Source organism: Oreochromis aureus, linkage group 9 (assembly GCF_013358895.1).
Source record: "Oreochromis aureus strain Israel breed Guangdong linkage group 9, ZZ_aureus, whole genome shotgun sequence".
NCBI classification, from domain to species: domain Eukaryota; kingdom Metazoa; phylum Chordata; class Actinopteri; order Cichliformes; family Cichlidae; genus Oreochromis; species Oreochromis aureus.
In genome coordinates, this window is record NC_052950.1 from 10,268,314 (window position 1) to 10,556,671 (window position 288,358).

Here is a 288,358-nt window from a genome sequence, read left to right on the forward strand (position 1 = left end):
GGTTTCATCTGCATGTTTCCCTCTCACCAGATAACCAAACCGATATCATGACCAGCAGCTTTACAGCTGTGGCTCCAGCAAACATCAGCTGATACTAGCAATTAATATTAAATAAATTCTAACAACAGCTGATCAAGCTTAAACGTGCTGCTGTTGTTTAACGCGACATCCGCTGGTTTCCTCTTTCTGGCGCAAAGTGGGCGATAAACAAGAGAGAAAAGTCGATCAGCTGATCATTGATCAGTTTCGTGATTGAAGTAGAAACAGGAGAGGAGAGAATGAGAGAAGAAGAGGCAGCTGTGCAGCTTCAGCTTTGTGTCTTTTTCATTGTAGCTGAAGTCCGGGACAAACTGTGTTCCTTTTCACCTCAGTACGAAACGCGTAATATTTTCTCTGAATACCAGACGATTCTGTTTTTTACGGGACGGTTGGCAACTCTAATAATTAACCGTATGAACAAAATAAAGTTCAACATCAGTAACATAGCACCCACCCAGCTGTATAGAAACTCCGTCATGCAAGCTAGCACGCAGTACGAAAAAGTCATCATACCGAAAATAAACTCCACCTAAACTTGGTTTATATCTGACTCCGATAGACTGCAGGTCATAACTTCTTACCTGAAGTTCAGTTCACCTGACACGCGGACCGGCGGCCGCTTCGGGTCTCTCCTCTTGCCTCCCTTTTCCTTCATCCACCTGCTGGCTTCCACCACTTGCTAATGTTATTGAATCTGTGGAAGCTCTGCGATATCCACCACACGAAGTAACGAGTAACGAGCCTATCTAAATCCCAGTAACGAGTAACGCGTTCCTGGTTTTGGCATAATAACTCGTTACCGTGCTCGTTACCACAATAATAACGTAGTTACTGTAACGCGTTACTTAATAACGCGTTAGTCCCAACACTGCTGACAACGTACCATTACAATATATGGGACATACTACATGTGCAGACTCATGATGCAATGCAACGCATACCAAAGGACTAAGAGGGAAAATATAAAACTGAAGCAATTTGGCACCAATGAGATAGTAACATCTGTTGTGGATTCAGATCAGTAAAAAAGGCAGGTTAAAGTACATATGGATATAGTTTAGAGTTTTATATGAAGGCTGTCAGACATTAAAATCCCAATCCTTTCCGAATGCAAAAAAAAAAGAAGCTTGCTTGCCATGCAGACCATTGTCACAAACAGACCTTTTGTTAAAGACCCCCTTCTCTTGGGTAGTACACTTAAATAAGGCCCAAAGGAATCTTACTGAATGCAAAGGAAAGTGCAACAAAGAACTGTAAGCTGCCATTTTTCTTTGTTAATAAGCCTCTTTTGCATTCGCAAGATTCCTGTGGAAAATAAATAACAGCTTTCAGGAATTTAATATTGCCTTTGTGAGTGACTGCTCACTTACTCCAGTACCAAGTTACAGAAGTATCATCGTATGCTTTATATAATTATGAGGTTACACAAAATGGGAACAAAGGGTTTGAAATGGCCTAGTACTTAGTGAGATCACATAACCCCTGGTTGATTCAATAGCCAACTGATTAGGGAGCATACCATGAGGGTATGTATCAAATAAAGGCTCAAAATACCAAAAAAGCTGATCTTCAAATAGCAACTGTGGAATGGCTGCAATGTAATCCCACAAGGAAATTATCTTCATAAAAGTGCTTGTTTTTGCCTCTCGTGGGCTCAGATTATTATAAGTGTCTGATAGCTTCATGAAAAGGATCCCTGCAGAGATAGATTTGTCTAACATGTAACAGAAGTCTCCCTCAAAGAGAGGTTTGGCTCTGAAATCATGCTGGGAGTGAGTTTACTGCAGGAAAACATCGGTGTAAACATGAATGAAAAGTTGAATAAAGCTGTCTGGGGAGGAGTGGAGTCGATGGAGTACGGGAAGTTTACCTGAAAGATCAAAAAACCAGCAGTTTGTTGTCATGCATTTCTGAATTGTGGCAACACAATGGCAAATGGCACGCTTCACTTCACAAAGTGAAGGAGCAGGGACACAATAAAGTCGTGGCTAGTTGTGCTCTGAATGGATGGAAGCACTCCTGTTCATGTGCAGTGCCCAGTAGCCCATTGTGTTTGCAATGACCATGCTGACTGCATGCCATAGCAGCTATTTATTGTTGTCAAAAGTGAGAAGAAATCTGATAGCACAGAGCTTTTTTTCTAGAAAATGGGGGGAAAAAGTACTTCAAATGTGGCTGCAGACAGAGTGGAGTTCCTCTTTGGCTAACATTATTTGTCGACCTTATGTCAGTGAACCCACAAGCTGAGTATGATAACATTAAATAAAGGTCCCAAGAATTCATCAAAAGAAAAATTGTTTTAGCTTGTCTGTGGCAAAAACTTTGACCCCAACATTTGCCCCATGGGACTACTTTGCAGCCATTTCCTGGCTGCTGGTTATAGCTTTCTGACTCCTTAACTCCTTTTCATTAACAACCTATGACATGTAAGGGTGGTGCTGGTTATCTGTATACTGCTTACATTCAACAATACTGAGAGACTGTATAGGTAAGATGAGGTTAGATGAAGTGTACAATGCATGCAGGACAACGGCCTAATTTTTATTTCAGTGTGTAATTGCTTGACTTCTCATTTTGTAGCCACACACTGAAGAATTCAGATATCCATAATTCTTAAATATACTTAGTTGTGACTGAGGCTGGTTTATAACTTTTTCAGTCACACTTTTTTCAAACAAAATCAAGAATTACCCTTTTAATACATCTGTTAAAGTTTTTATTATCTCCGTAAAATTCCACACAATTACCAAACCTATTGACACAAGCAATTTGCGGCAGTTTAATGTATTGTCTCAAAAGCTATTTAGCTTCACTTTTTCTGCATATTGACCCTCAGTCCCACACAAGGATCTCTTTACAGCTCACTTCACATTTAATCCGAGAGCCAGGAACATAAACCAGACTGTTACACTTGCTCTGTTTGCTGCAGCAACCGAAGCAAAGGGACAGGAAATCATTGCCATCAAAACAACTCTGGCAAAGGTCAGTCAAATCAGGGAAATTAAATTAGTCACCTTGAAGAAAAGCAGAGACCCTTGAACAGATGCGTTGTGTAGTACAGGAGGAGGAGACACTTAATTGCTCATTAAGAAGTGTAATTAGGCCATGACAATAAAAGGGATTAAAATGATTAATACAGGCTTTGGTTTACATTTGGAAATAGACAACAAAACAGCAGGGAACTTAAAAAAAATGTAACTACTCTTTTGTTCTATTTCACACATCGCTGTCAAGCGCTGCAGGAAATTCTGCAGAGCCTGTGATCTTGCCTTTCCAGGCAAAGCTTCATACTTTCTACACAGAGAAGAGAATGCAGAGTATGAGTCTGACACTTTTTGAGATTGAATCATTTTGAACATCTTTTAATAGCGATAGCATTTAATTTGCAGACAACCCTGTGCAATCTCATCTTACAGAAAGGTCTTATCTATGGCATTGTAGAAAAAATATATGGAGGGAAATATATATGTGAAGGGTTGAAAAGGTCACGTCTGGTATATTTGTTCCTATTGTAGGAGACGCAGAGGTGCCGCTGGGTCTTTTCAGTTAGGAGATTCAATAGATGAGCACTTCATTCGGTTTTTAGTGAGGTTTCATTATGTCAGGTAACAAGGGACGCTTTACTGATGAAGTCGCCCAGCGTGTTTGCACTTGTCACACACTGCAGGGGGGTTGAAATAGCACATAACAAATAAAGCACTGATCTAACATCTGCAAAAAATCTTTATCTGCAACTTGTGGAAGCAGAGCGTCATTTTATGAATAGAAAAATTATAATTTGAAGTAAAATTTATTAACAATATTAAATTCCTCAAAATTGTACATTGATTTTCTTTGAAAATGTAAAGTTTTTACAATAATGCAACTTACTAATGTTGTGATATAAAGTATTTGTTGAGGTTTGGAAGTAACATTGTTTGTATTTTCTGGTGTATTTGAGGTGAAAATTTGAGCTTTTCTCATTAAAAACTGAGACGATTCCATCACAAAAATCTAAAGAAATTATTATCATGAAATTCGCAGTTGATGACTTATATTATAAATATAATTTTTGTGCTACAAGTTTTAAATATGGAAATGAGTCATTATCTGTAATTTGAATTCAGCTCTGAATATTGGATGACAACAGATTTAAAATTCTCATTTCATTTAGTTGATTTATTGGAGTGAAAGTTTTTGGCTGGTTTGGATGAATCAGGCTTTGAGTGATATAAAAACCTCTTTGTAAAATCTCAGAAAACAGACAAATAAAGGTTTTAACAAATAAATACAACCATGAAATGGCGCATTTTTGTTATTAACATTAACATCATTATTTTTTGTTGTAGGTTTTTTAAATGTGTAAATGTTCAAATGATGTGACATCTCATTAAATGCCATAATAAATGTTATTTAATAAAATAAATAACACTTGAATGTGTACTGACATGACATTTTCTTTCCACTAGTCTGAAAAAGATGTGTTGTGGAAGTAAAGCAGCCCCAAACCTTGAAAACATTTTTCCCAAAAAGAATTCAAATGAAAACTTCCACTTGCTATTCCCTCCAGGATCATGACGAGCCACTAAGCATACCCTCCTAGTTTTTTGTTTTTTCTAATGCACTGTTTATGATCTGAGCTCCATAGTCTTTAGCTTTAGGCCCTCTCTCCTCACTAATGCAGGCGATCACCCTCTAGCTTGGGATTTCTAAGGTCCCCGTTTCCACCCTGAGTACTGTTTTGTGAGCTAATTAGCTGGGACCCATTATTCACTGGTGCTGCCTTCCCTTTTCCTGTTTTCCCTATATTATAATTGTATCTCTTGAACTCTTACCTCCTTCATATTTTTGTTTTTAGCCTTTACCATTTGTAGAGGGAAATGTCAAAATATATGATCATTGCTAAATGCCTTCTGCATTTATCAGCTAATTGCTTTAAAAAAAAAATAGAATTCATACTGAAGTCATCCTGCTCAGTGTGCGCAAATCAAACCGTCACATTGGTGACCGTAAAGTTAACCCTGTGCTAAAGGAAGCCAAAAATGCTCTATATAGTGAAAGAAAGCTGCAATTTTGGGGGAACTATTTTCTTCTAATTTGCCATAATAAGCGGCTGCTGTAATAATATTATCAAATAATTTTGCATCTTTAAATGCCACAAACTCAAATATCAGAGGAGATATTCTAAAGATAAAAAAAATAAAAAAATTTAAAAATAAAGCTACTCTAAGGTGGAGAGCACAAAACAAAATAGCATCTCTCGTTTTACTTGTGACCACATAATCTTAGCTTCCACCCCAAGAATTCTAGATGCTGGTGCAGAGATTTGTCCACTTCTTGTTGCACACATAAACCACAGAGCATGGAGTCTAAGTCCCTACTGGACACTGTTTCCCTTAATGGTCTAGCAGCATTTATCTGACCAGCTTAAATGGTTAGACATATTGACACATCATGTTCTCCTATGAAAACCATAGTTGGGTTTTTGGCTTCATTACAGTATTAGGCTACTTTAATGTTATACAATCAGTCAAACACAACCAGTGGTTCCAGTGTCAAGCAGAGCAAAGATAACAGGAAAATCAGGAGTCACATACCTATGTCAGTTGTAAACTTTGATGAAATCTGTTATGGTAAAGAAGAAAAAAGTATAATAAACAATAAAAAACTGTTTTATTTTCTGTTTTGCTAGATCTCTGTCTTTCTTTCAACTTGTGCATGCCCAAAAAATCGCCCAGTGACAGTATGCAAACTTGAAAACAAAAGACAAATGAGACTGAAATCAAATAAGTGTTTATGAGAAATATTACCTTTTGCTTTCCTTTTCACCTGCAAAGAGAGTAACAGAAGAATTAATAGCACCAAGGTTACAATGGTACACTAGGGTAAGGCATTTTATGGTAAATATTCAAAGGAGAAGCCCAAAAAAGAATCAACTTCTCAACTAAAGGAAAATAAATGTCCCATTTTTGACAGGGATAAAAGTCTTTCCTTTTCCGGAGCCACTGTGTGATGTCTGTATGTGACATTTCATTCCCAGAATAACTCCCATAAGATAAATGCAGCTACACCTTATGTAACTTACACAATCCCGTCTAGCGTGATCATGATGCAGCCTGTTTGTCCAGATCCATAACTGCTGAATATGAATATTAAAACTAGAAAGGTTTTGAGTCATGAGTCCCGAAAAGTTAGGGTTAAGTTACCAGCTACTAAACTGCTTTTAATGACCCAGGCTGGTATATGTTTGCATATGGTGTGATTTTAAATCATTTTAAATCAAACACCATTGATTCCTGTCCCCATGCTACAGTGCACAATAATTATCTTAAAAACATAGTGAAGACAACAAAAGCTTTAGCCTGTGGTGTTTAATTTAGGAAATCCTTAACATTTCTGTTTTCAAGAAACACTTTGCACTTATAACAGACTACAGTCCCTCTACCATACTAGTGAGACTGACAAAGAAGGCCATTATCACTGATTAACACTTTTTTTTCCTTTTAATTCTTAATATTTTTTGGTTTGGGTTTCCTTCCTAATTAGTGTACCCATATCAGGACAATAACATTGAAAACACAATGTGTTTCCTTTTATTAAAGCCTCTTTTTTTTCCCCCACATATTGAATGAAATAATTGAATGAAAATATTCTATATGGACTCGCATCACAGGCGAGGCAGAAAGAGAAAAAAAAAATCCAATTACAATGTTTTTGAAAAGAAAATGCCAGCATGAGTTCACATTGATATCTTGCATAAAACAAAGGTTCACAGGGAGTGTGTTCGAGTCCTGTCTGTAAATTGCATCCATGTTATGCCAAGGTAATGCTGGAAAACAAGGGATACTCCAGAGGGAACCGTTTCCCAGTGCCTTTAAAAAAAAAAAGCTTGATCCAACTGAATGTGTTCTTGTTATATTAGAAAGAATACAGATAAAAAAAGAGCAGAGTGAGACTCAGATGGTTATTTACAGCTTATTAGCCAGATACAGTGGGGCATTACTTAGTTCCATGCTGTGTGGCCTGCCAACTTGACTCCTATCTGGGGATCCCACAGCAGAAACCTGTCATCTACAGCACATTGTATGTCTTTGCACTTTTCTTCCAGGCAATGTGGCAAACTCTTTACTGGCTCTCGAGGGATGGAGAATGACCAACTTTAACTAAATGTCCTGTTCAGTGGCCCAGTGTAGCCATTTAGGAATGCAGTGGAACGCTCCCTCTGGCACATACTACCTCCCCAATTAGAGGTCAGAATAGAGAATAGAGGTACAGAGCATTGCTTTAGATAGATGATGTCATTGTTTGGGGAGACAGACCACAATGACGAGGCATGGCTCAGTGGAAGTGGAAGGTAAAAACAAATGCCTATATATATATATATATATGTATATATATGCGCTGTTGTAGGGATGTTTGCTCAGCTTAAGGACACTGGTTATTGTTTCCCTTGGGGCCTACACATTTGCCATGATTAGCTTAAAAAGGACATCTACAGCACCTAAGGCAAGACTGTACATTTTACTGTGGGTCATCTTTGTCTAACAATAAAGCTTATGAGCGCCGATATGAAGCAATGCAGCAAAGCTGCTGGTTTAACTTCCAAAATTATTTGACTCTCATTTGATAATACTGTTTGATTCAGCAGAGTGATGCTGTGGTGGTTCTGAATTTCAGTCATAAATTATATTTCTTGTGTATTGTTCATTTTTGTTAAGTTTTTATTCCTTTAAAGGGTTTTGTTTTTTAAATTTATGCTTTTACTCTTTATTTCAGCTTCATGCTTGAAGTTGAAAAATGCGTCCTGTAGTCAAACTATCTGCTAAAATCAAATATGATGACTGACTTCTCACATGCTGACTAAATTTGCAGTTTTGGGAAACAGCAAGCAACTCAACTTTCATCAGTAAATAGCATCGTGTCACTGGACACACTCACTGACGGCACATTCACCGAGGTGACTGGAGTTGTTTAGGCAGTGTGGTGATATAGCAACATTTACCATACATTTCCAAACAGTTTGTGCTGAATTTGAAAAGCAAATGAAAAATGAGATCAGTCATGCTGAATTAACTGATTTGTTCCAGGTTATTTTGGGCTTGTGGACGGTGGCTTCTACTACATTTCAGCAAGGTTACAGAACAGGATGTTCAAAATACCACTTGCATATTGCATTACTTAATATGTTTGCTGTACCGTGTTTTGTGCGGGCATAATAAAGTCTTAGACGTGTCATTCTCAGCTAAAGAAGCCTGAAGGCAGCTGCTCAGATCCACCACTGTACATGCACGAAACATACCCATAACAAACACTTTTATCCAAAATATCTGAATCATATGTCTGAATGTGGCGCACGGTGCTTTCTGTCCACTTAAGGTCTTTAATTTCACAATTCCATTTCAACTGAGGGAGGTTGCGAACAGATCAATGTGTGCAATTAGACACACACAGCCCAGCAATTAGCAGTAGTGCTAATGTGCTTGAATGGATTTTCCGATTTGGTTGGAGGAAAGCAATACGGTACAGCTAAATCTTTGGCTATCTGTCCCCAGTCAGTATGCCCCTGACAGTATACAGTCAGAGAAGAGTGAAGCACCTCCACCTCATACCTCTCCAGAAATGATTGTATCTCCAAAGGCAAAGGTGGATTTTACATTTTTCACAGCATTTTAATGGAAAAACAATTTTTGCAGTGAAGGCTGAATTCCTCAAATAGTGTTCCCGAGTCTCTTTTGTATCGTTCATGCGTCAGTCATCAAGCTGCATATAGCACACTTGTGTCCACTAACAGTGCCACTTTGTGATTACCGCACAATACAAAAGGCACAATAGAGACAAATACACTGCTGGGCTGGGATGGGAGTATAGTTTAACGCTTTGCTTCCTGAAGGCATACAGATGGTCAACAGAATTATATTTGAGGTACCAGAGTCATTTAGGGTGAGCGCACAGACAGTGTGTCACTTCCTGATTTAGGACGGCTATAGTAGGTCAAGTGATGCATTTTTCTAGAACTTTTGAGAGGATCATGACAAACACAGAACATTCAGCATTTATCAATTACTGTATTATTTATCACAACAACAATAATAACACAACAAAAGTTTCCATTTAGAAGTATCTGTTTAGCTCTCCAGTGCGGTTGTTACAGCTCCTTCTGTTATGATACTGCATAAAAGAGAAAGATGAAAGCACATTTTTTTACTTCTGCTTGCAGAAAAATGTTTATCATTTAATCAAAATCAGCAGACAATTTAATATCTTGCATATTTGATCATATGATCATTAGTATTATAAGAATATCAATTTTAGCAGCTTTAAAAGTGTGCTATAAAAGGAATTTCATATGTGCGAGTGGCTTCTAGAGGCTGATTTGATATAATGTAAACCTAATACGCCGCTATTGGTGACTTATAGTCTGACCCTATCGCTTAATACCTATACCACTGTATGTGCATGGTTGTGTGTGTGCATATGTCTGTTTAAATAAACACTCCACACTCTCACACTGACTAACAGGTTCTCTCGTCCTCTGTTTGGTCTTGCATGGAAGATGCACAGTACCTTACCAGAAAGTGAATACTGCCTTCTGTCCTTCTGAAAAAAAAGCATTGATTTTTACTTTGCGGCACCCAAGGTCAGCGTGAAGAACAAGCTGGGAGGATCTTATCACCTTAGAAGTACAGGCCTTCCTCTCGGTCTATTTATTGAAGGGAAAATGCACACAAATGAAGTTGAGAACACAGCTGTCTGACTTACTCTGACCTTGCATGTACAAATACAGCAATGTTTCAACTTTAAGGTGTTTAAAGTTAGAAGTGTTGGGACGTTACAGATCTTTCTGTTTTATAATTTCCCCTTGCTCTGTATCTGTAGCATTTGCTTGGCCGTTTGGGATATCATACTTTGACTGCAAAAGACAAGACACGCGTACCCTCGGAGGCAGAAAACAAGTAATGGGTCTAATCATGGCAGGTGACGGCGCTTTCAAATTAATTCTTTCCCAGTGAATGACTTAAACCTGGCTCAAAATGCATGAGAAGAACTAGACCTGACAGCACAACACAGCAGGTATGGCTCCATCAAAGACAAAATGAAGAAGGCACATTTTCCAAACACAAACACTCTCATTACAGGGCTGGGTTGTTTTTTTTGTTTTTTTTTGGTGGAAATCCCCCATGACACATCCAAATGCCTCTTTATTACTATCAATCAGCTTTATTCTTTCATTTCAGTAAGTCAAATTATTAATGTGCTTGTGGCGCGTGAGGAGAATCCCCACAATCCATGTTAGGTTTTTTCCCACACATAATGTAAACGATGGAGAAATTAAATAAATCTAAACTGGAGAAACACTCTACAGTACTTTGTTGCAAAGTACATCTAGAATAGGCCATAAAAGTAATAGTGGGTGTTTTGTGAAATATGCCTAGTTGCTTTTTTGCAGATGCGTGTTACCAGTGTGGTGTGTGTACTGCAGGCAGCAGCCAGCTTAGTTTAGCATATAAACATAATCAAGGGGGAAAAGCTGGTCTGGATCTATTTAAAAGTAATGTAATGTTCTTTTATCACTGCAACGGCAATCCAAGATGTCACTGTACAGAGCTCGGCTTTGCTGATATACCTCACCCTTTCAAATTGTTAACCGAGGCTTTGTGTTTACTGTACTCACATTGTCTCATCAAAATCAGTGAGGCAGCTAAAAGAAGGTGTTCATAATTTGTCAAACTATTTCTCTAATGGGGTTACTGATAAAAATCTCTTAATAACCATAACTGTTAATCCCCCTGGGAGTTTGACACTATTGGGTGTTTTCGTCTGCTCTCACCACAGTTACAACAAAGGGCCTTTACAAGTTGAAATTTTTCATATCATGTGTAATCATGTGAAAGCAGCTAGCATTATGCAGTATGTCATCCGCTTTTCCCAAGTGGGTTGATCCTATCATGGCAAACGCAGCATGCATTTGCATGTAGTTAACAGTATTCTCAACTCTTCCTCTACCCTTTGCCTCGCGCGCTTGTTTTGCATCACAAGTGAATTATAGGCTTCTTGGCAAAGGAGTGAAGGCTGAATTGATTTTTCGTGGTTTGTATATGGTTTGGGATCAGTGGTGATTTATAGTGCTGGTCCTGATGTTACTGTGGCAGTAACATCAAACTCCAAGTCTCATGTGTAAGGCAAGATTATCGGGTAACCCTGCTGTTCACAGAACACTAGTTGCAGTTTGGCAATGGCCCCACGTTTAACCACAAACCTATGCGAATGGATTAGTCCCACCAGTCTCATTTGTCTATTTTTGGCATTATACAGTAGAAAACTGGCTCTCATATTGGATTATAATTCACTTAAAATGAACAAGTTGTAAAAGTGATGTCTCAGGAGATTTGTATGAGCAGAGATTCTTGTCGTTACTACTGAATTTATACTTCAGTTGATTATTGTCCTTAAAGGAGGCTTGGGCTTTTGGCCATTCTAACACTGTAGCTTTAGGGGCGTTAGCATCGCTTAGCCACATATTCAGCGGCTTTGGTGCACAGTAAAACATAATTGCCATGACAGGCTTTCATGACTAAACCATACAGATTTTCCCTGATAATTCTCGTGTCACCATCAGGTCAAAATTTCTGTTTGTACTTTGTTTAAATGCATGAGTTATCGAGAGTCTTTACAATTACAAAGAGTGACTGCAGCATTACGGTAGTTGCTGTAGTTGTCTTAAAACCTGGAAAAAGCAAATAAATCATGAAAAATTCCACAATTGCGTTCTAAGATATTGCTTTTCAAGCACTATTTACAGTACTAGACTATAAAACTATAGATTACCTCCCAATCTACTCACAGATTGGGAAGTAATACTGTTACCATACCGTACCAGCTTAATGTGTAAAACACTTTAAAAACAACCACAATGGACCAAAGAGCTGAACAGAAGAATAAATATGCAAAAACAAATATAAATGAAAAAATACATAAAATAAAATAAAAAATAGAAAAAGACACGATTAGAAATCTGAAAAGAAAAAGTGAAGCTGGTTATCAAATCATAGATTATTATGAAGACTGGAAGCAGGTGATATATCTAACTTGTCTGTTTCCATTGTTTTTACATTATTATCAGCCACCTACATAACTCTGTGTATCCATGTAAGGAAATTAGGACTTTTAACTCTCTTGCTGTAATTTTTCCATAAAAGCAGTCATTTTCTTGATTTATTGTCAAACATAACATTTAATTAGTTGATGTTTAGTTCTTTCTGTTATCTTGCCTGACATTGATATGTCAGTAAGTCTTATTGGTATATCAAAATGTAACATTTAGTCTAAGTTTTGTCTTTTTCCCCCCATGTGGGTAGATTCAACACACATACATGTGTTATATTTCATATATTAATAGTAATAATACATCTAATACTTGGCTAGAAAGCGTTTCAGTGCTTAAATGTCAAACTCTTGAACTAATGGCTATCAGCACAATTTTTTTTAATGTAGACTATTGAAAAAAAATCATATTTTTAAGTGGTATAATCTCTGAATGTTTTGAAGAGTGCTAAAAGGACTAATGCAGTGCTTCCTCATTTACTTATCAAATAACCCCCATTAACAAATAGACAATATTTCCATTTTCCAAATTGCACAGAGGGTTTGTCATGGAGTCAGCATAATTTAGCCTTACCACCACCATAACGGCTGTCGCATGCAGATTGTGCTTAGTAATTCAATATAATTGCAGTGTAATGTAACTGATACCAGTGTGGCACAAAGGAAGTGAGTCTCCAGAAAAAACAGGCGTAATTAATGAGTTGATTACCGGTGTTCTGCAATGACGGGCCGAGGTCCTGCGAAGTGATTGGTTGGAGCTATAGAAAGGAGGCAAGCTGGGGAATCGTGTGTGTACGTGTGATGATTTGTGGACTGTACAAACACGAGGAATGAAAATGCCTGGGGGTGGAAATTTTGCTCTAGCCACTGTTATAACTTTTCCACTGATAAGTACTGGCACACTGTGTCCGTATAGGGAGATGTCAAAGCATGAAACTAGATAACACACACTTGGAAAAGGCATCCAAAAGGATTCATGCGTGAAACAGTCTTTTGGGTGAGATGAATTATGTTTGCTGTAAGAAACGGGTGAATAAAGAGTTGAATAAGAGATGGAAAGTGTGTTATGACACACCAGCATTTACAGATGGTGGGGCTCTTTCTCTAAGAGTGAGATATCAAAGTAGCTTGGTATTGATTCCTGGGAACAATCAATATGAAGCCATTGCACCTTAGTATTTGTTGCTCAGCAGTCTGCCTTCCTCTAAAATCTGTGATCATGACACCACAACTGATGGCTGTGTGTGGATGCTTGTATATATTCAGTGTTCATGTGTACAAGTCTACTGTGGGATGGATAGTTTTAAAGCAGCTTTGGTGTGCTTTCTGTGTTTGAGCGTGTACATAGCTGGATATAGCATGTTGTTTCATTGCATGTGTGTGTTTACTGCAGAAGCTGACAGGTCCTGTAATAGTGACAGGATGCAGGCAACTCCCACGAGGCCGTGCATGCTGACAGCAGCTGGTCGAGAAAAAGAACAGCTGCTGATGAGCTTCCAGTACAAAGAGCCCACACTGAGCCTCGCCTTTTATCTCTCCATCCTTCTTTATTTATATGTTCACTTACTGCTTTTACTAATTGTTTATTTGAATTTCATTAAAAAGCAAAATGGCAGTTTGCTTTTTCTTGATATAAAAACATTCTGTCTTTAAACTGAAGCTACACTCACTTATACACATGCAATGAATTCTGTGATTCTCCACACACAACAACACACAACTGAAGTCTGAGGGAGGAGAAGAACAGGGGAGACAGAAAGCCAGTTATTGATTTTTCCACGACACCCCTCATTGTCCAAAGTGATCTGCCATTGGCACCACCATGCTTGACCAACTCGGTCTTTCCCAGCATCTCCTCCCTGGATTCTCTGAAAATGTTTAAGTCACAAAGAGTGCACACAATAAAAATGCTCAGCCTTTTCTTACACCTGATACTCAGTCAGTTGTATGTGGGACTAGGTGTGCAAACAGGACTTGGCCAAGTTCAATTAAAGAGGATAATGTTGCATCTCTCTGCAAATATGTGTGTTTTTAGGATCCTGCACTCATTTGAGAAAAGAAGTGAATGCTAGACAGAATGGTTTTATAGTTAGAGTTTAAAACTGATCAGTAGTATAAGTTTTATATGCATCTGTGAAAGTGTGCGTCCATATTTGGGTTGTTTTTCAAGTGTATAACTCATAAATGGTCAAATGCAAATGGACAGTATATTGCAGCCAAAGAAGCAATACAACATTGGTGAGGTTTTGTTTTGAAGCATCAGCATTAGCATTTCGACTACCATCAGGTTTTTGGAGCCAGACATTAAGATTTTTGCATGAAAAGCTAAATTGCTAATTCATCACTTAATGCTAGCAAGCGTTGTTATCAAGCTGCATTCATGGACTGTTTGCCTGTATTGCACAGAGTGACTGACATCTTGACTGACTGTCAGTGTTAGACACAAATAGCCTTGGACTAAGATTTGATTTAGAAGATTTGACTGGGTTTGAATTAAGGTAAGAGTTGGAATACAGTGATCCCGCTTGCTAGCTAACATATGAATAGTAAAATGCACAGACTTTCTGAACAGTCTGCTGTTGTAATTATTTATCAACCCAGACTGTTGCAGCTTGGCTATTTAATTTGTAATTGTTTTATTGGGAAGCAATATTTTTTTTAAAGTGTCTACAGTGGACATAATCCAAGGTTTGTAAAATCATGATTTTCATTCTACTGTCAAAATGTAAATCAGTGACATTACAAAGGATTTATTTTGCTGTTCACCTCGTAGTTCTCATGTAATAATGCATCTTGCTGGGCTTTTTTATGTATAATATGAAAAAAAGAAAAATACTACATAAACGGAATCTTATATAGCGCATCTATTCTACTTGACCATTTAAAGCACTTTATACAAATGTCTCATTCACCCACGGATTTGCCCACGGATACTTCGTGATGCAGACTGGACTGCAGACTGCAGACACCAACCTTCCAATTAACAGATTACCTGTTTTACTTACCTGAGCTGCTACCCCAGATATTTTAGCCTTTGAAAAATTCAAATTTTGAAAACTTCTGAAATAAAGATCTACTGAAAATGATTAACTCAGCATACCTTAATTGTGCTTCATAACTGTATCAGAAATTGTATCAGATCAAACATTACTCAGAAACAGTCAGTTTCATCTTTATACACTATGTTGCCACAAGTATTTGCTCGTCTGCCTTCACACACATATGAACTTGAGTGACATCCTATACTTAATCCACTCGGTTCAATATGATGTCGGCCCAGCCTTTGCAGCTTTAACAGCTTCAGCTAGAGTACTCTAAACCACTGCCTCTGATGCTTTGCATTGTGCTTGGTGATGTAAGGCTCAGATGCAGCCGCTTGCCCGTGGAAATCCATTCCATGAAGCTCTCGACACACTGTTCTTGGGCTAATCTCTAATATCTTTATCCTTCAAGAGAGGCCTGGGAGGGTCCTGCACAATATCTTTGCTGTTCCTAGGACTGCGCTCTTCTGGACAGAGATCTTGGATGATGTTCCTAGGCTGCAGCCACTCCCCCAGTGTGGGGGTCACTGCCTCCAGTGCTCCGATTAGCACTGGGACCACTGTTGCCTTCACCCTCCACTCCAGCTTTGTCCAGCCACTGGTAGGACTGGCCTGTGTATGTGTATGTGTTTGCAAATTATTATTTCTTAATATAGCCTATACATTGTCTGAATTCTTCATTCCTGTCAGTTCAGCATGAAAGTCATAGGTCATTGAATATTGATGTTTTTTACAGTAATACTAGTTTCTCTCCTCTCAGTCTTAGAGGATCTCCTTTTATTGCTCCCCATACACAGTTGTATGTGGAGGTGAAGGAAACAGATGACATGAAATCTCACTATAATGATTGTAGTGTAAGTATGTGTATATTTCTGTATGTTGCCTATATGATTATTAACATTTATCTGTTTTTAAAGAAGATTTATTATAAATCTGAATTCTTCTGATTTTCGTTTTTTGTCATCCTCCTGTAAATGCGATGTTACATTTTCCATTAATATTTATTTCACTTGTCATGCTCATCCTACATTGTCCGTACATAACTTCACAGTCACCAAAATTTGTATCAATGATGGAATTTTTATCATATCACCACTAAATACAGGATAAAGAAGCTGAAAAGGTGCCACAGTCCTGGTATTTGGTAGTATTAATAATAATGGAGGTGGCATTATATTACACATTGTCACCAAGCAACCAGGAGCATGCTGGTCATTTCTTTGTACATTCACAAGGTCTGTGCACTGGTAATTTAAAGATCAGAGTGTCAGTTTTACAGTGTAATCCTCTGTGGCATCTGAGGGAGAACATTCAACAGAAATAGCCAAACTGCAGTTCATGCCAGTGTGCAAATGCATGCCTGCACACAGCACATTCAAAAGGCAGCAGGCATACCAACATAACTGTCGCTCACCACCCACCCTACTTCCCAGATTTGTCTTTTCCAACTTGGTCTGCTTCCCCAACATTCACGTTCACTTTTCCCTGTTTTGACGCAATGGAGGTGATCTAGCATGCATCAAGAAGGCACCAATGCAAGGGGATGGAGTGGGACCTGCATGGAGGAATCTAAAAATCACCTCAGTGGAGAAGTCCAGAGATAACTCTAAAGGGTGAGGAAGAAGTTAAATCAGTTTTTGATTTTTCATCCGTGGATTCCCAAAGTTTTATGATCAAACCATAGATGAAAGACATAACAAGCCTGCTTGTAATTAAAACAGTTTGTTGGCCGATACAAATGACTCCTAACCAGATTTATCTTTACTTAATATGGTGTCATTTGGTTGTTTAAAAAGTGTAAATCAAAATTTGATTTTTTTTTACTCACATTAAAATTAAATGCTTTTGCAGGCACAAATACAGAAATACTAGTAAGCAGAGTGATAGAAATGGAAGAGGCATATATATTCTTAATACAGAAACTGGGTGTGTGCTTAGGGACTGCTGGTCTAAACCATGTTTTTTATTAAGGATGGAAAAAAAACACAATAAATTTATTTTTAATGACTAAATCATCCACTATGCGAAAAAGACATATTAATGTGGTTTGTATGATCTTACAAGGTGGTTCTAACACAGTCACAGTACGACCTTACCATTTATGACCCAAATACTGACACGGCAACAAACTTCTCTGGGCCTGAATACATCCTGCACAATATAGACGCTTACTTTAAGGATAAAGGTAAACCACGGTAGCCATTTCCCTGGGAGCGAGGTGTTGGCTGTGTCTGGACCTGGCAGTGCTTCTACCTAAAGCTTGAGAGCAGAACACATCCAACAGCTGCTTGTCTGTCTGTTCTGTCTACCGGCGACAACGCATGCAAACCTGCCTGCCAAGTATGTAGAATCACAGTCTGAATGCTTCAGTCTGTATTTCACAGTCCAGTAATCTATCCTATTGTTTACTGCCATTCCTCCTTTGCGCCTCGTCCAACTTTGAATGTTTGAATCTGACCAGTCAGATGTGGGAGGCCAGCCTCTATAGTTGGATTAGTTAAAGCTTACACTACAAGTAAATATTTAGTGTTAATTTTGTTTGTGATTTATCATAAAGGCACCCACGAAGAAAAACTGCAGCTTTGAATATAAAATCAGTGTTTACTCCAAAGATGTGTCTTACTTCCCCTTGATATTAGCTGTAAACATATAATTTAATGTAGAATCATTTCCTTGATTTATTCTTCATATACTTTTGAAAAGATTGAATAATTAAATGTGCACATTTCCCCATGAGGATCTGTGCTTTAAAAGCAGCACTGGATATAAATTTAGAAGAAGCTTTTAAATGTGCCTGCACGCACAAACACCCACCGATCTACCCACATGCATGCACACACAAATTCCCATATAATGTATTTTTTTCTTATGTTGCGATGCTATTATTTCCCTATTCCTGCATTACAATGTGCTGTCTTGAAAACAACAAACTACCCGACATCTTGCTGTGCACAAACCACAGCTTCCTTCTCTTGCTTTTCATCTTTGTGAAATGGGATACAGCTCCTGCTCATTTGTCCAGCATCTTTTGCCAAAGATCTCTGAAACAGAGTGGAGAGGGTCCCACAGGACTGTCTAGAAGAGAGAAGAGCTCAGCCAAAAGCAGGTATACTCTGCCTCCCATAACTTTGGGGAAAGCTCTGAAGTGGTAATGGCCATGCTGTATTCTGCAGACACTGTAGATGTGCTATAGAAGATTATGCTCTGTACTAATTATAAACAGTGAAATGCTGCCGGCAATTTATTGCTTTGATTGTAAAACCCTGCAAAGGCAATATGACGAGAAGATGCCACATAAAGAATGTTATCATGCTTCTTAGGCGTCTTGCGGCATACTGTGTTTATATGGTCTCTCTAACCTTAAAGCTACACAGCCTGATACACATAAAAATAATCTGTGTATTGGTAAGCCCAAATTATTAGGTTATTGCTATGTCTTTGTTTAAGGATGTGATTTGTGAGGTGAAGGGGCTTCACATGACTTCAGCTTCCTGAACAGAAATGCTTGTAATTAATAATTACAAACAACCATCTATGTTATGATATGACTGAAAAACTATGGTGGCTTATACTAACTGAACCCACTGTATCTTAAGGGGGCTTGCCATCAAGCAAACCCGTTTGTAGGATTTCTGAACAGACTAAGGAAGACTTATCTGCTGTAATCATGACAGTGGACAGAGGACAGAGGCATCATGATGATGATGGTACCAAAATAAAGCTACCCTTAATTTGACAAAGTGTAAAATAAATTATAAGAATTTTACACTTTTGTTTCAGGAACATGAGAGTCCAGATTGATACAGCACAGCCAGATGAGGTGTTGAATAAAACTGCTAGTCATTTGTCACATGATTTATGTGATGATGATGGTGATGAGATGATAAATACTTTATCATCCCATATTTAGGAGGCTCTTTTGTTACAGCTGTTGAAATGATGATGAAATAATAATAATATGTGGCAGAGGCCTCTCTACCAGATACATAATAGTTTAGCAATCGATAGCATTTGGTATGAAAGATTTCCTCTTTCTGTCCTTGTACAGCTGAGCTGAATCACTCTTTTGGAGAAGGTGCTCCACTATCTGTTCGGTAAGTGGTATAGAGGGTGGTCAGGATTATTCATGATGCATAACAGTTTGTTCAGTGACTTTGTCTTCACCAAAACTTCACATGTGTCCCGTCTGCAGCCAATCACAGAGCCAGCCCTCATTTTATTCAGCCTGTTGGTGTCACAACACACTGCTGCTCCCCCAGCAGACCCAGCAAAGCACACTGCACTCAAAAATGACCACTAGAAGATGTTCAATATTTAACTACAAACACACTGAAGTATTTCATCTTCCTTAGTAAAAAAGAGCCTGCCCATCCTCTTCTTGTATGTTGATCTCCCAGTTCAGCCTGCTGTGCAGACAACCAGGTATTTGTACTCCACCACCACATCAACATCCTAGCTCAGCATGTAGCCGTCCTCTCCCTTCTCAACTCGATCAACATCTCTCTGGTTTTAAGAAGCAGAGTTCTTCCAGACCGCTCTACAAAATCATCCACTAGTGCTCTGTCCTCCTCCTGCAAATACATCTAACTAAACTATTAGTTGTACTGAAATCAGCAGCATTTTTTTTTCATTTGAAATGTAGTATTACAGTCACACTACTGTCACTTTTACTGTATTGAAGCATTTTCATAATCCAAACAGTAACGTTTTAACTGACACAGAAAATACTTTAATCAAAAAACTGTAACATCTATATAAGTATCCACTGTCAGGTGAGTATCACCTGGACTGGAGTTATTCCTTATGTCTTTATCTTGTCCTTTATAAGAAAGGAAAAACAAACCTAACATTTTCTCCAGAAATAATCATAAAGTCAAAATGAAGCAGTTAATTGTATGTTGCAATTAATTGTATGTTGGGTAAAATGTTGATAACCCTCATAATTATTATACAAGTCAGTGGCATGGAAATATCACTAACGCGTGCAGATATGACAGTGCAGAAGGCGCTGTTTCTCTCTCCGACGCTTTAGTTTTAGAAGCTCACGTGTACCACCTTTCACCTGACAGCGAAGGCAACACAGCATGGCCGAGGTTTGCTTGTGGGAATTGTAGTCTGATTTGCTTGAGCCCTTCGTTGTGACGTGCCAGGCGAAACTACAAGTCCCAGATTGTTTAAGGCGGAAGTAGCGAGACAAAACACGGCTAGGCTACAGCACAACACGGCAGAGAAGATGACGCGTGTTGTTAAAAAGAGAAAACTGGACGAAATCCGACAGGATAGGCTTTATTTTGACAGCTATTCCGATGTGACTATCCACGAGGAAATGATAGCGGACCACGTCCGAACCAACACGTACCGGACGGCGATACTGAAGAACAGTGAGTCAATTCGGGGGAAAGTTGTTCTGGACGTCGGGGCAGGAACCGGCGTTTTGAGCATCTTCTGTGCTCAGGCTGGAGCTAAAAAGGTGTACGCCGTGGAGGCCTGCTCAATAGCGGAGCAAGCCCAGATAACAGTCAAACACAACAACATGGAGGACAGAATTGAAGTCATTCGAGGAACAGTGGAGACAGTGGACCTGCCGGAGACCGTGGACGTGATAGTGAGCGAGTGGATGGGTTATGCCCTCCTGCACGAGTCCATGCTCAACTCGGTCCTCTATGCACGCGACAAGTGGCTGAAGCCGGGCGGCATCATTCTGCCGAGCAAAGCCGAACTCTACATCACACCTGTTATTGACCCGGTAGTGGAGGACCGCCTGCACTTCTGGTACACAGTCAAGGACCAGTACGGAGTGGACATGTCCTGCATGTCCGGCTTCGCCCGGAAATGTATCATGAACTCAGACATCACTGTTAGCTCTGTGACCTGCGAGGATGTTCTCTCCCACCCGGCCCGCTTCGCCGAGCTTGACCTGCACTCGGTCACCCCGGAGGAGCTGCGGTCCGTGAAGGGCCAGTTCAGGTGCGAGTCGTTCGGCTCGTCGGCAGTGAACGCATTCTGCGTTTACTTCACGGTGACTTTCCCTTGCCCGGATAGCACGGCTCCCCTCGTTCTCTCCACGTCTCCGTGCAAACCAGAGACACACTGGAAGCAAGCGGTGCTGTACCTGGACGCTCCGGTGGAAGTGGTGCAGGACACACCGATTACTGGAGAAGTCAGGATGTACCCCTCAGAGGAAAACGCCAGGCATATATGTATCCACGTGGACTACTCTATAGGAGAGCAGAAACGACACTCCAAGACTTTTTCCATCCCTGATTGGAGCTCTGAGGCTCAGCCATAGCGTGCCATCAACACCAAAATGCACTTCATTCATCATGTGTCACACCCGAATGCCCGAGTCCTCTTATTATGTCATGGTTATCCATGGATCTTAAAATTCCTGTGAAAATGAGACAGTGGTTTCACTTTATAATATATTGGGAAAAATATAAGATCACAGTAGGCTTCCCCAGCAAATGAATGGACAGCTGCAGATTAAGACACAGAATAAAGATTGGCCAAAGAATTGAACCTTTTTGTGCATGCGCATGTCTAAAAAGTAAAAACACATTTTCTTTATTTAGTGTTTGGTTTTAATTTTGTGTGTGTGTTTAGTTCTTTTACAATTAATTAATTGATTGAATCATCCATTAAATAGCCCCTGAACTACAAAAGGAAAACAGCCTGTTTATGCCCACATCTTCAGATGTCTTGTTTTTCTTGTCTTAGTAGAAAACACCTTCAAAAATTAGTTGTTTATCAATATATTTAAGTTGATTTAAAAGTTTTGATACTATCAGTGTGTAATAGGAAGAAATCTTCAGAAAGTCTGGCTAAAAGAAGAGTTTGAGGTGGGTTTGTAGCTGCTTGTAATCAGTGAGGCAGGTTTATAAAATGTTAAATAAATTCAACACCATGCTGCAGGCATCTGATATTCTGATAAACTCGGCCATTTATATTGTGTGGAATCTCATCAAAATTCTGCATTCAAATGAGCATCAGACCAATATATTGACTTGGACTAGCTGCAGTCAGGCAGGAGGCTGCATCCTACATGACTTTGGCTGCTGTTCAGTTACTTTTTAATGAAGTACCAAATTGGCTCATTATTTTGGTTAGGCTGCACTGTCATCTGTTGATGAAAACACCAGCCTAATAAAAACTTATAATTCTCCTTCAGCATTCTACATAAAAAAAAGCATAAGATATCTTGTTGGTATACCTGTTTTTGAACAGTTTGAAATGATAGTTTTATAAGCTTTACCAGGCAGGAGTTTCAAAAAGTAACTCATCATTTATTGACTGAAGGAAAAAAAAGTCATCTGTTTATGTCAGAGTTTGCAGTGCTTGTTTTCAGGTATAATGCAGAAACTTTGATTAGTCGGCCAGAATCGAATTCAGAGAAAAGATTCATGTGTTCTTAATTTGTGGGTCTCAGTCCTTTTTCAAGAACTTTATTGCATTCAGTCACGACACATACCACTCACCTTAACACTGCTGAGCAACGGCAGTTCTTAGCAACGACACTCCAAAACGGGGTAGCTCCCTTCAGCAGAACAAAGTGTCCCGCCGCTCTGCTAAAGAGAAAAAAAACCTGCTCAGAAGCAGCTCGAGAGACACGACAAAGACCTCAAAGCATCGGCTTGACTTTTAAACCTCCCGTATCCCCATCCGATCAGAACTCTACAGGAGATGCTGGGACATGTTGCATCCATATCCCAAAGTTCCCAAATGAATGCAGACTGCTCCATGCCAGACACCAGTGGGCACAGCCAGAGGTTCTGTGCCCGAGGAGCAGGAATGACACATACTCGTTATTAGAAAGACGAGCTGCTGTTTCTGTAGTTGCTTTGAATCCGAGACAATGTGTTGATTAAACCTTTTGTAAAGACTTTAAGCCACAGCTTGTGGAGTAAGTCTTAGAGCATGCAGCCTCTCTGATGCAAGAGTTAAATACAGATTCCTGACCGTGTTAACTGATGATTGTTCTTTCAGGCCCCATTATCACCTGAAATATGGCGTTCATGTGTTTCTGCGTCATCAGTACAAATATTACCCACTGTCTAATGAGCGTATGTAAAATTAATCACGAGCTGTAGTGTCTGCAAATCAAGCCCATTATATATCAATTCAAAAAGAAGTGAAAAGGCCGAATCACTGTAGCTAAATACCTGCTGTCCTTTTATATTTATATTTTAATATCTTGTATATATTGTTGTATGCAGTATATTTTATTTGCAACCCATTTTTGGGCCAAACTTATATATGCAGTTTTATTACAACGAAAAATATCAGTCTACTGGCTGACAACTTACTGACATTCAATCATTTCTCCAATCGACTGCTTAGTCTGTATTACAAAAGGAGAAGCAGATGCAGAAACATCATTTTAAATATTCCAGTTACAGATATGAGCAGCTTGAAATGTAACTAAGGTAACATACTGAGCTTATGATCAGTTAGATGTATGAACTTTATAAAAACAAGCCGTGTCAGTTAAAGTCTAAAGATGAAGCGTACAATGGCACTTTAATAAACAGATATCCAGAATTAGAATTAATATTTGTATTTACTGACAAATTTACTTTACAAGCAGAACCAGGCAAAGAAATAGTTTTTATACTGTAGTTGTAAATACTTCCAGATGACTGTGGATAGGAGCAGGGCCAAATCTGGTTACTGCTATAAAAGGGTGACAAAAGGGTTGATTGGTATCAGAAACCAAACACGGTGAAATGCGATGGGCAGTGGTGCAAATTTTAAAGAACTGTTCAAGAAGATGGATGGATGGATGGATACTATCTCAAGTTTGTACACTTTGTTGTCTTGTATGGTCTCTTTAAATCAAAATTCAGCCTAATCTGATCCTATTAATTTTATACTTAAATTGGTTTCAGAAAATGCGGGCTTGGTTATGACCACATCAGGTCATTGTAGTCAAATGTCAGACGGGGTTTCCACTGTGACGGGCTCTGTTCTACCACAGGTAGCGAGCTGGGTGGGTCTTTGTGAGTCATTTTGCGGCATAAAAACTACATTTGTGTCCATACACTTTCCACACAAATTAAATTCTTCTTTTGCAGCTGTCCTAATGCACACCCACAGAGGCTCAATCTCTTCTTGACTTCCACAGGTGGCTGAAAAAAGAGCCCTGAGGCAGAACAAAGGAGAGTGTCCAGAGAATAGAAATGTCAAATGCAGCGCAGGCAGCCGCCGTTAAGCCCAGAATCGCACTCTTGCATGCACGGCCACTCTCGGCTGCTAAATGCTAAACTAATTGTGATCCATTCCTGCCTGAAATGATTTGGAAACCATTAGAAACAAGTGTTGAAACTCGAAATGGGATTATTTGGGTTGCATCGCACAGCAATTTAGGAGCCAATCAATAGACAATGTGCTTAATCTAACTGATTTCAAGACTCATTGTTCAATGTAGGTCTGGCGAGTGAGACAGAGAGACAGGACAGAGTAGGACCTGCTGAACTGGAATCACAAATGAAGCCATCTTTAGATTTATTCATTTTTTTCTAACTATAAATGTGATGTTATTAGCGTATAGCATTATATTACTGTGTATTAAAAATTATTTGTGTTAAAATTCAGGATACATACAGTAAATATAGTTATTCACTGTAAAGATTAGCAAATGAAAATGCAGTAATCTAGTGCAGATTTATTTCTTGTAATAATAAAATTTCACAGTATAAAAATTCTGTCTTTCTTTTAATCTAAAAGACTTAAACCATGTTGAATCACTGTGCAGAATTCAAATAGTGAGGTGATAATATTAAAATGTACTGCTTTAAACAAAATGTCCCAATACAAAATTGTAAGAACGCCCACAACCTTTTACATATGGATTCAAAAAAGACCAGAAATATATTTTATTAACTCCACTGGCTATATTAGAAGCCAAATTTAATAGTTTGGCACACAGATTAGAAATTTTGGGATTTTCTCCCAACCCTCCGATTGGATTGGCTCGAGCCTCTTTAAGTTGGACCGAAAACATCTGTGATGAACTACAATTTATCACGGCTAATCTTTCTTTATGATTCAAGCAAGATATCCTCATTCTTGTTTTGTAGCTTTTCCAAAGCTGATTTGGCCGGCCTCTATGCCCTGGGTCGTGTTCTAACACCCAGTCTGAGCTTTTTGGCATTCTCCAGCAGCTTCAGCTCCTTCTTTCCTCTGTTGCCAAAACTCTCCCAGTTCATGCCAAAGAGCTGTCCTATGTCGTGGTATGATGCCACCGACACTGAAACTTGCAAGTCTATTTTTGATTTCATCTCTCCATAAAATTAGATGAAAATTGTGTTTCCTCTATCTGCCTTTTAACAAACTCTGACTGTTGTCAGCAAATGGTCCTTTATTGAATCTTTCCTGACTGTGTCTACAGTTTGCAGAGAAACCCTCAGTGTATTCATTTCAAAGCCAACTGTGTTCCTACAGACAATGAATATACAGTTTTCAAATGCCTCTCTAGTTTGAGAAGGGACGTACAATTAGACTTATACTCTGTAATTAGTGCAACAAATGTATGATATTAGTTAAAAAAATATATAGTACATCATCAAAAAGGGAATTCTTGAAATATTTGATGATTTAAACAACTTCAAACTAGTAATACTTTTTTAATAGACTCCAGTAGCCACTACCGTTGAGGACATTGGAGTCATGTCATGAATTAATTCATGATGCAGAGCACTCATCCAGTATATCATCTTGTATAAGTGGAACTATTATGCCTTTCTACTGTCTAACAGTGCCAAAATCTCAGGCTTCAGACTGCTTTAAAAATTCAAGTTCTAAAGTTATTGTTTTTTTCTATCTTTGCCTCTTTCTGATGTCATACAGAGAGGATATCTTTTACGATGGTCCTTAGGTACAGAGTTGTGGTTGTGAGCTCAGCAGGCCCTCGGACCAGCTGTTTGCGAGGGGAAGCCAATCGCACAAAAATGGACCTATTTGGAGCTGTAACCTTAAAGGGAGAGGCAATAAACTGAGGTTTCACTAAGGTCCAATACATGATGCATTATTATATTTTTGAACTGTGAATCATGCAAAACTACTCTGCTAGATTGTAAGTTTAAAATATATGGAGGTAGAAGTGAGCATAATAGGCTCTATTCAAACAAATTAGTTATTAACAATGTCAATGTAAACAATTTGCCAAACCAAAAAGGAAAAAAGGAAGAAGAAAAAAAGTCTCTTTCTCTCTCTGTATATATATATATATATATATATATATATATCGATAGATAGATAGATAGATAGTTAGATAGATAGATAGATAGATAGATAGATAGATAGATAGATAGATAGATAGATAGATAGATAGATAGATAGATAGATAGATAGATAGATAGATAGATAGATAGATAGATAGATAGATAGATAGATAGATAGATAGATAGATAGATAGATAGATATCTCTATATATGAACCCATTATATATAAGGGGTTTTCATGTTACATGTTATTATGGTGATATGGCTTTGTCCTTGAGTTGTCAGCCTCTAGAAAGAACACAGTGTACAGCTCCTCACATCTGAGCCACTCAGCTCAGTTTACAATGCTCTCGTTACCCTGAAAATTAATATATTTTGTTTGACATCTGTATTAACAGCAATCCAGCTGAAGAAAGAAACCTAACCTAACCGTACAGAATAACTTTGATGAAAAAGGCTTTTCACCAGAACCCAAAATGGAAATCTGTAAAACCAGTTCACACTTTGTAAAATGTAAAATACTATTTGAAATGTGATGGATCTTAAGCTAGGCAATGGCTCACCTCCATATTCAACATTTCACTGCGACTCTGAGAGATCAACAAGTATGAATTATGCATTTTGAAACTTAAATAGAAAAATGTAAATCTGCGTAAAGTAATCTGGTTTGATTCGAGATAATTGTCAGTGTTGGAAGAAAGTAATTTTTTCCCTGTTGATGTTTTTAATGATCAGATTAACATGCATATCAAAACACTCTGTATAGTTTAGCGTGGATCCTACATTTAATCCTATAAAAAGTGGAAAATCACTGACTGTGTATTTCAGAGCTGGATTCTGGTGGCACACGGTATCTTATTGTAGCTGCTCATTCATCCTGATATGCTAATGACACCGTGAATAAGCCAATAGGATTCAATTCCCACAGTCGGTTACTGTAACCAATATTTCTGTCAGCATATCCTGTGAGGACAAATTGGGAGCATGGTATTGACAAAAGCTAATTTGGTGCAAGAGCCCTCAGAGTGGTGGACTTCATTTCTCTGGGGCCCAGCAGGCCAGACCATTTGTCATCATTATCATTAGCAACAGGAAGTGACCCATGTGCCTACTGCTAAACCCCAAAATAACTGTGCTGTTCCACGTCCACATATTTTTTCCTCAACAGTAATAAAACCGTACACTTATTTAAATGAGAAACAGTATTTATTCTGCCCCTGAGCTGCAAATCTCAGCAGAGAAAGCAACTGCCTATCAGAAAAGCATCCAGCTGTAGGCACTGAGGCATGACTTCATGGACGGACACACACCGCACAACAAGGACAGATCTGGATGGCGCCTGTTAAGAAAGTAAATCCCAAATCACTCGCAGGGGCACGTAAATCTGAACGGGATGGCCCTGATTCACAATCAGCCCGAGGCAGGCGGCTCTTTGCCTGTGAGCAAAGTACAAATCCACCAAACTGTGTGGCCACATCCTCCTCCCCCTCTTGTTCCCCACTAATCCGTTTTCAATCATGCACTTTTTGGATTATGCTTTTCTGTAATTCTTCTCAGGTATTGTTTTATAACTTAATATGATATTTCAATTTGGGTGAGTTGGGTTATGGGTTTAGGACACCATGCAGGATTGGATAAGCAGCAGAGGTCTGCAGGCAGCAGATTGGAGCGGAGGGTTAGTGCCCGACTGAAAGGAGCACGATAAACGTTTGACACAAAGTCCAAATGGAGCAGATGCATAATAGTGGTGAGGCTGACCTGATTCAGTCTTTTCCAAACGCATCCCACCCGGTGACGCGAGCCCTGTGTTGGTCCCGACACTCACTCACTGTCTCACCTCCAAAGAGACGTATGGATGCTTTACATAGCAAGCTATGACTCCCTGTCATACCAAAAGGTGATTAAAACTTGAATAATAGTGATTAAAATGAGATTCCCTAAATTTCCTTCCTCAACTTTTTGACTGTTTTATAACCAAATAATATGAACTCACCCAGTCTGCACACAACTCTGAAGGAATATGGAGACTTGTGATATTTAAAGCAATGCAACAGTATTGTTTTGAGTTAAACATTGATCAGCTTTGGTGCTTTACCCACTGCCATTATCGCATTTAAAAACATTGTAGCGCCTCATGTATTTGTCAATGGCACAATCTACGACAGTGCTTTCAGTGTCCGTAAATATGAATTGCAGAGAAGTGTGTAAGATGTTTTCATTCCTGTTCATGAAAGTGCCAATCAAAGAGCAGCAATTTGAATTATCACAGTGACCACCCACACATGGAGTCATACGTAGTGGCAGAATGCCTCAGAATACTTCTGCCACTACTGAGTTCATATCTTTCTGCCACAGTCTGACTGTTTTGTGTCATTTTGAGGATTTTGTATTCTTAGTTATATTTTAGTTTTGTTTTTATTGTTGCAGTTTTATGTGTCTGTTGTCTCGTCTGTTAGAGTTGTTCCACTGTCTGTCATATGTAGCGCACGTCTTTTTGCTTCTGTGTTAACCATTTGCATTTGGTTTGTTTCCTGTTTTACTTTGAAGGTATGATTTCTTTCACATCTTGTGTTAGTTTTACTTGCTGCTGTGTGATTATCCTGATTGTTTTCACCTGTGTGTAATTTCATTGCACCTGTGTCTCATTGCCCCCTCTTGTGCTCCCAGCCTGCCCAGTGTGTTTAAATAGTCCCGTCTTCCTCTTTGTCCTTGTCAGACTGTTTGTCAGCTGCGTTGTTATGTTTCTGTTTGGCCTCCCTGTGTATACCCTCTGTGATCTCCTACTGATTATTTAACACTTTGGTTTAGTTATTTTGGACTGCTGCTCACACCCAATATTAAGGGCTTGCTTCTTGTTAAGTCATTATGTCTCTGCTTCCTAAATTTGGGCTTGCACTCCACATATGCTCACACTTTCTGTCCTAGCATGCCCTCTCTATAACTTTTACTTATACTTGCACTATTCCTGTATTAATAACCTGCCTTCCTCTCCTCCTTCCACCCCGTTGACTAACAGACAGACTCCTCTGGATACAGGCAACATTACCGTCCATTCAACAGGTGCAAAAAATTCAATACATCCGTCCCTGGCGTCCGCCAGACAGGGATGTGCAAAAACAGCGTTACTCATCAATTTACTAATAACCACCATGATGAAGAAGAAGAGGAAAAGGAAAACAAAACTTAACAGCACATAAAAGTGAAGTGGTGAGATACTGGAAGAGTGGGCCTCATGATTATTGGTCTCTTAAGTAAAGAGCCATCTATTGAACCCACTGATGGATTTGAGGGCACATGGTCATTTTGTCCTTGAATAATAATACTCCTCCACATTCAAACACATCCTCCTTTCATTTCCCTTGCTGACCTTTAGTGCGTCTTGTTCGGCACAGCCTTACCTTAACATGTTAACCTACACGGGGTTATCTCTTAGTATTCAGGTACTTTAGCCTTTTATTGGCAAATGGCTTCATTTACAGAATCCCTGTTCAAACCCAGTCTGCATGAGCTTAGTGTTTTTAGGCCTTGAATAAAAGACAGAATAGGGCTTAACAGTCTGTAGATGAGCTTCAGAAATGTATTGTGAGTCCACATTTTATATGGTGTCTTTGTATTGAGTCAATAAGTGGGAATTAAATGTGCTCTTTGGTAGCTTTCCTCTGCGCTCTCCTCTTTCTTGTCGCTGAGTGAATTAGAAAAAGAGGTTCATGTCAGGCAAGTTGCCCTTGGGCTCACAGAAGAGAGGGAAAAAGAGAGAGGCAGCTGCATGAAGAGCTGTCTTCTCAGCTCAGATGGTCAACGCTGTATCCTTAACCTTTCCACAGTGACATGAGTAAAGCGAGAGATGAATTAATTGACACTGGAACGGTCCCATGAAACAAAATGTTTCATGGGCCATGTTAGAGTACTTTGGGCATACTGGATTTGATAGGGTTTATTGATTAGTGACTCAACTGGCTTATTTCTAGCCTTGAAAACTCTGTTTCTGACTCATATGCTGCCTTGGAAGCCCACTCCCTCAGCTGTAACTGCTAAAGATGCAAGACAAGTGAGCAAATAATGCGATATTCTCCAATTTAGAAAGAAAAAAAGAAAAAAACAGGCAAGAGTTGCTTCACAGCAAGCTTCTGTTTGATTTATCAGTTGATTGACTTGCTTAAACCCTCTAGTGTTGCAATATGTTGCCATTCACAGCTTATATAATCCATTGTTCCAGCTCCTTGCTTAGCAGTATAAGTTTTACATGTTTGTCTACTCAGACGGTACACCTTTGACTTTTAACAACGTGACTTTCAGCAAACAAAACACCTCTCTGGAAGCAGATGCTCGAAATGTAGACTAACAGAATTACTGCCAGCCGTTTTTCCTTAGAGCCTTTTTCTTTCTGCCACAAACAGTAGAGGAGGCTTCCTATTCAGTAGCGATGCTGCCGCTCCTGTTTCCAAAGTTTTAATGCTGTCACATATTTAGTCAGTGCATTTCCTACTTAAAGCCATATAATTGTAAAAATAAATAAATAAATAATAATAATTAAAAATTAAAGAGTATGTATATTTCTGTTCATGGTTGCCCTCAGCTATTGTTCGCCACTTCGTAGAATTAAACTTCAGGTGAAAGCCAGTTGTCAAGCCTCACCACCTCATTGTGTCTGAGAGCAGTGGGTCTGGCCACTCTGCCGTCTCCGAGGATCTTCTGTTTTTTTCTTTCTTTTTTTTAAGGGGCCACTCGAAGTGTCTCTGTGTCTCTCCTTTTTTTTTATCTTTCTTTCTTTCTTTTTCTTTTTTTTAATAACCAGGCGCTTAAAAGATACAATTACATTCGACTTTGTGGGATTTTCTCCTGGAAAAATCTCCACCTGTGTGTCCAGGTCTAAGTGACGTTGCGTCGGTGCAGGGAGCTCCTCTCCATTCCCCGGGAGCGGCAGAGACAAGCGGGTCGCGGAGTGTGCCGTTCTTGCGCCGTGCTAAGATGTCCCGTTTTAAAGCGGATTTATTTGTCTGCAACAGGCTACATTACCGGCTGTTACCGACGGAATGAACCACTGAAGCCCAAGGTGAGAGGCTCAGGCAGCCGATTTCTTTCTCTAATTGATGTCCAGCTGGATGGAGGGGCGCATAAACTTTTAAAGCTTCGCTACGACGCGCGCCAAGTGGGCGACCAAAAGGTGCGTCGTGATAAGAGAAAGTAAGGCGACTATTTTGAGATCACATGCTATTTTTTTTTCCTTTCAGGTTCTCTTTGCTGTGCTTTCAGGCACCACACTCTCCCGTGCGGAGAGATGCACTAATAAAAAGCGGTACATTTTCTGTGGTACATCCAATATGAGATCAGGTGTAGCCTGAATGCCGCTGTCCTACTAAGAAAGTGCTGTTTCACACTTTCTTCGAACAGAAAGATTTATCTTAAAATCTCGCTCCAAATCACTTGTATACGTTGTTTAAAGGACACGTGGATGCGCTGTAGGCGCACAGAACCAAAGCAGGAAGCATTTCCACGTCTAACTCGAAACGAATCAGTACTGCTCCGTGCCGATATTCCCACTTTAAAGTCAAACTAAAAATTACAATAAGGCTCTCCACTTGTCATCGAATAGATTTTTTTTCTCTCAGGCTCGTTGATCGGTATTTAAAAAAAAAAAAAAAAAAAAAGCCTAACGAACGTTTTCTATGAAGTCTGTGTGTGTATTCTTTCCTTTTAACCACATACTTGAACATTATCAGCCTTAACACAGGTTGGTTTCGGGTAGGGGGTGACTGGGGGCCTGTCTTGGCCTTTAGAGACTAGATAGACTGTAGACACTCGTTCAACTGTAAGGCTGTCAAGCTACTGTTGAGGTTAACCTGTGCGCCAAGTGTCATGACCCGACTCCTTAACATCCCGTCTTCTCTTGCTCCTTGTGTTAATACAGAACACACTGGGCGCTAGCTAAATAATAATAATAATTTTTTTTTTTTTAAAGTAGGTTATGACAGTCTTAAATTAATGTAAACAACGTCGCTTCTTCACCCACAGATGTTAAACTTCGAATGTTAAACTCTGATAAACAGATTTTTATATTATTTATATCTAAGTAATCCCACGGACTTATTCACCCACAGTAACTGAGTTTTTAAATTTTAAAATAGACACTTTCAGTGGAGCCTTCGCCCTTATTTTTTTATTTCCATTTTTTTTTTTTTCAGTCTTGGTTATATTATGCTAATCTGTCCCAATTTACACGTATTTGGAATTAAAACAGCCCATTTAACGAGGCGGGAACAGTGGACGTAGGGTACCACTGTTTTTATTTGCATCAGAGGGATTTTGGAGCAGTTACGCACCATTTTGAACAGTTACAACAAATATTAAATTCGCTTTACTAGAACTATAGCTAATAAATCTAATTATAAATAAGATCCTGGCATTTCAACACGTTTACCGTTCACAATGGCTTTGCATGTGAAATCAAAAACACAAATATGGGCTTTTTCTTCTATTTTTTCCTCTCACATGCTCGGATGGCTGTTAAGTAGTAATCACCAAGAGTAGGATCCCCCCCTCTATTTTGCCCGGATGCAATCATTCCTTTGAGACTATATTCACGCCCACATTTGTTGGATAATTTAACTCGATCAGGCGACTCGTGTGAACTCAACCAAACGAGGTTCAACTACAGGCAATCCCCCTCCCTTCTGAGTTTCTAACGGGTCCCGAAAGAGGATTGTGCGTGTTGATGTCTGTGAAGAAGGGGTGTGGGTGGGGGGTGGAGGGGTAAGTCGAAGTGGAGAAGGGCTGGAGGGGTGTGGAGAAAAACCATAGGTATGCGTGTGTGTGGGGGGGAAACACGCTGAGTGTGCGTCTCATCTAATAGAGCCTCGGAGCGCATTATCTTCCCCGTCATCTCCGTCTGTGCGGTTGGTGCTGCGCCTTGCTGGGGAAACGGCCAGGAGAAGATGCGTTGATGCGAGCGGATATTCTCAGCAGCCGAGACTAATTGTCTGTGATTCATGTCCCTGTTGAGTGGCTGAAACCTATTCATAGCCAGGGAGAAGGAGAGAAAGGGGAGAGTGGAGACGGGATCCGCGCAGAGATCCGCTCTCAGCAGTCTTTGGAAATATAGAAAGCAGATCGCAGAGAGGAGGAAAGCGCGCCAGCAGGTCAAAGTTTCTTTCGCGGTACTGTGTGTGTGTGTGCCTCTGTGTGTGTGTGTGTGTGTGTGTGTGTGTGTATGGGATGGGGTGGGGGGTTCCCTTTTCCGTGGACATCATCGTGCTTCAGGTTTGACGCCGTGATGGAATGACACCAGAAAAGAGGATGATGGACACTTTGGCACCGGAGTCTTGCTCAGAGATCCCCCGCGTTTCCAGCAGGCGCGGTGCTGACCGAACCCTCAGGACGGTGATCAGTCATTTGTTTTGAAGTGGCAGGAAAATCCTCCTCTTGATTGAAACAAGAGCGAGAGATGGTGCGCACAGCGATTCCTCGGAGACTGACGTGCGTACTCATCACGTTCCCGTTAAGGAGCGCGTCTTAAAGAGCTTCATTCTTCGTTCATGTTCATTCTGCTGCTCTGAACTTGTTGAGCGGCGTTAAAGAGCAGCGGGACTCCCAGAGAGGCACTCAAAGAAATGTGAGTTTTCCATTTGCTTGTGAAGTTTACTTTTTCTTTTGTGCGTTGAGTAATAATTTTTACACTCCGCTTAATAAATTCTAACATTGCTGGAAGTTGGTGAGTCTGGCATATATGCATTTATCTCCAGCAATAAACAGCTAAGGATGGGGCGGGCAGCTGTTGGGATTTGGTTTCTGGACAGCTTGACAAAGTTTAAAGCAAAGAAGACTTGTTAACATGTAGAAATAAGGTGCCCTTGAATTCATTCAAAAACATGACACAATTTTCTCAGGTCATTTTTTAGAGGCGCCCCCTTGTGGAACTTATTACAACGTCCTTGCTTCACTGCCATGTATAATTATATTAGTGTCACGCTGCAAGCAGTTACTCCACCTTTAATGCATCCTTGTGTTGTCTCTTGCATTTAGAAGCCTTTTTGGTATATTTGGTTTAAGTGTTGGTCACTTTTGCACATTTGGTAGCTCCTGATATGATTTAAAGATGTTTCCTAGCCCAATGAGTGACACCAGGTCTGTCACACAGCAGTATGTGGCAGTGCAGTTATGCTATTTTTTTTAAATAATAGTTATAATCTTCAAGACTAGAATGGCTTCACCTTGAATTAGTCTAAAAAAAACTGCTGTTTTAAGCAGATGCCTTTAACCATTATCATTAAACATGAGCGCTCTTTGGTTCAGGCTCCATCCAAATTCTGACTAGAGGATCACAGTGTGCATTAGAGGGTTTCTGGATTTAGTTTACACTTCATACACAGCATCAGCTACACTTCCTTTTGGCATAAATGAGTGACTGATATCAGATTTGAAGTCACTTTGTGCTTTATGTACTTTGTCATTTTTTATCTAATGCTATCAACAACTCGTAGGTAACACAGAGCCATCATTTGTGTGGTCCAAGCGTCTGTTGCTTTAAACTGTGTGACTATTCCAACCTTTTCACAATACTGTCAGCTTAAGAGAGCTACCTGGGTGAGCACATTCTTCAGAGCTAAAGTGGACATTTTGAGCATCCAGACATGTCACTGTGGTTGCAGAATAATGTGCTAGCAGCCTTTTTAGGAAAAGTGTCTTTAATAATGCATAAGGTGTTCCTGTGTCGCAAAGAGAAGCATGCTCGGTGGCGAGGAGAAGCAGAGAGAAGGAGGAGGGAGGGAGGGAGGGAGGGAGGGAGGGAGTAGGAGTGATCTTGTCTCACTGTCTCATCAGTTGCCCCACGCGCTGCTGTATATGTGCAGCTGGAGTAACTGACGCCCGAGGGCGTTCAGCTCGACTTGGGTCAGCATCGCCACAGTCACCCTGTCAAAAGTGCTGCTCCCGCACACACAGAGCACACAAGGCAGCTTGAACAGCTCAGAGGAAGGGGGTGGGGGTGGATGGAAAGAGGGAGTGATGGAGGACGGTGGTGGATACAGCTGGTGGAGGCAAGTGAAGCACGTCTTCTTTGGCCATCAGGGACTTGTGCGCCTTCAGAGGCCTGACCTGTCTGGCTCCAGTAGATGCTTGATTCAAAGACAGACTGCAGCCACATCCTGTTTAAGGAACGATTACCTTAGAGTTCCAGCATGGCTTTTTGATAGCCAGCACTATCCAGTTTTCACTGCCTATTATCTTGTCCATTTTTCACCTTTTTTTTCCTGAGGGTGGGAAAGCTTCTCAGAGAAGAGCAACTGAAATTCTTAACGAATGAACATCAGGTTGACAGAACTGGCTCTGTTCTTTATTGCATCTGGTTCAGTCAGACATTCATCATGCCAGGAGAGGAAAACAAGGGCCAGTGCAAGCCCAGTTAACAAAAACAGGCAAATTATTTGTCTAACCCCGCAGCGGAGCTTTAACTCTGAGCTCTTGTGAGTCAGCCCACTCATCTCCACCACACAGCCTCTTCATAGCTTTCAGCACTCCACCCATTTGCTACCTGTCATCATTATTAAAAGATCATAAGCCTGCCAATTGAAGGCGGCGACATTTTCAGAAGTGGAAAAAAAGTGCTAAGTGATGGACTGAGTCGGAGGCAAGCTCCGGGAATGCATTATAGGCGTGCTCACATGAACGCTGGTTGTCATGTTTTCAGGGCCATGCTCCACTCTCCGTATGTTTATTCATGAGGACAGCGGCCCTATTGGCAGGTTGTTAACAGGCAAGATTAGGGATTCTGAAAAAAAGCAGGCAGAGAAATCTGGTGAGCGGCGCGCAGAGAGCAGGCAGGAGGTTTTTTTTTTCCTGAAGCCTAGCCAGCTTCTATCTTTATCTATCTTTCATCTGTTTCCGACTGTCTGCCATCCTGTCTTTCTCCCCTTCTCACTCCTGCGTTCTTGTTTCTCTTATAGTAAGGCACTGGTAGGGAATATGAAACAGGTGGAGTCAGAAAAGATGAAAGCAGGTAGCGACAGGACAGAAGCAGGGTCAGAAATTGCCCTTGAAAGTGCATAAAATGTGTGAAATTAAAAATGAAAGGCAGGAAAATAGCTCAAATATCAGCTGTAAGCTCGTAATTTTTCCACCGCACCCTGTCCTGAGTGCACCCTTTAGAGCTAAAGTGGACACTTTTTACATTTTGGGACATTATTACTCATCAAATTGCTTTATAATGTGGCAGGTGTGTAAGTACTGCCCCCTGTGGGCCACTGTAGATGGTTTGGAAGCGATTATGACCTGATAGTTCTTTTTGGTTAGGCCTGGGTGACAAAATGGCCTCTTTTGTTCACAGACGGACTAAAAAAAATAAAAGAAATGCTGCCCGAAGCAATGGAGAATGTTGGCAGTCAATCGCAGGAGAAAATGCTGAACCCACACAAACCACTGGTCAACAGAAATGAATTTTCAATATAAACAGAAATTAGAAAGCGGAAGAATGGGGAATTAAAGTGGGACAAAAGCACTGGATTTAGATTTAGACGTACACATTTAGGGCTAGAGTGAGAAAGAAAGAAGAACTACAAACTGATAAAGAGTCGTCCTTTCATTAGTTTATTTGACGATGTGCATGGTTTACGAGTGACTCCCACTAGTAGTAAAGTGCAGCTCTGGGGACATGCACATAACTTTTTCCTTGTGATGAGGATAAACAGTCAGTGCTCGTGTGCTCCTCAGGGATGAAATGGAAGAGGACGCCGAGGGCTGTTTCTCAGCCCCAGAGAGAGGCGTTCAGTTGGGTGAAAAGGCTGCTTTTGATGGGTGGTGACCTCACCAACCGAACAACCCCATCCCAGTTCTACAGGGCCTTGTGAAAGATTCATGTGTTTAAATATAAAAGCTTGCAGGTTGCAGCACTGGCGGGTTGATGTCTACAGTCCCCTGATGTTTCAGACAGGCTGTGAGGAACTGCTCTACTGTATGTGGTTTATGACACTGCCTGAACAAGGCTCTTGAACACGTTGATATTTTTCCCGGAGTGACTAACACTTTTTGTTTCTAAGATTTTTTTTAATCACACTCACACTTCTGTAAAGACCTTTAATAGAAGTTAGAGCTGCTTTTTATTTCCGACGCCCCTCCTTAAAATCACTTTAACGTCTTGAAGTAATTTTTCTTTACAATCCAGTAGTAAGCATCTGTTGTTCTCCAGGCTCTGTGTTCAGCCCATTCAGGTTGACATATAGTAACTGTCTGTGCATTAAAGCACCAACACCTTAAATATGTTTAATTTCACCAGGTTTGTGTCATTATGGAAACAGCTGAGTGGAGACAGCACAGGGATTCATTTGGACAAAGCAAATCCTCACATATAATATTTTGGTGAAAACTTTTGCAGTAAATGACGGCCTGAAGTCTTTGTCTCGCAGATATCAGCAGATGCTTGATGCTCCCTCCGTGCTTCACTGTAATGTCCTTGAGCTCGTGGGTTCTGCGGGGTGTCTGCTCTCAGTCAGTGGAGGAAATACCTCGTCTTTACCCTAAAATGTTCTTTGGTTGTTTAGGAAAACAGTCTTGCTGGATGATGACAAATTTTCCAGTTAGGTTTAACCCATCAGTTGAATTTGTGCACCTCTGCATTGTGTCATGCATGAAACAATCAGTTCCACCGGAAGCAGTTCAAGACAAAATAGCTGCAACTTCCATGTTTGATGCTCTGGGTGGAGCTGCTTATTTTTTAGTTTTCCTCTCTTTCTTCTTTCTACGTTTAGACAAAACTTGCTCCCTCATTTCATACGCTTGTGCTCCAAAACTTTCTTTTTGGATGTTTATGTGAGCTGCAGGTGGCCTTTCTGTTTTTGAGGCTTACCGGGGTTTTGCATCTTGCAGCAGATCCTCTGAGCATCTGCAAGAAGTCTTCTCTTGATTGTTGACACTGAAACCTGTGCACACACATCCTGGAGTACCTTCTTCACTAGCTGCGCAGTCATAAAGGGTTTTTCTTCAGCATGCAAATTAAGATCTGTTCAGCTCCCAGACTTGTGCTCTCCAGTCTACTGGGGTTTTTGCGTCATTCTCCCGTACAAATCTACTTTTCAGAAAATGCACCGACTGTTGACAAACTTCTTTGAATCCTTATGTAAGATTTTTGAGACTTATTATTTTGCAAGGTCATCCCTAAACCCCCCATGTTCACTAAAAAGTCTAAATGGCAACTCCACTCCGAGCCACACAGTAGGTCTTTTGCACATACGGTGAAGAAACAAAGAAACAGTTATTTTAACTTAACAAAACAGAGCAGAAGCAAAATAATGTATGGCTGTATGCGTAAAAATCTCGATAATTCCATTTCTCAATGTAACTGGTTCATGTTTTTAAGCTCACTTCTATTCAAAATGTGCTCCATTTGTCGCTGCTTTACTAGGATGTTTGGCCTTCAGTATGTTTCACAGTGGGTGTGTGTGTGTGCGTGTGTGTGTGTGTGTCTGTTTAACCCATTAATGTTGATGCTGGAATTTGATCAATTCTTTCACACTGCTGAAAAGTGCGAGGCTACAGTGGCTTCTTAACTTTAAAAAAACAAAAGCACTGGTGGAAATATGGTTTCCTATGATTAAAGTTTTAAAAATGTATGCTCTTAATGACCAGAACGATGAAAGGAACAATAAATTCTAAAAAAAAAAAAAAGAAGGTTTTCCAGAGCAGAAAGAAATAATGAGAGATGTAGATGGGGTTTGGGTTTGCGTAGAATTGTATTCTGATCAGCTAATAATGTGTTTAAAATGATAATGTGACACAAATATAGACGAAAAAAAGAAATGTGCGAAGTACGTGCAACTAAGTAACTGTTCGAGTTGTCAACCCAAATCTGTTTCTCGCCATATCGAGATTTTATTTTATTTGGATTGATTTTAGGAATTGTGGAAAAAAAGAAAAAAAAACTATGAGAAATGTAAGTTTGAGTGTAATTCATGCTGCTACTTGCAGAGCGCTATAGAGAGCAACATGGAGAATAACAGATGCCAAAGCAAATTATATGCTGCTACTTTGTTAGGGAAGGCTTCTTAGAAAGCTGCGTCACAAGTGCAGCAATGCAGTTAGTGACACTTGTGTTGTTACCACAGCAACTCATGCAGATTGGTTCTGGTACTGTCTGGATACGCAAATCTGATCTGATCACTGGCAAATACGAAAGTCAGCAGTCTGCCCTCAAGATCTGATCTGAGAAACAAATCCGATTTGCCTCCAGTCAGAACAATGCCAAAGTCAACCTAGTAAGGATCTGGAGGTAAAGCTAATTAGTGCGATTGTTTAAATGTTTAAAACTCCCAAACCAGTTCACTTTGTGAATTCAGCATTGCCTCTCAAGCCTAGAAAAGAACATGATGCACATATTTGGTGTCGCACATCGATAGTGTGTGAAGATGCTCTGTTGGTAGCTTTGTATCCCTACAGCCAGTGTGCACTGGTTTATTTTCAGTACTTTTCCAAACTTACCTGAAGTGCCTGTGCCTGGATGTGTTATTCCATTTTCTTTGGTCGTAATTTTTCCCTTTTTATCTTTTCAGTTTATTTTTTGTTTGTACGCTCCCATCGCAGACTGTGGAGATTTTTTTATTTTATTTTGGTAAACATCAGCATCCCCTTGACATTTTTGAATATAAAATATGATATTTGTTTTTATGACACAGAATAGACACAACATAGAAGTCAAAGATAATAATATAAAAATAGGCATACCCATAAATACCATAGCAACCTGAGGGGCACCCACTGACATGGAGCTATAGTTCTTACCATTTCTCCATGAAGCTGCGTTTAAAAGTTTTGTAATACTCTAATAATTAGAAATATCATAATTAAATCAATCTTCTCAATATGTGATCATAGGAATTTATATTTCCATGACTGTATTTTTTGTGACTAAAAATAAAAAGTGGATAAATGGGATAACATTAATGACTGAAACCCTTAAAAATGATCATTGTTTCAGACATTTTTTAACAGGATAAGGATGTGAGATCCAAACTGTTATTAGGTATAGCCTTATTTATAACATATCTGTTTGTGTTTCCACCTCTAACAGAAGACATGCTGTGGGGGTTTTCTTTATCATACTGAATATATTTTTTCATCAACCTGGACAGGTCTTGTGACGTATTTAAACTTTTGCTAATGACTTGATTGTTTTCTAAACATATATTACAACTTAATACATCAGTGTAATAACACTGTTAAAAAGTAGTTAAATCCCATATTTCTGAATGACTAGGCGATTGAGCGATATGCAGTTCTGTTGAAAGAGAAAAGCCATTTTTTAAAGAGTTTTAAAATTATACTTTTTTTTCTACATCCGTTCCTCTCTCATACTCAGCGACCTCCCGCTGTTACTTGCCGTGTGCATACGATGCAGTATATATTCCTATACGTGGAAGAATTTTCAGGCTTCCTCCGAGCGCGCCTCCTCTGATGTCCTTAGACCTTGATCGATGGTTGGAGGAAGCAGCCTGCCCTAAAATAAACCCTTTTCTCACTTAAGATGCACATCCACACTTCTTCCATCTGCTCTCCTTTTCTCTCTCTCACCTCGTCTGCTTGGGGCGACAGAGGGTTATAAGCAGGGAGTAATGAGAGGAAGGGGCTGCTGTGTCCAGGCTAGTGGAGTAATAATGACCCAGCTTTTGTGATCTCTATTGCTTGTTATCGAAGCCCTCGCCCGTGCTTGTTGTCTCATTACCCATGACTCGAACCACTTTTAATCCAGAGGTTGCGCGTGAGGCATGCGCACACGCTGTTACACACACGGACACTTTCCAGCCATCTCTTTAGTCTCCTTCTTAACACGGTAATATTATGTCTCTTAATGGGAACAGGGAGCTCTGTGCCAAGAGTTCGTCTGGATAATTGGCTGCTTCCTCACCTGCTGACATCTCCCCCATTGACATTCTTACATTTTACATTTAAGGTGCTTCAGCTTTGCCCCCCCAACCTCTTCCTCCCTCCTATGTCCACTGACCTGCAATACCTGCTCATGTATATATATATATATATGTATATATATATATATATATATATATATATATATATATATATATATATGTATATATATATATATATATATATGTATATATTTTACATTGTATTTCTCGCTTATTTTACCTGCAAAATTTAATTCATTCCACAAATCCTTGTAATGTTTTTTTTTTTTTTAGAATGAATGCTAAAACTTGGTATATGTGCTTTAGTGATCAATTGGAGATACGTTTTTCATCTTATCTTGCCCTGTTTTTAGGTACCTTGCATATGCTAGATTTTTCTGCTTATATCATCTGGTTTCCAGCATTATTAATGGATGTTTTCCCACTTTGTGCCTCTGCTGCTTTGCACAGTGTATTTGTATGCTACTGAGTCTTTGCCCCTGACCTTGACTGTTTCTAAAAATTATGATTTACATTCAGTCGGATTGAAATGACTCCAAATGCCACAGTGTGAAACACAGAAGCATCGCATATCTACCGTACTTTGGTACAACGCGTCCAATTTACATATTAAGAGACAAATAAAAATAGCGTTATTGCCACATTTGCATGTGAAATAGAACTAAATATGTCTTTACATTGTCCTTAGTGGACTCCCTTCATCTGCGCATTCATCACCGTCTCTATTATGCTTATACTCATCTACTCATTTGAACACATCTTTAGGCTTCAGGTAGACCATTAAATGTGAATTCAGCTTCTATAGAAGTGTATTATTTTTTTCCACATACTGACTTTCTCACACTCTCACACTACACTTCCTTTTATAATCCTGTCACAGCTTGTGCTCAGCTGCTTCTTAGCACATTTTGATAATTCCGAGCTTTAGTTTTTATTCAACTTCTCCCTAAATAAATAAATATATATATATGTGTATCTATATATGTGTGTGTGTCTGTAGCATGATAACAAGATCCAATTTTACCCATAGTATTGCCCTTAGGGTTTATTAAACATGGCTGTGTTAATCTAATCTAATCTAATCTAATCTAATCTAATCTAATCATTAATTGCAATTAACATTAATTTGAAAAGTGCGTTAGCAATTAAAACGATACTACGCCATCAGTGAACATCAGAGATCGCTTAGACCTAATTTAGTGTTTGTTATGTGAAAGTGATCAGGCATGACTACAAACTGTGTTTTGTCGCTGCACACATACTCTGAAAAAGCAGCAGAGGAGGAGCCTTCAGTCTCCAAGTCTTCTCTCCATCAATCACTCTCAGTTGGGCTGCTGTTTGAAGGCAGGAAGCAGGAAATGTTCACATAACCTACGACCTTGGTCATCTGGCTTACTGCTGCTCCTTTTTGAAATATAAAGATAAATGTGGGTCGGAGACAACTTTACTTCAAAGATGTTTTAAATAAGTGAAAAAGAAACCTAAATTCACAAAAAGGGGAATAAAAAGTGTATGTGGAAAAAATAAATAAAAGAAGGCTGAAGACAGAAGGAAAAACGAGGCCATAGCCCACAATGGTTGGCAGTTATAAATGGATGCTATAGACGCCATAAAGTAAATCACTGTATGTGATATAGGACTGTGGCTCCTGCAATGGACAATCCACCATCTGTGAGACTCCTTTAAAACTTGTGAACAGTCATGAAGTAGTAGTGCTGAAATGTGGGACAATATCAAAAGTGGCCACTTCATTTTTGTGGAGTGCGGTTCACTCTGTCCTTCATTTAAGGCAGCTGTAATCAGTTGGTTTATATCAGTATGGATCAGATAACTGTTACATTTATTTGTAATATTCCGGTTGCATAGACAAACCCATTTGCAGTATTCATTTTACTGTCTTTACGCTCATTGTCTTGATTTCACTGCTTTGATTCATTCTCACAAATCTCATGAGTATCTCTTCATCTCATCTTTTCAACTATGCACTTGTTACATGAAGATTTAGCAACCCTGTTTCTGGGTCAAAGCCTCTACTACCTGGCTGAGGATATTGTCTTGATTAAGTGTGATATGTCATGAATACAGTATTTTGGAGCTCCATGACTCATTATCCAGTCATCATTAATTACTAACCTGTAATGTTGTGGTCTGGTAGTCTCAGACACTCTTGAAAACAGTTTGGTCTCTTTCTTCTTGCCATAGGACGTTTGGTATTATTGGAAGACACTGAAGGTCTTTGCTGATCACACACACAGGCGCTGTATCTTTATTGAGAACATTTTAACTTCCTATAGTGTTTTTGTATTGTGGTGGCTTCTAATGATCGGTCACAAGTTGGTATAATATCAGCTAACAAACTTCCTTAAACAAAAAGTGCAATGTTCTGCGTACAAATTACCCAGAATTCTTACATATACAGTAGTATACTTAGACATAGCACTAGCTAGCAAGCTTATCGTTTTACCTGTAACTCAGCTCCATCAGTCAGATGAGCTTACAGGGTGGTGAGATGTCTGTCGTCTGCCCATCTCTCCATAATTTGAAAGAATTGCTGCTCCAATCAGAATTGAATCAAAGTTACACACAATAGGTCTTCATCCAAATTGTGCTCAAGGTCAAGGTCACATTTACCTTTTTCAGTGGATTTTTAATTCTCATTCGTTTGTGCAGTACAGCCAGCTATTGTCAAGAAAACGTTCTCACTTTCTTTGTGTATTTCACACATTACAATAACCTTCGAATAGTGATGGATCGTGGGCCGGACGAGCTAGCTTTTTATGGACCCCCGGATGCTATGCTCGATTGTAACAACTAGGAGAGCTCTCCCAGGTGAAGATAGTGGAGCGTTTAATGGAGCATTTGATGGGGCTTTTTGTTTTTTCTTTAATGGATTTTCATTAATCAGGTAGATACTAAATAATATTACCTCTTTATTCTCTGTGTCCTTCACACCCGTCATCGTTTCTACAAATGTTACATCAGCTTTATCAGGGAGTCGAAATGTGTCTTACTATTGCTTCCAAGTGAAAAAAAAAATCAATCAATCTCTGTTTGAGTACATTTAATCAAGAACTTAAACCCTTGAACTGGAAAAAAACAATATTTATATATTATTAATGACAACACGGACATAAAAGCCTCCCATGACTCCCTGTTGGATCATCGACTCCAGTGCTCATGATAGCTGTTAAAGTATCATAATACTCCTGATGTTGCCAACTTTTATTTTTGAACTACTTCAGGGTTTTTCACTACACAATTGATTTCAACTGTACAATATCACTTTTTCCATTCCCCTGTGCAGCTGACACAGTACAGGTCCTTGCTACCTTGGACATAATGTTTTATCTGTAAGATCAAATTTAGCATCAGTGCACTGAAGCGATTGGTACTTATTGGTATTTTTGTTTTCATATGAACATTGGTGTGTTTGCACATGTATATGCACCGATACAAAAGTGCACAAGCCTGTCTGTGTTTTATAGCTGAGGTTTTTGCACTTTTTCCCTGCTGTAACTTGATTTTTTGCTGTATTATGCCATAAAGCACCTATATAAAGTGGCGCTAACCAAAAAGAGAAACTGAAATTTGCATTTAGCTTAAACCATTAAGCAGCCATTTAGAGTACTGTCCAGTATTTCTGATGAAAGCAGCACTGAGACGAATGGTTTCCATGAATGAACAACACATGAAATTTCTTTATGTTCTTCATGGTATTTGTCCTTTTTTCCCATGCATTGTAGGGTGTTCGAGTTGACTGAGGTGTAAGGAGAGTGTAATGGTTGTGGGAAAGCTGTAACACTGTAGGCTTAATACCGCTGAGTGTGATGAGGGTTTGGCGTGAAAGCAGCAGGATCCAGTTTACCCCGATGGCCTCGCTTACTGATTTTCTGTGTTTTGATCGACAACCAACACCAGCACGGCACCCTTTTCTCGCACCCATCCAACTTTCTTTTCACACGTACACCTTTTGCTCATGACGTGGCCCCAGCTAATGTTCTCTCACTGTCAAATTCTATTCCCATAAGTGAGGTATATTCACCCCGCCTCTTCTTCTCCTTCTCCTGTTTCTCTGCAGTGCCAGATCGTCACGCAGGACGAGGACCATGATTGACAGCCAGGCAAGCTGAGGAGACCCGTCACTCATCTTCCTATCAGCGTGTCAGAGGGCTATCTCCGTCTTGCCTCCCCCCTCTTCCTCTTCCTTCTCTCCTCCACCATCCTCCTCCCTCCCTCGGTCCTGTCTTATCTTCTCAATGGGCTGGTAGCCTCACCATCCCTCAAATCATCCACCGCCCCTCGAAAACCTGAAAGAGACAGATATTGTACTGAAAAACACTTGTAAAGCAACCCTTGCTCCACCTAAAGGGAGTTTGGCATGCCTCCTCACTCTTCTTGAGTGAAGTGTAGTAAGTGGAAGTCGAAGAGCGATCCCTTGTTTGTACACCCTTCAGAAGGAGATACGGCTCCTTAACAAGGAGCTGAGAAAGGGCCAGTCATGCGTTTCCACTTTGCGCTGACGCTGCAGGCACTGTGGACTGGTGTTTGCCAGGCAGCCATGCAGCACTACCCTGCTGCAGCATGGGGACATTACGATGTGTGCAAGTCCCAGGTTTATTCAGATGAAGGCTTATCCTGGGACTACATGGCCTGCCAACCCGAGGCAGCAGATATGACCCAGTACCTAAAGGTGACTCTAGATCCCCCCAACATCACTTGTGGAGACCCTCCAGAGACGTACTGTGCCCTGGTAAGTACGCTGAAAAGTGAAACTTTTTTTTTTAAGTTGTACACCTAGTAGGGGGAAAAAAGACAACCTAAGGCGTCTTTCTTATCTGTTCCTGTGTATCAAGTTGCTTCTCGGCTTGTTCAACCCCACAGCCATGACAGACACTTTCAAAAGCCTGTGTGACTCAGATACCTTACTGTGGCTGAAGAAATAGAGGCTTGTGCCCATTGACGTCATGTTCTGCTGTTTAGAGAGCTGCTTCTTGGTGTGCACTGCAAACACTGTCTGATGTGCTGTTGACACGGCAGAAAACACAGTATAATGTGACTTTTCAATGAAAACACAAGCGTTCACCTCTTTCTCTGCACACACAAAAGCCTCATATAGAAATACAGCTTCCTCAGTCGTTCTGCTTTCAAAGTAAGGAGACGTCCCAGCACAGCTTTGCTGCTGCACCCATGTTTGTGGATGAGTGAGTGGCTTAAAAATTCAAACAGTTTCTGGGTGGGTGAAATAGTGCACAGGTGGACTAAAAATATAAGAGTGTGGTGCATTATTGTATATGCACAGTGTTTTTACCCATGCATTAAGTGTTCGGACATATTAATCAGTCACACAGCATTCATCATTATTATTTTGTTATTTTTTGGGGAAGCTTTTGAGGCTTCTCTGAAAAAAGATGTTAAATGTTCTTCTGTGAGGAAAATGTTTTCTCATATATAAACATTTTAATGCTGTGACCTGCGGGGCAAAACTGTACGCATCAGCAGGATTTCTTACTGTATTTATTTTCTGTTTTATGATCGAAAAACACTTTAAAGTGGAGTCGGAATAATTAAAATAATTAAACACATTTTAGAAAATCATCCAACGAGCATTTAATATCACAACAAATTCAATGAGGAACTGCCCAGCAAATGATGGGGATGTTTTGCGGGATCAGACTGATTTTTCGATTTAAAAAAGCAAAATTCAAAGCAGCGACTGGTTGATTGGTTTACCCTTTCAAGTGTCAGCGATGGTGTTGATTCTGCAAATTATATCGCAATCATGAAAATTACAAATTCCTGATGGAGCTGAAAGTGAAATGAGCAAAAGATGCATATTAGGTCAAGTATTTAATTAGCAAAACACCCTCCTCCTTATTTCAGGTCCTTTTAGCTCTGAAGCTCACAGCTGGTCGCCTCAGATTAGCGCTGAATGATGAATCCATTTTGGGCCACCGTGTGTTACCAAATCATCAAAGATTCTCTCAGAACAAATGTACTCCTCAACGGCTTCAAGAGCTCTTTAGATAAATAGTGAGATGTTCCAGGAAAAGTAGTAACTTGAGGAGTATAAATAGACACTCGCCATCAGCAGAAAGTCAGCTGAGGGGAGAGACAGAGAAACAGAGAGGGATTAACAAAACACAGATGACAAAGGCAGTGAGAATGATCAACGGAGAAGTGAGAAGGAGTGAACGTGAGGGAGACAGAGACTCTGAGGACCGTGTGCGAAGCATATGATGACTGAAGAACTAATATCTCGAGTGTAGGGAGGCAAGGAGGCTCTGAAATGTGAATAATTCAGCATGTTTTGTAGCTAATGTGTTTTATTCATAGGACACATTATTCAGCCCGACATCTCTGAGGCACTTTTGAAAAATGCTGAGTCCTGTGATTGGCTGACTCCAAGGTTGGTTGAAGGCAAAGTGAGTTAGAGGGCATGGGATTCCAGATCTGCGAGGTCAATGTCAAAATGCAGCCACCCTCTGCTTTTCTTTCCTCCTGACTCCCTGACCTCCGAGCGATCTGAGTCTGAAGCGTGTCGTAGTATCTGTGCGGCCGCCGCGGCTACGTTGTGGATAAACTGGCTGAATCCTGGACGAGCAGCAGCAGCCATCCGTTTTTGATCTATGTTCTATTTCTAGACTCACTGAGAGGGAGTTTGTGATTATTAATGCCAGCCTCTTAACAACAGTCTGATTATCGCTTATTGAATTAGCGCGAGTTTGTGCCGCGCTGTCGCCCTCGTGTCTCCGGCAGTCGATGTGATAGGAGTGCTTCAATTAAACAGGCAGCGGTTAGCTCCCACATAACCATTTCCTCTCTCTTGCTGCACTGTGCTGATCGCAAATCACACAAACATCAATGAAATATGACCCCTGCTGCTTACCATGGAGTCCAATTCTCTGCAATTGGTTTATGTTTACCCCAGGCAGTAACGTGGCTCCGAATCAACATTGGAACAATTATCATTGATATTTCAGCTACTCTGGCTGCCAATACGCTGCTACAATGCCAATAGTGGTTTGTATCATAAGTCAAATCACGGCAGATCCGGGGCAATTATCATTATGCTGCATTATCGGAGAATTCCATCTCTCTGGTAATTGATTTTGCGCTCGTAGAGGCGGGTGTATTTTAAAGCGTTGTGTCTGCTTCCTGGAGTGCTGAAGGTAACAGACACCGAAGCCTGACGAGAGGAGACCGAGACGGAAAGAGATGCAGTAGCTCGAGGGCGTGCTGCTTATATGAGCGTGGTTATCTCGGGTTGCGGCCTTCATCCCAGGGTCACAGATAAGGGAAGACAACATCACACACACCACCCTCCCCAGTAAAGACTTTTTAATTCTCCTTCTAGCCCAGTGACCTTTTCCTTAGCAATAAGCTGGCATTCACTGAACTCCGGCACATGAATCTGCCATCATATGAGTTTTCACGGTCCCCTCCAGTTAGACTCAGACTGGCCTTTAAAAGCCTGGACGGCTCTCACTGCCTCAGCCTGATGGTCGGGTTTGTGCAGCGTTCACGAGGGCATCTTTGAGCTCATACAAAATTAATGTGCAATCGCCAAAAAAGCCAGTTCTTGTGCAAAACAATTAACTTTGATGATTGTGTATTTGAAAAACTTACAAACATAAAAAAGCTGCATATTTATAAAACCAATGGAAGTAATTATGTTGCATTTAGACACGTCTTTGTTTCCCAGTACAGGTTTATTAAACCGAGAAGTAGCTGCGTTTCCTCTATGTCTAGCCGCCGCATCACAGTCAAGAGCACTCAAGGGAATTATCAGCGTTTCATTTACCTCGCCGCAGAGCTTTTGAGCTATAAAATGATCGTTCAGCGTAACGCACAGTTTGGTTCTTCTTTGATGCACGTGGCATTAAACATAAATGAGTCTACTCAGTAGGTGTGGATATATAATTTAAACTGTGTTTGGAAACCATGCTCGTGCGTGCATTGATGTCCTTCTGCATTCCCATGCAAGTACTGGATGCTTCTCTCGGTGCCATCAATTTACAACCAGGAAGTGCTGATGAATGCTGAAACCTGAGTCCTGCAGGCCAGTACATTTCATAGCCAATCACATCTAAATGAGGAAGCTATGGGGATTGTTAAGAGGTGGTGCAGTGTATGCCTTTTTACCCCATTTCAGCCTCAGTCAGAGGACTGTAATGCTGTGTCAGAGGACAGTATACCACACATGGCGTTGTAATTTGGATAATTCATTAGAAACTGATTTAGGCTTTAAAATGTGAACTTTTTTAACCATTGCCATTTCTAAGCCTGCAAACATACCCATATCAAGCATTTTATAGCATGTCATATTTTATATTTTCCCCCTTAAGCTGCAAATATGCAAGATATATATATATATATATATTTTTTTTTTTATCAAAGTTAGATTATGACTTATTGTGTACATGTTTAAATCCCAGTAAAAAAAGAGCATATATAAACACATAATTCAACCCAGTTAGTAGGCTTACTCGCAAGGACATAAAATACAAGACATTAGTACTTTAATCAGTCTCTGTTGTAGGATTATATTGCTATACAAAGGCCTACAGAACAATGAAAAGGCAATTCCCTCCACTGAGAATCTATAGCTCTCTTATTGATGCTCATCAGGGAAAGCCAAAGGGTTTAGACCTTCTCTGAACACTCTTGCCCTCCTAAGAGACCCTCATGATCCGAACACCGAGCGCTGCAAGATCTTCTACAAATGGCGCTGCCAATTTCCAAGAGAATTGATTGGTCAGTAGTCGGTGCTTTTATACTTATTGATTTGTTATCTTGAACACAACCTGCTTAGGAGTATTTGTTTGTGCTTATGGCCAGTACTGGGAAGACTTTGAAATGCACAAGTAGAGAAGGAAGCAACAACATGAGAAATATAATAGGAGTTATATACTACATAACGTCTTTATACAGAAAATAATATCCAGATGTAGCCTCGTTTGTAATCAAGTCAACATTTACATTTGTAACTTTAATTTACTAATGTGTTTTTTCACTGGTAATAATTACATTATTTGGTAATTAAGGTATGTTACTCCCTAACACAGACATATTGTACCTTTTTATTTTTCAATGTGCAGAGTGTGAGCACCTGTACCCCTGTGCTTACCAGACAAGATGGTACATTCCAGTTAACCTCTGGCTGAGATGAACCATGCTTGTTTTGCTTGATTTTACCACAGATTTAATATGTTTTTCTTGAACCTTGCCAGGATTAATGTTTTTTAATCTATTTTTATTTTTCTGTAACAACGACTCTTTTTTTCCCATTATAACCTGCTATTCGATGTTGCATCTTGGTCATCCTTTCGGATGAGCTTTTCTAGATGTGTTAACCAGTGAATGGGAGGCAAGGTTGTTGTGTGCCCCATAGATTTACTCAGAGGTATACAAATCTCACCTCTTCCTAAGCTGATCCCGATTAAAGGTTTGAGACAGCCAAAGCATTTTAACTCTCCCATGCCTCAACCATCCCACTCCGCCAACGGGCTCCACGTTGACATTTCCTTGAGAAAACGAGTGCGCTGTCAGCAGCAATATGTCTCATTTCATACTGAAACGCTCAATGCAAGGGTTAGAGGAGGATGATATCGAGAGAAAAGAGACAGCTGCTTTTTCACAGGGCTACAGTGTTGTCTGTGGCAGACTGTCTCATAAACAGTTTATATTGGATTTTTTTGTGAGGTGAGATTGCAAAAACAAGCACGAAGATGGAATTTCAGATGTGCTGATTGGTATAAAAAAGGTCAGATATCAGGAACATTGTAACAATTAAACACCAATAAATAAAACATTTTCCATTCAGTAGAACTGTTTAACATTGGAGGACTAAATCAGCGTGATCCACTTTATGTATTGTCTTTCATCTTTGCCAAACAAGGGCAAACATTTATTGCAATTTTTGAGAAAAAGCACAAGACATGGGCCAAAACAAGCTAAAAGGAGGGAAAAAATGTGGATAATCCACAGATTCTTTCAGCATAGCTTATTGTTTCATTGTTTGATTACTGATAGCTATCTGGAGTGGCAAACAAAGCCTGAGTTATTATTTTTGTATAATTACCCAGCAGGCGATGTTTAAGCAGAATTTTTCACAGATGATTTTAATCTGCGCTCAAGGGAATTCTGTCTCTTTTCTGTGATTTAATTAGCCTAATCAACCCTCAGCAAACAAGTTGAGGCGAAGGTTGTACTCAGTATAGTGCGTATCCATTTTTGTACTTAACTCGACACACTTCAAACACTCTCCTTTATGGGCAGAGCGGTTTTCATCACATAAGAGCCATAAAATTCACTTTATTGTTTCAACAAGCTACAAGCTGAAGCCACATTCCCACAGACATGCCTGCTAAATACACTGTGCTGTAATGAGTCAATTTGCATCAATTGTGATGCTTGGATTTATTGCTTTAATGAAATAAGATGAACTGATGCATCGTAAACTGAAAATCAGCAGTTTCCATATTTTTTTCTATTTAGTTTTTTGTTTTATCTGCAACTAAAAAAATAGATGAAATTCTCTATATAATCAATAGGTAAAGTAATAAGTATGTATGTCGTATGTACTCGATATATCCTCTATAACAAGTGGGCCAGGCTGATTAAAGGTTTGTACCAACATTATCACACGCACAGTGATTATTAGCATCTGTTTAATTTAAAAAAATTATTGTTTTTTTAATATTCATATTTATCATCTCCCTGTGAATGCGATTTTACGTTCTCCCTTTGCTTTGTTTCACATGTCACGTTCAATGTATGTCACTTGTTCGTAACAGTCACCAAAATTCTTGTGGACGTTTGTTCGAGTCACTGCAAAATACAGAACTGTTGTTAGATTAGGAGTTGTGGGATCTGCAATTCCAAAAGTTACTATAAAAATAAATGACACTCATAACATGAGGTCATTCGTTATTGAAAAAAAATTAATTATTCTATCAGCAAAATAATGCATGCACATCTGATTTTAACAACACCAGGCTACTGTTTAACACTGTAACTTTAATGACACAGCTCGACTTCTCTTTGGCATACATGTTTTTAACAAAACACATCTTTATTTAAGTATATAATTTCATAAATTTTATACTGAGACTGTCTAACCCAGAATAACTCAAACAAACCAACAAGTAACTACTGTGTTAAATACATTTATTTGTTTAGTTCCCTACTTTTTGTTCCCTTCTCAAGGCTTTTGTCAGCATCTCTGCTTTGTGTGATTTCACATCGTCTGAGCATAGAAAAAGACAAAATTGCTAATTTCTCCATAATCAGGACTTTTTAAATTTTATTTTATTTTTGTGAGAAAATTTTAGTTTTCCTTCTTTAAGGATTTGAGCCGCCACTGTGACCAGAGTGCAAAATTGCTGCATGGTCTAGACTTTCTGGCAACCATAATTTAAAAATAAATAAATAAATAATGAAAAATACAAATTGGACATACTAATGAAGAAGCTACTTTTGGCTGCTTCCTTATTTCCAAAGGCTGATATTAAATAAACATAACTGTTTAGTTATTATACAGACTAACAGATGGGCTTCTATAATGTCAGTCATGTAGTTTTAACGTTCATATTTAATGAGTTGAAACCTACAGCCTGCACACTTTTACCCCGTGTTCTCCAAATATGAACCTTTCAATCTTTAATTTTGTAGCTTCATGAATTCAACTGCCGGCACGGTGAGAATAGATCTAATATTGTCTAAGACAGCAGATAACTGTTAGACACCCACACTGTAGCTGACCAGTGTGAAGGTTACAGATACCGCAGTGAGGGGAGGATCTCATCATATTCTCTCCGACACATCCTGTGCTATAAACTTTGCATGAGCGTCGGGCACCGGCTGAATTTTTATCATTTTCTTATTTCCAAGCGCTCCTTCTCCCGAGCCTTCGAGCACCAATACGAACGCGGGCTTGTCAGCCAGCCCAGACCAGGCTCAAGAGAAGTCCATTAAACAGGTGTTGGCAGAAAATCCCACTTCCTGTTATGGGCATGTTGTGGCTCAGCCTTGTATAGCAGTGCTTTTGTTTTAAATTTCAGTTTCTGATGTGAATTTGTGGAGTTTTGAGTGTATGGGTGCCACATCAGCTTTGTGGTATGATCAAGGATCCAGACACAAAGACACAACAGCAAAGTGTGTTTGCTCTAATGTAAGTAGCAATTACTAGAGAGTCAGGAAACAGCATGCTACCAAAAGAATAAGAACAGCTAATTTTCTGATGTAACCAGTTAACCACAGTGTGAACCTTGTATTCACACTGGATACAGAGCCTAAATTCACTTACTTTGTTGTGCTATGCATTTGTTTGAGTTTGTTGCCAAGTGAAACCACACATACAACACAAACAGTACCTTCTGTAATATTTCCAAATCAATTGGATTAGTGCTGATTTTATTATGCTGTAATTCCCTGAAGAGGTGCATTTCCAGCCGTTCTGCAAACTGAGTTGACATGTTTGAAATGGGAGATACTGTTGATAGCAGAAATTCAGAGTTGCTATGGAAAAACATCTTCGGAGTTGCAGTCGCAGTTGTAAAGTCACAAAACTGCAGTTTTTCTGTGCGGAGGATTAAGTTGGAGGATCGGTAGCAGCCATAACACTAACATCATTTTATTCTTTCATTGTCAATATTTTCATGTACTTTCTAGCAGACACTAAAATACAATGGAAGCGAGTGCACCAGGTTTGATTATGGACACTGTCTTTGATCAGACTCTCAGATTGTTTCACAGTGGAAATATTAAATGGGACCTATTATCCGCATTTCTACTAACATATTTTTGATCTTGAGCTCTGCTAGAGGAGCTTTGCATGATTCACACTTGAAAATAATCCTGGCCCTCAGTGCAGCTGCTCAGTTCATCCTCCATCTAAAATAAGCTTCTTCCTCCTCCCTCTAAGCCCACATTTTTCTGATTGGCTGCCTCTAACGAACAGAAGGTGGGAACAGCAGGTGGGCAAGGCTCCTGAGCTCACAGCCAGAGCTGTGAGCATGACATGACCATAATAGGGAGATCTGCTCTTGTTGACATCATCAAAGCCAAGAGTATAAAAAAAAAGCTATCTGAAACTGAGTGTTTAGAGCAAACAGAAGCCCGAGCGTTTGGATTGCACGTACACACACTCATTACTCAAAAACTTTGGCGATGTTTACTATGAGCGTCTACTACTGCAGAATAATTCATGTGACAGAAAATAATGAATTTTTTTCCTTTTAATGAGTCTGCTGGATACTGCGTTGTAAACCACCTCATGGTATGCGAAAAATATTTTTACTTTCAGCAGGCATAACAACGGCCACCCGCAATAAATGAAAGACTTTGTTTTGTTTACCAAGAATTTTAAGTAGCAGAGCTGCAAATGTTATTACAAACTGAGCATGTGTCATGGGAAAATGGAAAACTTTGCAGATGTAGCAACACTTGAGGGGGTGTGGTTTAGTGAACAGTCAGTCTCATTTTGTGTGCTGTGCTTTTGTGGCTGATTACTGCTTTCTACCTTCCTACCTTTCCAGTATCATCACCTCACCACACTATTACCACCTCCTATCACTATAATGTGTGATTGCTCTTTTGTTTTTGTTTCTTTTGGTTGTATATGAATGAAATGAGAGGACCTTTTGAAAGTGTGAAGAGGAGGAAATGTTTACTCCCAGAGAGGGGGAAAAAAAAGTTTGACAAAGTGAAGTTAGCGAAAAGTTGGTATGCAGAAAACATCAGGTGTTGCTCTGTGATGTTGTGCTGTGTGAGTGTATGACTTGTATATCTGGGCTCCATCAAGGCGTTCGGTGTTGCTTCACCATTTACAATGCCATCACAGGATGACAGGGGGGCCCCCCTCGACTCCAGCCTCCCACCATGTTTTCTGTAGATTTTTTTATTTTAAATTTGAAGCAGAACATTTCCTCCTTCACCATAAACTATGGCGAGGAACCTCGGAGAAGCTGAAGGATCGTTATAGTGTTTAAATGTGAACTCACATGTTGGACTGTGAAAGAGCAAATCAGAACATATTCTCTTACATGTATAAAACAAAGTCAATAGGAAAAGGGCTAACGTTTCATCCCGGGAAGCAAAAACATTATATTTCCCTCTCGTTCAGCTTTGGTTTCCAGATACTGAAATGATATATTCCGAGAAAATTGCTATTGAATATAAGTCAAGGAAGGGATGATCTCTCATAGCTCAGATTTAGCCTCTGAATATCTGTAAAAGTTCTTGCTATTGACTACAAGTCACCCAGAAATATCACGTTATCTCACTGTTAAGTGGTCACCATACTCTAGGGACCTGAGACCTCACAAATAATATATACCAACCATGTTGGCCCTCACAGTCTGATTTCTGCGACACGGGAACGTTTTTCTTTCTTTCTCCGTGTATTTTATTTAACAAAGGCATGTTTTTAACCCTCTTTTCTCTCCTATAGCTCCATGGACTCAAAATCCCTCTTGTGGTAATGGGGGCTTTTGTTGCGTTTCACAGTTCATCAGTTGAGGAAAATTATGGTCTGGAACACCCACCCACCCCACACCCCCCCTCCTGTCCTATAGCCGTCCCTGTTCTTCCTCCTCCTTTGTGCACGAGGGGTTGGAGAATATATAGAGAGATACAGTGGTTGGCTTCTGCAGAGATCCGTTGACTTTTAATGACTCTTTGACCCTCTGGTGTGGCTTTCCCCTCGGAGCTCACTTGGTTGAACACTGATTTTCTAAATATCCCCCTTCCCTCTTTGGGAACTGAATAACAAATGGCATTCACGAGCACGGGCCGATAGAGAGAAGTTTACAGAGCCCCGAGCATGGCATATGGTAGCATTCATATTTTGAGGCACTCATGTTTTCATTTATCTGTGTTCGGGGGGGTTTTAATGTTAATTGCAGCAGATAAGGGGGTGTGTTCTGAATAGAGCAGTCCCAGTGATCCCATCCCTCATTTTTATCCATCGTGGGGGGTCAGATGTTCCTACAGTTGTGGCAGACGCTCTCTCTCCTCTACTCAGCATTTCAAAGCAGCAGGGCCTCCCATCCCTTATCAGCACAATGAATACCTTGTGTTGTGTGACTAGTGTATGTGTGTGTGCCACTTTGCTTCTATTTGTGTCTGTACGTACAGACACACTTTGCTAAATTTTGAACTGCAGTTCACATCGTACTATTTCAGAAGGCTTTTCTATCTATTTTGGGATGTACGCTGCTGTATACTATACTAATGCAAAGTGATATGTGTTTAAAAAAAGCAGCACAACATGTCTGCAACATGTCAGAAATGATTTATTTCCAACTATATGCAACATAATTGGATCCTTCAGCCAAATTCCAACGCTACCACTGCACTAACACCGTGGCAGTAGTTTCAAATTAGTATATGTTCCAAATTAGCATCGTCATAGCAACACTGGTTGTAGTTTAGTTGCACAATCTAAAAGTTATATCCTCAGTTATGTAAGTTTAACGTTTTCTCGCTGTGTTAACACAAAAATGAAATTGAGGTGCAATGTCCTCTATTTGGTGTCAGGGTTTATTTTAATGGAAATGTAATATAAGAGATGCATATCTGAAATAATACAGGTCACTCATTCATTCTGAAAACTTCACTCTCAATAATTTCTTTATGATACAAGAAGGAAATGGATGGATGGATGGATGGATGGATGGATGGATGGATGGATAGTATGAACATATGCAATAAGGAGTTTTAAAGCATATTGAAGCCGAGTCATCTGCTAACACAAGGGGCTGATATAATATCATCTAGTCAAAATGCATTAAAGGGAATTCATTATTGTTTAACTCAGAAAAAAGAAGGGGGATATATTTTATGCACTTTCAAAGTTCTACTTGCTTGTTTAGACTCGCCCTATGAAACATTTCTGTCTTCTCAGACAGCTTTTAGGCCAACAGTGTCGTTCTCCTTGTTCGAGGGAAATGTGAGTCAGTGCACTTCACCCTGGACAGGCTTTGAAAAAGACCCCTGGATTACATTGAGTGACAGATCCCAAACCATAAAATCTGTTATGTCTGGCCTGCACTGAGCACAGGGCAAACTCTAGATCAATAGCAACACTATCAGTGATGGAAATTGAATGCGGAATCTGAACGATGAGTACCCCCTCATGAACTGCATAAGAGCATTTTTCCAGTGCTCGTCTCAGTTATATTTCTCCCTGGCAGATGTGAGTACAGTCGCAGCTAAGAGAAAGTGTAAAGGTTGTTGGAACATATATTAAGAGTGGAGCATAAAGATAGAACTCAGAGAGATGAGCGGCAATGGATGGAATTGTTTTCAAAGTACAGAGTCGGCAGTCTTTTAAAGTGTTATTCCACTCACTTTATTTTCTTGTGCACTCAGCTTGATCTGACTCCGAAAAGTAATTTGACAGTTACCGCCATGTATCATTTTGGATAACTACCCGTTGGTAGTTTCAATCAGGCTGGAGTACTAGTTTGAAACCACGACAGAGAACAAAGTAAGAAAAATGAAGTGACGACTGGGCTATGAACTCTCTTATCAGACCCATAAAAGCACATATATAAGAATGACAAAAAGTACCAAAAAAGAAACTATAAGAGCTGTCATGGAGTTTTTAGCCATTTGAACTTTTGGGAGCACATTATAATGGCTTGTCTGTGCACTCTCCTACACATGACCGAGTTGCTTTGTAAGCTACCATCTGCCCCGCAGAGGGAACTGGAGTGGTCAGCGCACAAGACAAAGACCTGGAAAATGTGCTTGCTTAATTAAAGAAGGGGAATAACCAGTGCAGCTATTTACACCTAATTCTGACATAAATCTGCAGTTATCGCACTGGCGAGACTGTTCTCTCCCCAATTTAGGAAGTACCCGAGAGCTTTTCCTTAATAAGCAATCCTCCTGATTAAGCCCAGGCAGGAGTATATTTCTGTGGGAGAGAAAAGGACAAGAGAGGCTGAATTTAACTAGAGGGGACGTAGTTAGCAAAATGTCGTCACGGATATTGAGATGGTTAGCATTTTATTAACCCGAGTCAGGACAGAGAGAGCAAGTGCTAAATTGGGTGTAGACTTGCAGTGTCTGTAGGACTTTGGCCTAAGGGTGCTGGGATATAGACACTTGGTATTTCACCCTATCCATCTCCCAAGCCATCTCAAACTCAGGCAATACCGTCTGCCTCAGTCCATTGCTCCTCTAATTAGCAAGTTGTTTTATTTCCTGTGGCTACCAAACTAGTTTCTTGACTTTTTTTTTCAGGCCTTGCTGTCTGCATTGCGAGGACATGCATTCAAAGCATCTCCCTCAAGGTGTCAGACACTTGTCACAGAGGCATGATGTGACAAAGGTGCAAACGGTAATCTGTTCATTATGTTCACAAGGATAGTGAGCGATCGAGTGGCTTGGCATGGAAATGCATTTTACATCCCCTCTGTCTGCACATCAGAGGCTCTAAATGAAATGATTCAGTTAGAGGTGCCAGCCATTAACTGTTACTCTGGGACACACATTGTTGTCACATTGAAGGCTCTCTTTCAACGACAGTCAGCGCCGCTTCAGATTATTCCCCCACCGTAAACACGAGGGCGATACGCCAAGCTGCAAACACAGTGGCGGGGGGCATTGGTGTTTGATATGAGTGCGGTACCCCTCCTTGCCTGAATTCCCTTGGATTTCATCAAGGGTTTTCTTCTACCTGTATTATTAGCTGGCTTTCTGGCTTGCCATCACCATTTTCACTTTAGAGAGTATAAAAATACTGAGAAGTAGACAATTACAAATTAGTTTGCAGTACATTAATATTGTTTTTATGTAGTTACAAGATGTGTTTTTCCTTCTCATGTTACTGAAAGCATGCATTGCTGATTATATGTATGCTAACTCTAGCGTCACAGAGTTAGCATACATGCATATGTGTCTTTTCTGATGCTACAGAAATTTAATTGCACAATGTCTTCATAAACTGTTTGAGCCAAATGACAACTTTGATTAAAGTCTACATTTCATGATAAATAAGAATGAAACCTCCCATATCTGTGTGCTTAACGCCCACGGCTCTCCACAGGTTAGCTTAGCTTAGCTTAAAAACTGGAAACCAGTGAGTAGAAACTGGACTTGGAGAGGTGGCCCTCGTGAAAGGAGTTACAACAGCTCATTTCAGACAGTGGATGACTTGTGAGGTCGGTTTAAGTTAAATAAGGGCGACACTAGTGGAGTCCCACAAAATGTTTTATTCATTGGAAGATCATTGTGTTTCATGTTAGAGCTGCTGACTAGACTTCATAACAGTCACTTTGACTAACACATGGCATCACTAGTGTCACTGATTCCCACCATGTCAGGCGTGTAGCAACATTGTGTCTCACACTGTGGCTTTTTCCCCCTGTTTTTCTAAAAATTGAGTGTGCACTTTGGTTGTCAGTAATTCTGAAGTCATTTTCAATTTTGCTCTGCAACGACTGAGCAATTTGTTTTAGTCCCAGCTGAATAAAATACGTCCGTGCTAATAATCCTAATTAGCTCCCCTAATGTACCCCCGCCCGCCCCCCACACTCCTCTAAATACTCCCTCTGGTGTGCAGTTGAGGTTGGAACCTATTCAGCCACTACCTCTAATCTGTCTGCCTGATGAAGAGTTTTAGCCACTACAAGAGGTAAAAGGTGCTGTTGAAACTCGTATTTAGCACAGTAAGAACTTTATAACCTTATTTTACCTCACAAAATGAGATATACTTTTACCATTTATTATTATATTATGTTTGTGCCTTGAGTTAGAGGTGCACCACAATAGTTTACAGCAGATGAAAGTGATATTGGTGAACCTTTGACTTCTTGTGTTGTGCAGAGTTGTGAAACTCATAGCTCATGGGAGATGTACAGCTCAAATTGATCTCAGTAAATGTATGGTGTAAAAAACTGTGTGAAAAGTAGCATTTAATTTAACCTGTTTACAAACCAGATGATGAACAACATGAGATATCTTGCAATTTTGACAAACAGCAAATGTAACATTTTTATAAGTAAACAACTTACATTTTATGATTATAAAAATGTATCCAGATATTTTATATTTAGTAATAATAATTACTTTTTCACATTTTGCACTGCCAGACGGTGGGCAGCCTAACTCGCCCCTCTGGCAGGCATGTTCTGCAGGCCGTACCTGTGATCTGGTGCCACCAGGCAATTTGGAGCTTTGTGGTTTTGACTTAATTCTCTTAACAACTACTATATTAATTTGTGGATAATGTGGTGCGTCTATTCAGGTCCATAATGAAAAACTGAATGACTGTATTGATCTTTTAGTTTTACAAAAACATTATCAGGTTAACACATGAGTTGGCCGAGTATTTTTGGTTTCTGGAAAAATACATGCAAATACATGTAATTCCACCAGACCCAGCTGTACTTAGCAATAGCTAGCAAATATTACATGATAAACATACAGAATTTTACATTCTGTTGTTGGTAATTTATCATCCTTAAGTAGTCTAACCCAACTCAGTTTAAGACCAAGCAGTTTTTGCTTGATTATTGGGGACAAGGTATCAATAGCCGTTAACCCTTAGGAGAATATTCCTTACATTTTAGATATCAGATGCCAAACTTCCTAAACAGCAAACATTTTTTATAATCAGGACTGGTATCAGGCAGTGTATGGAAGACTGGCTGTGAGTATGGGTTCCTGTGTAATGAGCTTTGCCCAAGAATTCTTCTGCAACATTATTGTTGCCAAATTTTAGCAGCTGTCGTGAGAAATTAAATCCATCATAGTACTTCATTGTCTTAAGTCTGAGCTAGAAATAAAATAATGATTAAGTTCCAGAATAATCATTGTGTACTAAAATGATCCTGACAAAGAAGAAGCACAACTGATGGTGAAACAAAAAGCCAAGACATCCATATTTACAGCTTTTCTCCTCATGTTAATGATATAACTAAGCACAACCTGGCTCAAGCTCCTGATTTATTGCTAGCGATGCTTTTGAACCTGCGGAAGTGCTTTGGGGGAATAGATCATAAAAGCCAACGTGTGTTTGTGTGTTTGTTGCTGTGTGTGGCTGCGTCTCACTGTGTATCCGGGTGCCATGTGGCACTGAGCGACTCGGCTTTGCTCTGCCAAGAGATAAGAACACAGGGTAAGCCGCTCGCTGCGCCAGCCTACTGGATTTCACCTCTGAATCTTCTTTGTTGGAAGTTGTAGGGCTGCTCTATTTCTAATGTGACAGTTCTTGCAGACTGCCATATTGACTTTATGTACTGTATATGTTCAGTGCGAGAAGCTATTTGAAATACATTATCAATGACAAAGCACTTGAGAGCAGTTAAAAAAGCAGTTAAATCCTGCAAGGGCAAGAAATGGTAGGGTTGTTAAATCATTGTGCATCGAGGACAGTTTCACGTGGCGGTTAGGGATATTAGCGTGTAATAGGTAGGTCTAATTGTTTTAATTATGAAAGTACTTTAAACCTAAGCACTATATTTCATTCCAGCTCGGCCGTGTGATAGATACTGTTTAATCTGTTATTTTAGATCAGTGCAGAGAGGGAAAAAAAGGGGGAGACTGGCTCCTGAAGTAAAGGTGTTAGACTGTTGTGCTGACTGGATGCATGCCTTGCAGAAGATTTCTGCCAGTGAAATGTTGGCAGCAGTCAGCAAACGGGTCGGCAACAAGAGGGGAGTGCCTGCTGGGAAGTGGAGGTGGAAGCTGGCATATGGTTGATGGTGCTCACCAGTGCTTACCCTTGTTAGGCCGCCTTTTTAGCTTGTTTCGTGTGTGCAGAACTGAGATAATTTAATCCCATAGTGATATTTCAGGTTCTTATATTGTTAGGCAGCAGGGTCAGTGAACACGCAGTGTCATGCCAGTCATTTACCAAATTATCCAGCAATTAATTCCAATATTTTTAGACTAATCTTTCATTTGCTAAATATAGACTACTTCTATATTAAGGGTTACCAGCTGGATTAATGGGTGTATCTGGATATAGCTGGAGAAAAGGAGGAGCTGTCTAATTGAAGAAAGAGGGTGATTGGTTAACAGGAAATGTTGCCTTTATGTGATTTAGTGCCGCCTTGTCTGAGTTTTGGTGTCTTGGCCTTTGCACTGCTACAAGATCAGACTGTTAATAAAGGCTAAATCTTGACCTTTTTGTGGACCTTATTTACTCTTCATTTGTGCATTCAAAGGTGTAAATTTCACTGGGAATGGAGAGGGAAGTTGTGTCTGCCTTGGCTTTCAAAATCATTATTTTGTTGTCTTCACTTTTATAGAAGAAGGGGACCTGAGCTGTGACCACCCACAATCAGCTGCTATCTTCATTTTGACATGCTTTGAAGTGTGTTGCTACAGGACGGCGATTGAAGTGCAAAATGACCTTGCCTTTATGTGGGAATATAGGAAGGATATAATCAATTGAAAACCATTTGAGTCAAGTCTCCTGTTACAAAGAAGCGTATCGTAAATGAATTTCGCTCTTCTGCACAGACCAACTCCATCTGACTCCATCAATATGTTGGCAGTCTGTCTGCATTTATAAATTAGACAGGAGTTATTTACAAACTTCACCCATCTGTTTGAGAGTGATTGCAGTCACTCTGAGTCCAGCTGCAATTGTTTGCAGACAGGTTGCCTGCCACCAGGTGAACTGTGCAATCACCTTGCAGTCAAAGTGGTCACTGCAACACTGCGATCCTTTCCTAAATGCAAAAAAAAAAAAATCCCTGCAATCACCAGGCAACCCAGGCACATTCAGGATGCTCTTGTTTTCTTACTGTAGTGTGAATGAGCAATAATTTGCTGATAAGACCTGCAGACACTACTCAGGGTGAAAGAGGGTAAAGAGAAAACATTAAAAACACATTTAAACACAGAGTGCTTTGTTGTAAAGATGATATGAAAGATTCCAGAAAAAATTGTTTTGTTCCATACTTGCATCCGAGTTGCTAACTTTTAAGGAAATGTTTTTCTCAGAAACGTTGTCTGTCCTCTGTGGGCCAGCATGTGCGGATGAAGAAGTACATTATGGCTCAGCACATACGCTGCTACAGTTTCACTTTGAAACATATGTGTCGTTTATATTTGGGAAGCTTATGCAGCAGCCAATGATTGAGAGTGTACTACTGCAACTTTGTGAAGAAAGCCAACACAGAAAATGCTGGTTAAAAATGGAACAGTGACAAAGTAAAGGACAAAATTAATAAATGTTTTTATTTTTTTCTATTAAAGGAAAAATCTGAGCCCTTGACCCCTACAATGGGACTGTCTTATGTTGTATATTTAAGACTTGAGGAGTCACTGAATTATGAAGTGTGAAAATGATGTAACCGATATGCTGGGGTTTCCAGAGCTCTTCACAGCCATCATCAAAACACCAAATAAGGGAATGTTGTTTTGGCGCCATGATGTCTCAACCAGGAGAGCCTTAGACTCACTGCCAGCACACTGAAGCTACTCCGGCAGTGTGCAGCAGCCCCACAGCTACTCAGATACTCCTTAGTGGTTTTTATTTTTCATCATTTTGTCCAAACGTTGCCACAGCACACCTTTCTAACTGCTAGTTCCACTTAAAAACAAATTTTGGTGCTACAGGTAGAGGATCCCAGTTGTCGCCTTTATACTTTAACATGTTAAACTAACATAACAAATCCAGTTATCCCTCTGTGACCACCATAAATGCTCCCTGAAAGAATTACAGTACACATGAAAACTAAACTTTATTCTATTTTTGGCTAGTTTTCACCAATTCAGTGTTGACTTTGTTGTAGCACGGTTTTTGTGTTTTCTTTTGTAGTTTTGATGGATGATAAAAAATTTTTTATGAATATTCAAAAGAGAAACTTTTACTTGAAGGGCTAGTAGAAGTATGATATAGGTTTGAGTGACAGCCACTAAACACCCCAAACAAATCCCTTCTGGACACCGCCTGGCTGCCTCCAGCATAACAATTTAAATCCCACCTGATAATACCTCTTGTCATCCTGACAGCTGTCATCAAGTCAGCCATGTTCACTGTTTAGTTCGCTTTTTAAATTAGCGAGTGGATATTCTCACAATGGTCTTTGTTTTTCCTCTGCTGAAAAAGAAAAAAAGTACACCCTGAGGGAATGCAGCCAGGCATGGCGCGAGTTGTGTTCGCGTTGCTGAAAATTGACAGGCAGTTTGATTTGACATTTGCAGCAGTTTACTGCCACCATTAACAAAGTTCTGAGTGTTTCGGTTTGGATTTGGTGCATATGAACAGTGCTTAATCTCTTTCTTTTGTACTGGTGCAAACTGTCTTCTACCATATGTGCTTTAATCATCTTCATTATAGAGATGATGAAGCCTTGATCTCCCTCAGAAGCACTGCCCACTTAGTAGTCAGGACAAGCTAGATGAGTACAGGGGACAAAAACTTTTAAAAAACACTCCAGATAAAGTTATATTTTTGAACTGCTTGACAGCTCAGTGAAATATCTAACAAAGGAAAGTTTCATTTGTAGCTTTGCAGTCATTTAAATGACTAACAGGTGTGGTTTTGCATTCAGAGTTTAAAAAGAGGCAAAGACAACTATGCAGTAATTTGGACTTAGTTGAGCTGTCAGCATAGCTGCTGAGTGTCATATCAATTTCTGTTAAGCATCAAAACGCTTGTAGACCTTAGCTGCATGCGAAATAGCAAAAGAATCATTATGTTAAATCACACCAGCATTACGGCAGTGATTTAGGCTCATTGTTGGCCATAAAACGCAGCGTAAGTGGAGCCTATGGAGTAATCAGCTAATGTTCTGAAACAGGCAAACAGTAATATTTTAATCTGCTGACAGACGTGGAGGGCTGAGGCAGACCAACCTGTAAACACTGGACTCTCCCATTAGCCATAGACCATACCTGCAGGAGATGAAGCAGTGTTCGTGACCTGTGCCTTGTGTTTTGGACGTGTGCAGAGGTCCTGTACTGGAGGCTAAATAGATGCACTCAATTTCACAGAGTCTCTTGAAGGTAGAGATCTAAAGCTGAGATTTGGATGTGAGTTGGCTCATGTGAAGCACGCTGAGGTGAGGAGCAGACTACCCTGAATTATTGACAGCCAGCCTGGCTGCTGATCACACCCTTCCTACTCCCCTGGTAGAGAGATCCTGCTGTGAGGAGCTACAGGTTTGGGTAAAAACACCAGGATTTCTCTGTAGCGCTCCTCTTCATCGCTCTCTTTCACTGTGTCGTTTTTGTTCTCTGGTTCGTCTTTCCTTAATAAAGCTGTTAGACTCTTTTGATTTTATATATAATTTTAATCTTTTTTTTTTTTTTTTGCAAACATCTGCTTTATAAAACATTTTTTTCTCTTTCTTACCTGATTGGAGACAGTGGAGTCTGTGCTTCCAGCTCATTTAATGCAGCCTTGCATGTGTCTGAATCAAGGCTGTGATGTACACACCGTGACAAACTGCAAACCTTTAGTAACAGAATTCACAAAATAAAGCACAGAAGTCTTTCTTTTTTACTCCACATCTGAATATCTGGATGAATAACCCAGCAGGAGAGCGAGGGTTAAGAATCAGGTCATCTATCTGGTCTCTCCAGCCTGTTTCAGCATCACAAACCAAACTGAGGAAAACAAAACAAAAGAACAAAATTATCAACATTTCGTATTGTCATATGCATTGTCTGCATTGCTATGTGAACTGTATGTCTTTAAACATCATTAAGCTGATCATATTTTAGGATTAGATTTTAGATTTATTTTTGTGGCAATAAATGTCTATTACATGTCCTGCAAATGAAAAATGTGTGTCTCCCATTGTCTTTGATTTTGTTTAATTAAAAAAGCATGTTTCTAATCTGAAAATATAAAAATCCACCCAAAAAGTCAGCACTTAGCATACATATAGATCTGTGTGGAGTTGAGACTGCACATTAAGCTTTTTGTAAATGGCACTGACTGTGCATTATATATGGACTGCACACCACTTCTACAGAGCAGCCTTTGCATGACTGCTTTCTATGCTTTTGCACAGCTCAGCATAGAGTTTTCCATCCTCTAGTCTGTTAAGCATCAGAATAAACTCTTACACTTAAAACATCCAATTCGTAAACCTGTAAAGTGTAAAAGCGTCACCAACTGTTTGAGTTTTTGAAAGTTTACAATCTAAAAATGTCAGGCTTGGCATCTGTATGTTTTTATTTGATAATTCTTTGTTCATTGCGTGTAAATAAAGGGTTTCATTGTTGGGAGAAAGTTGGATCTATGGAAAACTGTGTTGCCCACTTGGAGATCCTACAGTATGTGTTGAACTCTCCTGCCAGAACATGAACAGTTCAGTTTACAGATATGTTCATTTCTTTACACGTGCCACGGCTAATTTTTGAGACTTTCTTGATATTTGGGAGATTTATTAATTCACATAGATTGGCTGCCACGTTCCTATTAAGAAGTTAAATTTGGGAGGAGGTTTGGCTTGGCCGTTCATTCTGGCTGCCAACAGACTCTCTCCAAGGGTTTCAGTCTGGAACTGCAGGCAGACACACACACTGAAACACAGTGCAGAGCCAGTGAAACGAAACAGCTTTCAGTGTGCGTGTCAGTGCAAGTAGCCTCGTGTGCTGTGGCTTCTTTTTGTGGATTAAGTAATATATGAAAACACCAAGATTTCTGCTAGCTGTCAGTGATTTGTTTTTAGTTATTTTGTATCTTCATCTAAACGCTACAAGACAGATTTGATTTTGTGCTGCACAGTCACTGAGTTTACATAATACTGAAAACCTGTTGGCAATGATGCCTAAAATGAGAAGGTCTGGGTGTTGTCTTTGGAAGCTTCTATGTAAATGTCAATCTACACCAAATGCTTAAAGTATTTTGATGTGTGTGAACTTCCCTAAGAAAATTGAAATGAAACATTTTTTATTTTTATTACTATTATTATTATTTCACTGAGTGTTCAGTTGGTCCCTGTAGGTTTGAAGGCCACAGGTTGCCTTTGTTCAAGTTTGACTGAAGAGATTTTATTAGTGTGCCTGTAGGAACACTGAAACACACTGTTCAAGAATATGTCACATTATCCTACTGCAAAGCTGCAACCTGTCAGCTTGCATGCAGGGTTGTGCGGATCAGAACAGAGCATCACATGTGATAGGCCTAAAGGTCTGATATGTGATCAGACCTTCAGGCCTAACTCTGCCAGATGATTCTACACTGGAGAGAAATGCCGTTGTGGCCCTTACTTTGAGCAGAGTGTCACTGTCTGGTTGAAAGAAGAAAAAAAGTCTTTCTTAGAGTTGAGTGCACATTTTTCCTTCATAACCTTTTATTACACTCATATTAACTGTGAAATATTGAACTAATTAGACTGTTATAGTTTCAGGACCATGGACAGAGCATGTGGGTTTCATTGTGATGCCATGAGTTGTGCTGTAGCACATAACAGGTTTCTACTGGTGGACCTACACATATTCAGCTGCATGCAGTATGTTAGATCACACACACACACAGACACACACACACACACACACACACACACTGTTAACACCACCAGTCGCAGAGTGTAGAAATAAACTTTTGTCAATCAGGCATGTACATTTTGTTTCTGTTTTTTCCCCTTAAAGGGATTTTAGTTGTCTTAATACAAGACTGCCACAGACTGTACATGGTTTACAGTGAGACGTAGATCGGAGGCTGTTAATTACTGAAGCCTGTTTTCATTATAAGTACTCTGCCTGTCTGTCGCCACCACAGGAAATAAAATAATTAACCTAAATATTTAACGTATACATCTATGGCCTACATTTTTATGCTTTTCTAATTATAATTCACAAACTGCGCCTATCCTGTTAGTGCATCAAAAAAACAGCTGAATATCATCTCTTAGTCTCAGGGGTGCCACCAAGAGGGCCAGAGGGGGCACTGGCCAACCCCCCAGTGCCTCCCCACCGACAAGACTGTCCTATGTTGGAAATAATTCAAATAAATGTGAGCACAAGAGTGTGGAAGGCACCGAGTTCGAACTTGATATTTATTCCTGCTTAAAACAGATTATTATGGATTTCAAATTTTATTTGGTTCTCATATCTACCTATTTTCAGTGATATCAACTAGCAGGGAATTATTTAGACATAATTCTTTTCTCTCTTTCTCTTATGACAACAGCATAATAAAACAAGAAATTCTGTTTTGGTCCTGTTGCTGTGCCACTCCAATATTTTTAGTAGTCCCCATATGGCCACCCATATGAAAAAATTCTGGAGGCGCCACTGTTTACTCTGTGACCTTGCGCAAAATTGCATAGCTGTTGGCAGGTTGGACATGTCATATTGAAATGAACTGACTGCACCTGTGTTTAAAAAACAGCACAACATTTGTAAATCACCTGTAAAACTAACCACACCCATCCATCAGCATGATTGTACCCACATGCTAATTTGCCCTGTTTAGTAAATCCAGCCAAAAGATTTCTCCATATATATATGACCATATGGACATTAGCATCGTGTATGACGTCTATACAAATGTGTGTAAAAGTTTTACACCGGCCCCAGTGCATGATAATGTGATATAATAGGAGCTTACATATCATCATCAGCATCACCAAATCTGACTCATTATTGATGTGAGTACACACAGTACACCAAATCTACAAACCCACACATCCAGGCAGTGGGATGACAGTGCCCGAGAGATTAAATCCATAGGGAAGGCTGAATTACAGCCAGCGCTCATTCCCATCAATACTGTTGAGTCAGAGGAAAGCTTGAAGTTTGATCTTCCTTCGTGATATACATTATCTTCTGTTTTGTTAGCACTGCTCCACTGACACCTTGTTTATGTTGAAAGAAATGCCAGGTTGAGTGGTGTTGACATTGTCAATCCCCGCTCTCTCATAAAAAATCTGCTGTTATTTGCTTTGCTCTGCACACTGCGTCTGATAATGTGTCTTATTTGTCGATGGTGTTTTAGTACAAACATTGTTTCAAACATGCAAATAGTCTGTTCAGCCTAATAGTAAACTATGTTTACTTCTTGTATGCATCATTTGAACTAGGAATTTTTCCCTTCGGCATCCATTGCCTTTTTCATTGCCACCTCTTCCCTGCCAGCATGTTCTCCCTCGCCAGTAACAAAACTAGGCCAGCCGAAGAGAGTAGGCACAGAGCAGTTTGCCGGTGTAGTTGAAATGAGAGATAAAGGCTGAAGTCAAACAGGCGGTGGCAAGGCAGAGCATCGTCGCTTGTTTCCCAAGTTGCATCCGAAAGCTGTCGAGGCGTTCGCTTCCTGCCATGTTTAGCGTTGTGACAGAGCATTTGTAACACCTCCGCCCATGGCTTCCACAACTCTGTCACGTCAGATGAAATCAACTTTCAGAGAGGAGAGAGGTAAAAGAAGAGGTGGTGGAGGAGGGAAAGGGAGGAGGCACATAGAGGAGCTGGAGCAAGATATTTTTCTGCTTAGCGAGGAGATGCTGGCGATGAAAACACTGCACCCCAGTTTCACTATGTATTATTATTGTTGTCAGTCACAAGCAACAAAAATAAATAAAAAAATCTTACTTGTGCCCTGTGTGTGTGTGGACGTGGAGGGAAGTGCAGAATACCTGAACAGGAATCCAAGGGTGAGAATAAACAGGAAAAGCACACTGCCAAGTGAAACAGTGGTTGTGCGTTAAGTGCCTGGGAATTAAACAACCACGGTGTTTATAGATACTGTCCTGAATGAAAATAGCAGACCGCTGAGGTGTGTTACAAAAGTTTGCTGTCTGTGTGCTGGAAATGCACAGTTATTTTTGAAACAGGTAACCAGCGAAAACAGAGGGAAAGGACTTTGTTAGCCCATATTGCTCAAAAGGAGAAAAAGCCCCCAACTAGAATGCCATGCAGTCTGTTCCCACAAAGACCACAGAAATTTGTCTTCATCCTGGCTTCTTTGGAGACTGGCCAAAGAAAAATAAGGAAGTATAGAGTCTGTGGTCTGAAGTAGAACATTGATTCTGTAAATCTACGTGTCCCCATGATGAGCAAGAGGATTTCAGCATTGAAGCATGCCTATATTTAATAATTTTGTAGTATTTATCAAAATAAATCTCACCTGTTCATCTCACCATCCGTCTTATTCTACACAGACAGCCTCATTTACACATAGAACACCACAGATGGTAATATATGGTCAGTAGCTGAGACCTTAAGATCACCACTGTATTGGGATTTCATTCTAGTGACAGTCAAGTCATAGACCCCGGGCACACGATCTCTCAAGTGTAGTCCATAAAATACAAATGAGTTTTTTAATTGCCGCAAATAAGCATAGCAAAATATTCATGTGTGACTTAACTCAATAGAACAATACAATGAACCTTTATTAGAATGTGAAAGTCATTTAAAGATCCTCTTGATCTTTTACTTGTAGCTACAGGTGTTCAGTTATGCAGTTAATCGAGGGCTTATTTTGTTTGGAGGGAAAGGATTTGGGGCATTCTGTGCTACCTGTGATTACACCTGTGCACCACCAGGGTTTGTTGGTGTACACACACTGTGACGCACAGGAGAAATGTATAAATCAAAGCCCATGCTAGAAGTAATTGCGCACATGAATTATATGTGAGGTTCGAGGCTGTCATTCAAATACGCTTGATTTCATTCATTAATGACCCTCTCTGTGGCTGTACCTGGTAATTTATGAGTCACTTCCAAATGCACACGTGTGGTGCTTTGGGTAAAATGCCATATTGTGCATGTAGGAATCCAACTTCTTAAGATCAGCATATGTGTTTCTAACCCAAGTAAAGAAATATTCCTCTGGCACAAATATTTCCTCAGCATCTTCTTTAATGGGCATCCTCAGAATTTAAAAATATACGTTGAAATCTGTCTGTGGTTGCACAAATGCAGTTTTGATTGCATACATCACTGTAGAATTTCATAAATAGTCAAGCACCAAAATAGGGCATGGGAGCCTGCAGTCAGCACTGTTCTTTCATATTACAACCCCAGTCTACAAAAACCTGCTTCTAACACCTTTACAAACAAGGAACGGTAGAGCTAGGGGAGATTACTTTATTCTATGTCCCAGATCAGATTGTACACTGTAAGAATTTAGCAGTTATTGTATTTATTAAGAGCTAAAGGAACGGACTAAAAGCTGATGGTGACAGATTCCCAGGACAGTTAGTGAAAATCTGAATGGTGTTTGTTACACAATTCCCCCAGAGTTAGGGATTATATTAAAACACATGCACACAGACACACACACGTACTAAATAAATACACATACTTTGACTTTGTTCTAGCATCTGTCAGACAGTAGACTTGTCTGAAGTCTACCAATCAGCTCTAACTTAGTGTGACTCTTCCCCTGTAGGGCTGCCAATCAGAGAAGCAGCTCATTAGCGGAGAAGCTGCTTATACTCCACTTGTGCTAAGTTTAAAAAAGCACCTCAGAAGAAGCAGAAGCAAAACGCCCGTCAATGTTCAGTTTTAACTTTTTGATATTTAAATGAATACGAATATGTTATTTGGACATCAACACCTACAGATGGTAAAGTTTTTTTCAGATTTTTACATTTTTTTAGGCGAGAGATTAGAAAAAAAAACCCATTAAATTTAACACTCAGACTTTTATGGAGGTCATTCTGGATCATTGATTTGATGGGCAGCGGGGGTTTAAGCCTGAGCTGTTTTGCAAAGGTGTTTTTTTTCTTTTACTTATCCTCCCTTAATCTAGGACTTGACAGCAAATGAGAAACTAATGAGCTGAAGTTAGAAACTGTCGCATAAGTTTATGCATAATTGCTAAATTTATTTAACCACTAGAAACATTGCGTTACACCCCAGATGTGTGTTTATGTATTTAACATTTTTAGAATGAAATGCAGGAAATGCCCCTTCTGCTAACCACATGACTTACTCTTCAATCGAATCTACTTCCTTTTTTAGGGACAACATGAACAGTAAATATGTGCGTTTATGAGGAATCTTTTGTTAAAATACAGCAGATTTACATTTTAATGTCCTCTGAGTGTAAACAAAGAGTTTCTCCTCCCTGAAGCCCAAACACTACTTGCAGATATCCCTTTCTCTCAAATATTTCTAAGCCTGTTTTTTGGCTACTTAATGAGCACACCCTGTGTGCAGCGATCACAAGATCAGCCACTGCAGCTAATCCCTCTTCAAAGTGGGTTGCAGCCTGAAACCTGTGTGCTTCTGCAGTGTTTGGTACCAGAAATGTACACAAAAAAATTTAACAGGCCACCCCCCCACCCACCCACCCAGCCATACCACCAGTTACAGACACACAAGCACGCATGCAGCGCACCCATATCTCTGTATGGTCTCATTAGTTTGAATCTCTTGGTTTAATTAATCACTAGTAGAGAGCTTAATTCATCTATAATTTCAGCAGAGTGGAGTTGATTAGTGTAGTATTTCCCTCTGGCCCTGTTAAGTTTTTGATTTCCTTTTCTGATTTTTTTTTTTCTTACCCTGCTACCCTCCACCCACTGCAGCGTCTCTCTCATCTTTTATAATGGCAGCTCATCAGGAGCTCAGAGACAATCAGCTGGCAGAGCACCCTTGACTCCTTTTTGATAGTTGTGATTACAATGGCGGTGGGTGCTTGAAGTTTAGGTCGTGGAATTAAGTGGATACACTCGTGTTTCATTGTTGCTGGCTGCGCGCCGTCACATTTCTCCTTCATTTTTTTATATTTATTTATTTTATGGACTGCTGCCTTTTATCAGCATGACAGGTGATGAGGGAGAAAAGTATGGCAAGTTTTTTAGAGACTTGCTCCTTTTGCATGGGTGCATCGCTGCTTGTAGTACTGACGAGTTCTTTTAATTTTGTTTTAATGATGTACGATGATGGACAACTACATGTTTTAGTGTTTGATTTGTTATTTATGGGATTTCTGATGGCTGCCTTTTTTATTGTTGACAGTTCACAGCTGTTTTCTATAGCGCTGAAAGAGGAATTTGTCATGATAGGATACTACTGAGACCACATCTACAAAAACAGCCCCATGGCAAAAGTTGAAAGTGCTGACTACAAAGGGGCACGGACATTTTCAGTGGTTACAACTGCTCACACTAATTCGTGATTAAGGATGAAAATGATTTGTCCAGAAATATTAATTCTTAGTCAAGTGTAAGACTTTCTTTCATTTCTGTAAATATCCTAAGCTGTCAAAGATCATAGGAATAGTGCCAAGTCAATTCCACTGTGTGCTTATGTGTGTCACTACTTTTTTCTGCAATGTTCTCTGTGACTTGCCTTCAAAAAGAGCGCGTGTGTGTGTGTGTGCGTGTGTGTGTGTACGCACTTTGCCTGTCAGTGCGTTTGAGTGTCGTGATCCTGTGAGCCGTGAGAGAGGAAAAGGCCCAAGTTCTTTTTCCCAAGAGTCATCTGCCAATCATTTTCTGAGATTCTGCGGTAAGAAAAAAATGGCGGGAAGGGTAAGAGACTGAGAAAGGAGAATAAAGGGGAAAAAGGAAAAGAAGAAAGTATCCCCGTAGAATGACTAAATAGACCTTCAGTGATCTGACACACAGGCCTGGAGCTGCATCCCAACTACGCTCTGCTCTGCACAGTTAAATATCCGCGCTGGGAATGCTGAGCTTTACCACGCTATTGATTTTAATCATCCTTTTAAAAGCTCAGACTTTTAAGAAATAAATAAAATAGGAGACCCTAAAGGCCTGAGCAAAAAAAGAAAGAAATGAAAAAGAGATCTTGTGAATCCGTAAGATGATGACTGATTGAAATATTTTTGACATCTCGAACATTCTCAGACCACTTTTGAGATAATTATAAGGATCTAAATTTACCTCCTGCTCTGGCCGCTGCTGACCGAGTCACAGAAGTGCTCATTAACGGGAATAGATTCTTGACGTTCTCGTGGCAGTCTGTAGAGCCACTAATGAGGGGTGAAGCTTGATTGAAAAGCCTCCACTAGAAGTGAAATGTGATGGCACTTATAAGACTGTAAGAGCTTTCAGAGCAAAAATCATGTGACGGACAATACGCCGCTCTGCTTATTCTTCAATGGCAGCAAGCCAGACGCAAAGCTATTTCTCCTGACAGCTTTTGTTTTCATCACTGCTCGTGTTTTTGAGCTTTATAGGGAGAAAATCTTTTTTTTTTTCAACACTTCCAAAACAGAACCGGGGGGAAAAAACTCTGGCATGTATCCAAAAGCCAATATTTCGTTTTTGGTCTGAGGGTCAGAGCAGCCATTTTCAGGGGAATCAAATATCAATTAAATGAAAACACTCCAAACCCTGATTTTCTTACAGTCTCTTAACCCAACTTCACGAGGTGTGTCAGTGCAAAACCTCTGTATGCCACTTAATACTCCAAACCTCTTAATAGACTAAAAATAATGCTAACATGTTAATAACTCATATCTATTACATTCTCATAACTTATTTCTATCCATAACCAGCTTGACTTTACAATACCTTACAATTAGAGACACAGGGACTTGCTTAGTCCTTAATGTAAAATAAATCAGAAGCAGCCGAACAGTTAATGAGCCATTTATCAGAAACTAATAATTACTCATCCAGGACATTATTAACAGTAGGCAACAGCAAAGTGTCAATTAAGGTAAAAGGAGCTACTGAGCAAATACCAATTTTGATGGTTTACTTTACTTGATTGGACATAGAAGCAGTAGCTAATGATGATGTAATCCTAAAGTTAAAAGGAAAGCAACTACAGGGTAAGTAATCAGTAATTGATTAGTAGTTATTGATTTCTGTCACTCAGTGTTTGGATCAGAGTTAATCAGCACCCATTAAATTCATGAAACAGTGTTCTACTAATTCCATTAGAGATTATTATGAACTGCCCAGTGATTTACTAAAATATGTTGGTAGCTTTTGTGTAAACAATCATGATCTGTCAGCCATGAATCAAGAGTTGTGTTAGAAATACTGACAAAAACCTTGTTAAAGCCTCATAAATTAGTAGGTACAGGCAAGGAGCAGCTCGTTACAACAATCAGAATCAGAATACTTTATTGATCTCTATAGGGGAAATTATTTTGGTTACAGTGCTCCAGTATAAATATTAACAAAGACAGACAATACACTAAGTAAGAAATAGACACAATATATACAATATATACATGGCTTATATACATATAAGTCACTTATTGATAAATAGGTGAATAAGAAGAAGAGCATGTGCAAAAAGGGTGTAGCTATTGCAGTATACAGTGTGTTAAGTGGATGAGTTGTATAGGGAGATGGCCACAGGCAGGAATGACTTCCTGTGTCGTTCAGTGGTGCTTTTGGTAATCTCAGTCTCTCACTGAACGTGCTCCTGTGACTGACCAGCATGTCATGGAGTGGGTGGGAGGTATTATTCAACATTGTCTTCAAGTCAACTGACTTATTCTCAGTAACTCTTTAATAAATTAGTATATAAATATATACCACTATGTTATGATATGTATATGTTATGCTTAAATATTTCCTTGCACAAATACGGCGAAACGGTAAACACACATTTTCAAAACAGAGATCAAAAAGGTTATCCTAACATACACATCTGTGTCTGTACAAAATTTTCCAAAGGTCATTGACTCAAATGTCACCAGAGGAAAACATGGGCTGCTCCAAATTCATAATCTAGTAACCATAAATGTATGTTTGTAGTGGTCTGTCGATGTGGACATATTTTTACTGGATAAGTGAAAGAAAATAAATAGTGATGCTGGATGCAAAAGTCAGAGATCGGCCTATAGCCATTAGGCATCCATCATCATATGAAGGTCACAACTGTCTACAGTGTCGTGGCCTTTCATTTAGGAGTTGTGGAAATATTTTATGCTGGACTAAAGTGGTGGAAATCAGCGATAGCATGAATGAACTATAAAGGGAAAATAAATATAGCGATGTAAACACAATAGCCTGGGCATTTTTAATCACATGATAAAACAGTAAACATTTGTTCTACAACATTTATACTCAATGGGAGAAAAAAAGCACACACACATGTTGTGGTCAGAAGTTTTCATACCTTGTTATCAGCGTGATTTTGGGCTTTTAATCATTTCTTTGAATTTACGTCAAAGAATGATTGTACAGCAAACATCTTTAATGGCTTTAAAAACAGGAATTAGGTGCACAAGTCTGAATTTATTTTTAATTTTCTCTAATGGCTCGAATATGTATATATAAACCCCACTAATGTTTTCTTAAATGTCTTTTAGCAGATTGCACCTCGACCACACATTTTCATAGCCATCAATATGCTTCTAGTATAATTCTGGGTGGCCACTTTTTATTTAAATTCCTTGGTATCTTATCACAATCCGGCCTTTTAAACATAGTCCCCAAGTTCTCAACAGGGTTGAGGTCAGGAAGGTCATTCCAGAAGCAATCTTACACTTTTCCATTTTTTTAAGTATTGATCAATCCAATGAGTCCTATCAAACAAATCCTATATGTGCCAGCAAAGAGAAACGACCAGTTGTAGTTGATCATGATCATGACTGAGAAGTTCATAAGTTGAATCTTATCACTTTAAAACACATTATAGAACCTTCAGCTCTACTTATGAAAAGATTAACTTGTGAAGTAGCTGTTAAAGATGTATCCTGTGCAATCATCCCACCTTACAAAAGAAAAAAGAATTAATTAAAAGCCCAAAATTACGGTGACATTCATCTCCATGATGAGTGTATGGAAACTTCTGACCACAACTGTGATCGTATCGCTCTGGTAACCTTTTTTCTGCTCCACTTTATTGCTAATAATTGTGCAACCTTGCTGGAAAAAGGGCTTGACCAGGTCATTTTGCGGGTCATACAATCAACCAAGCAACCACACAAAAACACACTTGTCAGATGCAGCCACCAAACAGGAGCGTTCCCCCAACACAGGCAAGAGAAGCCAAACAAGCGTAACGCTTCACTTAATTTGATGTTAAAAAAGGGAAATGAAACCATAAATTATCTACATGAAAAAAACTTAAAGGACAGAAGTAAAATATATGAATGAAAGGCATAGAGAATTGTACTGAAAGTGAACAGAAAACAAGAACTACAAGAATTACAATGATATTGTGCAAATAGCACCTCCAGGTTAGTAATTACGCAGTAATTAAGAATTACAGAAGCAATTTAGTGTCAAAGAGTAAAGTGGGAGTAGCGACAAAAACAGTATGCAGCACAGTAAAACTGAGAGAAAAGCAGCAATAACTGAATGACAGGCTAACAAAGCAGCAAAGGAAATCTCTTCCATAAAAGGACCGGCTACGGTTGTCACATTTTTTTCTAAAAATATTAAGTCAACTCTCGTAAAGAGGGTACCTTGAGAGCCCGAAACACTCACACAATCAGTGGCTTGGCAGAGACTGTTCCGAAATTACACAGTGATTATCTCCAGCGGGAAACTTGCTTCAAACAGCAATGTCACCCACCAGCTTCTGTACCTTTAAGCTTCCTCTGAGGGCATATTAACAGAGCAGCAGGGGAGCAGGCGGAAAGCATTGGTCTGAAATGTATTTAAAAGTCTGCAATCTGGATGAGCAAACAAAGCAACAGCATTAAGCTGCAACCCACGCAACACACCTCGACCGGGGACTGAGCAGGAACGCCACAGCAGCAGTGGTGGAGGAAGATCAGAGCTTGCGTGAGGTTTTTATTTCCTGTCGCGGCGCGTCAGTTAATTGAATTGGCCGCACTGTGCACACGAGGCCCTAATGTGAGGATCTACGTCTCTTTAACCTCCTGGTTCTGAGTGGATTTTACCTAAATGTGGTCTGTTTGTTGTCTAAATTCTGCTACAATTTATCGTTAAGATGAAAGAATTACTTCATCTTATCACGTCGTAACACATCCTACTAAACTTTCTCCATGGCTGTAAAAGCACTGTGTACTTTAAAATAATGCACTTAAAGCATACAGTGCAGCGGTGTGTAATCAGTGACTGCTCTTGCCACACAGTGTGATACAATTCGCTGATACAAAAACTAGATTCCCATGCTTTCCTTTGCCATACCAACAGTAACTGACGTCAGTGCCCTTCTATATAGCTCAAATATTCCTTTGTGTTTTCCACTCATTCGCCTTTGGCAAATTATCTGGAATTAATTTGTAAGGTAGGCTTATTGTTGCAGCCAAGCAGGGTTCGTGTCCACGGGGAGGAAGCCGGGGCAGCTCCCTGTGCTGGGCTTTAGACTCTTAGCTTGGTCAAGGTGACAGTGATCTATGTCTCTCTGGAGGGCCTCTATGTAGGATATGTAGCACTATTATAACACTAAAAATACCAGTAGATTGAGAGATGGCAAGAGAGAAAGAATGGCGACAGGCGATGGAGTGGGGTAGACAGCTTTTGATGTAGCCTCAGCTTCGTGTTGTCAACCCGTGAGGGATTTCACGGCTAGAAGATAAGGGGTGATCATGTCTACAGGTTTCTGGTCCTAATGTGTCGTGAAAAATTCCAAAGTCTTCGTTTTATCTGACAAGACAGTTTGATTGAGAGATGTAGCACTGCAGCAGCCAGCGGATCGATTATACCCTCGTGTATTAGTTCACTGCAGAAATGTCATCTTAATGAAAGAAGAGACGAGAATGACAGTGAAAAATAACCTTCCTCCATTTGCGATTTGGTGCAGGCAGCAATGCAGTCATCCAAAACATTTTTTAGTAGTTTTTTACTACAAAAGAACCAAATCTACAGCACTATATAGAGTTTTCCCTCCATGAGCCACAGTTTGATATGCCAGGAATAATATATAATCTATAAAATCTAACCAGCTCCAGACAGAAGTTAAACAGAAAAAGTTTGAAACTTGTTTTTGGTTAAGTTACTTGTGCATTATTAATGCTCCATTACACTTTTATAGACTTGGGAAAAAAGGCTTAGGCTTTGAAATGATGCATACTTTTTTTCTTTTTACATTTCAGCACACAGCCGTTACCACTGGGTCCTCTTTGAAAAGACCTCACAGATATGTAATGATATGTCTTCTACATATGTGGTTTCCTGCTGGAACAACTGTTGGCTACTCCTGGGGTAACCTCATGTGCACTGGAGACAAACTGTTTTTGCATCATGCAAACTGGCCTTTGCATGTTGCACAACTCCTTAATTTCCTCAAATGCATATTCACTGTACAGGAAGGAAGTAGTGAACTATACATTCCTGTGCTGCATGAATAAATTTTCTTAATTTGGTGTTAAATGTGCCAGAATACAATGCCAATATACTGTAGCGGGCCATTAACCTGTCTCTGTTAAAGGTACACCTACAGCCATCAAACACCCCTTGGCTCTTGCTCTCAATGGGTGTACTTACCTCGCTCTCACAAATATAACATCTTTTAAGCAGGAGGTGTTGTCCTGTCCTCCAAACCATATCGCAGTGGCACCCTGTAGGGCCCGCATTGCCATATAAAAGATAATGGAATATAAAATTGTTTTTATATCCTCTGAATGTGCAGAGGCCGCATGCTGAAGGCTTTCCCCGCTATTGTTTTAAGGCTCATGAATCTTCTAAATCGCTGCCAGTGATCACGATGAATGAAACAGGAGAACATTTACACATCGTCTCACCTCATAACCCCTCCACAGTCGACTGGACGGCCCATGCTGTGGTGCTTAAGGTGGCTGAATGGTGCAGCTCACTGCCTTTTGGATCACTATTGGATTTCCCCCAGTGGTGCTACAAAACAGCACATTTCATCTATCGGACCCTTTGAGCTGGTGGTCTTCAGTCAGTGCCTGTGTAGGGTTTCAGCACATTTCATGCTGAGTCTAAGCTCAGTATGCTGGTATATGATGGTTGTATATGATAGTCACATACAGGTTAGAGGTTCATATAGACACATTTTGACACTCTTACTTAGCTAACCGGCGGCTAGCTCCAACTCCAAAAAGTGTCTCAGCAAAAAGAGCAAATAAGCAAGAAGTGTATTGACTATTATTGCTTTGATATATTATTCTAAAACTTGATGATGTATTATTATATTTTCCTTAATTGTTCCAGAGTTTAAGGCCTGCATCTTCCTTGTTTTGCATGATTAATGACCAGTAGCTGCACTGGTTTTGTAAAAGTGTTTATATTAAAATCAGAGCTAACATTATATGCAAAACCGTGCTTTACACACACAATTGGCAGAGGAACCTGTCTCAGCATGTGTAAATGTGGGATTTTAGGGCTCCCTCTGGGTTGTTGACCACAGTCCAGGCTGGACGACCTCCGGCCGACCCTGAGCCATTTGAAAATATGATTGTAATCCTTGTGAGGATTTGACCAGGGTGTCTATTACCACTGTAATCTGTCACACTGGCATCCAATATTCATTCCACGTCCAGGTTAAGCTCCTCTTTCTGTCTGCACCACCCATCACCATGGGAGACAGGGAGAGGGAGAGGAGGGATCCACTGAAGGTGTTGGCATGACTAGAGAGAGCGAGGGAGAGAGAGAGAGCGAGAGAGACTGAAATTGAGAGAGCAATGCTTCAATCAAGCCACTGGGTTGGGGTGAAGAAATCTATTGTGGAACACAAGGTCTCATTAATGCAGCAGGGATAGCTTTAACCCCCAACCCCCACATCCTACACACATGCACGTACACACTTATACACACACCTGGCTGAGGAGAGAGAGGTACAAACATGGAAGAGAAATAGATTTATATATATATATATATATATATATATATATATATAAAAGAAGGGATTATGGATTTCTGCAGCGAAGGTGGGAGGAATTCTACACTGTAGGCAAAAAAAAAAAGATTTCCACAAACGGTACAAAGTTATTACAGACATTTAACACAGAAATCACAGGAGCTTCTTGATTTATGCAAAACTGATGCCCCACTCTACTTGTTTTATTGTAGATTTATTGCCACATACAGAATGATGGTGCATCTTGTCCATTTCCACATGATCTTTTGCAGAATATGCAGTAGAACAATGTTTAGATTCCTTGAAAAATGGCAGTATAAGCAAACCAGTACTGTTTTTGACTATCCCATTGCTATATAATATCCTGTTTTTTAATACAAACCACGGATGGATGGTGAATGTCCAGAAATGTTTTTAATCATTTTTGGTTTCTTTGATCAAATCCGCAGAGGCTGGAGGGCAGGTCAGTGAAATAAACAGGCGTTCTGGAGATGTGGTATTGATGTGTGCTTAGTGATAAACTGCAGCCACTCATCATCTGTCTTTGTCTCTCCTGTTTGTTACAAGAACCCACAAGGAAGGATTGCTCGTGTGTGTTTTGGTTAGATAGATGTCTGCCATATCTGCCACCATCTATAACATTAAATTACACATGGACATTACCCTGATATGATGCGTGAAGTCTGTGACACAGTATCCACACCAGAGCATGGTTTCAGAGTGGAGTGATTTCATCAGCAAGGTCACTGGAGGTGTACTGCCTAAACTGTAAGATATTCACTGATTAATAACACTGATATGCAGTGATCACCTGATGAAAAGTCCCACCATCGATTTAACATGCTTTATTTTTTTGTACTACTTCTTATGAAGTAGTACAGGTCCTGCTCTGGTAAGTTCCTCTTAAAAGAGTAAGAAAAAAAAGATCAGACCACATATTAAAATTGATTTATTTCTCTTATATTTAAACACTGATCTCGCTCTGAAATGAAATTTCTTCGAACATGAAACAAAGAACAGGAAGCAAAAGAAAAAGGGGGCGAGTTAGAAAGACGAATCGATGGAGTGTGAATTCAATTTGCTATCTGGGTTCCACGTCCAAGACATCTGTCACACAAGCGGATTGGTTTGATTGGTGTGAGCCCATCTATCAAGATGGCTTGTCTGCAGTTAGTAAATTTATATTCCCTCAAGTCCCATCCTCCATCAGTGGTTGCTGTGTGGCCAGGCCAAGGCTGTCAGCCAGCATGGTCATATCTTATTTTAAACCTCAGTAACTTATCTGCTCTTCTCTTCTTTTGTGTATGAATTCGCCCATCTGCTCATCATGCATCCACGCAGAAGCCTCTGTATCCAACTGTTTGGGTCAAAGATCCCTTTTAAATAAAGGTTAATGCGACCCTTTGTTGTACAGGTGATGAGAAAATGCTAACAGGAGATCATAACAGCATGCTATTTTTTCCACTATAGTACAGCATAGATACACGTGGAGAATTTGCATAAAAGTAAGAATATATTTATTTTTTCTAGGATAATTGGTTTTGTTAAGTTTAATAGGACGTTTTAACTGCAGCTGCTTTAATTCCTGATGATTGTTCACTAAATCGTAGCAGTTACAGAGTCACAATAAAAGATCCAGGATCCGTAATTTGAAGCCAAAATGGTGTCTTGTGTTACTTGTGTGAGTACAACAGGCAAATTGCTTAAACATATCTAAAAGCTTTTGTAAACAAATAGGCAAACGCTTCCCTGTGACCTAAACACTACAAATAACGCTGGTCTGTTGAGTGCAGCTGAATGAGATGAGTCTAATTCATTACCCACTGTGTTGCAGCACTGCTGATTTTTATTCCTCTAGCCGGTTGGTTAAATTAGCCTGAACAGTTTGACTATAATGGGGACAACACCAAAGGAATTTAGAGCAGCTTCCTGATATTATCCACCCACAACCACATACTTGCTGGTATATGAACGCCCACCTGCAAACACAAACACACACACACATGCACACAACTGCTCTCTCACACTATATCACTGCATCACAGTGCTAATAATCCAGTGTGTTTTGGGTGGGTTGACTGCATCTCTATTAGTGCCAATTTGGCATGACCTTTCCGCTCTCGCTATCTCAGCGCTGGCTTTGTAATCTGCGCTGGCTGCCCCCCATCTTGGCCACTTATCATCACACTGGGATTAATAGAAACATCTTTTGTAATTACAAAAATGCTGCTGTTGTCGTGCCGGGTCCTGTCAGATGGTTAAACGTGTGCCAAACCATTAATTCACTAGTACAGGCCTTAGCACTACCCCACAGTAAAACACAGAAATCTAGTATTGATCTTCATAAAGGCGTATACTCAGCATTTTATCTCCTTGCTCTTCTCCGGCAGACCAGTGCGGTTATTGATCTTCATAAAGGCAGTATTTTGTCGTTAGGCGAGAAGCGGAGGAGACAGTAATGAAAGGTTTTTAACCTGCGTGTTCAGGGGATCGCAGGACCACTGGTCAGGGCTGCAAGGTGCTACATGCAGCAGATTTTCAGCTGCACGGCCACAGGGATCGATAGGGATACATCTTTGTCTGATTACTGAGATGTACCAGCACTTTGTGTGAGTAGCCTGTGTGTGTGTGTGTGTGTGTGTGTGTGTGTGTGTGTGTGTGTGTGTGTGTCTTTGGGTGTTACAGTAATAGCTGATCATTGGATCAGCATTATTTAGACTTAAAGGAATAAATAGGTTGACCTCAGAGATGATACAGTTGCTCCCACAGAGACATCCTAAGACTATTTACTTCAGCCACTGGCCTAAGCAAGTAGGTCACAGATGTGACCCCAAAACAACTGCATTTCAACTTTGTACAGCATGGCATACAGGGAGTGCAGAATTATTAGGCAAGTTGTATTTTTGAGGAATAATTTTATTATTGAACAACAACCATGTTCTCAATGAACCCAAAAACTCATTAATATCAAAGCTGAATGTTTTTGGAAGTAGTTTTTAGTTTGTTTTAGTTTTAGCTATTTTAGGGGATATCTGTGTGTGCAGGTGACTATTACTGTGCATAATTATTAGGCAACTTAACAAAAACAAATATATACCCATTTCAATTATTTATTTTACCAGTGAAACCAATATAACATCTCCACAGTCACAAATATACATTTCTGACATTCAAAACAAAACAAAAGCAAATCAGCGACCAATATAGCCACCTTTCTTTGCAAGGACACTCAAAAGCCTGCCATCCATGGATTCTGTCAGTGTTTTGATCTGTTCACCATCAACATTGCGTGCAGCAGCAACCACAGCCTCCCAGACACTGTTCAGAGAGGTGTACCGTTTTCCTCCTTGTAAATCTCACATTTGATGATGGACCACAGGTTCTCAATGGGGTTCAGATCAGGTGAACAAGGAGGCCATGTCATTAGTTTTTCTTCTTTATACCCTTTCTCGCCAGCCACGCTGTGGAGTACTTGGACGCGTGTGATGGAGCATTGTCCTGCATGAAAATCATGTTTTTCTTGAAGGATGCAGACTTCTTCCTGTACCACTGCTTGAAGAAGGTGTCTTCCAGAAACTGGCAGTAGGACTGGGAGTTGAGCTTGACTCCATCCTCAACCCGAAAAGGCCCCACAAGCTCATCTTTGATGATACCAGCCCAAACCAGTACTCCACCTCCACCTTGCTGGCGTCTGAGTCGGACTGGAGCTCTCTGCCCTTTACCAAAATCCAGCCACGGGCCCATCCATCTGGCCCATCAAGACTCACTCTCATTTCATCAGTCCATAAAACCTTAGAAAAATCAGTCTTGAGATATTTCTTGGCCCAGTCTTGACGTTTCAGCTTGTGTGTCTTGTTCAGTGGTGGTCGTCTTTCAGCCTTTCTTACCTTGGCCATGTCTCTGAGTATTGCACACCTTGTGCTTTTGGGCACTCCAGTGATGTTGCAGCTCTGAAATATGGCCAAACTGGTGGCAAGTGGCATCTTGGCAGCTGCACGCTTGACTTTTCTCAGTTCATGGGCAGTTATTTTGCGCCTTGGTTTTTCCACACGCTTCTTGCGACCCTGTTGACTATTTTGAATGAAACGCTTGATTGTTCGATGATCACGCTTCAGAAGCTTTGCAATTTTAAGACTGCTGCATCCCTCTGCAAGATATCTCACTATTTTTTGACTTTTCTGAGCCTGTCAAGTCCTTCTTTTGACCCATTTTGCCAAAGGAAAGGAAGTTGCCTAATAATTATGCACACCTGATATAGGGTGTTGATGTCATTAGACCACACCCCTTCTCATTACAGAGATGCACATCACCTAATATGCTTAATTGGTAGTAGGCTTTCGAGCCTATACAGCTTGGAGTAAGACAACATGCATGAAGAGGATGATGTGGACAAAATACTCATTTGCCTAATAATTCTGCACTCCCTGTACTAAGCTGATGGGCATTCATGTGAAATTTGCTTCTTCAGATGTATTAAAGCCAAATCCTGCTCTAGCCATTTTGGTACACTAGGGAAGATCAACTGGCAGCTTTGGGGCTGAAAAAACACCCCAAAAAACCTCAAACTCCAATGAAAAAATGCCAAAGCTAGAGTTCATTTCTGAGCTGATTCCAGAAATGAACAAATTCACAGCCAACCAGCATTTTTGGTCTCTATAGCTGTTTGATCTCCACTAAAGCTCAGAGTTAACCATCGTTACTGGGTGGTCGCTTTGATCCACACGATTCATCTAAGCTGACTTGAGTCGCTGATTAGTCATGATGGCTTGCTTCATAGTTAATTTTGCTAACAGACCATCCAAGAAGTCTATGCTCAGGTTTCTTCTAGTGTCCAGACCCCCATAGTGTCTGGAGATCCTCCGTGCTCAACACTTCACCTTCATATCTACATAGATTCAATTCAAATCAATTCATTATTATTTATATGAGCATTTAGAAAAAAGGAGAAAGGATTGGCTATAAGTTAATGTTAATGTGAAAGGTTTAAAAGGTGAGGTAGCGTGGATGAGATTAGGAATCAGTACAAAATTCTGCTGATAATATGTCTTTACTTGAGTAATGTGTTGAATTCGGTTCAGAATGACATTCACGTCTGATGGAGTCTATTTACTACAATGAGCTAATTACAAAACTAAATTCTGCAGGAAGGCAAGTAGATAATGACAGTGTAAGAATACATAGTATGATGTCAACAGCAGCATTCATTATAACTAAAAACATAATTTAATAGGAAGTAACATAAATAGTTTAGTTGCTATGTTAGAAAAAAATTGAAAAATCTACAACAATAAATCCAAATTTTCTTCTCTTCCTTCTTGAATCTTATATGAGCTCAGTTTCAGGTCTCTCTCAATGAATACACATTCCCAACAAGCCATAAAAACACAACTATTCTGCATGCCAAGTATGTTTTTAGAGACTTCCCTCACCCCCTAATCATGCATAACTGTCACATGTGACTTATTACACATCTGTCTGTGGCTGCACGGTGCACCAGATGCTGCAGTTAATGCCACACCTAACCTTCCACCATAAGACGGTATACTAAAACCCAAGTGGAATTTTCCACTGCCAGCCTGCCTTCCTCCGTCACTGTCTCCTCCTAGCCACCGCTGTCCAGTACTGGGAGAAGCCTGTAGGGGATAGCCCAGACAGGATATTAATGGGTCCCTCCAAAAGTCAGAAGGCCTGACAGAGCCCTGTTTCATTGTCACCTTGCCTTGGAGGACGAGGAAAAACTTGCAAAGCTTATTAGGTGAATAGAGCTGTTTCTCACTCTAACTTACTCGATCTCTGCCTCGCCGCTTCATTAGACTGTCTTACATCAGAGACCCGCTCCTGTCCCTGTTTCCTCACCACATCGCCACACTCACTTCCACACGCACTCACACACACAGGGTGACATCTCCCACCTAATCAAGTAGTGGATTATCTTGTCCTGATAAATTGGAGCTTGTAGCACTTGAAAGGTCCTCTTGGAAGAGTGCCTCCTCCCCCTGACAGCTAGATCGAGCCCCTAGGGAGCAAGGAGAGAGAACATTGCCTGGTAATGATTTGTGGTAAATCGGACAAATGTTTTTGGAGAGACCTCTTTCAAGCAAGGAGCTTGATGAATTTAAAGCATGTGAAGAAACTCTGGAAACCTCAAGAGAAATTTCTGATGTGAAAATTATACGTTATGTGTGGATATTTTTTTTTGAATGAAGTTGATAAAAGTGATTCAACTGCCCACAAGATTTTGATGAATCTTTTAAAGAAAATGAAGAATAAAGTCAGACAAATATGAAGGCCAAAAGAAACTGAAAATAAAGTCACTTTTTTAGGAGATATTTCTTTTGTCATTTAACTTTCTTATCTTTACATAAACTCTTATATGTTAAAAACAGAAAAAGATCATTTTCCCCCATATCACTACAAACTGAAGAATCATTTTTCATGACCCAGCTTATCATTAGCTTATCCAGGCATGGCTGTCATATATAAGCAGGGGTTAAAGTGGGATTTAGCAAGGAGAATCCTAAGATCTGCTATAGCCATGTAGTGGTGCAGCACAGGGAAAAGAATCACATAGAAAATAAAAAATCCAAATTTGCATAGTGAACTCCAAGTAGATTTGTTTTCTTTGCATACAGGATGTGATCAGCTGACCTTGGATGCTGCTGCTCTAAAGTCTCCTGCTTCTTGTAGATTTAATTGAATTAACTGACATATATAAGCAGCCAAATCAGATTAAGCTTAAATGTCTGCTGCTTTCAATATAACCTAACATTGACCATGAACACCACAGCCTGCTCTGCACCAGTCCAACCCAGCATTGCAAACCTTACACAATACTGCAAACTAATTAATTTAGCCTCCATCAAGGAGTACTAAAGGACCCTGTATTTTGATGCAGTCTTTGAGTAATACAAAATTATTGTTCTTCAATTTATGTTTTAAGTTGATGTTTAAGTTGTCAGAATGTGAAAAAATATAACTTCTGCAAAACATCATAGATGCTGTCTGACTTAAAATGTCACTGTGCTGTTTTTATCTTTGAAAATAATCTCTTCTTCCTCTCCTGTCCTCTCTTACTGACGTCTTTCTCCATCTCTTAGACTAAACTGATCACACATTATTGTTTTGTTTTCTCCCTGGGAAATACAGTGTTTGCAGACACACTGTGGTCCAGACTGCACAGAAACATTTTGTGTTTAGAAGTATTTGTTGAGTTGTTTGAAAAATTTATAGTTACCTGCCAATATAAATGTTTCTCAGATATACTTGCTGATCTAGTGTTAGCCAAAGCCCTCAGCTAAATGACAAAGTTCCACAAGTACAACTTTATTGACATGAAACTATGAAATCATGAAATCACAGTGACAAAAAAAAAACAAAAAAAAACATGGGATGTCATACTTGGTACTATGCAAGTATCTCCATGACACCAACTGGAAACAATGCCAGACAACTGCACCCAAAAAATGAACTCTCTTTACAGTATTATGTATTAAGCTAAGTTAGCTAGCTTAATGAAATTTTGTTACCAATTAATCAAAGGTGCTGTTCTGGATAATTCTGGTCCACATTAACCAACCCAGTATCACAACATACTGTGTACAGATGTGTATAGACACGCCAGTCCACCGTGTTCATTTCACTTGTCCATTTGCCTGTCCAAAATTTGAAATGTACACCCATGTAGAAGTTGCATTACCGGCAGAAGGAGATAATATATTTAAAGCCAAGAAGTTGAAGAGCAGAAAATGTATGAAGTACATTGCAGGGTCCTTAATTGCTGGAAACTATTAAGCTAGGCAGGCTAGGCATATGTATATATATGTAATGTCTGTTTAAATGCTTTCCTGTGATTATTTTCATGTGTGCTTGAAATAAAATATTTCCCTCTGCTGTTACTGCACCTCACTGCAACTTCTGCAAGCGGGACATTTCACGTTTTGTAGAGGCAAAGCGTGATGGACACAGTGGACCAGCGCGCCTATTATACACTTTGCATGATATTGGGTTGCTTTAACCCCTGATAAGCATGCTTCAGGGACTTAAATCCTTATTTGAGGAAAATAGTCTAGAATCCTTGCTATAGTTTTTGGGATGTGTTTTCTTAATGTTTAAATATTTGCGTGGGAACAATGGCCATAGTAAGTGTTCAGTGAGAAAAATAGTAGTTACTTGATGCACCTAATTATTTACACAAGCTTCACAATTTGGTTTTTCCAAGTGATCAAATTTTAGTGGCCACCTCTTTGCTGCACCTGGCAATAGGTTGTTGGCAGATTCTTAAATGATAAATGTGCAACACAAATCAATGTGTCTTTGACTACTTCTAATTGTATGCCCACTACTGAGACAACCTCACTCTTTTCCTGCTTGCCTTTCATGCATAGCTCATGTCTTCAAAAATCGCCAAATATCATGGTGTTGCATGACATTTACAATTCGACTATTATATAAAGTTTTCTGAATAATCAACTCTGACAATGGCCTGATTTGTTCTTGTGAGCACCATTTTTATTGCTTTCTCTTCTGCTCTTTGTTTCCTCTGTTCCCTCTATGTAGGAAAACCCTTACATGTGTAACAATGAATGTGACGCCACCACTGAGGAGCTCGCCCACCCCCCAGGGCTGATGTTCGACACTGAGGGCCGCAACCCCACAACCTTCTGGCAGTCCACCTCCTGGAAGAAGTACCCAAAACCCCTACTGGTCAACATCACTCTATCTTGGAACAAAACCATTGAGCTGACTGAAGACATTGTCCTCACCTTTGAGTCAGGCCGACCCGAACAGATGGTCCTAGAAAAATCACTAGATTATGGACGAACCTGGCAGCCCTACCAGTTCTACGCCACTGACTGCTTGGACGCCTTCACCATGGAGCCCAAGACGGTGCAAGACCTAACTCAGCATACCCTGCTGGACATTATCTGCACCGAGGACTACTCACGAGGGTACGTGTGGAAGAACGACAAAACTGTACGCTTTGAGATCAAGGACCGATTTGCACTGTTTGCTGGACCCCAGCTCCACAACATGGCCTCACTTTACGGCCAGCTAGACACAACCAAGAAGCTGAGGGACTTCTTTACCATTACTGATCTGAGAATCCGCCTGCTCCGGCCTGCCACAGGAGCGACGATGGTGGATGAGAACAACTTGTCCAGATACTTCTATGCCATTTCTGACATCAAAGTTCAGGGCAGGTAAGACATAAATTAATCTGTACAAATACTGTTTGATGGACTCAGGGCTGGATTACCACAAAGGAAAAGAGGGTTACAACCCATGAGCCCCAGACTGCAAGGGACTTTAAAAAAGCTAGGTCCAGTGTTTGTCTTAACTTTCATAAGTGAGTCAGTTCAAATTTCCATATAGATTGGCAGTGAATCAGTTATCGGCCAGCAGGGGTGTAACAAAAAAGCTGCCCATATAGGTTAATCTAACAATGAGTTGACTCATTCTTTGTAAGGATCCTTTTAGAATTGACAGTTTCATTTTTTTCTATATTTTCTATATTCATTATTACAACTACAGTGCAGCTGCCAAGAAGTGAAGGAAATGTGTTGACTGTTGTCCATTCTTTCCAATTAGGCTGTGGATCTATAATGTTGTGCAGAGTTCACCAGTTGTCAGCATGTCTTAATTAACCAAGCAGCTTACAGTTTGCTGAAGCACTCTACTTTAGACAAGAATTCACTCAGCTGTCTTTTAGCCCACGGAGCACATCAGATGTAGCATTTCAGCCATCAGGTCACTGTACACTGTAATTAGTGTTTGATTTACAAAGTCTCTGGAGGGTCATATAACATCAAAACAAGACTCCGCTGTAGTGTTAGCGCAAAGGTTAACGAAAGCTTCCCCCACTTCGTGACGCTATACTACAAGAGTCAGTGAGGCGTCGACTTAAGTGGATCTGTTTTACACCGTGTAGTTTTTCAATTTAACAGACGTGAATGTGGTCGTGTGGGTGGAGGAATGAAGATTTAATTACTCATGTTTTGCTCTTCACATGTGAGAGACTCAGCTGTACAGAAGCACAGTGTGCAGAACGTCACAACAATTCGAGGAAATATGTGGAAGTGTTGAAGTCGGGCTGGCAGACGGTGGCACACAGCAGTGCGTGTGTTGCAGCTTTTCTCAGCCTCAAGACAGACTTGGAAAGAAGACTAGAAATATAAACATCAGCAGCGTCCTGTTCAGTCTCATCAAATAATTGTTTGAGCCAGTGTAGTTGTTGGGGAAAAGTTTTGAATATGAGCATTAACACTGGATAGGAATTTACAGATGACCTCATTCTCATACTCATGGCAATGCATGTTTGTGTGGCTCTCATAGTATTCACGTTAATATTGTCAAATCCCGTATGATTCTCTAATTTGTTGATTTGCTTAATATGCTATTGAAATTGCCTACAAATATACTACGGATCGCTCTAATGCACAGTAAACGGGCAGGTACCCTTCAGCACAAAGGCTATGATAATGAATGCTTTTCTCAGAAATTGAATTTTTGACTTTTCTCGTGATTGAGAAGGTCATTCAGCAAAAATAACTGGAGGGAATTTACTAACACAAAAGAGTTGGACGTGGCATCCATTTAACACACGGTGAAATGAAGAGGGCTGTCATAAGAGCAGATTATTTATTCTATCTGACTAATCATGACCCAACTCTTACATCCCTGTGGGGCTGTATATTTGAGCAATGGCATTGCGGCACAGTCGGGCCGTGGTCGTTTACCAGCCTGCTGCTTTTAGAGTGACGCTCGCCTGAGAAATATTCCCCACTGTTTACCAAAGGTAACACACAGTTCAGCCATAATGAGATACACTCTACACAGAGAGGCTTCACTCTGCTTCCCCCCCCCCATGGCGAATCACTGCTCAGCTCCTTTCTCCATGCGTCGTATACTAGACATAAGCTCCTTAACCCCCAGAATACAGTTCTGTGAGACGCGCCAGGAAAGTTTTCGCTGGGGCAGTGAGGTTGAATCTGGCATATTTTACTGTGCTGGACTGAGCTACCATCTGCCTGGATCAGAAGCAGGAGTGGGTGTGGAGGAAAATACAGTAGGAGAGTTTGCAGATTTTCTGCCCTTGCCACAACAGTGCGAGAAACAAAGAAAGGAACCTAAGCTCTTTGCCAAAGTAGGTCAACCTAAAAATGAGAGAAGAAGCGCAGTTTTGCAGAAGTAGTCCTCTTTGCATCTTTAACATATAGCTAAAGTTGGTACAGGGAAGCCAGGAGTGTCATGCATGACCATTCTATTATAGCTGATTACAGGAAAGAAGCAGACCAAAGGCACAAGGGACAGAAAAATCAATGCTGAGAATTTCAAATCAAACCAAGCATGAAGCTGTGAGATGGATGTGAACAATGCATTTTGGCTGGTGACTTAAATGAATTTGACACCCTCACTGTTTCATTGTATCAGCTAAGCTAAATGGATGTATGCAGAGAGACACTGTGGTGGGTTGGGGGGGATTTTCTAATTATCTACTGTATGACTTTGGAGTAATTGCTCAAACACCCTGCCCCCCTCCTTTTTTTTTTTACATGCTTTACAGTAACTACAGCCGTAGCCAGAGAGACAGTTTCACCAACTGTCTCCCTCTCTTCATTTGATCCCCCCTCATTTTCCTTCCACCTGCTTCTGATCAATATAGTGTAATTAAAGCTGGAGAAGATTCAAGCTACTAAAAGATCTCTTTCTGGCTATCGGTTTCTCTGTTTCAGGCCTGTATACATCAAACAGTTTTATATATATTTGTGTGTGTTTGTGTGTGTGTGCCAATCACATACCCACAAAACCGCTTCCCACTATCAAACCAAGAAAAATACAGCTAATAGGAAGAACTGTAGGTGGGATTTCTGGCACTTCTCTTTTTAATCACCGTCACGGTTTTTAATTGCCAAAATCTACCAGGACAATCCTTGTAGGCCAGAGATTTAAATAACCTCCCAATCTGGCAACAGATTGTTACAAACCTTTTTCCCACTGTCAGTGCATAAAATATAATTTAAAAACCATCATGAACTACATTCCAACCTGTTTCCACCCTGCTCGTGTTAAGCAAATGATCTGATAAGTGAAGAGAAAGTTTGTTTTAACAATTTAACCCTCTGCCTGGAAGTTGTGATTCAATTTCCAGAGCATATATGTGCAGAGCTGTATTATCGTGGATGGTCAGAAACAGCTTCACAGTTAAGGTGACTGCAGGGTAGACAGGAAATTTACTTCAAGAGGCGAATCGGTTATTAGATGCAACAACCTGTTTTTTGGTCTAGTTTTCCGTCATAGTTATGGAAAGAAAGACCTGTTCAGTGACTGTGAATCCCCATGCTGATGATAAAACAACATCTCAGGATATTGCCTCGGATGACTCCCTGGATCTGTAATGCTCGAACTACAGTAAAATGTCACTATTTCAAAACCTTGGAAATATCATGGATTATTGGATTTTTTACATTTTTTATATATTTGTTTTTACTTTTTAAACCATTTCAAATATGACCCTAAACTATGAATTCCCTAACAATCATTTGCACTCTACAGTTATTGATGAATATGTGCAGTTATACAGATAAGGACGAAAGGATTTTGACTAAGTGCTTTTTTTCTAACAGTGGAACCTTGAATTTCTAAACATATTGCTTTAGTTTTCTTTAAAAATCATTAATTATTTTCATTTTTACACAATAACAGAATTGATTAAGAAAAAACAAAAAAGCAGGGTCAATATTTGTAGCTTACTGAAAAACTGACGATTTTCATCGACCGCAGAAACCACTCCTGCGAAATGATCTGCTTTAACCTGCTCATAGCATGTAAAATCACACTAAAAGTGAGGTTTATCTTCTAATTTACACACTGTATAAAAAATTCGGTAAGAGTTTGAGTTGTCACTTAAGAAAGGATCAAGCCAAAAACTAAAGAAATCAGTTTAGACTTGTTGATGCTCACAAAGCAGGACATGGATATACAAATTTATTACAGCTTTTCAAGTGTCACCAATGGGACTGAAGTATTATCAAGAATTTTAAAGAGAGTGCCACCTTCGAGATGTGTCTAAAGACCACAGAACAACAAATGAATGGCTTATCCTAGTCTGGAATGGTAGTCTCAAAGATGACAGTCCTAGAAGTCTGCACAGGAATGGACTGCCGGGCTGCAGAGCAAGAAAAACTCCACTTCTGCAGAAGACGTGACTTCAGGCCACAGTGAGGTATGCTGAGGGAAGTGCATCCTTTGAACAGATGAGACAAAACTAAAACTCTTTAGCCACAGAGATGCTGTTTGGAGAAACAAGGGAGAGGCATACAACCCGAAGAACACCGTCCCGACAGTAAAATACGGTGGTGGGAGTATTATGCTTCAGTGCGTCTGGAACTGGGAATCTCGTCAAGATGGAAGGAATCACCAAAGGAAGAAGGATATGGGAAGATTTTAAAAGTAAACCTCAAGCATTCAGCAACAAAACTGGATCGAGGTCATCCTTAGTCTCCCAACACTACAGCAAACCAAAACACATGTCATTCCTGGTGAAGAACTACCTCCAGAAGACCAGAGCCCTCACTTGAATCACAATAAAATTCTGTGAAGTGAACTGAGGACCATTTCACGCCTGAAGATCATCAAATCTGAAAGACCTTGAGAGAGTCACCTGGGAAGAATTGGGTGGGATTGTTCAGGCGATGGACCAATAATTTTGACAACCAACATTTGGTTTCGGTGTCCAAAATTAAACATTCATCCATCCATCCATTCTTTCGCTTATCCTTATCCTTATCCCAGCTGTCTTAGGGCGAGAGGCAGGGTACACCCTGGACAGGTCGCCAGTCTGCCGCAGGGCTAATACATTGAGACAGACAACCATTCACACTCACATTCACACCTATGAGCAATTTAGAGTAACCAATTACCCTATCCCCACTAACTGCATGTCTTTGGACTGTGGGAGGAAGTCGGAGTAGACCCTTCTCTCTCTTCTCTCTCCAAAATTAAACAGCATTTGGGAAATAGTTAGATTTTACTGCAGTGAGTCATTCAATTTGAATAAATCACTACAACGAGGCAACTGATAATCGTACGGTACTGTTGATGAACAAACCACGTGACCACATCAAATACAGGCTGCAGTTTGAAATTCACCTGCTGTCTTACACTGTCACCATGTAATAAAGGTAACAAATAAACAAATAAACAATCAGTGAATAAGTAAATGAAGTGAGTATGCTAATTTACATAGTGCTATTCAAAACAAATACTGCATAAACGAAGTCTACTGAAGATATTTTTGATAAAAATTATTTCTTGTGATGCAATGATCCAACTTTTACCTTCAACACAATATTGATATTATTGTTTCGGGTATCTGCCGACATTAATTACAGATCCAAACTTTGTAAAATAACAGCACATTCTCATTTCAGCTCTGTGTACGAGTCATTAGGCTAATGTTCACTGTGTCCTTTACACTTGTGCTATTTTCTCATTTCATTTACCTGGGTTAAAAAAATAGGTTGTTCATTCTTAAGTTTACATTAATAAGCAAAAAAATACACTCCACTCTAAATAAAGAACATTTGGATTATAATCATTTCTAATCTTATATTAAATCATATCTGAAAATTGATTTTTTTTAACAAAACTGGCATGAAATTGATCTGTAGCAATCGTATTACTGTGCCCATTCTCACTGCCCACAGAATATAATCACGTCATCATGCCTTCACAATTTAGTCTTCATTCCCACCCACCCAAAGGAATATGTGCGTTTTTTTGGCATTGTTTGTGTTTGATGAATTGCTTTGAAACCACTGTAAATCTGCATTTCTGCATGTTTTGCAATAATTGTACATCACTTACAGTGAATTGTCACCGCTATAGCAGTGTCATTACTGTATTATCTTTTTGGCTCAAATCCACAATACTACAAAAAAATGGCAATGAAAGAAAAGCTTTTCATCTGAGGCATGCAGAAACATAGCATCTGTAAGGGATTAAACACTTCATCTCTCCTACAGACCATAGGTCGCACTATTGCTGCATTATAATTGCAGTATAGTTCAGTCCGTGTGTGCTATGGATACAGCTGTTCCAACTACAGATCAGCAATTTGGTGAGTGATGGCTCCATCGAAACTCCCCCGAGGCAGGAATAAACAAGAAGTCGATCTGCTTTTTTTTCGCTCTCTCTCTCGCTCCTTCTCCCTCTACAGTGCTTGGCTTGCTCTTAGGCCTGCCTGTAGTCGACAGATAATCTATTTGTGCTAATTTCATGTTTCTTACTGCCCACTTCCCCCTTGAATAAGTCATTTCACTTGTCTACCCTCTTTAGTCTCTCTCTGTATCTTTTCCTCACTCTCTGCAGCCATGAGCATCTATTTACATCTAGCTGTGCTCTGCATTTCATCCATGGTTTTTTTTTTACCAGCATTCTACATTAGTCACTGTGTGGGAGAATGCCATGTTTGTAGGACAGGCCAAGAGACTGGACCAGATAACTTTGCACCATCTGTTAAAAACCACACCACATGTTAGTTTGATGGCTGCAATCAAATGACCCAACGGCCTTTTGTTGATCGAGAACGATGAGTTAAGTGAGGCATTTCAAGAGGTAATGAGGCTGTAAGACAAAAAATCTAGTGCACGAGTGTGTCTCTGTCCATGACGGTGGAGGGAGACTCATCAAAGAGAGACAAAGGAAGTATGATGTGGCTGTCACTCAAAGGCCAGAGCTGAGAAAACAGTGTAATCATAGACCCAATTCAGTTACATTTACGAATACTGTGCTGTCTAAATTTAAATTATTTCCACATATAGACCCATCTCATTCATTCCAAGCTGATGATTATTTTTATTTTCTACTAATCTGCAGCATATTAATGCAGCATTTGACTCTTGCAACAGCTTGGGATGCGGCTCAGTTTAACTGTTTCATATACAGTGTTGTACTCACAAGACACATTTGAGGTGTTTCGATTTAATTTGAAAAAAAAAAGAAGCAGAATAAAGCAAACAAAGAAGAAGAGTTTTTGGAAGAATTCTCATTTTGATTGTTAAATACACAAAAGTAAATAAGTAGCACACAAAAAACGCATTCAGAAAAACAAAATTGACACATCTCAGGTTCATCAATTTATTGCAACCATGTTAACAACAAACATGTCCTATTGACCTTCATCAAGGCATGAGAGAAAAAAAAATTATCAGAAAAAAAATCTTAGTAAAACTGTTGGAGTGGGGGGCATTTTGAAAGAAAGATTTAACAAAGTAAGCATTAAAGATGAGGCATTAGTGGTTTTATTAGTCTTACAAATAACTTATAATAACTTAAAATAATTTCATTGTCCATTGTAAGGGTAAAATATATTCTAAAATAGACTAAAAAAAAATGGGTAGAACGATACAACAGAGCACAACACACCGTAATAATTTAATTATTGTAGAAGACCTGCAGTCTCTCTCATCCACCGTCCACACTGCCTCAGTCCCCAGTCCTTCACCTCCTCTGCTCCTCAGGCCTGAAATACTGTCAAATTTGGCTACTCTGCTCCAGATTTCACTCTTTATTTGTTCATATTAGAAATCCACCACACTCTGCACTCTGTGTTCAGTTCAGCTACACTTCCTGTGCCAACAACACAGCCAGCAACCCGTCGGTTCTCCACACCTTCCATCACACACTGACCCACCCTGACCCACAACATCCCATCCATGACCCACTCAGCCCTGCAGTAATTATTCATTTTTTATCTAACTGCAGTCTCCTATATATTCATCCACCAGTCGCATCTCCCTAGCTGTGGCACACTACATAATACAAATGTGTATAACAGATACATGTTGCTAGGAAACCAAGCATGCCACAAATTTTTTTTATCCCACACACTCGAGAATTCCTTATATGATGAATAAACACATTATAGGAAAAGTTCAATAGAATTCAGTTAAATTAGGTTTGATTTATCGAGCAACATATCACAACAACAGTCACCTCAAGGTGCTTAATATGTAAGATAGAGACCGTACAATAGTATGGAGGAAACCCTGACAATCAAATGACCTTTGAGCAAGCACTTGATGTCAGTGGGAAGGAAGAAAACTCCCTTTTACCAGGAAGAAACGCCTGGCAAAACTAGATGCAACTGGCTGGGGGTGAAGGGAGGAGACGGCACAAAAAAGTAATGACTTTCATAAGTCATTACTTTTTTGTGCTGTCTTCTAAGTAATTACTTATGAGATGGTTTATTTTAACAGAGTTAAGGGGTCAAAATGATCTGAAAAGTAACTAGTAAAACATTGACCTACTGACCCCAAGTTTTCAGATGAACTCATACCTCTTCTTGATAGTTCATAGGCTACATTCACACTGCAGGTCTTAATGCTCAATTCCGATTTTTTGATCAAATCCGATTTTTTTGTCTGCTTGTTCACACTACAAATGAAATGCGACAGCAAACGCGCTCTAGTGTGAACGCTCTAAGCGGTCCGCATGCGCAAAAGAAGATGTCACACACAACGCGCTCTGTTTAGACCCAGAGCAAACAATATTGTTTGACTGATGGCCTTTAATATAAAGACTTCGGACTTTACGTTTCCCAGTTTTTGCTTTAAATTATTCTGTTATTTACATAATAATGTAGATGACCTAATAATGATCCTTATTGCAGTTTTAGAGGAGCGGTGCTTCAAAGGATAGTTGCAGATTTCTGTCAGAATCTGCAGATTATACAGTACAAATAAAATGTTCACGTTGTCTTCCCAACAGTTTCACTGACATCTACACTGGATGGCCAGGAAGCGTTCGCGATGTCTTCTCCGGTGCTTCTCCGGCGCTGATAATTGGCGTCTGTCTTGTGTCAGTGACGTAAAAGACGGATTTAATGCGACATGACCGTTCAAACAGCAGTCGCTTTCTAAAACATCGGATATGTATTGGATTCAGTACCACATACGAAAGTGACCCAGATCGGATTTGAAAATATCGGATTTGTACCGTTCACACTGTCATACCATGATCGGATATGGGTCGCATAGGGTCAAAAAAATCGGATTTGATGCGCTTTCGCCTGCAGTGTGAACGTAGCCATAGTCACCACTCTGGAGACGTTTTTGTTTGTTTGTTATTTGGCCCAGCTTTACCCTGCTTTAAATGGCTCTACTGTACAATGAGTTTACTTCTGGTGTGAGGACTGAGATCCACATCATAGCTTAAAGGAAAATAGATATTGACATCTTGGTTGACAGCCGTGAGGAACTGCTATGCTTTTGATGGGCCTTCATTTATCTCAGAAAGCCTCTTTCCCTCACATTATTATCTAGCATCTGTGTTCCCTCAGCTAGCTACCATACAGCCTCCGTTGCCTCTTTATGTCTCTCAGTTCCTCCGTCCATCAACACCAAATCACCTGTTGCTCCAGACTTCATGTCCTAGCCATTTCTTTACCTCCGTGTCTTTGATCCTCCTCCTTTAGTTCATCTCTAGCTGACACCCTCCCAGCTTGAGATTACCAGGTTGAGGAGCTCAAAAGAAATTTTTATCAGTTGGAGCAGAAACTTTACTGTGCTGGAAGAATCTGCTTCAGAAGGCTGTAAGAGCTTTGAAAATTGTGCATACTCAATGTAAGGTTGTTTGGACAAGAGCATCTGAGTCTTTGGTACCAACCTGCAGCTGCAGAGAGGTGGAGGCAAACACTGACATATGCCTGCACAAACTAAATCCTGGTATGATTTATTAGCGCCACTTGTCCCTGTAAAGTATTTAAAAACTCAACAGAGTCTTCGTCTTATTCTCTCGCACCTCCTGCTGTGACATCTCCATTTTTAAACCTCTTGTTAACGTCAGTAATGAAAGCAATACTACTTGAGTGGAGCATTTAGTATTGACAGTCCAGTACCCAACATGTACCAATCTGAAGCCAGCTGTCGTGGGTGTGTTCCCCTGTGAGCACTATTAATATAGAAAGTTACCTCCCATCCAATTAATCTGATATTCCCAAATGCAAAAACTTGCCCAAGCACCACACATGTGAACCGTGAAGGTAAAAAAGAGAAAAGAAAGAGCAAGTTTGAAGGATTCGGCAATGCACAGACCACAGGCAGAAAACATATCGCGGTGGCAACAGCAGAGCATAGTCCATCGTATTTAGAGGCCACAGCTGTGTGAAGTCATCTGTATACAGCTACTGGCAAAGTGTCGCCACGTCTGTGTTCTCTGTGACAGTGGACAAAAATGGAGATTATTCTTGGATGGTGAGACCAAAGTGTTGTGAGCAGTAATGTACCCCGTCAATCAAGGCTGCCTTAATTAACTGCTATAAAAGACACTTGGTACATTTTTATTTTTTATTCTTTTTTTTTTTAAGGAATTCATTCCTGGCTGATTTGTTGACACCTGTAGTTACTGTTATTGAGAGCAAGGATGGATGATTACTGCAAGTCACAGAACTCTGGAGGCGACAAAGGAAGCTGCTGCCTTTATAATAAAGACGTCAGTTACAATGTAACAAGTGTAACAATGTAACAGTTACAAGGTAACTGTAATTATTAAAAAATACATTTTTCAAATGAGAGTAATGTCACGTTATCTGAACTATAGTGCAGCGTTTAATGAAACACCTTGTCTCTACCAAAGCAGTCATTTTTCCCATGAATAAAACATTTAGCATTACATGCCCATTCCATTCATATTCACCTATTTAAGACGTTTAGGATGTAACCTAAAACCACCTAAACCCCCAATTCTGAGATAACAGGTATAAAAACAGTGGATATTAACTTCCTGTGAACCCGGGCTTTCTGCTGCAGGATCACTGCACACTTACACAAAAGGGGGAATTTGACATCATTTGACTCTTTTCTTCCCACACAAAATGATTCAACTGACCACCGAATCTTGAGAGTCTGTCTTCAAAAGGAGAAAAATAAATACCCTAACTCATATTCACAGATTTATTTCAGTGCATTTCTAACATGACAGGTGCACACAGCCCTGTATCCTTGTCCTGATACATTAAAGGTTAGACACAATCTTCAGCTCTGACACTGTCCCACAGACTAATGAAGGAGGCGTGGGAATCGCTTTGGGTTGTCACCAGATCAAAGTGGAATTAATTTTATTGATTGACGAGGTATTCTCAGTGATAAATAGCAGAGAAATGTAGCTGATCAATTTTCTAATCTGTGTCCCAGTAGCTGCAATACCAGCAATGTGAAAAAAAGGACTTTAAAGCAGATTAGAAATAAGCAAGATGACGTTTTTACATTTCTTACACAATCAGCTGAATGCAAATTCCAGTGACAATGCACTACATGCATTTTATGCTGTTGTAATTTTAGAGCTGAGGTACAGCTTAATACGTTACCTATAAAAAACATAAACAACATGAACAGTTCATACAGATTTCCTAAATGGTGAACTTGAAGCGGACCATAAATAAAGATGACAGCGAAGTGATTAGTGAAAACATCTTCCATCCAACTTAAAAATTAAAAATAAGAGGGCACCTTTATGACACTGTATACTCTTAGACTCAGTATATCTCACTAAAGCTCATACAACACCCCTCAGGAGAGGACAGACTGAGGGTTAGACAGCAGACCAATGTCAAAGCACACAGGGAGGAAAAACTCAACAACAACACAGATCACCAGATTTACTATTAGAGTAATAAAGAGATCAAATCATGAATACAGTCCTACAATGAAACACTAGATTTAAAAAAGGATCAACACTGGCACAGGCTCCACACACTCTGATAAACACACTGGTTACCTGAGCAGTAAGGTTTTACATTATGCAGCCACCAACTGTTTAAGCTGTCCACCCAGGGCCATATCCATATAATTTTCATACTCATCAAACCATTCAGTGCCCTGAGGACAGGGGCTTTGTCGTCCTCCAAAAAGGTGATCTTTCTAATGATTTACAGCTGTCATTCCTTTAAATCATGCTAGTAAAATGCCCCACCCTGAATGCCACCATATCACCTTACTGAAGCGGTTACTGGTTTTCTTTATAGTTTTTTGCTGGATCCCTTAGTCAAGAAATATCACATCAGTTACAAAGACCTCAAAAAGTGAAAAAAGGAAAAACTATGTATATGTAAACTTTGGGGGTTAAAAGCAGCATTCGGGCTAAATTTGAAAACACTTTAATACAGTTTTGTTTGTGAATGAAAGGAGGGTGGTATGGGGTAGCCCAGAGCTCACGGGACACGGGAACACCGGGAGACTGGGAATACAGCACAGGTAAGCACAGCATAGCTTAAACAATCTGAGGAGAGACTGAACAAAAGTCGCAGTTTGGCCATTAGGAACACGTGGGCGATTGAACAATGGGGCGGAAAATAGAGTGTAGAGTTGTGATATATGTACTGCAGGAGCCTGACTGCTAGATGAGTCACAGGTGTGCTGGTGAGTCAGGAGCAGGAGAGAAATGGGGAGCCGTGAGAGAGCGAACAAACGGGCGACCGAGAAGAAACACAGTGAAAGGTAAGACCGCAGAAACACTGGGACATCAGGAGCACAGGTGGGACAAGGACATTTCCACGTGTAAAGTGTCTTTTACCAAGTACAGCTTCTTTTCACTCCCTTTCAAACCTCCTCTGTCTTCTCCCTTCAGTGCCTACCACTTGCACATACAAATAACTGGATGAAAGAAGGATGGATTTTGACTGCTTAGTCTCTGTTTGCTGAATAGCCCCTTTCCAAAGACAATCCAGCTTAAACCTATTGTACTGGACTTTCATAAGACCCCTTTTTTATTCTATTTTTTTTAATAACACAAACAGCAAAGTGTTTGCCTTCTGTTGTTCCCCATCTGAAGTTGTTGCAGCTTAAGCAGAATTTAAAAAGAGGGCAGCCTATAGAAATCTCTGTAGGCGTAGTTTGTGTGAGGAGAGTCAGCCAGGTGAAAGTACAATCTTTGCTTTTGAGATAGTGCTTTCAAATTATTGCTGATGTTTGAAGCGGATTGCTATAATGAAAAAATCTTTCCCGGGTCAGCTGGTAGTGACATACATAAAATACACAAGCATAAAATGTAATTTAGGTTTTAAACAAACTACAAAGGGCATCATTCAAACCTCTGCACAATCATGGGGAATGCATTACTTTTGCAAAACAGTTTCTTATGATAATCATATTTAATTTTAAGTCAGTTTTTTAGCTTATTTAACTCCACAGTGGTCAGAATTAGAACATATGCACAATGACCACTTCATTAGGTACACGTGTCCAACCACTGATTAATACGAATTTCTTATCAGCCAATCACATGGCAGCAAGTCAGTGCATTTAGTCATGTAGACATTTTCAGTGCGACCTGTGTGCTCATTTCAGTCAGTGTGGACCAAAATCTCTCATTGTTTCCAGGACCTTGTTCAGTCTGCTGCATGCCATGAAGCAAAAGGGGGTCCAACCCCTTTTAGAATGGTGTACCTAATGAAGTGTCCTGTGAGTGTATATCAACATATTCTCTGTCTTACTAAAAACAGCTGATGCTGGTATTTACTATATGCATACCAAACCAAATTGTAGAAACAACGGATTTAATAGCAGAGCATAGTTCTGTCCAACTACAGGATGAAGTACACTCAAAGCTTCTTGCACAAAAAAATCAAGAGCTAAGCCACCGTTTCACTGACACTGAACCCACAGAAGGTGCACGAGCCAATCCCTTCTTTTTATCACAGGCCAGAGGAATCAACCGAGTCCACAGATATGAGGAGCAAAGCGACAAGTGACATGAAAGATTTTATCAGCAGAACAGAGGACAGGAGGCGCCTCGCCTCAACAAATCCTTTTCTCGTTCTTAGGGATGAAGCAACATTCATTTTTCACTTTGAAAGATGACATTAACACGTCATACAAAATGGATCGTGTGTTAATTTCTGTGCGTATATATAAAACTGATTTTTTTGGTCTTTTACTTGGACTGAAAAATGTATGTGTTTACAAATAGTGTACTCTTTATATTGCAGCACTAGCAGGATTTCCACTATTAAGACCAGGTGTGTCTTTCATATATATGTGTGTGCATTTCTGAGAACAAATGTGCCAGGCAATAGCTCTCCATTATTATTCTGCGTAAATCCAAATCTAGTTCAAGGGAATTTTACCTAATTCACACACATACACACACACACACACACACACACATCAAGAGAGATAATGCAGTCATTTTTGATTCCCAGCCTGATGAATAAATATAAATACTCCCGATGATAAACACGAAGGGTTTACGGGCGTTACATTAAAATCTCGACACTGTCATTGAGTGTGCAGTCAGACATTTTTCAATCTGATTTCTCATAAAACCATCTTATCCTCAAGCTAGAGTAGCCAGTTTTTTTTCCTAGAAAAGGGATCTTAGTGCAGAAACCAGGCATATCAGAGACGTTTTTCTCTTCCTCACCGTCCGCCGAGCGCATTCAACATTCATGCGGTGACCCATTTCATTAATGGAGAGGGCCTTTTTCACCGTGTCTCCTCCCCTTCTTCTTCGGCTGCAGTCGTCCTCATAATCGGCCCTCCTGTCAGGGTTTCATGACTAATCTGCTCATTGACCTCTCCTTCACTCGCAGCCACCTCCACCACACTGATGATTCAGTAACCGGTTTGAAGCTAGGGCAGTTATTGACACTTTCATCATGAAAAACATTCAGAAAAAAATAAAGGGCAAGTTTAAATACACTTCTGTCTTTAACTGTAAATCATCATACAGGCATCTGCAGAAAATGTAGTTGTGTTAGATGGGTTAAAAATGTAATTTAGATTTAATTGTGACAAGATTTTATGTGTTATAAAGGCCTGTGCTGGGCCATCATTCCTAAAACTTAAAACCACAGCCCTTGACCGTCTGTGCTTCGTAACACTCACTATGTTGCTTTAACATGAATGTGTTAGAGGTTATTTTTTATGCCACCCCTCCCACCATCTGCAAGCGACTCTGCAAAAATTAATTTTATTGGCAGTGAATTAAATTCACCCTCTTTCCATTTATCTCCATCCCCTTTTCTGTTTATCCCCATATCTCTAGGAAATACATTCATATCGACTCTGTGCGTTACCTGAGTTGCTGCTCAACAGTAATGTTTAGTGCATGATTGGCCAAGCAGCAGGGAGGCCGTATGCATGCAGTGGCAGCATGTATTGAATTTTAAAATCCTTCCAGAAGACATAAAAAATAGAAAGAAAACATTTTTTTCAGGGTCTGAGTGGATGGACTAAGATACTGTTTTGTCTGGTAGGGTTGGCTCACAAAGCAACACTTTTGAACAGTATGCACACATCATTGTAAGACAGCGCCTACTTACAGCTACATGACAGTCCCGAATAGTCTCTCAGAGTTATTGTTATAATGACTTTCTGACTTGAAAATAGCAAATGTGCGACTTTGCAACAAACATGCTAATAAACTAAGAACTTAAAGGCGACTGAGACGCTCATTATGACCTCATTGAAAGAATGTGATGATTAGTTCTACAGTGGTACATAATCTGAAATAGCAAAAAGAGTTTTGCTTCATTTTATCAGTCAGACCTCCCACCGAGCTAGCCATATCGGCATAGGCGACATGAGAAGAGAGCCTCGTCAGTGAAGAAAACACCATATGGCTGTATTTCCCCCTCACAAGCTGGAGCAGATACAGCATTTCTAACAGAGGGAGAACTGTTGACAGCGTCGTCATACTGTTTCTGTTTGTCAAAATCACCTCGATCGCAAATAAATACACACACAGCAACAGCGGCATGTGTATTTCTGTGGTAAGATCCGAAACCTCCCCGAGCAAGATATTTGATTCTGATCTGAAGACGACAGGGAGTGATGAATAAAAACTGCCTGATAATGGGATCATTGAGACATGAAAAGCCATTCTGAGTGAGTTATCTTTTGCGGAGGCCAGTGAATGTAGGTGCTCATTATGTATCGCCATCTGATGGTGCTTTGGCCTTCAAGCAGAATGGGAATGCACAATAGAGCTGCAACTAACAAAAGAGGAGGAGAATGCATTCAAACAAAGAAAAAGTGCCATATGGAAGGTTCCAGATTTCAGTTCCTTTAGGAAGGTACTGTAACTTTTTGCAAGGTAATGACTGAGTGATGCTTTGGGCTGACAGCTGTGATTGAAGGTGACTGTGATGTTAGGTGATGGGGGTTAGAGACAAAGCATAATATATATTTTATTTCTCAGCTGATTACCACCGTGGGAGCATAAATATTCTTTTATCTCTGGCAAATGATTTCACTTTTAGAGCAGTTGAGATAATTTGGAAATGATAATAATTAACACTTTGCAATTGGTTGTTTAAAGGTATAAACATATACTGTATGTATTGTGTATGTTTAACAACTGGTTGATTGGATATCTGAATGTGAAAACCATTTATAGCTTTCAAATATAACAGAATTAAAGAAAACCAAGATTGCTACTGTAGTTAATAGATAGCTCAGGTAGTCCATAAAGTCAAGTTCACCCACAGTCCCAGCAGGTCTCTTATATCAGTGCCAGCCCACACCAGCAAGTACACCAGTCTTTAGCTGTTTAAGCTACATTAGACTGCCCACAGTGTCAGCACATCTACAAGCCACTTTGCAACCCACCTCCATTCTAGCTTTTCCAATCATGTCTGACTTAATAGATGCCCTATCCATTGTCACTGGTGCCAAATCTGTTCCATGCTGGGGTTTTGCGGCTGCTTTTCCCACTTCCAACTCTGCATGCACACGCATGAAAGTGTGGATAGCACACAGTGGGAAGGTGTACTATCCACACCATGCCTTCCAAATAAAAAGGAAGGTTAGACCATACCACACATCAATCCCCCTCAGGAGGTAGGTGTATCATTATCAACCGATTTCTTCATGAATGTAAATACTGTACAGATGGTTTACAAGATGGAAACCACTGGTTACACTCAAGAACGGGAATCCCAGGTTAGAGGCCTAAAAGAGCGTCCACAGCTCTGAGAAAGACTCTTTGGGCAGATGAAACCTAGATGAACCTGGTTGATGGGAATGATGCAAAGAAAAAAACAATGGCGAAGGAGAGAAACAGCTCACGATTCCAAGTGTAATGAGAATATGGTGGAGGGTTCACTTCAGTCACATCTTGGCTATTTGATTTAAAATCTACTGTGGCAGTGCACAGAGGCAAAATTACAAAAAAGTGTTGTTGTTTTTTATTAAATTTTTGGATCTAATCTTATAAATTCCATTTTTCTTCCATGTAAATTAATTATTGTCAGAAACAAATGTCCTAAATAAATACATAAATACTAATAGTGTGCAATATTTTTGTGAATATTGTGAGTATTTTTGAGTATTTTTTAAATCACGGTCAGACTTTGGCAGGATTTCCACTGACCAAAGAGAGATTACATATTTCAGCTCGTGTTCTCGTTGGTTGTGAGTCTGTGGTGCTGAACGGACAGCTCCCATAAAGTGCTCCTATTAGCACTTTGTTGCTGAATCGTTTGTCTCTATAACTCGTGTTGTTCAGCTAGTGTTTGTAAAATTGTTCTTTTTTACTTTCATTTCTTTTTTAGTTTAGTAGAAATAATTTCTAATACAGTATCCTGGTTTGAAAGATTTGCACTCACAAAACAGAGTCAGTTAGATATATTTTGATGTAAGGCTCAAATTATCTACTCCTCACACCCACTTTGTTCTTTTACTTCTGGCTCATTCGGGAAGCCGTGCAATCCCTCATTTCACTCACTGCAGATGATTGCGCTACAGGTCTTTCAGGGGATTTTCTTTTTTAAGAAGTGAACATAGTAACCACCTGAGCTACTAATGACCCTCACCCTGGATAAGGAGCAAAGTGTACTAAGACTTAACCCCTCTGGAAAACTGTCAACATTTTCTGTAATTACACCTGCTCTCTGGGTCTTACCCTGGTTTCAGATTATGGCCCTTGGCGGGTGTAGCCGTGCGAAGTGTCTTCTCCAGACGCTGGGATTAAATAACAAGGAAGAGTGTTGCCAAAGTTTAATGGGTAGTGATGTTAGTAGGAAGCAGTGAGATAAGACTAAACAAGGAAAAGTGGGGTGTTTTATTATTTTTTGATGCTTTTCTGTTTGTTGTATGGTTGCAGATTGACACTATATCACTACAAATCATCATTACAAACGCTTGCTTCTTCTCTGTCTCTCTCTTTCTCACACACACACACACAAAAACATGATCAAAAGCAGTCTAACCCCTCGCAGTCTGCGGACCCAAACTGATCAATGCTGCAGCGTCTTTAGGGAGTGACTTCTTTCCAGGGCTCCAAGCGCTAATGTCTCCTATGAAATGATAGGATCAGCTAATGTCGCTTCGCCACCTGGCCTCACCTCAAACTGCGTGTCTTCCCTATGATGGAGCTCTCTCGTGCCTCTGCGGTGCATTTGCTGTCGCTGGGTCCACAGCCAGTAGTCTTTAGCTGAGCGCAGTATCACTGAGGCCCAGCATGTCGATTCTATTGAACTGGCCTGGCGTGTCACAGCCAGTAAAGACCTCTTGATTGACTCCTGCTTGGATAGCATGTCCAACCCCATACATTAGTAATGCTGAGGATTCGATAGATGGATGACTCGGGCTGATTGATGCAGGCAGGCTCCGCATTTACACTTTTCTGCATTTTCAGTGGATGGGACAAAAGGAGAACCACGCTTGCACAGCAATTGTAAAATATACTGTAAAGTTTTCTAGGCATCATATGGATTATAATAGAGTGAGTGGTTGAAATAAGTATTTATTGTCAAGGTTATGTTAGTCTGGCAAGATCTTATTGTTTTTTCATATTTAGAGTGAATTATGTTGAGAGTATTACGCAACAGAAAGCAAGAGTTGCTCATCCACTCACCAAAACAACCACTGAAATAATTAAAAGTCCTGCAAGTTTTAAGTTCACAGGCTCCCTACTGTGTGTGCCACTTCAAGGCTTAATTGCCTCCTTAAGCGTATCACTTTTCCAGTATTTATTATCGTAAGGCGCGCAGCCAGCCAGAGCAACTCACTGTTATGACTGTAGCTTGCACTGCCCGTTCTGGCCTCACATCATTTTCTGAAACATACTTTGTCTCCTGCTCTCTCCTGTTGCCAACTGTGCGAATAAATTAAAAGCAGACTAGAAGGTAACAGAAATAAATGTTTAATATGTTAGAAAATAAGAATAAAAAGATTTCCACCAAACCGAAAGGTGGAGGTCACAAGCACTGGGGTTGTTTAAAGCTGGGTATTGTGTTGAGGAATTCAAATCGACGTGTGAAGGCATTTCATGTTCAGCATCGCTCCTGTAAGGTTAAACTGCGAACGTATTCACTTAGCAGATCTGTAAGGTCTGCTCGTTCATCGGCTGTGTAAATGTATTCTCTCGTGCAAGTTAAACCCGAAAGAGGCGAGGAGTTCGGCAAATCTGCCGTGATTTTTCCCACAGCCTGCACTTTTCTCTAACCGTCTGCTTTCTAGTGAGAAGAGAGGGAGTGATGGGGAAGGCGGACATAATTAGGGGGGAGGTTGGGGGCTGAGGTCCATCCCAGGAGAGCTGTTGCTGAAATCTCACTTCTTCCACTTCCCACAATGCACCGCAGGCCGGGAGCAGGGGGGCAAGAGGTGGAAGAGGCAATTAGCAGGTAACACGTTACCAGGCAGGCTGATCCATTTTAACCTACTACAGACGGCAGCTGCAAGCTTACATGTCAAAGCAGGATATTACCATAGATGCACATGTGTGTGTGTGTGTTTGAGATGAGATCAGGCGCGACAAATATATTGTACAATTTACCAATCACACACCTCAAGACCTTTTCTCCCAGCCACTCCTGTTTTTCAATTTCATTCTGATCACACATCATTAAGCTGTACTGTCCTCTGATCCAGCTGCCCCTCACCCTATCGCCTGCCCCCTTCTGACCTCCAGTGTGTTGTCGCTCATGTACAGCAGACACTGAATGCAGACGCGCTAAAAGAAGCATTTATTAACCGAGCATTTGACCCAGTTGGCTTGAGTATGAAAACACCTGGCCGTTTGATTGAAATTTAATTGCTTCACTTAGTTAACCCACTTAAGGACCGTGTTGAGTTTAGTCTGCTCAATTTGTTGGGATCAGCAGCTTTGTGCATCGGGGATGTTGTTGCTTGGATTGTGGATAATTACTATTAATTAGTGGCTGATACTTTTGGCTTTGATGCCGCAACGAGCAAAATGGAGCGATGGCTGGGAATGAACTCGGCTGAAAGGAATTACGCGGATAGTGGCTAAACCAATGGAAGGGATAAGGGCATTTTTCCTGAAAACAACGGCTTTGCGTTGCCTTGTTTATGTTTGTTGTTGCTGCCGTCATCAATGGAAAGGCTCCAATATGTCGTCGGCACCCCCAGTGTCAATCAGAATCCCATTACTGCAGAGGTCATGGACAAGCTGCTGCAGGTAAGTTAAGTCTCAGCGGGCTGCTCTGCTGCACCGGAATAAAGGGGGAAAAAATACATTTGTGTCCAACAGTATCTTCTATTTCCAACATTTCAAGGAAAACTTTAAACCCTGCTCAGATAGAAGAATATGCTCGCTCCTTTCTCTTGGACAAAATGGAATCAAAACTTCAAAGTTTTTTTCCATCCTGTTTTTTTTTCCCCTTCTTTTTTGCCAGTCTAGCAATTTGAGCTCACAGCCTCATGGGTTATTTCGTGAATACATATCAGGACCTTTAGCTCACAGGTGGCTGGCACTCTCAATAATGCCTTGAGCAATATCACTTTGAGAGCACCACACAAAAGCAAAGATGCCTTAGGTCCATGAATATTTATTAATGGGGAAGACTGGAGCTAAGTAAAAAAAAAAATGACAGACTAATAGGTGGAGGGAGGAGAGAGAAATGAGGAGAATGATAAGGTAGGAGAAAACACGCCACAGAGCTTTCAAAGTAAAGCGGGGCCAACAGGAAATGAAGACACAACATTGTACTCGTGGGAAACCCTGGAGGAGATTTGCTATTAAATTGCTGTTAAATACAATTTTACTTGGCTCTTTCTCTGAAGATGATGTTGCTGGTGCAGCAGTGAGGGAGAGTCCCCTGGTGTTCGCATTCAGGAGCCGATGTTGATTGGAAGCACAACAGCACTGGCGGGTATGAGGCCCTGCGGGCCTCACTGGCGGCCTCCATCATTATGCCGACGGCACTATCACTTCTGGACGCTGATTAAAATGTTGCAGATGTTAAAAGCAGCTGAAGGTTAAACCGCAAAGGGCTCCGTGTGAAGTCATTTCACACCGCATTGCCTATCCGCTCCACATACACGCACAGTAAAAATCAGATTTTTATAACAGAGTGGGGAGCGGCCGTGCTGAGCGGCACTCTGTGGGACCCGATTCTGATCTTGTCTTGATTTTTAGCTGCGCGTGCACGTCAGCTCAACTCGAGGCACTTTTTCTCAATCAATTTTGCTACGTTTCAGTGTCGACTGGGTAATGCTGTGATACGTTTAAGCCAGTGTAACGAAAGAATTTCCCAGTCAAGCTCAAAGCTCAAAGTGGACTCTTAGACGGGCCTCACATGGGTGACTGTGAAATGACAGAGTTTCTGCTCTTATTTCTTTCATAACACTTTTTTAATCTGTAACGCAGAACCGAGACAAGAGAAAGCTGTCTGACAGATGCCATTACATGAGTAAAAATATCACAAAAACTAAGAAAAGCATGCCAACACCCAGGCCATTGTTTTCAATTGTTTCCCAGTCCACAAAGCAATAGACCCCCACAGCTCCTCATGCAGCTTGTGCCCCACCCTCTAAGTGCATTGTTTGGTATCACTGCTCGACCATAGTATGGTGGTGATTTTGGAGAAATGACGAGGAGCTTAGCTTTTCCATAAAAAGGTCAGAGTGAAGCCACCACTCAGAAGGTTTACAGTAGGCACCTCAGTAGGGGTGACTCCTGGGTTAATAGCATTAATAGTATTGTGCACCTATTTATCATCCAGAAAACAAATAGACTTGTTTCACGTGGTTGCAATGCATGTCAAATCTGAATGTTTCCAGTGAACCATATCCATTTTGGATGAGCTTTCACATTTGTAGTTTAAAAAAAGTATATGGAGATCCATGAAATTAGCTTTTGTTGTCTTAGAAACACTACAGTTGTGGGTGTCAGCCTAATTATTATGCAGGTACAGTGTAACCTGAAAATGAGACAACCAGCATAAGGTAGCAGCGGCTTATTAAAAATATACCTGACATCACGAGAAATAAAAGCTGTAGCATTACTTACCCAGAAAGCTTTTTCACACCTTTCAGTTTCTGTGCCAACAACAGATGTCCCACATCAGAACTTTTGTGTGATTTTAAAATGATACGATATGCATGGAATATTTGAAATGAATGTGACTGTGGTAGTGTTGCTATATTACAAAAGCACACAGTGTGCTCCTTGTGTTCTTGGAATGGTGTTAAAAAGTGAAGCGAGCTAGCTAAAAAAAAAAAAAAACAGCCGAATAACAATGCTGGCTTATTATTTACTGACTTCATGGTAATTAGCTGTAAATGATATAATTTGCAGCTGGTGACATTTATAAGTGAAACGCGGGGTTCTTGACAGTTTGTCTTAAATACCTTCATTAGCTCTGCAGCATTTCATTTTGGGCTGCAAACAAAAGGTTGGTGTATTTCCAGGGTCAGAGACCCTGTGTGATTTAAAACTGCACCCTTTTAGGAGTTATTGTGTTTATTTATGAGTCAAGATGTGGCAAAGCAGGATGGGCAGGGTGAGAGAGGCCAGCTGGTACTGAAGTTTCTCACTAACAGATAGAAGGCCAGTTTTTTTTTCCCCTTAAATTTTGCCACATTTGTAAGGAAAATGTTTTAGTAGGTTGAGCAGCAGAGTTGAGTCGATGAGTGGTACCCATGAAAAAACTTGCTAGATCTTCTCTGCCAATGCCAAACAGCTTATTCTGTGACCAACACAACCACATCACTTGCAACAAATGCTGGTTGAAGAATGTAATGCCACCCCACAGCAATGTGTGACCAAGCTTGTGACCAGCAAGTGGAGGAGGCGCCAGGCTGTTGTGGGCATTGTGGGCATGCTGCTGAGGCCCCTCTTTAATAAATGAGTAAACTGTTAAACTGCCACTCTGTTTCATCAGCCTTCAAACATCCAGTAAATGACACCAAACAAGCATCTACAGCAGAAGAAGTTGTTTGGCATCGACAGAGAAGATTTAGCAAGTTTTTCATGGGTACAACTCATCGACTCAACTCTGCTGCTCAACCCACAAATGCATTTTCCCTACAAATGTGGCAACATTTAAAGGGCAATAAATAGGCTTTCCAGTGGTAAAAGATCGATTACTAAGAAGTGTTCTTACAACAAAGCAATAATGGACCAAACACAAATTTTCTTTCTTTTTGTGTACATTTCCTTTGATTTGAGAAGAAAGAAAAGACGTTTTGTACCTGACTCCCAGTATGCTGAATGAAACTGCACTTTAAAATGATTGAGACAGGCTTGAACAGTGGCATTTTACCTGACTCTCAGCATTTTTCCTCCTCCCTCAAACTAAACAAATACAGCACCATTAATCTATGGTGAGTCATGCCTGTTACAGCCAGTGCAGGCAGTGGCTCGGGATCATGGCAGGTACTCTTTTAAAAACAACACGGTTATGCTTGACGGTGATGATTTTGGGGAGTGTGTCGTGCTACCTTTTTCAACATTAGCTGTCAAAATAAAAGTAGTGATTCTATAAAGAAAATGGACAAAGTAACAAAACCATCGACGTAACACTGGCTGAACCTGAAAGTAGAAATGTAGACAGCCATCGAGTATAAAAGATTTTTTTAAATCCTTTAATCCACTTGTGGGCAGGGAATATTCTCCTACTCCCACTTCACATTTAAATTGGACTATGTTAGAATGCATTTGTCACCAAATTTTCACAGCTCATCTCTGGGAAATGTGGAAACATTCAGTCATGTTGTTGTCTGCAGCATAGGTCTAAAAATTCAAAGCGCTTGACTGAGGCTCATAAATTAAATTAACAGATAGACACCCCACCCCCACCCCCACCCCACCCCCCCAATACTCATCTAGCCACAGCAGAAAATGAATCTGCTGAGTTTATTGTTAAATGGATGTTCTAGTGAGCAGGATGTGAGTGAGGATTTAGTGCACCTTGAGGGAGTCCCTCTTTCCAAACTGAAAATGTGCTTCTGAGATCTCATCTCATATTAATTTGTCATGGAGAAGGTAGTCATGCTGTTGCTCCACGCCGCCCTCTGGCTAACTCCGAGGTATTCGTCATCTTTCGGAGCTGCAAGCCTTTCGACGTCTTCAATCTCCAAGTGCTTGTTTCGCAATTTAACTTAGCTTGTTTTCCTCGGCCCTCCCCGCACCTCTTTGTCCCCCTCTCCCTCCCGATCTTCTCGTGTCCATCAGCTGTGACCTTACAACAATTACGCATCCTCCAGTGGGACAATTAAAACCGAGCTACCTTCCCGAGTGGAGAGGGGGAGAAAAAAAGAGGAGGAAATAATGATGCCGGATTCATTCGTGCAGTCGCCTGCCTTCTTTGAACTAGCAGTTCTTGAAGTTGAGAAGGCGAAGTTTAGCAGCTCTGTGTTCCAGTGCCACTGCTATTCAAGGACACGCTGCCCTTCAGCAGCATTGTCCAACAAAATAAAAGCCGTCTGTTCTCTATTCAGCACCGGAAAATTCACTCATGTTGACGTGCCTGTCCTCTCTCAACCCTGCCCCTCCTCTGCTTTGACAGGTGCAAGTGCAATCTTCACGCCAACAGCTGCGTGTATGACAAAGAGAAGTTGAGCTGTGAGTGTGAACACAACACCACTGGGCCCGACTGCGGCCGCTGTAAGAGGAACTTCCAGGGGCGAGCGTGGAGTGCTGGCTCATACCTGCCCATACCCAAGGGCACCGCAAATGTCTGTGAGTATACACACACTCCAACACAAGCACACCTCTGACATGTTGGCTAATTAAAAAGATGGATGACATGGCAGTGTAGGACTTTCAGGAGGTCTTATAGATCTCAACAAAATAATGGAAAATTTGTTGAATTTGTTTAAAAAAAAAAAAACGCATCTACAGAGACAAGTGATAAAAGTCCAGTCCTAATTATCAGTATCCTGTGTGTCCTTTTAGAGAGTTCAGACGGTCGTTACATTCAGAGTGAGATGCTGAGCTGTGGCGTTTCAAAGCAAAGTGAAGCAATTAACAGCATAAAAGAAAGATGTGTGTATGATTAGTGATGTTATGTTGAAGCAAATGTTTCCAGACCAGAGTGCAGTCTAGTTAAAAGACCACAGTGTAAATAGGATGTTGTTCTCTCTTCTACAGCTCTGTATTCTAGAAAATGTCCTTTTCTTGACCGCTCTAATTAGAGTGAAGTGAAAGAACCTGCACTACCTCCTCTGGAAGCCCATTATATGCTGATGCAGCCTGTGCAAAAAAAGAATCATTTTTCTCCCTTTTTTAGAGAAAAGTGGGTAGCACTTTATAATACGAGCGTAAGTGCCCTGTAATTAAATGGAATGTCATTCAACACTTGAAATTACAGTGTAATTTTAGTTACCTACAGATATGTAAAGCTAGGTACATTAGAACAAGGGAATAATAAGTCAGGTTTTTACAGGAAGCAAAGAAATAATTATACTGTAGGTAAATATAAGTAGTGTGTAACTTTAGGTATTTTGCAGGAAAGGAGACACAAATAATACTTTTTAACTACTGCTTAAGTAAATTGAAGTACTGTGTAATTTCTTGGTAATTTTGCAGAAAAACAAACAGTATTTCTCCAGCTTATATTGTACGCACACTCAACACACTTAACAAGTACAGTTTTTGGATATGTATACATCTTTATATAATGTATATATCTTTGTATAATTAAAAGAAAATATATATATATATATATCTCACATCTTTATATAGTATTCATTATGCATAATGATGCTCTATTATTTAACTTTTATTAAATAAAAAACTGGAAAGTACTGGAACTTCAAAAAACTTGAAGTTCCAGTACTTCCATTAATTACTAATAAAATATTAACAGTGCAATTATTTCTTATTATCTCCTTATTCTAGTGTTCCTACCTTTAACTATTCATGCGTAAATTAATTACAATGTAATTTCCAATAAAATACATTGAAATTTTATGTAATTACAGCACTCTTAGTCTTGGGCCATATTATAAAGTACTACTGGACAATGTTAGTGGAATTTATTTAAAGGAGTTTGCTGTTAAATCTTCTATGTTGTTCCAAAAGAGCATGACAGGTGTAACTGTGGTATCATCTGGTATCTGTGAACCTTTCTTAACCTGTCCACAGGTGACAGCCCTTTGAGACTTGGATTAGTTTAGTAGCTCTTGTGTAAACTCGTTTTCTATCACTTTTTTGCTTTAATTTAAGAACCAAACTAAACTAGCAACCAGCCCAGGGCGGTAAGTAACAAACCTGCCACTTTCAGAGACACTTAAATCACCTTTCTTCCCTATTCCCAACGCTCAGTTTGATATTTGACCATGTCTGCTTGCACTCAATCGCTACCATGTGATTGGCTAATTAGAGATTTACTGTCAGGTAAACAGGTGTACCTAAGAAACTAAATGCACATGCTCACTGATGAAATTCTACGTGGCACATCATCAACAATAAAGGTACTGATGAGGTTTTCCATCGCTGTAGATGTCAGACTTACTGGCCTGTAGTTTCCCGTTAACGATGTGTGCCCTTTTTCATACTTCTTTCCATCCTTCAGGCAAAATTGATTTTTCTTTATTATATAAATCTGTGGGAGGTTCAGCAACCACATTATTATTTTGCTTAAAATTCTAAACTGTATTACAACTTTATTAGTTCTAGACTTTTATTTCTATTAAAACAGGAATTTTGAGAAGTTGCAATAGAACAGGCTGCTTACAAAGTTATGTCACATTAGGCTAAATACAAACCAACACACACACACGAGCACAGCAGAGTAGGTGATTATACTGCTAAAGCATCCTGAGAAGTCGCATGTCCCTGCTTAATATCTGCAACTTCATATACATAAAACATTTGACATTTTTAGCAGTCACTCTTTGTGATGGAGTAAATCACTGGATCGGGCAGCTCTCCTCCCAGCCTATCCTAGCTGTCATGTCATTAAGGATTGTGGTCAGGGAAACAATACTGAATATTTACATTACTAACCAGCTAACATCCCTGAAGGAACTCTGCTCTGAGTAGATTCCATCTTGTTTTCTAAAATAAATACTGGTGATTTTACTCTGCTCGGTTAATCGTGTGCTCCTTTACTTTTTCATGTTTTTGAAAAATTACATCTTGGCTGCATCGTGTTGTTCGGTCCTGCTCAAAAGATGCAAGGAGTTCATAGTGGTCAGTAGAACTGCATTAGTCTGGCCCTTTAACCAGGGCCAAGTTGGACCTGACAGCACAGCTCCTGGGATCACTCAGCCATACAGACCTCTTCACCATTGTAAGGTAGGAATTTTTGGAGATTGGATGAGGAGCTTAGTCATTCATGAGGGGCTCAGAGTAAAACCGCTGCTGCTCTGCATTAAAAGTAGCCAATGGGGTAGCCACTGGCTACTGTTAATGTGTCTCGCTAGGGATGCCTCCTGGGCGTCTCAAAGGTGAGATGTTTTGAGCAGACTGAGGATACGCTGGAGAGACTGTGACTCTCGAATGGGTTGGGAAAACCTTGCTATCCACCAGAAGCGCTGGAGGCGTTGGTCAGGAGGACGAAGGTTGGGGCGGCTCTCTGCGATTTTGAAATGCGCATTTAGCAGAAGGCTTCTCTACTTTTGATCCCGAGGTGTTTTCAGGAACACAAAGGAATGTCACAATTAAAAAGTAGAATGCTAACAAATGTCGCCAATGGGGAAATTGTGCATCCAGACTGCATAATCTCACATTGTTATATTTTGAAGTGGGCTCGAGCTTTCCACTAATAAACAACACGAATTACAGTTAATAAATAATGTTGTTAAGCTGCAGCTGCGATGCTAATGTACAACGGAGGCAATTACTCCTCCTCGAGCTGAAGTAAGTGGGCCAACCTCCTTTTGTCTAATGCGTTGCCATGACGTCAGATCACATCTTCTCACAGAGCTTGAAGAACGTTTGCTGGTGTGGACCCATGTTTTATATCTGACTTAATGCAAGGACAACAAGGATTTCTTTGTTTTACACTTTTTAATACTTTTTGTTTTGCTTTTCAAATGCAGTTTTGTGGATGAACCAAGCAGCGAGAGTCCAACTAATGAACTGACATCAAACCTCAGCAGTTGGTAACAAACCACAGTGCAGACAAGGAAACAAAATAACTATGAGGAGTGAAAATTAGTCCTGGGTTCACCAGGTGGTCAGAGTCATGACTTCATTTGGAAGCTCTCCTTGCTGTGTAAGGTGATGAAATGAGAATGCTTTGTTCTCAGCTTGCTCCCACTGCCCCCCAGCAGCCAAATAATCATCATCACCTTCATCATATTAATCATAATTAATTGATTTAAAAAATGTGAGCTTAAGAAAGTTTGTTGAATCTCTCTTGCAGCCCTGAGCAAACCTCAGGGAAAGAAGTATAAACTGCATGAAGGCAACTGTTTGTAATATTGGAATTTAGAGTAAAACTTCCCTTGCCAAGAAGGAGAAATACACCGGTCTATGAGCTTGAGAAATATGGAATATATTATAATTTTCATGGCCTCTTTCCCCCCAGACTTTTACTGCTTGCTGTTTATTTTGTTCCTGAACTGAAAGGCAGGAATGTGTGTACTTCCTGGTGTACACACACAATACGGGAAGTACTCTGTTCATACAGCAGTTTAGTGTCATTGAAATGAGGAGCTGGGAGATGATCCAGGTCCTGCGTCTCACCTTTAGACTTTCTGCTGTTAACAGACTTCAGTGAGTAAATAGGCGATGGATCTGTGAGTGTATTTAACATAACAATTAGCACAAAAACAGTGAGTATCAACTGCCCCTTACAGAATGACATGAACACGGGCTCCAGAGCAGCCACTACTCCTCCCTTACATCATTTCCAGAAAGAGTGATGAGCAGCAGGGCTATAACTTTGAGTGCCGTGGCATTAATATGAAAGCCCAACTTTTATTCCACCCTGTCTCCTTATTGCATCCGCTGTGATTTCTGCCTTTCTCTGTGGCGCTCGAGGGCTCCCGGCCGCCGGCCACTGATGACTTATTCTACCTCCCAGAGGATCCACGTTATGAGACTTAGGGAGGGTTAGTGAAATGCCCATTCCCAGAGCCCAGATTGACAGCACATTATTAAAAAAGGTGACACACACACACACACACACAGGTGATCATCCAGACCTGCATGCACACAAACATACACACATTCATAACTACACAAGGACACACTCATGCACACATGCTCCCTTTGCCCTGCAAGTGATGAAAAACAGTCCGAGTATAAAGTGCGTTATTATACTTTGTCTTGGAGGAAGAAAAATCCATAATGTAATAACGCTGTGAAAAATCTATAGGAATGCAAGGTTATCCCTCCTGAATAGAAAAGAAAATGCTCAAGGCTGACAGAAAAATGCACCTTGTGCTGTTTTGTAATTTTCAAGCCCATTCAACACCAATTCCAAAAGTCTCCTTCCCTCTCAATGTTTTCCCCCAAACCCAGTGAGCATATGGCAGCTCTGCAGAGACAAATTTGTCAAAGATGAAAATTTAATTAAGATTTAATTTCTTTTTACTATGCCCATCAAGTAGTCTGATGCGATAAGGAGGTCGATGAATCATCATTCAGAGAGGGTGTGGAGTCTGGGTGTGGGGAGGGGTGCAGTGTGTGTGCGTGTGTGGGTGGGTGGGTAGTGGGGTTGGGGGGTCGTTGATATGTCGTCTTACAATGGCTCTGTGTTGAGAGCGCAGAAGAAGAGCGGGATTTAGAAAGTGATGAAAAAAGGAATGGCAAGGATAGAAGGAGGGGAAGTGGGCATCACTCTCTGTCACAGCTAACTCAGCCTTCTGGGGTGGCTCTGTCTTTCTCGCTCTTTTCATCTGCGTCTCTCACCCCCTCAGCCCCTCACACACACCCACCCACCCAGCCACCCCACCCATGCTTCTCTCATCCTCACTCATTCTTGCTTCCTTCCTCTGTGGAGACAGAAGGAGAGAGATCAGTTGGAGAATTAACCATGGCAGTTCATTTCACTGTAGGGCTGAGGACACTGAGGGAAATAGAAGCTGGCGGTGGAGGGGGCAGAAAACTGGTGGCCTCTGAAAAGTTGAATTCAGATTGTAAAAACATATCCTCTGTGTTATATTAAACCCAGAATCCGTGTATGCACTTCAAATAGATGACTTGATTTAGAGAACCTGTGTTTCTCTGTGCAGTTTGTGTGCTAAAGAAATCATTTTAGTTAGTTCAAATACTGCATGTGTATGATGTCAGTATGCAAAGGTCCATTAGTTCAATTTCAACTTAGTTCAATTCAATTTTATTTATACAACGCGAAATCACAACAACAGTTGCCTCAAGGTGCTTTATATACATACAGAGAAAAACCCAACAATCATATGACCCCCTATGAGCAAGCACTTTGGCGACAGTGGGAAGGAAAAACTCCCTTTAAACAGGAAGAAACCTCCGGCAGAACCAGGCTCAGGGAGGGGCGTCGATCTGCTGCGACCAGTTGGGGTTTGAGAAGGAAGACAGGATAAAAGACATGACGTGGAAGAGAGACAGAGATTAATAACAAGTATGAGAGTGCAGAGAGGTCTATTAACACATAGTGAGTGAGAAAGGTGACTGGAAGGGAAAAACTCAGTGCATCATGGGAATCCCCGGCAGCCTATGTCTATTGCAGCATAACTAAGGGAGGATTCAGGGTCACCTGGTCCAGCCCTAACTATATGCTTTAGCAAAAAGGAAAGTTTTAAGCCTAATCTTGAAAGTAGAGATAGTGTCTGTCTCCCAAATCCAAACTGGAAGCTGGTTCCACAGAAGAGGGGCCTGAAAACTGAAGGCTCTGCCTCCCATTCTACTTTTAAATACTCTAGGAACAACAAGTAGGCCTGCAGAGCGAGAGCGAAGTGCTCTAATAGGGTGATATGGTTCTATGCTCATGAAGCATCATCTTCTTCAAAACACTTCACATTCTGTTGTCACTTTACAGACTGGATCTCTTGATTCAGAGAACGTATGATACAGAGTACGTACAATATTGGGAAACAGTGAGAAAGTACATGCATCTAAGATAAACTTGAGAAGTCAAAAATACAAGTTTTTAGAATTTTTTTTAGAAAGAAACGCATAAACCTGATAACTTCTTTTCACACATGAAATGCAGATGGGCAGAATTATTAGCCTCCCTGATGTTAATAGTAAACTGTGTATGCTGTTTGCTGGATAACAGCCTGCAGTCATTGTTGTAGACTTCGGTAAGTCTCACACACGTCTCCTGAGCAACCTCAGCCCTTTCTTCTCTGGCAAATCTCTTAATCTCCCTCAGATTTGATGGTCTTCTGGCTTGGATCTTGGCCTACAGTTCACCCCAAAGATTTTCATTGTGATTCAAGTCAGGGTTTTGGGAGGCTAGTCAATAATGTTTTCTTTGGTCTTCTGAAGGTAGTACTTTGCCAGGACCAATCTATGTTTTGGGTCTCTGTCGTATTGGAAGCCGAAGTGATGAGACAGACCCATTTTGCTGTTGAGTGCTTGAGGTTTCATTTCAAAATCTTCACATATTCTTCTTTGTAATTCGTTCGGCCTTGATGATTCCCAGTTCCAGACATACTGAAGCATCCCCACAGCATAATAGTCCCACCACCATGCTTCACTGTGGGTATGTTGTTCTTTGGGTTGTATGCCTCTCCCTTCTTTCTCCAAACACAAGCAACGTCTCTGTGGCCAAAGAGCTCACAGTTTCATCTAAGTATGCATAATCTGTCTGCAGGTTGTCATTAGCTTGCTTCAGTCTTGCTTGAAGGCATCTTTTCTGCAGAGGTGAAGTTTTTCTTGGTCTGCAACCTTGCAGTTAATTCCTGTGCAGGGCTCCAGTGACTGTCTTCTTTCAGACTACAATTCCCAACTTTAGTTATTGGCATAATCAAGTAGTCTGATGCGATAAGTGACAGTGTCAGCTCAAACCCCTGCTAATGTTTTTGTACTGTATGTAAATGGGAAGATAACCCTCGGTTTTACCAGCTTCAAGCATTACAAAGTTAAAGCACATGTTTTCACAGCACTGGTTTGTGCTATGGGTCTATAAAAAGGTCTGTTTTCAGTAGGGTAATAATATCAACCCTGGTCAATTTTTTTTATTATTCTGTTATTGTGTGCAAATTTTATGATATTTATGATCTCTAAAGAAAATGTGCATGTTTAGAAATTCTATTTTGAAAAACCCTTTCTCTGTTTTAAAAACACTTTCAGCTTTCAGGGTGACTATGATGTTGTCCTCATCTGTAGGTAAAATTCCTGACTTCATCAGTCTGTTAAAGTGGCAGCATTCTGTTATTCTGATGTAACTCACTTTTCGGTTAATGTTCCTCAGCACTTCATTCAGACGCACCCACAGCAGTGATGGAGAGATCCATGGTGCACATATGACTTTTACCATATGTGTAAAGCACTTCTTGCACGTCAGCTTTAGCGAAGTGTAATCACACTTTTGAACATTTAGTTCACTCTACCGATGTCGCTAAGAGCACGGCTTCTCTATGTGCAAGTGTGCTGCACGGTGAGAAAGACAGCTGCCCCCACCCATCACACATAGGCACAAAGGGGGAGAGAAGGAGCGATCTCATTTGCAAAAATGCATAATTGAGCAATTTCTTCAGTACATCCGTCCCTTTCGGTGAGCTAAGCAACTCACAAAGACACATGAGAGAACTGTGCAGCAGTCACCTTCTGTCTACCCTAATGGGGCTGGGTGCACTCTGCATGCTGTAGGTCCAACCTAGTAAGACTGCTTGCTGACCTGACTTTTTAAAAGTAACAATCATGAAGTCACATATCCATATATGCATTTACCTTAAAACAAAGCTTTGCATGTGTGAAAAGAAAGTTAAGAGAAACTGAGTTAATATGTTTCAAAGTTTAGTGATCAATATTTTCTTCTCAGAAGCTAAACTAACACCTAAACACTCATTTATACTCCAAATCAGTTCAATTCATTTTTATTTATATGACACCAAATTTTCTATTCTAAGTTAAAGACCTCACAATAATAAAGAGAAAGCCCCAACAGTAAGACGACCCTCTATGAGCAAGCACATGGTGAATGTGGGAAGGAAAAACTCCTTTTTAACAGGAAGGAAGCTCTGTGAGTTTTGTATTTGTCTCCTTATATTGTTTGTGTGTGTATTTGTAAAAAATATTTTCTGCTCTCTTGGTCAGGTCACGCTTGGAAAAAGAGATCTTTTAATCTCAGTTTTAACTTGGAGAGAAACAACATACGAGCTGGGATAGGCTGCAGTGCTGACCTGTTTTAGGATATCACTAAACCACTTTTAAAAATAAAAGCATACATCCTTAGCTGTCACATGTTCAGCAGTGAACGAGCTGTTGCAGACAGGATGGGGAAGTAGAACAATAGGAAGCGGGTAGTCTGTGAAGTCACACAAACACATATGAATTTCCTTAAGATTTAAAATAAGGCCAGCTTTGTACTTGTGCGTCACTACTCACACTGCCTTCAAATCCATTTCAAATTACTTTCATATCTCCTTACAGTATAAGCACTCATGCATGTATAGGTGTATTCTGTCTTCATCAAATGCAGATGGAAGAAACGCTGAACATCACCAGTGAAAGACAAGCTGGTGGGACAGGAAAGAGAAAGGCTTTTGAAGGTTGTGACCAGTGTCAGCACAGGGATGTAAGCAGTGAAGTTATAAGGGGAGCATGGCTCTGCTGCACTGTGACAGCCTTGTAAAAGTTCAGTCATTGAGTTTGATGATAGCTGTTATGGCAGCCATAATAACATATCCTACCAGTCACCTGTAGTCATTACCTTTTAATGACGATCACACTGTTGCACGGCACACGTGTGTGCTTTGGTTTATCGAGGGGCCGGCGCGCAGGTTTTTCATCGTGTGATGTGTTTGACTGACACTGCTAATTGAAAGTCTTTGGTGCTAGTGTCTAGACATTTTAATGGCCGTAGTAAGGAGGAAAAGACAGTTTTTCTTCTTTTCTTTTAAACTTTTGCAACTTCATTGCACTCAGAGAATGTCATTTTCATCCAACGACGCCTAACGTTCAGATTAATGAAGTCCCGATTTGTTCCATCTGCATCTTGATAAAATGAATAGATTGGCTTATCAGAGAAGGATTAAGGGGCACTTGTTCAGATTTAGCTAAAGCCAGCCTCGGAGTTTATGGATCTCCTTTGATCAAAGCAGTGAAAGGCACGAACATGCAGTGGATTTCTCCAGCAGGATTCATTCCCCACCCCCCAGCTGGAAGAGAAGATCCACCCCCAGCCCTCAGTATCCCACTCACGCAGAACACCTTGCTTCTCCCACATTCCACATTAGCATGATGAGAAGTACTGTGATATCTGGAGCCGGCAGTGACAATATCAAGTATTATTTCATTTGACTTACACGTAGCATGTTTTTTTTTTTTTATTCAATTGTGTGGCTTTTCTATAATGAGTGCCAACTTGAGGGAGCTGATCATAGGAATGTGAACACACACACACACACACACACACACACACACACACACACATACATTTAGGTTGCCTGATCGATCTTCCTCCTTTTGTGAGATTTATGTGTTTCAGCAGCAAGACCAAATCCCTCAGGAACTGATGTTGCCACCGTGGAATAAAGCTCACTCTTTCTTACAATTACTGTATTTGGGCAGATATGAACACGTAACACATCCGTCTTAAAAAATGGTTCTTTTGCGAAAAGCATTAAAATGAATCCTGTGTGATGTTTTACCGACTGCTTTACTAACCAATCCACACAGTACATTTGTTAATGATATCATTTAAAGAAAATTAGCGCTTAGTGTTTTTTTCTTTTATTTAGCTTAGTGGCTCGATAAAAAGGAAGGTCTGTCATTTCTTTTTGAATTTAAGTGAGGTCCAATAAACCATGTTTTAAATGTGGGTTTTTCATCATCTCTGAGCTCTACTGTGATTTCAATTAGTGCCATATGTTTATGCATCTACACACATTCATTCAGGAGCTTTGCTCTCATGTATAACACCCACTCATTTGGATTTTCATTTTACCCCCATTCTCCTTCTTTGTTCTCTATAAAAGTTATTGGCTGTTGTTTTGCATCCTGTCATTCTGCTTCTCCTGCTGCCCATCTTCCCCGCTACCTTTTTCTCTCCTTCTCCTTCTTCTTGCCTCTGCCTGTGCTCGCTCCATCTCTTTCTTTTGTTTCATGCTCGCATTCTCACTCTGTCTTTCTCCCTCTCTTTCTTTTTCTCCCCCACAACGCCCCCCATCCACCCCAGAGACCAAGCTTGTTTACTCTGTCTTTTCCACATCTCGGCTCTGTGCAGCTGTGACGGTAATCTTTCTTTCAAATATTTGTTTCTTCCATCTCCAGATTTTTTTTTTCCCCCCCTCCTTCTCGCTTTTCCTGCTGCCACTGATGTACACCTCATTCCATCCCTGAAATCTTAACTGTGCTTTGTCCAACTTGGCTCTTGGGGACTTTAAGGCTTGCCACCTTCAATTCACATCTACACATTGAGACGTAGCAAGGAAGCCGGGCACTCCGGCATGGCAAGACGTAATTTTGCTCCTGAGGAATTCAATCAGCTTGCATGCTGTGTGCTTGTGTTTTGGCAGTCTTTCCGCTGCTAACCAGTTAGCAATGCCTGTCACCACCACTGAGCTCTATATAGCCAAAGAGCTCTAGATGGTGATGGATTGCTATAAAACGATGGCAGCCTCGGAAAGTAATTACCAACTTTGCCTGCAGTGGAAATTCAGCTGATAAGCTCCTTTCCAGGGAAGTCCAGGTATTGCCAAAGCAAACAGGTGAGACACATTGAAGGTCAGAACAGAAGTGATACAGACAGAAACAACACAGCGACACGCACGGTCATACACGCGCAAGCACACACCAGCTGACCCCCATGCCAACGAACGCTCTTGACAGTAAAATCTAGAAAGCATGCAGAAATTTTCCTAAGATGAGTGCCCTTTCTGCACATGTGCAGACACACTGCGAGTGAATAAATGACAGACGAGCCAGTTCAGTGATGAAACAGAATGTATGCCAAAGATTTAAAGGCTGAATATCCATGGGAGAACATTTTATTATGGGTTTCTGATAATCCATTAGTGAGATCTTGGATGCTTGACAGCATAGCTGGAAGCCATCCGATATAGAGTAAACATCAAGCACTGAGACTTCTAACCACACTGTGAAGTGAGATTTGTTGCAAATCGGTTGATGCCCCACATGAGTCGGCCTGCACTGTATTGTAATGCACCTATCTGCACACGTGTCATATGTGCTGACCCCACATGTGCGGTGAATCACACGGCCCGAGGAGATCATGTTCACCAGCCTAGCAGCTCAGAACCGCGATCCCTGCGCAACACATAAAAATCAATGGAGCACAGAGTCAACAAATGCGGCTCCTAATGCTCTTCCTGTGCGATAAGACAAAATTAGATTGGAGCCAGTGCCCCATAATGGTGAGGCCGGGCAGGTGAAGGGGAATTGGAAACGATGGCGGTTAAAAATCATTTCAGTGACCTGACATGAGATCCATGGATCTGCTAGGACCCCACAGGCTGTGCCTAAAGCACTGAATAATTGTAGTGACAATGACCTGAGAGGAAAAGTTCTATGGCCTTGAGCTCAGTGAAGTGGCAAGGTGTAATTTGTCAAATGAGTGATCACTGTGAACAACGTCTTTGTACGAAACTTGATTTATACAGTTTTATAGATACTTTCTACCTGAGGATGGGTGGAGGACAGACCGCGCTGCATAATTAACACATGGCTTTTAGACCGCTGTGATCTGTTTGGCATTTGTGTAGCTGGTACAGTGGAGCCCACAGTGAATATTTTCTCTGTTATGAAGAATATCTCTACTTAAATTGTAAACTTTCTGTGGTGCACACTAATGAAAGTCTGTACAGTAATAACAAGACCTAGTGATCTCTCACTCTCTCTCTCACTCACACACTCACACACACACACACTCCAGCTCTGCTTCTTTATTTATATCCTTTTCCATTAAACATAGTGGGTCCTCCTGCTAATCTTTCACACTAGATGCAGATAACGTTTGTGTATTATTGCTCTGTCAGCTACTTAACCAGCCCCTCTGTAGCACTGCAACCCCCCCACCCCCCCTTTTTTTTCTTTTTACAGTTGAGTTACAGACCTAAAATTCTTCATGAATATCTTTGGCTACAGCTGCATGTGTATCTTGGTTTCATTACATGCACATTTATTTGACAGGGGCAGTGGATGTTAATGGATATCTCCATGGACAAAAAAAAAAATATGAGATAACTTCATTGTGATGCTCTCTGTTCATGCACTGCACATTAGGTATTTAACATGAACATATGTGTAGCATATCTCTTGCTCTCTGTAGCTTTGATTAGCGATCAACCAGGACTGGTGTGAAAAGAAGACTAATGAAACACTGCCTCTGGCATGCCTGTCTCCCAACAATTTTTTCATACTTTTTGGCCTCTAGAAAAAACTAAACAAAAACAACAACAAAAATTTTTTTCTGTTGCACTTTGTTTTGTGAGGCGGCAGCTTAGATTTGCAAATGATTGTATCCATCCCAACTTCCCAAATCCAAGTTTCACAATGAAAATGACTGTGATCCTGATGGTTTCTGCCTCGTCCTTCCTGTCTCGTGGTTAGCATCTGTCCAACCCCTTGAGGTTTGACACCCATTACACTCTGTCTCCATGTGTCAGCATAGACTTCTGCACTTCACGGTTATCAAGCAGGTCATAGCTTTGGCTCCTAAATACAACCGGCAGGCAGAGATCAGAGGAAGAGTGATTGAATGACAGCAGTTTGATCAAAGTGCACGAACACAAACACACACGCTGAGGAAATCCTCGTTTCCCCTGAGTACTTGGAGATATTTCGTGACGGCTCCATTAGATGAAAGACCCCACCAAAAATCCTGCACATGTGCCTTCTCAGCTTCTTCAGCATCAGGTGTGATAGCGAGCGAATGATAGGAGAGATGTGAGCTGGAGGGAGAGCAAGATCTCTTCTTATTTCATTTCTGTTTCTACTGTTTAGAAGAAGTACGGGTACTCTTGCACAGCATGCTTCTCTTTTCATGGTGAGCAGGTTGTTTGTTTTGGTGGGCAGACTGCCTTATTGAGGGCAGGGGGTAGAGTGAATGGGAGGGAGGGCCTTGCTTTAAAGGGATGATTAGAAAAAGTGGAGTTGAGAGCAAATTCCTCTGAAGACAAATGCTGACCAAAAATACACAGCCGGTGCATTCACGTGCCTTTGAGGAATACTGATTCAAACTGAGAAACGTGGCAAAGTCCCCGGCACTTTGTCTGACATCATCTTTGCTTCGTGCTGTCTGATGCGGCCACGAATGTGCGTCACTCGGTCCTGAGGTCCTAATTAAAACCCAAACCAAGATGATAGTGGTTGGTTCAGCGGAAGAAGCCTGTGAACGTCTTAGCGTGCTCAGATCCACAGCCAGCCAATGTCCTGGTGTGGGAGAGATCTGGTCACCGTGGGCATGAGACAGACTGTATTATCTGCTCAGCGGCCGCCTGGCTCAAGAGATTGCTCGGCGGAGGGATGGGCGGTTAGGCAGCAGGATAAGATATGTCCTCCTTTGGTGTCAGAGACTGAGTTGATGCCATTTGATATTTGCGTGTGTTGGAATATGTGCTGACAACTTAATTCTCATGAAAACAGGCACTGTTCACTAATCACAAAAGTATCCCACGACTGCCATGAGCCTGCCATGGGTGATTTTTTTTTGAGCCAGTGATTTTTGTGACATTTAGGGGTGTGCACCTTTAGCTGTGGGAGAGGGCAGCAGTGACCTTATCTGACATCGCCGACAGCAGACACATCAAAAGACAAATAACAGAGAAAAACCAAGACACCAAGCAGACGTAAGGATAAACGGGTACGGGCAACGCCGTTAAATCATGGTGCGCACTGCTGGCATTGCTTTAGATGTCGTGGTTTCAGGTGTAGAGTTCAGCAGCATGAATCACGGATGTTGCTGCTGGAAGTCAGTCCCCCGTGAGGACGGATTGCAAAAGTAACTTTTTCTAATGTCTGTGTTATGTGCCTTAATAGTAATTGTTGCTTTCTCTTCCTCTCTTGCAGGTTCTCTTACTAAAATTGGTCCAGTTAGTAAGTAAACAGTTACAAGTAAACAATATGACTGCTTGATGCTTTGCTTTGCCTACTGTCCCACCCTTCACCTCACACCCCTAAACCCATTGCCAGGTGTTCATTTCTGATTCCAATCTTATGAAAAATCACTCAGCAATTGTCGACTAACCTTTTTTTTGGTTAGGGGGAGGGATAAGCCATAGCTGGGGGCTATATTGTCATAATGTGGGCATATTAATTTACTTTATCCTGATTCAACTCGACCAGATAATACTTGCCTGGCTCTGCATGGCAAATGTCATTTGTTTTTTTTTTCCCCCTCCTTCTCTCCCATGCATTATAAATAAATGGCATCTAGACTTTATTAAAGTGCCAAGACCTCTCTGACAGTGTAATGTCACAGGAGGTCATTTTAATATAAGCCGCAAGCGCCTCGGCTGGTATTATCTTCGTCAAACAGTAGCCCCTCAGGAGGAGGAGGAAGAAGAGAGGTGCCATGTCTCAAGTTACCGCTGCCTGGAAGGCTGTGTGATGCAGGAAACATAGGACTGTATTGAACAAGTCAAAGTGCATTCACAGTCTGGCTCAGTTCACCTTAATCTTTTTTCTTTTTCTTTTTTTTCCCATCGCCCTGTTCTTCATGAGTATCCTCTATTCCCGGGGCAGCGGATTGATTAATAAATTGACCCCTCTATGATGAAGTTACCTGTTAAATTAAGATCAACAGCATTTTTCAATATTTCCAATTATTTTTGAGCTCTTTTTAAGCTCAGTAGTAAATTGTTTTCATTTAATATCCAATTGTGTGCTCAAGCCAACGCAAGGTTCCCCAAAGGACACGTGTGCTTGTCTTGTTTTCATCATTTAAAGGCTAAGATGACTTCTGGGCAAGTTTCCTAAAACGTACTGTGAGCGACGTAGGGATTGTTCCCGGGTGGGTATTAATCAGGCTTTAGTGTGGTAGCTTACTCAGTAAGTGAACACTTGTTATAAAGTCTGATGCTATGATGTCATGAGTCAGAAATGGACATGTGGCCAAGACGACCAATTTCACCCCCCCACCCAAACCCAACTACAGTCTTCCACTGCTTGCCTCCGAATTGTGCTTTGTCTTGATGCATGGCATTATTAGCACTTAGTGTGTGTGGGCATGCTCTTCATACATGCTGTGTACACATACATATTCACTGTTGCACATCCATCCTCTCCATCCCTTCCAAAATGCCAGGCCAGACCATGTCCAACGGCTGTCCTCAAATCCTTTACAGGGCGGGTGTGCATGCTGATAAGTGCGTGTGTGTGTGTACGTGTGTGTGTTTGGGGGGGATGGGCGATGTAGAAAGGACAGTCTGACAAACCAAAGTCTTCGTTTCTCATCCAGATTGGCCCACGGGGATTTAGATTTCTCACGAGTGGCTGTCTTGTCGCAGCAGCACTTCCACAGAACCAACAAAACACAAAAAAACAAAACATGCTGACTGTCTTATTTTTTTAAGCACACTGAAGAGGATGAGGCCATTTTCAGCGCAAACACAAACCAACGTTAAGTCGCATTATTAATAAAGTAAGAACAGGCTAAGGGGGAAAAAGGTTATGATGTCCTTGAGGGTTTTTTTTAAAAAGGATTGGAAACAAAGCTACTGTTTGAGGGAGCAAAAACAAAGCCCTGCACTTTTTATGTTGTTTTTTGAAGGTAATTGAATTCCTTATTGACTTTCCTCAATTCTATTTCAAGTTTATTAAGCCAGGCAGAATTGCCTAATGCAGACCATTAAAGTGAAATTAATATTTTAAAAAACAATTCTGGCTCTGCAAGATTGCATTTCATTATAAGTATGGCATTGATTAAAATCCGTCACCACTCATTTCACTCCTGGATATTCCCCATAACAAAATAATTAATGGACCCTAGATGTGCATTACATCCCGTCAACTGCCTACACAGAAACCCTGTTTCCAAAAAAATGAAAAAAATAAATGCAAGTTTGGGAAATGTGTAAAATGAAAATAAAATTATTGTTATGATTTGAAACTATATTTCACTAAAAGCGGTACAAAGACAACAAATTGAGACTTTCTGGAGCTGTATTATCTTCACGAAATAAGCAAAACCTTCTCTAAAGAAAAAAAATGCCAGCATTTGTTGCTTAAGAACCTATATGTACTGTTTAACATTCCTAGCATTACTTTATAAATTTACAAACACTAAGTGTAGAGCAAAGCAGCCATTTACCAGCATGAAGGCTGGATTTTGGACTGTGCGCAGATAGCAATTAAATGCCCGACCTCAGTTCATCTTAAATGAGCTCAGGTTCAGAAAAAGGCAGATTTCTTTACTTCTTGTTGTTTTCTCTGTTAGCGTTGACTGTTTTTTTGACTGGTATTTGCAGCTTTGAACTGTGTTTGCTGACAGCGGCTTTCAGGAGTGTTCCTGAGCTCATGCAGTGATTTCCAGAACAAAATGTGCCTCTCTTGTGCCGCTCGAAGGCCCATGAAGATCGCAGCCAATTGCAGCCTTGTTCATTATGTAAAGAGGTGTCTCAATATCCTCTGAATCTACTGATGATATTATGTACCGTGTATTATTAAATCCCTTTCAAATTTAGCACAGAGAAGCGTTGTTGAACTATTTGCACACTCAGTAATACACAGAGGAGCAGACGGCTCTCCATCGCTACCTCTGAGACACCGAGGCTTTCTTGCATGCTTGTTTTGATAATCGGTCGTGTTACTGACCTTATGCTAATATAACCAATTAGTTAGGAGATGTTTTAACAGTTGTTTAATATTTTTTATCTTACTTTGTTTTATTTTTGATGCTACACAGGTTCCAGGCTTTTGTTTACTCAGCCTTCTTTACTTGATGCTGGCAGCAAATATAAAATGATCAAACCTGGATTTTTTTTTTCAATGTCTTTGTGCTGTTTTCAGGTAAATGATTTGACAAGGATTGTGTTTTATGTTGAATTATGTTTCACACAGCACCCCAACTTTCTTTGGAAACAGGTTGTGATTAAATATCATCATACTTTAGCAATTAGATCAGCGGTTCGACATTTCAGATCCAGACAGTGCAGCGTTCTCACGTTTTTTCCCCTCCAAATGTTCCTGGCAGAGCATTTTTTTGCAGCTGTTTTGACCAAACGGCTTCACTGCTAAGTGATTATCACAAGAACAAAGCATTTCAAAGTAGATTTCAAAAAAGAGCTTTTTTTTAAAGCTCTTTATTTGTTAATATCTCATTTTCAAACAGCATTTCATTCGGTGACTCGTGTGACTCAGACCCAGACGCAGACGTCAAAGTCGTCACCGAAGCCAGAATCCCCACGAAGAATCAAATTCTTCTTTTGTTCGAGCAGTTTTGAAATCAGCGCTGAGGGTATTTAAAGCGACTGTCACTCTGTAAAGACATACAAACCTCAAAACTAATGTTTTATTGAAATCCAGCCCACTTAAAAAAAAATAAAAAAGATTCAAAACCATTATTTCACAAGGGAAAAAAGTCATTATTTAAAAGATTGCACTTGGTGAACAGCAGTCATATTCTCTATTCACACATAGTTAGAGTAAGTGGCTTCTTGCCAAGACACCGCTGGATGTTAATTACCCAAGATTGCATGATTCATGGAGTCAATAGGGAAAGGACAGAAAGATCAAGTGAAGAGATGAAGGGGCACGATGAGGAAACTTATCCGTATTCCTCCCTTTGCTTGAGTCCTCTCCATTTCCAACCGCAAAGTATTTCCCTGACACGGAAATACTGACTTGTATGTAATTATGAGGTTATGCTACCCACAGCAGTCCGTCATTCCAAGTCCCAACACCTGCCATTATTTATTCATTGTTATTCCACCACCAGAAATACACTGTAATTAGATATTGATTACTCAGTCAATGTGATGAATTAAACAAAATGCCCCCTAACGTCTTCATTTGCTATACATAGAGTCCCTTGCATAAATCATGACCTAAATACCAAGTTTAACTGAGTTTGGTTTTTTTCTCGATCTTTTGTCTTCAGTTTTTTTTTTTTTTTTCCCACTCATCCAGCCATTGCCATAAACATACAGTTGCACAGCAAGGTCATGGACGTCACACAAATTACATACAACGTCTCTCCGACGTCCTTTTAATGGGTCTTTGGATGCATTCTCTGCCCGTCCATGTCAGCCCTGCCCCATCGTGCTGTTTCCTGATTTACAGATCTAAATCATGCTGGACATGTTCATATCTCCAGTTGTCTGTGTCCACTACCACATAGTCTCCCCCCTTTAGATGATCTGTAAAGTGCATCACACGAGGACACATTATTAACTCCTGATTTCTCTCAATTGCACGCAGTTCGGCCGAATGTGTCATCCCTAGGTGTCGCTAACCGAAAAGAAGGTAGGCATCTAAGATTATGCAACAATTATGTTTTTGTTTTGCAGATTCATTTACTTCAGGTGTTTGTATAGTTGTCAAAAATGACTCTTTGGTAGCCCAAAATATCCTTCCCTTTTTCCTGGCTTCTTGAAAAGCCCAAAAACATTATAAGTCAGCCTGTCGCACTCAGGCTCAAGAGGTTGCTGCAGTTCTCTGATTTATACATGCGCTGATACATTAACACTCTGTTTCAGTTTGGTGCTCAGCTCTCAGCACCGTGTTAGCTCATTAGATAGAAAAGCAGGAGAGGTTTCACTTTTGTCTTTTTTTGTAAGTGTTGGGCTCATCTTAGCTTAATCCATCATGTAGATGCCGTGTTCAGCCACCTCACAACTAGCGCACGACCGTTCAGCTCTGTGTTTCCATGACTGCAGCCAAGCGCTCACAATGTATGTGGCAAGGGCTTATGTCACCTGGTACAATGGCAGAGGCCGGGCCCATTATTTCCTTTTCCCCACTGTTTGCTTTATAGCCGTAAAAGAATGGAGGGATTGATGTGTTCACTGCTAGCCAGTTTCCTTACCCACGCAGCTGTGCACAAATTTATAGTGTGAAAATTCTTGGCTGGCCTCCACCGAGGTGGAGAGTAGTTTGTCAGGGTATAGTTTCTGTCTGGGGAAACATACACAGACAGTTTTGAATTATACTAAGCACTTGTTAATGAAATGAAGCGTAAAAGAGGGTCCATAATATTTGAATTGTTGAATCGAAGGCATTTGTAACAGATGCTGCTACACGCAGCCAGCTTCACTTGGCAATGTCACTCCTTATTTCTCAATGCCATCATTCATCTTTATTGCGTATGTTTCCTTTCTTTTCTTTTTTTTTATTGTTATATTTTTATTAGGCGTGATGCTTGGTATCCTTAATTCTCTGGCATTACATGTGTTATGTTGAATTGCAATATCATGGGGGTTTTTTTTGTTTGTTTGTTTGTTTGTTTCTTCTTTTAATTTGTCTAGTAGCTCCTCAAGTTGCATTGTCCACTGCCCCTTCTGTCCACGTTGCAAACAGCAAGCGAGGTAGGAGCTCTGGAATTCCCACATTGTCCCCACCCAATCCCAGATGACACCCAAAGCCTTCTTCCTGTATGAACTGATGTTTCTGTTAACCCGTGAGCTACCCCCCCACCAACCCTCCCCAACCCTTGTGACACTACTCCAGTGCTAGAGCACTCTGTATCTCCAGCTCAGAGCTGGACTGATGGCTTTCACTGGACGACTCATTCGTCTATGCAATCGTATTCTAAACACTATAAAAGTCCCTTGGAATCATTTCTTTTTTCACTGAAAATAAAGTGGGTGTTTGAGGCTACAACTATTTTGGGGGGGAACATGTACCTGAGACTTTTTATTCCCCGTGCGTGCATGATTTATAACCTTAGCCTATTTCTAGAAAGGAGAGATTATTTGTCTTCTGAGAGTATGCCTGCAAGAGTGAGGCATCTAATGTAGAGGACCTTAGCTTACATTTGGATAAGACTTGCTGATTTAGGTGAAAGGTAGTGTGGACTGGACTTGCTGTACCTTCATTTCCGAGCCTTGCCGAGTTTATTAGTGTCTGGACAGAGAGAACTGACCTCAATACAGATTCTTAATAAACACAATCCCTTGGACGAAAGCCTCCTGCACTAACCACCTTATCCTGGAGCTGTGAGTGGGCATTCTGTCCAAGCAGCTGCCAGTGTGGCTTAAGGGTCACATCTGTCTGTGCTGTGACACATGGTGTCAGTGGTCACTCGGAGTGGCGGGCTGATCCTCACTGGAACAGAGCTGGGGCCGGACACGCCCCATCCTCCAAGCCTTAGGGCAGGACTGCCAGTGAGTATCATGGATTGTAGCAGCTTCGACTCAATATAGCTATATCTAATTAAGCATGACTGCATAGGAGGCAATGTCACATTCCCACCCAGCTGCAATTCACCACACGCTCACTTGCCTTGCTGACTGCTTGTTGAAGACTCAGTTGGGTTGGACTAAAAAACAACTACTTAAGAAATGTTTGTTGGATGAATTAAGGGTTTCAAGGCCAAGTAATACATCAGCCGTGTCATTGCAAAGGGTTTTAAAAGAAAACACAATTAAAGGTTTCATCTCATCCTCTCTTCAGACCAGATAACCGCTGACATTAAGAGCTCAGTTACACAAAAACCTCTAAATTCCCTCACACGCCATTCTCAGCGGCTGAGAGATCCATTTCATTCATGGTTTGACCTGCCTCATGCTGCGCAGTGCTCCTGATGTGATCGTGTCTCTGTGCTGTCATTTCAGAGCCTTTGTTGCCTCGTGCTGTGGTGTGCTTGAAGTGATGTGACCTCTCTACTAACGCCGTGGTGTTTTATGTGAAACTTCTGTTTTTTTCTAACTCTGGCCATGGCCATGCCAGACTAATCACGATCAGCCTTACCTTTCATTCCCCCCAACATCTTCTCCTCATAGCATCTCCATTTTTAACCTCGCATGCCACGGAGCCTCCATCAGACTTGCTAACCCCACCGCCGTAGCACTCGCTGCAAAAGCACCAATTCCAACGCTCCTGCCCGCGTCTCTTTCTCCTTCTTTTCTCTCCTCCTCCCCTCTCCTCCCTTCACACTTGCTCTCTCTTTGCAAGACTGCGAATGCTCTGGCCACTCCAAACGATGCAGCTATATCGAGCTGCTAAACACCGTCATTTGCGTGAGCTGTAAGCACAACACTAGGGGCCAGCACTGCCAGCTATGCAAGCTGGGCTACTACCGCAATGCCTCAGCAGAACTGGACGATGAAAATGTGTGCATAGGTCAGTCCCCCATCCGGGCCCCTTCACCGCCACCACGCTTTCACACTCTCTTCACCTCACCTCCTGTCTCTGACTCCTCACTAGAGAAATTGTCAGTTTCATCCCCAACACGTCATCACTCATACACTCTCCTGTTTCCATGTCCAGTCATCTTCCTCTTTTGCTTCTTCTGCTTTCACACAAGGTTGTTGCTCATAAAGCTCCTTGTTAGCCTGGGTGTTAGCAGGTGATGCTAATCACTCCTCTTTTTGCTTAAGGGATTTTTAGTCTTGAGCATCATATTAAAATTAGCAGTTTACGATTTATTAAATATACCTTTTATTTGCTTTTACCTACTAGCTCTCATATATTGTGTTTTATTGTAATGTCTTGCTGCTAGCTAGGTTTTATTTGAAAGGTGTATATTGAAGCCAAAATGATCCTATTTTCAAGGTTTAGCATGTGGGCGAGGTGAGAAACTCTAATATGAAGAATAAATGTCCTCCTGAATAGCTGAATGCTGATTAGAAATGGGTTAGTGTGAAATGGTCACAACAGCTACATCTGAAACGTTAGCAGGTTTGTGCCTTGTCACAATTTTCTGTACAAATTCTGTCATTAAGGAGAAATAGTTCAATAGTTTAGGATACAGCTGAGTTAGATAAGAAAACTGAGAGCACTGTTATGGCTTTATATTTATTATTAAGGTATAGACAGCAACATGTTGCCTTAGCTTAGGACATTATAGATTAAGGATAACATTTAGTCTTGCTTTGTCCAAAGGTAACCTTCGAAGCCTTGTGTGACATGACATATGGAGCACTTTGCAAAAGTGTTGAGTGACCCCTCATTTTTTAATATTTTGCTTCCCAGGAGCCAGATTTTCTTATAATGTTTAAAGTGGTCTTGAGCAATAGTGAGCAAAACACAGGAGTGTTTTTTGTTAAGCCACTTAACACATATGAATCATTCAACCATAAAAAAGGCACCTAACCCAAGGGATAATTCACCGTTGTGTCCAACATTACAGACAAATGGGAAAGAACCAAATTTAAATTGTGTTTTTAGGCACTTTCTTAGTAGATACCAGTTGTGGAATCTGCAAAAAAATAAAATAAAATGCCATGGACAACATAATTTAACAGATATCAAATAGTATTTCTGCACCAACAAGTAGATTCTCAAAGAGCTATTAGCCAAAAGCTTGGCATGTCTGTGCATCACGTGCGGCCCTTATAAAATCTGAGGAAAGCAGACAAGTGGAGGACAAAATAAGAAGCAGCAGACCTTTAAAAAAAACTGTTTGCAGCAGATGAACAGTATCTGAAGGTCATGTCCTTAGGAAATAAGAAACAATTCCAGCAAACACCTGACACAGGATCTGAGAGATAGATTTGGCTCTTTAGTTGATCCTTCTGCTGATGACCAAACCCTCAACTTGTCTTAGTGGAAAGGTGGCTGTCAACAAGCCATTCTTAAGCAAGGTAAATAAGAGGGGGGGAGCTGAGGTTCTGCCAAATTATACAAGAACTGGACGGAAAATCAGTGGCTACGGGTTGGATGGAGTCTAGAATCCAAATTAAAAATTTTGGACATCATCAATATGTATGAAGGAGGCCAGGAGTGTGGTACAAAACTGAATGTCTACAGCCATCTGTAAACATGGTAGAAGCTCTGTCATGGTTTGGAGCTGCATTTCAGCCAGTGGTGTTTGGGATCTTGGCAAAATTGCAGAAAAGTTCCATCAGATTTTGATCCATCATGCAATAGCATCTGGAAAGAAAGAATTTCCAGCATGACAATAATCCCAAACACACTGACAGCATGCCTAGATAGAAGGGGAGGCTATCAGTCATGGATTGGCCTCCCCAGAGCCCGGACCTCAACATTGTTGAAGCAGCGTGGGATCATCTTGACAGAGAAGGAAACAGAAGTTAGCAAACATCCAAAGAAGAGCTTTGAATTTCCTTCATGAAGTCTGGAGAACTATTTCTGTAGAGAGTTCAGGCTGTGTTGAAGAATAAAGATGGTTATACCATATACTCATTCCCATGTATGATTACATGGTTGAATAAATCACTGCACCTATTCTTCATTTTCCTAGCAAAATATTTAAAAAATGGGAGGTGACTCACGACTTTTGCACAGTACTGTAGGCTACATAAAATTGGTGGTGGAACTTACAAGCAAATGAAGTCAGTATTGTCAAAATACTTGCTGGTGAAGCCAATGCCACCTTTATGGTTATGTCTGAGGTAAAAGGCCATTTCCACTTGGCGTTCGTGTTATTTTGTTCATGACATTTACGCAGGCATTCATACAATGCATTATCTACTTTGTCTATGTGTAAAAATTGCATTTCCTATGGTTCCTAGGGCAATATCTCGGTTCCCCATTGAATTTTTTAGCTAGCACATGTAGTGTGAATTCACAGCGCTCAGTGCCAGGTGCATTTGTGAGTCCTGAGGGGGGAGTCTGACAAGCAACAAGAGTTCTGAGAGAAATGTTGCAGTGAAGTCACACCGCCAGTCAGAGGTGCCACACAAGTGCATATGTCATATACATGAAATGGCCTCAGGAGCAGCAGCTGAAACCTGTCACAAGGCATTAAAAGTCACCGAGGCGTTACTGCGTGCCAAACTCGCCGTCACCCTGCCTCTCTCTCGCTGACCCCCCAGTTTGTCACTTGCCGTCACCTCTCTCCTCTTGCCTGACCCCTGGATGTCACTCGGGCGCAGCCGCGTGCAGCCAGCACAGACACAGAAGGTGCAATGTGATGGTCAGGGACTGTCAAAATAAGTGTCACTTTGACTGCAGAGTGTTCCAGGTGCTCTGGAAAGCGGGAAGGTCAGTTGAGTGTGAGGCACTAGAGACTGGGCGTGTTGCTTTTATTATACGCTTTTTGTTCAAATTGCAGCTAGAGCACCGCTGTCTTCTGTTTGTAATAGGCAATTAAAGATGAAGCCAAATTCTTATCAAAGGATAACAATAAGTCTACAGAGCCATTTAAATTACAGGGAATTAAAGAACATATTACTACAATGCCCATTTCAATGTACTCTCTCATTCCTCTGAAACATTCAGTCTTTATCTTTGTTTCATATCATTATCCATCTCTACCTTCTCATCACATTTCCTGTCTTCTCTTGCCATCTTTTTCTATCTCTACCTATTTGAATGACTCAGATTTTGGAAGAGCATGTTCAGATAGGCTCACTTTGTCCATCTAAAAAAGAAAAAATCAAAGCTACTGATAGCGCTTTGCATATTTGCTCATTGCACGCTGTGTTCTTTAAAACAGCCAGATTAATGCTATATTAATTACAAGTATGTTGTAATGAATAGAAAATGTTCATGTAGCTTCATTCTCTCTCATTCTGTCTCCATTACAGTTGAAATGGTAGCATTTTTGCCCTGTATGAGTCTTTAAATCTATTCCCATTCTTTTACCAGTTATAATAATCAAGCACCTTCTTAAGCTAGAGCTCGAGGACCGCAGACCACGCTGTGAAAATCCTAGACTTGTGCTGGGAAGTCAAAGCACTACCCTTTTTTTCTCCAGCCTGTGTGTGTATGTGTGTGTCTTGTTTTTCCAGAATGTAATTGTAATCCCTATGGCTCAGTCAATGATCGCTGTAATGGCACAGGATTTTGTATATGTAAGGAGGGCACTACAGGGCCTAAGTGTCAGGAGTGTCTGCCCGGCTATTTGTGGGACAATGGCTGCAAATGTAAGTAGAACCGTAACCTTCCCCGTGCAGCTCCTGACTGTTCTCCCCCTCAGCTGTGTCTTTCTCTTCTATTCTCTCTCTGATGTCTTTTCTCTCTGCGTGATTCCTGAAGCTTTGGCTGGAAGAAAAAGAAACCCAAAAAAAAAAAAAAAACGCACTGCACACGCGCAAGACTGCCCAGCTGCCTTGACAAATGCAGAGCTACCACATAACACCACCTAACCCGATATATACGAAGCCATTCCTTTCATAGCCTGTACCTGCATTTCACACTCGCTGTGGCTGCATTACCAGCGTCGAATCAGCAGGCGCCCTTTATGGCTCAAATAGAGAGAAAGCAGTGGAATGACGGGATGCATGCTGCTCGGTAACTCAGTTATTCAGGCGTATCGCACACCAGCAACACAACAGCTGAGTCAATATTGACTGCTTGACAGGCTGCCTGTGATCTGTTTGAGTAGCCATCACCCCCTTCACAGTCCACAACAGGACAATGTCATCCAACATCAACATTTTTTTTTAAAGGGGAATGCAGGTCGTTTTGAGTTCCAGCCCATTTATTACTGTCTACAGTTTATATTTCCCCTGCTCATTTTGCAGTGCATGCCCTATGTATTTTTTTTTTTCAAATGTCACCAATTTTTCATTGTTTCCTTCAAGTCAAACCTCAGTGACAAACCTGCAAGAGGTAGACAAAATAGAGTAAATACTTCAGGATGATGGATTTTAACTCTCTGACAAAGAACTTTAAAGACTGAAAACATCATTGCAAACACTGTTTATGCTCCAGGCACGCATTACTAGGCCTCTTTGGATCTATCTGACTAGTCGAGCGCTGGTTTAAAAAGGCTCGCGTCAATTTTTTTGTCAGAAGAGGTGATAATTGCTTCTAATTGGCGCTCACCCACCGCGACCCATCTTTGTATCAAGTTACCTCAGATTAATAGGCCTTTTCAACACGACAGTGACATCTATTTGCCCGCCTCCTGCAGCTCAACATTAATCTCCGTCCCGACTAACAAAGGCGTCCTAAACGAGGCACTTCAATAGAGTACAAGGACGTGAATTTGAGATTAAAGAGCCACTCCACACTTTTATTACATCTTACAGAAAAGCCAAAAAATGGAAGATTTTAATTTAAAGGAATTTTTAGTAGTGTAATGCCACACATCTATTCTAGCTTTCTTCATTAGACAAGTTTGATCGCTAGATATTAATTCTGTGAATTACATTGCCACTGTTTGCTTCAGGTTTCAACATCATGCTTGTGTATCCGAAATATTGGACTAGGATTGGCTGATGCCTGAGTTTCACTGACTGGAGAGAAAAATATCAGAAACTGTAGTTTCACTATTTTAGAAAGTTTAAGTATCAATCTCTGAATATATATCATTCTAAAACGTTAAAGTGCAGGAACAAAAACATTTTTGACCTGAAGCAGATTCCTGTGCTTCTTCGTGTGGATATTAGGTGATCATCAGCATAAGCAGAGTGTAATCTCGTGTTATCACTTAGTGAATTTATTGGGAAACACCCAGTAAATAAACAGTGTAAACTTTATGAAAAGACAAGTCTTACAAAAACAAGAAAAGGCATATCATTGTGCACACGTTTAAAACACATGGCTTAATATTCACATCACAACAACAGTTACCTCAAGGCGCTTCATATTGTAAAGTAAAGACAATAATATTAGATTATCTAAAACAGCACAAAGAAAAATCGATTCCATATAAGGAAAAGTATTACTTTTTTCACAACAGCAAACTCAACATGCAAGGCAGGCAAAGTGCGCTCAGTATGTTTTATCTGTGGTGCTGTGGACGGAGATGAGATTGGTTAAAGTAAAGGGCTTCACCGAAAGAGCCACTTACAGCACTTGTCACGACTTTCTGAGATTCACTAAGTGTCACGATTTCATTATGTGAACTGTATCAATACAACACGAGCAGATTGAAGCGCTTCCCTTTCAACGTCAACTTTCATTCCAGCTGAATATTGAGTATATAGCGAATTAGCGACACCCCCGCTGCTTATGCTGTGTTTGTTAGCGTGCAATTTAAGAAAAAGAATGCTTTAAAGTCTGCTGCATTGTGATTTAAATTCAGTGTAAAATGAGTCACTTGCTTTTTTTAGTAGTTCTCGACACAGAAAGACATTCATTAAAATGCGCTGTTTTTTGTGACTGTACTAATATATTCTGTGTGTATAGTGCAAAGACACTGTCAACATGCACATCTGCTTCAAACAAAAGGTGAGAGAGAGGCATCCTAGCATGACCTGCAACGTGAGGCGCACAACCCTAAAAATGTACCGAGAAAGCTGAGTGGTGCAAAAGCAGGAAAAAGCATTTAACATGAAAAAGTTTAAAACGGCGAAAGAATGTATGTTTTCGCAGTGAGGCGGCGCCAAGGTAAACAGATGGGAAGCCACACACAGCGGGAGTGAGCACAGAGCAGATCAGTGGTTTCTATTTGTCAGATGAAGCAGTGATCAGAAAATCCACAAACATTACTGTTTGAAGTGTTTGTATGCTCTCAAAACTTCAAACTCTATATCCAAGAGGTCTAAGTAATACTTCAACACTTAAAAAGCTGCTAAAGTTAAAGATCCGCTCCAGACACGATGAAAGATATAATACTGGGATTTGCATAGTAACGTCAGTCTGAAAAGAAGTTCAATTACTGGGTAAAAATTGACAAAAGAAACATCTACACCTCCTCCTTGATTAAAATAGTAACACAAAAAAATCCAGAATGTCTTAACGTGTAAATATTTTTACTACTTGGTATAAAATTTCTCCTACATCACTCAAACAACAGCTCAGAGACATTCTCATCACATGAATTTGAAGACAGTCTCTGAAAAGGTCAAATATCTTAATATTTTCAGCACAAACATACTTTGATTGCTTTAATATCTTTTGCCTACAAATAAAAGGCAAAGAGGTTCCTTCGTATTGAGGTTGTAATTTACTGCTTGTGCACTGACTTTTCTACATTGATCAAAGTATTGCTGGCATTTCAAAGAATGCAACATCCAAAGAAGGGGGATCTTTTAGCTGTAAATGTCATAGAGATGGTATTAGTATGCTCATATTGAGAAAAAGAATAGCATAATATTGCTATATTCCTGACTAGGGATTTTTCCCCTAGAGTTTAAATTTTTTTTTCTTCTTCCTCTTCTTCTTTTTTTGGGTTTTTTTGTTTGTTTGGTCACTGAAAAAATTCCAGGCTCTGCTGCTCTGCCAGTAACTCAAAGGTGAAGTTTTTCACTGGAGTTTGATTCATCGCCCCAACAGCAAATGAGCCACAAAAGCACACAAAGCAGTCCTGTCACTTCACAAAATGTCCTCTAAAGTAGGAAAGAAAACGAGAAACCCCCCGAATAATGTCAGTCCGCAATCACTGAGTGATTCTATGACTGAAATAGGAAAACTTTGTAGTCTCGACCTTCCTCTGCATCCCCGCTGCTGCTGCAGGAGTTGTGTGCGTTGACGAGACGCCGTCTGCATGCAGAGCGAAAAAAAAATGCAATTAAAACTTAAATCTCTCGTCAAACACATCACTTTCCCAGACAGGCGCACCTAGTTCATCGGCCCCTTCTCTAAATATTATCACTCATATCAAAAGCAAACACAACAAATCTTGTCTTTTACTGCCTGTGCCGGCTCTGTTTACGTGCAGTAATGCAAAATGGTTAATGTGAGAAATTAAATCAGATAAAGGTGCGGGACAAAGAGTTCCTACTTCTGCTGTGTTTTCAATCTTACAACACTGAACGTGATAGTTTTTGTTTGTCTTTTTTTTTATATCATGATGATTTTATTGATCTTTTTTCTTTTTTTCTTTTTTTTTAATCATCACTATCTATTTGTCTTTTTAGTCCCTTCAGCCGATGAATCACTCTGCATCCAGGGAATAACCGTGACCTAAAATTTCCTTTAGAATGAACTAAAATTTACTTTGAACAGAAAGATCTTTAAAATTATTTTAATGTAATCATTCTGAAAGTAAGAAAAAAAAACCTAGCAACCACCAGTCGTTATGGAGAAATTTGTGGTTGCTGGAGGTTGGTGGTGGTTGCTGTAAAAACCCCATTCAGGCAGGCCTCCCCCTCTTTACCCAGCCGGTTGCTAGGCAACAATATGTATTTGTCAGCCTGTTGGTGAGGGAGGTTGCTGGCTGTCGCAAATCAGTCGCAAAGAGGTATACAGTGCTGCACTGAAAACCTCTATATGAACTTTTTGGTCCCTAACACGTTGCCAGAGTCACCCATAGTTTGATTCAGTTTTTCAATTCAATTTTATTTACATAGCACCAAATCACAACAGCAGTCCCCTCAAGGCCCTTTATATTGTAAGGTAAAATCTACAATTATACATATAGAGAAAAAAAACAACAATCATATGACCCCCTATGAGGATGCACTTTGGCAGTGGGAAGGAAAAACTCCCTTTTAACAGGAAGAAACCTCCGGCAGAACCAGGCTCAGGGAGGGGCGGGGCCATCTACTGCGACTGGTTGGGGTTTGAGAAGGAAGACAGGATAAAAGACCTGCTTCGGAAGAGAGCCAGAGATTAATAACAAGTACAATTCAATGCAGAGAGGTCTATTAACACATGTTGAGTGAGAAAGGTGACTGGGAACACACACTCCGGTCTGCAAACACTTGCCAGCTACTTGCTAAGCAGTCTTTCTGCTTCTCCTCCTTTCCATTCACCCCCAGCTGCCAGCTGCAGATGACTTCCCATCCTTGAGCCTGGGAATGTTTCCTTCCTGCTGTCACCTTGCTCATGGGAGGTCATTTGATTGTTGGGGTTTTCTCTATATTGTGATAGGGTCTTTACCTTACAATATAAAGCACCTTGAGGTAACTGGTGTTGTGATTTAAAGCTATAAAAATACAACTGAATTACACATTTTTCCACTGGGGGTCACTGATTAGTCTACAGTCCTGTGTGACTGAAGCCATGAACAACCAATCAAACTGCTGAAAATGTAGTTTTTACCTGAAATTTAGGCAAATTAACCGAATCTCGCCTTTAAAATGTTCCAAGCTTTAATCAACAAGTTAGAAAGTGGTTGTCTTTAAGTATGGATTACTTTCCTGAACAGAGACTAAATCCGACGTTGCTTATATCAAAAAGCAAGTCTGCTTTGGCCTTAAAGATGTGCCTTTTTAAAGATGTGATCATGTCTTATCAGACTAGGAAAGTTTGAGATTTTTATTTCAAAAAAGTGGGCATTAACAACAGTGTCCGACACCTTTTTCCAATTATTTTTCTAATCAATTTAGAGCACATTCTGAATACAAGCCACTCTGAATATTCTTAGAAATTCACATTATCATTCTATTGTGACAGCAAGGAAGGATAAGATAGACGAGACGAAAGGTTATTGTCTAATTAAAGGAGTCTCTCCTGTGTACTGATCATATCAAGGCCTCATGATTCTTTAATTAATACATTTGATCGCTCTTCCTTGTCATCTCGAGGAGACAATCTAATTACCAAGTTTAGCCGCTGCCTCATCACAGGGAGCAATCAAAGTGAACAAAGGCTTTCCATAGAAAGAGTCTGTTTTGCAGCAGTGGTGGTTGCAGTCATATTGACTCATTACTGTAGTTTCTCCTGAGTGGTTGAGGTGGTCATGCAATTGATATATCAGATGAAAAAAAACAAAACAAAACAGGAGGAACAAAGATAGAGTTCAGATGTCTTATTTGGATGTAGTTGTGCATGGTAATTGGTGAGCTGTGGCCTGGAGCGAAACTTACTGAGCCAAACAGCAGCTCTCTTTTCTCCCACGAAACACAAATAGGATTCGCAGTCAATGTTTCTTAACAAGGCTCCCATCAAAGCTCTATTTGGCTATTCCTGTGAGACGGCATGCATCCAATCCTGATTATTAGGAGAGAGGTCTTATATTTGTTTGTGATATTTATGTCCCATAGAGTTCATAGATTGCTCACCGCATTGTTTTCCACTCCTATAAAGGACTGAAATGGGCAGAAGTGGCCCCTGTGTTTATCAGTGTTTATTTGTCTCTGTTGGTTTATTAGTTTGTGCAGCGCAGCTTTGTTTGCCTCCAGCTTGCTTGACAGCTTGCCTCCGCTGGGAATAGAGTGGCCTCGGTGTCCCAGCTCTAAATATACACCAATTTTCACCTGACGTTCAGTTTGTCTAAAGTCAGTGGTGTTTGGGGAAAGCCTCGCAGGCTTTGAGGAAAGTGTGGATTTCTGTGCTGTAACGTAGCTGATTTGATGGGGCTTGAATAAGGTTTTGGTATTAAACAAATAGACACGTCTTTTTAGATGCTGAAAAAATGTCCTGAAATCTGAACGTTGGTGTTGTTTAAAGATTACAGGCTGTGAAGTTAAACTGATGGGGAAGATATGAAATGTTTCAGAGTCATTTAAGAAATAACAACAAAAAAAGACTGTGAAATTAATTTTGAGTGGCATTATACTCTTTAAGAGGTGATTAAAAGATAAAGGCAGTGTTCACCACCTTTTAATTACATTTGTATATATTCATTAGAATCTATTAGCACTTGTATAGCGCCTAAGATTAATCTCAGACGCTATACAAGTACATTTTTACCACAGCTCAAAGCAACAACGTTACACATTTTCACTGTCTTACAAACTTTTTTTTTATTTCATCACATGTAGTTATTTTTGTATTTAATATAATCAATTTAGTGTAATTTAATATTTTTTATTTAATTTTATGACTTTATTAGATTTCATTATTAGATATGATACAATAATCTATATTCCATACATTTTACAATCCAAAATGTGCCAAATGTTGAAGCAATACTTGAACATGTTGGGAAATATGCTTATTTGATTTCTTGAGTTTAATAAGAGATCTAATGCTGGGCTTACACTGTGCGATTTTTGGCCCATTTTGAGCCGATTTTTGAGTCGTGCGACCGTTTTGGTGATCGGCCCGATTTTGGCCTTCATCGTGCATCGTGCATCGTGTAGTTAACACCTCACGACCAGCTCCCGATCATCAATCGCTTGGTCGGGAGGATTCGTGAGGGTGTCACCGCAGCCGCTCACACTGCGCACGCGCAAACACATAAATGTCGGTGAAAAAGACGGAGTAGCACAGCAGTGCAGCATGTGATCTGGACACAAGCGATGGAGGCACTTGTAGAACTTTGGAAAGCTCATCTGAGTCTTTTCGATGTGGCTCACAAAATTATCACGACCACAACAACCGTGAAAATAGTTGGATTTACATTGCTGCTCAATCACAGCTGCCTGATCAATGTTTTTCATTAGCAATTTAGCAAAGTTGATGGTGGTGGTGTGAGTCAGTGTGAGTGAAAGACAGAGAGGGAGAGCGAGCGACAGATTTTCTGTTATAACCTTCATTTTATGGACGCACAGTGTGAGCACTCAGGTCGCATCAGAGCATCGGGCCGTATAGTGTGAGACCCTGCATCGTGACCTATGAACTTCTAACCCCTACGAGTCAATCGTACAGTTTGAGCAGGAGCTGAATCGCGCGACTGAAAAAATCGCACAGTGTGAGCCCAGCTTAAGGCTCTGCACACTAAATAGACCAAAACCAGGCGGTACCAGCTAATCTGAATGTGCTCAAAGGTTTCAAAGACAAAGAGCATTGCCCACCAACACCTATGAAACTTACTTATTAGGGGATGATGTCACAACTTAAAATTATTACGCATTTCAGTTGTTATAGAAACCATTTCCCTAAAACTACATGCTTTGCCAGGATTTGGTACATGCAAATGTAGATGGAAGCCATTGTCAGAGATGTTTAGTGTCTGAGTGGCCATAGAGGAAGAAATCTGACTCTTTTGCTTGAGTCTACCCACAATTCATTAAGGGAAGTTATGTTGCCCTACTTCATTTAGTACGCAGTTAGCTTAAAAACAATCTGGTTGCATAGACTGTCGATAGTTCCTCGCTGGCTGATGCAAAGACTTGAGGGGATGTTGATAAGTGAGTGATTAATTCAGCAGTGCACTGATTGTAAATTCTGCTGGGGTGCTTTAAGACTTGTTTTTGTTGTCAAGAACATTGATGAGTTTTAGCCGTGCAGTAACCACTAGCACAGCAGCTAGCATGGTTCTCAAAATGCTTAATACGGCAGCGTTCCAGTATAAAACAAGAACTTAAATGTGAGATAGATATGCGAGGTTATAAAGACCGAGCCCCTGTACATCATGAGGAACGCAGTTTCATATAGGTATACCCTACATACACTGTTGTAGATCATGCTAGCTACATGGAAGATTAATGGTTTTAGGCTACCAAATCTAACCACATTTACTTTACTGTAATTTAATGGCAGCATGTGTTGGTGCATAGATTATGGGCAAATAACCACCCATTAAATTATAGACTACACAATTAGGACAGTATAACCCAATTTCCAGTCTTTGGGCTAAGCCTTGTCCCCATATTTACTGTACTGTAACTATCAAGACCAAAAATAAGCATATTTTTCAAATTTAAGATTTCATAGACATCAAAAATGGAATAAAATGTGGCAACGCTTTACTTGAAGAACACTTCTTGTCAGTCTTTGATTGGAACTTTATAAAAATTCCATAATTGGCCATCTTTAAAGCTTCTGCTGTGATGTTTGATAATAGGAGCTAATGAGAAGAGAATTTCCTTCATGCACCAAAACACACTTCAAGTAAAGTGTCACCCAAACACGTGTTTGTGTGTTTAATTCTCACGTCTTTCCTGTCTTTACATTGCATCCACTGCAGCCCGGGTGTGTGACAACGAACTCCTGCGCTGCCAAAATGGTGGGACATGTATCAGCAACGTCCACTGCAACTGTCCACCAGGCTACACGGGCTTGCTGTGTGAGAAGCGCCGCTGCGAGTCAGAGCTGGGAGGCTGTGGGGGCCCCGATTCAGGCCAGGCTCACCTGACACCTCCGTCCACCTCCAGGCTGCTGCTGCTGCTGCTGCTAGGCTCGGCTCTGCTGAGAGAGGCCGCCTGCCGGCCCGCCGTGCTCTAAAGAGACCCATTAACCTGGTGGGAGTCGCACACTTCCCACCTTCTCCACCTTAACCCAAGCTCATCCCTCTCCCCTTTCAGATAATCAACAACCATTTAAAAAAGAACAACCATGAGCTTTCTGGACTGTAATGTTCTGAGCTTCTCCGCCTCCAGACTCAATGGACACTCGCACTGACAATAAAGGGAATGTGCCAGTCAAATGAGTGCAGAAACTTTTCATTTAATTTCAAAGAATATATAGAAATAATTAAAAAAAAAAAACCTATACTTCTAAAAAAAATACAGATATTATTAGAAATATGAGTAACTGAGGGTTTGCCTAACAAAAGTAAAATGAGCAGAGAATGGTGAGTCCCACCCCGACCCCTATCCTACCTCTCCCCCTCCCCCCAAAAGCCATACCAGGTACAGTACATGAGCCCCCTTCGATTTTGAGAAGAGATAACTAAAGATGACAGACTCGTTCACTTCTTCTCATATTGCCACGGCAACAACAGCTGCAACCAATCAGCTCTCGCACAAGCCGACGGTGGCCGCCGACCCCTTTGGGATGCTTCTGTGCGTTGTTAATGTTGGCTGGACTGATGCCGAAGAAAAACAAAAAAAAAACAACAAAAAAAAGCAAACTTGTCCCCGCTGAATGGCAAAGACTGGCCTCAGAAACAAACCCGTTACACTTCAGCGCGATAACAAACAGAAAGAGGTGAAAAACCCCAGGACGCATTCTTTGCTGTCAGTGCATTGTGGATAGAAGGAAATCTGTCCGGACTGCCGCTTTGTGACACAAAACCTTGCCCACGTTGATCCCTCTCTGTCTCTATCTTTCTGTCTCTCCTTCGAGCTCGGCCTCATCCTCTCGTTCATCCCCCTCCCTTCCCTCCGAACCTAGTTCCACCCCCCCAGACGCCACCACTGACCTGTGCTTTCGTGAACGTTACTCTGTAAAACCCTTGTTGGTTGAAAGATTCTTTTGTCCAATGTTAGTGATGCACATGTAAGAATCCCCTGTCCCATCCCTCGTCCTCCTTCCCTCTCTTCCGAAAAGATACTCCAGTGAAGCTGTCTGATTCTTTTTCTATCTTAGAGCTACCACTCTCCCTACTGTCATGGTCAGGGGATAGTATTCACCTGAGCAGACGAGAAGTGCATAGAAAACCATCAGTGTATTTGCAAGTTCTTTTCTCGACAGATCAAACAAAACAACAAAAAAACAAAAAAAAGAGAGTCATGTAGTCCTTTTGTATCTTTGCCAAACTGTGATTGAAAAAAAAAGGCAACCTGTATCTATTTAAGTCATTCAAATGCAGACACAGTTGGGTTGTTTTTTCTCTCTTTCTCTTTTATTTTCACTTCCTTATTCACCTTTTTTGTTTATTACTTTTAGTTGTGCAGTTGATTTTCCTTTGTATTGGCAACGTGCTGGCATCAAAGAATATCAGTTTACATATACAGTATTAATAAAGTGTAATAAAATCCCACCAAAGGACATTATAAATGTTTTGTTCTTGCTTTAACACTTGAGAATTTAAATGAATAAAAGGTTAAAAAATTAAGCCCGTGTTGATCTTTTGTTGATGCTAAGAAAGAAAAGAGATACCATCGCTGTTTTTTTCCACACCATAAGAGCATCACTGCAGAAATCATCCATTCAAATTTAGTAGCTGGACAATATTGGCAAACAAATGCTGTGGACTATACTATAAAATGACTTGAAAAAATGAAAAAAACAACTTGATTTGTTTAAGTCATTAAGTGTGAGTCACAACAATTTTACTCAAATACAGAGCTTTAATGACTTTATCAAAGTGACAAATGGAATATGCAACTTTTCTTATTTTTTCCCTGTAAATTGTGTCTGTATATAAAAAAAAAGGTCTTTAAAATACACAGTTTCTATTATAGCTGGAAAAATCATACTGAGACTACATTAACATTTCAATAAAATGCAGTAAAGTCATTTCAGTCCAGACTGCAAGAAAGCACAGCCTGCATTGAATAACTGTATAATAATCTGCACAGAGACATGTTTGTGTGAATGTGTACATATAGCATACATAGTAATATTGTGTAGTTCTGCTTTTTCACAAAAACAGCTCTTCGATTAGAACCTATTCATGCACAAATGCCTTATAATCCAAAAAGATATCATGACAATAGATCATGCCTTTCACTTAAAGCTTTCATGTACTTTATAATGGCTGCTTTTATAATCCATGCATTCACAGTCTCACACAAATCTGCCTTTTTGTAATATACAAATAAAGTCAAACTTAACCACTAGAAATATGTGTTTATGATGTTCATGAATGCATTCCCATCTTAATTAGAACTGCACACGCAGTATAAAGGGGCACGCAGCTTCTGTTACTTCTTAAAATTGCTGACACTTCAAATAAATTAATATGCGATACGAGAAGCGAAAGCCTCAAAGAAGCAAACCTGACAAAATGATAGCATAAAAGTCTGTATCAGCTTTTGCGATATTTCCGTGCTATTTATCTTGAATTCAATCTGGTAAAGATTTGTTTCAGTGGGCATGCATTGTCGGAGGCACCAAATTAAATATTTACAACTATCGATGTGTCCCGGAGAGCCTGTGTTCAAAGTTTATATAGTGGGTCTTGTCAGACACTCGACAGTTCATCCATAACCTAAAATATTCAAGCCATTGCTCCAGCTTTTTTTTCTGCTTTCCTTTTTTTTTCCAAGTTTAACTCAAAGGGAGGAAAAGAACTTAGGGCCATTGATTGTTCTGCTAATGCATCAATAACAAAAACAACAGATTCTTGCTTCCTGGCAAGTTGGCTCGTATATCCCCGATTAATTGATTCCGATTTTGCTCACAGCCACCAACTCACATCCAAATCCCAAGAATAAATTCAATTCAGAATCTTTTATTCTGCGAAATGTGGTTTTATCTAGTGAAATGAAAAAGTGAAGCCTTTTATGCCTTTTTTAACTTTTAAGTTTGGGTGCTGGGATTTCTTTGTGAAAATATAATAAAAAGACACTATTTAAGCTGTGATATTTTACTTTTCCAAAGCATGAATTTTTAAAAACACTGAGCTCCTTCCAGACACAGACAAATCTAGCTCAGTTTAACACATTAGAGACAATGACGCTACCATAAGATACGCTATAGATGGCACAATATGTGACAATAAGGAAGACCATTTTAGGGAAATCTGAAAAACTGAAATCAGGCCATATGGACAATTAATACAACTTTCCTAAAACACTTTTGTGACTCCAGGGACGCCCTGATGAATTCAGTCAAAGTCACTTGTTTGTCAAGGTCTCCTACAGCGGCCCTAATTTTAACCATGTGTTCAGCCCAGGTGTCAATGCACCATGCTGCGTGGAGAATTAAAATAGAGTTGATGTCGTTTGGGGAGAGGACTTCATCCTAGATATCTCACCTCCAGCAGCTGTTGCCTGACCCAACCATGAAGCATCGCCGAAATACCTCGAAGCGAGCCATCTACCGCCACTGGATTATCTCCCCCCGTAACGTGCTTTGTGGAAACGACTGGTAAAAAGTGTTTAAAGGGGCCACGGGTGTGTTATGTTTTTTTATTTCTGCCCTGTAGCAAAAACAGCGTGGAATTTATCTATGGGGAATCTGTGACTCAGCAAAGGCATTTCAGCTGCAACGGCAATAGATGTCTTTGAAAGTGCTGTAATTAGGTAGAATTCTCCTGTCATATAACATCCGCTGGTGTCACTCACAGGCCACCGACGCTCAGGGGGGACGAGCCTTTTTGTCACATTTTTGAAGATAAAAAGGTGAGTGTCAAATCAAAACTTCAAGGACTTTGCAAGGTGTCTCGGTGCAACAAGACAGACTCAAAGAAATCAGGAAGCTGGCAGCATCACTCTTTGAGATGGACTGTATTTGGTGATGTCATGTACCTACAGACAATTAAGATTTTATGGATGGTTAATTTTCTCAGGAAACGTTTCTCAAGGCAAAGAAATCAGATATTCTTCAGTGCCTTAGTCTCTGATCTCAACCCAGTGAAGTCAAACCAAATGCAGAGAGAGCCCCACACAAGCAGCACCTGAAGGTGGAAGTAAAGCCCAGGCCGAACATCTCAAAGATTCTAGATGTACAAAATATTTTAATGTATTAAAAATAATTTATATATATATTTAAAATTACAGAAAGTGTGTCCAAGTACCTTTGAACCTGAAGTCTGACTTCTGGCCTTGCAGTCAATGTCGCAGAGTTTTAAACTCATCTGAGATTTTTAGTAGATGCACCTATGGTATCAACTTGAAAATTCTAGGTGACTTCGTCCTCAAGTTATTGCATTCACAAGATTTTCAGAAAACTTGACTTCTGACCTCTGACCTTGACCTTGAGGTGTAAATCACAAAGCTTCAAACTCATCCGAGAGTTTTAGTAAACACCACACCTTTGCATTAATTACATCATAATATACATCAGTTTGAAAATCTGATGTTGTCTTTTCTTTAAAACCTCTGAAAATTGTCCAAATAATTATGCATTTAACTGTATTTCCTGTACAACCATACTACTACTTTTAAAACAATACAGCGAACATTATAAATTTACTGGTTATTATACAGCACTTTTCTACACTACTAGAGCACTCAATGCACTTTATAAAACATGTCTGATTCACCCATGCACTTTTTTATCTAACATTCACACATGTTCACCCTGCATTGGATGCATCGGAGAGCAACTTGGGGGTTCCTTTGGCATGCAGCTGGAGTAATGAGGAATCAAACTGCCAGCCTCCAAATTAGCAGATAACCCGCGCGACCTCCCGAGCTGCAGCAAGCCATAGCTTGTAGCTTTGAACCTCAATTCATAAAGTAGCATGTGGCCAGAAAAAAATGCTAAGTTTTACTTTGGCTTTTGGCCCACTTCCTCAGGAAAATGCATTAAATGCTAAATGCTTTGCAATGTTTTAAAGCTCGTTGTTAACTTCTCTGCTGTTTGGAGTTGGATAAGCAGTACAGCCTGCAGTCAGTTTTTAGAGATGTATAGCTGCAAACTGCAGAGCAGTAAGACTGAACAAAACCAAAGCTGAAGGCCGAACCAAGATAATGAGCAAAAAGTGCTCCTCAGGTCTGAGAGAAACATTTGGGTGAGGCGATAAACCTTGTATTCATTCATATTTAGATAATAATCATAGAGACTACTGCACTGTGGATATTTCTCTAGCTAACAGGCTTCTAACAGTAAAAGAAAAAACATTGCATCGTGACATTGTTTAAGATAAAAGAATACTACCTGCAGGCATCAACAGAAACATCACACATGTCAAACTGTTTTCTTTTCAGTGTATTTTAGCATCAGTGTCTGTACTTCAAATGTTCATTGACTGATGCTCGGAGGGCGGGTGAACACAAGCCTAAGTACACTTACATTAGGTCGGGTTGAAAAGAATTTACTTTGCCCCAGCACTATTATTCCCGCTATGGTTGTGATGTGTTTGTTTGCGCGCTGATCAATGCTCTTATCGAACCGCACGCAGCACTTATTGATCAGTGTTTCTTTTTTCTACAGTGTGGGTGCTGAGTGGCCGCTGCTTTTTTTCCATTGCCCGGTTTTCTCCACAGTGAGACCATTAATGGATACTAAGCTGCTACTCAGCTGGAGGCCTTTGCAGAACGAGACCGAAAATCTTCCATACCCATATTTTCCTATAGAAATAATTCTTTTGAGCAGCTGAAAACTTTTTTTTTCTTTGTCCCACATCTTTTTTTTTTATTTCTGAATCACACTGGCATTAGCAGGGTAATCTCACTGCTTGGCTGACTAATGAATACTTTCAAGGCTCCATTTTTCAAAGCTACAGATGCCTTTGGAGGCCAGGGCACCTGAGAGTTTCCACGGTGATGTTACCACAGTAATATGTCTCCCTTCTGGTGATTAAGTGTTACACATCTAGGATTTTTAATAGCTGCAGTGTATTAGTGTTGTGTCCATTTTTTTCTTCAGGGAAATGTTTTACTGTCACAATTCCGTTCAATTCAATTCAATTTTATTGATATATCACCAAATCATAACAACAGTGTCCTCGACGTGCTTTATATTGCAAGCTGAAGACCCGGATACAAACAGGCAAAACCCCAACAGTCAAGTTACCCCTTTGAGCAAGCGCCTTGGTGACAGTGGGAAGGAAAAACTCCCTTTTAACAGGAAGAAACCTCTGACCAAACCAGGCTTAGGAAGTGGAAGACATCTGCCGCAACCAGTTGGGGGAAGACAGGACAAAGACACACAGTGGAAGAGTGCCAGAGATTGAGAAATGACACATTCAGTGATATTTTTGAACCAGTGCAACCAGCAGTACCAAAAGCTTGGTTTTGAATTAGTGTAGTCTTAGTATCTGTGGTATTGTGCTTCACTGATGATTTTTTATCCCTTGCTACAATAGGAAAACAACTAAATCACTTTGCACTTCTAAAAAAAATGTTATTCACTTCATTGTCTTGTGAATCATATGCAGTCAGTCCACTCAGTTAATTTAGTTTGGGCCCTTCATTGTGAAAGGGACACAGCACATGTTACACAAAGTCACTGAGAAGTGAGATTGCGACTTGCAGTGAGAATTTTGCGTACCGGCATGGAGAAAAGCCACCGGGGTTGGAACTTTATCCTATTTTTTCATACTTTTTCCCAGAACTTTAAAATTCTTGACACCCCTGATGTGTTTTCATGGGGAAGTGTTTGAAATGTAAAGAGTGAATTCCCATTGTGGCTCAACACAGTTGATGGATGTCAAATACGGCTCTAATGGCAGGGAGAGTCAGGAGTGAAGGGGAAGTGACACAAGCCACCATCACATGGTTAGAGCAGGTTTGATGCTGCAGTGACAGGCTTCTTCTGCACTGTGAATGGTTGCACCTGGAACTGGAAACCACAGCCAGATATAGCTGGGGATTCCATGAATGGAATTACAATACACCTAAGGAATAATCATCTGTATGCACTCGGATCTGCCGGAAATGCCTCGCTAATGTTATGGCTGCATATACAAATATCAGAGGGCAACACAGAATGCCTGGGGCTAATTTTAAATAAATATTAATGAAGACTGGAGTATTATGGTAAATGCAGTTCAATTTCTGGAAACCAATAATTCTAAAGTACACATACACATTATGTTGAGAGGAGACACAAAAATCCAAATCACAGTAATGTGACATTTTTTCTGCATCTGAATATTTTTCTCCATATAGTGTATCTGTGAGACAGCTGTAATAAGACCATCCTTTATCAAAGGAGAAGAGAAAAGACGTATGATATCCAAGCGTCATTGAAAACAATCAACAAAGGGCATGTGAATATTCATTAATGAGCGTCTCATTTGATGACACAACCTGCTGATATGCTTTGAATCTTCAACAACAGGCTTTGTTAGAGTAAATCCTCAGCTGAGCAGTGAAGATTAGGCTGCTGTGATAAAATCGGCTTTTTGTTAAGGTGTTGGGTTTTGTAAAAACTTTAAAAAAAAGATTTAATGATCAAAGTTTACCATGATTCAGCTTGCAATCATTATGTCTGTCATGGTAGTTTTAGTATTTATTGGTATCATTTCTGCATCCAGGTGTATGGAGTATTTTTGGCTTTCGTTATTCTGATGCATGGAGTAAAGTTTCAATACAGCAAATATCCACAGTCACAATTCACCTTATAAAATCTCTTTTACAACTTTCCTTAAATTAAATACATTTTCCATTCATGTCAAGTTAAAGGAAACTTAGGAAACAGCGGCTTTTCAACTGGACCCACAGCCTTTTTTTTGGTTTGGACACAGGAAGTGCCAGACCAGTCCAGGCCATTTTGGACTCCTTTTATAGCTCAGTTCCTGGGGGGATGTACCAAGTGTGGTATGAAGGAGGGGGACTTTTTTACTGATGTTTGGAGAGTGTGCTGATTTTAAACAGTTTGAGATCAAGTTCACCGTCTTTTCTGCTGTTATCGTTGTCTTTGGAGTAAAATATTATGGATTGCTGTAAATCACTTTAGTGCATAATTGTTTTTTCCTGTAGTGTAAGGAGCAACTGACCCTGGGCAGCAGCTGCAGCTCTTTTGAAGCTTCACTGTTTTTCAGGCAACACAATGAAACGCAGACTATGCTAGCTGTATTGCCAGGGGCCAAACTAAAATAGTGTATAGCCCAGTGCAGCGATGTTTCCGCAGATATGAAGGTTAGTTTGATATTCCCAGTTATTTTTCTTATTTTTCACTTTTACCTAGATTATTAGCTTGACTCTTTCTTCAGTTGTGACCACTGTGAATACTGTCCCAACACACTGCAATAAAAGAAAAAAATAAAATAAAACAGATGTTTGGACTGTGAATGTTTTTTGAAAAAAAGCCCTTTCATTTCTGCCTTCACCGCTTCAGCCATACTCAGAGAACCAAGCGTCATTATCGCTGTATGTTTTTAGGAGTCGTACAACTCCCCTACAAATACTTACATAAGGCCTTTTTTGAGCGCAAAGTCTCACATCCCACTTCACTAAGCTCATTCCTCGTGTCAAAGTAAAAAATAAAGCACATGACTGAATACAGAAGTGCAGAGATTTGACGTAACAGATTGTGTTTGTTTTCTGTGTCATGCTCTTCCCTGCAGTGTGTATAGTATCAACCTGAGTACACACTGGCTGTTTTCCACAGATGTAGTGTGTGCCGTGGACAAACAGCACGCGCGACCACTGCATCAACACTATATACGTATACTGATAGACTGAACAAATGCGGGGTCAAACAGAAAGTCACAAAGCCCACATGCCTGTTTGTATTTTTTTTTATCTTTGTCTCAATAAGTATGAAGAAGAATCGTTGGGTGTAATAGCTAACTAAGTAAATGAATCAGAGCTGTAAGTGAAAAGCCATTTGTCATATTACTGTCACTCAGTGTGGGTTTGTTTTGACAGTAATTTGTCAGTGCAACCGGCATTATTCACATGTCTTCTCTTAAAGCCAGTTATGTCAGAGTTCTGTGTTGTCTGTGTCACACTAATAAGACCAGAGACATCTGTCTCGTCAGAAATAGAACTGATTTGGCGCCATGCTCATGGCAAGACACCTGATGTGCAGACACTTTGAGACATGTGAGACTCACAGCTTTGGCTTTAACATCCCACAGTGGGAAAGAGAAAACTGGCTGGGAAAAAGAAAGGAGTGTCGGAACCGGCTATTCGTTTTTGTGGGGGTTTTTTTGTTTGTTTCTTAGTTTGTTTCAATTTGTGAATGAAATTGTCAGTCATGGCTTGATGTTTTCATGCCTTATGTAAGTTCATGCTTGCTCAGTTATCTCCTCTCTGGCACCTGAGAAAAATGAGGCCATGCTTGACAGATCCTGATATTTCTATCTGAAGTTTCTTTCAGTTTAAAGAGAAGAGACGGGGGTAGGAGAATTAACATGACTGTAGCATTGTCTGTGAAGGTTCTCACTGTAGCATTGTTCGCCTTCAAAGAGGCGGGCTAATTCCAGCTATCTTTGATGTTCCTGCAGGTACACCATGTAGTGGAAGATGGGAGTAAAAAGGTAACGATCTGAGGGAGAGTTTGTTGCCTCATGGAGCTTGATAACCATAAATAAGGGCCAAGATGGTCATCTGTGCCATCATTAGGCAACATTTCTGTATCCTCTTTTTACTGGGAGAGCAAAATAGCATCTCTGAGGCTGTGAATACAGTTTGCTTCACCATCGGCATCCCTGCAGCTTTAATAAGGATGGCATAATCATCTGTATTGTGGTCCAGCATTACAGATGGGAGTATCCGTGCAAAGGTTCTGGCAATGAAACAAACAAAATCAGGTTATTGGATGGTAAACACACAAACATAGCTAAAGGTCCCTTGGCCTGGCAACTGGACTGCTGGGCAACCTCCAGGGTTTGGATAGCACAGTGTGTTATTTGGCAGCTCAGCTGCTACAACCAGGGAAAGTAAATGAAAACATCCCTCTCTGCTTCACATCCACAGGAATTAAAGTGCCCTTGAGCAACCTACTAACCTTAGTGGATCTGCTCTGTGTTCACACGACGGACTAGGCTGTGCAGCTCAAAACAAAGTCAGGACACTTCTGCAAAAATATGAGTTAACTGTTTCCATGAATGCAGGTTGTAGGTGGTGAAAACTGAAAAGTTTAGGCGAGTGACAGAGAAGCACGAATAAGAGGCACACTGTGATCTTTAAAATTCATTTAAAGTTCATTGTAAAAACATCTTACTTGCTTGCTTTTTCTTGCAGTTACCTAAAAGTTGTGTCCAGCCAGCTGAGAATCTTTCCTTTGTCAAGTTTCACTGATGAGCAAATGCACTCAGTAACTGAGATTGTTGCCTAGGAAGAGTTTCATTAGCAAGCAACAGAACATGCCTTTTTCCTGCTTTTTATCCCCAAGGACACAAACATATGAGTGAAATAATGGCACACATGGCAAGTTTGCACTCAAGTCTTCCCTGTTTGGTATGACATCAGTGCCCTGATGAAAAACAAAACAAAACAAAAATATATATATATATGGGTATAGTTTGACTGTATATATATATATATATATATATATATACACACATACATATATATAGTCAAACTATACCTTATTACGATATAATCAACTAACCCCAACTACTCACCAATCAGGTACCAATGTCATGTTGTCATATGGCACAAGACGGGCTACACCCTGGATGGGTTGCCAGACCTTTAAACTGCTAACATACTAGCTGTGTTTATCATATTCAGTGCTGGGGTGTTACTGCCCATCTCTGGTAACGAGTAAAGTAAGGGATTACTATTGCATAAAAAGTAATTAGATTACTGTTCCTTTCCTGTTAGTACGCTGCGTAGCAGCGTTACGTGATTATGTGATTTTGTTTGTGAGAGTGTCTCATGACAATGACGTACAAGCATGCGATGTCCGTGGTAGCAACAGACATGTGTCGATCAACAATGGATAATATGGAGTGAGGGGGAGAGTGCGACCGTGCAGCGTTTAAAGCAGGGGTGGGCAATTCCAGGCCTCAAGGGCCGGTGTCCTGCAGGTTTTAGATGTGTCCTTGATCCAACACAGCTGATTTAAATGGCTAAATTACCTCCTCAACATGTCTTGACGTTCTCCAGAGGCCTGGCAATGAACTAAGCATTTGATTCAGGTGTGTTGAACCAGGGTGATATCTAAAACCTGCAGGACACCGGCCCTTGAGGCCTGGAGTTCCCCACCCCTGGTTTAGAGCTTGGAAGTACTGACATTACTTTGAGTTTGAGTCCCTAAAAAGTGACAAAAACATTAGCATCCGCTGTACACTCTGCGTGGGACGAAAACTTGTTTCTATAGTCAAAATTTAAACTTCAAATCTGAGCAAGCACCTATCATGCTTCCATGAGAATATGAAATTCACAGAGAAATTACTTTTCCTAAAAGTAATTCACTATGTTAGCATGCTGCCTGTGCAGATGCTTGCAAAGACTTGAAGTCGTGTTAGCAGAGAAATGCAGCTGTTTCTGTCGTGATTTTGCTCTTGTTCTTTTGTGCAGTAAAAATTTAAAAAATAAATAAATAAATAAAAGTAATGTCCATATCTCCCTCCTCTAAAGCTGTATCACTCCACCATTGTCCTCCTCCCAAACTGGAACTGAAATCAGCTGATTATCAGTGTGTGAAGTGTGGGGAAAAAACATGTTTGTTGGACTTTTTTTTCCTTTTTATCCACCCAGCGCACAGTTAACTGAAAAACTTTTGTAACGCCATAATTGCAACTGTAATGTAATTACTGAATTCAGTACAGTAATGTGTTACATTACCACATCACTGGAAAATGTAATGTGATTACAGTAATGTGTTACTTTGTTTCTGACAATGCACTGTTCTGGAGTTTCCAGAACTTTAAACTATGCATCTATTTTATTCTGTTTATCCAGTGCAGAGGGCTGCAGCCTATCCCAGCTGTCACAGGGCGAGAGGCGGGCTGGACGGGCTGCCAGGCTGTCGCAGACATTTAAATTAATTTTACATACTTGCCCACTGTCTTTGTATTTTGGCAATACCAGACATTGATGCCTCCTTACTGACACAGTGTAATAACTTTCTTGATTGCCTTTATATTGTCAAGAAAGTTCTGGTACTGATATTGTTAACAAGCTAATTGATGCCCGTAGCAACTCTAGTTCATACAGGCTTCAGCAAAACTCATACAGAAACTCTGGAGGATTTCAAGCAGCCAGGAGGAGCTACAAGTGCACTGCACATGCACGGAGGGAAAAGGGGAAGGCTCGATTGTTACTGAAAACATGAACTAAAGAAATGTTAGATAATGATCGCCGAGAAAAAGAGCTGACTCTCAAGCAACCATTCAAGTACACAACAATGTAATAATAGAGTATTGACAGCAGCGCTGAGCAGGGATGGGTAATGTTATCCTCCCCACCATTTGTTACTGTAAACATCAGTTGTGTTGAGATTATGATTCAGTAAGGACATTTTGAACAGACAGATTGTGTGTCCTTGCATGCTGGGAAGGTCTCAGAGAAGAGATGTGTAACACTTTACTCCGATAAGGCTCTCGGTGCGCTCTAATGATGTAAAACTGTCCCACTCCAAACATAATATTACCTGCAGGACCAACAACAACCTTGAACATAAATACACGCATCCACTCTGGGAAATACAGAGAAAAGAAATGACCGCTTAACGCCGTGGATTAAAAAGAAAGAAAAAAAAGATACAGATGACTCACATTACCACTTGAAAACATTTTAAGACGTGAGAAATAATAAGAGCATTTGCATATGACCTTGCAGAATGTTTTGCTTTGAGAATGAATGGCGCTTCTCCGCGCAGGCATCGAATCAGACAGCTTGATTAAACCCGCGCAGACCCCCCGTTGCACGAGGGCGTTGCGTCTCGCGCGTGCGAGCGTACACTCATTTAAAAATCACTTATCATAGCAAATGAGTGTCAGTCAAGGTCTGAGATGCACTACAAAGTCATCTGTCACAGTGTCTTTACATTAATCCTTCCACAAAAAGACACATTTCCACCAGAAGCTGTTTTTCACAGGATCTCACATGGTGTTATTTTCACTGGTACATTTCTCTGTGTTTTTGTATAGAAAAAAGTCAACTGCTCAGACCCGCACGGTTGAATGGGTCTATAAATATAAAGAGTCGGCTAATGGTGTGAAAGTGTTTCACTGTGCCACTAATGCTATGCTTTGGATGAGCCCACAGTGTACACAGTATCTGCTAATTAACCTCCCTTTCTGGCCTCACTTGAGCTCCCACTCCCTGTCACTCTCTTTTTCCCCACAAACTCTCGCTGGATCCGCCGCTCTTCCTCAGTCCCACCTCTTTTTCTGCTCTCTGTCTTACCGTTTTCCATCTTTGGTAATCTGGCCCAAGTTCTTTCTTGTCACCTAACGGATTTCTCTGCAAAGTGAAAAATGACATTTTGGGTCGGGGACTTCAAGGATGGTCAAGTTAATGAATGGCCACCAGATGGCCCTTATTAGGCTAATGTGTTCCCCCTCTCTGCAGCCCCAGTTCTCGCCTGGGGACCTAACTCGCTGGCAGCCTGCATGCGCGTGTGTGTGTGTCTGTGTGAGTGTGTGCGTGTCGTTCAGTTAAATCAGGTTAACACGAGAAGATGGAAGGACGAAGCATCTCAGCTGATGGGGTCAACCGTCCACTGCTGTCCCGGTCACTCCAGCGCCCGGCTGACCCCTCGCCCCACCTTGGCCCTCCCCCATCTGACAGCCTGACACCAGGCGCCGCTGCGCTCTAGGCTGAAGTTTACATGCAAAAAAAAATGAAGGATTCAGAGAATGAGCAGCGAGGCCCTTTCCCCTCAGATCTGACAGCACGTTAATTGCCTCATTTATAATCCCTGTTCATCAAAATGAACAATTGTTATAATGTATACATCTACCACAAAGACCTTTGTTAAACTCCAGAGTTATGCTAAATACGGTAATTAATTGAGTTTAATTTATTAGATTGTCGACAGTGTGTGCTGCCGCTGGGCCTTTGTGTTTCTGTAGGTGAACGCTGTAGCTGCGAGGGATGAGAGCAGAGCTGTCAACCTTTTAAATGAGGGCCGCCGTTAGCTGCTCAACAAGTTACTGGAGGCCTCAACATCTTGTCTCTGTAGCCACCGTGATCCATTATTCAAAGATCCTCATGTCTAGCTGTTTGTGTGCAGAATCTAATCAGTTAAGGAAAATGTCTTCTACTGTGTGAATTTTTAACATATGTGGTTATTTTTTAGGGTGGTGCACCGATTAGCGCTGCTGCCTCATGGCAAAAAGTACCTGGGTTCAAATCTAGCGTGTGCAGCGTTTGCATGTGCTTGCATGCATTTTAATTATTTGTTATTATTAATCTCTTGCTCTTCTGGTGACTTCTGGAAGAGTAGTCTTGGTGATGTCTTTGGTCTTACTTCCCTCCCCTCACCCCCAACCCATCACAGAAGACGGACACCTCTCTGTGATGCTGGAGGGTTCTTCCTGTTAAAAGGGAGTTTTTCCTCCTCCATGTCGCCAAGTGCTTGCTCATAGGGTGCTGTCTGATTGCTGGTGTTTTCTCTGTATTGCTGTAGAGTCTTTACCTTACCATATTTAAAGTATTGATGCAACTGTCGCTGTGATTTAGCACAATATAGAGGCAATAAAATGTAACTGAATTCTCTCCAGGAACTCTGGGTTCCTCCTTTAATCATAATGAGTTCGGCATGATTGTCTGTATTTCCATCTTAGCCTGCAACAGATTGGTGACCTGTCCAGGTTATACCGTACCATATGACAGGCTCCAGCCCACCTGTGACCCTGACCTGGATAAATAGAAAAGATGGATGGAGGATTGTTGTTTATTAAATGCTAATTTGGGGCGTTCATTGTGATGGACCAAGAGAATTATCATCCAAATCTGCAGCCAAACTTGTGAGCTTCGGCTCTTTAATAGGCTGTTTATGTACAGTTCAACTAAATGTGGCAGCTTGGGCTCGAAACGCTCTGAATCAGGGTTGGGCGTTATGAATGATGGCACGCTCACCCACTGTTGTGCTTAAGAGGATTTAGTGTAGTGAGGCAAATGCTTGGCAAAAAATAGGGGGTGAAAAAAAAGAAAGAAAATGGTGAGCAAACGGCGTATACCATGTGTGGCTACAACAGGCCAAAATTACTTCATAGCCCTGCTCTGTTCCTCTGTGCTTGCTCAGGCTCTGTGGGCACTAGTTATAGGTCATCCTCCTACCTCATGCAGTTGGCAGGTGAATCTGGGATCACGCAGCCTATCACAGACCATCTGAGAGCGTACAAAAGCTGTCGAGCTACAATTACAGACTGCTTTTCCATTTTCTGCTCCCTGCTTACAACAACAATATCTAAATGTTGAGATATTAAGCTCTTTTTTTTAATATTACTGACCAAGCTACTACTTGGGCAGAATTAATCCACAGCTCTTTAGTTTGCCGCACGAGGCTCCGTGTTGGTACACAAAGCAGTGCCTGCTGTCAGATCTTTTAACTGGTGTTTTCTTTAAGTTCTTTGCTTATTATATATTTGTAATTAGGAAGATCGTTTTTCTAATTTAACCTAGAGCCACTTTGTTTTCTTTGTTCTGGTCTGGACTCATTTTTTGCTGCAGTTGTTGTTTTTATTTTTTCTTAACTGGCTTTTCCTCCTATTCTTGCTCCCCTGTTACAATCAGAGCTTGTACAATAAACACATACAATATCAAAGCACATTATATGCTACAATGTGTCTACCCCTAACCTAATCAACATTTTTATTCCTGTAGTAACAAATGAATGCATGTCTCAGTTCAAAAAGAAAGAAAGAAACTGAATGGGTTGGAATCACTTTAGCTGCCTCACTAAAACAGCTTGTTATTAATTACACCTGTACTATTTTTAACTGAGAAGTCTTCTGCTAAAAACTCTGTAGTGCACAAAACATCTTAAATTATGCACGGACGGTAGCCCTGACGTTTGCATACACCCAGCAGAACCACGTCATTGGTATAAAGCAGAGTTCGGGTCTGCTTTTAAATGCACCGCTGTAGCTAACACATCTGCGAGCAGTGAGCCAGCGCATAAATGAAATGCGACTGAATGAGCAATTCACGCGTGAGCTTGGTTACCACAGCAGACTAAATAGGGCAACAACATCATCATTATCCATCACTCTGAAGATATAAAACTGTAATAAGGGAGTAGGGTGACCTTAGGCGGGGGCTGAAATTTTCCCGTTCTGTTGGTGTGGTACCGTCAGTTGAGGTTGGGGCATAACTGCTGACGCCACCACATTCCCAGGAATGACAAATGGGAGCTGAATACAACTGGAGGTGCTTCAGGGGACACTGGGGAATGGGTGCGCTGCGAATGGCACAATTGCCAGTTGAGGTTTGGAGGGAAAGAGAGAGGCAGAGCGAAGCGTGAGCTAGACTCAAAGACCCCAAAATAGAAGCGCTGCCTCCCACATCTCGTAGGTAGGGGTCTGCATACATATATACTTACCAGATGTAAGTGCATCATATCAACAACTTTGAACCACAGCTTCGTGTCAGACAAGACACATCCTCACCGCTTGCATTTAAAAGTTACTTAATCTACATTAAGGATCCTCATACCTTCATGTTTCTTTATGCTACAGTTCAATTTTACATTCCCCTTTGAGCAAGCACTTGGCGACAATGGAAAGGAAAAACTCCCTTTTGACAGGAAAAGGGAGTTTTTCTTTTTCCTGTTCCGGGGTGGCCATCTGTCACAACCAGCTGGGGGTGAAGGGAGGGAGACAGGACAAAATACACTGTGGGAGAGAGAGCCAGAGATTAATAATAACTAATGGTTAAATGCAGAGTGGTGTATAAACACCATCCATCCATCTTCTTCCGCTTATCCGGGGCCGGGTAGCGGGGGCAGCAGCGATCCGGCCTCCCGGTTATTGCAGCATAACTGAGGGAGGATTCAGAGTCACCTGATCCATGATAGGCTTTATCAAAAAGCAAAGTTTTAGAGCTAATCTTAAAAGTAGAAAAGTAGTCTGTCTCCTGAATCTAAACTGGGAGCTGGTTTCTCAGAAAAGGGGCCTAAAAGCTGAAGACTCAGCCTCCAATTCTACTTTTAAACCCTAGGAACTATGACTATGAGGTATTTAAGAAAAAAGGTGGTCTGATTACTCAAGCCCTTGTATGTGAGTAGAAGAATTTTAAATTCAATTCTGGATTTAACAGTGAGCCAATAAAAAGAGAAGTCACTATCTGCTGTGTCATATAAGCCAAAATACATTTAGACAAAACTAAGATGTGTATTTAAAGGGTTTTTTTTCTGTTTTACCAAATTAAAAACTTTATATAAGGGCTTATATGTCTTTTTAATATTTTATTAGCATTGTTGACGCTGCATTCATGAACGTCTAGCAAAGCAAAGAGCTGGGTGTGCAAGCCCAGCAGCCAAATCAAACCAATCCCTTCGTCTCAACAGCAATTCCTGTTTAAACTGACACTAGAAATAGGCTTTGATTGGCATGATGTCATAAGATGACCTGATGGATTGATGTAAAGCGGCTCTCTAATGTTAGCTGATTAGCTACGTTTGTTTTCAATAAATTATTTTTCTCCTTCTTCCCTGACTTTTGAGTCCTTTCATTATTTGCAGCAGCACAGATGTGAAGCGTTGCTAAAGTAAAGCCCTAACAGGGACTTCTTGTTATCAGAGATTGAACTGGGTGCACCGGCTGCAGTATGAGGATCTCAAGTACGGAAAACTTCTTTTTTGCTCCCATATCACTTTTTTTTCCCATGGTCTTATTTTTAAGCGTTGATTTAAATATCTGTGACTTGAAACAGATGGTTTTGTGCTGTGTTTGTGTGTCAAGTGTTAACCAGCATGTTTTTAACAGTGTTTAGCCCTCCAGGGCTCTGTGCTTTTCATATTTAAAAAACCCCTATAAATAGCTGAATTCATCCTCTTTCTTCTTCCCTGTAATTGAAGAAGTACATTACAGAATTAAGGCATTAGCTAAGTGTAGCAGTAAATTGTGTCTCTGCAGCATCTAAATCATAGGGAGGGAAAAAAACTGAACATTTATTCATGATACTGCCACAACGTCCCAACATTAAAACAGCACACTTGCTCAGAACCAAACATCTCAGTGGAGTAAATGCAATCAAGTGGTTAACATGTCAAATTAGAAATGTGATAGTCATGTAGATAATTGATGTCAGGCAAATGGCATGTCATACTGCCCGTCTGCAGCGTTCATTACAGCGGTGAGGATCCTGTAACTCAAGTTATACGCTGCCGGAAAATCCTTCCAGTCCCACTTCAATATTACAAGGCGTGATGGGCTAATGCAGTTGGAAGACAGGGGCAAATGAAATGTAACCGAGACAGTAGCTTACCACGCAGAGTGAGACCTTCCCTCATCTCCTCTGCCAAATTGGAGTGGATCATTGTGAGCTGCAGCCTCCCGGTACAAATCACAGGGGACGGAAGAATTCCAGGATCTCCCGGAGACCTCTGCTGTGATGAACTTGCACTTGTGCATGAGTCAAAACACTGATTTAAAATTTAAATCTGCTGGAGTGAAAATAAAAGGCTACTTGGAGTTCATTTACACACTTTAAAATTAATGTTCCCAATATTTCTCTTAAATTCGCCCTGAGGTTGCTTCAACCCTTTCTAGCCTGTTAACTAACATCACATATATATTCTGTATCTGCGTGTCCCAGCGGTGCCTTGAAGCAATAGCACATTTATAGTGAGGTAAATATTCCAATCTAAGACACCCGTGTTTTTTTTATGTCAGTGCCACTGCATGAGGCACTGAATTATATTTGCCCTTTAATACACATTTTTATTTGATATTTTTGAAAACTTTTGAAAGCCTAATAAAAGTTTAAATAAAGTTCTGAGGGCTCTTACTCATCTAAATTATATGAAAGTTTTCAGTTTTAGGGGATCTTATATTGTTGTAAGTGAAAGTGCAAAGGTCAAACGATGATCGCATCAGAAAACTCTAAAGTCACGTACAAATAAAAATGAGTCAGTCACTGTAAATATATAATTGTAGTAAAGTTTAGTGAATAAAATCCACCCAAACTACAATTATTTCTCAGTTTTTCTGCATACAGGTGTTAGGTTGCACTATATGATTGAAAGAAATGATGTCAGGTTGCAAAGGGCTTCCAAAAACTGCAGGGACACAAATGGCCACTTGAGACTTCCTCCAAAATGAGTCAACCCTTAACCTCCTAGGACCTGGTGTCCACATATGTAGACATCACATTTTGGGATATCTAGACCAAAGTACCAAATTTTTCTCTACAAGGGCCTGATATCCACTTACAAGGACATAATACTGCCACTGTTTTATCAAAATTTAAAACGAATGTCCTCATATGTTGATCTCATTTTTCTCAGAAACAAAAATTAGGTAAAAAAAAAAAAAAAAGAAAAGAAAAATCTGGTAATTCATCAGGTCCCAATCAACCCAAATAGCAAAGAAAAATTAAAAATGCATGCCATGAAAGAGTTCAGGTCTCAGGAGGTTAAAGATGCTAAAATACCCAATTCTGATGGTTAAATTCACACGTTTACACCATGGCACAAAAACATTTCATTTCTCTATAGCTAATTTCTTCTTAAGACACCAAACTGTACTTATTGACTTCCTCTGTGTTACAGCTCATCCAGGAACTTTGTGCTTCCCTTTTTGTGAGAAAAATTTAATCCACTGCTCAAAAAAACCCATTAAAACATGACTTGATCATCACAGTTTAGCACAATCAGTGAAACTTCAGGGATATCAGCATAAACATAAACCATTGTGAAATCATATTATCTGCTTCAGTGCTAAATAAAGTGACAGCAGGCCACATAAAGCCTCATAACTGAATGGTTTTGCAGGTGGTGGCCACAGACCATCCTCTCTTCTTGCCCTCAGCCCCAGCCAGTTGCGACAGATTGCTGCCCCTCCCTGAGCCTGATTCTGCTGGACGTTTCTTCCTGTTAAAAAGAAGTTTTTTCTTCTCTTTATTGCCAAGTGCTTCCTCACAGCAGGTCATTTGATTGTCAGGGTTTTCTCTGTATTATTGTGGGGTCTTTACTGTACAGTAGCAAGTGCCTTGAGGCAACTGTTGTTGTGATTTGGTGCTATATAAATACAATTGAATTGAATTGCTCCCTACTTATCCCACCAGACCGATTTTTCTGGAGTTTTGCTTTTTTTTGCTAGTGTCCTTATTACTACTAATAGCAGTAATAACAGTAGGGAAGTAGATGGAGGAATCTCCTCACAGATCTAGATCAGATCATTAGTGAGCTGCTGGACAGACTATGGTGCTATTAGGGGATGTCAAATGCAGTTATATACAGTGTCCCAGAGGTTCTCAATTGGATTCAGGTCTGAGAACGTAAGGGCCGGACATTGGCATCAATGTCTTCTTCTTGCAGGAAGTGTCTACACACTCTGACCACTGACAATAGTCAGCGTACTGTTAGCTAACACATGGGGATGTGATTGTCAAAGGATATGCAGTCAACAGAGCGTCTCCAAACTTTTTCATGACTGTATCTGAATCTGCTCTGATCTGTGGCGAGATCAGTCTGTGGTTGTATTCTGCAAGATTGTGCACTACGAGTACACGTTACACAAATGCATAGTGCATGCATGTATTATTTATTTTTCATTTGTATATTTTTTAAAGCATTGTGCTTTTCTGTGGTAATTTGCTGTCATGTAGCCATGGTAACACACTGGAATGAGTTAGTATAACTTTAACTGTAATAATACAGAAGGCCAATATTCAACTGAGTTCAGGTTTGTTTATCGGCATAGGACCAACAATGACAACAGTCACCTCAAGGCGACTATATATAATCATATATAACCTTCTGCCTCAGTATTACAGCACAGACAGTATGAATAGGTCACAGGTGTGATGCATGTGCACATGCAGACACAAACACACAATCATCCCAGGCTTTTCTTGTTTTCATCTTGTTTTTCTTGCAATGAAAAAGAAATGTTGATGAGACGAACTACAGGGCGTCATCACACTCAAGTATTTACAGTGTGATGACGCATGTATCAGAATATAATATATAATATAACGGCATGCATCAGCTTGCCACGCGACCCCTCTTAAGATTCTTATTATCAGGTTCGTATTTGTGTTTCAGTACAGTTACATCCACACTCCCGGCTACGCGGGAAGCTTTCAGGTTGACCTTGAACGTGCATCTGGAAGGACAAACACCTCTACGACTCTAAGGAGGCTCGGGGAAGAAAAGAGCTGAACCTGTTAAATACTGCAAATGTAATGCGGCGAATACATTTTGTAGGGAGCCTCTCAGCTGATGAAAGGATACATTTTTAACCGTTTTGTAACGGCGGTTATTATTGAAGGCAGTATTTCGCTACCATCTGTCACCACCGTGTGCGTTGGGGGACACGCGTTATAGATTGTTTGTGATTGCGCTTGCATGTGTGAATAACAGCAAAGACTGAGAAGTGAGGCTCTGAAAAGTGCGCTACAGTATGCATGAGTGTATTTCGTGCAGGTGTCAGATGGAATAAATGCAATCGCTTTTGTTTCTGAGCAATGCCGAGCCATGTTAACATGCACACGGGGCTACAGCAGACATATGTTTTCTTGAAAAACGCTGCATACATAACATTTGTAAGAAAATAAGCTACAGGCTACAATAATGTCCTGGCTCCAACCAGTAAGGAAAGCAAGAGTGCGTGTGTTTGTGTGTCTCTGTTTTTTTCTGAATGGACAGGTGTATGTGTGGTTTTATGGTGATGAGCTGTCTGAGTGTGTTCTGTAGACAGCACCTCAATGTTTATGCAGTGCTGATAGTCTCCAGGAAAACATTGGGGAAAGAGTGCTGCTTGATATTTATACACAGCAGCCATACCGTCTGGCAATGATGATGGCTCCCTCATGGCCCCAAAAGACAGCAATAAACCCAGAGAAAGCACGAGCGAGGCAGAGTGAGAAATAGAGCGGGATATATGGAGTGCAGTCGAAGAAGTCAAAACACGGCAGCTCTTATGAAGGATTTGAAAAAAGAAAAGAAAAAAGGGTAGAAGAGGAGAAAAATGGCTGCAGTGCTAAAGTGAAACCAGTTCAGGTAGTTGAGCAAAGTTTTGAATCGCTGGTCCTCATTGTGTTAACCTAACACAGCAAAAATGATTAATATTATCCATGAGAAGTAGCATTTCTCTATAAAGAATAAGATGGACTTCCACCAAGCAGGCATCTTTGGGTCTTATCTTTGACAGAAATGAGTGCACTCTGTGTTCAGGGGGCCTTTTTCCTGCAGCACATAAAACAAATATTTGCTCATCTTTAAAATCTCATATCAAGCACGACTGCAGCAGTCCAAGAGTTGGGCCTAACATTCTTTCAGAGTGGCGAAGAAGGCTGATGTCACGCAGCCATCTGTCACACTGGTGGTCCAAACCTCAGCTGGAAGTGGACCGGCGTGATCCAGACTGGCACGGCCAAGGCGAAGCCCACCTGGTGGGCATTTAGTACAGCTTCACTCTCCACCCCTGCAGTGCCAAGGGCACTGGCTGCTACAGCCCGCTACTATTGATCCTTTTGGAGACCGAGCCTCGGTCTCGCTTCAGCAGTGGCAGGTAACCAGGCACCAGATGGCCAATGAGACCACCGCCCACACACAGGCACCCACATACGCACGACCAAATAAACAAGACCTGATTCAGATCACTTTTACATAGAAGCCACAGCAAGCATATGGTCTGTGGCTTGTACGCACAACTTTTGTACACATTTTTTTTTGTTTTTGACACCAATACAACTATTCACTGCATGTTTTTGCACAGTCACAGTACTGGTAGTGTTTACCTTTTTTGTATTCATTTATTACTATTTTTAGAAGTGGGGGGTTTAGAAGTCGGTTCATAATTATCAGCATGATCACAGCAACAAGACCCACTGTTTATCCCCACATTCATTCACACTTATTAGCCAATACGCTGGTGAGAAACAGCACCCCACTGGTTGCAGGTTATTTAAGTCCTGTGGAGGAAACGGCAACAAAACGCGTCAGTGACAGCATGGGAGCTGCATTATTTAAGCTCCTAATTTCAGCAAGAAAGTCACTTCCAGGCCGACTGAGCTAACAAAGATGAAACTGACCATAGTGAAGTTCACAGGATGTTTCATGTCCTCATTTATTCATTATTTTGCAAGATTAAAAGAGTTAAACGTGTCAGCTAATGAGCACAGTGTGACCCAGCACGTAGTTAAGCAGTTTTCCACTAATAAAGCCAATATTCACAATTGTAACGTGCACCTTATCCTTGAAGATTTTTTTTCTGGGTCCACTTTATCTGAAAATTCACCAACTCCAAATTATTCATCCAAGTCTTCATTAAAAGTTATATCTATAATTGTGCTTCTTAGGTATGATAAAAATATATTCAAGCAACATGATTCACTTTTTTCATTTAATAAATATAACTCATGCAGGTTTTATGTTTGCTCAGCCTTCTTTGGTTTTATTTGCTTGTATGTGGCCATGAGGTTGCCTGTTAATGTACAAATATCACAGTGCAAAAATACAAGAGAAAGTCTGCCAAAAAAGTCTTCATTAATAGAAGTGGTAATGTACTACTGTTTAGTACAAAAAGTTCTATTTGTATATATTATTTTCGATGAAAATACTTCAGTAAAAATACTTCCATTCCAGTGCAACAGTATGGTTGAGAATCATGTAGGAACTTACAACATTAAACACTTTTTCAACAGGGCTGTGACTTATGTTGCTAAATTAGGCAGACTGCTAAGCAGACTGTGTACAAAGGATGGGCAAAGCTAGTGTGATGTCACCCGTCGCTCTGTGAACTCCTGTGTTGAAGACTTAAGTTTTGCCAGCGTCATGTTGTTTCTTTGGAGCCAAAAAACAGGTGGAGTGCTAAGTTACCAGCTAGTGCTAGCAAGCATAGATATGTGCATCCAGACTGTATGAGTGCATCACACAGATAGTAATAGCTCCTAAATACTATGAATGTACATTCAACTATACAACACCAAATTCCCCTAAAAGTGGAATTTTAAGCGGGGGTTAAAGTGAGATTTGGCAGGTGGGGTAACCCTCATATCTGGTATTGTAGTGCATACGTTTTATCGGGAGCACCAAGAAATCTTTCTTTGTTTAAAGGATGTGATTAAACGATCTCTGCTGCTGCTGCTCTGTTACATGAGCTTTCATGGCTGCTTCCAACCGTCAGTGAGTGCGAGGCTGCAGTAATATGACGGCTAACGGGGGGAAAAAAAGATATTTTTTCTAATTATACCTAAGTTTACCGCTACTCATGAACACATGAACACCACAGGCTGCTCTACTCCTATCTAACATCACCTGTTACTGTAGGCAGTACTGCCTTCACTAAACTGTCCAGTCTTCTAATACTACTTAAATACAAATGACCATAATTTCTTTTTCAAGATTTCTCAAAATGCATTAGGAGATGATTTTAGCAATGCTTCATGTACAGACCCACTGTGTGATTACAAAAATTCCAACGTGGATTAGTATGTTACATGTAGCTTTAGATTTCCATTTTATCAAATGCCACCTGCTATTTGGTCCTTACCTTTAAAAATAACCTTTAATAACAATAATAACTTCTCCTGTCTCCACTTTTCATGTCTTTCATCTCTGAACTTGTCACATATGAACTTTTTCCCCACTCTAAAAAAGACATACTACAAGCCATCTGTAGCTAGCAGACAGACTGCAATCAAAGCTGCACAGAAACACCTAATGTTTGTAATGTTTGGTTGCACTTGTTAGACTGCAGTTTAAATGAGCTACCACTTCAAAACAGGTTATAATGTTCATACCCGCTCCCTGTCTGTAGAGCTAACTAGATCCTGAAGTACTGTAAACACAAATTTATTGACATCCATATACATAAGCTTAGCGAAGCTAGGCTAAGCTAAGCTAAGCTAGCATTTATCAGTCATACAGTTGGGAAAATGCACAAAATAAAAAGCATGATCAAGAGGTAGCAGCATAGATATCCACCTGTCATGCAAAGAAACCACACCTCACATAATGCATTCTTTAAGGCTTAATTCAAATTAAATATATAGTGACATATATAAAAATTCAAACCCTATAAAGCTGTCATGGTGTAAATATGCAATACATATAAAAATATATATTTTTAATCAGACTTTAAACATCTTTATTTGTGCTGTAAAAATGTGCATTTTAACAGTGGGGATCAATTGGATTTGACTCACTTTTGGAGTCAGCCTCATGTGGACATTTGAGGAACTGCCATTTTTGGCATTTGTGTTGTTTCAGCTCCAGGGCTTGACACTCAAACTACAATCTCTCAAAATTAAAAAAAATCTATTAAAAAACACATGAAATACAAGTGCATCAGAAGAAGCTGTGTACTGTATATCTTTATTATGTGCTATGTACATCATTTACAATATAATACAGCAACAATACAGGGTTATGCTACACACTCAGGATTGCACAGTTTTAGAGTTAGGCCACAGCGGTTGGGTACCGTGGTTATGAGACATAACAGTAAGTACAGCATACATCTTTGGCTTCATTGAAATAACAAAAGCATGAACACCGACAATGCAAACTTTAGTCCACAGGAAGTACTGACCAAAAAAAAGAAGGAAAGAAAAAAAAATTCATGTTTTCTTCATATTTGAGTTATGTTTCAGGTTAATACAACAACACAGCCCTGAATTCAGTCAAAATGCTTTTCCCCACGTGGGATGTGCCTGTGCATACGGACTTAATCTGTGTATACACCAAGGGGATCACAATAGCGAGAGCAAATTCTAATTCATTCTCTAACTGGCATCATTTCTCCCAGCCTATTAATTTACGGTAAAATTAAACTAGTCCTCATTTTGCTGGGCTTGTTTTCCGATTGAGGCCGCCTCTCTGCCTCCTCGCCCAGTAATACAGAATCTCCGATTCTCCTCCCACCAACAAACAGCAGCGGTCACAGCCTACAGAGTGTCGGGGTGAGGGACGGAATACAGAGAGAAACAGAGGAGACGGAGATTGGATGAAAGATAGATGGGGAAAGAGAGCAGTAAAGAGCGAGTGGGAGAGAGAGGAGGGGAGTGACACGGTGAGATAGAGCGAGAGAGAGGGGAGCCGACAGAGAGATGGATGCAGCAGGGTCGCTGAGGTGAGGAGATGGTGTAATGATTAGATCACAGATACCCTTGAGCCTTCCTCCCGTCCCTCCTGCCCACAAAAAAAAAGAAAAGAAAAAATCTGGAGGCACACTTGGAGGAGAGGAAAGCCTGCAGCTGTAAATGGCCCCGCTGTCAGAGTTCATCTGGGTGGAGGAGGGAGAGCGGGAGTGGATTACCAGAGTCTGCGATTAGAGGAGCCCACTCCAGCTCTCCAGTTCTCCCCAGACGGGAGAGAGGTGTGCTCCTTCTGCAGCACACCCCTCCCTCACTCTCCGATTTCTTAAAGATGTTACAAATCTCATGTTTGACTGTTCGGAGACAGCAGTCGCGCTGGAAAGCAGGAGGGGAGAAGTAGTGCGATCCTGAAGGCTCTTACTTGACGAGAAGTTTCTCGAACATCAGAAATGATCAATACACGTCAAAAAAATAAAAAATAAAAGTCATGGTGGTATCAGCCCAAGGAGCAGTTTAAACAACCCTCCTTTTGCACTTTGATACTTTGGGCTTGTCTTTCAGAGCTTCCTCTGTTTCTCACGCTCGCAGCAGCACGTCTGAGCCTGCTGCCAGCTGTTTCCTTTAATATCGTTCACCTCCTAATCAGATGATGTCATGCCCAAACTTTTGCAGAGTGAGAAGTGGCTGCTAGGCTGTGTTTAAAATGCTTCCATCTAGTGGTCACTTAATGACACTGTTGATGAGCAGAGGAAAGTGTGTTGGGTAGACAGGGAGACGGCACAAACATATGATAACGCGATCCTTCGGTCTAGTGCTTTAAGAAAACGTCTGCGTATAAAAACATTTCTCCTACATATTACAAAAGGCATGGAGAGACGACACTGACAGGGAGTTATTAATGACTTTCAACTATAATGGCTCCATTAAGCGTATATAAATGCCTTGCTTCATAATAAATCGTTACTTAAATTCAGAAAATATGATACTCAGTGGCATCACCGTAGTGCAGACGTGACAGTGGAAGGGCTAGCTCTGACTGGAAGGATCGCCCTGCGGGCTGATTCTCCAGGCAAGACCCACGAGTTAGCTGAAGAGCGATGGTTACTTTGATCTCGTCAAATCAATACAAACTCTGAAAACTCAACGTCTACAAGAGAATTTCACCATAGTTTCCACTTAAGCTGCTTCTTAAGCTTCCCTGCAGTGTGCTCCAATGACAAATGCGATCATATTTTAGCTGAACTGCATGTTTAAAAAAACAAAAGAAGGAAAAATGAAGAAATGCAGACAAACAACAACTTACTAGACATTAAAGGACTAGTTCAAAGTAGTGTTTTGACCATCCTTACATAATACATGCGATGTGGACTGCTCTGTGACAGGGTGATTGTGAGGAAAGACATCACCAACCATCGATTAAATAAAAGTTTCAGTATGTACACATTGAAAAATAGAATAAAGACATGATCTGAGGTTACAGCCAACAAATATTTCATTGCTAAACAAAGCTACACAAAGCTACACAAAGCCAGCTACTGAGGAGTCCTCCATGTCCAGCCTCCGTGCATGATCACTATGTTGGATCTGTGTCCTCTGGCACCTTGATGTTAACATTAAAAGCGTGCACAGCTTGTGTCCCTTTAAAGGTTTTTATTCCTTCAAATGTGGGAAAATCCGCTTTTACTTTGACTAAGAAGGCATTGTGCACAACCGGGGTGAGGGCGGTGAGGGAAGGCAGATATAAGCGTGACAGAAAGGTTTCTAAAAGATGACGTTAGTCCTTCTGGATCGAAGTCATGATACTTAAAATATGTATTTTTTAAATGCATTTTTCTTTCCAAAGCAAATTTCCAAGCCTTCGAGTGCATTTCTTTCTACAAGACAGGTGTCTGTGTTAGTATAGCCTCTCCTGGTCGACCAGCGCAGCCTCTGGAACGTAATCAGCCGTGTTTATCAAACCTGCACACGATGAAACTGGAACAACAGCTCAAAACATGCTAAGAAACGATGAGACGATAAACTGGGGAAGAACAAAGCAGGGGCTGTGTTTGTGTTTCGTGTGCTTTTCTTTTCTGCCGTTCAGTGCTAAGGTAGCAGGTGGCTTCCAGGTAGCGCGGTTTGCCCCCCCTCTTCCACCGCCACCACCACCCCCGACGAGCCGCTAATGCCTCCAATAAGATAAACCCTTGGCGGATGGGCTCTTGTTGACAGAGCTGCCACCGATAAGAGCGTGGGGATCGCTAACGGCCAAGACAACTAAAAAACATGAGAGGCTGGTCTGGAGATAAAGAATGTAGGAGGTGGAAGGAAAATAGGAACAACAGCGATCAATTGCTGGCACTGTGCAGCGATGCTATCCGACACCATCCCTCTCTTACATCTCCTGGAAGAGTGCGTGTGCAAGTGTGCGGCGATAATAATCTGAAGGGAGAGGAGAGGTGGGTGGCGCGCGCACGTGCGTGTGTGTGTGTATGAATTTGGGTCATCAAGTCATCAATATCCACCTGCATTAGTGGGAAAAAACACAGGCAGGCAAGGTCAAAACTGACTGAAATCCCTTCAGACATGAGGATGAAAGGGGAAAAAAAGAGAAAAAACTAAAGTGTCTCCCAACTCTCCGATGACTCTATTCCCACACGGAGCGATAAGGGGGGGGTGTAGATGGATGAATGGATGAGCGGATGAATGGAAGAGCGGCGTTTGAGTATCTGCTTCTGACAGTTCAGGCAACGGCCGACTTGGCAAGCGGAAACAGGTGGGAGTTGTGGCGCTGCGGCTGGCTAGGGCAGGGAGGAAGGAAGTGGAGGATGAATTATGGATGGACGGATGAAGTGAGGGGGAGAGGAGGAGGGCGAGGGGGTGGGGGTTTGGGGGGGTGTCTGGCGAAGACCTGTGCCCCGCTGACAGGCAAGCTGCTAGTCGGTGGAGTCGCTTAGCCACACAGAGTCAAGCAGAAATGACTGTGCATCTCTGCATCTGCAGCGTACTATAGCCCTTCCTCTCCCAAAGGCTTCTGGGATGGTTTTAGGCAACAGGGCACCGTGGAGGTGAGCGAAGCCGTCTGCTTCACTCTGAAAAGTAACGTGGGAGCAGGCGGGGGTGCAAAAGCTGACTCAGTCACTGTCATGAGATCGGTTTGCTTACTCCACTGCTGCCCTTCTTCTTTTATCTTCCTCGTTTTTCCCTCACGCGGGCCCTTTCACTCCTCGCACTCTTCAACGTATGTGGATGGAAACCAGCCCACCTGAGGGGGGAAAAGAGACTTAGATTAGTAACCAGACAGGGGTTGAATGTCGCCATCAGTCATCATTTTCTCAGTCTGCTTTAGCTGTTGCTACTTTAGACACTTTGCGGATGTAACCAGGACCCAGAAAAGAGCTGTTGCTGCTGCTTTGATGCCTTTCTACTGCCCTGTCCAGCTCTCCTCATTTGAAGCCCACCTCCTGGTATCTCCTCCATGCTTTTGAGTGTGTGCTGGAAAGCACAGCAAACATTTTTAACGAAAGCACATATGGATGCGCCATCTTGGAGGAGCTGGACTACCTGTACAACCTGAATGGTTTGCAAGTACCATCAAACGCCGTCAGCAGTTACGAATCTAACAAAAAGCAAAACTAGGGAAAAACAGTCAGAAGGGATAAGGACAAAGCGGCGGTTTGTCGTCACCACTTCCAAAACCGTTCCCTTTTTTGGCCGTTTCCTCTCCAGTGCAGCTGTGCTCACTTGGCTTTGTGTTATACTGAGCGGATCAAGTGTTTCTGTCACGGTCATCCTCGTCTTTAAATGCCACAGGTCTGGGTCTGTGTTTACATCCTCCTGTTTTAGTGCTATTGTGATGGTTTCCTTCATTTTTTGGAGAAGTGTAGTTAAACTATGAGTCAACACCCATGACATGCCGAGATACATACCAACACTGATTGGCCAATAACAATGCTGGATTGGACTGCACTATCAACTTGGTAAAATTAACAAAAACAGTTGTATTGCTTTAATGATGTGATATTACTGTACTGATATACTAGAATTTTAAATAGAAAGAGCCAACAAAAGTAATACCAACTGTTTTTACTGGCTGTTTGCCCTAAAGAGAGACTAGCAGCACTTCTCAGACTCTTCTCCCCCTCCGTAGTTTTTCATAAGAGTGGCATCAGTGCACACATCAGGCTTAGTAAAAGTGAAAAGCTCCATTTACTGCAGCTGTTCACTTCACACTCGCAGCACAAACACATTATTTACACACAAGCACGCACTCGGTCCGACGCTCGCCGCCGAGCTAAACTCCAGCGCCCGCGAGTGGGAGTCAAAGCACAGAATTCCTGCCTTTGGAATGCAGATTCTCTCAGAATCGTACGCCTGATTAAAGAGCGCTCCTGGCACTGGGAAAACGTATGCATTTAAGTGATGTAAGAGCAGCAAATGAATCCTTCCAACAGAGGATATGTGGAAACATAAATACTGCACATAACTGACTAATGAAAACATAGACTGAGTCTGAACAGCCCCTTCCAGGTACCCGCAGACGAAAATATCTGCCAAATCTTTCTTCTGCAAAACGCCCGCTTTTACTGCTACCCAAAATTGGATTTAAGAATTTAGCAGCTAGAATCATTTCAGAGTGAAGACTGCTAATACAAACTTCTGTGCCTTGATTAAACACAGTTGAATGTAAGCGCGAATACAATATAAAGACACATAGGTACTTTATATCAAGGTTGATTGTTTTTAAAGGAGAATAATGGCATGCTGCCCACCAACATGGGGATTTTTAGAGAAAGATGATATCCTGGAAGGCAAAACCAAGCACCCCCCCTCCCACAATTTTCCATTGAGCACCTTAAGGTTTCCACTCACCCTGCCGTTGACCTCGCCCCTCCACCAGCCATTAGCTCCCGACTTGGTGTAGATCTTAACCACGTCTCCCTCCTGCAGAGAGAGCTCCCGGGTGTCGCGCGAGCTGAAGTCGTACCGCGCTATTGCCACACCGATCACTTTGGGGGTAAACACTGCAGGAAGAGAAAAGAAAATGACGGGGATGCAAAACAGGACAAAAAAGAGAGAATGTGCTCATCCACGGTTTATGCTGACGACGAGTTCAAACACATCGGTTGCAACATGAAGACGCTCATACGGACAGAGAGGTGGAGAAGCCTGGAGTTACACACGTCTAACTTTGACACCTACAGGTTTCTTTTTTAGAGAAACTTTGGTCACCAATTTTATTTTTCTTCCTTTCACACAAAGATAGAAAGGACCTTCACCGCCCCTCCCCCACAGCGTCAATAAAATTCCAGCATCTCTGATCCTTTCATCTGAAGTATGAAGGAAAAGTTTTAATTACGCAGCCAAATTCAGTCAGCCGTTTTTCATAAAACTAGCTAGAATCTAGTATGAACAAAAGGAACTATTTTATGTACAAAACTGCCAATTTTTGTACATAAAGCTGGAATTTAAGTCAGGTAATCTGACCTCTGGTGACTTTGTACAAACTCACTACTCTGAGTGTAAGAGCTGTGCGTAGTTTTAGAGCCATAGCTTTAGCTTTAGCAGGGTTCTGACAGCAGTCTGTGTTAGACTACATGTCTCCTGTGTAGCAGACAGCGGTGTGAGAGACAGATGTGGAGCAGGCTAGCTAGTTACTGCCGCTCCATCCCATCCTGCCGGCTCTCTTCCCTTTCAGACGCTGACTGGTGGGTCCGACTGGGCAGAGCTGACATGTGGAAATGGAATGTCAGACCTCTACAACCTGGCCGTAGGGATAGAATATCTAATATAGAGGAGCTCTGTGTATTTGGACACTTCCACCTTTACTTTGACAGACAGACCTGGACAAGCACACACAAAACCCAGCCACATACCAACTGTGGAAAACATCTCACACACTCTACTCTTTTTCTTAAAGGTGCTCACACACACACACACACACACACACACACACACACACACACACACACACACACACACACACACACACACACACACACACACACACACACACACACAAGCAGGCACATGCAAAAATGTGGACACACATTGCACAAACATGCAATTTGGACAATAAGCCCTGTTCTCCGTACAGAATGGCATGTATGTGCGCAAAACTACACAAGAGGTGAGACGGTTCGATGAGAAGCTACATGAAAGATGTAAAAGGCCCAGATTTTCATGCAGTGACGCAAACGGACAGCCAGCATTCCCGAGCAGCCATCAACAGGCGAGGTGAAAAGAGAAAGAGACCCAGTGTTAAAGTGACAGGCAAAGACAGGGAGAGAGAGAGAGAAGCAATACCTGTACCTGACCAGAAGGGAGCAGAGGAAGGAGGTACAAAGCTGTAGCCGGCAGGAGTTAGAAGAGAGAAGCCGCAGAGCAATGGGGCTATGGCAGGGCGGAGGCAGTGCAGGCCAGGCAGGGGGGTGGAGAGATGCAAGACAGGGAAGAGGAGGGCAGGAATGGGTAGGGATGGAAGGGGAGAGAAGCATAGGAGAAGGAAAAAAGCATGTTTTGTAAAAGTTTTTTTTGATCTTTCATTTTCAGAGGTATTTAAAAAAAACACAGTCGCAGTTTGATGAAAAATAAATGATGACAGGCACAGGGGGAGAGCCAGTGAGACTTATCTACACAGCCACTGGAAGCAGCTCTTTCACTGATGTTCGGTGGTTAATTAATTTGTGCCCCTGAAAGTATTTACTCTGATTTTGGAACTATAATTATAATTCTAATCGTTTTTTTCCCCAAACTCAAATATGAGATCAAACCATAACATTTATCAAAACTTGCAGCAATTTGTCGATGACTAAAGGTGAGAAAAAAGCCTCTCACGTCAAACATCTTCTACAGTCACTTGACATGGAATAGAAAACACAGTAACAAGTTATCAAACGGCCGTTATGAATGTGCAAAAGCAAGATGAGGGTCTTTATCTAATTGCCATCGCTGAACTAAAGGAAACACTGAAGGTCCTAAAAACGTGCACTGCTCCTAAAATCTTGTTGAGACACTAAGCGATGACATATCTTGCTCCACTTTGCTAAAAGGACGTCCGCCTCGGTAATGGGGGATGACATCTTCGCTTTATTGCATTTAATTGAGAAGAACATGCAGTCTACTCACAATTACAGCGCGAAGGGGGATTTTTGCACAGTTGGAGACGTAGCTGTAATATTCCCCCCGACTCGCAGATGCTCAAAAAACACGGTAACTTACCCCCTTTCTTTATTTCACATTCCACTATTACAGGATTTTTCGAGGGTGCTCTAATTGTTTTTGTGCGGGCTGTTTCTGAACCTGAAAATGTCGCAGATTCTTCTTCTTTACAAAGACTAACTGTGCCTTTATCTCGGCGTACAGCTTGAAAAACAACCCACCAGAGAACCACTGCATTTGTATTTCCGTCTGTCTTCCAGTCTGTCTCCTATTGGCAGAGGAGGCAGCTACAGAAACTGATCCTGTTCCAGTAACGTCTGAGAGTTGGCAGTGTCACTGCCTTGCTGTGGGAAATAGAACCTCTAACCCTGACAGTATTAGCACCTTGGTGTTCGTGGGTTATTTTGGAACGTAACTAAAGCAGCAGAGAAAGTTTGGCATGAGAACAGTCAGGGTAAAATGCTAACACTGAAAAGGGTTCTTTTTTTGCTCAGTTGTGTTGCTAAAGTACAGAAACAGACCGCAGAGAATAAATGTAGTCGACTTAAACAGATGCCAGCGATTATTTTAGTCCAGAAAAGTTAAACTGTGGTGAACAAAACAACCAAAAAAGAAAGGATCATACAAAAAGTATTACACATACATATAGTATGCAGAGTGCAGTGTTGCAATTCAACAACATCCAGAACAACCTAAATGATCATACATGAATCCTGAAATGACACAAACCTCGCCTAAATGGAAACGTGTCATACTCTTATGAGCGGGGTGGCTGTAGCTCAGGATTTAGAGCAGGTCTACTGATTGGAAGGTTGGTGGTTCAATTCCTGGCTGCCCTTTCTGCATGCCAAATATCCTTGGGTAATAGACCAACCACCCCAAGTTGCTCTCTGATGCATCCAGAAAGCACTTCTGCACTGAAGCTCTCTATGCACTGTTCTTGAGCTAATCTGAAGGCCTCATGAAGTTTGGAGGTCTGCAGAACGTTGGTGCACCACCGAATCCACTGACCCCACTCTGTGATGCTACATGGCCTACCACTTTCATGGCTGAGTTGTTATAATTTCACTAACAGCTGACTATGAAATATTTAGTAGTGACGAAATATTACGACTGGCCATCCTGGAATTCTCTGAGCTCCTGAGAGACCCACTCTTTCACAAATGTTTGTAGAAGCAGTCTAAATGCCCCGGTGCTTGACTTTATGCATCTGTGTCCATGGAGGTGACTGCAATACCTGAGTTCAATGATTTGGTTGGGGGAGTGAATGCTTTGGCAATATAGTATATGTCATACAGTAAGTAATTATGACCAATGCACAGTTCATTATTTCTGAGAACAGAACGAGCACTTTGAATTCAAGTCTTCTGCTCATTTTTCAAATCCGCTGCCGTTCTTTTAAAAGCGTGCCCCCAGTCTACCCCTCATTCGGGTTTCTAAAGCCACCTCTGCACAGGAGCCTACATTTCAGCCACTGGGAATAGAAAATCTAATCCCCGCAATGACTGATAAATGCCCAAACTTTATGAAAAATGTGCCGCTCCCAACAATACTGCTGGCAAGTTAACTGGCCTGGGTTATTGATATGCTGTAAGAGGAGCAGGGCTCTAGTGGTTTTTAAAATGAATACTAATCAGCGCACTGAGAGACAGCTCAGCAACCCCTAATGGTGTCTAGGTACGAGCAATATGAAGAGGGATAGCGCTCCACTTCAAACAGCCACCGAAACACCAGCTGCATCTTACATGCTTCATTTTTGCACAATCTGATTTGTGGACCACACCGGAATGCACAATGTGAGCCGGGTGAATAATAGAGGGGAGCAAGACCGACAGCGCGCTCACACACACACATACACGCTGCGGCTTCCCACAAGATGAGGATGAGAGTTAGAAACCTGCACACCACGGATACATTTCAGTTTAACTAAACGCCAGTATTTCTTCCTTTGTAACGACAGGCAAAAAAGGAAATATCAATCAATCAGTTTCTCTAACTACGAAGCAGTCGACAAAAACAAAGCACAAACTTTAATTAGGAGATTTCCAGCAGTGCTTTGGGAAAGTAGAAATCAAAACACGAGTCGTTTAAAAGTGAAAGCGAGAAAAATGAAGTCTGCACACCGGGAGCAGGCTGCCTACAAGACAGAGGGGCACACCACAACAACCCTCCAAAACAAATTTGGATTGGAGCTGTCTCAACTTGTGTCTTGAAGCTGAGTTTGAACAACAGGCCCCGCTTTAGAACAACCAAACAGCTCTGTACAATCTGTTCACATTTCTGCCGCTTGAAACGTGATCGTCTGCAAGCCAGGGACTTCTCCAAAGCACGCAGCGGCATGCAGGCATCAAATGAAATCATCATTTTACCACTGACTGTGATCACTTGGTTGATTTTCCATTTAGCAGTCAATGGGCAGTGGTGCTTTGCCTGGCGTGCTGAGCTTAATATTTCTTTTTCTTCTTGCGTGGAGTAAACATTTATGGTTTCTAAGGCAAGGATCACTCTCTACTTCAGTTTGAAGATTGCAAACAGTTAACTGAGTGGATTTAAACCCCTGATAATGAATTTTCCCCATTTCTAGCCAAGTCAAAGATAAATGGATTTATACATTCCACCTTTTCCCACAACAAAGGTTTGTTTGTTTTTGTTTGACTTTGTCTAAAAACAACTTTCTTCACAGTTACAAACCCCACGCCTGCTTGAAGTTTCTTCCTGTTAAAAGGGAGTTTTTCCTTACCACTGTTGCCAAGTGCTTGCTCGTAGGGGACCATATGATGGGGTTTCTTTCTAATGTTGTGGGATCTTTACCTTACAATATAAATGCACAGTGAATTGGCTCTATATAAATAAAACTGAGTTGAACCGAACTGCTAAATTACAAAGGAGAAAACGTGTTATCGGATACTGCATTCTCCTTTATTCATTCATTATAAATCAAAGCAGCGGCTGCATGCATAAATAATCTTAATCATCATTGTGTTCTTGTACAGCCCCAAACCTATCAGAAGTGTTGCTGTCAACAGCTGCTTTGTCTTGAGATGTCACGTTTTTTCATTATGACACAGGTAGAAAAAGAAATCCCGCTGCTTAAATCGTCACCCTAACAAACGATAGACGGCGCATCCACAAGTTGTCTTTGGTGAGGATGCTTAAAGGTTTCCGGCTGTCTGACATGTGAAATGATGTGAAATATCCCGCGTTCGATACAATTACTCCCATGTGAAATGCTGTCTTATTATCAGCTTTTTAAAAAATCATTTTTACTCTTAAAATAGAGAATAGATTAGGGTAAAAAATAATAAAAATAAAAGTCCTAATATTATATCGTTAGCCTAAATGTTACATGGATGTCACGCATGTCACATGTTCAAATTGTTAAAAAAAATATACAGAATCACCTACAAAAGTCCTTCGTGGACTAAAATTAGCATCTATACTGAGAACTGTTTTAACTTCTACAACATTTTGAATAATCAGGCCCCGTCATGTCTTGATGACCTCATAGCACCACTTTGCTCTCAGACTACAGGCTTAACTTGTGGTTTGTAGAGTTTCCAGAGTTCTTAAAGTAAAAGTAGAGGCAGAGACTTCAGCTTCCTAGTTTGGATTCAGGAGACAGACACTCTCTACTTTTATGATTAGACTTAAAAGTTTCCTTTTTGATAAAGCTTATAGTTAAGGCTGGCTCAGGTGACCCTGAACCCTCTCTTAGTTATGATGCTCAGACTGCTGCAGGACTTCCTTTGATAAACCGAGTCTCTCCTTTCCACTCGCCTCTTTTCACTCCCCAGGTGTTTATTCACCACCGCAGCATGTGATTAAATTTTCTCCTGTAGTTTTTGTTTTGTCCTGTTTCCCTGTGCTCTCCTTTTTCTCTCATCTTTCCCCTCAGATGGCTGCCCCTCCATGAGCCTTGTTCTGCTGCGCGTTCCTTCCTGCTAAAAGGGAGTTTTTCCTTCCCCCCATTGCCAAGTGCTTTCTTATACTGAGGTTATATTTGAGTCTTTACCTTACACCTGTGATTTGGTGCTATATAATCAAAACTGAATTGTACTGAATTTAAATTGTGAAACATACATTTTTTCTTAAATAGATAATCCAAAATAACACAGATAGATTTAAAAAGCGATGACAAATAGATTCAATTTAAACTTAAGTCAGATTAATAGTGCAAACTTGTTTAGAGTTCTAACTGGTTTCCCCCCTTTTCCCCTGGCATTCAAATTGATTTGATCTTCAGCAATCGGCCAGAGACTGTTATCAAATCTAATGACATGCTTAGTAGAGTCGCCAACCACCGTTTGACAGCCGAGTCAAAAACAATTAAAGTCAGGAGACTGGGCTGTTTATAACAGTTGTTAAAGAGCCATCCAGTTCTTTCAGGGCTTAAAAGATCCTCCTGTGTGAATTGAAGCAGTGTGTAACAGAGCTGTGAAGGATGACAGATGAGAAAATAGAAGAGAAAACAAAAGCAGAGATGGCGGGAAATCGGCAGAAACAGCAATAGCAGCGTGTTGCCGGATGAAACAAAAACTTAACAATCAAAAGAATGACTGGCTTCAGTGTGAGTCCACTGATGCTGGTGAGCTGACGGCATGTACTGCCGTCAGATGTCTCGGGCTTAAAAAGTCATGGCTGCACATGAAATTACTTAATTGCTAACTATTTTGGTTAACCAACTGTTAAAGTCTGCTTTGACGCAAAAACTAGGCAACCATTGCTTCTCGTTGCCATATTTGCTCTGTTTGCTGTCGTCCCTCAAATGCAAGGAAATTAAAGATCCCTAGACAATCTGCTAATGAAAACATTGGTCATGAGAGTCCCTAGGTTCAGACTGAGAGTGAGTCTCCACCGGACAAACAAAAGCAAACGACTATCATATTTTTACTTTAGCTCCTCTGTGACTGCGATGGCCTTTAACATGAAGGACGTATTGGGGTCCAGTCGCATTTGAAAAAATGTGGTGTTTTAGTTTATTGCATTATTTCCATTCTAAGTAATTCTCGGCATACTCACTGTTGCCACCGGATCGGTTGAAGCGGTGCATAGCAGCATTCTCCATTTCCCGGTAAGGAAACTGCAGCGTGGTGTCTAGACTCCTAAAACCTTCTCTCAGGGAGTGATGTTTGTAGTACTCAATCAGCTCCTGAACACATTCAAACACATCCAAGTATATTGACATCACATAGACACATTTATGTCTTTAAGACGAATCTTATTTTCCCCCAGTTATAGCAAATAAAAATTGACTTTAACCGTATCCTTCAAAATTTGGTTTTGCAACCAGTATCTTAATATTATATTGAAAACCTCAGTAACTGGCACATAAATGGTAAACCTTTCCAATATGCTCTGGACTCTATAAGGCTGAAGCCCTCGGGTCAGTATAAACATGGCTCTAATCATGGCTATTTTTGTGCACATTGCTGAAATAAAATTCAGGTTTCTGACACTTCATTAAGTGAACAGGATTATTTATTTATGAACTGCAGTGGTGGAAGTTTAAAAAAAATAAAGACTGAAAAATACTCACTACTATGCTCCTGAACTTTTTGTTCTCTGCAATGTAGAAGGAGCCCTCCTTGGTCAGGATCTTTATGTGCTTCACATCGTTGTTGTACCTGTGGGCCATTGAATAAGTTATGAGTGTAATTTCCCTCTCTGATCACCGCCATCGATCGGTGGCCGGCACCTAGCCCCCGTGGAGAGCCGGGCCGTCGCAGTAATGCATAGGATCCCAAAGGTTTGTGACATGTGAATGATGGGTGGTCAGGAGCGAGTGTGCGCATGTGTGTAACTGAAAGCTGCATGTTTGTGTTTGCATTAACAGGGTGGCTGGGTCTAAGGCTGCAGGAATAAAAAAAACCTTTTCATTTTAAGAGGTGCTTTGACAACAATATCAGGGATTTTTTACTTCTACTCCATTTAACATTTTTGTGCATACATGCATGAAAGCAGATGACGGTTGTTTCAGGTTATGCGATTCTTTCAGTATTTTTAGAATTGTCTTTTTTGGTGCAAAGACAGATGAAACAGCAAAACTTGGGCGTTTCTCTTAAAGAGTGACTTTATTCTATAAACTGATGAAACTGTAGAGAGAGCAATTCCAAATCTTAATAATTAACCTGCTGTATCATCTTTTATTAAAGCTACGCTAACACCAAAGACTTGAAGTTGTGTAGTAACTATTTATGGTGGATTTACTGTATTTACCGCACTTACTGAAGTGTGACACAGCACTGCTACGCATCCTATGCTAGCCTGCGCTACGCTAGGGTAATGTGCTCCTAGCTTTAGCTACATATGTAGCGCGCAGTTGTCAACAATATCGGTCCTCTCATCAACATAACAATTCAATGTCTTTGTCAAACCATGAAAATACAATTGAAATCAAATGAAATCAAACAGTGACACACTACAGATAAACATTTATAATCGTACTAGCTGTTAGTGTTAAAAAATAACCCTGTAACAGTTTGAAAATGCGCTCAGAAATTTTAGAATCAGAAACAGAAAACTTTATTAATCGCTGAGGAAATTATGTGGTTATGGATTTTAAGATTTTAGCAATATAATACCAGTTTTTTTATGATTCATATACAGAGCTAAATAAAAATCCAACCCTCTTCGCCGTGGGCAGAACTGTGTGTTATTTTTGGAGAATATAGCAAGGTACAACGCACACAGCGTTGTAACCAAGGCCTCATGGCGATTTGGACAAAATCATCAAAAACAATCCTGTGCCAGCTCTGCTATGACAAACAGGAAATGCAACAGAGGGCATTTTCATTTGAGAGTAATAATTTTCAGTGGTCATTGCCACATAGCCACACGTGTCTCTTTATACCCTGCGTCTCTCCATGGGGAGGTTTTAATGACCTTGAACAGTCTTATTCATTTTCTGTGCTACTCAGAGCTCAGTGTCTGTGTGCATACACGCAATTAAGACTTCAGCATAAAAGAAACATGAAACCCTTTCTTTGAGGGGAAAAAAACTCAAATTAAGTCCAAAGGAGTGTCCACTGCTTACTGAGAAGCATGCTTACTCCTTGTTAAGGAAAGCATTCCAGCTCAGAGGCTCCACAGGAAGACATGACGGGACTCTTTTCACAGCACGGAGATACGTTACAGAGATCAGTACGGTCACCAGCACCCTAAGGCTTTGTTAATTCCTCATTACCAAGATTAAAATGGCTGTATGCTTCTAATTATAAACCGCTGAGGCTGTTTTGTGGGTTTTAGGTCAAATCATAATGAATACTATTACATGTGCCTTAAGCTAGAAGCTGCTCCATGATAGATTTACCAAACCAGATGCCTCACACATATCACTGTGGTTAACCACAGACTCAACCTCAGAGGAAAAGCCCATCACCCTTACAAAGGACTATAAATCGATCTGTCAACTTATGGAGTAAAGCTGGAGTTCAATTGGTCAATACTGTGGTTTGGCTTAAGGCATCATCAGAAACACTGCCATGTAAAACAGAGACAATAAAATCTGACAGGAGTTATATACTACAAAGCTCCCCTCTCAAAAATTGCATAAAAATATGAAGGAATTATTTGTTTCTTTACTTTTGTGGATACGTTTTTAGGAGCTGCTTTCATAAGCAATAACATTTAATACAAAGATGTAAAATCCAAGCAATGAATCAAGGTTTTGGCACTACAGTCAAAAAATGTTTTATACCCAGCCGACTTTACATACTCTGATTACACGTAATTTGTTGCACAGAATTTTGAAAAAACTTTTGAGGGCCAAGAATCATGTCTTGACTGTCCTCTGTCACCAATCTGCATCTGAGGTAGCAACTTTTATGAGTGGCACAAAGTAGCAGACTTACTTTATGCTGATGGCGTACTCTGTGTACTCTCTGCTGCGATGGCGCACCAGGTAGGTGCTGTTGACTCTATTGATGAGCTCCGCCTCTGCCTGCAGCCTCTCCATAGGGCCTGCAAACCTACAGCACAGCAGCCAAACAGGTCCAGTTGTAAAGGCAAAGACAAAAAAAAGACTAAACTCTGACTACATGTGGACAAAAGAAGGTGAAAACAGTACAAAGTGGGAGGGCTGTTTGGTGAACCTACCAAGGTTGAGAGGAATAATCGACGGGCTTCGGGACCTGAAGAAAACAAACACCAACACGTGTTTTTGTTATTCTCATGAAGCTGACAGTTATCAGACATCAGCACAACACAGACAAACCCCTCCAATAAAATCTTGGTGGCTATAAAACACAAGCTTTTCCACTGTGCAACCTCAATAACACAGCTTAATGCACTTCTTATCTTTACAACAGTGAGATAAGGTGATAACAGTTTGTTATCTACTGAGGCCTCATGTTCCTGAGGCAGCTGGGACAGAGTCTGATTTTCATTTTATCAAACAGAACACGACAGTCCAGCAAAACAATTCATAATTCCCTGGTATCGATGAAGATGCATGGAATTTTTCCTTCCTTCCTTCCCCGGTTTAGTCTGAACAACATGAAGCATTGCTTGTTTCTTAAAAGATCATTTTGTACTTTTCTTAAATTAAGTGGTGAACTGCTCGCGTCTCATAAAACAACCCGGACTCCTCGTGCTTTAAATATAGAAGCTTGTGGGTTGTTTTTCTACTTTTGCCAGGTAAAATAAGCGTAATTCCCAATTATCTCCACACGCCTGGTGAATAAATGTAGCCAAATGTGAGTTAGAACTACAAGAGGACTGTAAGGAAATGGTACTTACGCAGGGGCAAGGCTTCACAGCATCGCTTGGAAAGAAGCCAACCTCTTTCGTTGACAGGATTTTGCCCTGAAACCACACAGAGATAATTGCGTTACATACATCTGGCTGACTGCGTCTCTATAATTCAGGAACAATTAGCCTTGCAACGCAGCGGTGCAAATTTACAGCAGCAGTTATCTATTGTTTAAATAATTCCTGGCATGAGGAATAAAACAGGATGACTTCCTTATTCCTCCCATGGCGACGACTCTTAAAGCTCGGCGCCTTGATTTACTAACAGTGGGGAGATGCAGTCCACATAAACACGAGTTTTGTGGAAGCCAGAGTGCATCTGTCTCCCTCACACAGCGCACTCGTGACGCCGTGTTTTTGTCTCGACGGCGAGTTGGTTCATTCATGAAAAATTATTATTAGTATTAGTAAGTATGTAAAATGATCGTGCGGGGATTTTTTAATGTGTCTCTTCAATAAACCCAGTGAATATGTGGTTAACTGTAGCGTGAAGGAGTCAAAGGCTTTATTTGTCACATGCTCAGTCAGTGTGTGCAATGAAATGCAGGGTGGCATTCTCCTGAGGCAGTGCTAAAAAGGCAGGCGTGCAGAAAACAAAAAAAAAGTGCACACAGCGTTGTCACTTTACTGTGTGTGCGACACAGAGGCTCATAATAATTATACTACCTTGAAGCATTAGTTGATATTTTGCATATCCACCTGCCTATGTAAAGCATAAATGCATGAATTAAGCTCTCTTATGGAGAAGAACGTATTTTATTTATATATTTTCTGTAGACACTGCAGAAGAATAACCAAGCCAGCAGCTTTAGCACCACTAAGCTGTATATCAGCTGCCTCCTGACTGTCACCCCCACCAATCAGAGTCTGATGTTTTAGGGGTGTCCTAGGTGTTAATTAGGTGTCTGAGGCGGCCCACCTTGGAGGCAGACTAGCAGCGAAGCCTATTTTTTTCAATGCTCTGGTCATCGCCTGTCACACTGCTGCCACCTCAGGACGTTGTATCAGCTCTTGCATAAAGCAGTGCTTTCTGCTGCATGGCTGCTAAGAGTTTGATAATGATTAGAGCCGCTAACATTGACAGAGTAAACAGATGGTTGCTATTGAATGAAATGAAATTACAGGGATTGATTCTATTTGTCACACAAGCCCAGAACAGAAATGATTACGGTCTGTTGGCCACAAAGGTGATGGATATTGAATGCATACTGGCTGCGAGGCCGTAGCTGCCTCCAGTAAGGCTTTTTACACACAGTTAATTGAATTCTTTATCTATTTTGTCTGTTTTGTATGAACCGCAGTAAGAGTTGTTGGATTCCAAACTGATTATAATACAATAATAGTTTGCATCAATAAGATGCCCTTTTGAGCGCCTCAGGTAAAAATCTTACACCTTGTATAATTATTATGATGACTTTTATTCAGCTTCTCCCACACATGGACAGAGTAAGTGACTGCTACACGACGCTGCCGCGACTTTTCAGGAAACTGTTTAAATCGCATGTGCTGCTTTCGCATAATAATAATTGCTTGCATAAAACAACTGTGTGGGAGTGTCGCTTCCTTATGAGAAGTTCTGCGTTGTGTGAATAATTGCTTGTGGGTGTTTTTGTGTTTCTTAGAGTTTCGCTTTTCCATGAAGCTTGTTAGCAAGAATTCTCCACATACAAACAGCTTGCCTGAGCAAGAAATGGAATTTGCTAAAAGGAAAAGCAAAGCGCAGGTATAACTCATGAAATGTCCACAAACATATATTTGACCGATGAGGAAGTAGATAAACAGGACATAGCTACAAAATCTGACTTATCATATATTATTCTAAAACCATAATGACTTATTAGGTGGGGATAAAGGTTAGATGGAGCGACAGTAGGGGGGGAAATTGAAGATTTTAAATACAGCACGTCCAGTTTTTAGTTCTGCAAAATGAGCGATTAAGATATAGCGTGACCTCTGACCTGCCACCAGGGGCTGTGAATGTCGGCGCAGATTAATTCAATGATGTCACCCGTCTGGATGTGGAGCGCTGGACCTGAAGCAGGGCTTGGCGATCCAAAATAGTTCCTGATTACCAGCATCTTGGGCAGACCTGCAAGATGGACAGCATAAGTGCCACAACTGTCTGAAAAATGTGAACAAACGTGTCTGTCAATATATTTTAGGAATTAGAAGCAGGTCTACAGATTAGTGGTTGGAACCTCAGAGGGCACGACGGTCATTTCTATGTCTGGTAAATTAGTCTGAAAACCTAAATATTAGCCGTCATGGAAACAAAATACTGATTATACTGACTGATCTATAATTAATCCTGTAGACAGAGGGACAACTGTTTTAAAGTGAGATAATTTTATGAAACTTTTATGTAACACAAACAAATTAATTGATCAAAAGAAATGCCGTGACCTCAAGTCTGAGAGTTTGAACGAGTATTTGTTCTATTAAACTATTCATGGCCCCATCGTAGGTGATAATGAGAGGAGTATACATTTGTACACACACACACACACACACACACACACACACACACACACACACACACACACACACACACACACACACACAGCTCTTGTCAGCAGTGTACTGCCCTTGCAAATCATCTGGACCCATTATTCATTATCATATTCCAGATAAGCAACAGTACACCATGGAGCATGGCAGGCTATCGAGCCCTCAGATAAAAGATAAGCAGCAATGAGCCCTGTTTACTGCTTAATGATGTTTTCTGGTACTTTTCACTGAATTCCAGTCAGACACATCTTGTCGCATTAATGAGATCTGATGAAAAGTAATTTGATGTGACTAATACAGTAACACCCCTCAAAAACCCCCCCAAAAAAAAACACTTCCTTTTTTTCCCGACTATATTCAATCATGTAGAGCGCATATTTTTTCCTCAATTAAGCTGCACCAGTCCAGAGAGAAATTGAGATATTTACTCCAATATACAGTAGTAAGGTTTGCTCGTGCACTAAAAAGTGGAGTACATTACAATCAAGCTGGATTTGCTGTCAGCAGGCACTATTTGATTTTAAACAATACCCTATTAATCCTATTATCCACTGAGACTGAATAATTTGTCATTATGAAGCATCCGCCCATGCCAAGCAAACAAATCCCAGGTTCGTATCATTTCCAACACAGTCAAATGAACTGTGCATATATTTCATTGCTTTATCAGGTGATAACGTTCTGGAGTATTATGATGCAGCAAAATAAATTAATAATAAAGCGATAGCACGAAGAAAGAGGTAGGGCTACAGGCAAACAACGGAGAAGTCAACGACATTGTATTGAAAGCTAATACTGTACATCTCTATCTGTTGTGCTTCTCTTTCAGGATCTGTTCCAGTGCTGTAGCACTGTGGCTGGCAGCCTGACATGTGCGATCTTGCCTGAATAGGACTTCTAAAGACACAGGGCCATGGAGAATTGAGTCTCGGGGGCATGAATTGCATTCCTATCCACACAAGGACAGCGTGTTAGTGCACCTTTGAAAATAGACAAAGAGAGGAGCATTGAAATATTATGAAACGCCGAGGGCTGGGGCAATCAAACGCCTATTGATTTTAATGCGTCTTCAGTCAGAAATGATTTTCTACAGCATAATGGATGGAGGGGTGGAAAAATGAGTGTTGAAGCCAGGTTTATAAGAGATTAGAGGCCCTTGGTGCAGTTGTTAGTCATGTTCTTCTGCAGAAAGATTGAGAGACAGAAATCAAAAAGAGGGAGACGGGCATATGTGCAATGGCTACATTTACTGTAGGTGCAGGAGTAACTTTGCTAGCTAAGTTATGCATTCTGGGTTTGGTCTTCTTCAGTTTAACAAGGCTATTTTAGTTTTAGATTAAGACTCAGCTGCAATGGCAAAACCACTTAACAGCTGCCTGACGCACCTTCTTCTTTCACTAAGCAAGGTTGCCTCTACTTCAAGGAAAAACACAAGCTGACACCACGCCAGCGGCATTTCACGCAAACCTACTGCCAATCCTGATGAACCACTTAATAATTAAAAAATATTTTCTGGGTGATCTCGTTATGTAAAGTCGGGGGAGAACGCAATCACGAGGAAGCCCAGCACGGACTAAAAATAACCTCACGAGGACACGATCTGGGTTGTTTTTGTTTTTGTCTTTGTTTATATGGCAACTCGGTCGGGACGCTAAAGGAACAAGATGTGAATGACAGTCAGAAATACAATTACACTGAAAGTACAAACGATGCTGGGTTTAAACGTTGATGGAAACATTGGTGAAGATGCAAGAACATTTTCTGCCTTTACGCGTCTTAATCCAGCATGTAGCCTAATAGTTCACATTTTCAGCATGTTTTATTTGAAGCCCGACGGGTTATCTTTTATTTTTAGTGTGGTGTGATGATTGCACGGTTACAAAGTATCCTATTCATCTTGTTTTGATAGATAGCTACTTTGTAAAATCACCCCTCCTCTGATTGGTTAGAGAACATTTACGGGTCAATAACATCTGTTTTCCAGCTACGTTCTGCACAGTTATGTGGTGGACTGGGATGAATATGTTACTTCTGGTGCTCAGATGACTCTGTGTTACCTTATTGAGAAAACAAGTTGTTGTGTCCGGACTCACAGGAACTGAAGTGGCATGGTCATTTTACTCTTACTTGATCTTAGTAAAAGCTGATAACTTGTGTGGTGCTAAAAATAATATTGGGAAAATGCTATTATACTGTGTTATCTGGATATTCTGTGGAATAGCATTTTTTTATTTTAATTTTAACTGATCCTGTTTATGTTGTCTGTTCTCTTTTTATCCTCTCTTCAATCTGGTGTCTTTTCACCAAAAAAGTATCTGACATTGGTTTTGTCACTTCCACATGTACCTTCAAATAGATGAAAATGCAACACATTTGTTTTTGTTCTTGGTTTTGTTTTCACAATGCAAAAGTTTGTCTTTCAGGCATTTTTTGTTTTTCCTTGTTTTTGTTCTCTCTTGTACTTTTTCGCCTAATCCATTAATAGGTTTGCTGGAAAAATATCTTCACATCAGTACAAAAGTTTAAAAGATTGTTTTGTGCAGTCCTAAAAGTCTGCGTTTAAAGGGTGTTTTTAAGTTCATCATAGTGTTGACATAGTTTGACAACGATAGCTTGACTGTTGTGACACCCATCAAGTGAAACATTAGTAAACAACAGCGTTCTGTGCAAACGCTACTCTTGTACAGCCTATACAGCCTACAGTATACAGCAGCCTGACAGACAGTATTAGTGCATCTCAATAGCTGTCTAAGATGAATAATTCCCCTCCTGAGTAAGGACAGATGGCATATGCGAGGTAGTGGGATGTTGGGAGATGTGAAAATGTCTTACCTGGATCTCGATCTTTGCCCTGTAAACATACAGAAACATAGTTAGACTTACAGGGACGGACTAACAACATTTTTTTTTTGTATTCATTAAATGCATTTTGGGTCAAAGTTCATCAATTTCTCCATCTCAAGCACCTAAACAAGCAACCTGCATCATTTTGTACACGCTTCAAAAATGAATCAGTTATGAGACTTACTACTTTACACATTAAGTGTAAAGTTTCAATTGAATCTGGCCTGCTAACCCCCACATACAGACCTTATATGGTTAGACTGGCATAGGCTCATGTGTCATGACCCCAGGAGCAAGTTTTAAAGTTGCAGAAATAATTAAGCCTGTGCTTAAGAGCATTTCTGAATCATTTCCAGCAAGTACACTGACGCCAGAAATAAACAATAAACTTCAAAAGTGCACAAAACTCTTACCCACAAAGTACAGTTTCAGCCACAGCCACAGTTGCTGTCATACTACTAAAGTAAAGTGCTGCAAGCACAGTTTAATTTCCTGCTTGGGGTTACTTGTAAGCATTGTAGCAGTAAAGTGCAAAACAGTTTCAGAAGCAGCACACACAACTCGAAAAAAAAATCTCCCCAAACATTCTAGTTTCTGGCATCAGGCAGGGCTGCAACAACTAAAGTCAATTGGAGTCTCCTTGGCAAATAGCTGCAGGAGAGAGCAGTGTTCAAAGTGCAGTAAAGCTTTGGAGAGGAGACAAACAGCAGACACAGACAGACGCACACACGTATACACACACATAGCAGAAGCTCACCTGAGTTCTGACGGAGCCGGAATCTGAAAGAAGTTTGAGAACAGGCATAGTGAATGACGGGTTAGCGGGTGCACGCAAACACTTGCACACACTCATCGGTACAAGGCAACACTCCCTCATTAGTGGAGAAGGCGGACGCTCATGTCTGACCGCGGTTCACTTTGTTTTGCTGCGCTGCCACTACCTGACAGCCAGGATAAAGGAGGTAACGAAGCAGGGGGTGGGGAGGGAGGGAGCTAGCAAGGAGGTGGGGTGTGGTGGGTGGGGGTAGACCTGTGGGTTTTGCTCCACCAGTTTCTTTCATTGGCTCCCTCTGGGATAGGTTACACCCCTCTGTGCATGCACACAACCGCATGCCTGTGCACACACACAAACACACTCTGGTACCTGTGCAAACAGAACAATTGCATACCTCCACAGGCACGCGGCCTAACAGGCAGAGAGCCACAAATATACGCTCTGTACCTAAAGCACCTGTGCACATGCAAGCAGGGTTTACACATACGCACGCCTCCCTCGGCAGGCCAATTGTTCCTAAAGTGAACTATAACCTGTTATGCAAAATCACAGCGAGTGAGCTGATAACAGAGACAAATGCGGGTAAACAATGGCTTATCTCTCTCCCTCTTGCACGCACAGACACATACACTCAGGCAGCACAAAAACACACGTTCGTTCACTGTGATTGCATGTTTGCACACGTAGCAAAACCTCTGGTGTATTGATATAAATAAATAAATAGATTAAAGAGCTCGAGCCAAAAGGGTATAAGAAGAAGTGGACCACTTCTTCTTATAGTTATCCTCTGCAAGGAAAGTTCCACATCTCTTACAATATTATTATTTAAGTGTGCTATGAAATGCTGGTCCACAGCCCTGCATATATTCCCTGCACCGGCAGAGGTTGAATACTGTGTGGAGTAATGAGAGGGCGAATTCAAGCCAACATCCCAGGCACTGGTGTCGCCCCAATCTACTCAGGTACACAGTGTGCCCAGGTGGGCCTGGCAGTGGCGTTATTGCCTCTGCGACCTGATAGCATCGTGACAGATGCCAGGTCCAACAGGAGCTGGCAGCTTGCCACGGGGAATACAAACACACCCTCATGCAATTGCAACAGGCTGTATCAGCGGTACAGTGTGTGCAGGCTGTAAAAGTTCCTTGTAAAAATATTGTGCAGAGTTTTTGTCGTGCGCTCTCCAAACCTGAAAAAGAAAACTTACACAAAGTGATTTTAGTTTTTCGCCCCTTCGCGCTCACTTTGAGACAAACACACACGCATAGACACGCACGCACTCACGCACGCACGCAAAGGACAACATGTTGGGTTTCTGAAGGCCTTTGTTTGATTCCACATGTCTGAAGTTTTCCCTCCATGTCTCTCAGAGCTGTCAGCGCTTCTGCACAGGGAGCTGAGTGACAGATACACAACAGGGGCATAATAACAAAGTCAGGAGTTTCTTAAACTCCTCAGTAAAACTACTATTAGGCTTGGGGAATATGTGCAATGACACACAGTGACATTGCCTTTAAGGTGCTCTGAAGTGTCAAAACCACCCAGGGAAGCGAGGCAGCTTCAGAATGAGCGTCTGCAGTAGCGATCGAATACGTGGATGACCTTGGTGCAGAGGCGCAAGGACACGTGTAAAGTAACAAACCCCCTGTCCTGTTTAGAATGCCACAGTGCAGCGCTGTTTTGTTTTTTTCAAATCGGACCGCAACAAATCCCGCCCATGCCCATAAGTTGTCACAAGACACTCGTACATCAGGTTTTATGCGCCACTTTGCGTCATCTGTCATCGTGTTAATGCGGCCATAAAGGTGCAGTTCTATTCGTGCAATTAGATTTACTGTCTCCTCTTAAAAACATTTCACTCGGTGACGTGCAGCTGTGAGTCGTGTGGTGCAGAAGTTTTGCAGACTCGATCTGAGGTCGTGCAATAAACTTACCTGTTTTTCCGCAGCACCCGAAACGGCCCAGGCATTCTTTATGTGCACCTAGACCACACTTGGAGCACAAGTAGCCCTGGTAAAAGACGCCCCTGCAGACACAGGAAAGTTCATCATAAGAATACATGGCAGTCACAAACAGGGGCAGTAATGCCTGTGGAGGAGCAAAATAATCGGAGCTGCGTGTTTACAGGCGCTCAAAGGATTCAGTGTCATGTGGAAAAGTTTGCTGCCTTTTTTTCTGTCAGTTTGTATAGTTTGCAAAGCGACCTGTGCAAATAATTTATACTGACTGACGCTGCAGCGCTGCCTTTCCATTTCATTTAGGGGTGCTGTGAAGTTTGACATTTATGGCAGCTTGATAGTGTAACCCTGAGGACTGTGGCGACCACCTTACTTCCATTTGCACCGACATGACTGTGACATTTGGGGTGTTGAGTGAAATGCCTCATAAACAATTGGGGGGTAGTTGCCAGTTTAGTTGAAGGGCAGATTGTTTCAAATTTGTTACAATTACTAACTCCTTCCTCACCTATTTTAAGCATCTATGGATTGAGGATGCCAATTGCTCAGCAGATGGCTAAGCCACCAGAGGGACGTCGAGATATACAGATAAAACAGTCGCTAATACTTCCATGAATCTTTGTGTGTGGTCACATGGTTGATCTGACACGAAGCATTAACAGTAGACAAGGCCTTGAATGTAAATGTTGCTACAAAGAAGCTACTACGCTCTATGATACTGTCACCAATTCAGCATTCAGCCAACCACGATCACGGTCTCCTCGTGACCATTTTAGACGTAAAATATCATTTTATCTTTTTACAAGTTCCTAAAACATGGTGTAGAATTTTCATGACCACCCTGACCTTTGACCTTTAATCATTAAAATCAAGTGTGTTTATCCTTGAGCTTGAGTCCAAGCTAACGTTTTTCACTGTGTTTCTGCTGCACACTGTTAATGGGAATGGGACGCAAGGACAACTCTAAAAAACATAATGAGATGAAAGCAAAGACTTATTTTCTTATTTGGAGAACGAAGCAGGAAAGCAAATGTAACCTCTTAAGCCCTCCTTCTACCTGAAGAAACATCAGCGACAAGTCTAAGACTAAAATAAACAACCTTGAGCTCTGCGAGTGACAAACATTTAAATTAAATTCTGAAATACAATAAGCCTTCTTATCCTCATCACTAGACCAAAGAGAAATTTAAAAGCAACTTTGTATTTGGAGAGCAAATAAGAGCAACTCAGCAAACACCAACATTATTTCAACTCTTTTAACACCAAACCCACTTGAATCAAACTAGTGTTTGGTGGCCTTTTCACTAAAGGTGACAGCCTTTGACAAATGGTGGCGGGCTACAATAATAACAGGTAGACCATGGTCCCAGTACAGGGACATCTGAGCTGTAAAGCATTAAAACACGAGGAGAACACGCTTTGTCTGTCACAGAAAGAAGCCAGAGTGTTACAATAGCTCCCCTGCTCTCACATTAACCTACAGATAAAATTGATGCAAGGTTAAATTCACAGTCATCTTTAGGCAGCAGAAGAGAAATACTGTCGATCCAAAAATGGACTTTCTTACATCAAAATTTTGTTTCGGCCCTGAGAATTTCTGCCAAATAATCTCTGTATCTCTTCCACAGGCAGAGACAGAATGCAAATGAGCATGTGCAGAGTAAGTGTAATCACTCTGGCTTGTTTCTGCTTTGAGGAATTTGGTGTGTTACAATTACCCACACTCTCCCCTACACAAGGTAAAGTAGAGCCAAGTCTTGTTTAAGAAATACTTTAAAGTTTTAGAAAATAATCTTACAGTCACAGGATAAACGTGACTTCTCAGTGACTCCATTCAAATGCACACATACAGCTACAGATAAATGAAGAGCTCTGGAACAATAGCCGTAACACAATAGTCTAAAGGAAGAATAACTATTAAAGGAAAAATTTGAGGTATGATAAAGGATGCAGTCCAGCGTCCTAAGAAAGAAAAGATACACTTCAGACATTTTTATTATTCTGTTGGTGAATCTGCTGCATGGTTCTGTATATTCACACTGCAATAATCTTGTCCCCGTTCCCCATCCATTGCCTTGAAGAAGTGCTGAAGTGTGACAGACATTTTTCTTCACCGTCTGTGGAAGGTGAGACCACTCAGTCGTTCCACTGTGAGAGAGACCATGAGCCACAGTCCTTTGGGTGCCGATACCATTCAGTGAATTCAAAAGGAACTTTGTGTAGCCAAGGCACATGTGCAGAGAAGAAGAGGGGCAAAGGCAAAGTGACGAATAGATTGTTAGGGTACACTGGAGAGGAACAGGAAGAGCTGAGGTCTTTCAAAGGAGTCCTGACAGTTGTCTGAAGGGAAAGGGTCCACAGCGCCTCAGTCTTTATGTCTGCCAATAGCCTCAAAGCAGATTTTGTTCTGCTTGTACAGTGTGTGTGTGTGTGTGTGTGTGTGTGTGTGTGTGTGTGTGTGTGTGTGTGTGTGTGTGTGTGTGTGTACACACGTGTGTTTGTGGGATAAGCAGTTTCTTACCTAAGCAGCATGTGGCAAGAATTGCAGGAGGTGATTCTTTCAAAGGTGTGCATACGAAATTCATGGTGGTTGTTGGTCGCATTCTCTGGCCGAATGTTGGATCTAAAAAAGATACAATGCAGGATAAACTGACCATTCTTACTAACAAATTACAGAAATGAGATGGCATCACTGGTTTTCATCATACATTGAACTGAAACTTACTTCAGAATTCATATTAACAACCTCATCTTCACCCCCTCATACGTGGAGTCCCCCAAGGCTCAATCCTTAAACCCATTCTGTTTTCTTCATAAATGTTACCCTGGGTCAGGACTAACATGTATAAAGGCTGATAGTGTTCAATTATGTGTTTTTTTTTCTATCTTGGTATGTTTTTACTGTATTGGCAGTGTGTTTGGGATCATTGCTATGCTGGGAGACCTGTAGAGGGTCTACAGATGGTATTGTATTTTATTGGTGGATCAAAATCTGACACTACTGCGTTCATAATTCCATCAATTTTGAAAGACTTCCAACGCCACTGCCTGAAATGCAGCCTCAACCCATGTCAGAGCATCCACTGGATTGCTGTAGACACTCACTATTGTACCTCACTACTGACCTCCTCGATATATTCAATAATTTTAACCAAAGTTTCAAATTAAGACCTTTTGCAAAAATTTTCAGTCATGTTCTTATCAAATTTGGCCTGGTGCAGCATACTTCAGTTTTTTCCACATTTCTAAACATTATTTATATGTTTCTTTAGATACTGTTTGCTACTGAAGTGGAAGACCTAAAAAACTCTGAGTTTGTTAGGTCTATCTCTACTTTTTTGTTCTCCACTTGTCTAATTTCCTCAACGTTTTTGAGGATACACTGCACACCATGCAGAGATGCCAAGTCTTTGGCTAACAGCTCTTTGGGAATTAGCTTGTTGTTACAAAATTACCGTTTTATGCCTGTCAAACTGTGTAATCTTGGGTATTTTGCATAGATTCAACAAAAAAATGGGAACAAGTTACGTGTAGGATGCTAGTTACAAAGTGCTAAAGATACCATTTAAAATTGATTCTTTGCTGAGGTGTCTGTTATGTGTAGACACAACACTGGTTCTGTGTTAAGTGGCTTAACAACCAAAAAACATTCCTCTGAAAATGGTACAAGGTACAAGGACTGGAATGACAATTTAAAAAAAATAAAATAAGGAAGTGCGACTCCATGGAATCAAAAAAGAGGGGTAGCTCAAGACTTTTGCACAGTACTGTACGACAAACTTTTGTTTTAAACCTACAAGTTTTGGATGTAGCTGATTAGCAAAGATCAAACTATAATATACAATGACCACTCTTCAGTCAATTACTGAATGAAAATTAATTCTTGCTTGCTCCCCTATTTGTTACACTTTCCAATCAGCTGCGCTCTTTGATGAAAATGTCAATTTCAAAGAACAAAAAAGTACATTTTTTCCCCCACTTATAATTGCAGCCAACAAACTCCTCCATGACTACAGCAACATTTCCCTGACACGCTTCTTTGAAGTGGGAAGGAGAAAATTGCAAGCACACAGCCAAGGTCTACTAGGAGTGAACACAAGAGGTGTTCTCGGCCCCTTGGGACATGGTTGCATGGGTGGGAATATGGAGGAAAGCAAAAAGGAAACAAGAAAAGAAAGACATGTCTCAGCTTTGTCCGTATATTTATGTTCCAGAGGTCATTTCTTTGTTTTCGGTATTAGTGTTTACATAAGAATTTAGGTTGTTATGTTCAAGTGCTTCATCTCAGACTGAGGTAATGGGCTACGACATGCTCAGTGGAAAACAAGACAAACAGGGCTGAGACAGAATAAAAGAGCAGAAAGGAGAATTTCAGTGTTGTCTTCTCATCTGTACCCGGATCAACCAAGACATCAGCTTTGAGGTCAACACTGTCACTGGCTAGAAATTGTGTACCACAAGAAGGGGGTCTGCTTGAAAAATACAAAATTTAAAATATATGAAATTTGTAACTGTGTCATTGTAAAAACATTTGCACAGCTTCATTGTGTCTTCGATTTGAAGCTTGTAAAGCTATCCAGTGCAACATTGTGCAGCGTAAACCTGCCTTGAAAGGGAGCCTCGATTTTAAAGACTTATAAACTCACAGTATGACTTCATTTGAATTTATCTTCAAGGATAGAGCCCTTACTGTGTGCTGTTCAAGCAAAGGCTTATGTTGAATTTTCATTTCCTTGCTTTCGGTACGTACACAGTCTGACCACCTCTACCCCTCGTGGCTGCTAAATCTTAGTCAGGCAGTAAATTCTGGGTGGTTTGGAAATAAAGGAAGCGAGTGAGAAAACAACTGTTCACAGATCATCTATTAAGTATCACCGTGGGAGCGCGTCGCTGTTTGGCAACGCCTCTCAAGTCTCATAGCTCGTTAGCTGAGCCCCAAAAATTAATCAACCAAAGCTCCAGTTTTCTCGGTTTCACATCACACAACACTTCATGTTTTTGATCCTCACTTCCTGGAGCCTTCTTGAAGATGTTATTTCACAGATTTTGTCCTATTGTTCTCATTTTTTTTTCATTTTTATGTTTTAATTGAGGCAGAGCCTGCATGAGAAGCAGAGTGTTGTCAACTCACTGCTGCTACAGAGAAATGTAACAACAAACTAATACAATAACAGCTGCCCTATCCCATCGATCTATAGGAAAATGTAATAATCCACACATTTAATGACACTAATGTTTACTTAATGATAATAAAACTGATACTGCTTCTGTATGAAGGGCCAAGAGTGCCAAAATGAATTAAATTTAAAAAAAAAAAAAATCAAAAATCTGTCAATAATTAATTAGAGATAAATAAATATATAATTAACTATTTAGATGTTTTGATGCATGCTCAGTTATCCAGATAAGTAATTCCCAAAAGGTGATTTACACCTACAGACCAGTGGACACTCTTTCAGTGATAAGGATGTACACATCCTGGACAGGGAGGAACGCTGGTCTGAGCGTGGAGTCAACGAGGCCATTTACATGAAAAGGGAAAGACCATCTCTGAATCGAGGAGGGGGCCTCAGGGTACATCTTTCACCATCCTACAATGCTGTGATTGCAGCCATTCCCCAACTCTCTGTGAATGGGACTCATGGCCATTGATCAGTGGTCTTTGATCAGTGGTCATGACGTGTTTGAGGGGAGTTATTATTTCACGTCACTACGAGCATTCGGTAACACATGAAAGGAAATCCTGTTCGTGTATTAATCACCAGAGCATGTCGCACAAAAAGAGATAAAAGAGGCAAAACCATGTGCCATAGTCAGGAGTTAACATGGGCAGGATTTTTTCTGTTTGTTTGTTTTATTGGCACAACACTGGAACGACTGAGGTGTCCATAAGTTGTTGGCATCTGCCCTACAGAGGAGAAAGTCTGTACTTTTGTCATCTCTGCTACTATTAATTACTATATTAATTAATTAATGACATATTTAATTAATAATTTAATTATATATTTAGTTAATCAATTGTGGCACTTGTGGCCCTCCATACTTCTGAGGGGGTGTTTGACTTTTACACTTTAAAGCCACTTTCAGCTGCTCACTTATTCACAAGGGGTCACCACAGCAGGTAGCGCCGCATGTCTGATTTGGCAGATAAACAATCACATAAAGTCAGCACCACCAACACTGATCAAATACTTCGTATATTTATGTAATATATTTACACATCCGTCAGTTTACTCAGCTGGAGGAAAACCAGTGAAAACAGCTGTATAATCTCCTCTGTGGCTCTGCAGATGTCATATTCATTTCATCAGTGTTGGTGCCCAAAACTTCACTAAATATAACCCTGTACTGCATTGTAATACACTTCCCTGTCTAAGCCTCTGCCGTCAGTGTTTTTCTTTCTCCGTTTTGAAAGAGGGATTCCGGTGCACCTCTTGACGAATAAAATTACTATAATCCTGATTAACAGAATCACAGCTTTATTTCATGTTTGAGTCCCGTGCTGTCACACTGTGCATTATCATTGTGCAGGACCTGCAGGTTTTACATTGTAAGGCACTGGGTAGGCCCTTTTAGCATCATTTTTTAGCGTGCAGGGACTCCAACAGAGTTCATCTGGAGTCCCAAAGGCAACAAAAAAAGGAAAAGTCAGATACAACAGTAAAGGTCAAGTGATACCAAGAAGGTTTCTGCAGGATTTTTCTATTCTATTCTTTCACACAATGAAAATCGGCCCTAAAAAGGCACATCACTGTGCAGGGGTCCTGCTTGTGTTTAAGTATGCTGAGACAGGGTTCTTGGCCAAGAGTCAGTTTGTGAAGTTGTCACTGTAGATTGTCATCATACTTAGGTGACAGACATGCCACAATATATAACAATAACTACCTGTCTTCACCAGCTCCTCTCCTATATGCAGTCCCCCATCTACCTAACAGCAGTGGCACCGCCGATGATCAAAACAATCACAACAACCTCAGTGATTTAAAAAAAATTAGAACAGATTGGAATAATAATTGGAATAATTACAGATTTTAACTTTTACTCCATCTCAGCAGAGGTGGGAAGTAACAAAGTACAAGTACTTCATTACTGTACTTCAGGAGGATTGTCAGGTGTCTGTACTTTTACTTTCACTCCCTACATTTTGAAACAAATATCTGTACTTCTACTCCTTACATTTTCAAAACGGGCTCGTTACTTTTGGTGTGACACTGGGGGGAGTTATTATTAAACGGATTTGAGCCTAAACTGTTTGTGTATGAATCACTAGATTTACTCATTTTCCTCTTTAGAGATAAAGACATGCTCTACAAAGTACACAACAGAAAATAGAGCTATTTTTGACTCTCTTTCCTTTTCTCTGCTCATTTTCTACTTAACTGATTCAAGCCGAGTACATTTATTAGAATTGAAATTTATCTACTAATATCATTTATTATTACATCAATATACCACAAGGTTCAGTTAGCTTTGCACAGAAGCATCAGGTATAAATGTCCTCCAAAGAGCTACTTTTTACTTTCTTACTTTGAGTACAGAGAAAATACTCAAAGTTTTCACTTTTACTTGAGTAAACAAGTTGAATCAGCACTTCAAATTTTAGTGGAGTATTTTCCAATAGTAGCATCTGTACTTCTACTTAAGTACAGAATATCTGTACTTTCGGCACCTCTGCATCTGATATTCTTGTGTCGGGACCGAATCACATCTTCTACTAACAATCTTGGTATTATCGTTTAACAGCATTTGAATTTTAAACAACATCTCTGAATTCATCCAGTCCTGTATCTTACATCTGAGAAACTTTGCAAAAAATCTGAATCAGCCAATTGGAGATTTTATTACACCCACTTTAAAGTCTGAATCACGAAATACTGTAAATGTCATAAAATTCTTTGTTTTTTAAATCTCAACTATTATTTAACCTTCTGACAAATGTAAAAGAAAAAAAAATTAAATATTAATTTGCACATGTGGGTTTTAATTGTAAGTTTTAATAATTTTTGCTACATCTGACACTTTGTGCAATTTATTATTTTAAATGTATTGTTCAATTTTTACACTAATGATGCAGAGGTCTACATACAGATTACTGTAACTCTTGTTTCACATGAGCTTCACAGTCCTCCCTAACCATCTTCACTTAGACTGAAGTATGCAGCAGCTAGTGTGCTGGTGTGGCTGTAGTTCAATGATTATAATGAAATATGAAAGTAACTGTGTGTACTGTGTGATGGGATAAGACTCCATATAAAAATAAAGTCTGGTTCTTCATGTAATAAAACACTGCCCTTCCTAGTATATTATCTAATTGTGAGTCAGAGAATACAGCTGGTTGCGTCTTCTTTCTTGGCTCTAAAGTGAAGCACTAGTTTGACTTTCTTGGAACCAGTTTGTCACTTTGGGTAAATATGAATGCATTTCAGGGTGAAGGGTGGTTGATGCGGTTGACACCTGATGTTTTAATGAAACGTATCCAAGTTAAGCTTTCTGCGTATAAAGTTTCGTGTTAGCGCACACTATCATCTGTTCATCTTTGTGTCACGGTGTCAAGTTCCTCATAAATGGAGATGGAGACAAAGTTCCTCATAAATCAAGTTGCCTAACTTGAATAACAGGACTAGAAGCGCTCGGCATTTTGATGTGGTGACACTCTTGTGACGCAGTTGCTCACTTACATGGCCATGCCGAACTGTTCCAACCACTTCTTTTTCAGGTCTTTGGTCTTGAAAAAGAATTCAAAGCCGCTCTGGCCCTGGTTATGAGTGAGGTAGAATCCGTAGGACCACTGCAACAGAGAAGAAGAAAAACACTTGACTCACAAGGTGCAACAATGCCAAATAAAAAAAGGAGGGTTTCGGAGAAAGACAAACAGAGCGGGAGGGAGCCGAACGAGACAGGATGCAGGGAGACAGATGGAGACAAAGAGATGCAAAATGAAAGAGGGATGCCTCAGGGAGAGCAAACAGAAAGGCTGAAGGGTTGGAGGGCGGAAGAAATGACAGAAAGAGACAAAACATCGAGGCAGAGCGTGAAGGAGAAAATGAGTGTGAGGTGGCTGTGCCATATAACTGCTAGGCATCAGACTGCATGCACAGACCCAAGTAGTGAGTGGGCCTGTAATCTGTTACCATTATCCACTTCAAAGGCTAAATATTAGTCCATTAGCCTCTGTGTCAACACAGGCATCTGTTTTTTTTTTTAGACAACATTACAAGACAGATGCTCGAGAGATGCACTTTTTATGACTCGCAGTTGTGGTTTTGAACTTGTAGCACTCAGCTCTGAAGGCTAAAAACAAGCCAAACTCACAGCGCTGTCAGTGTAGCACAGCAGCTCATCTTCTCTATTGAATGAAAAGAGAAAAGGAAAGCAGCGCTCTACAGAAGCATTCCCAGTGGACACCAAAACTTGCACTCAGCAAAGATATCATCTAGCTACCAATTTGTAAAGAGAAGCAGGAGGTGCTTGTCTGTCTTTCTGTCAGTTCCTATGCTTTTGCTTGGCATTCAAAAGGATTACACACCAAGGCTGATAATGTCAAGTATTTCTTTGTGGATCTTCCCAAAATATCAATTATTTTGACCCATGCTTATATCTTTGTCATGTGAATCAATGTCGAGACTGAACTGTGGTATTTCAGTAAGATTATAAAATGCTAGAGACCAACTGGTGGTAGAGTTCTGACCCATGAGTACTCAGAAGTCATTGCTACATTAATACATGAGTAGATCTACTCGATACTCATGAAACATATTCAAAATTCACTTTTTATTTTTTCCCCCGTACTCCCCGAAACACTCCATTAAAGACAGGAACACCTACGATAGTTAGCAAAGTGCCAGCTACAACACACTGACTTATAATTAAACATGTAATAGGCAATTTTTTTGCAACACAACACCAATATACTGTAGTATTTGACAGTGTTTTGTTTATATAAAGCGCCTTGAGGCGACTGCTGTTGTGATTTGGCGCTTTATAAATAAAATTGAATTGAATTGAATTGAGTGTTTTGGGCATTTTTATGTGACAAAAAGGTGTAACACATGTTTATATTGCCTAATTGGCACAATGAGACAAGCCCAAACATGTCTGAGAGTGAGAGCTGCATGTCGGCCTCCCAACAATTTAGCATCTAGAAAGGGAGAAACTACAACAACCTTCTGTATTATCAAAAATGGCATAATTGCAAATTTCATTAAAAAACATCATGATACAATTTTGAGGGAATATTGTCCAACAGTAATGTTGACAGTAAAGCGGTAATCCTTCCTTACAACTAGTTGTTTACACACTCAGAAGATGCTAAGCGTCATTAGCGTCATTAGCATTAATTTTGAGACATAATCCAGCCTAATTTGAACTCTGTACTAGTTGTCGCTAAGAACTAAAGGAAATTTTTAGCTGCTACCTTTATAGGGTCGCCATTTGGGACAGTTATAATATGGATTTTTTTTTAAAACATTTTTCATTTGAAACACATGGCATTTGGGGCCAAATTTACCCTCAAACAATGACCTAAAAGACTAGTCTGGTATTAATGTAGCACTTTTGATTTAAGCTGAGCACTCAAGAAATTGTGGATACAAATCCAATCACAGAGCCTTTTTATGTGCTCTAAGATTCACACGTGTTGAATCTACTGGGAGCAATGCAGTTAGCCGTAGCCAGGGATCAAACGACTGACCCTTTAGTTAAGAGGCAACCCGTGCTGCCTCCTGAACCCCAGCTCCCCCTACTGATCGTGTTTTGTCCTGTCCCCCTTCCCACCCCCAACAGGTCACTGCAGATGGCCGCCCTCCCTGAGCCTGGTTTTGCTGGAGGTTTCTTCCTGTTAAAAGGGAGTTTTTCCTTCCCACTGTCGCCCACCGCTTGCTCACAGGGGGTGGTTAAATTGTTGGGGTTTTCTCTGTATTATCGATGGTCTGTACCTTACAATATAAAGCACCTTGAGGCGACAGTTGTTGTGAATGTTTGTCGGGAAGTGACGCCTTGCATGTAATTATTTGAGCTTTGATTATTTGCTACAAAACCGTAGGCTATAGCATGAGAAAGTTGGCTTCCACACAATGATGGTAATTTGGCAAAGTTTTCTTATTGTTGTTTGCATTTGGCTTATGAGTTAAAGGAGTTTAAGACTCTTTTACCTCCAGATGACTTGCACATAAATGCCGCTGATTTGATGGAGGTTCTTATTGCCGCTTCCCTCAGACACCACTGTCATCTCCATCATCTCGAACATAAATATGTAATCAAACAAACTGCTTTATATCCATCAAGTCAGAGGTGAATGACGCAGAGTTGGCTGTAAGTTTCATAAAATATAACCATATAAACCCATATGGGTCTAAGCTTCCTAATGTCTGCTATTTACAGCATCATTATTACCCGAATCACTGTTTCTTGGAACGCCTTAGATATCATTCCTCATTATGATTGGCAATATTTCCCCCACTTGGCATTTAGTATTCACCGTGTGTATGTGTGTAGTCAGGCCCAAAGCGAGGTTTAATGATAACACCATCTGGGAGGAGGCAGACTGTTGTAGTCCGACACTGTGTCAGTGTGATCCTTGCAAATGAACAAGACAATGTAAAACATGTGCTGGAATGAGCGTGCACCAAATTATTTAAGAAAGATTCTTTGCAGCTGATTATTTCGTTGTTTATGTCGCGAGCTGGAAAGACTTTTTGCACAGAACCTATTTAAGCAGCACATTCAGGGACTCGCGGCAGAGACGGCAGCACCGGGGCAGAGAGGTTGCTGTTACAGGTGGTTATAAAATAGCTGTGAAGAAGCAAGTTGAGTCAATTTTGTGAACCCGCATTTAACTGATAAATTGTTATGGCGCCTCATTATGCAGAACTAGCGCTGTTAATTGGTTTGTCAGGAGTCCAACGCGGTTTCAGAGCTTTGCTGACTCAGTCATAAAGAGGCGATAATGGGCTCAACAGTGCAAGACTTGCCTCCATTATAGCTGACTGGTTGTTATATCAGATTGTTGTTTTGTTCTGTTTTGTTTTACAGCACAATAATAAGCAAGTTTTGTTATTATTTTATTACTTTTTCACGTCGTCTATTACAGCAGCAGAAAAGGCACAATGCAGAATGAAGTCGTGCTAGGACAGACTCGATGGCACGGAGCCCTGGGTGAAATTAAATGTCATCTAAAGCTCTTTTTAGCTGTTATAAAATCACTGTAACTCACAGCTTAAAGTGGGTTATTGCTTTCTGAAAGATGATAACACGCCATAAAATTAAAAGCTAAATGTTCAGGGCATATTTTCTTATTCAGTTAATGAAGCGGATCAGTGCAGCTTCAACGGGACTTAGTCACAATCATACTTTTCTGTCAGCTGTGATGTGTCAGGTCAAAGAAGTTATTTGACTGACATTTTCTTCCACAAGTCAGTCTTCAGCCTAATCAACCGGTTTTTTAAAGCGCTTAACACGCTTGTTTTTGTGCAGCTGTGAGGAATAAACCGTATGCGGCTGGTAGAGACATAAAATGCCAGCGTTGGTTCGTTTTTTGACAGCTCGATTGAATTGTGGCTAATGTTTCCGCGTGTCTGTGGTACAACATCACCACTGTGGCCTTGCCAAAAGTGGAATAGAGTTACTTCTTTTGGAACCAAAGAAACATAAAACAAAAAGAGTCTGAAAGGACTGAGAAATGCAAATGTCTTTCCTGAAAGTAGAAAAGCATGTACTTTGGCAGGTACATGCTAGCTGAATTCACCTGAGAGACTTATTCATGAGCAGTGGGGGGGGTGGCGTGCCTGGCCATGTTCTACAACATTATAAATTTCCTCATGTCTTTACATAATAAAATCTGAACACATCTTCTCAATATTGATCCACCATTGTGTTTACTGTGTTGCTGTATTCACTGTATTACTCCTGAGTGATTGGTATATGTGATGTGATGCATATGCACAGTTCTTCTACGTATTTGTTCACTTTCCCAGTTCCCTGACCTGATATTAAACTGCTTCTCAAATACCATTAAACACTGCTGGTGGTCATTCAACAGCCAGCTCTTTCTTACACTCAAAGCCTGTCAAACATAAGTAGACCTAACATCTAATAGTATTAATTAACATTATGTAGTATAGACTCCTGCGTACAAAGATTCTCAGTTACGCTGTAAAGGTTACTACCTGTGTTTTACTGAGACATGACAAATCCGAATGTCTGCAACAAAACAGCCCGGTGTTATTTTGGCTCGACAAAAACCTAATTTAAAATCACGTTTACCTCTTGTCCCTATTTATAACCACATTATAGTTCAAAGATTTAAGAAAAGAATGGCCGATGCCAAAGAAGCGCCTGGGTTTGAATCCACAGGCTGGAGCCTTTCTGTGTGAAGTTTGCACGTTCGCTCTGTGCCTTCATCCAACCCTGTTAATTCAATTTAATTCAACAGTTGCCTCAAGACACTTTATATTGCAATACAATAATCAGATGACCCCCTGTGAGCAGGTACTTGGTGACAATGGGAAGGAAAAACACCCTTTTAACAGGAAACAGTGCAAAGTTGTGCATGTGAGCATGCGGCTGCCTCGCTCTCTGCGTTAGCCCTGTGACAGAGTGGTGACCTGTCTAGTGTGCACCCTGTCTATTGCCCCGTGACAGCTAGACTAGGATCCAACATCAGCTCTTTATGGGCCCTTCAGTTTTCCACTCTGTGAAAGCTTTTCTTATTCAGATTTCTTGAAATCATTAGATCCACACTGCTTTACGAGCTGTAATGTCTGCACTTTGTGACTGTTTTGTGCCTGCAGCAGATGCCCATATAGATCCAGGTTCAGCTCATTGCTAGTGATTTGCCAATTCAATATTTGGATCAGATACTGGTTCAGTCCAGACTCACAAAGCTTGATACAGTCTCTGACACAAGGGGGCCGATCTATTCTTCAGTTCTATATTCTGTGTTTGCTAAGCAGCAATGCACCATTTGTTAGTGGGCGAGCTCACATAGCGAGGTAACATTAAAGGGTTCGTGGTTTGGAGGCATTTTCACACCTACAATACCAATGGTTCTCCTTCATATGTTTGCAGTAGTTTTTCATTTAAGCGCACGCTGTGGTCAAGCAAGTCGACAAGACTTGAGAGCTACAATGATTTCCCTATTGGCCTCTCCCTCTCTCTCTCTCTCTTGTTTTGTTTGGTGTAACACATGGGAAGCTTTTATTACACCTGCAGTAACATAACGTTTGTCATCAACTCGATTAATATCGATTCACTACACCTGTCTGCTGTCAGCTCCACTCCACACGTGACATGCCAGTGTGTGTGTGAACAGGTTCACTCACACTGACAGCAAAGCTAAAGTAAGAAGCTAAAGTATGATTGTTAACTATTTAATAATGATACAAATTCAGTAAATGCATCTTAGACATATTTATTGACTGTTCGTGTCTGTGTGTGCACAGACCTTTCGGTTCTCTTTGTCCGACGTGGGATTGTTGGTGACTTTGAAGAGGTGCAAATCGATCACTTCTTTCATCTCGTAGTTGTCTCCTCGCCGCTTACAAACAATGACCGCAGCGTCAAACAGGAAGATGTGCCTACAATCCAAAAATGTTCAAGTAAATTAAAGCACATCTCACTTAATAGTTAATGTTATTCACACTGAGCAGTTATGTCAAATACAGTATTTAAGGAAAAAACAGATTTTTACGATTCTAACAAGCTTGAAGGTCAATATTTGGTATGACCACCTTTATTCTTCAACACAGACTGAACTCTCTTTTTTTAAAGTCTTCAGGAATCGTTCTCCAGGCTTCTTGGAGGACATCCTCAGCTCTTCATTAGACGCGGGCTGCCTTTTGTTTTCTTCTCTCTCATCATGATCATACTCTGTTTCAATAATGTCGAGGTCTGTGCTTGTGGGAGTCCAATCGATGATTGATTGTTTGACAAGATGCCCAACACAACTGACTGTAATGCAGTCCCAAACCATGACAGAGAGTGCACCATGTTTTATTCTTCTTCACACATATTGACAATGGTATGATTCAAAAATGTTACATTTGGATTAATCACTGTATACGACCTTTTGCTACTGATTTTTAGTATAGTTCTCGTACATTCTGGGATATCTCAGCCTCTTCTCCCTGTTTCTCCTCCTTAAGAATGGTTTCTTGACAGCCACCCTTCCACTGAGACCATTTCTGATGAGACAAAGGACCGGCTATATCCTTCAGGTCTGGTGTCACGCCTTTACTTTCTAGATTTTTGCAAGATTTTCAGATACCGTTCATGTGCTGTAGGTAGCAGTTTGTGCAGGTACCACTCTATTTTTAAAGACATGCTACCCATCATGCTGAGATATGCCAACTTTTTAGCTAACAACTCTTTGAGAGTCAGTTTGTTGCCACTGAAATACTATTTCATGTCTGTCAGACCGACTCAACTGATTCATAGTTTCAACTAAAGAAATAGGAACAAATTTCCATGTTTTTAAAACTGGTTCTTTGCTAAGGTGTCTTCTATGTGTCGACACAACATCTCTTGGGTGAAGTGGCCTTTTTATGCTTGAATTGTTCGCAGGTCAGTGTTAAGTGGCTTAACAAACAAACAAAGAAAACATTCCTGTGAAAATGTTCAGGTACAAGGACTGCACTGAGTGACAAAGCCTGGAGAACTGTTACTCAAGACCAAAGAAAGTCTGGCTCCTTGGAAGCAAAATACAAAGAAATGAGGGTGACACAAGACTTTTGTAAAGTAGTGCATTCAGAAGCAGTCGGCTTCTGCAGTTCCTGTAACGGCTTTGCAGAGACTCTCAGGCTGGCTGTTATTTTAACAGGCACATTTAAGTTTCATCGGCGTAGCTAACAATACAAAATCTCTCTTAATGGAAAAAGACGCCCAGCCCAGTTTCATCTATATGACTGGTTGAATGTTATTCTTAAGCTCCTAAAGAACAACAGCATAAGCTGAATGCTCATGACATGTGCTTTGTATTAACTGAGTAATAATACTTCACTGGTTTCAGTTTGCACAAATCTCACAGGTTTAGTCTGAAACAACACTTTGGTTTTGGCAGGTTTCCAACCGTAACACATGATTCCATTTCGACTGCAGTCATGCAGCCATTCGCAGCATCTCACCTGTCCTGCTTAGCTCGTTTGTCCACCGAGGCCACCCGTACTTCCCCGTCAACTTTGGGTCTCCCGTAGTTACTCAGACGCTGATTCTACAGACGAGAAAAATGAAGGTTATGTTGAGGAAAGACATTCTGAAAAGCTGTCAGTCATTATTTCAAAGAAAGCTGTACCTTACCAGATTTTCAATGGATTTCTGGTACTGATCTATTTCTCGCAATGTCTCGTTGTCCCTCTTGACTTCGTTAACATACTGGGCCAAATCCTACACACACGCACACACAAAGGAAAACAAAGAAGCATCTTTTAATTTACTTACATACGGTACAGAGTATCCAGCTGTGCTGAGGAGTTTGTTTCTTTTATGTGCAGTTTTTTTTCTCTCTGTTCAAAAACGATCTTGTGCAATAAAATAAACTTGACTTTAATTAAGCTGAGCGTTCAGCTTTACTGAACAGATTTCCAGGGTTACAAAATTAGGACTAAACACTGCATTCACTGAAGGCTTCTTTATTTATCTGCAGTTACAAAAAGTTGAGCAAGTGAAATGAAGTGGAACTTTTTATGGTAACTTTTTTGGATATTATATGGTGACCCCTGAGGTACAAAACACACAAAACAAAGCAGCGTTTTTTGTTTACAATGGAACCAGAGTCCCCAAAACACATGAACAAACTAGGCAATTATATTCTGAAATCTTGTGTTTTTCCTCGTGTTTCTAACGACCACCTTCAGCTCTCAAAACACAATTATCATGTCAGGTACCCTAAACAAACATAAACGCACTGTGCTTCTTACTAGAATGAATTTTGAGTACAATGTGAAGTGAAATCAAAATAACATTTTCTGACATGCGCTGTTTTTTGTACATTTTATTACTTTTTGATTGGTTGTTCTGTGAAACTAGCGTTGGGGGTGTGTATTTCTTCATCTGCATTCAGAACTGGGCAGAAGTCTTGAGCCAATCGGCTTCTGATTGTCATTTACTTTGAAAGTGGAAACATCAGATGAACGGTTTCTAAAAGGCTTGTCCTTAAGAAACAGGAAAATTAAGATAAGGAAATAAGACAAAATCCAGCAAAGACCTTACACAGCAGATATATCTGGTCCTTCAGTTCATCCGCCTCATCATTTCTGATGAGGCTTCAGTGGCTGTCAGGAAGCTCAGGCTGGGGTACGCCAGATCACACAAGACCTGGACTGTAAGATCATAGAGGTCTGGTAGGTCTGATAAAGTGATGAATTCAAGCTTGAAATTTCTTTCTCAAATATTGTTAATATGTATAAAGGAGGTCAAGAGATTGGAGAGTGTCTACATCCATCTGTAAAACATGGCGGAGGCTCTGTCATGGTTTGGGGTTGGATTTCAGCCAGTGGTTTGGAGATCTCGTCAAAATTGATGGAATTATGAACAGAATCAGATTTTGATCCATCATGCAGTACCATCTGGGGAGCGTTGTTCAATTGTCAGCAAGACAATGATCCCAAACCTCAACATTATAGAAGCAGTGTGGGATCATTTTGATAGAGAACAGAACGAAACGCAGCCAAAAAAGATTTAAATGTCTTTAAAGAAGGATGGAGAATGATTTAAAAGAGAGTTCAGGTGGTGAATGCAAATATTGACTTCCCAGCTCTTCTATTTCTACATATGTCTGCGCGTTTAAATAACTGCACCTATTTTCTATTTTTCTAGCAAAAGAAAACAAAATGAGGCTCAAAACAGCCCACGTAGCTTTGTCTGCACTTACCTTTTTAAAACTCTTATTTCTCTTTCATTTCAGGATTAGTTTTTGTACTTTTGGGGTTAATGGCTGTGTTCTGGACCTTCAGTGCACCCTATGATAGGCGCATATGAAAAGACAACGTACCTTCATTGCATCTAAGGCGGTCCGTAAATTCGTCTTCTCAGTGCCATCATGGGTGTGTTTCACAAGCTCCTGTGGACAAAAAACAAACCACAAACACAAAGTAAATAAAATGTGAAAAGGAGGGAAAGGCTGTGAATCATAAAACAAGGGTTACATGAGATATACACATGCCACACGCCAAGCGTGGACTGGAGGCTTTAGCTTTCCAGATACGACAGGAAAACGGCCGCTGTGGAAGTGAATCAGATACTGCGTATGTGTGCACTCATCTATTGCAGGAGTGTGTGCGCAAGTAAGTATCTGAAATTGCTTGGCGGTGCCTCGCCGCAGCGTAAACAAGACATCTAGACCTCAGCGGCGGAGGATAAGGAAGGATGCCATGCATGTCCTTCACACGGGCGCACACCCACTGTGTCCACACACACTGAGCCGCTAAGGGAGATATATGTGTCCGCTCGGCACTGCTCAAATCCCCGGTGTCAGTCAAGCTCAACCTGGGCATTATTATCACTAGCAAGACGACAGAGGCCTATTTATCAAGGCTTGCTCCCACCTCCATGCAGCCCCCGAGATACACAGTAAGGGTGTGGTCACACTGATAGCGGGGGCCCGTGCACGATGGACTCATTCAGGGAATCGTGTCGCTGCAGGTACAGCGGGAGGGGGGCCGTGATGAGCGGAGGCAGTGAAGAAGAAAGAGCAAGAGATTGATGAGAAAAAAAGAGAGAAAGAAACCGGCTAAGAGAGGTACTCGGGGAGCGAGAGGAAGTGACAAGACATTAGTTGTACAGATTCTGGCTGTCACCGTGTGGGAAAGTAACTCAGCGGATGCTTTATTCGCTGCAGCTAGCTATTATCCGGCTGTTCCGAGGGGATCTCAGCCCATGTTGACACAAACAGAATCACTTTGTTCCTACAGATATATATATTTTTTTTTATTTTTGGCGCTACTTTCTTGCTGCTTTTTATGGAACCCTGTTGGAATCGGCACATTTCTGCCTGAAGAAAAGGAGTAAATGAGCACTTTGAAGTGAAAGAAGCAGCGCACGCGTCGACTCTGCTGTCATCCAGCTGCAGACACACAGATGACTATGTTATTAATTGCTTTTCTATATAAACCCTCCTCATAGGTTCATCACGTGCACACACACAGTTACCATGAAGAGAGGAGAAAGCATGATGGAGACACTGTTAACTGTCACACATTTATGGATACTCTTCCCTGCAACACAAGTGGTTTGTCTCTGAAATTGTGTAAAATGTGTCAAATATGTCAAAATGAAACTATTGGAAAAACTCAACAGGCCATCATATGTGGTCAAAATGTATTATAAAAGACCAGGATGGCGAGGTTTTGGATGATTAAAAAGGCCCAAATGGGGAATGTTTTCATTTTCAGTGACACATTAGTAACTTCTCGCTGACTCTGGCCGAGCTTCCAGCGGTTCAAAATAATACTTCCCTTTTCTGTTTGTTCGTCTCGCTGCTTATTTATCTTGTTCTGTCTGCCGCTCTCCCATTCAGTCCCCACTTCACTTTATCTATTTTCTCTCACCGCCTCCTTGATTGTCTCCATCAGATGACAATTACGTGCGGGTCGTTTGAGACTCGCAGTCATCAAGGAGCTACAGGAACAGAGAAGAGCCTCGGAGCCTGAGCAGTGAAGGCAAAGAGGAGGGGAACAAAAGAGAAAATGTGGTCAACGCTGCCTCCGGTGGTTGCAGGGAGTACTGTCAGGGAGTGCACTTGCTTATAAACTCTGATTTTGTAATTGAGGAGGAAACAAACTTCTCTCTCTCTCGGTCACAGGGATGCATCTGTAAACTCGGTGAGCTCCCTGTCACTTACAAAGTCATCCACGAGAACAGTAACTGTGCAGCTGTGCAGCAGGAGCTTAGGTGGAAATAAGAGGAGGCTCGATTAGACAATCCGCATCGTTTGTGTGTTACAGCATCTTTTCATGTCTCTTTTATCCCATCCATTATACCACAAACTGCATCCTTGCCTTATCATTTTGCCTGTTTAACAAAGTATAAAGTTTCAGGGATACAAAGTAGGGATGACAGGAATAGAAAAGTATCTTAATCTTCAGGGATAAACATTTAAAATGTATTTAAAGGCCAGTCCAGGTTTAAAAACACAAAAACCGGGGAGTTAACTCTGATAGTCTACAGACAACGAGATGCTGTGTGATGGCCCGATGTCATCTACGTGATACAAAAATAAAACATATTTCAAACACTATAAATGTTTACTCCAGAGGGTTCAAAGGTTTGTTCAAGAAAACTTGGGCTGAGATTTACAAGCGAGGATGCACTAGGATGGAGTACAGTACCTGCAGGAGGAGGTGGTACTTCAAGACTCGCTGCATAGGAACCACTAGCAGATCTCTCAGTGTGAACTTGCCATAGTTGGCTCTTTTTGAGCATTCCTGCACAAAGACAAGGATCAATAAAACACTAATTCCACTTGGAATAAATGGTTTTATTTCACTTCCTGGAAGCAAATGCAAGCAAACTCGAGCATCAAAGCTTTTTAGAGTAATTTCTGCCTCCAGCTGCAGTGCCATCCCCGGCAATGTGTCAGGTAGACACTTGAGGGCGTCGTCTGACCATCCTGAGAAGCTGTGGAAGCGAACAGCTGCCACTGCAGTGCACAATAACCACTCACTTATCCTTTAAGAAGAGCATTAAACTATTTACCTCTAGCTTCATGCGTACATCTTCTCTGTTTTTGCTGATGTCATCCAGGGTGGCGATGGCTGTCTCCACATGGCTGCAGTATTTCCCATAGATCAACAACCTGGGGTAGATTAGACAAGTGAAGAAACCACAGCAGGACTGGAGAGAAGTCTAAACACAACATGTAGGACTTTAAATGTTTTCTCAGTCTTCACAGTGATGATCTTAAGTGCGATACGTGGGTTCACACCTACGCACTGTTTACACACAACACACAGAAACATAACACGACATATACATAAAAGTTTGCAGGTTCCTGTATGTACAGACAATTATAAGAGCTTTACAGAACTGTTAAAGGGTTACATAAAACACTAAATATAATAAGCTACAATGTTTTTAGGTAAAGTTCCCCGTGTGTACCTCTCTTTGAAAGTGATGAAGATCTGGTAAAGGTTCTGGGCACTTCTGTGGTGGACTGAATCTTGGATTTCCAGCAGTAAACACTTGTGGACTTTAACCAGGTCCTGAACAACAACATCAACAACAAGAGGAAATCTTCAGTGCTGATCATTAAAGTCCTGCACCGAAGGATTGTTTCCCCTAATCTATAGATCATGCCAATAACTCCATTAATGATCTATGACTAAGAAAATCATTAAAAATGCTCATAACAGCTCACTAAATCTTGAGGTACCGCCCTCAAATATGTCAACACACTCAATAAGAATCTTTGACCAAAATTCAGACTTTAACTAATTTCATTTAATTTTCATGCTTCATGTGTATTGAGGTTCAAAAACCCCTTTGTCTGACTGTATATGCCTGCAGCAAAACTGATATCATGTTCTCTTTGCAAACCTACCTAAAAACTAAAGACACTGCTATTATCTTGAGGTTTTCTTGCTACTTTCTGGTCACTGTTAGCATTTCACAGTCAAACAGTGAACGTAAATCAATCAGTCAGCATATTTGATGTCAGTATGTTAGCATGTTAGCATGCAACACAAAGCAGTGACCTGTTTTTGGACAGTTAAGGCTCTTAAATAGTAGTAGTAGTCTCTTTGTCATGTTAATTTAATGCACATTTAAAAAAGGTTTAAAATCTTTTTTTTAATTGAATTTTGCCATGTAGGTGTGAAGCTAAGCCATCATTCCTTCCATTATTTACACTTCTACGTTCCTCCTATTGTGACAGCCGGTGGGGAAAAAGACCATTTAGAGGAGAATTTTGCAACCCCCTCAACGATGACCGCTTCCAAAGGCGTTGACTTACCGGAATATTCACAAACACATTCTCCATCTCAGCTGGGGATAAGAACGTGTTGAGGGGAATCATAAAGTGCTGCAGGAGAGAAACACAGAGAGAGAGAGAGAATGAATGAAGAGAAAGAGCCTCGTTCCTCTAGAGTAAGAGTGGGAAAGTCATTTTGCGTGAGACGCTATTATATTATAGGGCTAAGTTGCAAAGAGCTGCAGTCAGCGAAAACAAGCAGGACCGTCTGGGTCACGACAATAATCTCATTTTCAGAGTTTGCAATTTAATGATTTCCTCTCAGAAAACTCCCACAGTGTAGTCACCTCTACATTTCAAAGGAGCGGGCGAGCACAAACTAAATTCCACCATCCACTTCATATCGAAAGTCATCTACTGAGGCGCTCCTCTGGGAAATCAGGCGAGGTCTTTTAGCAGACGTGAACATACACAAGAGGTAGAAGACAAGTAGTCCAAGACAGTCCTGTAAAAAGTGCCGGGTAAGGTGGAACACATCCACAGGCGAGAGGCTGTTCGCAGAGCTCTCTGTTGGAAGGAGTGCTGGGATTACTTCTTACTCACTGCTAATTTCAAAAATATAAATATATCCTTTACTTTTTTCTCTGGGCGTGCGGAGTGTTACACCGCTTTTTTTTGTTTCCATTACACCCGAAAAGAGGTCATTACAGTTTCACAGTTTCTCATATTGAAGGTGATAAAGAGGCCAAATCGATTTCCAGTCATCCTTCGTAAAGTGAAACAGAGCGATAATATTTCCATCTAACGAAATAAAGTTAGTTAGACTGTCACCAATTTATGAAACAGTGCTGGCAACCTGTATATTAGTGAAAGACGTCCAAAAGCGCTTCATCCTAATTTCTTTCACAACAGCTTTGTGGGTACGTACTCGTCACTCAAGCTAACTGAGACACACTCGCTCAGCAGATTTAATAGAGAACTCTGGAGGGCCCGCAGCTTCAAACTAATTCAGTCATGTCACATTAAACCTGTGATTGGGGGCCGCTTTTTTACACCTGAGATGTAACCAAATCAAATCTACCCACAACAACTGGCGGTTATAATTCTGATCACTTTAACGAGACGATGTTTCCAAATATCACCAGCGTACAAACTCAGCATGGGATGCAGATGAGATTACCTGCTTAGAATTTCAGTCAGCACAGAGTAATGTGAGGAAGCCTCGGCTGCACAATGACAGCCACCAGTCAGCCAGTGTGTACCTTCTCTATAGACTCCAGGGTCTCAGTGTATTTCTCCTCTGTCTGCTTGATCTCTGTCAAGCAGCAACTCCTGATGTCAGTCTCTGCTTGCTTCTGGAATGCCTACACACACACACACACAAACACACACACAACCACACACACACACACACACACACACATGACCTGTTACTGCCTGTCAGTAAATTAAATTAATCTTGAAATCAATACACTAAAATGGGGGGAAAGGAGGTAAATTATACACTGGAATAGATACATTGATAAATAATCACTTAAATTTAAAAAATGTATATTTGAGATTTAAACAGCATTTTAAAGGCATTCAGAATCTGCTTTGGCACCAAGGTTAATCCGACTTTCTTTCAGTGCTTTTGTTCAAGTTTGCCAAGTTTCAGAAGAACTCTTTCGAAGGATATTTCAGATGGAAAGATAAAAGAAGGCCAATTTCTATTTTTTAAATTGTCAATTCCAAGTTTCATGGGAACCACAAAGCAAAGAAGAGCAACTCCACATAATCAAACGTCCACTCAGAATTCAAGAAAGTTCAAGTTCTCAAACTATATTTTCTCAAACAGATATCACATTCTGAGAATTTCATTTTTAGTACGATGACTAATGTTTTAAATGGTTTCCAAACAAGAACCTGCAAAAAAAATGTGCCATCAGTGCAGGATGTGGTGTTATTTTTCCATACTGTCCCCAATGCTTTTACAAATCACACATTGCATTACAATTTGCCTGAAACTGCCCATAAAAGATTCCTTGAGCTTAAAATAAGATCACAAGTGGTCAGCTGAACACTTGGAGACACAAGTAGGGATGTGCCATCCATGTCTGATCCCATCACCTAAGACAGGGGTGGGGAACTCCAGGCCTCCTGCGGGTTTTAGATGTGTCCTTGATCCAACACAGCTGATTTAAATGGCTACATTACGTCCTCAACATGTCTTGAAGTTCTCCAGAGGCCTGGTAATGAACTAATCATTTGATTAGGGTGTGTTGACCCAGGGTGAGATCTAAAACCTGCAGGATACCGGCCCTCGAGGTCTGGAGTTCCCCACCCCCGGCCTAAGACGTCAGATATGATGGTAGCATCACTTCTTTCATCCAGTCTTTGACAACAAGAACAAAAAACACATTTTCAAGTGAAGTTACAGAGGTGGACAAACCGGAGGAGGGACGGCTTCTGTCTTCATCAGGTCCTCGTAGATCTCGCCGCCTTCTTCGTCATCGTACACACAGTCATAAAGGTCCTCCTCATCCTCCACTCCATTCTCACTGCAGGACAAATGAAAGAATATGGCAGTGACACTACATTACATCACGCTGCTGTTTGATCCTGAGTGAGTGGGATGAAATGGTTTTCACTTCTCTTGACAAGCACACACGGTTCTGGTTTTACAGATGTGGATTTTAATACCACACTACAAATCTTGTTAGAAGGGGACAAAACTTAATCCCATGCTGTGAAAGTGGCTCAGGAACACGCAGACAAGAAAAGACTTTTATGTGTGACACCACCAGCCTGTTCTGACTGCTCACATCAGAGCCAATTACTGCAGCTAACATGATGTGACTCAGTGTTTGTGTGCGCCTTCTTTTACTTTTCATACATTTATTTTAGAACCAAATGTTCCCAAGTTCAAAGAAACCTAAGGGGATAATTGGACATAAACAATTAGAATGTTTTTATTGGGGTAAGGAGCAGGAGGTGAGGTCAAGGACAAGAGATCGGCAGGTGGTGGACCATAATGTAAAAAAAACCTTTCTCTTTGGGGTTTGCTGCTCTGCTTCACCTAATGTGTCATAGCCATGTCTTATAGTAAAGGCCAATAACTCAAACAGAGAAAATGTGTCAAAATTCATTTAGGACTTGAGGGTAAAGTGGGCCTCTGTATGCTAACGAAGGAGCTATAGAACGTAAGGTTACAATGTAACCTTGGTGCTCTGAGTGAGAGAGAACGACAGCTTAGCTTAACGTTATCGTAAAAAGAAGACATAGGTAGAAATAACCTAAACTGGACCTGTCTTAAATATGTCACTTAATAAAATTCCATCTATTTTAATTAATCTTTAGCATAAACAAAATGTGTAAATGCCAAACTGCACTTTCTGTTTTTAAAACAGCATTTGTTTGGGGGATTTTGTTACTTTTGTTAACAAAATAACAAAACCTAATTTTTTATGCTAGGTTTGGTTAACAGTCTAGTACAAAGCCTGTTAGCTAACAGCCTAGCATAAAGCTTCAGAGCTAATAGCCAAGCTAGTCTATTTCAATAATACTGCTTACGATTGTTTTTGTAGGCATTACTAGATATCTAGATTACATAGAAAAAATGCCCTTAACTATTACTATTAAGCAATACTATCCATTCAAAAATTAGTGCAGTGAATTTGAACACCCACTGTTTGTGGGTAATTGTCGGTGTATGTGTTTGTCAGCCCACAAAGTCATTAGAAACTCCACCCTGAGTGAATAACATTAATATCCCAAATTACAGCAAAATACTTCAGATTTACATTTCTTTCCAAGGGCTTTTAAGTCCCAACACATAAAGTTCCAATGTGCCTGCCTTAGTATTATTATTATAATGTATTGAGATGCCAAGAAAAAGATATTTCAGTGTGTCATGTGTAGAATTTGCTCTTAATCCTAAATGCTTTGCACATATAAAGACTGGCAAAGCATTTAGATGGGCAACAAGATTGTATGCTTGGTTAAAAAAAAACCAAATGTGGCTGCTAAACATTGAGCAGATGGGAGAATGTGGCTCAGTTCAGTGAGATCCAGGCTGACACATCAAACCTCCCGTCCTCTGCTGGCTGCTATCAAGCCACTGTTTTGCTGTCACTACTCTTAGTGTGCTGCTTCCTTCTGTAGGAGCTGTCAGCATTAAACACGGGCCAAACCACTGTGTCACTGTAAAGGTTTCCAACAGCATTTCTGCTGTAGGATTATGTCTCTCCGCTGACTTCAGTTACCAAGCAAGTGCCAGTATTTCTGATCAGAAACAGACAGGAAACTACAATGTTATGCGCTATGAACTGGAAAAACAGAGAGGGGGCAAAAAATCTGTCCATCAATTGGCATCTGACGCATTCAGTCTAAAGAAAAATGCATTCTAAAATCCATATCAGATAGACCAGAGTCAATAGTCCTACAGCTGCATTTAGATGAAGGCCTATGAATGGGACTGTGCCAGACATTCTGTCTGCAACGCAGGAGGATTATGTAATGTTATTATTTTGTCCCTGCTTTATTTCCGAAGGTGAAAAAAAAGGTTGGTTTCAGTTGGCATCGAACACCGACCGACCGACATTGGTTGCACGCAGTATAGCTAACACCCTCTCTATGAACTTTAAAGGGTATTTTTAGACAGAAAAATCTGTCATTTAAATCTGCTAAGCTAACAGGTGTCTGCAGAGCAGGGCTTGAACAAGAAATGATTAATTCACAGTCCCACACACCCCACTTGTGGCTAACTAAGGAAAAGAGCGGGGCGAGTTGATGCTGAAAGTGGCTGCCTTCCAGACAACACCCAGGGAACAAATGGCAGCTTTATCCTCACAGGCGTGCAGAGTTTTAAGAGTCGAGGAAGCCAAACACTAAAGCAGAGAGACCGCAGTGCAATGGGATCACAGCAGTGAGCTGTCAGACCCCAGACTGCATCTTGACCCTGGCCACACATGTGAAAGGTTTAATGACTGCGTCTTGTGCAGCTATGCTGACAAAAGCTGTCTGCACACATCCTGAAAGACGTATAAACATCTGCAAAAGAGCTCAGAAACCCCTTTTTGTTGGAGTATGCTCATTTTACATTTGCTCATTGTGCCATAATGACACACACACGTGCACATAAAGACTCACAAGGTTGCTGACCTTTTAAAATGTAACATGTGTATTAGAAATCCATCTTAAAATGTTCTTAAGGATATGAATGGAAACAAAAGGGTGGAGAACATACTCTATGAGGTCCTCCAGGTGGTTGTAGATGTCCTCATCTTCAACACTCTCCTCTGTTGGAAAGGGCCTGAGAGGAGAAAGCAGCCCATGTTTTAGGATTAAAGTACCTCATAAGCTTCCAATGGCGGCATAATGCATCCATTACATTACAGTTTATTGTTCACTACTAAGATCACAAGATGGTATGAAAGAAATGCATTGTTTTGTATTAAAACACTTCACTTCCACATACCTGATTCCAGTCTGTTGTACAATCACTGTGTGGGAGAGTTTAGAAAGTGTGTCCATAACCTGAAACATGAAACACGTTTCAGGATATCACAAAGGTGCATTTCTGATAACAGACACACGAGGGCAGCATTTTCAAACACTTCTGTGTTGCCCGTGCTCAACAAACAAACTGGGGCGTATTTTACAGGAACACGTTCATATGCTGTGTTGTTTTTACATCTTCATGTGGAATTATTTTTGTACTGCGTTGCCTCCTAAAATACTCACTTTATATTTAAATCAAATAGAAAAGGAACAAGGAACAGAGAGAGAGAGAAGTGTAATACACACACAAAAAATATTGCTTTGGCTCGCAGTCAACAGCTGCAGCAGTACACCAACAACAAAGCAGTGTCACATGACCTATTGTCAGTGGGTGTGATGTTAACTATGTCATTTAAAGCTGCTTCAGTGTGTTTAAACATCTCTACGTGTGTGTGTGTGTGTGTGTGTGTGTGTGTGTGTGTAAGACCGGATTGACTAATTACCACTGAACTCAGCTGACTGAATGCAGATATGTTATGTGAGTCAAAACTCAACAGGGGAACTCTGTTTATTCTCCATTTTTGAAACCTGCCAAACGGCCCACAAACCTCCTTTTTGAGGCCAAGCCTGCGCTCACGCTAACACATCACAGATGTAATACAGATAAATTTGCCCCGCGGCTTTCCGAGATCAATACTGATCGCACGGCTCCCTTCCCCCCGCCTGAAAACACAGAGGCTGCGCGATACTGCAGATTTTGGTATCAGTCCGATACCAAGTAAACGTAGGGCCAGTACTGCCGATACCAATAAGGGTACTTTTACTCTATCAAAGAAGCTAATGTAGGGTAGAGCAGTGTGGTATGACTTATGTGATGAATCATCATGGATTTTCAAATTCTGAACTCATTTTGATGGACGCTGAATCACTGGGATTTTTACATTCCACAATTACTTAACACAAAAAAACACATCTTACAGCTTTTCGTGTCTGGGCTTTTGGAGACCTGGAATATAAATGTGGGCGTCTCTACGGCACTTTGGTTCAACTTCTGTCGTTTAAATGTGTTATAGGCTATAATTAAAATAAATGTGACAGTCAACACATTTTTCATAGTGCATGTTTGAGGTACATTTTTTGATTTCCCAAAAAAGTAATTTGTTTAACATAAATCATCGGGCTACAGAGTGAAACAAAGAATCCATCTCATCACGCTAGTATCGATCCGACACCAATACCAGCATCAGTATAGATACTATCGATATCTGGATTGATCTGCCCACCTCTAAGAGACACACAGAGAGGACAGACAGATTGTGACATATGTGCAGAACTGTGGGTTGTTTTTAATACCAGTATCAGCTGGAAAGGATGTCTGATAGATGAGTCGTCTGCTGCTTATCATTTTCACGTGATGACAGAAATCTTGTGAAATCCTGATGCGTCACGAGCAGCAACACATGGAGAATGCGCAAAATAGAGTGGGAGGATGCAAAGAAGGCATTTTAAATCAAACCAGCAGTACTGAAGTAGCTGCCCACTGAAGGACCTGGGCTTGAACCTCATGGCTGACTGGGGTCTTTATGTGTGTGTGTCAGGGGGGATTAAATGGCTTGTTGGGCTACTTGGTGCTTCTAAATCCCTCACACACCAAACATGCGTGTAGAATGTGCTATTTCAGCGCTCAGTATTGTTTGCAAGTACACCTGCAAGCCACCTCAGCCTTCACAAATAAGCTATGACAGCTTGACAGACAAAATCCAGGCAAAAAACAACAAGAAAAAAAGAGTATGTCAAGCACTGAACTCCTATTTAAGATCACTGCTCTGAGGGCACTGACACATGTTTTTGTCAGACGCTCTTTTATTTGGTTTGGACAGGTAGAACACTAATAAAACTATTTTAGTGGCAAAATCCAAACACACACACACACACACACACACACACACACACACTGGTACACTTGATGTAGAGTTGTCACACAGAAGACGCAAGTCCTGAAGCAGGTACGTGAAGGTTAGACAATAATTAGCCCTTTATCAAGCAAAGAAGGATTCAGACTTTAGACAGCGCTAATGCTTTAATGCAGTCTAGGCAGTGCTCTTGCTTTTGTTATGAATACAGAAATGAGCATGCATGTTGGTATTGCAATCTAAACAGAGCCGTGAATGAGATAATAAAGAGCTGGAGACATCTGTACAGTTATTAGACAAAGCTGATGTAGCGCTCTCTCTTTCTCTCTAATAATGAATGAAGGGCTTGACATCCGGAGAGCGTGTTGGCAGGTACAACATGTCCAAATGCTGCGACTCGGCCCCGTGCTGAACAGAGCTTCTGGAGGCCCTCCAGCTGTAGCTGGCAGGCGATTTTAGGGGACGAGTTTTTGCGAAACGCTGTGCTTTTTTGGCTCCGCTGACTACATGAGTCACACGCAACTAAACTGACCATCTGCACAAGACTTTTGGAAGGCTCGCCAGCATTACATCCATCTGCAGTCGCGCCGCTAATAATAGAAATGTCAGGAAAATGTCCATAAAGGAAATGGGACTTTTTACAAGACGGCATGATTTTGGTGCAAAACTTAATCGGTCAGCAAAGTAAAGATGTTATGTAAGACCGTAAAATACATCAAATCCTGAGTGAAAGCAGCATCTACTGTAAGAACTCAAAGTAAAAAAAAACAACAACACACACACACAAAGGATCAAGCGTTAGTTTTGGTGTCCAGAGGTCACGGGCTCAGCGGCAGACACGTACTGTACTGCAGCAGCAGATGATGAAGGCTCACAGGTCCTTTGATGGAGGCTAATAAGCCTGCCCTGTCTGACTGTGGCTGCACCCCTGGATCAAGTGATTCACACCAGGCCAATTAAAGCAGGATGAGGGATGTGTCTGCCCACAAGAGTGGAAGACAAGCACACAGAGCCTGCGTGGGTGGCTGACACAGAAATCACACATACATCCATACATATATATATATATATATATATGACTTGTGCATTAATATTTAATCTAAAATTGGTTCACTATCACACAGCGACGCCACTGGTTGGATTGTAATGACACGAGTGCCATGTTTGCTCTATTTAGAGGAAGATCAATAGTAACCCATATATCTGTCCTGGAGATCAATCGGAGCCTATTTCTGATCTCCATCGACGGCCTCTTCTTTGTTTATCTTCACTCATCCTTCCCTTCCTCTCGTGCCGGAGAGCAGATCAAGAAAATGGTTGATGCATTGTGAACGTATAACATGTCAACAGCTTTATTGGTTTCACACACAGCCCAGCACGCTGTCCCAGTTTCCTGCTCTCTGCTTTTACTCCTCCTTTCTGTTTCTCCTTTTCTTTATTTCTAAATCACTGATTGCCAGCTAAAAATAGGCATCACTGTGGAACACATGAAGCTCATCATGTTACATGTTTTGCATATAGACTTCCATCTACACGATCAGCTGTCTGGCAAACTCCACATTTAAGAGTTTTCTGGCCGCGCTTGTGTAAAACAAACCAGAGGTGTAACACTTGAGGGGCCAGTTTAAACCACAACAAACAAACAGGTGTGAAAGCATCTTGCATGGCGTTGGCGTTGGCTGCATTCTTCTCTCACTGCTGTAGCAGTTATTTCAGCGATTGCGACACTCGCTGTCTTGAAGCCGCCTGTATTTGGAACAGCTTCGGTTTGCTCTCGCACAAAGACTGTGTCTAAGAGGATGAGTTTGAGGGTGTTAAAGTGAAGGACGCTCTGTGTGTGTGAGTCGCTGCAGCAGTGGAGAAACTTAAAGCTCCAATTTATCTTTTGGCCCAAACAAAAAAACTAACTAGCTCTGCTAAAACATGCAAAAAAATACTATAAAGTTCTGTTAGTCTCATCCACAAATGTCTTTTTTTTCATATCAATCGGTCATTTTGTTTGCTTTTTCTCCACTGCCTCTGTTGGAGGCCACGCTTGATGAAACTTTAATGAAAGCAAGAAGCTTTCAGTACATCCCCAAAAAAAATCGTGTTTGTATTTTCAGCAAGAAAAACCAAAAAGCTCTTCCAGTTCAACTGTTTTTCTCATCAAACATTTACTGTTAAAGTGGAACAATGTAGAAGAAAAAGCCATCAAACTGCACCACAGAGAGAGTGAACACGATGCACTCTGGTTTATATCGGGTGTAGGTGTATGTGAGAGATGGGGGGTGGAGTATACGTGTTACTTAGACTAATTGATCTCAGTTTGCTTCTTGTGTTTTGTGTCTGTGCTGCTGGGCGTGAGATTTATTATTGTTATTTGTGTCTACACACACACACACACACGTGGATGTGGGTGTATGTTTGTTTCGGAGTACATCCAGTTGACGGATGCAGCTGGTGCATCAAATCTAATCCAGATATAAAGGGGAGAATAAAAACCTGACTGACACAGAAAGAGAGAGCGAGAGCGTGTTTGACAATCAGTGCCACGGCTCATTAAGGCCCATAATACATAATTAGTGTGTTTGGATATACAGATGTATAGCTGATTGGAATGCGGCACACGTCGGCCATTTCCCTGTGTTTTGCTGCCTGCGTCATTTAGACAGCCATTCTCTGCATCAACCTGACACTGCTTTCCATTATTTCTATGGCAAAAACAACTTCTTTTAAACGACAACAAGAGGCAGTCTCAGAAACCTCAGAGACTGCAGAGTTCCTCCTCTTCAGCTCTTTGAGACTGCTTCTGAGTCAAACCACATGGACTTTCAGGTTTAATCAAGTGGCAGACTCTAGGACTTAAAAATGAACCAGGGAACCAGTTTAGCTGAAAAATTCAAAAAATCAGATCTCTTAAAAAACTGCAGCTTTGACAGGGGTCACTAGAGACTGGCTCCAAAAGCGAGTCCCCGCACACCCCTGACTTCATAACATTAAAAACATGGACATAGCTACCGTGATGTCACTAACAGGTTTCTAAGGTGCTATTTTGATGAGCAGTGGGTGTGGCCAGAAGGGGGCGGGTGTGAAACAGCGAGCTCACTATTAAAAGGCTTGTGGTTGACAAGTTGTTAGCTGCTGAGCACGTTTTATGATAATCTTCCAATTTGAAACACAGCATGGACATTACTCAGTATGACCCGACATGACTGACTGAGCCCATAAACTCATTAGGTCGAGACAGGAAGCGGTTTTCTCACTGACGTCCACAGGACTGGGAGTCTTTTTGCAAACACAGCTATCGCCACCTGGTGGCCTTCAGATGCTACATCCACATTTTATACCATCGATGATCACAAAGCACATTTACAGCCTGGTATAAAGTAACTTTTTAAAAAATCTTTTTATCTTTACTAAACCTCTCCGGGTGTTTTATTGTGCCAAACACGTCTGTTTTTCCAAGAGGAGCACTATAGACTAGGCTCTATGGATTTATAACAACTTTATCACTCAACAGAGCTTTTTTTAAAAACCTCATCCACCTTCATATTGGACTCAAGGACATGGTCACTTTGACTGACAGAGGTCGATCAAGTTACTTAGCACTTAGCGTGTGCGTGTGTGTGTGTGTGTGTACCTATGTGGTAGCTTTTAAACCAGCTTGCTTGCATTTCTCTCTCGTTTCTCCCTAAGCTCACATATTAGCTTTTTCCACCTATCCTGAAAAAGTCCCACAGCCTAGCAAAGTAAAAACAGCTTTGGTTTCTATTCCAATTAATAACAGATGTACTGATAACTGGAAACAAGCAGGGATTTTCCTTACCAAAACAAGATGCAGATTTTGAAAGTGCTGTTAATAACTAATTAACTAATTATCTGTAAGTTTGAGGGCTGTTTGGCACATAAGAACTTGTATTCCAGCATGAAATTAGTCTGATAGCTGACAGCTAATCTAACATCACAGCTTCACTCCGAGCTCCTCAGTCTCTGTGTAATTCTAGAACAAATATTCACAACAAACAGTACAAGCTTCTGAGTTTTGCCTTCATTTCTTTCTCTCAGCAGAGTAAGGTTAGAAGTAAGGTCATCCTCACTGTCCAGGTAAATCACATCAACCTCCACGGACCGCAGCCCCTCAGGACACACACACGCACACAGTCGCTCACACATGTAGTCCCAGCCTCACAAGCACATCCTTCACTCACACACATGCTTGTCTTCAGCCTCTCTGAATGGTTGACATTCACATCAGTGGGGGAGCGTTTTACACATGTGATCACACATTTGCATGGTTTTCACACAACGTGAAAAAACACGAAACAAGAAAAGTGATGTTCCCGAATACACACATCTGATCTGCCAAATCCTCACTTTTCTGGCAGATTATTTAACTCCAGCTGAGCTTCACAGTGCCTGAATCAGCAGGCTGCTCACAACTGGCCAGCAGTAAGCAGTCGTGCCAGCACATACATGCACATAGAGAGTGCCGTGAACTCCAGGAAGACCTCATAAATGAACGTGATGTGGTGGAAGACTGAAACACTTGGGGTTTCTTCTTTAGGGAATACCAATTTTTTAAAAATAAAGCCATGCAGTGAAAATTCTGTGCACATCTAAAACCTGGGCTCTGTGATAAATTTTATGTTTTTGTACATAAATACAACTAATAAAGGTTTTTGCTCATTTTGAATCAATATTGCCAAAAAACGGCTCATGTCTTTCTTCTTGTTAAGGATTCGCATGTCTGGATTTGAATGCTAGTTTAATGTAGTTTTTTTGTACAGTCTTTAGCATTTTACCCAGTCTGATGTCGTGAAAGCAAGCACCAGTTTTTTCAGGCTTCTAGTAGAGCAAGCAGAAATCTTTGCATCTGTCATTGTGTATTCATGCAAATTATTTTAAAAGCTAACAAAAAGCTAAATGTTTGTCAGAGATGCTCACATCCCGTTTCCCTTTAGCTCTAAAGACACTTTACCTGCATGCATCCAAAGCCTGTTCAAAGGTGACCACACACAAACTGACCACAAAAAACTGAAAACTTTCGTACATATTTCAGGATGTCAGCGGGGCAGCGTGAGTTCTTGCTGGCAGAGCTGGGACCACATCTGCAGGGGCAGAGGAATCATTTCAGAGATCTGATTGACCAGGAGCGGCGTCTAGCTGTGCGCCTGAGGTAAAATAGTATTATTTTACTATTTCCACATCATTAGATATTCAGTACTGATCTGTGTTTTGAGCCACAGCAAACTTATTGCCAAATGCAGCATCTGACTGGTTGGATGTTCGGATCCAAAAAGTCAGAAAAAATAAATAAAGCTGTCCAGCAAAATTATGTGTGAACAGCTGCATTAAAAAGAGGTAAGCCTGTGCGCCAGCTTAGCTCAATGCGTCGAGCAGGCGATCACATGCCAAAGGGCTGAGAGCGGCCGGCCCGGGTTAGCGGCCGGCCCGGGTTCGAGTCCGACCCGCGTCCTTTGCAGCATGTCATCTGTCTCTGCCCCTGCTTTCCTGTCCTCTCTTCATTGTGTCTATTGAAGAAGGCCAATAAAAGGAATAGGCGAGTCTAAAAAAAGCTTTTAACATGCAGATCGTGCAGATTTTACAGGTCTACTGTGTCGAGGCCTTAAGGCTGTCCTTGCTGCCCTTGAGGCGAAACTGTGGTACATTTTGATATTTTATGGCTACATTTTCACTCATATTTTTCTATTTTTTTAATCCACTTTTATGCTCAACAAAAGTGTTTACACAAAAGATTCTCAGCAGTCCTTTCAGGCTACGATCCTACATACAGAGATGAATTCTTCATGGAGGACCCCCCACTCGAAGCTAGTGCGACACGACCCAGAGCTTCTTGCTATTGTGCTCACTGCTGGTATTATCATTGACTTCATTGCAGCAGCCGTGCTAAAGACATAACCTCATCTCTTCCACCCACTCCTGAGCCAATCTGCAGCACAATCTCCATTGTTTCATCACGTTGACATGACAATATCAGTCCCTCGCTGCCGAAACACAATCTCGCAGTTAACTGGGGATGAAATGAAGCAAACGAGGGGAAAACAATCTCCCCAAAGCCTCTTTGAGGGGAAAATATAAACTCTGGTTTTAGTAGTGTTTTTTTTAAGTGAAGCTACCAGGACAGTGTTTAAAGGCTGCACATTTCAGCTCCTAGTGGGGATCATTTGGCGAGCAGAGACTTGAAAGACTGCCAGAAACCTTAACAAAGTGTAAGAGCAAGCTCGAGTGGGATGTCTGTGCTGAAAACGACGTCCTAAGGCGGTCAGTGAAAATCCATATGGACATTCCTCGGCAATTCTTTTTTTTTTTTGAGAGCCTTTGATCCTGCAGCGTCCGTCAAAGAGCTTCAGCATGCGCCTCAGTTTTAGTCCGCCCCGTCTCACCCCACAGGATATTACGAACCCAAAGAGGGATGTGAGTGTGTGCTGTGAAAATGGAATCACAGGCAAATTAATTCGAAAACAAGTTTGAGATCTGTTTGGGTCAGGACTGGGACACAAACACGTCCTGTCTGCTGCTTTTATGTAGGCTGACAAACTGCAGAAGCACGCTACGAGAACATGACGGGAATGACAACAGCAACGGTCGTTACTCGCTAAAGATTCTCCACAGCTCCATAGCCATTTTTATATTTTGCTTGTTTTACGTTATTGTATTTTTGCACAACTCTGTTGCTTGTGAAGCTCGCACACAAGAATTTCACTCACATGTACTGTACCAGTGTACCTGCACATGTGACGTGACAATAAAAGTGATTTGATTTGATTTGATTTGAGCTAGCAGACTAACAAAGAAACATGTAAATTGCTTTATTAAAAATAGTTTTTTAGTTTGTTTTTTAACAGCTTTGGCCAAACTGACTTGAATTTAAAACTCAAACTTTTATTCGCTTTTACTTCAGTCATTTAATTGGGGGCTGAATCCACCGGGGACACCAGGAGAATGTAATTAAGCGCTGGAAGGTCAGAAAAGTCGACAGATCTGTGGTGCTCCAGAGAGCTGAGTCTTAGGAGGCACTCAGAAGAGGAAACTGTCGCCCAGTTCAGAGAAGAAACATAGTGCCGGGAGCTTCAGAAGACACATCCTTCGCTCTGCTTTTTTCTTGATTTACAGCCACTCTGAATGTAGGTAAACAAAGACTGAATCAGGGTTATCAATCTTGTTGCACTTCGCAGAGCTATTCATCGTACTAGTTTACATGTCAGGTATTTTACGACCTCTTTTCGTCATCGCCGGATTATACTGTCGACTGTCGAGCGGCATGAGCTAAACCCTCAATGAGATGTTACCATAAATCCAAATCTCGATGGTATAAAGTAATAACACCTTTCATATTGGCTCCAGACAATAAAAGCAAAGTAAATGAAGACTTTCCTTATATCAGGCCAGAAGCCTATATTAATATACCACCTTTTATTGGTTATCTTATTATCAAGGGTAGTGTATACAAGATTCAACAAGCTGGATTAAAGCTAATCATCTCATCCAGGATTGTCAAACTGTGCAATGGAGGAGGCAGGTAAAGTGAAACTTCCCTTTCTGCCAGTGTAAAGATGTTTTACTACACATTTAATGCGTGCTCTAGTTTTTCCACATAATAAAGAAATGCTGCTTTGGACTTAAATTGTAAGAAATACATGTGTAAAATTACAGCTCATTGCGCTGTAAACCCAGTGTAAAAATCACAAGTCACAAGAGTAGATAGTTCTGTTATTTAATTGTTGATCCATTACTTTTTTATTTAGGTTTGGTATGAATGGCCGTTTATTTCCTCCTTCACATTCTCCAAAACCTTCCAAGGGGCCAGATTGGAGCCTTTGGCGGGCCGATGCCTCCTCGGCCAACCCAGGCCTCAAGGGCCAGTGTCCCGTAGGTTTTAGATCTCACCCTGAGTCTACACATCTGAATCAAATGATTAGTTCATTACCAGGCCTCTGGAGAACTTCAAGACATGCTGAGGAGGTAATTTAGCCATTTAAATCAGCTGTGTTGGATCAAGGACACGTCTAAAACTTGCAGGACACCGGCCTTTGAGGCCTGGGTTTGGACACCACTGTCCTAGGCCACATGTTTTGAAAATTGTTGTGAAAATATGATTGGTAACTTGTTCGTATGCAAAGAAGGGAAGTTATGCAATCGCATTATTGTTTCAGCCTACATGTGTTATCAAACCTATATGTGGTCCATGGACTAAAATGAGTTTGACAGACCTGGTGCAGATGAAAAAGTAGAGCTGCAAAAGCAGCCCGAGTTAAATTCTGATGTAAGTTATGGTAATGTGGAAGCTCTTCTTGATGTACATAACATGACACATCAAACCAACTGATGAAATCCCAAACTGACTCTGAAACTGCAGCCAAAAAAAAGGGCAGACTGAATAACCAAATACATTCATATCCTCTATAATGCAACAAACGTGTCGGCACTTCTGGATCTGTGTTGCTAACGCGCTGGCCACAAATAGCCAGCTTGTCAGATCTATATGGCGTAAGTGGGTTAGCATCATTTAGCATACCCCGAGGAGTTACCATTATAATCACGAGTGCTTAAATAGGCACTGTTTCAATCAGCCTGTGCAGATTCTGCACATTAGTCATGCAGCTGTGTGCAATCTTTTTATGGTGTTTTACTTTTGCTTGAATAATTAAACGCCATAAAGGAAAATATCACTCATCTGTCCATTACGAAGGCTTAGAGGAACTCAGCTATAGAAAAGCAGCTTTCTGATGAGTACATCAACTCTTCTAAACTTGTTTGTAGAGGGTTATTTTTAGGGTCTCATCATATATTTGCAGTTAACATTCACAGCTGTACATTGTTTTGAGTGGAAAAAAGCAAAAGGAAAATGAGAAATAAAGAAAGCAATACAAAAAAGAGCAAGAACAAAAACCAGACTGAGAATTTAAATGGAAAGTAAATGATAATAGGGTATAATCTGTTTATGCCGAATTCTGACTCTACCCTCCAAATGTCAGACCAGGCAACCTTTTGAGAACTCATTAGCAATCTCACAGCCTCATTTTCCTGTTCTTAGCTGACAGGAGTTACACTCGCTGTGGTCTTCTGCTGCTGTGACCCGTCTGCCTCAAGTTTGACATGTTGTGCGTTTAGAGATGGTCGTCTGCATATCTTGGGTTAAAGTTACTGTTCCCTTCCTATCAGCTCCAGTCTGTCCTTTCTCCTCTAACCTCTGGCAACAACATGGCATTTTCACCCGGAGAACTGCTGCTCACTGGATATTTTCCCTTTTTTTGGACCATTCTTCATTCAAAGTCTCTTAAATCATCTCTCTCCCCGATTCTGACACTCGCTTTAAACTTCAGCAGGTCATCTTGACCATGTCTACTACACACGAGCTGCTTCTGTGTTACAAGTAGCAGCCAAACAGTCAAACCTAAGAAAGTGAGTGGATATAAAAACAGCTGCACAGTTTGAGAAATTGCACACATCAGACTCCATTAGAAGACACACATTGATTAACACCTCCCTGAAGACACGATCTGCAGTGCATGACGCACGCCATCTTCCATCATGCTTCTTTTTAATAATGCTGATGACATGTCCCAAGAAACTAATGAAAAACTGTCCATTTGGAGGCTGTTGTTGAATTTACTGAATCCTATTAGGATTTTAATTGAAGTAAATACACGTTTCCTAATTAAATGAGGGCGCTTCATTGTGTTTAAACAAAAGGAATACTCCTCTGTTGCATGTCTGCCACTAAAGTGAAGCCAAAATCATCGTTTCTTAAACTGTCTTATGTCCAACAAAAGCAATTTTAGCTGCTTCTCTTGTTTCATGGATTTTTTTTGATGGATTTATGGATTAAATCTCATTAAATAACCACACAGTGATTAATATTATATTACTATAATCCCCATCAGAATCTTGACCACGTTCACCCAGAAAACCAAACTGCAGCTTTTCATGTAAGATGAATCACACGGCTGCCTTCATGCATTATTTCATTTACTGCGCAAACTTCTCCCCATGTGAGTTCATCAAAACTGCCTCTTTTTTGGATATTATATAACTCGGAGCAGTTGCTACGATGGGATAAAATTCAAAGAGCGTGGAGGATGGAGATTAGCTATTTAGAATCGCCCCCACTTTTGAATGACAGCGCATCCACCCACTCCACCTCCACCTCTCCGAAGCAACACAAAGAGGAAAAGACCCCAACCCCCCCTTCCTTCTCCACAGTTGCATCTGGAAAAAGCATCGTTGACACGCACACAGTCCTCTGCAACGATTCTGCACAATCTTTACGTTACAGAAAAGCATCTCAGCGAAATCAGGAGAACATAAACGTCCCTGTGATTCAGTGCCGTTAGCGCCGACGCAGAGATGACAGATGCTGCCTCCGGCACCTCTTGACAGGTTTTTGGTGAAAGTTTTTAAAGATGTGTCAGCGAAGGATTGCCCTTGTTGAAAACAAAATCTCCCTCATTCGTCTCCTTTCAGATGAAGCTAGCGGGCGCCCAGGGGAAACTGGCTGCACAGTGGGGAGAAAGTGGATTGAAGAGAGCGAAATAAACATGCAGAATCTAAACATTCTCGGTGAATTGCTGCTCATCTGGAAGAGAACACTGACCACAGGCAACTCACGTTCTGAATAAATTCACCTCCAACGCTCATCTGTAAGCAGGATCGCCATTTTTTTAAAGCTCCACTCTGACGTCTGAACAGCACAGTGGAGTTTGGATGTTTCGTCTATGAATGGTATGTGTAAATAAGACTAATATGGAGAAATCTGATTTTATTGTGTCAGAAAACTTGAAAAAAAGTGGAGTTTCGTGTCAAGTAACACATGAAACTCACAGTATAGCACCAGGTCAGTTAAACTGCGAGGATATCTACCCAGTTAGGAACTATAAGCCTTTGTGAATCAATTTCAACTCCTTTGATGCACATTTAACTGACAACAGGTGCACCGGAGAGGCAAAAACAAGACAAGCTCCAAAAAGGGAACAGATTTGCATATGGTGGCCACAGACTACTGCTCTCTCTTTCTCCCTCCTGACTGATACCTCCTAGTACTTTTTTGTATTGTTACTAATGTCCTTGATACTGCTGGTAGCTTTAGATGACACCTGCAGGCCATTCATGTGGCACAGACAGTCCACCTTCACATACGTGGAGATACCCAGATACCCACTAAATGAGGAGAGCTGGATAGAAGCGTTAACCTAGCAGTGAGACTGGTATATCTGGTATTTGGAATGGGAGAAGGCCGCCAGGAAACCTACAAAATTACCTTCAGGGCCACTCATATGCTTGTTCTCACCAAACTGTAAGAACTGGACTACAAGAGGGTGAAACGAGATCCTGAGATCCTTTAGTGCGATCGGTGCTTACAGTCCAGCATTGCATGGCTCAACTAGCAACACCAGAACTGGGAGATCCATCACTGGCACCTTGTTGCTTTCACTGATGGCAGCAAATTCACACTGAGGAAATGTGACAGGCGTGAAAGAGTCTGGACACGTCTGCCTGAAGCATCATTCACGATGACTGGTTTGGCAGTGGGTCGGTCTTGGAGGGTCTCACGGACCTCAGTGTGGTGCCCGACATCACCCTGACTGCTGAATGAAATCCTGAGACCCACTATCAGACCCTACTGTACAGTACAGTAAGGTCTGATATGGTGGATTGCTTTAAATTTATCAGTGCTCACTGCAGTTTGCACAAATGTGACTGTATCTATGGAAAAATCTGAGCATCTTTGATTATATGTAGCTTGCCATCACCAGTCTGTGAATGTGTGTGTGAATCGGTGGATGACTAGATGTGTAAAGCGCTTTGGGGTCCTTACCATTTATACACAATTTGTATGAACTTTTACGTAACAGAGAAAGATCAAGTTTTTTGTTGCCTTTACAGCCGGATGAAAAGACTCCTCATTATCCAGTTTGTACATGCAACAATCGTCCCACTGCAAATTTTAAGAGCAGATCTCCATCTATAATTTCCAGGTCCCAACAGATATTCACGCAAAACAAGAGATATGCATTTGATTCTAAATGGAAGTTGCTTGTAAGGAAAAGCCACTAAAATAATGTCAAAAACTGAAGCAACCCCCACCGATGAAATGTAGTCCATCACTGCTCAAAATAACAGTGAAACCAAACTTTTACTTTATTGTCTAAAGAATGGAAGAAAGAAAATAACAAAATGCCCTCAAATGCATCTGTACCATTTAGCCACACTGCGATGTAGGTCAGTAGTTCCAGGTAGCAAAACACTCCATATTGAAGCAGGAGTAAGAAGAAAATCTGTCAGAATGTAGGGCAGAGAGGGGAGGAGGGGAGGTTTTCAGTCCTTCGCTTCAGTCTCTGTCGTCTTTCCTGACCGCGGTGGCTTAGCTTCACATGCTCTCTGGCTGGCCCAGTGTCGGCAATGGCCTATAAATACCTGCCATGTTTAAACACCCAGGTAACCTCAATACCGAACAGCAGCCTAACACACAAAGCCTTTACCATAACACCGCTGCAAGCACAACCGCTGTTGGCCTCTTACTGTTTCCTGATGTCGATTGGCAACAGAAGAAGGCCACAACTCTCATTTGAGATGCAAAAGCAAAGAATTAGAAAAATTAATTTTTTAAAAAACCTCACTGAAGGATCGGTTTAGTTTTTTTTAAACTAGTGAGATCCTTTTAAATCTTTTTACAGTAGGACTACCTGAAGGGTTAATGTGTTTCACGCTCAACGGGAGGCTCCCCTTTGAACTGGTATGGGGCAGGGACATACAACACAATGTCTTTACACAAAGATACACAGACACACACACACACACCGCTGACCAAAAGTGGCAAGAATATAAATATAAATTCCCCTTCCACCCAGTTTTCCAGTCAGAGCACACTCTTTTTCCTCTCTGTGTCATAAACTCTCCCACATTCACACACACGCTTCCACTTCCAGGGGCCGGAGCCCGGTCACAGGAAGAGTGCGGGCTTGATAGAGCCTGTGGCAGAACAAGACTGAGGAGGTGGAGAGTGGTGGTGGGGGTGGTGGGGTGGAGTTCAATTGTCTAGGCCTGGCTCACCAGAGCACACTTACACAAAATATACTGTAGGCCTCAACAGGCTGGTTGGCACCATGGGGCCTTGGTGGGAAATACTGCTCACCGGGGTGGGTGGTTTGGATTTTACAGGTATGAGTCAAAATGCAGCACATGCAGACAGACAGCAGTGCACATGCACCCTTACACCTGAAGGCAAATTTGAATATAGAAACAACCCCAGAGGGGTTCTGTGGTGACCGTTTCCTCTTCCTGTTTCCTGCTGCTTACTGAGACTTGAGATGAATCAGCCCTCGGAGGAGTCACTGTAGCATGCACACAAATATAGAGACACTCTCACACACTCGTATGCAAACACTACCACCGACACTATCAGACATCTTTTTCCCTCATTCAACTTTAAAAAGACCCGTGTGGCTTTTCAAATGTCACAGAATTATTGTTTGAGGGCCTGTTTTAGCCTTTGTTTGAGGACGTTGTTAGCAGTGGTGATGAGTCTTAGCTTCTGCTTCACTCGGGCCATGTTAGTGCCGGTCCTTCCCCGGTTTCATCTAATTGTCCACAAAAGCTATTACAGTGAGCCTCGTCACAATGAACGCTGCCCAATGCTCCAGGTTGTTGGAGAAATCTGTGTATGTTTTGTCACCTGTGAGCTGACTAAATGAAAAATGTAATCCAAGGAAAAATGTGCGATGCATAAATTGGATAGAGCAACAAATAAGGCGTATGTTGTCTGCAGCTCACAAATCCATAACCAAAAGATCCCAAGTTCCCATGACAGCCTACTCTTCAGCTCCGTTTGTGTTTGCACAGAGTAAGGTGATGGTTGCCACAAGCTAAGACTTCAACTCAGCTCACACGGAGAGCTCCAACAGATGTCCACAATCATCAAAGAAGTTTTTTTCTTTGACACCCTGAAACAATCAAAGAGACAATCCATTCCTGCAGCCGGCAAGCAGAGCTGCGGGGTGGGGGGGGGGGGGCTTGGAGGGTCTGGCCAAGTAATCTTCAGAAAGACACGACTGAGCTCGGGCGGTTGGTGTGTGTGTGTGCATGATGGGTTTTCTGTTTTTTGCACAAGTGCACGCGCTCATGCTTGAAGAAACCAGTTGTTATGAGAAGTGTGTTTCCAGTGAAATCAGCTGCCGTGCAGTCAGTCACCGGGAGTCCATGAATTATCCACAGAGCTTTCAGCAGGTTCTGTCAAATTGTTTTGGGGTTGACTTTAAACCCAAGTGCACAGCAAGTGAACCAAGGAAGCTTTTTCACACATGCTGGAACTCAAGGTAAACAAAAACCACTGAATGGCCAACATTTCTCTGGTAACAAGACTGTGGAGAATTCTCTGGAACATCCACTGAAGTCAAAGGGATGTAGGGTGATAGCAAACAGCATTTACAACAAGAACACTTTATACTCAGTGGTTAAAATGTTTGAGTCCTTGAGCCATTCACCTGTGTGAAGTTTCAGATATTTGTGGATGACACCCTTGCATCCCTGAGCTAATTACAGCGAGCCACGTACACAGATCTGCACACCAAGAGCCGAAGGCGTATAAATTTTGCGGCTCCATTAAAAGTAGATGTGCCAGTCAGCCAGCATGCACAATGCAACTGGAATGCAGTGATTTATAAAGTTAAGGCTTGCACATGCATTCTGTAAGTTGAAATGTCCACCACAGAAAGCTGTGGTCTCGAGCCGCCTGCCAATAAAATCAGATTAATTGCTTTTGCAGAGGTTTGGACCGGCTTCTCTTTCTGAAGGCCTCGTTTAGCATTAAAAAAACACACAAAACAGCCATAAACCGAGCTCCTTTCTGTGTTACTGACATCTTTGTAACCTTTTGTTGTGTTGTCACAAAGCAGAAAAAGCCATTACACCATGATGGGAGAGAAGGCTACACTTTCAAAGCCAGACTAATTAGTCTGTTGTAGGTGGGTTCACTGCTCCACAAGGCTGAGAGTTTAATTGCAGGTTTAATCGACTGACACCTACGACACCACCAACCTCCAACGCCATGCTGGAAAGATGTTAGCAACAACCTGCGAGGAATCTCTACCATATCTGGGGTGGAGGACAAAATAATGACCAGCAATTACTCTGATCATAACCTAATTGTAGCCTTTAAAATGTGCCTCCGAAGCAGTTGCGACTCACTGTTCCTGCAGCTCAGCCCTGTGGTGCAAAGATACAGCCCGAGTATCCATTAGACATATGATATCTGACCACAGTGATCAGCAGTACAGCTGAAGGACAAAGGAAATAGACAGAGAGGGAGAAATGATGGGGGGGCTGGTCAGGAGATGCATCAGGCTTTAGTGGATTTCCACAGTTAAATTTATCACAGTCAACTGAGGAGGAAGACAGCAATCAATAACCCCTATCTCCCTGCTTTCCTCCGTGAAGGACAGTTGCTTTCAAGGGTCCAGACTCCTTTTAGACACCCCATCCAAAAACAAAAAGAACAAAAAAACTAAATAACCCAAATAATCCACATCATATTCTATTTGAAAAAGAAAGAAAAGCTAGAAAGCCACTGCTAGAGCAGCGGTCCCAAACCTTTTTTGCGCCACGGACCGGTTTATGTCCAACAATATTATCACAGCCTTTAAGGTGTCGCAGATAAATACAACAAAATAAAACCAGTACCAGTAACAAAAAAAAAAAAAAATTTATTCATAATACACGGGAAAAGACCCAGGAAAACCGAGTTAGCGATAAAGACGATAAAAAATGACGATAAAAAATGACGATAAAAAATGACGATAAAAACCGATAAAAACCCCGAAAACCATGAATTTCACACCCGAACCTCAACTCTCGCGGCCCGGTACCGAACGGGTCCGTGGCCCGGGGGTTGGGGACCGCTGTGTTAGAGGCTGATCCCTGACTGGATACCTGCTCCATTTTAACCTCTCGCTGATATACTCAAACTTAGCATCTACGAAATCAAAACAGATAACTGTAGGACTGTGGAAACCTGGAAACCCTTGCCTGATTAATGAAACTAGAATGCGCTATGAATACGCAGGGATCTGGAAGCAGATGAATGAGTCAGGCGCAGCTGCAAAAACAACAGCATGCAAGAGTAGTCACTCATCACCAGATGATTTACATGACACACAGCTAACAATATGCAGGTGTGGCATCTCCTGGCACATGCAAAGCTGTAGAAAATGGAATACAGTACATAATGGAGGGTTACTACACAGGGGTGGAGGCCTGAGCATCCACCAGTCATCCAGATGACCACACCACCAAAGAAGCTTGGTCAGCGCAATACTCTTTAAAGACTGGAAACAAAAATCAACTAGCCAGCACTTCTTAAGCTACTGGTTTTTGCATGATCTTGTTTCCTGTGTGTAAAAACTGAAGCTGAGAAAAAAAAGCGAGTCATTGTTTCCAAGTTGTGATCAACTGCCCACCATGTGACTCTGTGAGCATGGAAAGATCCCGTCAGCACTTTGATTCTATTTAAAAAAAAACAAGTTGGAATTAGCAATAAAATAGAAGTGAGACAATTAGTCAGGCACTGACAGAGATGATGATGGCAGTATGTGTTTTCATTCATCCAAAACTTTCCTAACATGTAAAACTTGCACACTAAGCACACGATGGCACATTTTTCCTATGATATGTAAGGAAAAGGTCTTTTTAAAAGCCCATACATTTTGTGCACATCTTAGCACACAAAAGAGCTTGGAGACAAAATAATATTGTTTCAGTATGTGTGTTCAGATGTGCTGTAACATAATCAGGCTAGTGATGTCATCTGGGGCACATAAGCTTCAGGATGAAGATATTACACTGATTACACCCATGTAATAGCTACGCATTGTATTGTTTTACATTCAGTGGACATACAGTATGGTAAAATGACTGTAACCCTTACAGTGAAACACACGTTGTGGATTCTTCGCCCACGCTGCCAAACACTTCCACAGATAAATCAGTAAGAGGATATATTGTGGCTCTATTGCCCTAAATATCGCACACAGATCAACTCTGGAGCCCTCTCGCTCTTCCTCTCTGTCAGCCAGGTGTGTGTCAGTGTGTGCACGGCCTGCACATCCAAGTTTCTGTTCTCCCTGCAGAACCCACAAGCCCTCGTGTGTCTACAAGACAGATGTTCAAACCAGATGTTCTTGCACCGAACAGAAAGGTCTGCAGACAGACCTGCTGCTTTTGTCTCTGTGACTTGCTGATATCACGGCGCTGTGCCGAGGCGAGTTCAAATTTCAAAAGCAGTTAGACAGATGTAGTTTTATAAATTAAACGCACCCTTGATTTTCCTAGTCTGGTCATGTTTTCTAAGGATTTCTCCCTTTAATGCTCCTTCCCAGCTTCTAAGGTAGCAGAGTCAAGGACTTTAATACCTTTAAGATTACACAGTGCGACTGCTGAAGCAGACAGAGATATTCCCAGCACAGACTCTATATCTAAGTCTATAAGCCAGACCGGCTGATGTTTTATTCAGAAGCAAGCCGGCAGCTATTTTTAAAACAACAAAAAAATAAAATAAAATTTAAAAAAACAGAAAAAGTCTTTTTGAACTGCACGTAAATGGCAGCTTCGCTCATCCCCTGCCCGCCTCGCTCCATTAGCCTCTGCGGAGCCAGCCGAGCGAGGATTACCAACCAGCTTCCAGTCTAATTTCAGAGACGGTAGAGTCACTCAGGGCAATGTGGGATTCACTCAAGAATCATCAAAGTTCTCCCTCCACCAACTGAAATCAGTGGAGAAAAATTAGGCCAAAATCAGACACCAGAATGATTCTCCAGCAGAAACACCCTGAACTTATTGTTTTCTATGTGACTCTATCAGTCTCTCACTGACAAGTTCACATGGAAATGTCTGTAAGCCATTGAAACTATAACCATGCACCAAAAACAAAAGCTCTACCTCATGTACTACTTCCATATAAATAGTAGCAGGTGGTAAATGTGGCCAATATCAAAAAAGTAAATTCTATGTAAATTCTTCTATGTGAGAACATTTTAATTTCCTGTTTGAAAGCTTCTACCCAAATATAGTCATGTGAAATATAGTCACAGGACTCTCTACAGTATTGTAATAGATTCAATAGCTGGTAGAACCACCTTTAGTAGCAAGAAGTTTTCTACATGAGTTTGTACATCATCCTGGGGGGAACACGACCCACTCGTTACAGCATTGCTTCAGCTCATTGGGGTTTGAGGCCATTCATTTACCAAATGTGGTGCTTATACATCATCATGGCCAAATATCCCCACTTCAGTCTCATTTGTATAAAGGATGTTGTTACAGAAGTCGTGAGGTTTGTTCAGATTTTGATTTGCAAACCTAAGCTGCGCTGCCACGTTCTTTATAGAGAGAAGAGGCTTTTTCTTGGTCATCTTCCAAAGCAAGCCATCCCTGTTCGGTCTTTTTCTAACTGTACTGTCATGAACACGAGGCTCTGACTTTATGGCGAGTCCGCGACTCTACTGGGACGTCCATTCCTGCAAAGATTGTGACATTGTGTTAACACACACAATGACAGGTGATGACCAACAAACTGCCAAGACTGCTTTATAGATGTGCTCACACTCGTTGATGATCAGTTAATCGAGTACATTAGCAGCCCCTGACTACTACTTAACCTCTTAATTCCTTTGGAGTTAGTAAGGGTACACAGGACTTTATACAATCCTGTGAAAACATTCTCTTTCACATTGCTGTAGCTAGCTAACACAGGATAAAGAATAGAAACAAAACAGCTAGCATGGATCTGCCACCAAATCTTATCTGGTTAACACAGAACTGGAGCCCTGTATAAATCTGTGTTGATCCTATTGGATTAAAATTACATACTGGAGTTAACATTTGAATAGTAAAAGATTAGAAGGTACAATTACAAGCATAAAGCAAAAACCCTGATATTTTTTAAAATTTGTTTGTTTCCGAGGAGCAAGGATACAGATTTGTATTTGTAGTTCGCTCTACCAGAAAATAAAGAAAGGAACATGCCTCAGTCCAAATGTCTTTTAATTATAACTGACTAAATGAATGGATGGCTTAATTTTCTCAGCTACTTAATTCAGTTTAGTACACCAGTTTAAAAAAAGCTAGAGAGAAGATGGGGAAGATCTTCATTATGTTCCAATAATTCAAAGAGAGCTGTGAAAGTGTAGCTGAAACAGAGTGTTGTTGCTCTGCTCTTCTGAAGTACCCCATTTCAACTTTTATCTCTCAAGTGTTGCCACCTGACCAGTGAGCTTGCAGTGCTCCAGTAGTTATTGTTTCAGAGTAATTTTTCATTCCTATCGATGTTCTTCAGTCTTTCGCTCTCACACACACACATTTTAAGCTCTGGATTTATGACCCTGTCATCTTGTAAACACATCATGTGCACCAAAATGCAGCAGCACCCTCTTTCTGCTCAAGCCTGGTATTTCTAAATCAACCTCCTGGGGACTTCCAGAGGGCTGCCGGAGAGCCGCAGACGCTTCCACAGCCCAGCGAGTGAAGACTGAGAGCCCTATCAAAGTAATGAACCGGAGGCCAGATGTTTAACCCCTCGTAATGTCTGCACGCTGACTTTTTTCTTTAATGAGAGGAAGCGATTAAAGTGCTGGGTCATGGTGCTGACTTCAGCTTTAGCTCGTGATTTGGGAGTGTGAAGCAAGCCAAACTGTGGCCTCAGACTGCATTTATTAGCACCTGTGACGGGAAAACCGGTGTCTTCTAATTACACTTCAGATGCTCTCACAATGACCAAGTCTGCCTTTTAAGAAAGAAATCATTGAAAGACTAATAAAAATGTAGCTCCAAGTTCTGTGACTTAAAGACAAAAGCAAAAGTGGGTGTAACAGCACATTTGACTAATTCAGAACAGTCTTTGGGGACAGCTGGCGCACACAGCGAGGGTGGATGCAGGCTGTGGATGCCAAAGCCTCCGTCTCGTTCTTTATCGGGCCTGTAGCAGCCGTGCCTTACCTTTCCAAAGTCCCTGACGTCAAAGAGGTCAAAGGCCTCGAAGAGCTCACTTTTCTTCATGCCAAAGACGTCGCTGCACGCTGCCAGGAACGTCCTGATGTTCTTCAGGCACAGGAACTGTGTCAGGGAGACAGAAAAGGTTCATGTATCAGTGGCAGGACAATACATTTACAGGCAGTATCGTGATGTTTCACTTTTCTTTCCAAATGGCCGCGTGTCTGTGCGCATGTCTTTGCTGACATCACTGTACAGTTTCTGCTTTTTGGATAGTACTTGACAGCTTTCACTCTCGCTGTCAAATCAGGCCACACAGCTTAGGACAATGGAGGGCCACAGCTCTGAAAGAGGGAGGAAGCTGTGCTTAAAGGCATCGTGTTTCACTAATATGATGTATCTGCTGTTGAAATAAGGCAGTGGGGGGCTGCATAATAAAGGAAAAGATAATTCAACACAGCAGGGAGAGAAAGATCTTGGTTACTCCTCCCCATACAGTGCATCGTCTCTGCTATGTTTCATGTAAATGAAGAAGAAATTTTAAGGAACATCCTTATTATTGACTTGTCAGTTGAATAGCTGGCTAACTGCACATGTATACACTAATTATGTCATTGCATTATCTGGATCTCACAGTCTAAACTGAGTCAAAACTCATTCAATTAATCTTTCGACTGCTGCATCCTGGTGTCCTCTCCGGCTGACTTCATGGAGATACACATACACAAATCAGAAAGCGATGTCTCCCCACAGTCCGAGCCCACACTCAAAACCTTGTTTTTTTTCTATCCTCATCTCTTTCATGTCTTCATGCCTTCAGATCTCCATAAAGTTATGATTGTGATGTTTATCTTCAGCAAATTGCTGCACAAGAGCATCAAGTTAAAATGAGGCCATGAAGCCAAGAGAAATTGGCTAAATCACATACAATTTAAAAAGCAACGCTTCAAACACAGCTCATTAACAATCACCAAACATACAAGCTGGCTGGTTATAGTTGCTGCATTTCCAAATTCAAAAGCACATTACTAACATTAATACATAGCTATATAACTCTTGTACATTTGACAATATTGGGCGCACAGGCAAGTCCATCTGTATATACTGTTGTGGTGTGTTTATGTTCAGCCTCCATTTCAGCTTTATACAATGTGCTGCGTTAAATCAGTTTCTCAAAGATAGTTTGAGAAAGAGCTGAAAGACGTTACACTAGCTAAGTTATTTTTAAACTGAAGGTTTATTGTTTCCCTGGTATAAAGTTGGAAGTAAATAAGTACAAAAACTGAAGGAATCATCATTTTCCAAAGATGAGTGATTTCTCATTTAGATAGATTTTTATTATTATTATTTTATTATTTTGTTGTTTCAGCAACATTAAATTTAAAAACTGCACTTTTGAGTTAAATTATATATTTATAATTTTAATAAATGACAAGTTAAAAAGGCATGAACATTTTTTTGTATCGAAAAAATATCGAACCGTGACACCAAAGTATCGAACCAAACCAAACCATGAATTTTGTGTATCGTTGCACCCCTACATATACATATATATATATATACATATATATATATATGTATATCCATATAAAAAAGTAAAGAAAACATGGGAGATGGGTTGATGTTGCATATGTCCACTAGAGGGCAATTTCCCAGTTGGCAACATGTGTGGAACCCCACAAATACAACAACCAGCTGATTCAAACAGAGTCAGGCAGAGTATGAACAAGTAAATAACCGTACATAGTAAATGTTAGGGAAATCTGTTTATGTATCATGTGTATGGAAAAGTATTATTGGCTCATATATTGAAATATCACATTGCAAAATCACCAAATATCGGTATTGTTCTTAAAAATTCTATATCTGTTGGGCTCTACTGGATATCAACAAAGTGTAACAGACATCTGAAACATCTGAAACCATTGTTTCATGGTTGTGTTGCCAACAGGGAGACTGTAGAGTGCCCTCTTGTGGACAAACTATGCAAAATCAACACTAGTTAGATCGATGAAGGGTGTTTCTCCCATCTCTTTTTTACCCTTTTGTTTATTGAACATTACAGTCTGATAATGACAGATTAGCAAATAGTGAATACTCTAAAGCTACTTTCAGCTGCTCATTTATTTACAAGGTGTACCCATAGCATGTTTGATTTGGCTCTGCCTGATGCAGCCTAATGGAGATTTGTCTCTTCCGAGGACCTAACTGAGGATCTGAGGATTTCACTTTAAAATCTGCCACTATATTAATTTTTCTGGTGAGCACAGACTGTCTATTTTCCATACTAGGCAACAAGGTTATTAGCAGGCAAGCAGCACAATGCAAATACACTAATGAAGATGAAAAGAAACTCTTTCTCAGCCTTATACCATTAGAGCTTAATTACAGCTGAGTGTGCACGTTGACACATGAAAATTGAATCAAATGATCAATAAGTAACTCTACTAATAAACAAGGTCATTTACTGAGCATGCAAGTGTGTTTTGCTTCATCTGCAGCTTAAAACTTTTGCTAATGATCTTAATGGAGTTCAGTCCAGAAACTGTTTATCCATATTATGTGGAACCACTGAAAAGGTCTAAAGTATTAAGTAAAAGACGTTTAACACTGTTTTCGTAGAACTGCTGGCACTAAGTGAGTGAAGGGGGGTGATGTCAACACACAGGGCTTAACCAGCATGCAGCATCTGCGATTTAGCCTTCCTGTAGTTAATACACGATGGAAGACAAAAAAAGGATGCTGATGTAAGAGATGTTTCCGAAAGATTTTGTACTGGTTTTGGCCACACCACTATGCACCAAATTGCTGGGAACATTTTTTGTTTGTTTGTTTGCTTTACATCCGAGCATTATTAGACGTGCTGCGTGACAAAATGACACTTACATGATGGAACTATCAGTAAATCGATACTTACACGTCAGTTACAAAGACAACACAATATCACAGCCAACACAGAGTCACAACAGGAACGGCTGTGTGGTTTCGGCTTGGGCATTTGAGCAATGAGGACTTATGGTCAAACCAGGACAACGGGATCAGAGTATACAATGAATGTAGACAACTCAAAGCACTGCACTGCTGTGTATAAGAAGTAAGATAGACTAACTTCATTGCCCCTCAGCACTGTCAGCTTTGTAAAATGTCTGAAAAAACTCAGGAGTATCTGAATTAGGGGCAGAAACGCTCGGTTACTTTAGGTGACAGCCATGTTTAATTGCGTGGAAGCATTTTAGCAGAAATACAGTCTTTTTTTTTAAAGGCTGCGATCTTTCCATAGGTCCTTTTTTTAGATTTGAGTATCTTAAAGGAGACTGTCTTCTTCTTTTTCTTCTTGGGTAACAGGTTCGCAGGAAACAGATTTCATTCGCTGTTTCCTGTTTGCTAAACAGGCCGCATATATGAGTCCATACCTTTAGGCCTGACTGCAATCATGTATGGCAACTTTTGAGAAACTAATTGAGTCAGCGTTACTCTGTTATGCGTGACACACCTTCCCTCTCATGGTACGACGCAGAATCAGATTTGTCTGTGCGGAGCATGTCCATGCATCAAATATAAAATGCCTCTCTGCCGCAATTGAATTACACTTTACAGATGGCTTCACAAGAGAGAGAAAAGCCCCCAGCCAGCGAGCTCCAGATAAGAGTAGAGCAGCAAGCAAGCACTGAGTGAATAATATTGAATGTTTACACTTGTACACATCACTTTCTTTTATCAGACAAGCACATCTTGTCTGCCTGGAGTCTCTGGAGAGTCCCAAAGGACCTCACTATATTATCTAAGGGAAGCAGCTTCACAGAGGACATGCTATATGAAAGACAGCTTCTCTACTGCACTGAGCCGAAGACAGCAAAGAGGGAATTGTATTAACAAGAGTGGAGCGGGATGAGGCAACCGCTAACTGTTCCACTGGCAGCTTTTGTTCTGCATTAGTGACTCTCTGGGGCGCAAGAATCGAAGGCCTTATGTGTCAGTGTGTGCATGCGTGTGTGCGTGTGTGTGCGTACATATGAATCCAGACTCCAAGTCCAGGCCAATGAGAGAGTGAGTTCTAAAAGAAAATTTCAAAAAATCAGAATTTGCCATTAAGAGATGATATCCACCCGTCAGCCATAACATTAAGACCACTGACAGGTGGGGTGAATAACATCAGTCATGTTTCAGCGCGATCTTCCGCTGGGAAACCTTTAGTTACAGCATTCATGAGGATGTTAACATGACGAGTCGAACCACTTAAACCTTACAGACCAAGAACATCAACCAATGGAAGCTACATTTCCCAGTGGCAGCAGCCTCATCCAGGAAGCTCAAGGAGAGATTGTGCCTTGCCATAATGTCAAAACAGCTCATAAAACAGACTTGAGAGCTGGAGATACTGGCATGGCCAAAATCCCTAATGTGAGAAAAGATTCACAAATCAGCAGCTCAACCCATGAAGTCCAAAAAAACTTAGAGCTTCAGAATATCCCAGTTTAAAGTGATTTTAGCATCTGTGGCTAACCCACACGCAAGCTAACATTAGCTTGCAGGTGGAAGCTAAATGTGTAGAGAAGATGAACTAAAAAGATGTTTTAGAAGGATCCAAGAATTAAATAGTTTAAGTAAACAGAGTCCCCTGAGATTACAGACTTCCTTTACTACTACACTCACTGGGGATCGATCCTTTGGCTGTAAAGCTACATCGTTGCTACATCTAGACCGTAAAACTCTCTGAAAACCTTTACCACAACCTACAGCGTAAACTATGTGCAATGTAACTACACATCGGGTCGATACAGTCCGCAACTATCGTCAATGGCCTGTTCGCTCGTGACTTAACAATTGTCACTAGTCTGTCTTGTATCAATTGAGGTAATGTACAACGTGAAAAACCTTGAGGGAGAAATATGTTAGCCTCTAAAAACTCTGACTACAACAAAGGCTTTTTAAAAATACCAGTGTGTTAATTGTTTCTATTGGCTGGTACTGCATATAAAACACCAGGACAGGAGTACAAGGTAATTAACCCATAATGCACCACCAAAAGATTAAAGCAACGATGTCGACCACTTACGTAGGTTATGTTCTAGGCTCTACAAAGATTTCCTGCTGAAGTCTAAATAAGGCCTCATTCGAAGTTTGTACTTTGTCTTATTTATTTGATGCTTTCCTTTTATGTCTTTCCATTTCCCACAGACCCCAACTGTAAGCCTGGTTAAACGGAAAAAGTCTTTAAAATGCTGTTAAAACAGTGTTAACATTTGCAGTATCTTTGGGGTTTTATGTCTCTCACATCCAGCCCCCAAAACAGATTTTACCGTGTTTTGCAAGTAAAACTTATGACGTGACATTGTGACACGGTGTCCCCTGCAGCGACCCTTATCAAACACGCTTGTTTTTGTCATGTATTTACGAAATAGGGCAAGCAGTAGCTTTATTTAAAACCCTTCAATTCAAATATGTTCCCACTGAAACTGCACCGCATGCAAGGCAGATGCATCCAACAATGTTCACGCACCTATTTCTGTACTTCAGTGAAAACAGCAAACAGCTTCATTGTGGAGAACAAGGAATTAAAGACAGATTAGGCTGTGAAGTCTCAGCAGGAAGCTCCAAACACGCGCCAGTTAGGTTTGGATAAAATGCATAGTTTACACAGTACAAGACTGATGTATGGAGGGCTTAAAAATCTTACATGTGAATTTCATTTCTGAGACCAACCATGTGGAATATAAGTCAAAGATAAAAAATCCTGTATATCAATGTAGTGTTTTTGATATGTCCCTGTATCCACAGTAAGGATCCAGTTTCTGCTCATGTATTCCTTGATACAAGCCTAAGCTCCATAGCAACAAGCCGGAGCCTTTTATGGGCCCCGTGTGGATTGTGTTGCTTAATGAAATCCTGGTCTCATTCTCTCATAGATATACACAATGAAATACAGCCAGACGTTTGGCCATCGCCCCACATAAACCTTGTTTATGATCAATTAATTACAAAGCATCTTTTGCAGAGGGACCCAAAGCCTTTGTGCAAAGAATCCAAATTCTCAGGTAAGAGCTCCCCAAATGTCATCTGCTTGCTGACAGCAAAATGGGATAGGAAAGAGGAAACCATGAAATGTAGAGGAGATATATACATTAGGTGTATCGTGTTTGACTGTCTTGCCACTTTCCATCACTCAGATATTGTATCCGGTGTGAATTACATCATGTGCGCAGGCCTGATCTGTGGAGCTCTTTTGCCAAGACTCTTAAGTCATAACCGGTGGGTGAGATATCACTATCCAAGCGCTCGGGTCACATCCATGTCATGTAGGAGCTTTTGTCAGCTGTGTAACCAGGAAACGGGAGGTGGGAGGCAGGCAGAGGTCTGCTGACACTGTCAAAAACGCTCCTTTCTCTCTCTGCCTGGGCTTGGGATCATCACAACAGGCAGCCTAGCCAGCCAGACGCTCATCATGTTACTCATCCTAACAGAATATTATCAGCGAGTATTCAGCAGCTTTTCTTTCTGGTGTAAAGCAGTAACCCCGTTTTTTAAAGTGCACTAAAACTGCACTGCTTTTGTTTTACAATAAAATTCAACGCAGTGTCTCAGTCCCCATTATTTTCCCATTCACTCGTGACTCTGAATATTCCCTGCTAGTTAATGACAACTTCTTTATCACCTCTTTATCGACAGCTTTTTTTTTTATGTGACTAGGCTCATTGGTTCCCACTCCCTTTGGACGTGGTGAGCTTTAAAAGTCATCTGTGTGTCCAGGAGCTCTATGTGGTGTTCCAGCTAATCCTTCCATTCAGTATGCGGAGTAATTGTCAGGGACAAGCATTATGGTATCAACGAGAGTGAGAGAAAATGAGAATGTGCAGGTTTTTCCCAGCTGAATGACTCAAGCTAAATGCTCATTTTGAATTAAGAATGGAAAAGTGTGTAATTTAAAAAGGGTAATTTATGATGGCAGAAACATGAAAAGTCATCACCTTTGTCATTATTCATCACTCTGTCGATGATGGTTGGTCACGAGCAGATGGTCCATGTTCCTGTCGCCTAGGTAACCCGCTAATGTTTTTACCACCCTGTCATATCTAATCAACTACATCCTTCGCTCTCATTGGTAGTCACTTCACTCCCTTCCCTCAAAGTTGAAAAAAGTTTATCTGGTAAAATAAATTGTTAAAAGTTCGTGAATGTCATTGGTTTTCTATGGTCTCTGATCACCACATCGCTTTACTGACACCCCCGTCACTCTACAGGTTCTTTCAGCTGATTGTTTAGGATCATTGATCTGATCAGCCTGAATCACAGATGCAGCAGCCACTTATTTTCAATGCAGATGTTCAACACTATATGCAACCTTCCCAGCAGCAAAAAAATACAGAAAAATTAGGCACATGTCTCGTAAACGGCCAAAGAGCCAGATATTTCCTTCAGTGGTTGGTGGAGAACAAAGTATAGCAAAAAGGAACGTGAATGCCAGTTTTTAACTTGTTGGATAATCAGAAACACAAATTAGTAACTGAGTATCTCACGCCATGTCTGCTGAATGTGTAAACAATAATAATTTTGATTTTAAAAAGTTGCCATGTTAACTTTCTAAGCCAAATACACATTAATGCTTCATTTTAAATACACAGAACAATAACCATCACCGAGTCAAACCTCAGTCACACTAGAGAAAAAATAGGTCCACAACCACCCAGGAAACTACAAAAGAAATCGGTGGTTGGCTAATGATTTACTTTTCTTCACATTTCAGCACCTGATTACAAGTAGTTGCAGCAAACAGAGGTGGAGCGTGCAACACACTCGTCTGGATGACCAGTTTCAATTGCAAGGTGATTGCACAGGTCACTTTGTGGGAGGTATTCTACTTCCAAACAATCACGGTCCAACTTTGACATACTGTAAAGACTCTCAGAGGGACTGGCAAAGGTTTGCAAGCAACTGCAAACCGTGGAATTTATAAATACAGGCTTTAATTTTTGGATTATTCACTGTTAATTGCTGCATTATGCAATTGTCAACCAATTCAATAACAAACCCATATCAGACTGACTCCATCTTATTGCCCTTCTATCACCAAAGTCGTTCTGAAGACTGCAAGTGGTCTCCAAGTGGTTGCAGACCTCGATCCTGTCTTTTATTCAAAGACAGTGAGATGGAAAATTCATTGTATTTGATTGCAATAACCGAGTTTGTGCCACAGACGGTCTCTAACTCCACTGTTTACTGTAGTGTTAATGTAGCATTAAAGAACTGCAAGACTTTTTGAGTTGGTACTAAACAGCCAACCAAGATTATGAAACAAATGGTTGATGCCCTCTTTGGATTTTGTGCAACTAAACAACAAATGATTCAAGCTTAAGTCCACAAGTCTTTAATTTTTATAAGAGGTGCTCCAAACCACAGAATTGCATTTAATGTCTCCTAAAAAAAAAGGCCAGAACGATCAGTAATTCAAATATCGTCATGTTGCCCAAGCAGAGTTTTGAAATTCATGTATGTAAATGTCATCAGCGTCACCTGATGACATTTACATACATGAAGGTGAATGGCGCCCTAAGCTGCACGCTCAACTCCCCCGATACTTAAAGTGAGAATTCACAGGAAGAAGTGAAGATGACAGGAAGCCTTTCTCGTGACATTTCTGACATTTTGAAGAGCTTTGATTTCCCCATCCACACAAAAGAGCCAGGCGCAGGCTTACAGTACAGCTCCCCGAGCCTCTCTGTGGCAACAAAGAGGCAAGAGGGGAAAAACCCTGTTACCTCCCCCACAACACCAGTACGTGACTCGGTAGCCATTTTCCATTAAATCCTGGTTTTAACCCAGATGACCCCCACATGTACACAAAGCTTACCCCTGCCCCCACCCCTGATGATAAGGCGAGTGAATTAGTGTTACTGTGTGAGATATGAACCCTCGTGGCTGCGGCAACGCAGGTCAAGCAGTTTCAACTCAACTGTGACCGGCTCGGCAGGATTAAAAGGAGTCAGGGTTGTGGAGAGTGGAGAGTTGAATGTCATATAAACTGTGTCAAGCACTAAATAAAACGTACACACTGAATGAGCAAACACTGAAGCGTGAATGGTGAGCAGACAGCATCCCTCCTCCGTCTCCTCCTCTTTCCTCCTCTCCCTTATTTTCTGCCTCTTGGAAGATTGTGTTAAAAAATGTGAACAACTCTGCCGTGTTACTTGACAGAGCGAGGTCAATGGCTGTCTGACCCGTGCGTGTGCATGTGTGTGTGCCGCTGCCCATTCAGGCGAGTGGGGTTTGACTGATATGGGTTTGTGCAGGGCCTATTTTTGGAACCACGCTGTGAAAAGACGCACATTTAGAAGGATAAACTGAACATTTGTCCGTTTCCACCTTCCACAAAGATTTATTTCTGGCAAATTAGAGCCTTTAATTCGACCTTTCAGGCCTTTAACTGACCTTGTCCCTTGTCCTCATCACCTGCATGTGCTGTGTTATACATGTATTGAGTCACAACAGCTCCTAATCTATTTCAGGGACTCTCCCCCTCTCTGTCTCCATTACACAAATGCGGACATTCCCATTTCCGACAGACAACGGCCATCCATCACCTCCACACTGTCAGCACAGGGCACCTTACACATTACTGTCCCTGCAGGAAAAGACAATAATCTCATGAACTGCAGACGGCTTTTCTATTCCGGGTCCATACGCTTGTACGAAAATGTATCTCCCTCATGTGCACAAAAGATATATGCAGCTTCATTCATTTCCACCCATCTCTCCCAGCTCCAGGCTTTCCACAACAGTAAACCTGTCAGTAAAAGGTTATGAGCGTGGTTGGTGGTTGTACGCCGGTATCATCAATGTGTACATCTGCAGCTCCCGACTGTCTTCCAGATAGTATCCTGACATTTCCGAGCTCAGAAAAAAGGTAAAACTGCAGTTGTTGTTTGCTAATGCGCCTCTTTAAATGTTCATAATCATACTGTACGCCGAGGGTCTCCTTGAAAACTAAATGTCACTTGTGATGATGATTGTTTGCCAGTAAAGACAACAGACAGTATTGACTTTCTTAAAGCTCTCAGAGCACTCAACAGTGATTAACTGAATCCAAAGCACCACAACTGAGTAACATAATAAATATTGATTGCAAGTACATTCTCCACCAGCGAATAGCTCCTAATAAAATCAGCATATACATTACCTATAGTTTTAACGTGCACTGGAGCGTAGCCTTTACCGGTTGGCTGTGGTTCGGCTTGTTACCTTGGTGACAGGAAGAAAGGTCAGTTTGCTCTGTGCACAAGTGCGATGCAACGCAATGGCGTCTTTGCAAATGTCTACATCCATGTCACTGTACATAAAGCCGCACATGTACGTGAACGTCATCGGGGTGACACGCTGGAACAAACTAGCGCAACTGCACCGGAATTGTAAATGGAAGGCCGTGGAGCCTTGCAACAACGTGGCGTGCATGAGTGCAGTAATGTGGTGTTTACACTCTGACAGGTGCAATCTTTCCTTCAAAATGAACCAACGAGGGCAGCCGAGCTCCAACAGCTCAGATGGAGTCATCATGGGACTCATGAGCTGTCTCTGAACCCTTGTATACTGCATACTAATAGCATGCACTTGGTCGCGTGTGCAAAATTAGCATGCAACGCGGACTCACAGGTGTGAGTGCGCATACAATAAGGATGAGAATAATAAGTAATAAGGATGGTCACTGGTGCTGTTTTCCTGCATAACAACACTCAACAGAAAGAAGCAGAAAAGCTGAAAAAGTACGCTCCAGTGCAAAATCTTTACAATGTAATGAGATATGATACCAGAGAGGCAAAGTGACGTCACTGGAAACTAGCTGAGAAGGTTAAATCCATTCAGATATCAAACTCACACTTTCTGATTCTATGTATCAAACTCCACAAACCTCATTGTGCTTGAAAAGCAAGAAGACTCAACTTCAGTTTCTTACTTCCACAAAAACATTAGAAGTTCTTTTCAGACTTGTTATAACAAGAAAAGCACACTTTGTAGTGTCCATCGAATCCACAGAGCAGGTCTTTGTGAGATGCGAGTCTGTGACGCACAAATTTACATTGGATCTAACGCCTTTTCTTTTCAACATTTTGTGATATGCTGAGTATCGCAACAGCACATTTTGTAATTTATAACCTTTTCTTTACTGGAAATTATGTCCTCAGAGTTCAGTTTTGTCAATATCTGTCCGATATACAATATCGGTGTCAAAAAAGCTAAAATTGTCAAGCACACATACACAACACTGTCACTAAAACCTGCCATAAATGTTGTCATAAGGCAAAGTTAGTCTGCTATCGATCTCATATCAATAATCTATTGGTCTGATATCAGTCTGATGTCACACTATTGTCAATGAGTTTTTTTGTTCTATTTTCACTCGTGTGACTGAGCCATTAGTTTGCTCTGAATTAGGACAAAGCTTTGTCGGGGTAAGCGGTCCAGCCTTGGTGATTTAGTTTAGATGATTTAATTTAAGTTTGCTAGGCTAACGTTATCTCAGGATTGCGGTGCATAAGATTAGCCCTTTTCTCCATAGTATTTTCACAGTAAAATATCAATATTTAGTGTCTCGATATAAGATCACTATGTGAAATATCACTATACTGTGCTGTTTCCATTTCCCCCCCCATCCCTAATATCTATTCCCTTGCTTTTTTATAAAAAACTACATTCGATTTTTCATTCACTAAGCTTTATTCCTCTATAAATACATTGTAATTGCACTCTGATACTTCACACCAAACCCTGAACTTTGCTACTCGAAACATTCGTGCAAATGCAAATTTAGAAGCTGACATCTGAGGTGCCTTCTTACACGTCTTTAAACAGGATCGCAATCTGTTATGTAGATGCAGATCCCCTTTGCTCAGCTTATATGACTTGCCTCATTGCACAGGCACCGAAAAGAAAATGAAGACATCCTCTCTCTGTCTTTCTCATTCTCCCACTCAAATCTCTGTATCTGACTTTTGTCTCTGCAACTGAAGTGCGAGCCTCTGAGTCTTTGAAGCCTGCTGTACACAGAGCTCACTGTGGGAAAGTGGCTTCTTTGCTTTGCATCACAGAACTTTGGTCTGAGTCCAATAAAATATACATATGTGCCATGTATAATGTATAATACCATTCTCTCAGCGTACCGTGTGTACAAGACCTTTAAAGAGTCATATCCAGGTCAGGTGAAACCACACACCTGTCAATATGTATTATGGAAAATGATCAAAAATAAATACATTTGCTGTTTATTAGTTGTTTTAAAGAGTATAATGGATAGATTACATCACACTAGTCTGCATCGCATTAATAGAATTCATAAATGTGTTAATCGGGTCTTCACTGCACAAAAATTAAGAAAGCATCCTCTGTTGCTTTTTTTTGACAGTTAATCAGCTTCAGTGCTCTCTGAAAACCTCTCTGCTGTTTGAGGCGTGTTAAAATTAGACCAGACTGTCATTCACACGCCGTCATTCTCTCACTTTCGCTTTCCAAAAATGAAGAATCGGCCTTGACATCTTTGAAGACAATTCTATAAAGAACAATTCTTTTTTTTCTTCTTCTTTTTTTGTGCACTGTGAAGAGAGAAGTGGCTTTTCTCTTAATTGCGTTCTTTGGTCTGAGCTTGATCGAGGGCATGTTTAGTTTCACTTCCTTCCTCTATTCCATTTCCTGATTTCCTGTGCACGTTGAGGCTCACGGCCGGTCTGACTGACAGACTTTTAGCAGCTGGTTGGTTTTGCGGCAGCGTTCTCACTCTGAAGCTGCAGTTTAAAATCCTGTGTCATGGAACGCAACAGCAGGCTAGACAAGTTTGGGGCGCAAGGGCAGATTTCAACTTCAATCAAATGATATAATTATATGCTTTTAAACCCAACGCAGTAACAATTTCATGGCGTTCTTTGCAAATTCACAGCCAGTCATTGGTTGTCCTTTACCCTATCCTTTCACTATTGGGTTTTTAGTACATTCTGTGACAGACACTCAGACAAATGCAACCAGCTCACACAGGGAGGGTTTGCTGGTTGCACCATGACAAGCACGGTTCCTCTTAAAGCTAAAGCCTGAATTCCACTGAGTCAAAAACAACTACTGATTATGTGGTCTTTGTTGGGTAGAAAACCAGAATGCTGCTTTGGCTGTGGTTGAGCTGTGTCTAGACTACAATTATGGTCGTCCCTGCAATGTAAAAGCGCTGATCAAAATGGGTCAAATTCTTGCTTTATGTTGATACTAGGTCCTGATACTGATATACTGATGCTAGGTAAAAGCAAATGACGTGCCGTTTACACAATTCCAGACACATAAACAGACGAATGTCTACTTAACCAATCTTTGTTCATTGCACTGACATCTTTCTTTTTCCTTTCACCAAAGGGCAACCTCTTAGTTTGAAAAATGATGCCTACACACCAGTGCCAAAACATAAACTGCAGTTTTCTAGAAGGCTTAAAAACAAGTCAGCCCCCACAGACTCTTCCATTGCCCAACGTCACTTAAGAAATAAGCATGTTCACTCTCTTTTTGGACAACTTCCCTTTAATGACAACAGCAGCAGAGGTGCATTTTTACATACCTCATTTATTTACATTGTATTGAAGCCTAAACAGGTGAGACATCGGCCGCTAAGACAACTGCGAGTTGTCTTCAAAGCTTCCCCTTAGCTTAGTTGGCACCGTCTCGGGAATTTTTACGCAATTACCTGACAAAAAACTGTTCTTTGCTGCCCAGTTGGTAGTAATAGACCAACTAAGAGGTTAATAACATGCATATACGACTGTGTTCCCTATAACTGATGGATGCACTTTGCTAACCAAGTAAACATTAGCGTTAACTTAGCCCTCCAACTTCTTAGCCAAATATGGCCACTTGGCTTCAAAAACCAAGAGACCAACAGAGAAAAGGCTAAACTCAAGGCTTTAAAAAAGTAGCCTTCACCAGAAAAAAAGCTACAGTACACATCAACTCATTTCATTAGTATGAGGTGAGAATCCCCAATAGACTGCTGCCTCGCCCTAAGTCTGCCAGAAATTTCTTCCTATTGAAAGGACGTTTTTCCTTCCCACTGTCGCCAAATGCTTGATCATAGTTGTCTGATTGCTGGTGTTTTCTCTGCACTATTGTAAGATCTTGGTCAACTATTGTTGTTATTTGGCACTATATAAATAAAAAATACACAGACATCAGGTACTTTATTGATCATTTCACAGCTTTTTCATCCAACATCCGAGTGACCTACTGGGTCTCTGATGGCCTGATATGGTCCATTTCCTAACAGAAATGAAACACAATATAGACCTTACAAATAACCTAAACACAATTAATGGTGCAGAAAGAGAAGCAGCCCTTTCTGATTTCAACATCACGCACATGAGCTCTCCAGAGATTCTCAAGCATCATACATTAATTAAAGCAGCCAACCTCAATGCAGCAGGCTAGCCCTGCAGGTCCCATTATGTCCTCTGAGATGCCTCTGTGGAGGCTAGACAGGCCCTTTGTAGCCCTGTCCTACCACTGCCTTTGTCTTTCCCTCTCGTAGGTCCCATGGGTAAGGCCACAGTGGCGTCCCATGTGTTATTATTGGCCAATGATAAAGTAGCTGCCACGGTCCTCATGAATTATGCAGGGTGAAAAAGGGAAGCAGCTCCACCCTCAGTTTCATAAATTTAACTTAGAGGAGACAGAGGGAGGAAAGTTGTAGGGGGGCTTCTGTCACCTTTTTTTTTACGATTATGTGCATGTAGGAGGAGTTGGGGGTGTTCGTATCCAGCCTCATGTGGTGTGAATGTGCTTGAAAGGAAAAGCTATGAGTTATGGTTTTACTGACATGCCAGCCTGAGAACAAATACTTGCTACTCATAGTAATACTCTGTAAGCAGAACCAAAGCTAAGAGTACCTGAACATATAAAGAGGTCATAAAGGTGTATAACTGCTGCTATGATTTCTGTTCAGCCAATAGGAAGTAATGCACTTCACACCCTAGTGTATACTGCAAAAAGCAAAAGATGAACTACGATATGTGTGTTGCGTTAGCAATTACAACAAAATAACACCCACCTAGAAACCTCGGACTTAACACAGAAAGCTATTTCACACTGTTTAACTTGAATTTGGGAAATACAAAAACACGGTGGCAACATCACCAAATGGACTTTGTAAACGTATGGGATTGTGCTCAAGCCTACTACTAATGCTAATTTGCCTTTGAGTGTGGCTTCATCACTGACTCGATGTGTGTAAGCCATCCAACCATGCATAAAACACAGTCTGTCTATAAATAACCTAGTCTAGGCCGGGCCAGGCCGGGCACTGAGCATAAATGCAGTTCATAACCTTTCCACACACAGCATCTCATTATGTCACGGCTGACAGACAACACTCAACTATTGATAACTCTCAGTTAGAGCAGTGACATTGATTCAAACGTAACATCTGCCAGTAAATGGACTAATAGGCTTCTCTCACAGCCCCGATCAGGTTTTGACTGAACTGACTGTGTAAACAGATCCTTGAAAAGTATTATTTCCACTGCCCCTGATAACATTAAAATCTTCTAGGCTTTCTTAAAACGTCCACTTGACCCGGACGCAGAGCTCAAACAGCGGATTCCCAATTCAATTGTGAACGAGCGGTAACTGCATATCATATCGACTGCGCTTTTTTTCCAGGAAACAAGCCTAATCCCCTCCTCTCCATCAGACGTGCAGTACATCACGGTACTGATATCATACCTTAATCACCTGTTTGGAGTGGATGAGAGCATTAGAGCATCGATTACAGGTAACACACGGTAATGTGTGTGCACGGCTGTGTGTGTTATTCAGGCAGTCTAATACTCCTACAACAGGCCTGCAGACTCAGTAGGTGAGTGGCTATGTCGCTGTGTGTGCTGTCACCACGCCAGATGCCCAGATTCACTGTTATGAAGGTGAATATTAATCTGGTCCTGGTTCAAGCTGTCCTGTCATTGAAGCAGATGGTATCAAAATAAAAGTGGAGCCACATGGCCACATTTATCTGTCTATATATCTATCTGTCCCATAAAATAAAGACAAAGGAGATTATATGGTTGCCTTTGTTAACTCTTACTCTTCCTTAGGCAAGCCAAACAAGCCATTTTTGCTTGGTTTCCCTTTTTTTTAAAGCACTGCACTCCTATCTATCATCGTGAATCATCTTTTTTTTAAACAAAAAAAACCCCAATTTCTCTAATTAGCATCGTTTACGACAAAACTTAACGGCTTAACCTTTATGCCCTGTGTACAAACATCATGCGCAAAGGGCCTGCTGAAGAGCCCATGTTTATTTTTTGACCTGTGTAGTGTACAGCAACCACTAACCAGCAGCTACTAAGTGAAGTGACAGAATTTGAGAAAGTCAGCTTGTGGTCGTTTTCGCTCACGCTACAACTTTCATGCAGCGCAAAGTTGGCTACCAAACTCCGTTCATTTTTTCCTACATTTTAGCGATTTCCCCTCCGTCTGTCAAACCCGTTTACTCCGTAAAACAGCAAATATGAGCTCCTCGAAATGGAAAGGAGCACGTTTTTTTCTTCGACATACGTTTCGCACACTGACAAGGCCCTCAAGTTGACGACACGGCAACAAACGTGAGCTGACACCGTCGCTTTTGTGCCGCTTTCTGCCGCTGAACCACACAGTTTGGGGATCGGCGGCAACCAAAATCTTTGGAAAAGTTCGACATTTGTTGGAACCGTGCCTTTATTTGTGTACCACGTTGTGCCGAATTACAAATGAAGGCTCTGCAGTCGAGTTAAGATTTGGTGGTGTTGTAGCAGGAGTCCAATTTTTGCCGAAAAGCAATGAAACTTTAAAGCCGCTCAGTTCTAACGGAGTCTGGCCCTCTCCACCGGGGCCAAGTTTCGGCGACGAAAGGAAGGAACGGACAATAGGGGGTGTCTGCGGTCCGCTTCTTACCTGTGACATTTGCGGCCGGAGGTTGATCTCCTTCAGGTTGATGGTCTGGGGTCTCAGGTTGTTGAGCAGATGGCACAGGAGGACTCCATCCCGGAGGGTTTGAGCCAAGTCAAATACCTGAGCAGAGTCCCACGTAACCCGGTGGTTAGCTGGGAGCACCTTGCAGTTTATCAGCCACAGCGCGCATTGCCTCCAGTACTCCATCATTATTGTGACTTCGGCCGGGTGAGCTTCAGGAGGTTTCTTTAAATGAAACTAATGACTGTTAGGTGGTGTTTTACACGTTAGCCTAAATCGTATCCATGCTACATGCTACAACTCTAAAAACCCGATGAAAGCTGAGGAGGACCGCTGCACAGGGTGGCGGAGATTCAGGCGACTGCTCCAGGGATGACAGTCCGACACAGTGAGAGAGGCTGTGGATGGAGCGCACCCTGCACCCTTCCTATCTCTCTCTCTCTCCCTCTCTCGCTCCCTCTCTCACTCACTCACGCTCTCTCTCTCTCTCCATCTCTCTATGACTCTCTTCCCTCCCCCTCACCCAGCTCTTCACCTCTTCCGCTTGCCACCCATAGGCTCGTGGAGATGCGTCTATTGCAATGCAAGACATAACCACATAAAGCATACAGTCACATTACACTAAATACACACACATACACACAGGCGCTAAAGCATTTTAAACTCCTGTTCACCGCCAAGTATCAGAACTACATCAAGTCCAAGGTCTGGAAATATTCCAGCTGCACAGACAGAGTAATGGGAGGTGCTGCTTAAATGCTTTAATGATTACACACACTAAACGAATATCTGTGTGAGATACGGAACCCACTTTCATTCCACTTAGCACACGTGCATTTTTTCTTCCCATAAAATGTGACATTATTTAAATACTTTTTTTGTTTAATATCTCTTTGTACCCTCTTTTGAGATAAGTCACACTGGAGTGTTTTACAGCAGTTATATCTGTTGCATTAAGTATGTGGTGTACTACTATGTGGTGCGCCCCTCCTGATCCTTTCCCATCACCTTCCACGTCACGACAGTATTGAACTGAAGCATTTTGCCTGCATGTGCCTGCTTTGTATTTTCTGCAGTCAAGGGTGGCCACACGCTCCTGTTCAGTGATGCATCGAGGGCGTTTGAAGAAGAAATCCTGCATGAGTGAATGCACGATAAGGCAGATGTGCCTTATCTGCTGATGTTCAACATGCTGGAGACACGCTGCGCACTCAACGACTTTTAACCAGGCAGACTTCAACGGCGCTGCCGCTGATTTGTCAAATGTAGGAAAAGAGAACTCACGCTTTTTGTCCGACTTTGTCATTCTGCAAAGTATTTTCTTATTTCTTTGTTATTTATTCCTTATCAGATAAAACCATTCCAGGAACATGAATTATTATGGAACCTGCATTACCTGATTATGGCACAAATACTTCTGTTTTTGTATCTACTTCCATCCTAATAAAGCTTCAAACAGTCACTAAATAAACACTATAAACAACTGGACAACCCAGTGATCTTTACCATAAAACAGTACAGATTGGCTTGCTTTTAGAGTATTTGTTTAATGATCATTTTGATACAATAGCGGAAAAGGCGACTTTATGCTACAGTCTGCTATTTCTTCCAAAAGAGTGGCATGACTGAGCCAATATATGGTCTATTTGAAGATGGATTTATCTTTTATTTGTTCTGTGTGGGGAAAGAAAGAAAAATTGACTAGATTTAGACTAGAACGCTAGTCAGAGTATGCTAAGCTGACTCTTCAGACTTACATGCATCAGATCAAGTGTACTGAACTGCTTGGTAATGGAAATGGAAAGGATGTGGGGTAGTACAGCACGTGCAAGCTGCCTTTTCATCTTTTACCACATGTGAGATTATTGGGTAGCCTTACACAGTTGTTTGGCCCAACACACACCTAGACTCCATCCCATGCGGCTGGCATGATGTTGTTGAGCAATGCAATTAAGCTCCAGGCATGAATGTGGAGCAGGAGAGTGCACCTGTGAGAGAAATTAGACTACTTTTATTGATTCCTGTTGGTGTGCTAGCACAATAAAAAGCAATACACGACAGAAAGTCTGCAGAGGAGACAAAAAAAAGCCAGAAAAGTTAATAGCAGAACGATATACTGCTACAGAAAGATTTAAAAAGCGGAGCAATCTACCTGCCTGTTGCAAAAACTGTATGAATTACATAACAGCGACTGGAATGTGAGAGTCCAGCATGTGAAAGCTAATACAATCCCCTAAGAAGAAAGTGCTGGTAATCTCATTAACAGAGCTACATGAGGCTGCTCTCAGAGTGGGCCCAGAAATTAGAGAAGATGAGAAGAGATGAGACGCACATCTTCCACTTTAATTTCATTTTCAGTAAGATTCTCAGTGCACTAAAGCAGATAACCACTCGTAAATATATATGTATATATATAAATGCAATGCAAAGAATGCGTGCAGATGAATACTGCCGAGTCTATTTCCATGAAATGACTGAACACATGGGGTCCGTGCAAACAATGCCGTGAAGATTAGTCTCCAGCATTTTGCGGTTGTAAACACTTCTGTGATCCCCGCCCCGCATCTCAGCTCCTCATCTCCACTTCTTCTCCTCTTATTTGTGCAGATTTGGACTTGGATGAATGTCAGGGTTGGAACAGGAATGCCTGCTCGTCTGTTTATCCACATTGCATTTAGATTTAGTGTGATTAAATATGGAGGGAGGTTGTGCGGTTTGGTTGTAAGCATCCAGCTTTGTCTTCCGCAGGCTTCACTCTGGATGCCATGGCTGGCATAGCACAGATGACCGGAGAGATGGCTAGCAGCCGGATGCTGGCGGACCTCTCTGCACCCTTCTCCTGTTTCAGCTTCCTCTCCCAGAGTGGACAGCCATGACAATTATCAGCATACCTCTGATTAGTGTCCATGGGGACTGTGGGTAAACACACAAGAGTTTAAAGTTTAATGGAGGATTTTCTGCCATGCATTTTCAGCCTTTTTCATAAAAATGTATATATTCAGCTCAAGTTGCAGCTACACAGAGATGCAAAAACCCAGCGATCTGAAGTAAATGCACCGAACCGTGGTATTACTGCCTTCGATTTTCCCTTAATGCACAAACAACTGATCTGAGTGTTTCTGGGTTATTTTGCTGCTTAGAACTGAAAGGTAATGACTAACCATTTGAGCGTCCAAGAAACAGCATGATAATGTCTGGGCACATATGGCAGATGTGATCTCAGTGCCAGGATTTTTTTTTTATTTTCTTGTCTCGTCACAGCACATAATTAAAGTCAACAATCAAGTCGACGAGCTGTAAGGTTCACTGAGCTACTGAGGAGAAGCAAAACCAAAAATATGGCAGAAAAAGAAGATGAAAGACTGAGCTGAATATATCTCAGGAACAAAAAGGATATTATAAGAAGACTCGTCTTCACCAGAGATCAACTTGGTTTTTCCTCCTGCTTCATTGGGTGTTTAAAATGTTTTACTAGCTGTGCTTTTTCTACAAATAACCATGATGATTTGGATTAACTTACTACTTACAGCTATTTAGATGCAGTTAACCTGAGAAAAATGACAAGAAAAATATGTTTATATTGGTTATATTGAAATTGGGTCATCCAACAGGACAAAGATCTGAAGCGCAGCATCAAATCTAGAACAAGAAAAGAAGAGGTTGCAATGGTCCTGTCAATGTCCAGACTTCAATCCGACTGTAGCAGGACCTCAGGAGAGCTGTGCATGAATGAATGCCTACAAACCTCAAAGACCTGAAGCACTGTTAAAAAGAAGACTGGGCCGCACTGACACAACAGACTGCTAAAGACAAACAGAAACCAGTTATTGAGGCTAAAGGTACTGGTAGTTTTTCACAGCACTGCACAGAATCCTGTAAAAACTTTCTTTTTCACATGACTGTATTCAGTCACGAACTCTCATACAAGAATCTAATGTTTCACACAGCATGGTTTACATAATATTTCTCCTTTTGACCTGTGGATATGGAAGTGGCCCTGTCACCACATTAACCACCTGTACCTGTTTAACTTGAAGTGGTGCCTGAGGTACATTTGTATTCAGTCTTATGCTACTTTCTGACACAGAAAAAAGACCCTAAATTAACTATTCCTGTTTTAGCCATCCTGTATGTGCTACTCCACGCTGTCAGCATTCACACCCCTTACACATTGACACTTAGCTAGTATTGACATCTGCTAACTGAGTGGCATCTCCTCCACTCCCCACTGTCTTGCCAGCTGATCAGAGCACCCAAGCTTTAGCAGTCCCCCGAGCATGCGGGCGTTGCAGTGTTGTCCACACTCCATCAATACCATCTTGTCCGCCTGTAAATTACGGCGGTTCAGCCCTCTCACTGTGTCACTTGATCTAGCGACAGCATGTGATCTGTTATGTGCGGCTCTTTCATCCCCTCTGTGAAAGGCGTGCTAGCTCCCTGACAGAGAAAGCGAATGCTCTCCATTTGCCTTCTGAAGATTGATCTATTAGCCGTACCTGTCACTCAATATATTTACATGAATTCAAACAGGCTGCATGTGTTCATTAAACCACGCTTGTTTGAAGTCTCTTATTTTACTATATGCAATTCATCACTTCATTCACTGTGTAAAAGGTACATTTCAAACAGAATTCAGTGATTTGCAAATCTTATAAGCTCCCAATATTACATAGATGTTGTGTTGTAATGGTGAAAATGAGATATTTAACAATTTCATGAGAATATTTGATGATTTTTAATTTGATGGCAGCAACAAAAGTTGGGATGGGACAACAATGGGGTGGAAAAGTAAGTGGTACTAAAAAGAAACAGCTGGAGGAACATTTTACAATTATTTAAGTTAAGTGGCAACAGATCAGGAAAAAAATGTATCTACAAATTGTATAACAATTCCAGAATAATGTTCATTACCACTTTGAATATCTTATCATCTACAGAACAAACAAGCATCCAGATTCTCCTCAAGAGACACGGCTGAAAATAAGTATTAAATGCATGTGATGGGCTCAGCAACACTTCCAGAGTTCGCCGTGCAGTCCACAAATCCAGGTTGCAGAAGTAGCTGCCCTTACCTGAGCCTTTTTTCCTGCTCATAGGGAGCTGTCTGATTGTTGGGGTTTCTCTGTATTATTGTAGGGTCTTTACCTTACAATATAAAGCGCCTTGAGGTGATTGTTGTTGTGGTTTGGTGCTATATAAATAAAATTGAATTGAATTGAAAACCTTTGTAGTAGAAGAGCCCCATTGCTGAACTGGCCTGTCTGCAGTCCGGGGCTTTCACCAACTGAAAACATCTGGCACATCATGAAATGAAAAACTATAACAAAGAAGACCCAGGACTACGGAGCAGCAAGAACAAGAACATTAATATCCAAAATATCCAGCAGCTGGTCTCCTCAGTTCCCAGATGCTCATGGCAACAGATCTTAAAAGAAGAGGGGACGCTACACAGTGGTAAACATGGCCCCATCCCAAGTTCTCTGAGACATTTCATATGGTTTCTGTATTCTATTGTGGTTACATTTTACACAGCATCCCAGCTCTTTTGGAATTGGGGTTGTATAACCCAGAGGTAACACTGAAGGCGACCGTAACACCGACGGCAACTGTAACTGGTATTGATTGTCTGACCTTACCCTTAGCACTCTATTTTGCTGTTTTAGGAGGCCAGAAGAGAAATCAATGCCCTGGGATACCCATGAGAGGCCTGGGATAAATGGAGACCGGCCAGGCTTTGCTGCAGCAGTGCAGCGGAGAGGATCAGCTGGGAACGTGTCAGAATGGAGGCAATGGAGTGGAAGATACATAGAAAAAGAGCATACCAAATCAAAGTGACAAAGGGAGTCTATGAGGGCTATTTTCTGCAGGGAGTAATTTGCCGGGCGGTATTGGAGCAGAGTTTATTAAGCGCAAGTAAACCAAAACGAAAAAAAAGAGGTTATTCAAACGGTTTTGAGTTTAAACACATGCGGTCAAATGAGGAAAGTCTATGTGTGATAAAAGAGCCAGGCTGAGACGATGAAGGGTGTGACCCCCAGCGTTAGGTCTGCAGAATGGCACAATGTGAAATGTGTGTTTCCTTCCTCTGAAAGTGTACTCTCACTTCTCCTTAAATATAAAATGACCATGAAATGCATGGACTGATGAGATGAACCCAAATTATTCAAGGTTGTCTAGTTTTTAATTGTGTGAAGTAACTGGATGGCTTGCTGGAGATATTTGTAGTTTAGTGATCCTCACTATATGTTCCATGAGGTCCACCATAAACCTGACATTTGTGTGGTTCTGTGAGAAATCAGTCTGTCTGTCCATAATGAGACGATGTTTTACAGCAATCTTAATAAATAACTATCTTAGACTCTCATCTCATTTGATAATGTCATTAGAACTGATGACATTATCATCAGCCTCCCCGTGTATTGTGTTTATACTTTTCTTTGCATTTCGACGTCCAGTTGGCCTTCATTTTTCTTGAGCTGCCGTGTGCTTATCATTGCCCTCCCCTTATCCTTAACTGTCAGTGACACAAGAGCACTTAAAGCGGTATGGCAAAGGCAGAAGACTGGACGTAAGGTAGGAACTAATAAAACATTTTCTTGTTATTAACAGAAGTTATACTTTATGATGCACCATATACAGTAAATGCATGCTCTCCCTATAGATATAAAGTCTGGAATAGACATGAATACCTCTAATCTATTCACCAGATGTTACATAATCACATATAGCCAATGCTGTGTTGTGTAAGTTTACATGGTAACGTCTTTTTCTTGTCAAAATAAGTGGTATTTAAGTCCATGAAGGCAAGTTTGATCCCATTATAAAAGATCTACTTGTGCATCTGGATTTTCTATATGCAGCATTAACCAGCAAAAGCAGTGAATTAAAACTAAACATGTCAAAGCATTTTAGTTGCTGGCAACATAGAAGCATTTCCAACGTCACGGAGAAACATTCCTGTTTCTTTAATGAAAAATTACAGACATTTCAGACAAGAGTCGCTTTTATGGCTTATGCTTTATTATAATAAGAATACCCATTTTATATAAGAATGCAGCATTTCCTGTTTATACAGCTGTTTGTCTGTAATGAAAGCAGATGTCCTCGAGTGTTGCAGACAGAGCCATTGGGGCCATTATCGGGGCAGCAGTGGCAGATGCAGCAGGTAAGATAAACCGAGTGCAGATACTAGGAGTGAGTTAATTAGCAACAGAGTTTTACATATTGCAAATCTTTCTCTTTTAGTCCCCCGTATCCTAATAATTCATAGGCCTGATGCTTTCACAGGGTTCATGTTGAATTCATGTTTATTTCTTAGAGTAAAACTGTGAAGCTTACCTTTATACATCACATTTTCTCCCTTCTTTGGTGTTATGACATTTCATATCAGTACAATTAAGCAACATCTGTGTGGACTGATAAAGCACAGGGGTGGTGCCTGGATGTCATCTTCACCCATCATGTTATGAAACCAGAGTTTCTGCATAGCAGCCAAACACCAAATAATATATCCATTATTGAATGTTCCACACACATACAGCCCAGCCCATGCACTGGATCTACGACCTGGACAAACTGAAAGCAGTGCTGCGTGATCTGGAGCCCTGTCCAGAGTTTCGGCCTCAGTCAGCGAATCCGTTCTACCGCAGGACGACGGGCGAGCAGACCTGCTATGGAGACCAGGCATACGTCCTGCTGGAGTCGCTGAGTCGGTGTGGAGGTAGTGAAAGTCACTCAGACAGGCGGCAACTGTGCGTCATACACCTGCCAGTGTGTTTAATTTAGAATTTAGAGTAAGACGGTAACAAATCACGTTTTTACTGTAAGTAAATTTAGGTAGTGTGCAAATACTTTAAGTGATCATAAGTAATTTTACACAGTGCATGGGTAATTTTAAGTTCTGCATAACTTGAGAGTCTCCTTTCCTGTAAAATACCTGCAATTTAGACGAGGTAAACCATAATACAAATATTTAGCACACTTATGATGTGATATGGGGAAATATTGTTTTTCTGCAAAATTACGAGGAAATTATGCAGCATTTAAGATTACTTAAATAATATATTTCTGCCCCCTTTCTTGTAAAAACACAAAAGTCATGCACTACTACTTAAACATTACTTAAAATGACTTACATACTGCTTAGATTTTACTCACAGTATTTGTTACTTTCTTCGTCTAGTGTGCCTACCTTTAAGTATTTATAGTTAATATAATTGCAAATACATTTAAATTCCATTTAATTATTGGGGAATTGTGCACTTAGTCGTCAGCTGTGTTATAAAGTGTTACCCAACATTTATATTATTAGTTTATAACATTGTTAAACCATGACCTTTTAACGTGAAGCCTGTGAGAAATACTTGCACTGACGCAGAGTGTTGCCATGTTTCGACAGGCGTTAATGTGGAAGACTTGACCAAGCGCTTTCATGAGTTCTTTGGACCAGGAACGGTCTACGATCTGCCCCTGAACGATCCATACAGAAAGAAAGAAGGTACTGTGCTTGTGTGGCTGCCGTCTATCAATTTTGCAATTTCCATGAGTTAATCACCAGCTTAACAGGTGGTGATTAACTTTGTGAGAGCCTGTGTTTCTGCATGATAACTCTGTGCATGCTGTTTTTCATCCTGCTGATGGGGGCATTCCCTTTCCATGAAAATGTTCCACAGTCAGACTTCCTCTTTTTTTTTCTTTAGTTGGTTTTTGTCCAGCACTTTGAATATTGGCTGTTTTTTCTGCTGTCAGGGTGTTATATAAATATTGTTGTGCAGTAAATTACCATAGCACCACGGGGCACTTTGGGTACAATGAACTGCAGATGGTTTTATGTCTTCTTGGACTAATATAAGAGGAGCTGTGTCATCATGGCCAGCGATAGCCATCATGACTGAACAGAGAACAGAGCTCCACCTGCAGAAACTTAAACAGCTCCATCAGGACATCCAAGGGAATGTTTCTTTTCCTCTTCTTCCTGCTGTATATCTACCAATTCTTCCCTCCCTCATAAAGCAGCTGTTTGTTGCATTTGATAGGCCCCAAAGCAATTCTCCCCATCGATGGCCCATGGAGGAATGCAAGCCTGAAGGCTTTCATCAGAAATGTCGATGCTGGCAAAGAAGAAACTGGTAAATATCACAACTGCGCAAAGACTTTTCCATGCCTTGATTTGTCAAGGTTATAATCTTCATGTGTTTCGTCTTTGAGGCTGTGACGTGGACTGTCAGATAGACGGTGTCACTAAAATCGCTCCTGTGGTGGCTATGTACGCCGGGCGACCTGAGATGCTGGAGAAAGTGGAAAAAGCCATTCGCGTGACCCAGAATAATGACATGTGTGTGGCTGTGACACTGGCTGCAGCGAGGTAAGTGGACACGTTATGGCAGGCTAGGGAATTGCAAGCCTCTATCCATCTGTCTGACTTTGTTTGTGCAACATTAGGTTTTTGGAGCATTTCATTGTGAATGGTCCAGATCCCAATGCTGTGGATGCAGTTCTGGCTCAGCTGAATGACCCCGATAGACAGAATCCTCAGGAGCTGGACAAGGCTGTCATTGGTAAGGGTTTAAAGACTCATTCAATATGGAATTTAAATTGAATTTAGCATGTTCTCCCTGTACCTGTGTGAGTTTTCTGGTTGACTTGTGATTCTAAATGGCCTTAGCTCTGAATGACTGTTCTTGTTAACCATGTGATAGGCTCTTCCCCAGTGACAGCTGTGATAGGCTGCAGATTACTCTTGAACAGGAGAAGCAGCCGTGAAAACAGATGGATATAAATATAAAGCTAGAACCAAAGTTTGATTAGCCTACTTTGGTTTGGCATATGAGGGAAATGGCGAACTCAACTCTCACTAAATCTTATAAATAGCCCAAGAGTGAGCAGTTTAAACAAACTATAGAGCTGCTGATTAGCCGATGTTTTTAACCCTTGGACAGAGACAGTATAAAAGAGCTACAGCAAAGTCAGCCATTAGTTTCCAAGTCCTGTTTTGAAGCCTCGAGATAAGTGTTTCATCTTTGTTGCACAAAAGGGAAAAAAATGAATGTAACAGTGAGACGAGGATGTGACTGTAAATTTGGATGTAAACATTGGCTAATGACTAAATTCTTAGCCAACTAGTGTGTAGTTTCATACCATATTTCAAATAAAGTATAACTTAGATTTGTTCAATTTTTACTCAGCATTGCTTAAACTGAGTGACTGAGGGAAATCATCAGAAAAGTGTTCACGGAGAGCGAGACAGAAATCAATTTTCCCATAGTTTTCTATAGGACTTTTTTTTTTGCCACCAAAGCATATCGCCATCTGGTGGTCTTTACATAGAATGCATTGGCTTCATTTTTCTGACTAGAAAGCTAAGTCCATCTTTGATACTGTCTAAAGTTTCCCTTTAAGCCTTTATGTTAAACCAAGGTTAGCAATTTCTAGCTTCATAGCTTTAAATTCAATCAACAAATGTTTGAGTGGCATCACTTTTTCTATTTGACAGTTAACGTTTCACAATAAAATGAAAAGGTAATGGCATATTTACTCATAAAAAATCACAAAATGTCAAGCTAGCTTTCACTCAGAAGCTAGAAAAAGGAAAAAAAACATTAAGCTTTTTGTCCAGATGTACCAGTTAGCTTAAGCTTACTGGTGCATCTGTTAGCTTATGCTAACTGGTGCATCTGTCTTAACTACTAATATTAACACACAGGATGGACTGTCTTTTAATCCTTTACTGTAGCAAAAGTGCTTATGTCTCACTTTAATCATACTTTACAGTAATTGCATTCACAAACTTAACAGGAAAAAGTAAAAAACATTATTAGCATGTGAATTAAAAGTATGCTGCATTCATGGTTTTGTTGTATTTGACTGATTTGTTTATGTTTACAGATGTGATTTGTAGCCATGAACGAATCCAAGGTCACAGCTGACTGTAGCCTGTACATTGCATACCTGTACATACAGTCCATGCAAGGCACTATCGTGGGTTTTGTTACAAAAAAGCTGCATATTGGTGGTTCTCTTTGCATTACTTCTCCATTATGTCCTTTAAATAAGCATGCTGACAGAAAGCAACTTTTCCTTTAAGACTTGAAGATATTGCACACCAGGACACGGTTACATTTAAAGTTTTCAGTTTGTATTTCAGAATCAAAAGTAATTTGTTGCAAGAAAGGGCTTAAAAACTATGCGTTGTGAGAGGGCTTTGTGCTTGAGTAAAAAACAGTGAATCTTATCTCTGTTCCCATGTCTCCACTCAAGCTCATATCAGCCAGGTGAAGGACAACCTCACCAAGACATCCCAACAGCTCATACCTGCCGTGTTCACAAACACATGAGGTAAGCTAGCAGGCAGCAGCAGGACCCTTCCTGTCAGTGTAGCTCTCCAGTCTTTGATCTCCTGACTAATGGTCTCCCTCCTCCTGGCTTTTCATTCTCCCCTTCCCGCTGAGTTGAGTGTCTCAGGTTTTACAGGGCTCAAAGGGTTCAGATACTTAATGTACACGTGGAAAGTTCCCCCCCATTAATATAATGTACATTTTAAGTATACTGTAAAGCCATTAAAGACCTCATAGTATCTTAATATGCTAACAGGGCACTTCACTCTCAGACTGCAGGCTAACTTGTGGTTCCTAGTTAGCCTGCAGTCTGAGATACCTAGTATTTAAAAGTAGACTGGGAGGGAGAACCTTCAGCTTTCAGAGCCTTTCTCTTTGGAGCCAGCTCCCAGTTTAGAGTCAGGAAACAGACTCTGTCTCTACTTTTGTGATAGAGCTTATAGTTAAACCCTCCCTTCGTTACGCTGCTGGAGGCTTCCCATGATGCACTGAGCTTTTCTTCTTCACTACCTGTGTGCTTTTATACCACTGCTGTACTTAACTATTATCAAACTCTGTCTCTTTCTTCCATAGTGTGCTTTTTGTCCTGTCTCTCTCTCTGCTCTCTTCTCTTTCCCTCGCTTTTAACCGGTTGGTTGCCCCTCCCTTCTGGTTCTCCCAGAGGTTTCATCCTGTTAAAACATAGTTTTTCCTTCCCACTGTCGCCAAGTGCTTGTGCACAGGGGGTCGTTCAATGGGGTTCTATCTAATATTGCATTGTCATATTGTCTTTACTTTACAATATAAAGCATCTTGTGTTGACTGACTGATGGGAATTATCACTATATAAATGAAACTAATTTGAATTAAACTGAATTACAGCATAGTGTGGCGTCATAAGGAAGAGTAAAAACATTAAAGAGCCCAGTAACGTGGATGTTACAACCATGTGCCATTCATACTGGATTTGTTTCCAGCTTTGCCCGGTGCGTTCCAGGGAGCGCTTCATGGAGTCCTGACACTCAACCAGCTGGACGAAGCAGTCAGAGACACCATGCGCTGCGGGGGATGCACCGCCAGTCGAGCCTCCTTCATTGGAGCCTGTTTTGGGGCACAGGTACTGTAGGAACATGGTTGATGGACACATAAAAAGAGCCATGAGTGACTTATCCAAATTAGTGTATGACTAGAAAAAAGTGTTTACATTCAACACTGACACTTTTTACATATTGTTCATTGAAAAGATAAGGCAACATGGAGTAAGTGGATACTGTTGCTACTTTGGTACAAACAAAATCAGCAAAGTCAGAATCAGGAAAAGACATTAACGGCACCTCATACAGCTGTGACACCACCAGAATGTGAAGACATTCAACAGTGAGCTCGTCAGCCAGACGACATTGCACCAATACCAATATTTGCACAGCTGTAGGTGGGATATCACCAGCGTCAGAATAGCCACAAGCTTCCAGTACAGACGTGAGATATACAGCACTAATGGGAGAAAATATTCTACGTGTTTATTGGCATCAAGCACAAACCAGTCCAAATGTATCTACTCTGCAAGAGACTCCAAAATCCATCCTTTTTTGCATGTTGTTCTGTGCACCCCTGGAGCTCCTTTGATGAGTTTGACAGTGAGCTCAGATATTCCGAGAGCTTTGTGCTTGCTTGATGCTTTCAGCTGTCATCTCGATGTGCTTTCAGATCGGCCTCCAGGGAATCCCAGAGTCTTGGAGGAAGAGGACGCTCAGATACCCTCTGCTGTTGGAGCTAGCTGAAAAAGTGGTCAAAAAGATTCAGTAATCATAGTTCAGTTTGAATTTCTTCCCCCCACAAATTCATCATCTATGTAGAATTTGTGGATAATTGCATTTTAAGAGACTTTCTCAAGTTGCAGATGTACTTTGGCACAGTTATCCATGACAGTTGCATTCTAAAGTCTTGTGCTGAATGAAACTCGAATCTATTTGCTCGGTCAAAGCTGCATCATGTAAAAAAAAACAGTAAAAGCTTGTGTAACCTATTCTCAAATAAAAACTTGTGTTACTGAGACATTTGTATTTGTCTGCTGTTTGCTTTCCTGTGGAGTGGAAAGTAGGGATTTCCTAATCTTAGGAAGCATGTCTGATGAGAGAGAGTAGTTTTGCTGAACCGTCAGAGTTAAGTGGGTTTCTGTCTTCTTACTCCTTTGAGAACTTTCTGTTATTGTGAAGTGAAAGAGCAGATACACACAGATTTACTACTGGAACACGCAGAGACTGCCACTTATTTCTCTCTCACAGGAGCTGTTCTGCCTTCCTGAAAGTGCTGACATTAATATTCACATGTTTAATGCACCCGCCCCAACACTTCTGAAAGTTAGCCAAACATAAGGCAGTGCCAAATCCTTGATATCTTTGACATGGGGTGGGTTTGAAGAAAAAAATCTGAGTGTAGGCTCCCGTTGGAGCCTCTGGGTTGCTTTTCCAGTAAAAGTTTTACATTCAGAGATTGACTGGTTAACGCTGTCAGTCAGTGTATTTAAACTGGTACTGTTTGTTATCTTAGCAAAGAAAAAAAGGGAGCTATGTGTGATTTTAAGCTATGTTTCCTAAACACTGACTGCACTAATGTTTGGATGAAGAAATCTCAGAGCCAAGGTTTTGGTGAGTGGAAAGGTTGAGGCTGACTGTGCGTTGGTAGCCTGCAAGGGGAAGTCATTTGATGTCTCCCTCTGCCTGACTTCCTCCCACACAGCAGGTAACCGGCTCACTTTGGCATAATCACATCCAGACCTGAAGAGTGTTTTTGTTATTCCAAATTCTGCTTTTGTTAAGATGTTTTTGAAGAAAGGGCTGATGTTTGCAAAAGATATTGTGTTACTGATGGGGTACAGCACACGTGTCAGCAGTTTTTATGGAAAAAGTGTACTTAACAGTTCTGTGTGTGCTCTAATGTGCACTTTACTTTCAGTGGAATTGCAAATTAATTTATAGGAGGCAGATGAGCCTCCACAAACCCAACCAACACCACCTCCTCCTGTTGATGTCAAACATAGAAATAATGTATCCTTAAATTATTATTATTATTATTATTATTAACAATCTTTTTATTTGTATTAATGGTATAATAACGAAAGATTCACAGAATAGTTTCACACAGTTACCAAAGGCACATGAATAAGTGAATGGCAAAGGCCTTAAAAAAGAAACTTAACGTGACTTAAAAAAGAAAAAAGTATTTATTTTTTTACTGTTAGCACCCTGATAAAAACTTGCCCTCGTTAAAACTGGATTTTTTCCATGTCTAGCTTATATTGAAATGTTTACAGAATGAGTGAGAAGTATAAAATGAAAAAGTTGTTATAGTTTAGAAGATAAAAAAAGAGTTTATTTTTCCCAAAGGCTGAGACATTCCTGTGTTGCAGGAGAAAATTAGAATAAGTAAATAAAATAAAAGGAAACTGGGCTCAGTTAAATTAAAAAGTAGAATTTAAAAAAAAGAAAAGAAAAGAAAGAAAGACAAAAAAATCAAAAATTCGCTTTTTTTAAGAAGTACAAAATCAAAATAAATACAATGGCGGCTAATGTTTCCGTGTGACGTGAATGCATCCAAAGATTACTTGTAATGCAAGAGAGAAATCTCCTACCCGCTACTGTGTTCCTTTGGTCATACGGCGACACCATTGAATATTCAGGGTACTGTTTGGTTGTTAGAACAAAATTCACTTGCTTCAGCACTTGCATATTATTTCACTCAACTACTGTCCCTCGCATCGTACCACGAAAACACTTTCGTTTCTTTTCTTCATACATTTAAACTGCATTTTCAACGTCCCCACCCATCGTCGTATATTATTTGCGCATTCGCAATATCCACTGACACGTTAGGGAAGGGAACAATCTTGTCACTATACTATCTTTGCCTGGCTCAACAGCTGGGTGGAACTTGGACAAAAAAAAAGTTGCTTCAATGACATTTTGTATAGTGATGGCTCTTTGAGGGCGAGACTAGCCAGTTGTTAACATTAAGTGTTTATTTTCGCCGCTGTGCCATGGATTTTAATGTAAAACGGCTAGCCGCAGACGCCGGTACTTTTTTGAGCCGAGCGGTACAAGTAAGTCTAACAATTTAGTTCATGGGAATTGTTGCTAGTCAGCGTTAGCCACTGTGAGGTTGCGTTAGCGTCCTTGCTAAAGAGCTAACGTTACCGTGATTGTTACTTTGTAGCTAAGCAGTTACACCTAATTGTAAGTTAATTTCTATAATTTGCATTGTAGAATGTATTTAAAAAGTGAGTGCGTCACCCAGGTCGTGTTAACACTAAGCTATTTGTTCAACTTAACCATCAATGAAGGCCTCAACACCGTCACATGAAGCTATCAACAGCAGCTGGCAGATAGCGCTAACCTTTATTTTCCGAGCTTAATAACGTTGCTTAGCTTTTTACCCTCAGTCATCTTGTGTGTATCTGTGAATACATCCGTGAAAGCTACAACTGGCATGCGCAATGTAAACGTATATTTTTAATTTTTCAGTTTACAGAAGAGAAGCTTGGTCAGGCTGAAAAGACAGAGTTGGATGCCCATTTGGAGAAACTTTTGGTCAGAGCTGAGAGCACCAAGCAATGGACAGAAAAGATTATGAAGCAGACAGAAGTCTTACTACAGCCCAACCCCAGTAAGATCACACTTTTTGACTTTCAAAGGACTGACACTGACATTTCTAAGCAGCACAGGGCACCCACCCACACAATGTTCTTATAGACCTGCAACCTGATATTCAGGAATCAGGAATTCCCTGAAGAGCAGCTCAATAAAGATGAAAGATTTGTTGCTGCCACTAAGGCTCACATTAAAAGCTTTACTTCTCAGAGAGGGTGTTTGACTTCCACGGGTTTGTAGGGTGCCTGTGAAGTCTGTAAACTCAGCTGTGCATCCTCCTCACTTCACACCATGATGTCGCATCTCTGCAGCCGAACACCAGCATAGGCACAACAAACACAGACCGTCCATCTGGCGGTTGCAGTCTTGTGCAATAGTCGTAGACATGGTAAACTGGATATTATTGTGTTCACGTTAAACACAGCACAGATAATCTTTCACATGATGTAGCAACATGAAACAAATTACAGCGGTTTCAGAGAGATGCTGGCTTGTAGTTTGTCATAGCTGTCACAATGAAAGCTTTCAGTGTGGGTCTTTAAGTCAGGCTGTCTGAAGCATACTAAAGTCACTCCCTGCATTTGGCTCGCTCACTGTAGTCCTGTGACTTTGTAATTGAGTTTTCTTCTTGCGCTCTGCAGATGTCCGGCTAGAAGAATTTGTTTATGAGAAACTGGAGAAGAAGGTCCGCACACGTATGAACAATCATGAGCTGCTGGGACAGTCCATGATTGAATCAGGGAATGAATTTGGTCCTGGAACTGCCTATGGTGAGTGCCACGGTGAAACACTGACAGGTACTGGGGCTGTAGTCGATCAAAGACTGTCTTTGCTCAGGGAAAGAAAGTCTGTACATTACCTCCAGATTAAATAAATCAGCTACAGAGCGGCTAGCCCAGTTAGACTGCATAAATTATAAATACACAGGGATTATTATTATCATGATCATTATCATTATTATCATTATTATTATTATTATACACATAAAAAACCTAATATTTGCACCATATTTGATTATTTTCACTTTGTTTTGTATATTAAAATGGGAAAAGACTTTGAGCCAGGTAGTCTGCACTTGCACATAGTCTCATGATGTCTGAGTAATGCTAATAATTATGCTAATAAGCCTGTCTCAGCTGTGGCGGGATGCATCTGCCGTTAGAAAGCCAATAGACCAAAGCTACTCTGGCTTTGATTTGTTCACTCACAAAGCCTCATACATTAAACAGCAAATCTGGCAGAAAAACCTAAAACATGCCCCAGTTTTCCCAGGTAGTCTGTTCCTTTTCCAGAAATAATTAGCTACTATTGATGGAGATTTTTTTGTCCTTCTTAAAGTAATGTTGTTGTGAGTTTAATGAGAATTTGCACAGTCGGAGCAATCAACCTGAGATGACCCCAGTCCTACTGGGAACACCAGCTGAGCTGAAACTTTGTGGTCTTTATTTTGCTGATTTGAATCTTTAACAAAAAATAATATAAATTCTACAAAGGCAACTAAAAGAGGCCTACAGCAACTCAAGTCAGAGTAGTTTGATCATTAGCAAGCCTCCTGACATTACACAGTGGACAAAAGGCTAAAAGAAATGATGGTCGCTCTAGTTGTTCAGTTGTTAATAGAATATAAATGCACGGTTGACAGTGAGAAGGAAAAACGCCCTTTTAACAGGAGGAAACATACCACAGAACCAGGCTCAAGGAGGGGCAGTTACTTGGTTAGCAGGGAGGGAGACGGGGCAAAAGACACACTGTGGAAGAGAGCCAGAGATTAATAATAACTACTGGTTACATGCAGGGTGGTGTGTAAACAGAGAGTGAAAAAAGAGGAAATGCAGTGCATCATGGGTAGCTCCCAGTAGCCTAGGTCTGTTGCAGCATCACTAAGGATCCAGTTACCTGATCCAGCCCTAACTATAAGCTTTATCCGAAGGAAAGATTTTTAAGCCTAATCTTAAAAATCTCTAAATATTTCTCAAAACATCATCAGCTTGTTTGTCTGTCTCATGAAGACTTGTAAAAATGAGTTAAACTCTGGTTTGTTTGTTTTAAAGAACATTTTGATGATTTTCTGAACCATCTTCTGCTATTTTCAGTCCCAGCCAGGCCACTTATCAGTGTCAAGCTGAAACAATATCACCATTCTCCCTCCCAAGTGTTCTGCTGGCACTAAACTTTCCTTTTGCTGCTGACCATTGTAGGAAACGCTCTGATAAAATGTGGAGAGACGGAGAAGCAGATTGGTGGGGCGGAGCGGGAGTTCATCCAGAGTGCCGCCATCAACTTCCTGACACCGTTCAGAAACTTTTTAGAGGGCGACTTCAAAACTATTCTGGTGAGTTGGAACCGCAGGCTACCTGTCCTGAATCACTTTCACTTTTACCCGGACTTTGACCTTTAAATCTGGATCTCATTCACAACAGTGACGGCTGCAGAGGGTCCACGAGTACAGCTTTAATGATTGTAGCCATTATTTTACAAAGTACTGAAAGATCCTGTTGAAGTCTGTACATTATGCTCACTTCAGTTTAGAGTTTAGTGTTCAGACTGTGTCAGGTGTGTGCAAACTCACATTGTGATTATAGAAAACAAGCCCTTTTAATCGTGTTATAATCTAAAGTAAACACTGATGAATGAAGTAGAAGCCTTGTTTACACTGTGCTGTGTCCATGTGTCGTTTATCTGTGAGACTTTTATGTTGTGATTTGTGTCCAGAAAGAGAGGAAGCTGCTGCAGGTCAAACGCCTGGATCTGGATGCAGCCAAAACCAGACTAAAGAAAGCCAGGATGGCTGATGCAAGAGCTGCGGTAAGGACACACACACACACACACACACACACACACACACACACACGCTGATAGAACAGCTTAAGTGAATTCTGCTTTTGGTACATTCACTGGCTAACTTCTTCACTGGGGAAGAAAATCTATCGGGCGTGTCCCAGTGTCACTCTGTCTGAAGTCACACAAGTACTGCCTGACACACTACGTTACACAACACAAGGCTGACCATTTTATCTCTTGTGACATGCAAAGAGTCACATGAGCCACCATGGGAAGTTTTAGAGTTCCCTTTTCTTAATTTAATCTCATGCTTTGTGTTCGTGTTCTTCAGACAGACTGTTGAAACTCTTGATTAAACCGAGTGTGGCAACAAAGCATGTCCTTATTCGTGAGGCGTGAGGTGCCCAGGTGTGTGTGTGTGTGTGTGTGTGTGTGAGGAGCATGTATTTGTCCTTGTACCACATGGTGTGCCACAGTTTGTGCTAAAAGCCTTGTTTAATAAGTCAGCTCACTGGCCAATTGATTAGGCACACGTGGTTAGTATTAGGTTGGACCATCTTCTGCCATCATAACCTCCTTCATTCTTCCTGGCAAGGATAAAACAAGGAGCTGGAAACAATCCTCCGAGATTTTGGTCTATATTGCTGCAGATTTATTTTCTGTATGCCTATAATGCAAATCCACAACATCCCAAGGGTGCTAGGTTGGATTGGCATCTGGTAACTGTGTGTGAGATATGGTGCGTTATCCTAAGCCATGTTAAAAAAGGTCACTGAATAGTTGTTCCTTTTTTTGAACCATTCTCTATAAACCCTCAAGATGTTTGTGTGGTAAAATCCCAGTTTCTGAAATACTCAGACCGGCACATGTCATTCAGAGTCGATTTAATCACCTTTCTTCCTCATTCTAATGCTCTGTTTGAACTTCAGTAAGGCTATAAGCCATCAGCCATGTGATTGGCTGATTTAGGTTTGTGTTAATGAGTGGTTGAAGCTAATAAACTGTCCAATGAATGATATATGAGTGGTGACATGTTTAAAAATATTTTTTTGCATATTCACTCTTAGTAGAAACTCTTGTGTTCTTCTCCACTGTTGTCACATAATTGCCAATTAACAATATAACATTAAACCATATATGAGGAGTGCATATTTGGCTGCCATCTTCTTGTAATGTGTGTATTACCACCACTTCAAAGCTGCCCCTAGCTGGTCTGTTTTTCTCTGCTCTCCCACTCAAACTGAGCTTAGAAAGTTGTTTAAACATTTAGGTTATTAAGTCCTAAATATAATAGTATGTATTAGTTTTTAATCTACATGCATATTGTGTAGTGCTCAATTGTTTCTGTCTACAAGCAAAAAGAGTTTTCTTTAATGTTAATGGGCATTTATGTGCTTTGATTGATTTTGTTTAAGGGAATATGACCCTCACAGCTAAGACTGTCTAAAGATGGACTCACTAATGACCTCAGTTTTTTATCAACTAAAGCTTGACTTATAAATTATTTTCAGAAAATGCCCACTTGCATCTAGAGCATTCAGGTTGTCAGTAAGGAAATAGGTTAGACATGTCTGAGCCGGTGTTGGTGTACAAATACTGAACAAAAGCACTGCAGTGTCATGTAAGAGCCGTAGATGACAGGAACCCAGCAGAGCCACGCAGTCCCAGTCTTCAGTGTTTCCAGAAAACATTCGTATCTTTTGCTCGCAGTTTGCCTTGGGAAGAAACAATCTCACTGAAACAGAGTGAGCATAACTTCCTCCTCCTTATGATCGCCCGTTCTACTATCTCTTTTAGGATATTTAAAGTGTTTTAATTTAGCATTTTCAAACAGCACAGTTGTCTATTGAGTACTATTGGTTTAATAGTGTGTTTAATCTCTAAAAACAGCTTTTTGTATCCATATCATCTGAGTAAGCATGTTCACTCATGAGTGAGAACACTGTAAACTAAACATGTGAGATGTAAATAGTAGTTTCTCTAATCTTCAGGTGAATCATGGTGTGACATAAGCAGGGTAGCACACAGATCAGTGTGAGTCTGAGGAGAAACAGTTGATGTGCTACATTATCACGGTGCTGCTACCACGTACAGATTGTGGTTTTGTCAGAGCATGCCACTGTTGCACTTTCACACAAACGCAGTGTGTATGCTTGTTTTGTGTTGGCTGTGGCTGTGCAGCAGCTGGAGCTCTAACTACTGTGTCACTGTTTTTAAAACGCAAAGCAGCAGATGTGAGCAGAGGAAGTGACAGAGGTGAGTGGAATGTTGGAGCCATCTTTGAATTGAACACACACACACAGACCAAGCCTCCTGGTAGTAGTGTCAACAGCTGCTGTCGATTTCTCCATCTCCTCCATCGCACATGCTGTCGTACCTCATGGAAATGAAATCCTTGCAGACAAACCTGACAGGGACCAAACACTGCAGAAGCTTCCATCCTCCACAGCTCTCCCTCAGCCTGTGATGTAGGCCGTGGAGCGCGCAGGACAGCGAGGCCATTGTTCACATGTTTATCGGACCTCTTAGCCATCCCAGCAGACTTCGTATTGAATTGGCTTGCTCAGTATACGGAAAAGGAAACGTCATGTTCAGTTGTGTCTTTGTCCCCGTTTTTCCATACTGCAAATCTTGTTATGTTTCTTTTTTTTAAAGACATCTGACTTATTCCATTAAAGTCATATATTGTGAAAAGCACAGATGCCAACTAAACCCATCTTTTTTTTCTCCTTTAAATCATATTTCCTTTAGCCCCGCCTGCGCTTTTCCTTATCTGTGTCATCTTTGTCATCCCCAGCCTTGAAAGTTTTGAAATGAGGTTTTTCTGTAAATTATATATTTTCCTTTCTTCGTTCACAGGCAGAGCAGGAACTCAAGATGACCCAGAGCGAGTTCGACCGGCAGGCAGAAATCACCAGACTGCTGTTAGAAGGCGTCAGCAGCACCCATGTATGTAGGAAGGATGTTCCTGGTGACTGATTTCTTAGTTTTTAATTAAACTGACTGACTAGTTATTCTACGATACTTTCAGATATCAAGTTAGGTTTGAGGATCCTTTCATGTACAATGTCTGTCTAAACAAATCCATTTGAAACCGTTAACCACATTCTTCAGTAATGAATCATAGTTTCAATGCTGCTACACTGTGTGGCACCTCACACCATGCATAAGGAACGTTGCACATTATGAACATTTCAAACAAAAGATGAAGAAGGAAAAAAAAAAACCCTTGGAAAAAAAGCTGATGTTAAACATGATATGAAGCCCAGACCTCGCTCTCTACAGCCATCTCCTCCAGCTTATCTGGGGGGAACACAGAGGCGTTCCCAGGCCAGCTGAAAGATGTATTTTCTGCAGCGTGTCCTGGTTCTACCCCAGGAGGAAACCACCTCAACTGGCTCCTTTCAATGTAGAGGAGCAGCGACTCTGCTCTGAGCCCCTCCCAAATGACTGAGCTCCTCAGCTTATCACTAAGGCAGAGGCCAGCCACCTTTCGGAGGAAGCTCGTTTCCACCGCTTGTATCATGATCTCATTCATTTGTGTTCAAAATAACTAATAATAATAGGCTTAACAAAAATTTATGGTGTTTTTTTTTCTACAACATGTGGAGGCTGCAGCTCCATCTTGTGGAAGATGGAGCAATAACTTTTAGGACACAGCAATTTACCAGCATTGGGCTTCAGTTAAAATGTTAACAATTAGATTACACGACTAGTACATGTCTTACGTACTAGTGATAATAGCAACGATCAGTCGACGAGTGGCGTACGGCCCTAATACGTAGCCCAGCTAACACTGTTACTGTGTTATAGTGCTGTTTTCTGTGCTGCTGCCTGTCTGAAAAATGAAACCAAGTAAATACCACATTCTTTAACACTGGGAGGACTCCACTCGTTTTCCTCTTATTGATGTTTCACTAATGCCGTCTCTCCTCGTGCTTTTCTAGGCACACCACCTACGCTGCTTGAATGACTTTGTGGAGGCCCAGACTACTTACTATGCACAGTGTTACCATTACATGGTGGATCTCCAAAAGCAGCTTGGCAGGTGAAATACTACTGCTACGTTTCATTCCTTATGTCAAGAATATATCTTACTCTGCTG

At 40.9% G+C, this 288,358-nt stretch overlaps 5 protein-coding genes across 9 annotated transcripts in view; 4 read left to right on the plus strand and 1 right to left on the minus strand.

Annotated features, from left to right (window-relative positions):
• Positions 1–20,259: 20,259 nt before the first annotated feature.
• Positions 20,260–21,829, plus strand: prmt6 (protein arginine methyltransferase 6). The gene has a single exon (XM_031759530.2). It carries the CDS (start codon positions 20,395–20,397, stop codon positions 21,448–21,450), a length of 1,056 nt encoding a protein of 351 aa, XP_031615390.1. The 5' UTR covers positions 20,260–20,394; the 3' UTR covers positions 21,451–21,829.
• An 11,402-nt stretch (positions 21,830–33,231) lies between these two features.
• On the plus strand, positions 33,232–149,756 carry ntng1a (netrin g1a). Of its 3 annotated transcripts, none has more exons than XM_039617092.1 (7): positions 33,232–33,989; positions 45,362–46,033; positions 89,440–90,083; positions 114,638–114,810; positions 129,202–129,228; positions 133,552–133,596; positions 148,889–149,756. In XM_039617092.1, the coding sequence occupies exons 2-7, from the start codon at positions 45,782–45,784 to the stop codon at positions 149,143–149,145; spliced, it is 1,398 nt and encodes a 465-aa protein (XP_039473026.1). In that variant the 5' UTR covers positions 33,232–33,989; positions 45,362–45,781; the 3' UTR covers positions 149,146–149,756. The 3 variants fall into 3 exon arrangements, with proteins under 3 accessions (XP_039473026.1, XP_039473025.1, XP_039473027.1); XM_039617091.1 differs by lacking the exon at positions 133,552–133,596 and adding an exon at positions 136,246–136,413; XM_039617093.1 differs by lacking the exons at positions 129,202–129,228; positions 133,552–133,596.
• A 24,818-nt stretch (positions 149,757–174,574) lies between these two features.
• On the minus strand, positions 174,575–265,964 carry LOC116335748 (guanine nucleotide exchange factor VAV3). The gene is made up of 27 exons (XM_031759500.2): positions 265,497–265,964; positions 248,565–248,681; positions 226,643–226,701; positions 226,412–226,477; positions 223,616–223,724; positions 222,447–222,548; positions 221,227–221,295; positions 220,374–220,477; positions 219,972–220,071; positions 219,605–219,700; positions 217,270–217,338; positions 215,577–215,663; positions 215,405–215,490; positions 213,727–213,859; positions 207,965–208,074; positions 201,808–201,909; positions 199,263–199,354; positions 197,314–197,336; positions 196,545–196,563; positions 193,163–193,293; positions 191,193–191,258; positions 190,551–190,585; positions 190,307–190,423; positions 187,993–188,080; positions 187,476–187,605; positions 180,168–180,319; positions 174,575–178,560 (listed from the first exon to the last, which is right to left on the minus strand). Exons 1-27 carry the CDS (start codon positions 265,701–265,703, stop codon positions 178,516–178,518), a joined length of 2,514 nt encoding a protein of 837 aa, XP_031615360.1. The 5' UTR covers positions 265,704–265,964; the 3' UTR covers positions 174,575–178,515.
• Positions 265,965–271,972: 6,008 nt separating this feature from the next.
• On the plus strand, positions 271,973–278,881 carry LOC116335770 (crystallin J1C-like). 3 transcript variants are annotated; one of them, XM_031759525.2, is made up of 10 exons: positions 271,973–272,087; positions 272,613–272,679; positions 273,055–273,234; positions 273,913–274,011; positions 274,550–274,642; positions 274,722–274,878; positions 274,956–275,071; positions 276,771–276,848; positions 277,804–277,943; positions 278,534–278,881. In XM_031759525.2, the coding sequence occupies exons 2-10, from the start codon at positions 272,613–272,615 to the stop codon at positions 278,630–278,632; spliced, it is 1,029 nt and encodes a 342-aa protein (XP_031615385.1). In that variant the 5' UTR covers positions 271,973–272,087; the 3' UTR covers positions 278,633–278,881. The 3 variants fall into 3 exon arrangements, with proteins under 3 accessions (XP_031615385.1, XP_031615387.1, XP_031615386.1); XM_031759527.2 differs by having other exon boundaries at positions 272,025–272,087; positions 272,610–272,679; XM_031759526.2 differs by having other exon boundaries at positions 272,031–272,087; positions 272,590–272,679.
• A 1,857-nt stretch (positions 278,882–280,738) lies between these two features.
• Positions 280,739–288,358, plus strand: part of sh3glb1a (SH3-domain GRB2-like endophilin B1a) — a 9,844-nt gene continuing 2,224 nt past the window's right edge. Inside the window, exons 1-7 of the mRNA XM_031759514.2 lie at positions 280,739–280,925; positions 281,347–281,488; positions 282,114–282,242; positions 283,671–283,804; positions 284,185–284,277; positions 287,113–287,202; positions 288,201–288,301. Coding sequence (XP_031615374.1) covers positions 280,863–280,925; positions 281,347–281,488; positions 282,114–282,242; positions 283,671–283,804; positions 284,185–284,277; positions 287,113–287,202; positions 288,201–288,301 — 752 coding nt within the window. The 5' untranslated portion in view covers positions 280,739–280,862. The remainder of the gene's footprint in view (positions 280,926–281,346; positions 281,489–282,113; positions 282,243–283,670; positions 283,805–284,184; positions 284,278–287,112; positions 287,203–288,200; positions 288,302–288,358) is intronic.

Excerpts from the sequence above, each read along its gene's own strand:
- ntng1a (XM_039617091.1), top strand. The coding sequence starts at position 45,782 with ATGCGTTTCCACTTTGCGCTGACGCTGCAGGCACTGTGGACTGGTGTT. Across the intron at positions 46,034-89,439 it reads CAGAGACGTACTGTGCCCTG|GAAAACCCTTACATGTGTAA; the intron begins GTAAGTACGCTG and ends CCCTCTATGTAG. Across the intron at positions 90,084-114,637 it reads GACATCAAAGTTCAGGGCAG|GTGCAAGTGCAATCTTCACG; the intron begins GTAAGACATAAA and ends CTGCTTTGACAG.
- LOC116335748 (XM_031759500.2), bottom strand. The coding sequence starts at position 265,703 with ATGATGGAGTACTGGAGGCAATGCGCGCTGTGGCTGATAAACTGCAAG. Across the intron at positions 226,702-248,564 it reads ACGTCAGGGACTTTGGAAAG|GTTATGGACACACTTTCTAA; the intron begins GTAAGGCACGGC and ends TTCATGTTTCAG. Across the intron at positions 217,339-219,604 it reads AGTACCACCTCCTCCTGCAG|GAGCTTGTGAAACACACCCA; the intron begins GTACTGTACTCC and ends TTTTGTCCACAG.
- prmt6 (XM_031759530.2), top strand. The coding sequence starts at position 20,395 with ATGACGCGTGTTGTTAAAAAGAGAAAACTGGACGAAATCCGACAGGAT.